Here is a 207,500-nt window from a genome sequence, read left to right on the forward strand (position 1 = left end):
ACCCCTTTGCTTGCACTCACTCAAACACACTAGCCCCCCTTGCTTGCACTCACTCAAACACACTAGCCCCCTTGCTTGCACTCACTCAAACACACTAGCCCCTTGCTTGCACTCACTCAAACACACTAGCCCCTTGCTTGCACTCACCAAACACACTAGCCCCCTTGCTTGCACTCACTCAAACACACTAGCCCCCCTTGCTTGCACTCACTCAAACACACTAGTCCCCCTTGCTTGCACTCACTCAAACACACTACCCACCTTGCTTGCACTCACTCAAACACACACTAGCCCCTTGCTTGCACTCACCAAACACACTAGCCCCCTTGCTTGCACTCACACACACTAGCCCCCCCTGCTTGTACCTACTCACACACACACTAGCCCCTTGCTTGCACTCACTCAAACACACTAGCCCCCCTTGCTTGCACTCACTCACACACACTAGCCCCCCTTGCTTGCACTCACTCACACACACACTAGCCCCCTTGCTTGCACTCACTCACACACACACTAGCCCCCCTTGCTTGCACTCACTCACACACACACTAGCCCCCCTTGCTTGCACTCACTCACACACACACTAGCCCCCCTTGCTTGCACTCACTCACACACACACACTAGCCCCCCTTGCTTGCACTCACACACACACACTAGCCCCCTGCTTGCATTCAAACACACATACTAGCCCCTCGCTTGCCTTCACACACACACCAGCCCCTTGCTTGCACTCACACACACACACTAGCCCCTTGCTTGCACTCTCACACACACAATCAGCCCCTTGCTTGCACTCACACACACACTAGCCCCCTTGCTTGCACTCACACACACACTAGCCCCCTTGCTTGCACTCACACACACACTAGCCCCCTTGCTTGCACTCACACACACTAGCCCCCTTGCTTGCACTCACACACACTAGCCCCCTTGCTTGCACTCACACACACACTAGCCCCCTTGCTTGCACTCACACACACAAGCCATCTCCCATTTTTCCAGTTTGTGCACATGGGTGAGGCAGGCAACAGTGACAATGTATAGAAAAGGTCTACAAAGGCAGGTGGCTAACGCTGCTGCAGTGGTTCTTCCATGAAAAACCCACACACACACACACACACACACAACTATGGCCAATTGTGAGCATCCAATGCACCTACTGCTGCATAGCTTATAATGTTGAAGGAAACCTGAACACCTGGAGGAAAGCCACACTACCACAGGCAGGACAGACTCCATACAGAAAGCACCTCAGCCAAGAATCGAACATGTGAACACGTTGCTGTGAGCTGACAACATCTGTTGTGCCCCCCCCCCAAGACAACATCATGTTAATTTTCCATTAGTACAGGTAATCAAAAGTAGCCCTTCCTAAAGCACAGACATTCTTGCCAAATACAGACAATCAGTAGGAAACCACAGTACTTTTACTTCAACTTGAAGCGGAAATATTATAAAGTAAATGCTCTTGCACCACAATGAACTTGGTGTTCCAATAAAATTGTGTTTGGATGGCAAAAACTTGAAATCAACCAGCATAGCAGCTCTCCTTCGTGCCATTTTGATGTAAAACAAAATTTTAAATAGCTATGTACAGGAATGTATAGACATCAGCACTGCTGTTAACCATGCAACCAAGAAAGACTGGCGGAGAACTTGAATATAACGTCAGCGACTTTTTCTCTAACCCACATTTCAACACACACACTAGCCCCCCTTGCTTGCACTCACTCAAACACACTAGCCCCCCTTGCACTCACTCAAACACACTAGCCCCCCTTGCTTGCACTCACTCAAACACACTAGCCCCCCTTGCTTGCACTCACTCAAACACACTAGCCCCTTGCTTGCACTCACTCAAACACACTAGCCCCTTGCTTGCACTCACACACACACACTAGCCCCTTGCTTGCACTCACACACACACACTAGCCCCTTGCTTGCACTCACACACACACACTAGCCCGCTTTGCTTGCACTCACTCACACACACACTAGCCCGCCTTTGCTTGCACACGCACACACACACACTTGCCCCTTGCTTGCACACGCACACACACACACTTGCCCCTTGCTTGCATTCACAGACACACACTAGCCTCTTGCTTGCATTCACACACACACACTAGCCCCTTGCTTGCACTCACTCACACACACACTAGGCCCCTTGCTTGCACTCACTCACACACACACTAGGCCCCTTGCTTGCACTCACTCACACACACACTAGGCCCCTTGCTTGCACTCACTCACACACACACTAGGCCCCTTGCTTGCATTCACAGACACACACTAGCCTCTTGCTTGCATTCACACACACACACTAGCCCCTTGCTTGCATTCACACACACACACTAGCCCCTTGCTTGCATTCACACACACTAGCCCCTTGCTTGCATTCACACACACACTAGCCCCTTGCTTGCATTCACACACACACCTGCCCCTTGCTTGCACTCACACACACACTAGCCCCCCTTGCTTGCACTCACACACACACTAGCCCCCCTTGCTTGCACTCACACACACACTAGCCCCCTTGCTTGCACTCACACACACACTAGCAACCTTGCTTGCACTCACACACACACTAGCCCCCTTGCTTGCACTCACACACACTAGCCCCCTTGCTTGCACTCACACACACTAGCCCCCTTGCTTGCACTCACACACACACTAGCCCCCTTGCTTGCACTCACACACACAAGCCATCTCCCATTTTTCCAATTTGTGCACATGGGTGAGGCAGGCAACAGTGACAATGTATAGAAAAGGTCTACAAAAGCAGGTGGCTAACGCTGCTGCAGTGGTTCTTCCATGAAAAACCCACACACACACACACACAACTATGGCCAATTGTGAGCATCCAATGCACCTACTGCTGCATAGCTTATAATGTTGAAGGAAACCTGAACACCTGGAGGAAAGCCACACTACCACAGGCAGGACAGACTCCATACAGAAAGCACCTCAGCCAAGAATCGAACATGTGAACACGTTGCTGTGAGCTGACAACATCTGTTGTGCCCCCCCCCAAGACAACATCATGTTAATTTTCCATTAGTACAGGTAATCAAAAGTAGCCCTTCCTAAAGCACAGACATTCTTGCCAAATACAGACAATCAGTAGGAAACCACAGTACTTTTACTTCAACTTGAAAGTAAATGCTCTTTGCACCACAATGAACTTGGTGTTCCAATAAAATTGTGTTTGGATGGCAAAAAAAAACTTGAAATCAACCAGCATAGCAGCTCTCCTTCGTGCCATTTTGATGTAAAACAAAATTTTAAATAGCTATGTACAGGAATGTATAGACATCAGCACTGCTGTTATCCATGCAACCAAGAAAGACTGGCGGAGAACTTGAATATAACGTCAGCGACTTTTTCTCTAACCCACATTTCAGCACACACACTAGCCCCCTTGCTTGCACTCACTCAAACACACTAGCCCCTTGCTTGCACTCACTCAAACACACTAGCCCCTTGCTTGCACTCACTCAAACACACTAGCCCCTTGCTTGCACTCACTCAAACACACTAGCCCCCCTTGCTTGCACTCACTCAAACACACTAGCCCCCTTGCTTGCACTCACACACACACACTAGCCCCCCTTGCTTGCACTCACACACACACACTAGCCCGCCTTGCTTGCACTCACTCACACACACACTAGCCCGCCTTGCTTGCACTCACTCACACACACACTAGCCCGCCTTGCTTGCACTCACTCACACACACACTAGCCCGCCTTGCTTGCACTCACTCACACACACACTAGCCCCCCTTGCTTGCACTCACTCACACACACACTAGCCCCCCTTGCTTGCACTCACACACACACTAGCCCCCTTGCTTGCACTCACTCACACACACACTAGCCCCCTTGCTTGCACTCACTCACACACACACTAGCCCCCTTGCTTGCACTCACTCACACACACACTAGCCCCCTTGCTTGCACTCACTCACACACACTAGCCCCCTTGCTTGCACTCACTCACACACTAGCCCCTTGCTTGCACTCACACACACACTAGCCCCCCTTGCTTGCACTCACACACACACTAGCCCCCCTTTTTACACTCACTCACACACACACTAGCCCCCCTTGCTTGCACTCACACACACTAGCCCCCTTGCTTGCACTCACACACACACTTGCCCCTTGCTTGCACACACACACATTTGCCCCTTGCTTGCACTCACACACACACTTGCCCCTTGCTTGCACTCACACACACACTTGCCCCTTGCTTGCACACACACACACACTTGCCCCTTGCTTGCACTCACACACACACTAGCCCCCTTGCTTGCACTCACACACACACTAGCCCCCTTGCTTGCACTCACACACACACTAGCCCCCTTGCTTGCACTCACACACACACTAGCCCCCTTGCTTGCACTCACACACACAAGCCATCTCCCATTTTTCCAATTTGTCCACATGGGTGAGGCAGGCAACAGTGACAATGTATAGAAAAGGTCTACAAAGGCAGGTGGCTAACGCTGCTGCAGTGGTTCTTCCATGAAAAACCCACACACACACACACAACTATGGCCAATTGTGAGCATCCAATGCACCTACTGCTGCATAGCTTATAATGTTGAAGGAAACCTGAACACCTGGAGGAAAGCCACACTACCACAGGCAGGACAGACTCCATACAGAAAGCACCTCAGCCAAGAATCGAACATGTGAACACGTTGCTGTGAGCTGACAACATCTGTTGTGCCCCCCCCCCCAAGACAACATCATGTTAATTTTCCATTAGTACAGGTAATCAAAAGTAGCCCTTCCTAAAGCACAGACATTCTTGCCAAATACAGACAATCAGTAGGAAACCACAGTACTTTTACTTCAACTTGAAGCGGAAATATTATAAAGTAAATGCTCTTTGCACCACAATGAACTTTGTGTTCCAATAAAATTGTGTTTGGATGGCAAAAAAAAAAACTTGAAATCAACCAGCATAGCAGCTCTCCTTCGTGCCATTTTGATGTAAAACAAAATTATAAATAGCTACGTACAGGAATGTATAGACATCAGCACTGCTGTTATCCATGCAACAGAGAAAGACTGGCGGAGAACTTGAATATAACGTCAGCAAATTTTTCTCTAACCCACATTTCAACACACACACTAGCCCCCCTTGCTTGCACTCACTCAAACACACTAGCCCCCCTTGCTTGCACTCACTCAAACACACTAGCCCCCCTTGCTTGCACTCACTCACACACACTAGCCCCCCTTGCTTGCACTCACTCACACACACTAGCCCCCCTTGCTTGCACTCACTCACACACACTAGCCCCCCTTGCTTGCACTCACACACACACTAGCCCCCCTTGCTTGCACTCACACACACACTAGCCCCCCTTGCTTGCACTCACACACACACTAGCCCCCTTGCTTGCACTCACACACACACTAGCCCCCTTGCTTGCACTCACACACACACTAGCCCCCTTGCTAGCACTCACTCACACACTAGCCCCCTTGCTTGCACTCACTCACACACTAGCCCCCTTGCTTGCTCAGCCAGCCTTGTGACTCAGCATTCCACATCAAAAGCACTTCCACAAAGCAACCCTTTTGGTGCACTAAATTTTTTACACAGTGTGGCTACTGTCTTCAGCTATGAGTCCTGCAGAGTTCCAGTGAATATCACTTTACCTGCTGAAATTATGAAAACCAAGCAAAATCATATGCAATTCTTCCTTCAAAGAAGATCACCACAGTGTCTGGTTGTTTTCAATGATGAAATGTGAAGTACTCCAGGGCTGTGCTAAACTGTCTTGTGGGTTAGTACAGCAAACATAATTACTCATGAAGACTTCTTTATAAAATCACATTTTAGGCAGCCTGGTAAAGATGCATATGTAGCTGATTGGCACCATTTCTAAATCTCACTCATAGCAACCAAAAGATTTGAACTGTCAAGTTTCCACCAAGCTCAAAACAGAAAAAAAATTAGGAGAGGACTTTGTCATAATAAAGGTGTCTAAATTGAGCAGCCATGGTTTACACAAAGCACAAAGTTGAAGAGATGCCTTCCATTATAAAGCATAAAATGGAAGTGTCCGGTTTAAAAAATGAACATTTTAATGAAGTTTGTCTTTTAAGCACAAACCCACTAAATTTCACTAACTGTAAAACGGCATTAGTTATAATGCATTAATATTTTAGACACCCTGACGTGAATAGTGAAGCAGAGAGCTGTAACATTACACCATAAATGAGACAGACTTCCAAATGTTAAAACAACCTTTCACATGCATTTGCTGTATTCACCTTGAAGTTAATATTTGTAGTGGTGCTTTGCATATTGGTAGAACCAGCAATGCAAAGGAAACCAAAACAAAGTATGAACTGTAGAATATACAAATGAGCGCTTCATATTAAAAATGTTCATCCTTATGCTTAGATCAAAGTATCATCCTAGTCTTAACTGATGCATTTAACCCAAGACAGCAACCAGTAAACCAGAACACAATGGATAGAAGATCTCCTCTCTCATTCACTTGGCTTAAAAGCAACTTGCATCACTTGCACACCATAGTATACAGGAGACTGATTTTATAAAACAGTAATGACCATATCCACCTATAAACTAGCTGCAAGAAAATAAAAACCTAAACCACAAGGTTGTATTCCTTAATTTGGTAACTAGCTGCAAGAAAAGAAAAACCTAAACCACAAGGTTGTATTCCTTAATTTGGTTAGGCAATATATACGACTGGTGAATTCAGCAAATTAATCATTTACCTACATTTGTACCTGCATTATGCATCTGTTTATTTCCCCGACACCCTATTTATTTCATAAGGCCTATAATCACCAGTCTTCAAATGACACAAAGGAGAAATAAACACATTAAGCTAGCTAGAAAAGAAACAATGCCCAGAAAAGAATGCGTATGACATAAAACACCTGCAGAAAGACAGTTGTTTTCAAAGACCATGCATCTGCCTCCACACTGGAACCTTAAAATCATCTTTTCACAATGCTTGAAATTTTCTGAACCTTCACTTCATTAAGAAAAAAAAGTTTTTTCTTTGGCCATCTGAACCCAAGTTGCAGTATATGCTTTACGGGAAAAAAAAATTCGTCACAAATGCAAATATCAAAGTCTGTGAACACTTTTTATATAACATGATGATTTCATCAAATCTGAACAATCTACAAAAAAGCTATTTCAGATTTATTATTACGAGGCCTCAAATAAATAAAGTTACACATAATGTTATAAGGATGAAACAAAGAAGAATTTCAATTCTAAGGACACAAGAGAAATATGAGGGGTCAGAAATGCAACTTCCTGCCATCACTATAACAATCCCCTGCTGCATAAACAAATTATCTAAGAATAGAGCAATTACAAAAAAATTTATGCACACTTACAGAAAAACTTCACATGCCAGTTGTGTTAGCCATGTTAATGCTAGAATATCAAAACCGTGAACTTCAACTTGTTTTAGAACGGTTTTAAAACACAACGTTATTATTTGGTGCTCCAATAGGTCAACAGTATTTAATATATTTTATTCCAATTTCTGTTAAGAACCAAAGTTGTTATCAGATACACACTACAAGGCAGTGTACAAAACACAGAAACAAAGGGCAAAGTTATCCAGATTAATCATACAATCCCCCCTGCATACAACCACAAAACGTACCCTGATCCATCAGCAGTAGTGAACTCAAAACAGGGACAAGCCTCACCTTGGAGGCGTCTCAATGTATCTCTCGCCAACACACGTGCAAAAACGACTTAACAACCCCCCCCCAATACAACCATACAACCACAACAACAGTGAGTGTGAAAAAACGTACCCTGATCCATCAGCAGTAGTAGTAGTGCACTAATAAGCCCTCACTATGGTAACATCGTAATACAACACATAAACGACCGACAAATACTCGTTCTTGTCAGCAGTACCAGCGGCGGCGGAACCCTGGACCTGCGACCTAACCCAGATCAACCGAAAGACAGAAAAGTGCACAATTAAAAAAAAAATGCTTACGAACTACACAGTAAGCGTTTCAAAGCAGGAAAGTGAAACAAACGAAGCGTAGAGGCATACAACTACTACAACTACTCTCGAAATTGAGGACCACGTGGTTTCAGCGTTCTCCAACTATAAGAAGTTCGGAAACCTACTTAACAAAGACTACTTAGTGAAACAATTCTTTTAAATTTAACCAAAACATAAAATTAAGTAATACATAAATTTAACTAATACATATACAAGATTTAACATCCCCCTACCTTCCGACTCGACGAGTTCACAAACCGAACAGAGCATAATAAACAGCCAAACTAATAAAATATTATCTAAACAGTGAAAGTAAAATTACACAAACACTTACCTGAATTATTCAAACAATGAAGAAAACACTTGTTGCTAGTCCTTGACACGAAATGGAGCCGGTAGGATTCACTTCAATGTAAAAGAAGTTCCACACAGCAGCTAATCCCTTTTATTAAGAAAATAGTGGGCTGGCCAAGGCAGGGATGACATCACAATCTGGGTGGATCACAGGGGCTTCAATACAGCATGCTAATAAGGCGGAGTTTTCGTCACTTTGGGGGAGGAAACGTCCTGGGATGTACTCGAGGAGCTATGGCAGTTGTGACATCACTATTTCTGAGCCGGAAAGAGGTTTTTCAGTTGTTTTCAAAAACGGAAACTAATATAGTACGGAGGGTTAGGAAGGTAAGCTGCAAAACTGTTTCAACGATTTTATTTCAAAGCTGCAGTTATTACTGTTTTTGGCCTGTAGCACATAAGGGGGACATAAGGAAAGAGCAGACAGGGCTAGTGGATTTGGTATCCCGTTGTTTTCCTTTAAGAGGTTATTTCTGCCATTGCAATTATCTATGTAACTAACTGGGATCCTTAAACTGTATTGCTAGCACATCTGGGCAGAGTACAAGCTACTGTAGCAGTATGGTATACTTGCAGCAAAATACTTTGCCTATTTTCTATTACTTTGATGGACAAACTGCCATTTCATGATAAATGTTAGCTACAGGGATAATGTTGCAAGTGCAGTGCATTTTTAGTCTTAGGTAGTACAGCTATACTTGGTCCACGTGTACTCCAGTCCCAGGAGCCAGTACATTGCATCTACATTATAACTGGCATTAGTTTTTCCTAGGAGCATCAGGAAGGACAATATCAGTGATTTATTTAGTTCCACTCAATCTTAAACCCCCTAAACCCCCCTGATTGTCTTTCTTTACAGCTATCTAGCTAATTCCTAGCTCCTAACCTTGCGTTCTGTATTATTTTACAGCTAAGTGCTTCTGGCACAATATTACCCAGGGTTTTGTCAGGTAAGAAAGGCTCATCAGCTAAAATGCATGTAAACAACCTTGAAGCAGAACAAGTCACTCAAGCTAAACTGTGATCCAGTGTAGGAGATCCCTTTGCATTGCTTCCTTGCATCAGTTACTAATTCTGCTGCAGCTAGTTATTCTGTTTAGCTTCACTTAGCAGTACTGATGACCTGACTAGAAGTGCCCTCACCCGCTTTATGTTTTTTCACCGTTTGAACATATTTAACCAGTCTTCCTTGTAAATCTTATTGCTTGTAATAAAAGCCTCCTTTTTTCAAGCCATAAAACATTTCCCTCGTTTTAAAGTTATAGACGTCACACATATTCACTTCCTCTCTTTTTTCAAGCAGCTATCCTGCTCTACCTTTCATTTCTTATATCCTTCTTCTTCACTGATTGTTTCTGTATGACTGAGGTTGAAGGGGTTGGGCTCACTACTCTCTCATACCCTATCCACAATTCCCAGACACCCCTGCCTTCTCTACATTTATACACAGACATTCCTCACTCTAAAAGCAAATCAACTTGCCTCAGCCAGAGCCAATCAAAGCTCCAACATCCACACATTTCTCCTCCCACACATTCTGTCACCTTCCACTCCTTCTCCCTTCTCAATAATAAGTCATAACAGACCCAGGTTTACTCTCACTATTCCACCCCAACTCTTACCCTGTTATCCTTCCTGCCCTAATCACATCTAACTCTTTTACATGTGCTCTTAATCATGACCTCTCCCTCCTACATATCCAGCAATTAGATAGACTCACAGTTACTACCTCTCACTCCTACATATCCAGCAATTAGATAGACTCACAGTTATTACCTCTCCCTCCTACATATCCAGCAATTAGATAGACTCACAGTTACTACCTCTCACTCCTACATATCCAGCAATTAGATAGACTCATAGTTACTACCTCTTGCTCCTACATATCCAGCAATTAGATAGACTCACAGTTACTACCTCTCACTCCTACATATCCAGCAATTAGATAGACTCATAGTTACTACCTCTCACTCCTACATATCCAGCAATTAGATAGACTCATAGTTACTACCTCTCACTCCTACATATCCAGTAATTAGATAGACTCACAGTTACTACCTCTCGCTCCTACATATCCAGTAATTAGATAGACTCATAGTTACTACCTCTCGCTCCTACATATCCAGTAATTAGATAGACTCACAGTTACTACCTCTCCCTCCTACATATCCAGCAATTAGATAGACTCATAGTCACTACTTCTTGCTCCTACATATCTAGTAATTAGATAGACTCATAGTTACTACCTCTCGCTCCTACATATCCAGCAATTAGATAGACTCATAGTTACTACCTCTCGCTCCTACATATCCAGTAATTAGATAGACTCACAGTTACTACCTCTCGCTCCTACATATCCAGTAATTAGATAGACTCACAGTTACTACCTCTCCCTCCTACATATCCAGTAATTAGATAGACTCACAGTTACTACCTCTCGTTCCTACATATCCAGTAATTAGATAGACTCACAGTTACTACTTCTCGCTCCTACATATCCAGTAATTAGATAGACTCATAGTTACTACCTCTCGCTCCTACATATCCAGTAATTAGATAGACTCACAGTTACTACCTCTCACTCCTACATATCCAGTAATATCTTCTTGTTCACTTTTTTCTCCCTCACCTCTCATCACCACAACATTGCATTCCTCTTGTATATTTTTTTCTCCACCATTGCTCACCTACTTCCTAACATTCCATGTTTACTTGCTCTCCACCACCTTTCATCACACCCAAAGACTTACATCCCTTCTTTGCATTACAAATACATCATTCTTCACTACCCACCCATGTATAGATAAAAATCTGCATATACTAAAACTCTTATACAACCTTTAGTGGCTACCCACAATAGATTACACACATATTTTCTACCTTCACCACCTATTCCAACTCTATCATCGTATTCACTGTAATTTGTCTTATCTAACCTTACACCCAATATACCCACATATATGTTTTCTAATCTTACTACCTTTACACACTCTTCCTATCAAGTCATTAGTTTTCCCCCTCAAATTTAATGGGTTCCACTCAAAATTTCTCTGTAAGCTATCTCAACAAATCACCTAGTCTAAACAAAGTTTTATATATCCACCCTTACACATTCATATACCCCTGTTTATCACCTGCATCTCAATTTACACACAAAAAGTAAAATACAGTTCAAACAGTTCTTGCCCTACCACAGGTACCCCATCAATATCAAATTCTTTGGTAACATACATCCCAACCACGGCCCTCATCTATATCATCATCAACACCCCCCTTTTCTTATTTTCTACATGGGGTTAGACTGTTGTGTCACTTGTTGCCATTGCTCCCTATTCATTGTCACTCTCCTACCTTCTTCAACACAATATGAGTGACTGTTGCAGGTCTTCTCTCACACAATCCATGCACCTCTTTGCTATATGCCCTCATTTCCTCTTGCCTTCTTCCTGTCTTTCCAAAATCTTCTTTAGCAGATTGTGTTCTGCTTTTCTGCACATGTGCCAGAAGCACTGTAATCTGTTTACTTTGTCCTTTTCAGCAACTGAGGCTACTTTGGCTTTTGCTGTTTTGTCCACATTTCTTAATGTATCCAACAGTGTGCCTCCTACCACCTGTCTCAGGCACTTCAACTCCATCGCCTCTAGCTTCCTCAACTGTTCTGCCTTCACTGCCCAGGTTTCTGTACCATGCAGTACTTATCACACTACTGTCTTGTACACCTTACTTTTCAGCTTTTGCATTCTTCTATCATATACTACACCTGACATGCTGTGCTCGTTGGCTGCAGCCCCTCTGATTCTAACTTTGACTTCTTCATTCAGACTTCCCTTCACCTCAACCACCTCGCTCAGATACTTAAAGCTGCCGTTGTGTTCCACTATTTTCCATTCTATCTCAGTTTTTAGCTTCTTCTGATTTCCCCCATTTGGTCTCATTACAACTGTCTTATCTGTACTCAGTTTCATCCCATGTGACTTCAGTTTTGCAATCCATTCCCCTATCCTTTGCTAAAGTTCTTGCTCAGAGTCTGCCTCTAATGCCACATTGTGTGCATTCAACAACTTTATTGATCTTTCCCCTTGGATCAGTTTGCTAATGTAGTCCATTACCAGTATAAACAGTAGTGGGCTCAGAGCTGAACTCTGATGCACACCCACTCCCACAGAGAACCTCTCTGTGAGACTGAATGCTGTTTGCACTTGAGTCATTGGGTCCTTGGACATAGCTTAGACTAATAATACCAATGTTTATGGCACTTTGAACTACTGCAGGACTGCCCAAGTCAGCTTTCTTAGGACCTTGTCATATCCTTTCTCCAAGTCTAGGAATGCCCAGTTGGACTCTTTCCTCATTTCTAGCTTCCTCTCAAGTATCTGTCTCACTGTAAACATTGGGTCAGCTGTGTTGCATACTGATCTGAATCTGAACTGCTCATCACACCATTTTACTTCCTACTACTCTGTATTTATTTATCAAGCATCCTCTGCAAAATGTTCATGGAGTGCGATAGGAGTTTGAAACCTCTATGCTTCTCACAGTTGTGAATGCCCCTTTTGTTCTTGAACACTGGCACTAGTAAGCTTATTCTCCAGCTATGAATACCCTCAGGAGGCATTCCTCCCCCATCTCACCCAACAACTTGATCAAATCTGCTGTGACCTCAGCTGAGCCTGCTGCTTTCCTTAGTGCTCTTCTTACTTCTTGTAGGGTGAGCTCCTCCTCTTCACTCACTGTAGACTGTGTCTGAGGCAGTACAGCTTCTGTGGGGTTTTCTTCATTCAGAAGCTGCTGCAAGTATTCTTTCCATCTGCCTTTGATGTCTTGTGGACTGGTAAACAGGTTGCTGCTGGCGTCCTTTATGAAGGGTGTCTGACTATCTTCTTTATCTTTCTATCTTTGCCTTGTAACCTGATATAGTTTCTTTGTGCCATTCACTGAGTCACTTTACAGAAGCTGGTAGAGTGCCTCCGATGCCTTCATCTTTGCTATTGCAACTCCTCCTTTAGCCTATTTGCTACCCAGCAAGTATTCCTTTCTAGCATGATCTGTCTGTTCTCTCTCCCACTTTTTTCTGCACTCCTTCTATCTTTTGATGACTTCTTGGACTTCTGCATTCCACCACCAGATTTCCTTATGCATCTTATTTCCATATCTGGCTTGACTGCATATCTGTTTTGTATCCCTTACACATGCTGTTTTGAGGCACTACCATTCTTCTCCAGCTCCACCTATTTCCTCTTCTTCTTGGGGTGCTAGAGCCATGAGTAATTCCTTGAACTGTTGTGCTTTCTATCCAGTCAACTTCCAGGTCTTCAGCCTGATATCCGTTGATATTAGAGCCTTCTCTGATCACTGCTTGCAGCTGATTGTGACAACCAGTGGTTTATGCTGTGGACTGACTGTTTCACTGGGGATGGCTTTGCAATCACTGATTCTACCTCAGTGCCCTTTCCTTACAAGGAAGAAGTGCACCTGAGTTGCCTGTTGGTCACTTCTGTATGTGAGTTTGTCACTGTTTTTCTTTCTGAGCTATTATTGGCTACCATCAAACCATCTTTCTGACAGAAGATTAGAATGGCTTCTCCTTCTTTATTCCTGTCACCTCACCCATGTGGACCCAAGCAGTCTTCATCTCCTGTTCTGTCTATCCTGATATGTGTATTCAGGTCAAGTTGTCCTGCTTTATCTAGTAGGTCCTGCAGCTGCTGTCTGAATGTGCTCTTTTCCTCACTATCACAACCCTGCTGTGGATCATAGGCTGAGATTATGAATTCTGCCCTATCCTTACACTGGAGTCTGATTGCCATGAGTCTGTCACTAATTCTGATGGCATCCTTCATTATCTTGTGAAGCCTCTCCATCACTACAATTCCCAAACTACTTCTAGCCTGTCCTCCTGAGTAGTAGGCCCTCATCTACAGTCCAGCCATAACACTGTTCCATACTCTCTACTCCAACACATCCTCATAATCTAACCCCAGCCTACCACAGTTTAAAATGTATTCTTATCAACATCAGAAGCATAACAAACAAAATAAATAATGTAGGTACTGGGTTAACCTCAGATTGTCCTGATATCTACAGTGTATCTGAAACCAGAAATCAGAGATGATTAAATCACTCCGCCAGGCTTTAACATTCACAGATTGGGTCAGACAGTGAAAAAGGGCGGGGCGTATTCTAACAAACATAAAGTGTTACGCCTATTAGTTTAACAATACAGAGCTGATTATCTCACTTCTTAGGTTTAATATGTAAAAAACTCTTTGCATTATAGTTGCTTATACTCCTCATGGACATAACATTTCAACTGTTGAAAACATGCTCTTCTGGACAGCAACTAATATCCCTAATGAAACACGCATCCTAGGAGGCCTAAACATTGAATGGCTTATTCTTAACTCTTACCTCTCCCTTGTTACTTAACCTATTTGGCTTCACCCACCTCATCTACATCCCCACCAGTATCATCAAAGCTAACAAAAATCCATCTACACTAGACTGGATACTAACCAACCCCAATAAAATCTCCTCATCAGCCATATTAGCTGATACACTTGGCAAGCACCTCCCCATCTTTGCTATTGGAAGCAACATACAACATTGAAGAAATCATCAGTACAGTGAAGCACACAGGTTATCTGTTTTCAACAATGATACTTTCATATCATCCCTAAAAACAATAAACTGGAATGCTCTCACAATACCCTTAGATGATTTCATCTTGCTAAACAGTCAAAAAAAAAACTTCCTTGAAGTGCTCAATTCATAAGTACCCTTCAGAAAACAGTAGTAGTAGTGCCCCTTGCTTATCAGCTGATATAAAGAAGCTAATGCAAAAAGGGACTATGCATGAAAAATCTGGCTACAAGATACAACCAAGTAAAACTTCTACAATATCAGGCACCTTCAAAACCAATATAAAATAAGCTACTACTCTTACAAAATTCTCCCCAGAAAAAAAATTGTTCTAGAACTCCATCAAAACACTTTTACATCTAGGCAGAAATCAGTAGGCAGATCCATAACTAGATGTGAAACCCAGGCATACTGCCTCACTGTTCAATTCCTGATTCATCAATACCATTAAATCACTAATCAACATAGACATGAACAAAAGACCTTGTGGTGACCAAGACACCTTAGGTACCAGTTTTCTCTTAGTCACCACCATAAAAATTGCTCACAGCTCTTTCCTACATCCACTATAATAACACCTCCTAAAACTGAAGCCTTCTACAATGGCAGTTCATAACTTACCAGTAGAATAAGTGGAAATTGCAGCTGATACCTTAACCTACTCCATCTCTATACTAGTAAAAAGATCCATCCAAGATTCCTATGCCCCTTTCTTCTGGAAAAAGTTATACACCATACCACTGCATAATGGTGGCACCACCAATGATCTCTCCAGTTACACACCTATAGCTATCTTTCCTCCCTAGCTAAAATTCTAGAAAAATGTGTTTGCCACCAGTTCCTTAAACAAATTCTTAGCAATAATCTCCTATCCTCTATTTAATATGGTTTCAGATCTAACCACAGCAGCACCACTGTTGTTATTTTTCATCAGTCAGAAACACAACTCTTACAGTCTTGTCTCTGCCCTTTTCTTAGACTTATCCAAAGCCTTTGACACTGAGTTGTATCATAACCTGCTTCAGTAGCTAGCATCCCCCCTCTATCTGCAACTCCATTTTCTCATGGCTCAAAAGCTACCTATCCCATAGATCACAAGTGGTTAAATGGCAATCATGCAGATTTTCATTCCTATCTGTATCTATGGGAGCTCCCTGAGGCTCCATATTATGGCCTCTCCTGTTTATTAACAACTTATACTCCACATCCAAGCAGAACACTTTTACCAAGTACCTTGAGAATGCAACCCTTATCTATTTTGCTCAGAATCCATCCCTTCTTCAACAACTTACGCATCGCTCCTTTATCTCCAAACAAAGTTGGCGATCTAAATCTAACCTAGTACTAACCCACCTCCTAAAAAAAGTAACTACTTTTCACGTCTAAGTCACATATGGATTGCAAATTGAACTTTACGATCACCACTGCTAACAAAACAATTGAATCTGTCTCACGTACCAAATTACTAGGCATCCTTATTGATGACAACATAAAAATGTACCTACGCATTCAACAGCAAGCCGGAAAACACATCAGAAACTTGGCCTTCTGTACAGAGATGGCCACTTACTTTCTAACAGAAGCAGGCATACCCTAGCATCTACTCAACACTCTCCTCTATGCTTTCACTATCAATAGACACTTACAATCCATACAAGTGAGCAAGTATGATCAATGTTATAATAATAACAAGCTTTGCTTCCAACAAATCATAATGCTTTCATTACAGCCCTCCAACACCTTAAATGGCTAGAAATTCCTCCCTGCCTTATCCTATCTTAATTTACACTGTCTCCCACTCTATCCTCCTCTCTAAGTTAGCCCAATTCAAATTATCTTCTTCTACTATCTTTTGGTTCAACAGCTACCTCACAGATAGGATGCAATCTGACAAATGTCTCTCTACTCTCTGCCCCTTTCTCCCCATTAATATGGGTGTCCCTCAAGGTTCATTTCTAGGTCCCCTTCTCTTTAACATCTTTACTAACCAACTATACCAATCTTGTCTGCAGTCCACACTTGTTCAGTATGCTGATGACTCCACTATCAACTATATTGCTGATAACCCTACAGACCTACTAACTATTACTCAAAAATATTTTAACCTTACTGAAACCTATCTAATAATAAACTAATTCTTAACTCAAAAAAGACTAAGCTTCTCATTTTCCTTCCAAAATCACTCTACCACCTGAAATCTTCATTTTCCACATCCTCACTAAATAACATTCTCATTAGCCCTGAAACTCATACTAAACTCCTTGGTGTGTTAATAGATGATCAGCTAAAATTTGATTTACATGTACATCAATGTATTAAGAAAACACACCAAAAGCTTGGTTTATTGTATAGAAATAAATGGTTCCTCACCCTTAACTCTAGAATTACACTCGCCTATGCCTACCTCCTTCCTAATCTCTTTTATGACTCACAAATCCTAACCAGTCTACAGTCTTCCCTCCTCTCCAAATTAGAATCTACCTACAATAAAGTAGCCAGATTTGCCACTAACATGTCTTTTAAATCTCATCATTGCCTAGAGCAGAGGACACTTGGCTGGCTAGAATTTTCCAACCAACTATTATTCTCTCACCTTATAGTTATTCATTCTATCCTGAATAAACCTTCCACTTGCCCTAGTATCTCTGCTCTTATCTCCCTTTACACCCCCTCTTGATCTCTCAGACGTTCTGATCAACACCTTCTAGAAATCTACAAATCTAAAAAATTAGTTGGTCAGTATCTTTTTAGCTCCTCTATTGCCTTCCAATGGAACAAACTTCCATTACCCCTGAGAGTTATCTCTAATGTTTACGAATTTAATAAAACACTTAAATTATACCTAAATAGTTCCTGGTCTTGTCGCTATAATCATCCAACCTGAACCCCTCCCCTTAACTAGGTCGTATTCTTTCTGTTACACTCCAGTCAATTCTCTGTTCCTTCTTCTTCCTTACCTGTTCCCCTATTATTCTTACTTCAAGTATTATTCTTACTCTTACTTCTTCTGACATTGTCTTTTTCTTGCAAAATACTTCTTACGTTGTCTTTTTCTTGTAAACTGTTTGTCATGAGCTATAACATTTCATTCTTACTGATGTTATATTGTAATATTCTTGTAAATACTTTTCATGTATTTTTGCTGTTGCATTTTTTTATGCTTATGATTTAACTGGAGATTTTCTCCCCGAGCCTCCACTGAAAAAGTGCTATGCCCAGTTGGGCCATCCCAGTAAACAAATGTCAAATAAATAAATAAATAAATAAATAAAATAATTAATTAATTAATTAATTAATTAATTAATAAGGATTGTTGAGTAAGGTATCGAAGTTTAGTGGTGTTTACAGAGGGATTTGTCACAGCATATTATGGTCAAGTCATCAGTGTACTGAACTAGAGTAGCATTTTTGAAGCAGTGTAGAAGTCATTGATGAATGTTTGAAAAGCATGGGGCCTAATATAGATCCTTGTGGAACATCAATCGTTATAAGATCATAGGATCATAGGAAGTTACTAGACTATTGGTCCTGAGGCTGTTATAAGCCTGGCCAAGAGTTAAGCCCATGTTTAGACAAGTCAGCACCTAATGCCCCAGTCCATCAGGGACACGGGTGGAATCCTAGGGATGTATTTTCTGTTTCCCATCCAGTTATCCAGGTTGCGCTTAAAAAGGGGTAAAGAGGTATTCTGATTGATATGGAAAGGGAGTCTATTCCACAGATGGGGGGAGTTTCTGTAATATAAATCTGCCACCACCAAGTCCTATTGATGTCAGAGACCAGGTTGAGGCTACACATGTGGGTTACTCGAGTGGAGCTTGAATTGCGGATATGCAGCAGTCCCAGAAAGCTGGGGTCCAAGATTGCCTTGATGCCAGACACAGGTCACCTCTGAAGAGTCTCTATGAAACTGAGTAGATAGGCAGGAAGGTGGAGAAATCATTTTTTAATTTCACTGCCTATGATCTGTCCTAGAACTAGCTATGGAACCATTGTAGTGAAGAGTTGGTGAGCCCTAAGAATGGGAGTTTATGTAGCAATTTCTTGTGGGAAACTGTACTAAATCCTTTGATAAGTCTTAGAAGGTAGTAGAGACTAGGCTTCCAGCATTTCTATGGGTGTTGACAGAATTAACAAAATTCAGCAAAGCAGTAATTGTGCTATAATGCAGGGAGACACTGTGTTTGGACTGAAGACAGAAGGTGGTCAGCTATCAGATAGTTGAAAAGCTCCATATGACTATATTGTTCTAATATTTTGGATGGGGTAGTAAAATGGCCTGTAGTTTGAAAGATCTATATTGATTGCACCCATGTGCAGTGGAATAATAAATTATTTTTCCTTAGCAAAGGGACTTTATTTTCAGATCATAGGATCACAGGAAGTTACTAGGCTAATGGCCCTAGGGCCCTTACAAGCCTAGCTAAGCTATACCATTATTTCCATGAACAGAACCTATTGCGCTGTCCAAGAGGGACACAGGTGGAACCCCCAGGGTGAATTTACAGTTACCCATACAATTGTCCAGATTGCATTTGAAGAGGGCCAATGAGGAGCTCTGTTTGACATGAAGTGGGAGTCTATTCCAAAAGTGTGTTAACCTCTGGGAGACAAATCAGTCCCTCCAGCAGATCTACTAATGTCACATACCAAGTTAAGATCTTTAGATCGAGTAATCTGTGTACCATTTGACTTGCAGATATGCAGCATTTCCAATAAAGCAGGGACAGAGATTGCCTTATATGCAAGGCAGAGATCACCACTGAGTAGTTTGTATGGAGCAGAATAAAGTAACAGTGATTTTAGATGATCCACATAGGACAGATGCTGAAGACCATGAAGTTTCCTTGTGAAAAACCTTTGTGGTCTCTCCAGTTGCTATAGGTGCTTGGAAAGATACATACCAAAATGGGTGTTGTACTCAGTTATTGGCCTGATGAGGGAGGAGTACAGAGTACAGGTAGGTTATAACTTATTTTTTTCTGGAGGCAATGCCCTTGCTTATGAGATGAGCAATATAGAATGTCCTTCTTACCACTGTGGAGATATGGTGATCAAAGGTAAGGTTTCTATCAACCTGTGTGCCAAGGTCTCTCACCATAGAGTGCATACTTAGGGAGTTGCTATTGATATGCTAGTTAGCAGGAATATCACTCTTACTGAAAAGGATGACAGTATTTTTTTTTGCATTGAGTTTAAGGCCATGAATTTTACTTCAGAGAAATAGATTCTAAACAGTAGAGGTCCCAGGACTGATCCTTGTGGGACACCACTGGTTACATGTCTGTGTTGGAGGTGGAGTCCCCTATTTTGACTCTATGGGATCTATCAGTGATCTAGTTATTGACCCATCTAATGATATAAGGGTTGATACCTAGCTGGGTGAGTTTGTCAGTGATGCCTGAGTGGGGGGGGGGGGGGTAGTGTCAAAAGCCTTGGCTAAGTCTAGGTAGGCTGTATGCACAGATTTCCCCTCCTCCAGGGCCTTCGTGACTTTCTCATATAAGTCCACCAGGTTTAACAGGCATGATCTCCCTTTGATAAATTCAAACTGAGTATGGTCAAGTGTTTGGAGATTATCTATATTTTTGTTGATAAGGTCCATGATGATTCATTCCATGGCCATGCAGATAAGGCTAGTCAGATTAATAGGTCTATAGTTTCCAGGGTCAGTAGAAGCACCACCTTTGTGCAAGGGGATAATGGTGGCCATTTTCCATTCAGGTGGGATGAAGCCGGTGCTTAGACTATGATTGAAAATATTACCCAATTGTTTTGCTAATTCTTATTGGAGCCCATGTAGGGCACAGCCTGGGATGTTATAAGGTCCCATAGATCCTGTATTTTTTGGCCTTAGAGAGGGTGTTTTTGACCTGCTCTTTAGAGATACAAGGTAGGAGACAGGTGGTGGGCATGTTATGGGGTACATGTGGTGGGGACAGGGGAGTGAAATTTTCACAGAACCCGTTGGCTAACAGGTTAGCTATGTCCACAAGCTCAGTATATATGGTATCATTATCTACCAGTTCAGCACAAATCTGGACCTTTCCTTTTAGGTTACAGATATAACTAAAGAACACCTTATGGTTGTCCTTAGTTGAGGAAGCTAATTTGGATTTGTGGTTTGTTTTGGAGGACTTCACAAGAAGTCTCATTTGCTTGTTTAAGCTGAAGAAGGAGTGTTTCCAGTTTAGGGCTTGCTCCCTCTTACTCTTAGACAGCAATTTCTGCCTCTAAGTCTAAAGCCTGTTAATGGCAGTTGTTTACCAGGTAGGTTTTCTCTTCCTTGAGGAACTTGTTTTGGTCTTAAAAGGTATGACAGAGTCAATGCATTTATACAGGTGTTTGCATAAAGCATTCGTGTAGAACTCTGCATAGTTGCCAGTTCCATCTGGGGAGGTGCAGTGAAGCTATTTATACCATCCCTAAGAGGTTATAATCTGCTTTGGAGAAGTTTTTTAGTTTAATTGTTGTTAGGGGGTGGGTCAGGTGTGATAGTTACTTCGAATGAGACTGATTTGTGATCAGATCTCACCAGGGAAGACCTCACATTGGAGGTGATACAGTGGCCCTCCCCATGCTGGTAAGCACCAGATCTAAGATGCTGGCACCCCTTGTGGGGCTGTCAACCAGCTGGTCCAGGGCACTGGAGTTAACAAAGTCATGGATGGAAGATATGGATTGATTTATCACAATTGAAACTGAATATTTAATAGCCTTAGCTGCTGCTTTAAAATATTTGCCACGTAGATTGTCAGGGGCAATTGTGGTATTAAGCTATAATTTTTTCAGGTATTTTAGATGACATCTGTGGGAACTGGTAGGATGTGAAATGTTGAAGGAGGTTATTTGAGCAGGGATATAAATAACTTGATTAGTCAGTCAACTTTCTGAATATATCTGGCAGTTGGCACAGAGAGTTAAGGGTCTAATCTATAGACACTCATTTGTATACTGTGCGACTTTGAGAACTCACTTAACCAGCCACTGCTTAGGGGCAACTGGAATGCAAGCCTAGTAACTGCCTTTGAATCTATGATGCTTAATTCTGCATGTTTGGGCTGAAGAATTACTGAGCCGACAATGCATAAGCATAATACTTACAGAAAATAGTATAACTACAAGTCATATTTTGCCCTAAAACATACCTCTCAACTGCACAAATTTTCGCAGAATGTCCAGATTTTTGCCTCATATTTTGGTCCGTCTTTCATAAAATTGTGGTTTTCTGGCAATTCAAAGACAAATCATTAAAGACTGAAGTTAGAAAATAATGACAGAGATTTGAGTTTCAGACTTCATATTCTTCAACAAAAACTAAATGAAAAATCTAACCAAGCTAGACTTTCCACTGTGTGATTCAATGAAACCTCTTGCGATAGTGGTAACATGGGATGCATGCAAATGACCCTTTAAGGACATCAGGTGTTTCAGTTATGTGGCAGTTCTGAATGTCCATGACTTTTTTTCCCTTTTAAGTCTGTTATGGATAAATTCAGACCAATATAACCAAACCCCACTAGCTGTGGACATGCATGTTTAGGCCTTCCTATGGCCTTGTTCAGGACAGCATAAGTGAAAATTCATGATAATGAAAAACCTGTTATTTTTATTAATTATCTAAGTTTGTAACAGGAATATTTAAAAACTGGCCCTATTTTGGAGGCTTTTGTCCTGCTTTTATTTATGGCTTTGTCTAGATTTCTTGCTCTAAAAAGTGGAGAGGTATGCCTAAAAGTTATATAATTTAAGGCTGTGGCTTCAGAAACTATTAGCAAATTGCAAAGACAGGCATACCTCTCAAGTGTACCTCATTATGAGGAACGTACCTCATTTGGGGTCTTAACAGGTTCATGTTCCTCGAAGTTCCTCAAAGTTCCACATTGAAAGAGTCTGTCACACATTCAGTGTTAGGATTTTTTAAGTGAAATCCATTGTAAATTAAAATTAATTAAAGGATCTTCTTTATAAGTAAAACCAGCATATTTTAACCATCCTATAACGTTCGTAGTTGAAGCTGTTAGTAAGCCATTAGTATGTGTTCCACGTTTTGCCTATTTGTTCCACATTATGAAGGCGAGTGTTCCTCATTTTGGAGATGGAAAGTTGAGAGCTATGTACACCGGTACTCCGTTCCTTTACTTAAAGAAAGTGTCGTAGTACTTGAAGGATTTATGGACTGCACAAAAATAAGCAGTGTGTGTGTGTGTGTGTGTGTGTGTGTGTGCGCGCGTCTAACCCACTGACTTCTGTTTTTAATTTATTGACACAACCCAAACAACTTGAGGTTGTGGTATTTACTCACGGAGAAAATGTTTAAGCAGAAAAGTACACTGATCTCGAATTGTACTTTATATGCAGTGAAACACAAGTTTTACTGCATATAAGCTTACAATCGCCAGGAGACCATGTTTAATCAGAACCGGCATGAATCAATGGCTTAATGCCTCAAAGGCATATATTGTTATGAGGGGATCCGAGTAGCTCTGATGTCTGAAGAAACATTTACAGGTTGTTTTCGTGCTATAATCCTTTCTGGCTCATTGTCTTTATTGGTTGATCTCATAGTCTGAGCTCATCATAACTGCATTCAATGTAATATGGAACAAATCGGTTATAATCGGCTTACAGAGCATACAGCTTTGTAATTACACCATGCGCTTAACGCAAAATTGAACCTGGCACCTTGCTTTACCTGCCTACTTTATTTCTTGTGGGTTAAGCAATATGGAAGTTTTGAAAAAAAATATTTGTAGGTTATCCGATTTAGTAAAGATTGAATAAAAATGTTCTGCTCTTCATTTGCTTAAGCTGTCTCCAGATGAGGCATGGGTTTAGCTCTGAATTCATCTATAGCTGCACAGATTTCTGTTCATCACAGGACAGCTGGACCTAGGTCTGGAGCGCAAATGCAAAGACGCCTTCAAACAAAAAGGAAATTCAATGCAATTCAGCTAATTGCTTAGCAGTAATCGTGTGTATATGTGTGTATGCACACACACACACACACACACACACACACACACACACACACGCACGCGCGCGCGTCAATGGCACTGTACAAAATTGAGAGGTGGAGCTTTTCCTTTTACAAGACCTATAGTCTCCTCTTTCCACGCTGCTGGTTTGTTTCCTCTCTCTCTCTCTTTCTCTCTCCATATATAGATAGATAGAGAGAGAGAGATAGAAATACATATTTTGTATATGTAAACGTGTACGCGCGCGAGGGAGGCATGTATATACACACACACACACACACACACACACACATATATATATATGTATGCATGTATGTATGTATATAGTAGTATAATGTATGTGTGTGCATTTGTGTGCGCGCGCGCGCGGTTATATCCTTCAGGTTACATTTTTCATTTGTAAGATGAAAGGCAGAAGCAGCCCTCATATGGAGTGCTGCCTGTAAATAAAACTTACGGGCTTTGAATGCAGCCATACTGCCCGTAAATAACTCATTGACTGACCTGCTGCATCGGGCATTAATTCTTTTGCACATTGAATTGCATACTACTTGCAAATGACAGAATTGTTTATATTCTCGCTTGAGCTGATCATTTAGTTTCATATGTGCTTCTCGAGTGCCTTGTCTTGGATATAAAACTGAACTCTTTGTGTCTGCTTCATATTGCGTGTAGGGGAGCTGAAACAGCTAATGTGTATGTACACACACATACACACACGCAATGAGTCTCGTTGGGTGACTCGGGCAGCTCCATACAAACACTGTGATATTTCTCTGCATTAACTAGCAATGCATGTATAGACTCCACTCAGTTTTAGTAATTCCTCTTTGCCGTGTGCACTCCTTTATTTTTATTTCATTCTAGTGGGGCGAGAGTAGCGATATCTCATCTGGGTATGTGGAGAGATTTTAGTTTTCTAAGTACTGTTTTAAATTCTCCCCCAACACACTCCGCAATTTTTTAACGCAAGAAATCTGGACAAAACCTAGAGTAACTGTGGTACAAAGGTCTAAAAATGTGGACAGATTATAAATATTGATCTAATAAACTTAGAAGATTGCTAGAATAAACAGTGTTTGTGTTAGCATGCATTTTGGCTGTGAAGTCTGAAACTCAAATGTATGTCATTGTTTAGTGGCTTCAAATTTCAGAGATTTGCCAGAAAACCACATACATTATGAGGAACAGACCAAAAATATGAAGCAATAATCTGGACTTTCTGCGACAATCTAGACAGTTGATAGGTATGCCCCAAAGCAAGTGTATAATCTTAAAATAGGAGTAGTCTTAGGATCCAGATATGTAAATCCGCAAATCTTAGTATGGATTCAGTTATAATTCTTAATTTTATCTTTGCGTTTTTTGTTCTTCTTGCCGTGGTGCTCCGAAACTTAAAAACACACTGAAGTGCACTAGCTGACCATTAGTGTGATACTACCTTCCAGTCTTTCCAGTAAGCTAGTTCCGGCAGCTTTAGATAGATGATCCTCGAGATCGTTAGTTAAAGGAAGAAAATACATATATTTAGAAATTAAGTCTGCTTAAAAATGAAACAGATCTACATGGCGATTGACCTCCTAAACCCTGCGTATTTGACAGTTAAGTATAAGACTGATCCGGATAGCTAGCTTATATTATCTTCAATATAATTAAAATAACAGAGGTCCAGTGACTGCAGCGTGCAGAGAAATGTAATCGTTTCTGCAAAAGCTTATCCATCTGCTGGAAGTAAAGTATCTGATCTGCACAGATTTTGACTTTTAGATTAGCTAGGAAGCAGGAATGGCTTTTTTTCCTGATCCGCTAAGCCGTGCTGTAATCAACTACAGGTAGACGTTTGATATGTTTTACTACTACAATACATTCATATTTGCATACAAAAGGTATCCAGCAATTTTAAACGCAGGCATGGGTAGACAAGTGTCATTCTCATTAACTGTCAATAAATAATTTAGCAAAAGTCATTGCAGTTGTTGTCATGAAGTCATTGGCTCGTAACTCCTTCAGAACAACACATCCAGGAAAGCTGTGGTATGACCTACCACGATCTCTTAGAAGGGTTCATATAAAAAGCATTCACTAATCCACAAAATATTTCCCACAAAATAAGAGTGGTTGTCGCGTATGAACTGTAACCTTAGGTTCTTTATTTGATTAACTATATCATATTTGGAAATTATTTCTTTTCAGATGCGTCTACCTCTTCAGGTTCGACCTCATAAATCTCTCTCTCTTTCTCACCAGTTGTGTTTTGCCCTTCTAAATGCCACTTAACCCCCAATTGTGCGGTAGATGATTCTCCACATCAGGATAGGTGTATATTTGCGTGCGCTTCCAGTCCAGCGTTACCTACTGCCTGCTTCCCTAAGTGCCATCTCTCCGATGGTTAAATACTGCCTTTAACGCGGCTCCCACTCTGGATGTCGCTGTCCACCAATAAGGTGCTGAAATGTTCGCGTTGATCCTCCTTCATCAGCCTTGCTTCTAAACTGCCTAAACCCACGGAAACTAACGGTAAAGTCTTAAACAAGCTTTTTCCCGTTAGAGATAACAAGCTGTTCGTCTCTCTTCTTAACTTTATACCACATTGCTTTCAAATGGGATTACGATATTGTGCAGAAGTTTATATTTTAAGACTAGCTGTAAGTCGGAAAAAGAGTTTGCTAGAGCTCGCTTTCTTGCTGATGACAGCCTGACATCGAATTGGATAAATAAATATAAAACCGGGAGTAACAACAAGGGCTGAGATGGACATAGCTAATCTGCAGTTACAGAAAACGACCAAATGGCGAAGTTTAATCCTTGTAACTTTTGTTCTGGACCTGATTTCAGGTCAGATACGCTATACTATTCCCGAAGAGCTGGAACATGGGGCTTTTGTTGGTAATATTGCAGAAGACCTTGGCATTGATGTTTCGAAACTGTCAGTTCGCCGCTTCCGCATCGTCTCTGGTGCCTCAAAGCAATATTTAGAAGTAAATTTAGAAAATGGGATATTGTTTGTAAACGAAAAAATAGATCGCGAGGAACTTTGCGAGGCAAGCCTCATTTGTTTCTTGCATTTACAGGTGGTTATTGAACACCCGCTGGAACTGTTCCGCGTAGAGGTAGAGATACTGGATGTGAATGATAATGCTCCCAGTTTTCCTTGGGATGAATTGGTCCTGGAGGTGACTGAGTCTGCAGCTCCTGGATCACGATTTCCCCTGGAGAGTGCCCAAGATCCGGATGTAGGGGCCAATTCATTGCGTGCTTACCAACTTAGTCCTAACCAATATTTTGCGCTGGACACACAGACCCGTAGCGATGGAAGCAAATTTGCAGAGCTGGTGTTGGAAAGACATCTTGACAGAGAACATCAGAGGACCCATCAAGTGACCCTTACAGCTCTAGACGGTGGGTTACCAGAGAGATCTGGCACTGCTCAGATAATTGTGCGGGTCTTGGATGCCAATGACAATGTGCCAACTTTTGATCACTCTTCTTACCGTGTTACCTTGCAAGAAAACATTCCGAAAGGAACCTTGGTTATTAAGTTGAACGCCACTGATCTGGACGAGGGTACCAATGGAGAAATTGTCTATGCATTCAGTGGTCATGCTCCTTTAAAGGTTCGAAACCTATTTACAGTGGATCCACAGACTGGGGAGGTACGAGTAAAAGGGATAATTGATCACGAGAAAGCCCGATCACATGAACTTTATATACAGGCTAGGGACAAAGGACCATCAGCTGTTGCAGTGCACTGCAAAGTACTAGTGGACATCATAGATCTGAATGATAACGCGCCAGAAGTGATCTTGACTTCTGTGTCCAATTCCGTACAGGAGGATACTCCTCCCGGAACGGTTATAGCTGTGATCAGCGTCATGGACAGGGACTCGGGAGAAAATGGTCATATTGAATGCGAAATCCCTACGGACCTACCGTTCCAACTTCACTCTACCTTCCAGAATTATTACACTTTAGTGACAAACCGTTTCTTGGACAGAGAAGTTGTACCCGAATATAACATTACGCTGACAGCTCGTGACTTGGGTTTGCCTCCTCTTGTAACAAGGAGAAAGATTTCAGTTCAAGTCTCAGATGTGAATGACAACCCTCCACGTTTCTTGCAGCCCTCATATACTGTGTATGTGACAGAGAATAACGCGCCTGGTACCTCCATTTGCTCAGTGTCTGCATTTGATCCTGATTCCAACCAGAACGCGTATTTGTCTTACTTTATTTTGGAAGGTCAGATACAGGGGATGCCGGTATCCACTTACGTCTCAATCAATTCCGACAGTGGCCACCTTTATGCCTTACGCTCTTTTGACTACGAGCATATCCATAACTTTCAAATTCAAGTTCAAGCTCAAGACGCAGGCTTTCCATCCCTGAACAGCAATGTTACCATCAATGTATTTATTTTGGATCAGAATGATAACGCACCAGTGATCGTCTCCCCATTACCAAAAAACGGATCCGTGGCCACCGAGGTGGTACCACGATTTGCAGATCCAGGTTATTTGGTGGGTAAAATTTCTGCCACAGATGCGGACTCTGGACAGAATTCACGGCTGTCCTACCAGATTCTTCAAGCCAGCGACAGCAGCCTATTCAGTGTTGCCCTCTATACAGGCGAGATTAGGACACTTCGCGAATTGACCGACAGAGACTCACATAAACAAATGCTATCCATTCTTGTAAAGGATAGTGGTCAACCACCCCTGTCGGCATCTGTTTCCATACTTCTATCAGTAGTGGACAATATGCCTGAGACATTTTCTGACTTTGATGACACGGCAACAGGGTCTGAGTCCTATTCTAATCTGACCCTTTACTTGATAATTTCTCTGAGCACTGTGTCCTTTACATTTCTAGTGGCCATTATTGTCCTCACTGCAATCAAATGCCAAAAAGACAGACCTTCGATCAAAGACTACAGGTGCTCTCTCTCCACAGGGTGTTGTATTAAGTCAGGGGTCTCTGGTGAAGTGCACAAGAAGTCCAATATTAACTTACAAATCTCCTCAGGGCACAAGGTCCCCACTAATTGTGTGGAAGTGAGTGGTAACGGTTCAGTTTCTCAGGGCTATTGTTATAAAGTCTGTCTAACCCCAGAATCGGCCAAGAGTGACTTTATGTTCCTGAAACCCTACAGTTCCCCAACTCCTCAGAACAACGCGAGGGCCACTGAGAACAACCTGTCCAACCGAAACCTGCAACCCCCAAACAGTGCTAATAACAGTGCTAGCCAGCTCGGAGAGGTAAGGCGTCTAAAGTTTCTTCCTATTTCAGGTGCTTCACTAAAGCGGATAACATATTTATTTATTCTATTACGTCAGATCTTTACCCATATAAGTGAACGCTCATCTCTATATATTGCAGCCAATAAACAATGAAAGCCCAGTGATTTACCCTACATCAGATTAAAAAATACACTATTCATATTTTTAATTAATTCTGTGCAATGATTAAGCATTATATCGTCGACTACAGATGCTTAATGAAGACGTTTAGATTTAAGAATACACTATTTATGTCTACAACAAGTCAATTAAAGTTTCAGCTGGATGCTATTTTTCACATAGTTTAGTTTCACACATGCATGCACAGCTGGAATGCTGACTGGTTTTGTATATATATTTACCAGCAGAACATCAAGAGAAAAATGTACAGCGGCAGGATGTGGTTCTCTTCTCACAGTCGGCCATTACTACTAGTGTATACTTTTTCATGCTAGTTTTGAACATGAAAACTAATTGAGTCTTACCTGACCTGTAAACTATTTTTAATAAATCAGTACCGAGATAAGGCAACAAAGTGGTTTAGGATTTTGTTAGTGGATCCAACCGCTGATTTTAAATGACATTGTCAAAAGAATGAAGCCATAAGAATGCAAATCTGTCTTTTTGAATTATAGAAACAGTACATTATCAGTCTTTCCCCATATTCAAATGCATTCCCTAACCCAATTCATCAACACTTCTCAGGAGATTCCCTTTCTAATGGGATGCAGAATAGCTATGCTTGTGATGACAGAAAATTGGTTTGGATGGGCAATTACTACATTGCGTAGAAATGCTTCCAAATGTCTCTGGTTTCCTGAGACAGTCATGTTCTTTTCTCTCCATTTCATTACACTGATTTCTTGTATCCTTGCATCGACATTCACATACTCTTTCTCTGTCTTTCTCAGACACACACACACACACACACACACACACACACACACACACACACACACACTCTCAAACTCTTGTTTCTCACACACAGGCAGATATACATACTATGGGCAAACCTATTTGTGTTTTAATCACCCATCATGCACAGTTTCTTCATGTTTAGATAGGCTTCCTTCTTTCTGGCAACTTGTGTTGTTATACTTTGCTTTCATCTCTTGAATCTGGATAGAATGTAATTAAGCAGTTTTTTAATAAGTCTAGTACCCCTGGTTCATCCCAAAAAGGGACACGTGTGCCTCCTTGGTGTTACCTAGATAACAAAAGAGTAAAATAAATTACACCTTTATAATGAAATAATTCTTGCATTTACAATAGCTGTCAAATGTCCAGTAATCCTAACTTTTGCATCAGTAACATAGCTTTAATACTTATGGTTATAATGGAAAGCAACATATTTCTAGTGTCATAATGAATTGAACCATAGTGTTTAGCTGGCTGTAATCTTCAATGTAAATGCTGTTTACACTGGCTTTTCTGTTTGCTGTGCACAGATTCAGGTGATGCTGCATTCTCTTCTCATTTTATAATCTCCCAGGTTCTGCCTAAAAAGCTACAGCTCCATCTCAGAGTTAGCAGACAGCATATGCCAAAACTGTATAATGGTAGCACTGCAGGAGGGCACACCTTTACTTTTCCCAATGTCTCTCCTTCTTGTAGCTCTGCATCCAAGTAGTATTTGCATTCTGCATCCTATCTTGAAGTCCCCAAGTACCAACAGTGCTACATGTCATGAGCCTTGCATTGTGGTTCATTCACTTTGTATGAGTCTAATCATTCGCATTAGATTTAACCACATGCCTCTTCTGTTCACAGTTTAAAGCATACCTACTGAAAATGATATACAAATGGCTAACTTTTCAAACTGGGGATTTTAATTAGTATGCTAAGTTTTTTAGGTCAGTCCCCCAACTTATAAGGCATTTGTGATTGCAGTGCTTTGTTTCAGAGACACCCAATGCACAACTGAAAATAAGCAATTTGTGCATTCACTTAATTGTTGTGTACTGCAGCTTGCAATATATATATATATATATATATATATATATATATATATATATATATATATATATATATATACACACACACACACACACACACATATATATATATATATATATATATATATATATAGAGAGAGAGAGAGAGAGAGAGAAAGACATTACGGCTGGTTATGTATACAAAATTCTCTCAGTTTCACTTGACCATTGAAGCACATTTGGAAAAAAAACAACTATATCAAAATGTCTGCTTGTACCAGTGCAAAATGATATTCTGATTTAATGCACAGTTCATTTCTGGTTCCCTTTAATTACTTACTTTTCCAATGCATGAGTGTGTGTGTGTGTGTGTGTGTGTGTGTGTGTGTGTGTGTGTGTGTGTGTGTGTGTGTGTGTGCATGTGTCCATGCGCATGTGTGTGTATGTGTACTCATGTGTACATGTATGTGTGTGTGTAAACATGCAGCATACTGCCATACTGACTTTACAATTTAAGTCTATGATTCTATGGGCAGATTGTGTTGCATGTCAAATCAGGTAGATATACAGATTCTGCGAAAGTCTAGTTTTATTTTCTCCTGCTATTTATTGCATTAATCCTCTGCAAATTACAGATCTGTGAAAAATAATACAGTATAAACTCTAAGAAAATACACACACACACACACACACATATATATATATATATATATATATATATATATATATATATATATATATATATATATATACATACACACACACACACACACACACACACATTTTAACAATTTCAGTCTGTAATGAAAATAAAAGACTGTATATGGTGCAAAGAGGTATCAAAAACAGGCTTCTTCAGCTACTGTGATACACCCTGGATGAGGCTTTATACATACTTGTACCATGTTTTTTCATAAAGTTGTTCATGTTTAGCCATTTAATGTGAATATCCAATGGCAAGAATATGTTAAGAGAATCACAGTCAAAATGTTATAATTATATTCTAAAGCAATTGAGTATCATAGCAGAAAGACAGAGAAAGAGGAAACACTTCCATGTGGCTAATATTGAATCATTGTAAATATATAATCAAATTGGTGTATAAAATATGTTAAAAAAACTGCCCCTATCTAAATTAATTAATTAATGGAATACAGTTCTCTGAATAAAGTAAAAGGTCTGTAGATTATATACATATATTAGTATTCCCTGTTTAGTATTCAGTTAATTAATTACAGCCCATTGTTTAGTGACTCTAGTGTGGACAAGACAGAGAAACTAAAAGGAATCATGTTGACTGGAAACATCACTTCTTTAAGGGTTTTTGGTCTCTGATTCACTTATATTATAGAAGGAGTTCATGGATTCTGCCCGTGAATGGGAAAGCAAATGTAGGGGTAAACCTTAGTTCAGGAAAAAATAATACAGCTGAGCTGCCTAGTGGGCAAACTGGGTTTGACCAAACTGTCTTTTATAAGTCAGAGTGCAATGAGGTAAACCATATTCCATTCATTTCTTGTGTGGATGTATTTTTTTTAGAAACTTTTGTCCATTCATCTTAATTCAGCATTGGCTACTTGCTGTCCATGTATTCCAGAGCACTTAAATATTCTGGGCAAGTGCCTTTGAATGTTTCAATTCCTTCCCTTACAAATTTGCCACCCATCTGTCCCACTCATCTATCCCTTCACTCATTTAGTTGTTTGCAAGATACCATACCCCAGTTTGTTAAATGACGTTTGTCTCCTCTTACCCCATTCATGTTTCAACACATTGTGTCAGATTGGTTAGACAGGGGCACAGTGACATTGTGAATGTCACCAAGCTGTTCAGATTTCAGTGCTGTCTGAAGCATAATGTTTTCAATGAATGCAGCACACATTGATTACCTAATCTAGAAATCATGACAAAAACCACTGGCTAACATGAAAGACTACTTTGATTGTAAACACTTAAAATAATCTCGGAAGATGTATAATTTGTTTTGTCATTTACCAGCTACAAATAATGTTTTTTTTTAAGTTGAAATGTATTAATATCTAACTCAGGGCATTAGAAGAGGAGACATAATTATCATGGCAAGTGAGGAGTTCAGCTTAGTGATTGAGCTATACCTTGGCTGGAATAATCAGTATTACTTTTAACAATGCAGAGTACATAGTGCTACAGATTATATATATATTTATATGCTGTGGTTGATTCATTACTATGTGGTGAATATGTTTTATCTTGGGAGATACAAAGTTTGGTTTAACACCATTTGAAGAGGATACACATGAATGTTACCTTCTGTGCAGTACAAATACAGGCTTCTGCTGGACTCAAAAACAAAACAAAACAAATGTTTGACTGATTACCTCTTTCCTTATTGCACACACACATAATATTATTATATGCCCTTGTAAAACTAACCCTTCTGCCTTGCACTTAGTAAGATTAATAAAATATATTTCATAATATAAATCAGTGTAATGGACTTTCAGTGATGTGGAATATAGTACAGCACATACCAAAATGACATTTTACTGTGCTTTACAGGACTGACTTCTAATTATTTTTTGGAAGAACTGGGTAACACTTGGGCTGGTTACATATTATAGTATCATAGTGGGAAGAGGTGTACTGTGGCCATGGCAGGTCAGCAGTCCCTCTCCTTGTGTTTATTAGAAGCAATTTTTATTGATAGCTTGAGATTGGGGGCAGGGGTGGCTACACCTTTAGGGGTCCCCTTCACCACTGGCTCCCACCCTGCAGCTATGCTATGCTGATTGAGATTGAGGGTGGGGTTGGCTACACCTCTAGGGGTTTCCTTGGTCCCTGGTCCCCCCCTGCAGCTATGCCATTTCAGATTGGGGGCAGGGGTGGCTACACCTCTAGGGATCCCCTTGGTTCCTGGCTTCCACCCTGCAGCTATGCTATGCTGATTGAGATTGGGGGTGGGGTTGGCTATACCTCTAGGGGTCCCCTTGGCTCCTGGCTTCCACCCTGCAGCTATGCTATGCTGCTTGAGATTGGGGGCAGGGGTGGCTACACCTCTAGGGGTTCCCTTGGTTCCTGGCTTCTACCCTGCAGCTATGCTATGCTGATTGAGATTGGGGGCAGGGGTGGCTACACCCCTAGGGGTCCCCTTGGTTCCTGGCTTCCACCCTACAGCTATGCTATGCTGCTTGAGATTGGGGGTGGGGGTGGCGACACCTCCAGGGGTCCCCTTGGTACCTAGCTCCCACCCTGCAGCTATGCTATTTGCTGCTTGCTTTGTCTACTGCTAGTTTACACAGTTTTATGCATGGTACATGGCACCATTCTAGAACACTGGTATAAATGCAGCTGCATTGTGCAATACTGAACAACTGATACAAAAGTACCAATTCATGCTCACTATGGTGGGCTGGATGTTTTTGGTTAATATTCATGCAACACTGAACAATGCTTAGAATTGTCATGTGAAATAGTTTCATGGATTCTTTATGAACCTTCCCTCTCTCTTATTTAAATCATTTCTTTTTCCTGTGTCTATTAGATAACTGAAACATAAAGTACAGAACCAGCCTTTGTAAGAACTGTCAGAATTGTCAGATGTGCCTTTTGTCAGAAGAACCAAGAAGAACTATTCAATTATAAATAGTCAATACCCTGAAAATGAAGTACAAACACACACACACACACACACACACACACACACACACACACACACACACACACACACACACACACACACACATACACATTTTAGAACAAACTCTCTTACCAACACAGTGCTGAAAAATTTCTGTAGTAGACAAAGACATGTGCAACTTAATCTTACCAGAGTAAATTATGGGTGAAATCTGTCAACCTTCAACAAAAATGCATACATCATTGTTACTGTCTGTGTTTCCTGTATACTGACATCATAGCCAGCCTTAGGCATAGGCCAACTAGGCATCCGCCTAGGGCACCGCTCTAGTAGGGGTACTTTTCCAGTATTTATTTAGTGTACGTAGACCGGGATAGGGGCACCAGGTGGTGTGGTGGGGGGCGCTGTGGAGCCCTTTTGCCTAGGGCACCAGTTGACCCAATGCTGCTCCTGACTGACATAATATTTTGTCATGTGGAAGAACTATTTTGCCATCAGTTAGCACAAATCTATAACTGTAACCCAAATGTACAACATACAATTTTCTCTCTGGATTTTTAAAGTTTGAAAAATGCAGGTCATGTATTAAGTACAGTAATACCATAAATGATGTGCATTAGGCAGGTCTCTAGCAGTTATCTAAGGAATGCATGAATGAATGCATGTGTCTTCCAGACTACTATGTAACATAGTCAGTGTTACAGAATCTGGGTAAACAATCACTGCGGATTTCTTACTTCCTCTTTATAGAGCTTTAATAAGACAGTGATAATGGTGCATCTCATTGCAACTAACCCATTTTATAAAAATGTTACAGTAATACACAGAACAAAATAATTGTTTCTTCTTTTTATTCTTCTTTGAGTGATTTACAAACAGTAACCTGGAAACAATGTTCTTGTTTTCCTATGTCAAAGGAAAGCATCTAAATAAATACCTATCTACTCCTTTTGTCTAGGAATGACATATTTGTACACAATACTTCTGGATGTTTTCTTACAGTCAAAGAAATTTGACTCATGGTATGGATCTGTTTACTTTAGTTTTTCAAGACTTGCCTGCACATTCATTAAGTATGTATATGAAAATATTCCAAACAATTAATTCTGAGAGCAGATATTTGGATGATGCAAAGTATGACATTATTAAGATTGTTTTTATTTGCTATTCCCTGAGTTTCCTCATGTTTCTTTGACTCTTTCTTCCACTTTCACTTTTTTGCTAGCCTGCAAGATTCACCCAGTGGCTTCTCTTCCTGCATTCAACTGGCTCATTTATTCCATCTTCATGTTGTGATTCAGGCATACCAGACAAGGTCAGGGCCCTATGGCTACTATGTTTCTTGACTGGAAGACCTAATCAGCCCATTTGCTCCCCTTGGGGAATCAGAGTTTTGTGTTAAGAATGGGCCAGTCTGCTGACGCAGCTGATTCCCTCAAACTTTAACACGCAATGGTTTGCGAACTGCAATACTGCTGGTTGTATAAGGGAACATGCATGCTACCAGACACACACACACACACACACACACACACACACACACACACACACACACACACACACACACACACACACACATGCACACAAACCCACTGCCTATGTGGGCACAACTGTGCAGTGAGGGGTTACTTGGCTGTATCTCTGGTGATATCCTGCACACCTGCAGGCATCACTAAAGCAGTGAGCCAAGCTGCCTTACTCCCACATCGGCCACATCGGCCATTGACTTCCATCCACTCCTGAGTCTACTCTGAAACATCTAAAACCCATAACATCTAATTTTATAAGACTGAGACCAGAACATCTAAAACCCAAAACATCTAAAACCCAAAACATCAAATTTCATAACATCTAACACTACAAATCACAAGGAAAATAACATCCCCTCCACATATAATGACACCAAACTACCAAGCACACTTTTTACTATGTTTCTGCAGGGGGCAAGCCCCCCTGCATCCCCCATGTGGGCGGGCTCCATCCCCCCTCGTAAATTAAATATACTAACTCCAAGATCACACTACAGCAGAAAAAAGTTAATTTCCTAACCCCACTATATCAAGCCCCCCTGCAGGAATGTAGTAAAAAGTGTATTTGGTAGTTTGGTGTCATTATATGTGGAGGGGATGTTATTTTCGTATGATCTGTACTGCTAGATGTTATGAAATTCAATGTTATGGGTTTTAGATGTTTTTGGTTTTAGATGTTCTGGTCTCAATGTTATGAAATCAGATGTTATGGGTTTTAGATGTTTTGAAGGGGACCCCCACTCCCACTACCCCCTTCTGTGCTTATTCTCCTAATTGAATGCAAGCTTTCATGGTCATAGTCAGGGCTTTACTCTTCTATGCCATGGGATTAAACACTTTCTTCCACCTTCTCAGTTTTTTCATTGACTTGTATACATGTGCAAGCATTACTTTGGTTTTCCAGTAAGAGATACTTGTGCAAAAGATATCTTTCAGCACCAAAGCTCTGTTAAGCTCTTCACATAACTGTAATTCTTTAATTGCAGGTTTAACTCAGTCATCAGCTCTGCTGAAAGATGCACTGTTTTCAATGACCAAGTGACAATTATGATATTTGATAGGTTGCAGTTAGTCAGATTTCTGAATATCAAACTGCAGCGCATGACTGTGCCACACAGGGATTTATATCACATAATCGAAACACAAAATATCGAACGCACAAATACGTGAATTTTCACATAATCGAATACTGTATTGTGGGGGGCACAGGCCCCCACAACCCCCACTAAATATATATTCCTACTCCAAGGTCGCACTACAGTGAGGAAAGGGCAAAATTCCCGATCTTCACTGTAGTGTGACATAAATCCAGGCACTTCAATTATGTGAAAATTCACGCATTTGAGCGTTCGATGTTCTGAGTTTTGATTATGTGATATAAACCCCCACGCAGTACTGTCTGTCAAGTAACTGCAAAATAAGAAAACAATACCCCCCACTGTAGCTTTCCATCTTCACCCACATATTCTTTTCTGCATCTGCAGTTCTAAAATAAAACAAAATAAGTATACTTAAGGCAGTCAAACAGTACAGACTTGCCTTCCTCATCCTCCCATTACAGTTTACTATCCATACTACAATACCTTTCACTGTAAACTGTAGAACTTGATTGAATTTTGATCTTTGTATCTAACAAAGCCTATAAACACAATAAAGTGACATTGCTAAATTAATTGTTACAGAACACATTGTTTGCTATATGCTGTTACCAGTTTATTTTGTCACTGATCTTAACCTATCGTGTATTGCAGCAGCTGATTACTGGAGTAGTTCAGCATTTGGCATTAGTGATTATTTCTTTCACCAGATTTATATGTTTTGCCAATACTCTCTGATTTTCACATATGACAAAGGTTTGTCATAAGGGAAATATCCAATAAATGATTACAGTAGTAATCAATATGCTAGCTAAAATGTACAGCACAAAAATGTTAACAGGCAGTTACACTGAAAATAAACAGACTATAGAGGATTAAGTAAGGCTGTCGTATAATGCAAATTAGGACTGAGCTGAAGTCTGAGCTAAAAGGGTCAGCACAGATGGCAGGGATATGACCTAAGCATCATCTTGAAGAAAAAAATGATTAAAACACAGCAGGCCTGGAAGTGTCACGGAGATACAAAATTAGAAACAGCTGCAGGAGGGATGACAAAGTCATGAAGAGGGAATCTGAGACAGAAGCATTATGCTGGGTACATAGACACAGAAATACAGGCAGACAGAATTTGCAGACTGACCCACATTTGTAGAGTTCTGGACACTCCTGTGTGTCAGGGTAAATATTCACAATAACTTAAATTAGTGATTCTTACAGGGCAACCAGGCATGCTCTGTGAAGCTGGGTTCTGGGTCAAATACCCTTGGCCCCTGCCTTCTCAGTGGCAATGTACGATTTTAATTAATATACATAAAGGGTGACATGATTCTTAGTTTTTTTTTTCAGGAATGAACAGGGAATAGAAAAGAATTATAAGGAATACATAGAATTAAAGAGCCTGGAATAAAACAAAGCCAGGAAGGGATGTAAAGGGAGAGAGTGACATCTGTACTGTTAATGACATTTGGACTTTATCATATGCAGGAACACCAACGTGATACTATACAGACAACCAGATGGATATCATTTGAGGAAAAAGATACTTTTTCCACTAAATAACCTTCAATAATTAAATGTAAACAGCCCATCTTTGAAAAACATTCTACTAGTCAGAAGTTCGCAGTACAGCATAGGAAGTTAAGACACCCTGCAACTACAAAGACCTCCAGATACCACAGCTTTCTACAAAACTACCCCTGTAGCATGGAATACTTTCTTCCAGACCAGATAAAGAAAGGCTAATAAACTAACTCTATTTTTGAAAATGAACCTCACTAACATATATCAGTGCAATTGTTATGGGGAACTAGTTTAGATTTAAGGTTCTGGTGCCAAATCTTTCACACTAAAAAAAAATCACACTAAATTCTGCAATATGTGGCTGTAATGATACAAACAGGCGGCTATGTAACTAGTGTAAACTATGTAAAGATTTAGTGTTAGTATTCTCGTGTGCAATGCATTGATTTGTGTAAATGTCATTGATATTCTCATCCATCGGATGAGATGTTAAACCGAGGTCCCATCTGCTTGAGTTCATGGAAGTTCAGGTGGATATAAAAGATCTCACAGCACCTATTGAAAAGTGTAGGGGGAAGATTCCTGATTCCCGGGCCAAAATCTCCCTAGTAATATAAATGCCACCTTAGGTCTCCCCTGAAAAGACTCCACTAGCTTAGTGGGACTAACCTGGTTAACAAAGGATAAATAAAATAAAATAAATAAAAGTGAAAGCAAAACTATAGTAGTTATCAAACTGTATTTCTGTTAGTATCCCTGTACAAGGTGCAGTGATTAATATAAATAATCAAGTGAAAGCAGATTAATAGTGATTCTTCAACTGTAAATGTCTTTAATGTAACCTGAATGCAAATGTTGGTTTTAAAGGTAACTTGAAAAGTAACCTGTTCTGTAAATGCTGTTTTGAGAAGTTATTACTGCCTCTTTGTTTAGGTCATGCCTCAAAACAGTTTTTGGATTAGGTCACTTATCTGGTTAATGACATTAAATACATAAATAAAAATAAAATAAAGTAAATAAATAAAGGAGTTGCAATACTGATTTATGGGTGTAGAATGGAATAGGAAGAGAAGATGTATATATAGATGAGAGGTGTTCTAAGCTAAATACAGACAAAGGAGAAATATGTGTGTGTGTGTGGGAAGGGGGATTTTCTCTGGTATGACTGATTGGTGCTGGCAGTGTACCTAATGCAGAACCACAGGTAAGAACTGGAAGGATTAGCTATATGCCCATTTCTATGCATTGAATATAATATTAGCTTTCATTATTTAGCTAAACAACATCATATTTAGGGTCAAATTAGTATTATATTGCATCACTGTGCTACATGAAACTAGGATGCTTTCTGCCTGGACTATAGATTCCATCAAATAAAGGAATAAAAACACATATCTTCCATCATGTGCACTGGATGATGAGTATTCTATGAATCTCTTCTGTCAGCTGTGCCACAGGCTGTGACATCCCCACTCTAGGCCAGTAATCAAGGAGCCTGAATCCCCACCACTGACACTGGAGTGGGACATTCACTTGGAATACAAATGGATTCACTCAGTATTTCCAGATGCAGAGTTCTCTGCAACAAGCACAATTTCCCTTAAAAGCACACAGGAACACACTCAGCCCGAGGTCTGGATTTCTCTATATCTGTCTCTCCCCAGGTCTCCAGTAAGGTTCCCCACTGACACTGTGAAACCAGTTCTTCACATGCCTGCCCAAAGTTGCTGACACACACTCTTTGAGATTTATTTTACACACACACACACACACACACACACACACACACACACACACACACACACACACACACACACACACATACATACGCACATGCATACATACTCACACACACACCTTGAAAAGGCTGGCACAGATTCACTAACTATGCCATCTTCTGTCCAGACTATAAGGTAGTTTCACTGCCACCAGTCATTTACTATAAAGCTCTTAAAAGGGTATCCAATTATATGGAGTGAATTTAATATTAATACAAATGGTAATGTTGACCAAACAGCCAGGCTTTCAGGAGTGGCCAGAGTTATCACCGAATAAATATGTGCAAATACTCTCAAAACTTAATTTTTTTTAAAAGGACCAGCTACAATGAGAAGTTTAAATATATTTAATAATAAATAGTAAAATAACATGAAACTACTAAGTATCTATTTACAGTAAACACCAGAGTTTCAGCCACAGGAAATATTAAAAATAACACTTATGGAAAGTTTCACACAGTTATAGAAAAACAGTATTTATTTAGTGTCACTATCTATTCCTGATTGAATAAATTGTTCCTACTTACTGAATAGAGCAAGGCAAGATGGGTGAGTGGTCCTTGTTGTCAGATCCAAGAGAGAATACCGAATGCTCATGAGACTTAATTCTCCTCTAATATTAAAACATTATTTCTGTACAGAATGACATAACATACATCTGGTCATCTGACTTCTGGTTCCCATGCAACTCCCACTGCCAGAATCTGTCAGGGTTTAGGGCCTACGTGTTACCATACACACAAATAGAGCATTGCTCAGATGTGGTGCAACTGCTGGAAGTCATAAAACCATAAAACCATTCCACTCTTCCTATAGGAGCTACAACCTATTCTCTAGTATAGACATTGTATCTCTGTCTCTCTTCAAAACTGTGGGATAACATCTTTATGGCTTACTCCATAAAGTAAATTACTTTCAAGAATATTTTTCAAAGTCAGATAGATTAACCTCTTCCCTTCCAGTATATGCTGTTAAAGCATATATATTTAATTCAGTTACAATAATACATGCACATTTCTTTTCTTTCCTGCAGGGTGCACTGTTGATACATTTTAACATAAGCAAATCTTTCAAATACATTTTCAGCACAAGCATATGTGCAAATTGGTTTGATATACAAATAACATATAATGCTTTACAAAATTCCAGCTGGCTGGGCTGGCATATGTTGCACATCCACTGCCCTATTTCTCCTAGCATGGCTGGCAGTACCTCCTATTGTTACATAGGCCTACAGCTACTAGGACATAATGGCAAATGGAAACAATGTGGACAATGTCAGAACCTGATGTAAATCAGCAACAAGGTCATCTTAAGAAAAGACAGAATCAATAAGTATAAGGGCTTGTTTGCAGCTGTGTAGGGACAGAAAAAATGGATTACATTTGTTAAGCAACATTACAACTCACTCAAGGCAGATGAAAGCCCCCTAGGCAATACCTGCATAAAAGTGAGTAGCCATTGTCTCTCTAGTATGACTGATACTGAAGTGTCCTCAATGTAAAAAAAGGTTTCAAGGTATTCTAAAACACAGAGTTTCACTTATTTATATATTTGAGAAGCAGCCAGTCAAACTTGGCATTAAAGGCAGTGATATCATCTAAAAGACAGACACTATGTATATTAAATTTAAACAGCATTTTAGGATCTGGCATTTAGTGCAAATTAAAATAACACTGTTTGTCCTGTAAACTTTTCATAAGATGTAACTAAACTGTAAGCTAATTACTGAACAGTGATTCTTATTTGTATGTATCTGTCATTTAACATTTTCTTTTAATTTGTTGGGCCCTTCCTAGAGAGTCCATCAAGTCCATCTACACACTTATTACTCATTTGTCCTTCAACTGGACAACTGCAGTAAGACTGTTACTGGAGTGAGAAATGGGCCAAAGCAAACCTTTCATGTATGGATATCGGTATGCTTGTATGTTTGTATTTACTTAATTTTGATAACTGGATAAGCAGACTGGTTCCAGTACCATTTTTAGCCATGACTGGGGACATATAGCAACAGAATAAAAGTACATTTAGTACACAGGTGGATATCTAAACAGAGTAGACATAGTTATTCCATTTGACAAGAGGGTACATATACAATGAGTAGCACGTGTAGAATGTTAATATATACACTGTATACAAGTAGGTGCATCCCCTTAAGTAAAAAATAATTAGCAGCAGTTAGTTGTGTGGTGCAAAGAGAACTGTAGAGCAGAAGAGAATCCTTGGAGCTGGGGGGGGGGGTTATCCGTTGTCTTACAAGCAGTTACAGGTTGCCTCAGATACAAAGTGTTCTTTACATTTATCTCTGAATGCTTGTACAGTTTTTTGTTGCCTAACTTCAGGAGGGAGGGTGTTCCAAACAGATGAGCTAAGTTTAGAGAAGGGCCTTTCCCCTACTGTAGTTTGAAATGTGGTCTGTCTAGGTTAAGGGTGTTGTTCTGACTGTCTCTAAGAGTGTGGCTTTGTTGTCTGAGTTGTTGTTTAAATTTAAGAGGGGGACACTGGGCCTGAGTGATGATTTTGAAAATGAGAGTGCTATATAGCACAGTGGCTCATTGTTTGTGGGCAGACAATTAAGTCTCGGTCACAGTGGTGGGTCTTAGGACTGGGGAGTAGAACGAATCTGCATATATTTTAATAGTGGTCTGGATAGCCTGTGTGTATTTACAATGTGAAAAGGGGAAGGCTGAATTCTGTTTTACATATAATAACAATATGGGAAAGGGATTGGTGGCAGAGAAGGTATGTGACCTTTTAGCAAAGCTTCAGCTGTATTAGTGTTTCGCTGATAACACTGTTAGTGTGATGAATGAAAGCTAGTGGTGGTGGGTCAAGAGTTAAACCTAGATAGCTTTGTTCTGTTGTGTGTACATATGTGTATATATATATATATATATATATATATATATATATATGTGTGTGTGTGTGTGTGTATGTGTGTGTGTATTTATATGGATTTTTGCCCCAACACCCAGTAGACTGGCACCATTTGATCGACAAGGACAGGTGGTTGACAGTTGTGCGAGAGTGGCAGTCCCTGAGTAGGGGAATATTTCCTTTTCTCAGGATTGTACAATTTCTATATATAGTTAGCAGGAGGTGTGGGGTGGTGCAGTCTCCCACATTTGGGGTGTATGGGGCAAAAACACTTGCTGTTGCTTTAGTCAGCTTCAGGGTAATCCCTTGAGCATGTGCAGAATGTGTCGATATTGGTAACTTTGACGTTATGACATTAATCTACTGGGTGTAGGGACAATGTCCTTTTGATCCATTGCCCTACACACACACACACACACACACACACACACACACACACACACACACACACACACACACACACACACACACATAAGATATAAATATCTGTCTAGTCTCATTTTACACACACACACACACACACACACACACACACACACACACACACACACACACACACACACATTAGATATACATATCTATCTATTCTCATTTTACTTCAACATCTTGGTAGTGACTGAAAAGGGTCAGTAGGCCAGTTTACCCAATTAAGAAACTGAATTGATAAATAAAAAAAGTCAAAAAACTGTAGCAAGAAAACAGAGACTCCAAGTGGAAAAAACAGGAAACTGGAACACACAAAATCCACTGGAAACACCACACGGAGATGACCACTGTTATGAAAGGCTTCTTTATTAGGAACAGGAACACACAAGCGCTTTCACGTAGCTGTACTACGCTTCTTCAGGTGTAATAAGACATAAGTTTAAACAGCTATTTATACAAAGTCTTTTGGCGCTCAAAACTAACCAATTAAGACCCTAATTGGATAATTATAACATTCATACTAAGCTAATTTAAAGAAACAACATTAACAGATTCGTATAAAACAGATAAAAAGTCATTAAAACATTTAAAAATAGCACAAATAGCAAAGTTGGCATAAAGCGCCTTAAATAAACTGTTCTGCATGAGTAAAATAGAACAAAATCATCCGTCAGACTGACGGTGCAAGCCTGCTGGCAAACCAAGATTGCTTTAAAACAAAATTGTAGGTGTTCATGACCGGAACACAAAACATAAATCATAAACCGGAAAACTTTCTAAATAAAGATGTACAACACAGCGATATCACTAATATAGTTGAAGTATGTAAACCAACTCTGTTATTGAAGTCGCTCAACTGAGCTCATACTGAACTCCTTACCATATAGCATCCGGTTGGTAAACAAACCAAATACATCAAACGACACCAAATACATAAGGTGTAGTGTGGCGTAAGAAAGTGATATTGCCAAACACTGCTGTCAATCAATATATCCCATACAATAACTACTTGTCTAAAAATAAAAACATCAATGTATTGTATCTATTAATAAATGCAAAGCATGATATTTGTTAAAACATATTAATACAACCATCGCAGCGGCAGAGCGTCAAATGGTGTTGACCTAAACCACAGCTGCAAAGTGTCCTGAACTTACATTGAATCTCAAAAAGAAAGCAGCATTACCATTCAAAAAAAGCACAGAAATAAAGTCCATCCATGGCGATCGCAGTGAGAACAAGATCGCTGTCATTGTCTAAACAAGGGAATTCACAAAATCGATCAAGACAGCAAAAGCCAGTCCGGCGGAAAAAAACATCCTACTGACAACAGCCGCTACCAAACTGTAGAGCGAGGTAGCAACCAGCTGCTGGCTTACTAAAGTATTACTGGTTGGCTGTAGCCTAATGGAAGACCCACCATCTGGTAACACAAACCTAAATACCCAAATAAAAAACATTGCCAAAATGTCTGAAACGAAAAACATTGACAACAATGGTCAACTATTGAATAACAAACAACCAGACCACTCAATTCTAATAATGTCTGGCATCCAGAGATCTGGCGAAATACTGATACGATAGTTCACACTAATATCGTTTCAAACACAAAATAAGTCAACATTCAACCCCCAAATGAAGCTGGAAGGTCCAAAGGGACCTGACCAAAAAATATAAATATAAAGACTACAATGAAACATAAATAATAACAATAAGGTGCATTTAGCATAATGAATAGTAAGCTGGACCAAAATAGATCACAGAGTACTGGATAAACTTTAAAGCCATCTATAAGTAGACAACAGCCTTAATACTATCCAGTTATCCAATATAACAGGAGGCATAGATGTACCGAACACCAGCATCACAAACACAGTAATGCAGAGCATGTAGGACAAAGAATAATACATAAGCATAACTAAATATCTTGACCAGTGAAAAAATAAAACTAACATCATAAACAAATACACTCCTATATAAGACCACAATCAAAACAGGGACCACAACTATATAGAATATTATAAAAAAATCAGCCCACTGTTCCCTTATGCCATACGAAGGCCTTGACACAATGCACACGCTGAGTACCTAACAGATCAATATAGGAGGTTATAGACAAACCTATAGCAACCTAGCACAAGACATAGTATATGAAGAAATTATGCAATAAATGGCTCCGTAGACCCATATCTGAGAAAAGTGAGCCTATAAAGAAAACACATAAAGGGCTCTAGAAAACACAAGATTGGGGACACACTAAACAATAAACCATGCAACAGAACAAATAAGCTTGTGTCTTTACTACCTCATGTTAAGAACAGGTTTAACTGAGACATATTGATTAATACCTGGATATAGGTGCGCTTTAAGGGTGAAAATCGACTTGAGCTCCCTCACAGCCAATTGATTCATGTTATCTCCTTCCCTAGTATTGATTGCCATCAGTTCCAAAACCATAAATTTAAAACTGTGTGTATTAAATTCCAGGATGTGCTTGGCCAAGGCACTGCTTTCATTACCTTTCCTGATGTCATAGCAATGATTGTAGATCCTATCACAAAGTCTTCTCTTCGTGAGGCCTACATAAAAAGCCTGGCATGAATCACATATGGCCAAATAAATTAAGTTAGTACTATTGCAATTACTTTGAAATCTGGGTGTGAACAGAAAGGATCCATCAGGATGCAGAAAACTAAGATCATTCGATATATGGTGGCACATTTGACAGTGCCCACATGGAAAAGTCCCTAGAGGACCACTGGGGTGGTTGTTTATCAAACGACTCTGCTCTACACACAAGGTTTGTTTTAAATTATTGCATGTCTTATAACTGAATGTTGGATGGGCCCCTACAATTTTTCTGGTGAATGGATCTGCAACCAACACATTCCAATTCCTGCTGACAATTTTATTGTGTGCAACAACATCACTAGTGTATTTAGTAACATAAGCAAGTCTATCAGCATGCTTGTGATTACTAAATACGGAAAAAGGAACACTACCCCTGCCTTGGCCAGCGCTATCTCTCCTACCAAATAATTTCATGAAAACCTCCTGCTTACAATCATCTATGAGCTTGGGGGGGTACCCTCTTTCTTTAAGTAAGCCTTCAAGTACATTCAGCTCAGAGGCCAGATCACTCTTATCACTACAAATTCTGCAGATTCTGTATATTTGGCTCAGAACAATCCCTCTAAAGGTAAACCTGGGATGCATGCTTTCAAACCGTAACAAAGAATTCCTCCAAATAGATTTCCTGTATAAAGAGGTAACTATCTTGTTGCCACTAAATTGCAAATTTAGATCTAAAAAATGGACTCGAACAGGAGAGATTTCTGCTGTAAATCTCAAAAAGGTGGAGGTCAGTTCTAATGCAGCAATGAAGATCAAGCAGTCAGCTTCAGTCCCATCCCACACAAAAAGGACGTCATCAACGAACCTCTTGTACATTCTGACCTTTTTAAAATCTGGATGCTTAAACAGATGTAGCAATTCCCAATGATGGACCACAAGGTTAGCGTAACTATTCGCACAGGGAGTGCCCATGGCAACTCCCCATTTCTGAAGGAATAGCTGATCCTGAAACAGGAATATATTGTTCTCTAATATCATTTCTAGCAGGCAGTTGATCAAAATCTGTCTGCTATTGCTATAGCCTGAGTTGCTAACAAGAATCTCTCTAATGGCCTGCATCCCCAAATCATTGGGAATGCTGGTGAAAAGGTTCTGCACGTCCATGGTCACTAATAGCAATGTTGCCTCACTCCCATCCAACTCAAAACCTTTAAGGAACTCAATAAGCTGGTAGGAGTCTTTCAAAATAACTGGAATGTCATCTACCAAAGGGCGTAATAGCCCTTCTACAAATGAAGAAATGGTGGAGGTAATCCAACGTTCACCTGCAACAATAGGTCTCATTGGTATTGGTACAACCCCTTTGTGGATCTTGGGTAGACCCTTAATGGTAGGCAGGGTGGGAAACTCAATCAAGAAATATTCATACAACTCACAGCTAATCTGTCCACACATCAAGAGGTCATAAAGACTATCATGTACCAACTTCACAATTGTGCTGACCTGTTCTCTAGAAATAGCCTCATATACTTTATCATCTGACAGCATGTTGTTCATAGTAGTAGTGTACTCTGAAAAATTCATAACAACCACTGCTCCTCCTTTGTCAGCTTGTTTAACAATGACATTTTCATTATTCTTCAGAGAAACAATGGAACTCTGCTCAGCTTTACTGACATTATAAAAGCTGCATCTTTTTTTATTATTATTTAATCTAAACCAATCATAAAAGTCACTCTCACACATTTTCTGAAAGCTCTCCACATTATGTGGCATCATGGGTGTAAAACTACTCTTGACCCTGAAAAAACTTTTTAAGGTGTTAGTGTCCAAAACATTGCTGTCTTTGAAAAAAATCTTAAGAGAGACATTACGGCAAAACAGCCTCAGGTCTATTAAAATGTCACTTAAATAGCTGACTTGTGAGGGAATAAAGTTCAGTCCTTTCTCTAGAAGGGACAAATCTGAATCAGACAAAGTATAACTAGAGATATTGTATACAAGGGAATACAGTCTCTCATCCTCTGAGTGTGAAGACATAGTGCTCAATTTCTTTGTCTCCTGTTGTTTGGAAAGTTTTCTACTGATCCCTTTCTTTTCCTTGGGCCTCTGCTGCTTGACCGGCCTCACCATCCTGACTGTTCTTTGACAGGAAAAGGTAAAAAATGATTGCTTGCAGAGGACGAATCCTTCGGTCTGGCACCTGCTGACAAAGACATTTTGGCTGCCTGCTGGTTGGGAGGCGGAGTGCTGTTATCCATATTAACCCCACTGACTGAACCGGAGGTAGGATTGGAGAGTACTGATGCTGGATTAGTCATGCTGTTAACTGAGGAGGCAGGTTGAACAGAAAAAGGTTCAGTGTGGGAACTATCTGTAGGTATCGATGAAAAGCCAGCATTATTGAGGGGCCCATCATTGCGTCTGTTCTGCATGCGTATACTCTCAGTTCTAGGCCATACAAAGATCTGTCCACTGGCAAAATCATTGGCATCCCTAGTGAGTTTCTTATGTTTAACTTCTTTGAGCCTTTCACTATAGGATTGTACCTGAACCCAGAGAGAATCAAGTCTCCTGGTAAAGTGCTCAGTCTTGAAACATTCAGTGATCACTTCATACTGTGAATCTATCTTATTTCTTAGTTCCACCTCCAATGGTGAAAAATATTCCAACAGTAGGTTAATATAACTGAAACCTAACTGTATATTAAGGTCCTGCCATTTCCTTAACAGCAAGGGATGGCTATTGCCATAAGATGGCATACAAAATACACGCATCCCTCTAGGCACTATCTTAAAGTGTAAGCATGCCTCTAAATGCAGCCTCTGCCAGGCTAGTCTCTGTAACTGGTATAGATCATCTTGAAGTATTCTAAATAATCTATTAAATTCAGTAACATTCTCAACATTTGGTGTTGTAGGTGACATAGTAGGTTGGTTATTCAACTCCAGAGCCAATAAAGGATTTTCTTTGCAATGCTTGAGAGAATCCCAAGTAGATGTACCAATCATCCTCGTCTCTGGACGAAAGTCCAACTCGATATTATTATGCTCCATGTGTTTAACTTGCTTACAGCACAGCAGCAGAAAAAAAGTCAAAAAACTGTAGCAAGAAAACAGAGACTCCAAGTGGAAAAAACAGGAAACTGGAACACACAAAATCCACTGGAAACACCACACGGAGATGACCACTGTTATGAAAGGCTTCTTTATTAGGAACAGGAACACACAAGCGCTTTCATGTAGCTGTACTACGCTTCTTCAGGTGTAATAAGACATAAGTTTAAACAGCTATTTATACAAAGTCTTTTGGCGCTCAAAACTAACCAATTAAGACCCTAATTGGATAATTATAACATTCATACTAAGCTAATTTAAAGAAACAACATTAACAGATTCATATAAAACAGATAAAAAGTCATTAAAACATTTAAAAATAGCACAAATAGCAAAGTTGGCATAAAGCGCCTTAAATAAACTGTTCTGCATGAGTAAAATAGAACAAAATCATCCGTCAGACTGACGGTGCAAGCCTGCTGGCAAACCAAGATTGCTTTAAAATAAAATTGTAGGTGTTCATGACCGGAACACAAAACATAAATCATAAACCGGAAAACTTTCTAAATAAAGATGTACAACACAGCGATATCACTAATATAGTTGAAGTATGTAAACCAACTCTGTTATTGAAGTCGCTCAACTGAGCTCATACTGAACTCCTTACCATATAGCATCCGGTTGGTAAACAAACCAAATACATCAAACGACACCAAATACATAAGGTGTAGTGTGGCGTAAGAAAGTGATATTGCCAAACACTGCTGTCAATCAATATATCCCATACAATAACTACTTGTCTAAAAATAAAAAAACATCAATGTATTGTATCTATTAATAAATGCAAAGCATGATATTTGTTAAAAACATATTAATACAACCATCGCAGCGGCAGAGCGTCAAATGGTGTTGACCTAAACCACAGCTGCAAAGTGTCCTGAACTTACATTGAATCTCAAAAAGAAAGCAGCATTACCATTCAAAAAAAGCACAGAAATAAAGTCCATCCATGGCGATCGCAGTGAGAACAAGATCGCTGTCATTGTCTAAACAAGGGAATTCACAAAATCGATCAAGACAGCAAAAGCCAGTCCGGCGGAAAAAAACATCCTACTGACAACAGCAGCTACCAAACTGGAGAGCGAGGTAGCAACCAGCTGCTGGCTTACTAAAGTATTACTGGTTGGCTGTAGCCTAATGGAAGACTCACCATCTGGTAACACAAACCTAAATACCCAAATAAAAAACATTGCCAAAATGTCTGAAACGAAAAACATTGACAACAACGGTCAACTATTGAATAACAAACAACCAGACCACTCAATTCTAATAATGTCTGGCATCCAGAGATCTGGCGAAATACTGATACGATAGTTCACACTAATATCGTTTCAAACACAAAATAAGTCAACATTCAACCCCCAAATGAAGCTGGAAGGTCCAAAGGGACCTGACCAAAAATATAAATATAAAGACTACAATGAAACATAAATAATAACAATAAGGTGCATTTAGCATAATGAATAGTAAGCTGGACCAAAATAGATCGCAGAGTACTGGATAAACTTTAAAGCCATCTATAAGTAGACAACAGCCTTAATACTATCCAGTTATCCAATATATCAGGAGGCATAGATGTTACCGAACACCAGCATCACAAACACAGTAATGCAGAGCATGTAGGACAAAGAATAATACATAAGCATAACTAAATATCTTGACCAGTGAAAAAATAAAACTAACATCATAAACAAATACACTCCTATATAAGACCACAATCAAAACAGGGACCACAACTATATAGAGTATTATAAAAAATCAGCCCAATGTTCACTTATGCCATGTGAGGGCCTTAACACAATGCACATGCTGAGTACCTAACAAATCAATATAGGAGGTTATAGACAAACCTATAGCAACCTAGCACAAGACATAGTATACGAAGAAATTATGCAATAAATGGCTCCGTAGACCCATATCTGAGAAAAGTGAGCCTATAAAGAAAACACATAAAGGGCTCTAGAAAACACAAATTGGGGACACACTAAACAATAAACCATGCAACAGAACAAATAAGCTTCTGTCTTTACTACCTCATGTTAAGAACAGGTTTAACTGAGACATATTGATTAATACCTGGATATAATGTAATGTAAACTTTTCATAAGATGTAACTAAACTGTAAGCTAATTACTGAACAGTGATTCTTATTTGTATGTATCTGTCATTTAACATTTTCTTTTAATTTTTTGGGCCCTTCCTAGAGAGTCCATCAAGTCCATCTACACACTTATTACTCATTTGTCCTTCAACTGGACAACTGCAGTAAGACTGTTACTGGAGTGAGAAATGGGCCAAAGCAAACATTTCATGTATGGATATCGGTATGCTTGTATGTTTGTATTTACTTAATTTTGATAACTGGATAAGCAGACTGGTTCCATTACCATTTTTAGCCATGACTGGGGACATATAGCAACAGAATAAAAGTACATTTAGTACACAGGTGGATATCTAAACAGAGTAGACATAGTTATTCCATTTGACAAGAGGGTACATATACAATGAGTAGCACGTGTAGAATGTTAATATATACACTGTATACAAGTAGGTGCATCCCCTTAAGTAAAAAATAATTAGCAGCAGTTAGTTGTGTGGTGCAAAGAGAACTGTAGAGCAGAAGAGAATCCTTGGAGCTGGGGGGGGGGGGTTATCCATTGTCTTACAAGCAGTTACAGGTTGCCTCAGATACAAAGTGTTCTTTACATTTATCTCTGAATGCTTGTACAGTTTTTTGTTGCCTAACTTCAGGAGGGAGGGTGTTCCAAACAGATGAGCTAAGTTTAGAGAAGGGCCTTTCCCCTACTGTAGTTTGAAATGTGGTCTGTCTAGGTTAAGGGTGTTGTTCTGACTGTCTCTAAGAGTGTGGCTTTGTTGTCTGAGTTGTTGTTTAAATTTAAGAGGGGGACACTGGGCCTGAGTGATGATTTTGAAAATGAGAGTGCTATATAGCACAGTGGCTCATTGTTTGTGGGCAGACAATTAAGTCTCGGTCACAGTGGTGGGTCTTAGGACTGGGGAGTAGAACGAATCTGCATATATTTTAATAGTGGTCTGGATAGCCTGTGTGTATTTACAATGTGAAAAGGGGAAGGCTGAATTCTGTTTTACATATAATAACAATATGGGAAAGGGATTGGTGGCAGAGAAGGTATGTGACCTTTTAGCAAAGCTTCAGCTGTATTAGTGTTTCGCTGATAACTCTGTTAGTGTGATGAATGAAAGCTAATGGTGGTGGGTCAAGAGTTAAACCTAGATAGCTTTGTTCTGTTGTGTGTACATATGTGTATGTATATATATATATATATATATATATATATATATATATATATATGTGTGTGTGTGTGTGTGTGTGTGTGTGTATGTGTGTGTGTATTTATATGGATTTTGGCCCCAACACCCAGTAGACTGGCACCATTTGATCGACAAGGACAGGTGGTTGACAGTTGTGCGAGAGTGGCAGTCCCTGAGTAGGGGAATATTTCCTTTTCTCAGGATTGTACAATTTCTATATATAGTTAGCAGGAGGTGTGGGGTGGTGCAGTCTCCCACATTTGGGGTGTATGGGGCAAAAACACTTGCTGTTGCTTTAGTCAGCTTCAGGGTAATCCCTTGAGCATGTGCAGAATGTGTCGATATTGGTAACTTCGACGTTATGACATTAATCTACTGGGTGTAGGGACAATGTCCTTTTGATCCATTGCCCTACACACACACACACACACACACACACACACACACACACACACACACACACACACACACACACACAAGATATAAATATCTGTCTAGTCTCATTTTACACACACACACACACACACACACACACACACACACACACACATTAGATATACATATCTATCTAGTCTCATTTTACTTCAACATCTTGGTAGTGACTGAAAAGGGTCAGTAGGCCAGTTTACCCAATTAAGAAACTGAATTGATAAATAAATAAACAAATAATTTTAAGCTTGTACTTGTCCTTAAACTGCTGACCACCCATTTCCTCACTGCTGATACAGAAAGTAAGAGTAAAGTGAATACTGAGGGTTCCATTTTCAGTGTTTCCCAATGTGATATATCATTCCTTATGCTCTAGAGTTGTAAAGTGAATAATTAGTACCTGGCACATGCAGGCATACAAAGTGGACATTCAGTAATTTATACCTGGTGCATGCAGACATACAAAGTGGACATTCAAACTTCTCCTACTGCTCACTCTTCTCTTAGTGACTGTTATATGCCACTGAAAAAGGTATCTGGAAAAGTAAAAGTGAACCTTGACAAGTTCTGACAACCAGTGCACTTCGAGATCACTGCTCAGAATATGGTGGAAATTGTAAACTGAGCTCAATTGATGTAGAGGGAAACACCACAGAATCCTGCTTATAAAGAATGTGTACCTCAAGTGGAACTACAAAGGTAAGGCTTATCTGTTCTACGGACAAATTATCTCACTCCATGGAGTCTTTTCAATCCAACTTGCCATCACAAGTTCAGGAAATTAAAGGTGCAGTAACAGACACTTACAACTGTACAGCCTCCTTAGAACAAATGAACTGGGATCTACAGCTCCAGCTGGAAAAAGCAGAACATCAACTATCCTTTCTCCTGGATTTTACCCAAAAGCTACAGGACCGCATGGATGATTGGGAGAATTGTGAATGGTGGACGGTAGAACAACATCTACATTTTAGGACTACAAGCAGGTATAGAACAAAATAACATGTTACGCATTTTACAAACATGGATTCATGTCTCTTTGGGGCTTGAAGTTTCCTCTAAATTATATCTCGAGAAGGCTTACTGTTCTGTTGCCCCAATCCCTAAATCTGATGTGCCACTGAGACCAGTGATATTTAAATTCTTTTCATAATGACAAAAAGAAAAGATCCTATGAACTGCATGGGGGAAAGGAGGTATAAAATACCTCGGCCACAGAACAAGGTACAACAATGATTATTTACAGCAGGTGCTCTTTAAACATCATTAGTGGCTCTCCCCTCATCAAAACATTAAAAGCATCTGGGTTTGAAAGCATCTTTCCTGTATCCAGTTAATTTCAGAGTTAACCTCCCTGAAGGCACAATTGTTTTTCATCAGTTGGAATAGGCTGTTAAAACATCTCCAAGATAAAATCACCTTACCTCTTCCTGATAACATAGATTGGACAAATGCAGCACCCAAATAAGGCTGCTTTGCAGCTGACTCAATGGGAGTCTTTCCCGGTCTTATGTGGTCAAAGCAATTGGATAAGCCTTTAGATCTAAATCTGGATATCATCTCATTCAGACTGAGCTACCTACGTTATTGGACTTTTTTGTCTAGCACTTAACTGCTGTTGAGAATTTCAGCTCATCCTGTGCCTTTTTTTAATTTATTGATGGGAATTTGAATACTGTGTGGACCTAAATGGTATTATTTTCTGGTAAAGCAATTCTGTATTTGAAAATGTACCCTCCAGTTGTGTAATTCTGGGGAAAAAGTTGGTTACATGGCTTTAACACTGCATTTTGCAGCCACCTTCTGACAGTTGGATGCAAGGGAAGCAAGGGGAAAGTCTGCTCCCCTATGATATTGGAGGTCATATTATTATAATGTACATGGAATTAAAACATCTTTACTCAATGTTAGATCTTGTTTATGCATGTTTCATAATTTTTTTATGGAAAGTAGTGTTTGTTTTTCTGTTTTATCCTATCTTGCACAAACGCTTCACTCTACTTTCTGGTTTTCTGGTTTCATCCTAATTACTAGCTGGTCATTGGTTTTTAATCCTGCACATACAGATGGGGAGATCATCATCAGCTGATAGGAATAAATACCTAATAAAGCTATAAGTTAATATTAAGAGCATCCGTTCCTCATCATTTCCCCCAGGTTGCTCACATGGATAAGAGTTCATTTACCAATCTTGCTGGCATTACAAGAAACCCATTTATCACTCCACGAGCACCTAAAGTTAGAAGAATAGGAGTACAACTTATTAATATTTTCATCCCATATTTCTGCCAAGCACAAGGGAGTGGTGCTGATGTTACAAAACGCTGCACTTTATTTCAAGTTCTGGATAAGTTTTCACTGCCTGGGGGAGAAGTGGTAGATCAAGTGGGTGGGAGAGTCCTAACCTTGGTGAATATCTACTGTGTGATTACGTTAATAATAATTTAATTTGGTTTAATTAGGGGATAATATTTATAAGCTTGTTTTATTGTTTTTGAAAGTTTTGAACTTCGAAGGTGTAAGCTGAGGCGCTAGTTCAGAGTTTTTTTTATATACATTGCCCGTGGTTTTTGGAATAAAGCTGCTTTTATGTGCCAATTGGTGTTTTTTCTAATTTGAAGTGTGGTGGAGTTGGTATTTTGCACAAGTGATGAAAGCTGTGTTTGAAATATATATTTGTATCCTGCCATTGGCCCCTGTGAAGCTTGACAGATTTTTGTGTGTATACAAGACAGAATGTGGGGGACAGTTAATTGTAATGAGGGACTTTAATTGTCTTACTGGAGATATGGATACTTTAGCTCTGCATTCACTTAAGTTATCACTCATAGTAAACTTTTTAAAGTCTTGCGTGATTGATATGGGACTTATAGACATGAAGCTATATACTCACCATGAAAAAAACATTTTAAATATTATTCTCTGAGATATAAGACTTTTAGTTGCATTGATAAACTGTATGTAGAGGCTGAACTTCTAGACCTGTATCCCACTTATGAAGTGATCCTTTATCCATATTCTGACCCATGATGCCATTTTATCTTACTTTACCAGCTTAATGGCACCTCTTCTGAAAACATGGAGGTTATGCCCTTACTACACAAGATGTCCTGAATTTTAATCAGAAGTGACTGAAGCCACTCATTAATTCCTCCAGGTCCATTCATATGAAGAGTACAAGCCATATACTTTATGACATACCTGCAAAGATTTTCTGCATGCTAAGTTAAGGGTCTGAGCAAATGATCTTTGGATGTCATAGAATAAAACGCTCACTGTTTTACAGAGCAGATGCAAAGGACTGATGTCCATTTGTTCCAAACACAAGTCAAGGACATCACATACCCAGCTGTCACAACTAAAACTTAAAATTCAAGAAATTCTAAATAGAAAATTGCACATATCTCTAGAGAGCTTTAGACAGCAGTATTATGAAATCTCTCTCTAGCTTTCCTCCAGATTAGCTCAGAAGCCTAAACTCAGGTCCAAAAGGTCAGTTCCAACTTTTTTCTCATGATACTGATAACACAGAGCTGCCTATGTCTTGTGCTACCACAATGGAAAATTGTAGGCAATTCTTTCAAAACATTTTTAGAGAGGACTCCAAGGACCCAAGGGATGTTAAGTCTCTGTCATTTTCCTCCCAAAATTAATGAAGGGCAAACAAAACTCCTTGCAACTCTTAGTAAGTAAAATACAAATTCTATCAGTTATCAGATGTTTGAAATCTAACAAGGTATCGTGATTGCATGGTTTACCTGCAGAGGTGTATAAAACTTTACCCCCTCGGGTGCTGAAAATGTTTTGGGAAGCATGCACTACCACTTACACAGATGCATTAATCCCTCCCTCAGGGACGTATTCCATGACACTGACCATTCTGAAACCAGCGATGTGCCTAACCATACCAGCACATTACAGACCAATCTTTTTTCTAAATGTTAACTGAAACAGATTCATGGGCTTCTGGTTAGGGAGAATAGCCCTCCTGTTCCTGCAACTAATTAATTCAGACCAAGTTGGCTTCATCAAAGGTAGATTTTCTTGGTAGAGCATACTGAGGCTAGCTCAGTGGATAGAAATTGGAAGGCTTCAGAGTTTTCCCTTGGGTTTATTGTTGGTAGACACTGAAAAAGCTTTTGACACCCTCAACTGACACCATTTGCATCAAATCTTATAGGCATTTGCCTTCACCACATCTTTTATTAATATCATTCAACCAGTTTGAGAGGGGTCTACTGTGGCAGTAAAAATTGGTCTCTACATATCTGGATCCTTCTCCCTTAATAGAGGAATAAGACAAGGCTGCCTGCTAACCAATCTCTTTTTTATACTGGCAATAGATCCCTTGGTGCCCTACCTTAGAAAAATGCTTCAGAATCTAGACAGTGAAGCCAATTCTTTCCATCGACATAGTGGGGTCATATTGTTATTAGATGATTTGTTAATATTATTAAATCATCCACAACATACTCTTCCAATAGTCTGGAATATACTAACTAAATAGTACCATATTCCAAGCTATAGAATTAATCCTGTAAAATCTATTCTATGTACATATAATGTTCCAATGCCCCTTTTATACATTAATAAGTACAATTTTTCACTTAATTCCCCATGCTTCAAATACCTAGGGCTTCTTTTAGCTCATTCTTTTTCTGAGGCAAGAGATCTAAATGTGCAAAAAATGCAAATGATAATAGACAATACCTTATCATAATGGAGTGACTGGTCAGTTTCTTTTGAAATTTAAATGACATCTTATTAAAATGATCATCTAGCCAAAATTCTCTTATATTTTGCAGGAGTTGCTAATGTATATCCCAGTGGCAATGTAAGTAAATCAGACAGGCAAATTCTTCATAGGATAGTACTAAGCTAAGTGCTCTTGTGAGCCATTTTAAGCCTAGCCAATTATCCCTTGTGAGACTCAAACCCTGCACCTTGCGTTTAGTAAGGCAAACACCTTAACCATTAGGCCACCCTCCCAACCACTTACACTTACATTTCTTTGGTCAACTTATGCCTCAAGGGCGTCCCTCTTCCTTTCATTATAGCATGAGATGTGACTGGGGGCTTCAACTTCCCACTTTATTAGTAACACAATGTACTAGTAAACTGCATTACTTTAGAGATGTATATACCCCTAGAATCCTGCCCCATTGGTGCAATCCATACAGGGCACCATCCTCCCTGCTCTCAAACGTTTCTTGTTTGTTAAAGCCAAGGTGTTAGAAGGACCTTACTGTTAGTGTTCCTTGCTGTATGCTGCAGCCAGGGGCATAGATGTTCATCTGAAGGGGAATCAAAATGTTTAAATACATGGTGCAGTGGTTAGCATTGTCACCTCACAGCAAGAGATTCTCTCGTTCGATTCTCAGCTGGAGCACCTTCTGTGTGGAGTCTGCATGTCCTCCTCATGGTCGAGTGACATTTAAAGACATGCGGGTAGGTGTGTGCATGAATGGGTGTGCCTTCTTTGAAGGTTGGGCGTCAGGCTGGCAACTTGGCACCGTAAAAATCCACTGCCAATCATTATCGGACCAGAGTTTCGCTGTGGCGACCCCTAACTGGGAAAAGTCAAAAGAAAAGAAGATATCAGAGCATCTCAACTATCTTTAAAAATGTGCCTGTCTTGAGAACTGTATTATTATTATTATTATTGTTATTCCACTTTGAGGCTCATCCCATCTTTATGAACATTTGTTCCTTTTCCCTCTGACCTTATGGCTTCAGAAAGCTCTTTTATACTTTCCAGGCCTTTTCCCCTACTGGCCTGAAGCACTTTCCCACCTCTGACTCAGAATTCTCCCTGCTTATTAGCCCGGTTATTTTCTGTATGATCAGCTGATTTTCATCTTTAGCCATGCAGTCATTTTCCAGCGTTCTGTTACGATAATGAACTTTCCTTTTCTCGACCTTGTCTAACCAAATGAAACAACGGTACAAATACTAATATGGGCATCTCCTCACAATATGCAGTTTTGCTTCTGATTTACTTTAACCCACTTGATAACTTTAAGAGAAACCATCATGGAACCAGGATCCACAACATTGAAGATGAGACTCTCATCAAAATACTAAAGACCCTTTGCACACCTACCCAGTCTCCTAAATGGAGGTTGTTTGCATGGAAATGCCTACATCATCTCTTCCTTACCCCCAATCTAATATGTAAATCGTGTCATATATCTTCCCCACAGTGCTGGGGATGTCTTCAGGATGGGATTAGCACATCCTGGGCCATATAATTTGGGAATGGTCTAAGATACAGCCTTTTTCAGAGGCCCTCTGGCTTCAAGTACACAAGATATATTCCCTATCCCCACAGCAAAGTAAAGATATGTTAGGTTTAGGATTTGTACAAGGCTTGCAAAGTCCTACTCTTTGTGAAGTCTTTTATCTAGCAGCCAAGAAGGCCATCACATACCACTGGAAAGATTAAAAAAAAGACATGATAAATGAACATAGATATTTCCTACAAGAGATTTATCAGGCTGAACTTAATGTGGCAAGGAGAAACCATGGAGGGATAACAAATTCAGGGCAACTGGGCTAGATGTGTCGAAGTTCTAGGTCTATATCCCCCTGTAGGTGTACATCTCCCAACCCTTCCTTCCCCAAGTATGCTGACTTGCTAGGTGCGAGATGCTGACACATAGACAGCACCAACAGACTGACTCACAACATCTGTCTGCAAATACATAACCTGATATCTATCTGCAACCCCATAACTCAGCATCTGTCAGCAACCACTTAACCCAACATCTGTCTCCAACCATGTAACCTTTCACTCTTTAGTCTTAGCCTTGCCAGCCATCTGATTGTTATTATTCTTTATCACTTTTTCTCTTTTCTGAAAGAAAGACTTGGGTGAACCTGTAAATAGTCTTTCTTAGCATAACCTATTTTTACATCACTAGTATTAATAATCCATGAAAGACATTTGGATGCATTGTAGATGACCATTACTGAATTCTTCTAACCTTTTTTAAACATGCAATTCATTCTTTTTGATACTATCAGCTTTAAGTACTGTTTTTCAATATTTAATTATGTTATATTCATGCATAAGTTACTGTTAAAATTATGTAATTGTTAAATGAACAGTATGTATTTTAACTCTGAATGTTTGTATACATATCCTTGGATTTAATTAAACGTTGTGTGCTAATCCTTTAATGATTGTGTCACTTAGTTCATTATAAACTTTGAAAATAAATAAATAAACAAAGAATAAAATGAATATGGCTTTAAAGTAATAAAGAACTACCCAGCCCCATATTTTACCCCATGAATAGTGGAAGGTATGCACTGGAGCATGATTATTGTTTTCATACTTTCTGCTTTAGACTGGAGTTTCACTGCCCTACATGAAAGACTCACTAAAGAAATTCTTTGGAAAATTATGGAATAGTTCCATTGCCCCTTAATAAAAATGTTGAATGTGGGAGTCACTGAACTTACCAGGAACCATATCCCACTAACTTGCCAACCACTTACAACAAAAAAGGTGTAAGGGGTGCCTGCTTAATCTTAACAATATTAATAACACATTGGCCTTTGTTGAGATCTGCTTGTTGTAGGAGAAGCTGGACATCATGGCTGCTACAGAGTCCAGGCTTAAGGATGAAGTGTGTCTGTCATATGATGTGTTGAAAACTACTTTTCCTTTATAGATAAACTGCCTGGCCAAAAATATGGAGAAGGTGTCATACTTGTTGTGTCTTTCGGCTTTCCCCGGTTAGGGGTCGCCACAGCGGAACTCCGGTCCGCTAATGATTGGCAGAAGATTTTTACATGCCAAGTTGCCAGCCCTGATGCACAACCTTCAACGAAGGTATGCCCATTCACGCATGTCTCCACACAGAAGACGTTCTAGCTGAGAATCGAACTGGACAGCATATTACTGTGAGGCGACAATGCTACTGCAGCACCAAGGTGTCATACTACCAGTGAAAAACAGAGATGCTACATTTATAAGAAACAATTTCTGTACTAAGAATAAGGATTACAGCTGTCTTTTTGTGTATCTTACCATTGGTGGGTATACAAAATGCATAATTACAGTCTTGCGTCATCTCCACATGCTTCAGTCCAAATGTTGAAAGTTTAATACAAGAAATGTAAAATGGGTGCACAAGAAATAACTTCATATTCCAAAGTGACTGTACTGGAGAGTAAGTTAGAGACAGTTCCATAAGTGCTTAGTTCTGAATAAGAGTGTTTAACTTGTCACATGGCCAGGCAGGTCAAACTCCTCTTTGGCCATTGACATGTTATTAGATTTATTAAAATAAAAGTTCTACACAAGTGCTTTCACCCTGCTACAATGCAGGGCTTTATCAAGTGAATAAAAAACAATCACAGTCTCTTAAATACCCTATTTCTTAAAAAAGGCGCCAAACCATCGTAAAAATACATGTACTAAAAAATGTGTAGTTAAAAAACAATTACAACCTTTAAAACCTTGTTTAAAATTTCTAACATTTTACATGAATAATCAATGGCATCGACCAGGACCATACCACCGCCCCTAATTCGTATCTCTTTGTTGCCTATCAATTCATCGATTACTTGCTTTTATCTTCTGGTTAAATTATATTTAATTAAATATTTAAAATTATAATATTTAATTAAATATTTAAAATTAAAAATTAAAACCCTTTTCAAAACATTGAAAATGTTCTAGTTTGATTTCTATTCCACTCAAGTGGAAAAATCTTAAAGCCATTGAGGGAAAGAGTCACTCCATCTTCACCAATAACTATACCTTCCCCTTCTTTTTTGTCTTTGATTGGTTCTTTCCTTTCCCCTTGCCTGTTGAAAAATCCTGGTCATTCACATCCTCTTCACCCCCCCTCATCCAAGTGTGTAATAAAGTCTAAATCATCTTTGGGGTCCAGAGGGTTAGGAGTTTTAGGCCCAATGTACGCAATAGCTTCCAAGTTAGTGTCTTCAGGCTCTCCTAGGGCCTACACATTGTCAATAGCATTAGATGTTCCTTCACTTGAATTGTTGTTCTCCTTAGTAAACTCATTCTTATTGTCAACACTTGTTGTCTCATACACACTTTTCCTGCTGAACCTCCCTCTAAATATATAAGCCCTATTGTCTTTATACTGCTTTAAATCTTTAATTTTTTTCTGTTTCCTCAAAAGGATTTCCTCACATTTTCTATCTATACATATAAAACAGTGTTCATAAACATCTTTATGAAATTCAAACAATAAGTCATCTCTGATGGCCTTGTTTAACCTTTCTGCTTCCCTTAATAAAAACTCCACCTTCTTTTTAGCGTATTTTATCATTAAGGCCATCATTCTAAAATCACATTAGTCAAAAATCTGGTTGAATTCTTAAATCATTACACTGTCATAAAGAAAGCCCTCTGGGTGTTTACACACGCAGTCCCTGCGGGACTATACACTTGTTTAAACATTCTTCTAAGTAAATAATATCTAAGTTCACATTTTTATTTTAAATAATTTATCCTCCAAGTCTCTTATTCATGCTTTTAATGAAGCCATAGCAACAGAACGTTCATGGTTAACAGTAACAGTACTGGGTTCCAAGTTTTCACAAAACACATTCCCTTTATTCTTAAATGATTGAACCCAGTCATTTAAATTGTCATAAATTACTCCTTCCAAAGTTTGTTCATTAACTGAAAGGACTGGAACATTACCAGTACCTGAATATAGGGTCGAAGAAGTTCCACGGTTGTTCGTACTAAGTGAATTAGTCACTACCCTGTTGGATGTACTAGGGCTCATCCTCCTCCTTTCGATATTCATATCCACACTAGAAGCCCCAGAAAATAACGATTGGCTTCCCAAGCCAGTCTGGGTGAATGAAACAAATTCTCAGAGTGAACAGTTGCTTGTTTCCTGCCTGCCTCCTTTCCCCTGTGTGTCAACCTGATTGGTTGCCGCTCCATTAGCCTGCCCACAAGGAAGTGAGCAGTTCATCTGTGTTAAATGTTCCATTAAGCGAGAGAAGTCAGCTTTCAGACTCCTCATTTCAGTACTTAAATGAAAAATTGCAGAAAACATATCATGTTGTTGAGAATCTAAGTTAGAAAGGTCTGATTGACCTACTCCTTCCTCCACTTCCATACCGGAACCTACTCCTTCCTCCATATGTAGTGCAGCCATGTCCAGTATGCCCAATTCCAGTCAAAACCAACTCAGAATACCAGGAATAACCGCAAAAGTGAAACCAAATGCAATAAAATAAGTGGTTCGGGCACACTAAAAATGGCTCACTAACACAGTAATTTATTAAAATAAAAGTTCGACACAAGCACTTTCGTCCTGCTACAATGCAGGGCTTTATCAAGTGAATAAAAAACAAACAATTGCAGTCTCTTAAATAACCTATTTCTTAAAAAAGGTGCCAAACCATCTTAAAGATACATGTACTAAAAAAAACTGTGTAGTTAAGAAACAATTACAACCTATTCACATTATTCCACTTAGTGTAAGTAAAATCTTTCAGAAACAATAAGGCAGATTAAAAAACAATATAAAACAGTGCTTTGGTGTTGACATGTACTCACAATGTGTCCCTACTCTATAATTTACTGGCTTTCTTTATCAAATATGGCTTAGTAGAAATATGGTCATTCAGACCTGGGGGGGGGGGTCGTGGCATTTAATTTCACCTGCCAATAGGTTTCCCTACAGCTAAGCCAATTTTCCCAATCACCCCCCCCCCCCAGACCTGCTGTAAGATCCCAAATACAAATCCTGTGTGTGTAGGCTGCACAGAAAGATGTTTGTAAAGAGCATTGTTCAAATTCTTCTTCTTAATACTATAAGTATGTTCATAAATACGCTTTCCCAGTGCTCTTTCAGATTTCTCCACATAAAAACTAGGGCAATCCTTATATAAAGCCAGATAAACTATACCCTTAGTCGTACAGTTTCCCCTTTTAAAATATTTTACACTCTTCACATTGTTATCCAACACTATCTGTTCCTTACCAACAATGTATTTGCAGTATCTACATCTCCCACATGTTCTAGTTCCAATCTCTCCCTGATGTTTTATCTCCTTTCTGTTTCTTTCAAAAACTTTTTTCAAGTTTGTACCTATCTTAAAGACAAACTTGGGACTCTCACCTATTTTCTGCACAATGTCTGGATTGACTTTTAACATTTTCCAATTATTTTTAACCAAATCCTTGATCCCTTGGGAAGCATAATTTTATTCAACCATTAAAGCCATGTTGCTCATCATCCCTCGTGTTGTGTGAAAAAGTCTGCTTTGTTTCACCTAGTAAGGGCACATATTTGATACCCCATCCCTCAGTGACTTCTAATACTACCTCCTCAATTAAACTGGCAGGGTATCCCCTTTCATTAAATAATTTAGAAATCAATTCAATTTCATTCAAGAAGTAACTTCTTTCCGGGGGGGGGGGGGGTCGTGGCATTTAATTTCACCTGCCAATAGGTTTCCCTACAGCTAAGCCAATTTTCCCAATCACCCCCCCCCCAGACCTGCTGTAAGATCCCAAATACAAATCCTGTGTGTGTAGGCTGCACAGAAAGATGTTTGTAAAGAGCATTGTTCAAATTCTTCTTCTTAATACTATAAGTATGTTCATAAATACGCTTTCCCAGTGCTCTTTCAGATTTCTCCACATAAAAACTAGGGCAATCCTTATATAAAGCCAGATAAACTATACCCTTAGTCATACAGTTTCCCCTTTTAAAATATTTTACACTCTTCACATTGTTATCCAACACTATCTGTTCCTTACCAACAATGTATTTGCAGTATCTACATCTCCCACATGTTCTAGTTCCAATCTCTCCCTGATGTTTTATCTCCTTTCTGTTTCTTTCAAAAACTTTTTTCAAGTTTGTACCTATCTTAAAGACAAACTTGGGACTCTCACCTATTTTCTGCACAATGTCTGGATTGACTTTTAACATTTTCCAATTATTTTTAACCAAATCCTTGATCCCTTGGGAAGCATAATTTTATTCAACCATTAAAGCCATGTTGCTCATCATCCCTCGTGTTGTGTGAAAAAGTCTGCTTTGTTTCACCTAGTAAGGGCACATATTTGATACCCCATCCCTCAGTGACTTCTAATACTACCTCCTCAATTAAACTGGCAGGGTATCCCCTTTCATTAAATAATTTAGAAATCAATTCAATTTCATTCAAGAAGTAACTTCTTTCCGAGGTCATCTTAGCTGCCCTGACCATCTGACCTTTCACAATACTTTTCTTTTGTTTCCGTGGGTGCACACTGATGTATGGCAGGTAGGAATTACTAAATGTACTTTTTCTATGAATCCTAGATTTTTAACTGTCCTTCAGTCATGTCCACTCTCACATCCAAATAGTCAATCCCAATCTTATCATACTTGTGGGTGAATCTTAAGAAATTTGTGGTGGTGTTCAAATATTCTATGAAGTAGCCTAAAACGTGTTCAGGTCCTCCCCATATAACAAAAATGTCATCCAAAAACTGGGAAAGAATATTTATGAACATACTTATAGTATTAAGAAGAAAAAGTTGAACAATGCTCTTTACAAACATCTTTCTGTGCCTAGAGCAGGTCTTTATGGACCCTGGGGGGGGGGGGGGGGTGATTGGGAGAATTGGCTTAGCTGTACGGAAACCTATTGGCAGATAAAATTAAATGCCACAACCCCCCCCCCCCCCAAGTCTGAATGACCATATTTCTATTAAGCCATATTTGATAAAGAAAGTCAGTAAATTATAGAGTAGGGACACATTGTGAGTACATGTCAACACCAAAGCACTGTTTTATATTGTTTTTTAATCTGCCTTATTGTTTCTGAAAGATTTTACTTACACTAAGTGGAATAATGTGAATAGGTTGTAATTGCTTTTTAATTACACAGTTTTTTTTAGTACATGTATCTTTAAGATGGTTTGGCACCTTTTTTAAGAAATAGGGTATTTAAGAGACTGTGATTGTTTGTTTTTTATTCACTTGATAAAGCCCTGAATTGTAGCAGGGCAAAAGCGCTTGTGTCGAACTTTTATTTTAATAAATTACTGTGTTAGTGTGCTGTTTTTGGTGTACCCGAACCCGTATTTTATTGCATTTGGTTTTACTTTTGCGGTTATTCCTGGTATTTTATGTTTTTAGATTTGGTAATTACTAACATTCTATGCAGATATCAGAGTATCACTGTTTACTATGTGAACACTGTCCAGTGGTCTACCTCTGGACCATTAAGAGGCCCATGATTGAGCCATTAATGCATCACACGCAGATCATTTCCTGAACACCATTTTATTTTATTTTATTACATTTGTTAACCGGGGGTGTCTGACTGAGCCGAAAAAGCCCTTTTTCAGCAGAGGCCTGGGGAGAAAAGCTCCACGTAGAACAATTACAGATACATTTAGTTATTTAGACATGATCAATATACACACAAATTACAAAATACATGTTTTTACAGTGGTATGCAGCACATCAACAGTTACAGTGGAGAGAACAAACAAAAAAATATTAATTTAAAAATAAAGGTAATTCATAGATTTGTGGTGTACAGTTGAAATTTGGAACATGGTAGAATACATACTTAGTACACAGGTACAGTACATACATTGTAGATTAGCCAATGTTTGTGAGCAAGATTGAAAACTATTATCAAGTACTCTAGGTTTAGTATGTGTACCTTATCCGCTTTCACTAGCCTGGGGAGCAATCATGGCACTGTCAACTTTGCTTGAGATGTTGCCTGATGAGATCTTTAAAGGAGGATTTGGATGATATGTTTTGAATGCTAGCGGGGACAGAGGTCCATTTTTAGCCACTGAACTACTATATAGTGCATCTCCAAAGCTATTGTAGCTGTTGGTGACTTCTAGTAGTAGTTTGCTTGATGATTTAAGAGGCCTTTTGGCTGAGTGATGTTGTACTAGGTTTTTGAGAGCAGGACACTTATTGGGGAGGTAATAGATAGAATGACAGAGGCAGAGCTGATTGTAGGTTAGGAGGTTGGGCAGTTCAAGCCAGTGGAGCTGTCTCAAAGCAGTACAGTGATGAGTTCTATATGAGCAATTTGCAGCAAAGCGGGCAATTCTGTCATAGCAGGCTTCCATTTTGCTTAGTTCAGTTTTGTTGAGATTAGTCAAAATGGGAGATGCATAGAGTAGGGTGGATAGAAGCTGGGAGTGAGCAATGGCTGATCTTGTGTTGTTGGTAAATAATAGTTTGATATGGTAGAGTGATCCCAGTTTGGTATGTACTTTTTTAATAGTTAAGTTGAGATGACTATCAAATTTTAGGTGGGAGTCTATGGTTATTCCCAATAGCTTAGCCTGTGCCACTGGAGCGATTGGAGTAGCATTTGTGGAGTAGATAGTGAATTGACTGTTATGAGTGTTTTTGTTAGAACTGGTTATAATCATAAGCTGAGTTTTCTTTGGATTGAGGATAAGTTGGGCTTTGGTAAGGTAGTTTTCAACGTCAGAGAATGCTAGTTGAGTTGTTTGCAGGAGGGTGGGAATGTTTTGTGCAGCACAGATTAAGGTAGTGTCATCTGCATACTGAAGGATAGATGCATGCTGTGTGGAGGTATGGAGGTCATTTGTGAAGAGTGTGAATAGTAGTGGTCCTAAGACAGAACCCTGTGGGACTCCTATAGTTATGGGCAGCTGAGGAGAGAGAGAATTTTCCCATTTCACAGCTTGATACCTGTCAGTTAAGTAGCTTTGGAACCAGGTAAGAGTGGAATTTGATAGGTGATATTGGTTTACTTTATTTAGCAGGATTTGATGCGAGACTGTGTCAAATGCTTTGGACATATCCAAAAAAAAGAGTTGACACCTGCAGGCCTTCATTTTTGAGACGGTTTACTGTGTCTGTGAAGCAGAGGAGGGCTGTAGTGGTACTATGGGCAGGTCTGAAACCATGCTGAGTAGGTGACAGGATGTTGCTGTCTAGGAGATATATTTTAGCACCTGGGTATGGATGCGTTTTTTTAGGATTTTGGCCGGGGGTAGGGGGGGGCGTAAAGCAATGGGTCTGTAGTTATTAAGTTCAGTGGAGGTCTCACCTTTATGTATGGGTGTAACATAGGATATGTTCCAGAGTTTGGGCACATAGTTTTCAACAATTGATCTGTTTATGAGAGTGGAGATTGGGATAGCAATAGCATCCGCTGTGAGTTTCAAGAAATAGCTGGGGAGTAGGTCGGTTGCTGTTGATGAGGTTTTTAGTTTGGAGAGCATGCTTTTGATTGAAGTGGTGGAAACTGTTTTGAGGGTAAAGCTTGTATTAGTGTTATTTGTGTTGGGGGGATAGTGAGGAAGGAACTGTCCTGTGATACTAAGGATAGAATTGAGTTCACAAAGTGGGAGTTGAATTGTGTTTCAATGGGAACTTTAGTGTCAGGGGTGGTTGGTTTGGGGGTAGCCTTTTGGGTGGGTTTTAGTAGCTGGTTTAAATTTTTCTAAAATTTTTGGGGGTTGTGTTAGTATTTAGTTTGTAATGTTTTGTAGTAGGATTTTTTTGTCAAGCCTAATGCATTTTTTGCACGGTTGTGCAGTTCTTGGTACTTAGTTAGGCTTTGTGTTTCTTTGTTTTTTTTTTTTTATAGTAAAACCAGGCAGTGTCTCTGGACTTAAGGATTTGTTTGGTTTCTTTACTGAGTCAGGGGTTTGTAGAGATTCTAACCTTGATTTTGCGGATTGGAGCGACGGTGACTAGGTGCTGTAGAAATGTTTTGTTGAAATATGGTACACCCTGGTCAAGTGGGAGGGTTTATAGGGGGGGGGTCCAGTCACAGTTACACGGTAAAGTACTGAGGACCTCAGGAGAGAATTTTTTTGTGTTTCTAGTGGATATATAGTTAGTGGTTTTGCATATGCTTGTTCTACTACATATAAGATATATTATGTTGTGGTCACTTAAGATGTCTGGGAGACTGCCTCTGTGAGGGTACAATGTGGGGTTGTTAGGACCCAGTCAAGGATGGATTCCCTTTTAGATTTTTTATCACATCTAGTTGGAATTTGGACTAGCTGCTGGTAGCCATGGAGATTTATTAGATTACTTGGTGGTTCTGATATGCAGGTGAACCAATCTAGGTTGAAATCCCCCAGAATAAGGGTTTCTTGTGAGTATGTGGAAGAACACCAGGATAAAAAGTCTTCAAGGCTAGCAGGTGTATTACCAGGTGGACTATAGATCACAACTGTGGTGATGACCTTTTTAGGGTGAAGTTGAAGTTGTGAGATAAGTATGTCCCAATTATTGGGGGAGGGGTAGGAGTTTGGTAAGTGACATACAGTTAAGTTGGACTTATACAGTAAGGCAGTTCCACCCCCTTTACGAAGTGGTCTGTCTTGTCTAATGTTATTGTAGCCGGTAGGGAGAACTTCTAAGTTAGCTATGTTTTTATTTCGCCAGGTTTCTGTTAAAGCAACTATGTCTGTGGAGTAGTGTGCTATTGTGGCCTGAAGTTCAGGTATTTTTATTTTTGATACTTCTAATATTAATATTTAGCATTAAAAGATGGTTGGTTTTGCTGCTGTTGTTGATTTGCCCAAGGATGAAGATAGTGGGGGTGTTGTGTTCTGACATTTGTGTTGGAGCAGTTTGTGTTGGACAGGATGGATTTGGGCCTGGGTTGGGGTGGATATCCCCACTTATGGTGAGCCTGGTGTTAAAATGGTGATACAGATGTTGGAGTTTGGTGATGAGTGTGAGAAAGTATTGTTTTTTTTTTTGAGTAGGAATGAGATCATATGTGTTTAGTTCTGAATTGGTCCATTATGTAAGTTCTTGAACAATTGTGGGCAGATATTATTATAATGTGCGGTGTCTGTATATGAGAGTGCATAATGTAGTGTTGTGCTACTAAGTTTAGGGATATTGCTAGAGTGATAACTTGTGGTGTTATAAAGTATTATGAGAAGATAGACTAGACTTAGTTTTGTGATAGTCATGGTTATAGTTTAAGTTGGTTCTAGGTGGGGGTCTGGTTAGGAATTATAGGGTTGCACTATATGTGGATGAGTAAGTAGTGTGAATGATGTAAATAATGCCTAGTGGGAATGAAAGTGTTTGGGAGTATTTTGTGGTGGAGCAAGTTGGTGTGGTATAATGTGATCTGACTTGAGGAGCTCTGATTGGTGGAGATGATGTGAGGGTGAGCTGTGCGTGTGGCTGTGATTACTATAAATGTAGAGGTGGTGGGGGTGGGAGGGCATAGGGGGCAGGGCAGGGGAGCGGAGAGAGCCCGAGCATTAGCGAGGGTAAGCAGAGCGGAGCAGAGCCTGCCAAAACAAGAGTAAAACGTAAGTATTACTTTACAAATATGAACAATTTAAACAAATTCCTGAGGTGTAATGGCTTACCAGCAAGCAGAATGCAATTGCTGAAGAGCACTTGTGTCCTGGTGGGAGACTAAAAATTTAAAGATGGCTCCATGCTCAGCAGGATTCTAATATAGACTTAGTACTGGGGGAGGGAGATAGCACAAGGGATGTAAACCAGGTGGAATGCAAAGAAACCAGCAAAACCAGAGAGGCAATCAGTGGAAATCTATCAGTGAAGGCCTCAGAGGGGGTGAGTAATAATTCAAATTGCACCTGTAAAGTGAAGGAGAGAAGAGACAGCAAAGTTTATTAAGGTTGGGAGTGTGTCTTTACATTGACTTGCTTATTAGTAGCTGGTTTGTACACAGATTAGAGTAGGGAGATACATTAGCAATGAAGGGGAATGTACAGAGATGCAAATAAACAGGTGGAAACTGGGACAGAAACAAGGAAACTGCTCTGTTCATATCAATCAGCAATATCAAGTGGAACTTTTTAAACAATGAAAACAATACGCAGCATTCTGTGGCATTTTCTCTGTCTACACACAGGCATGCTGGATAAACCCTTTTCTAAGACTTTTAGAACAATGAGAGGAAACGAGTGTCCTTGGGTGATTTTGTCGCTCCAGTCAAGATTAAAAGAAAAAGACTATAAATGCCATCTTTAGAATATGACAATCTGAGACTGCAAAAGTATCAGAGCTAAATAATCCTAAAGAAACAACGCAAAATTGTTACAAATGCAGGCAAGGACGCTTATGTCAAAAAATACATTAGGAAATAGCCAACTGTTATTCTCTAAGGCAGCTAAGGAACTTTTGAGAGCTATCATAATTCTATTAATAGCTATGGTAAGAACCTAGATTACATTTTACCTCATTTCATCTAATGACCATTTTCTGATATCAGAGTCTTTGACTAATGTTTCTGTGTACTTCTCATTGACCTAACTCTTTTGACTCTGAGCAGTTAAAAAACTACCTTTTTTCATGCAACGTTTTGAACCATAAATGTTACTTTTTGAAATTTCTGGAGAAACATCACCTGAGTTTGTGCCCTTCATGCTGCCCTCCATGGAATGGCTATTCTGATAACAGACCACTGGCCCATATCTTCAATCTCACTCAAAACTGGGAGCTTGTTCCATCATTCAGATACTTGGGTATCCACTTCCTTCCCAAGATCTAGCCTGCTTCTCCTTAAGCCTTTGTCCCATTATCAGCATCTGTACTATTAACAACTCACTGGAGAAGATAGTTCAGAAATAGGTCCTTGAATATGTCAGCAAATTCGGCCTTCTAACTAAAGCCCGATATGCTTTAAGAAAAACTTATAACACGCTCTGCTACATACAGTAGTAATGACTCCATACATGCTGCTACATGAAAAGGTATACATACAGGTGACATTTCTGTTATTCTGAGAAAGGCTTTTCAATCAGTAGACCAGCTGGTGCTTACTAACTGCCAGGCTTAGGAAACTTGATTTGGAGATGATCCACTGAAATAGATGGAGAACTGCCTCCCTGTGTGCACATTTTATGTGGCTTAACATTTGTGAGCTGGGTTGCCTTTTTAGTGCAGGATTCCTATAAGATATTCTCAATAGGGCCCTAATGATATATATCAGGATCTGCCACATAATGCAAGCACTCAGGTCACTCCAAAGTAAGTACAAGTATGACTCCGTCATTGTCCATGCTGGTGTGAATGACCTGAGATGTACCTCCCTGGACTACATGAAAAGAGGCATAGAGGAGCTCTCTGACCATGTAGCCCAGGCTGGTATGACCCTGACCTTGAGTAGCATCTTGCCCTCACCAAGAATGATGCCACAGTATAAAGACAAAATGATCAGTTTCAACAATTGGCTAAAGTATTGGTGTCATTCAAAGGGGATCCAGTGTCTGTCAGCCTGGGATGACATGCTCGACAAGCCACATTGCTTCACTAGGGACGGCTTGCACCTGTCACCCTTAGGCTTTCATATACTGGCCAAGGCTCTTGCCATGCCCATAGTGCCTTTTTTAGGCAATGCTCAAAGGACAAACCCACCTCCATAGACAACCCAAGGATAAAAAAACTAAAGGTAATGCTACTCAATGCCAGAAGTCTAAACCTCAAGATGCACGCACTCGAGGCTCTCCTCAGTATGGAGAAAATCGATGTTTGTGCAGTAACAGAAACCTGGTTCAAGGCTCCTGAGAGCACCCCGGCACTACCAGGTTATAACTCATACCATGTGTTTCAGCCCCAAAACTTGGACCGAAGCACAAAAGGAGGGGGAGTATCTATATTCATCAAAGATACCTACACCTCCAGGTTAGTGGCACTGCACAAAGCATCGGAAACCATCCATGTGCAACTAACAGTGAGCAAAACTGCTTTTCAGTTTGTAGCCTGCTACAGAACACCCTCCCTATTACAGGAACCCCATTTGGCATTCCTGAGAACACTGGAGAATATGAAAGTCTCTCCAAACATTATGTTATTGGGTGACTTCAACTACCCAAACATTGACTGGGAAAACTACTCAAGCCCAAACACCCTCGCCCAACGGTTCCTTGAATTTATAAACTCTAACGCAATGGAACAACTGGTCACCACTCCCACAAGAGGGAACAACATATTGGACCTGGTCATCACCTACATTGGGACTCTATGTTCCACACCAGAGGTAAAGCCCTCATTGGTAAGATCAGACCATAAAGAAATTTCCCTGGACATCCATATCCCGTCCCCACCCCCAGCCAAGGAAATCACTGTAAAGAATTTCTCAAAAGCCAACTTTGCACTTCTCGAGACTGAGGTGGAATCCTTCAAAGCCCCTGGGCCAGAGGATAATACAGCCCAATCCACAGAATCCTTTACAAATGTATTCTATGAGCACCTTCAGGAATGCATGGATCGTGCTATCCCAAATAAAACCAAGACTCACTCCTCCAAAAACAGGAGACCGGTCTGGTGGACCCCGGCCATAAATAAGCTATACAACAGAAGGAGGAAGCTACTACATGACAGAGAAAAATCCCAAAAAGGGAAGGCATCACTGATCAGTATAAGCAAGAAACTTTGATCCATCATAAAATCATCAAAGGCCAGCTTCGAAAGAAAAATTGCCCTAGACACTAAAGATAATCACAAGGACTTCTTTAGTTATGTCAGGAACATGGGCGGAAACTCCCAGATATGCTCTGAATTGTTGCATAACGGTACAAAATATACCAAACCTACAGACATAGCCAACATCCTGGCAGACAGATTCAGCGCAAAACTCCCCCCCCCCCCCAAAGGAGCAAATGCCTATCCCAACTGAATGTAACCTCCCTGACATCACAGATGCACAGGTGAAAGCTGCCCTCTCCAAAGCAAAAAACACAGCATCTATGGGACCGGACGGTGTCCCAGGCTGTGTCTTACATGAGCTCCAAGAAGAACTGAACCCTCACATTAAGTCACTGTTCAAACTTAGCCTTACTACAGGATATGTACCCAAAGAATGGCGTACAGCTACAGTGGTCCCACTCCACAAAGGTGATGCCACAATGGACCCCGGAAACTATCGCCCCATAAGCCTGACTAGTCTGGTCTGTAAAGCTATGGAGCGTATTATCATGGAACTCATAAACAAAGACATTGGGAGCCTCCAAACACTGGACCCTACCCAATTTGGCTTTGTTAAGGGCAGATCTTGTCTCTTAAACCTAGTTGATTTCTTTGAAACAGTTACCAAAGCCATAGATGAGGGCAAGGTAGTCCACACAGCCTACCTGGATCTCGCAAAAGCCTTTGACACAATATCCCACTCGGGCATCATAAATAAGCTTACCAGCTTAAATATCAACCCGTATATCACAAGATGGGTTGCAAACTGGCTCAGAGATAGAACCCACATGGTCAGAATCGCAGGTGCCATGTCCGAATCCAAACCAGTTACAAGTGGCATCCCACAGGGCTCAATTCTGGGACCTCTCTTGTTCGCTATATACTTCTCTGAGGTTCAGGCTAACACGGGGGGTTATGGCTGACAAAGTTCGCAGATGACTGCAAACTGGGGGCCATAATCGAATCTCTAGCTGACACAAGCATCCTCCAAAAGGGTCTCACAGAGATGGATGCTTGGTGCCAGAGCCACGGCCTCAAGCTAAATGCTAAAAAGTGCATAGTCATCCCCTTTGGGAAAAACAAGGTGCCCACAAATTACCACATAGGTGGTAATCCATTAAGTACGGAAGAAGTAATTAGAGATTTGGGGACCAATGTAGATAGTAATCTCTCCTTTGATAATCATATTGCCAAAGTGGTTAGAAAGACCTTCTATGTAGCCCACCTTATCACGAAAGGGTTTGCATCTAGATCAGGAGAGGTCATTGTGCCCCTCTACTCGTCACTCATCAGGCCCATAATTGAATACAATGCCCCTTTTGGGATGTACCTTACCCGACACCTGCAGCAACTGGAGAGACCCCAAAAGTACCTCACCAAGAGGATCATGGGCTACAAACAGATGTCCTATGCAGCTCAACTAAAGAAACTCCAGCTCTACTTAGTTGCTTAATGCCTACTCAGAGGCGATCTATGCCTGACGTACAAAGCCATGTCAAACCCAGAATTAATGGACATGCTCCACCTCAAAAAATCCAGTCCCTTAGAGCTACATGCTCCAGGGACCTAAACCTCAGCACAAAAATAAATAGGACATGCTGGAGGGTCAGATTCATTTCCCAGATGCTCCCCTCACTCTGGAATAGAATCCCAATTCATGTTAGACATAGCCCCTCGCTGACCCTCTTCAAGCAAAATCTGGACGCGTGGATGGGAAATTGTAAATTCACCCCTGGGATCTCTTCTGTGTCCCTGCTAGACAGTGGCACAGTAAACTAATCTTAAAAGGGTACCTTCTGTGACCTACTTTATAGAGGCACAGTAGGCTAATCTAATAGGGAGGCAGAAGCCATATACACTCTGGCTAGGCTTATAAATGCCCTGGGGCAGATAGCCTAGTATCTACCTATGAACCTATATATATGTATGTATGCAGATGTCTTGCTTATTATTAGCTTTGGCAAAACCTCACAATCATTATAGACAGATGTCCAGTGGGTTTTTAAAAAAGCAGTTGTATTGGGTACTTGGGAATGCATTAACAGCAAATTAAAAAAGCTTCTATGACTTTGGGGATCTCCATAAGTTAAAATATGGTCATAGTTTTCATATCTTTGATTCCTGTAACTATCCAATTTCACAGATACAAGTACATGAGTATCTTGGTTTATGGCTGGAGCCAAGTCTATCAAATCAGGGAAACAGCAAAAATCCACACTTTTAAATATCTCAAGGACATGCAGAGACATAATGTTATATTCCAATATTTAATAAAAAACTGGGATTTCAACTCTTCTGTCAGTGAGAACACAAAAGTAAAGAAAATATGAGAAAATAAATACAGGAAATGGTTGAATAAATATTTTTCCTTAGACAAAATTATCAGTTTACAAAGCTAAAGTCTTCAGTCGGTTTACCTTTGAAAACTTGAAATGCACATTGTCGAAAGACAATTGTGCGGAACTATGTTTTCAAGTTTTCAGATACCCGAATAGAAATGCAGCGAATATGCAATGAGCGAATGCACGTTGACATTCGCTCATTACAGATTCGGCATTGTGGGTGCGAAGTGCACTATAGTGGGGATCGGGAAGTGGACCCTTTCCCCACTGTAGTGTGACCTCGGAGTTAGAATAATAAATTAGGAGGGTGTGGGGGGCTTGCCCCCCACATGGGGGGTGCAGGGGGGCTTGTCCCCCCTGCATTATGATCTGTATTCGTAATTGTAGTTCGAAAATCAGCGAATCTGGTTTTCGATTTGCTGATTTTTGAACATCGGTGCAGTTGGGAAGGGCAGTTTTCATCATTACGGTTCACACAAAGGGCTGTTTGGCAGGTTGATTTTCAACCTTTCAAAGGTAAACCCTTCAGTCAGGTGTATAATAAAATAAAGGGGTAACAGAGGTAAGGAACAAGTGGGGTGATTTCTACTACAAAGCGGAAGAATAAACGGAACTGATGTGACTGGCAGTCCTTATCGTCCTATAACTCCCATATTTTAGTAGGATAGGTAGAGGTATCCAACGGAACACTCAGAATGGGGAGAGAGAGGACATATTACACAAGGTAGTAAGGAGTGCTTAGAATTAGTGATAATGAGTATTAAAGAATATTATGGAAAAGTTGCCAGAGTGAAAAGAAACACAGTGCCAGTGCTTGAAAAAGAACAGGCAAGGGTATAGCTAGTCATACTGTTTGCTCTCAATTCAGTATATTTTCATGACCATCTGTCTAAAATATAGTTTATTCTGACCAGAATTTATCTGCAACTGTCTAAACTAATGTATGCAATGCAGATTTGCACATATCTTGCTTAGTTAGAGGTCTGGCTGATTTGTCTAGAAAAAAATATGTAGTTTAAGGTTAAAGTGCTGACATTTTTTATGTACAAAATATTGTGCAGAAGTCAACATCTGGAAAAATGTGTAATTTTTAAAATGAAAGGTGGGTTACAAGGCAGTAGAACAGGGTTGAAAGTATACAAAATTCAGTTTTCTGGCAACATTTCTGACACAGAGGAACATGAACTACTAGATAATACAAAGTGCAAAGCTCAAGATAGCCGCTTCTGATTCCATGGTGATTTGCAGGACACGATAGGGAGGCTTAGCTGCAGGGCAATGGGAAAAGGTTGAAAACAGATATACATATGAATGATTGTGATTGCTACAGGGTTTTATGAAGTGCTTGAAATATGGCATTTAAAACGATTCAGGGTATTAGGCTGTCCTTGAAGTTAGTGTACAGATACAGAGAGTTAACACTCAAATATAAAATGCACAGAGCAGAAAAAAGAACTGATAAAATGCCATGGAAAAGATGGTAGTAATTATAGAAAGCCAGAGAACAAAGCCATGCCAGGAAAATCAAATAATATTGAACCTGCAATTGGTCATTATTTGATCAGTGCTCTACCCTGGTAAACAAATTTAAATAAATGAATAAAAAAAAACATTCATCCAAAAAATGCTCCGACCAGAATAAATGTTTTTCTGTCTGCCATAGTGTGTGATCCCTTATGCCACCTAGTGTTTATTTCTTTCTTAGAGCAGGAATTTTTTCAGGAATTGTGGGGATATGAGGATTAGTTTTCATCCAGTGAAGATCTTTGTTAAAACAGTTTTAAGCTTTGTTAGTGCAGTAGGTAGTGCGTCAGTCTCATAAAAAATGTATTCATATTTACTAAAGCGTTTTTGAAAAACAATCACTTTTTCCAGGAATTGTGGGGATACGAGGATTAGTTTTCATCCAGTGAAGATCTTTGTTAATTATTTCATGTCTGTGAATTATGTCCAAGTTCCTAGCTTTCCTGCGCTGTGTTAATTTGCACACTGTGTTCTCTGAGCCTCATTCCTTCTTTTAGAAATGACCTGAGGATCACCTATTGCTGCATTTTCTTTTTGCAGTATCGTGGGAACATTCTTTGGAACTAAGGGACTTCCAGAAATGTTGCCATATTTATTGGCATTAAATGTTGAACAGTTAGGGGTACATTGTAAAAAAAAAAAAAAAAAAAAAAAAATTAATGTATAGGATGATTATCTGTACATTTAACTGTACTTGTAAATGTCTCACATTATATATGATAGTGTTTTTTTTTTGTTTGTTGGAGCTTTTCTCCCCGGGCCTCCACTGAAAATGGACATATATCCAGTTGGACTAGCCCGGTCAACAAATGTAAAATAAAATACATAAAAAATAAAACATTGTAGTGTAGATGATGTTTCAAATCTAGCTAAAAGAAACTATTCTAAGAAAGAAATAAACACTAGGTGGCATAAGAGACCACACACTATGGCAGACAGAAAAACAGTGTTGAATTAGTAAATGTTAACTTTCATGGTATTTTGACAGAGCATGACCCTCAGAATGTTTTTCTGTATCCAGTGTTAGATATAGAAAAAAATTATAAGTCCCAGTGAGAAATAATGGTAAACTTTTTAAATATGAACTTTATTGAGCAGTGCCACCAAGTGGCAACTTTGGCAATTGCAGAATGACAAGAGGGGAGAGGGAGAGAGAGAGAGAGAGAGAGAGAGAGAGAGAGAGAGAGAGAGAGAGAGCACACTTGATACTATTATTGTAAAACAAAATAGAAACAAATACAATTATACCCATGTTTGAAAGGGAAGTAATTACATAGCCAGATGGAACATTAAACACTTATTTTAAAGGTTGGAAATAAAAGGGAATTAGCACATGGAAAACCCATTGTCAGTGCATATTTGTAGTGAACAATGAGCTTAACATGAGCATGCATAATTAATAAACCCAATTATGCAATTCCCCTCAGACATACTCACAATCTCACATTCTTTTGTAAGTGTAATAATGTTCTTTACTGAAGTTCCACATTTTCAGTACACTATGGCATACCACCTCAGTTATGTGATAACTGTTAGCTATGTATATATATATATATATATATATATATATATATATATATATATATATATATATATATATATATATATATATATTTACTGATGACAAATTTTATTTTGTCAAACATGATATAAAATTTATTATGCATAGAAAGAACGCCAGATTCATTAATGCCTACAGTAAGTGTACATTGTGTACACAATCTGTATTCATGAACATCCCTACCACAGTTTTTGTATCAGAAAGATTACACTTAGTGTACATGTAGTCTACACTTTATAGTAACCTTTATGAATCTCTCTTGGTATTTAAGACTGCAAAGAAACTTAATAGGAAAACTATAATTAGGAAGAAGAAGGTGTGAGTTATGCTTGTGTTATCTATTCACTCAGAATAGTGTACACTTAGTGCAGGCATTAATGAATCCCAAGGGACAAGCATTTCAGGGATTGACATAGTATACCACACAAAGATTCTTTTTCTCTCACAGGTACTGTAATTGTGGTATTCTGAAGAGGTTGCAGACAAAATAGAGCAATATGTCTCCAGGCTTTTTGTGTCTTTCGGCTTTTCCCGGCCAGGAGTCACCACAGCGGAACTCCGGTCCGCTAATGATTGACAGTTGATTTTTACGTACTGGCTTGCCAGGCCTGACGCACAGCCTTCAACGAAGGTACACCCATTCACACATGTCTCCACGCAGAAGACGCTCTAGCTGAGAATTGAACCGGACAGCCTCTTACTGTGAGGCAACAACGCTACCACAGCACCACCACCACGGGTAGCAATATGTCTCCAGGCTATGTAATCTAAAACCTTTACCTTTCTAAGGGTTTAGTTACACAGATACAGACATGGTGCTACCAAAGGCAACAAGCAATAGATCCTCCACTGAAACAGTTTCTGATCTTAATTCAGTATAGCTAACATTCACAGAGTTTCTCCACATCGATAATGACATCTAGGACAGTCTTTCAGATCTCTGCTATGCTCATTGCCTAGGTCTACACCAGATTTTAGGGCCTATATTATATGATCAAAGTTTGAAAGCTTCGAACATTAAATAATCGAATTTAAATGTTCGAAGTTTCAAACATCGAACATATATAAAAAAAAAAAACAAACGGAACTTACCTGACTAGTGTTGGCAGGGGGGCAAGGCCCCCTGCACCCCTTGCTCTTTAAATATACCAACTCCTAGACCACACTATAGTGCGGTAAAAGGAAGATTTCCCTTACTGCACTGTAGTGCGGTCTCTGAATTGGTATATTTAAAGAGCGGGGGGTTGTGGGGGGTGCAGCCCCCCATGTGGGGTGTGCAGGGGGGGTTGCCCCACTGCCTACAGCCATTAGTTTTGGGCTTGTTTTTTTTTTTTACATATGTTTGAAGTTTTTTAACCTCGAACATTCAAATTTGATATTTTAATGTTCGAAGTTATAAAACTTCGAACATATGATATAGACCCCAGATTTTATGCCTGTGACATCTGCTGTGCAGATTGCAGGTAATCATTTACCAAACAAAGACAATTGTATTATGTGTCTGTAGTAATTTAAAGTCTTCTTTTCCCCTGAACCGCTGTCTGTCATACACCAGTTTACAGCAAGAGTTCATGTACATTCCTTAGTTATGGTGGCCATGTCAGCCTCTCACATTGCAGATGTTCAGTACTATGAGAAGGAGAACTGCATCCCTCAAGGACTCTATAATGATACAGAACCACTGCATGCATCAGGGTATTTCTAATGCTGTGTGAAACTTACCTTAATTATCCAGGGTACTATCAAAAAATCTCACCTGCCGTACCTGTTCTTGCTCTTTTATTACCCTGTGCTGACTCCTTTCGGTCTTCCTAAAAGCTGTGGATGTGATTTTGTATTGCAGAGATCTCCTCTGAGTGAAAAAAAATTCAGGACCTCATATCACCTACCCTTTTGATCATGTTTTCTTCTGAGTCCAACTACCACACTTTATGAAAAAGAAGCATCTTCAAACGTCAGATCTGTCTTTGCTGTACCATCCATGTCTTCTACATGCATTTTATTTTTAATTATCTTCTTCTTCCTGTGGGGGGAAAACATGTTTTAACCTAACATTCATGCATTAATCTGTGAGCCTGTCAACTTGCAATAGCTGTTCTTCGATGATCTGCCAAATGGGGTACTCATATGGAAGAAAGTAAAGCACATTATAGGAAGCTTGGAAAGACGTAGCATTTATCAGAAATAAAGAAGAGAACATTTATAGAGAAGGGAAGTATATATATATATATGGGTCCACTACAGAATCTCGAAAGCTCATAATACCGAAGCCCATAATCCTGAGACCAAAATCCCGAAAATTCAAAATCCCGAAAGCCCAAAATCCTGAAACTCAAAATCCTGAAAACACAAATAATGCTAATATGTCAATATAAAGACACTAATATCTACCAACTGACCCTGACCCTAACCCTAACCCTAAGGTCCATCACTATCGCACACTCACCTGACCCGCCCTGACCCTAACTCACTTAAACCGCCCCCAACCCCAATATTTGTCACTATTGCATACATGCCTAACCTGCGCCCTAACCCTAACTCACTTAAACCACCCCTAACCCTAACATAAAACCAACCGCACACTTACCTGAACCCAACGCATGACCTAACACCACAGGGCTAACAATAGCAAAGCCACAATGACGTCCGTATGTCCATTTTGTGTTTTCAAGATTTTGAGTTTCAGGATTTTGGGCTTTCGGGATTTTGAATTTTCGGGATTTTGGTCTCAGGATTATGGGCTTCGGTATTATGAGCTTTCGAGATTCTGTAGTGGACCCATATATATATATATATATATATATATATATATATATATATATATATATATATATATATATATATACACACACACACACACACACACACACACACACACACAAAAACAAACACACACACACACACACACACACACACACACAAGTTCATCAGTCTTAATATTTATCCCTTGATCAAACCAATTCAGTGTGATTTATTTTTGTAAAATAGTCTACTTCTAAAGAAATATATATGTTTCTGTAGGGAATATCTAACTTTGGTGTGTATATTTCAGCTGTATATTCTTTTAATGCAGAAAAGACAATGCACTGAGATATGCTACTCCAGAGACCAGCTCACAATTCATTTGCCAATGTTGCTCTTAACGAAAACCCAGTAGCTACTCAGAGATGATGTATGCATTTCAGTGAGTTAATTCCTTGGAGCCTACTTGGAGGAGATAGTTCTTTGATTAGCATCATGCAATGCAAGGCAATGCAGATTTTACTGTATGTTATCTTCACGATTTCATTACAGCTTAATTCATAAAAAGATTTGCTGCCAAGCAGTTATGGGAGAAAAGGGAAAAAAAATCAGATTTGTGTCACTGCATAGCCTCAGATTCCTGGGGCTTCAATAAGTCCATGTTAAAAATAGATTCAAGATTATATGCTGCTGAATTTCCTTTCTGCAATACATACTGAATGTTCCCTGCAGAAAAATGGCTTCATCACCACTTAAGTATTTGTTGACATTAATGCTCAATGACTCCAAGACACACCGAACTGCATCATTTTCAAAAATTAGTCAGTAGACGGCACCAGAGACTAGTGCCGTGTGAAGACACTGGTATTACTGAATTATCTTAGTTCCACAGAGACTGTATTTTGACATACTCTAATTTCATTACATTTCAGAATTTTGCATATTGCAAAACATGTTCATTGTAGGTTATCTTTCACATGCATTGTAGTAATCTGAAATTGATAAATAATCAGTAAGCATTCATAAAAAAATGATCAGTCACAAAACACTTGGAGTAATATAGACTAAATACCTCTTTCCATTTCAGGATTTACTAATGCAGTTTTTAAAATGAAATAAAGGTTTTTGGAAGGAGCACATAATATCAAATACAAAATCACAAAGCCAATATACAAGGTATTAGATAAAGCAATGCACAATAAATGTTATGTATGTGGCTATTTTACAGTTTCTTAATGCTCTATAACACTGCTATATATTTATATAGTGTGAATGAGTTTACAGACTAGTTTTTAAATCTTCAATAAACATGTTTTGTGTTCATTTCTCTTTTCACTGGATCTGTACCTACACTAATTACTTGCTACAGCATCACTATTTGTACTGCAGTATATATTCCTGTTATCCTGCAACAGAACCTTATTGTATCCAGCTGGTCACACCTTGGCACCAATAAAGGCAGTCCCATAATCCAAAACACAACTCTGGTGACAAGAATCCTGATTCTGATGAAGTTTCCGCCTTTTTGGGAGATGAAAGTGCTAAATCTTTACTGTTGTGCTTTATAAATAAACTTTTATTACATTGGGAACTACATTTCTTGTCACCAGAGTTGTGTTTTTGATTCTGGGACTGCCTTTATTGGTGCCGAGGTGTGACCAGTTGGAGATTGTGGGGTTTATTGGTTTTACAGGGTTTATCCATTTTTCCCATGGAAGAGGTGGTTAGAACCTTATGTAAGTTTAGTGCCTTTCTTTCATTGCTCATTTCATATATGTGCAATAAGACATAGAAATGAACAAGGTGAAGGGACTGTAGAATATTACAGAAAATACATTTGATTAATTTGATTTATTTCTAATCTACTGCTATCCATGGGTGGTATATAGGCACAGTGAATAGCATAGTTACCTCACAAGAATAGGTTCTCAGGTTCAGTTCCCAGCTGGAATGCCTTCTGCACAGAGTCTACATAACTTCCTTGTGTTTGTGTGGGTTTTCTCCAGGTACTTCCGTTTCTTCCCAAAGACATGTGGAGTGGCAACTCTAAATTGTTCATAAGTGTGTGGGTATAATACAGAAGAAAGTTCTGGCGATCTTCTTTCATTCTCTACTTGCCTATTAAACTCTATGGATGGTGGTGAGTGTTAAAAGGGTTCCTCTAGCTTCTAGCAGTTGGGTGTGACTTGACAGCATTGGCTGAATGGGCTGCTATATAGCAATGTTTGCTTTTTTCACAGTTGCATACGTGGCTCAAGCAAACACTATTCTAATGAAATGCATAAGGCATTACTGAAAGTTATGTGATCATATAATACCTCTATTTCAGCACATTATTCCTGTTCCAGTAAACTGGAGAAATCATGAAAGATGAGAGGTCGAACTACATATTTGCATAAAATAATATATTTTACATGTTATCATATGCCTCGGTGGTGCAGCGGTTAGCGTTGTCACCTCACAGCAAGAGGTTCTTCCATTCAATTCTCGGCTGGAGTGCCTTCTTTGTGGAGTCTGCATGTCCTCCCCGTGGTCGAGTGATGCTAAAGACATGCAGGTAGGTGTGAGCATGAACGGACGTGCCTTTCTTGAAGATTGGGCATCGGGCTGGCAACTCGGCACTGTAAAAATCCATTGCCAATCATGAGCGAACCGGAGTTCCACTATGGCGATCCCTAACTGGGAAAAGCTGAAAGACTTTATCATATGTTAGCAAGTTGTAAGATCACGCGTATCTCAACTGATTACAACATATATGATATAAATCATGATATGGAATTTCTCTTGTATTATGTGGTTACAGGTCAATTCAGTGAAACACCTTTGACTGACTGAGATATTTTGGATGAAACCCATCATATCAATATCACAGTTGCTTAAATAGGTAGTATTTATTCTCATAGCTACCAACAGACTTCTTTTATTCTGATATATATGATAAGGTCAGTATGCAATGACCTAATGTCTTAGAAAAAAATGAAGAATCTGCAGTGAATGAATGGTTTTCTGTACAAGATGATACTAGAATGCGCTAATAGTGATAATAATTATTTGTGGGTTTAATAGGGAGAAAAGTATGATCTGACATTTCTAAAGACAAATATGACAAAAGTAGTGCAGTGTGCAGGGCAGAACGCTTTAAATATGAAAGAAAGAAAGCTGACTTTATGATCTCAAGGAGTGTTGGGAGTAAAACGAGGGCAGTATGAGGCTACCCCCAGACATTAGGTGATAGTTGATATAGTAGTAAGATAGGAAGTGTACTATTATATATTAAAAAAGAAGTATTGTGTGTTCAGCATTTTAGGACTATGAGGACAGTTTGTTTTTGTCCTAAATTTGTGTTTACTATCTAGCTGGGCAACCAGGTCAAGGCTCTTTCAAGAAGCTACCTGGGAGGGTAGAAAATAATAAGTAAAATAAATGCAACAGTCATATCTTATGATATGAAATCCTATCCGATTACATCTTATGATATGAAATCCTATCCGATTACATCTTATGATATGAAATCCTATCCGATTACATCTTATGATATGAAATCGTATCAGATTACATCTTATGATCTGAAACGCTATCCAATTACATCTTATGATATGAAAACCTATTTGATTACATCTTATGATATGAAATCCTATCCGATTTCATCTTATGATCTGAAATCCTATCCGATTGCATCTTATGATATGAAATCGGATCTGATTACATCTTATAATATGAAATCCTATCTGATTACATCTTATGATATGAAATCCTATCCGATTACATCTTATGATCTGAAATCCTATCTGATTACATCTTATGATGTGAAATCGTATCCGATTACATCTTATGATATGAAATCCTATCTGATTACATCTTATGATCTGAAATCCTATCCGATTACATCTTATGATATGAAATCCTATCCGATTAGATCTTATGATATGAAATCCTATCCGATTACATCTTATGATATGAAATCCTATCTGATTACATCTTATGATATGAAATTGTATCAGATTAAATTGCACAATATCATGTCAGATCATATGACACAAAATCACATCTTATGATATGAAAAGACATCGCAGATTAGCACATCTGATCATTCATTCATTCAATTTATTCATTTTTCAATACATGCTTTATGCTCTGTATGGTGATAGTAGAGTCTGGTTTTGTCCTGCTGAGCAGTAGTTGTCAGACATAGAGCCAGTCCTAAATGCATGCTCACTCGCATACACACCATTCACACCTATAGATTGCAATATCTCATCTTCAACTACTGGCATGTCTCAGATTTATAGATTCATAAGTGTTTACTAGGCTAATAACCACAAGGGCCTATTTAAGCCTATCCATGCATCCCAAATCTCTGACAAGTTCTGGTACCCTTGATAAGTGTAAGCAGAGGCTTGGGAGATGAAACATTTACAAGCTGAGGGCCTGGAAGATCAACCATTTACAGGTTGCCTGTGTCCATTAGAGACATAGGTGCCAAACCAGGGATGAATTTCCTGTTCCCCATCCAACTGTCCAAGTTACACTTGGATTGTGTTAGGGAGGTGTAAAAGAAATCAAACTACCCTGACAAAAGCCCACAAAGACATAACTTACACATTCTAGAGGAAATGGGGAGTATACTTAGCTGAAATCAATATGTTGCCACTGGCAATGTAAGCAATTACATTCTTGAGCATGTATAATTTGGTGTCTCACTACCAAGATGGTTACAAGATTGGTCTGGGTAGGGCAGGTATCACTGCAACACTGACATCTATTTTGGAATTTATTTTTCCAAGGTGGGTGAAGAAGGGGAACAGACAGTAGAATGAATTAACACACACACACAGACACATACATACATACACACACACACACACACACACACACACACACACACACACACACACACACACACACCAGAAGGAAGGAGGATAGGTTATCGTAGGTTATCAGGAAATTAAAGATCCTGACTAATACAGTGAGATCTAGTTGTGTCAAGAACAGAGATGAACCATTGTATAATATGTAACACAACAAACAACACAGATGTAGGGGCATGGTAAAGATAACTAAAATGGAAATAGTGGGTAGAACAGAAGAATGAAAAATCAAGGTTGGTAAAGGAATAAGTCATAGTATTAAGGAAGAAAATTAAGGGAGATTTACCCAAACCAGCCAAAAACTGCCAGGAGTTAGGGAGAGACTGGGATCACAAGTGCCCTTTCATGGAGGAAAGTTCTCAGAAATAAACCCAGAAATGAAAGGTTTGCCTTCTTAAAAATAACTCAAAGAGAATAAGATTTGTGAATTAGACAAAGGCTGGAAACTACTGATGTGTCAGTTTGACCCCAGTTTTTGGAGAAATCATGGAATCAGTAATGAAGAAAAGAGTTTTATAATATCTAGAAGCCAGCAAGGCATGGAGATACAGCACCAAGGTTGCACTATAGTCTTCTATTCTAGTTCTTAAAGTGGGAAGCCAGTGGGTTAAACAAGTATTGTGATATGGCTATAGACACTCCTATCCTGACACTTCCTCTGACTGTTTCCAGTAAATCTTCCACGTTTTCCTTCATTAACATCAGAGCTCAGACTACCAGCTCCATTGGCTTTGAGGGACAAAAGCCTATGACGCTGGTGACCCAAGTCTGATTAGTGACTCAGGCACCTGGAGAAGCTGATGCGGGGGGTAATGTAGCTAGGTCTGACTGCTTTTCTTTGAGGGAGGGAGGTGAGGGGATTGCATGTCCAGAAACACTTCCTGAGGTTGAATCCCTGATGGAGATGTGAGATCCATGAGGGCTATTGCCTGTAAGGAGTGGGGGCAGGGCCTTTGATTATGTCACATGGAGGTGTAACTGCAGATTGTGTATGCTCATTGCATGCCTAACCCACTAGATAGTTTGAGCATGTGGAAAAGGGCTGTAAGGGCCTTATACACAAAAATACAATCACCCCTATGTGGGTGTTAGCTCCTGCTTCTTCCTCACCTGACTCTCACCTCAAAGAATGAATGGATCATGAGGCTCTCACCCTGGGGAAAGAAGGCCTCATAAATATGCAATAATGCGTCATTGTCCTTTTTGATACTGTTGATAACTGTGTACAGGTCTGGAGAATTCATCTTTGTAAGGATAAAGACAGACTAGAAGCATTTTAGAGAAGAATTACAAAATGTATTGCATTGCATTGCTAAATCTGGATTAGCTGCAATGGCATGTGTGTGTGTGTGTGAGTGTGTGTGAGTGTGTGTGTGTGTGTGTGTGTGTGTGTGTGTGTGTGTGTGTGTGTGTGTGTGTGTGTGTGTGTGTGTGTGTGTGTGTGTGTGTGTGTGTGTGTGTGTGTGTGTGTCTTTGTGTGTGTCTGCATTTACTGGTAAATATATTTTTGAATGAAGTATGTGGAAGTATGAAATACTTAACATAGTTTAAGTAGGCCAAGGAGAGCAGAGCAGCAGGGTTAAAGGAAAGGACTTTTTCACAGAAAGGGTGGTGGATGACTGAAACAGCTTTCCGGAGAGGTAGAAGGGTCAGAATTGGAGTTCATGAAATTATGGGAAGGACATAAAACAATGCCGTTCAAGAAGTCCATCTCTGCAATTAAAGTTTATGTTCCTGTTACACTGTGCAGTGATGGTGTTCATTAACCTATGCAATCACAGAGCACCTTAGCTCATTCCTCTAAAAGATGATAGTCCTTTATGTAACCTGTGGTGCCATAAAATGGATCATGAGTTCTCTGTGTAATTTCTAACTACTGCATCAACTGCTTTGACGCTACAACCTCATCTTCCATAGGCTGCTTTTTAGAGCTGCTGCTTTTCTTATGATTCATAAATATACTATAAAAATCACTTTGAACGTGATCCCTTAGGCTTGTTACTTTGCTGTTCCCTTTTGATGAGGATGATACAGAAGTAAATGGTTTTCAAAGTGTAAACACTAGGGAAACCAGTGTGAGAGTCAATTATTCTTAACAGTGTTGATAGGATTTGGCATTTTTTAATCCTTTATCTGATAAGTCTGCTAAGCACAAAGTGCCGGTTTTCAGGAAAGATCCAGGAACTATCAGGAATGATCCAGGAACATTCTCTGCTTAAGTGACTTACCCTGAATCATATAATATGCAAGAGAATACTGATGTTTTTAATCACAGAACTACATTAAGATGTTTTTAGTGCCTCATAGCCTTAATCATCTATACATTTCTGTGTCTTTAGGGTGGTTACCTGTAACTGCTGATACTAGGTGCCCTCAGGCAGGGACCTCTACAGAACCACTCTGTCCTTATCAGTAGGGTAAGAGCTGAGGTGTAAGGTACGTGGTCAGAATATGTGAGCTTGCTAACATTCTTTCCTTGCTAGATTTATTAAAGCATCCCTCAGACCATATTCTACATCTATCTTGTGTCAGTGTCTTCTGGCATGGAAAAACATTCAGTCTTTAGATCGTTGATTAAGATCTTTTTAAAAGGATAGCAGCTGCATATGTCGGATAACACAAGGACAATTATTGTTCCCTGAAAATGTGGCTTTGTTGATTATCATTGATTGGTGATATTTTTTGCCATGTGGCAGTTATTTTTCATTATGTATCACTAAACTATCTGCAGTATTGTTTTGCTTAATATATACCAACTGCTTTGAGATTTCATTTCTGCTGACATAATTATATGCAACAGGCCTGATAAAGAAGAAGGTGAGCAGAGGAGAAGTGGGATTTGGCAAGAAAAAAGGAATGTCCTGATGCATGAACTTAAATTCAGTGCATATAAATATATAATAATGCATCATTGTCCTTTATACTACAAATAATTATTTGCAGTTCTAGAGGGCTCATCTTTGTAGGCAGAATAAAAGCATTTTAGAGCAGGATTACAAAATGCATGTACATATGTGTGTGTGTGTGTGTGTGTGTGTGTGTGTGTGTGTGTGTGTGTGTGTGTGTGTGCGCATGCGCGCACTTGTGTGTTTACTAGTAAATATATTTTTGAATAAAGTATATGGGGAATGGAATACTTAACATAGTTCTAGCAGACCAAAGAAATCAGCTCAGCAGACCCACAAGAAAGGATTTTTTTTCCACAGAAGGGGTGATTGAAGCAGCCTTCCTAAATAGGTAGACCTATAGTTCCAGTATCCGAAGATTCCATTATGCCTTGTACTGTTTTTGGCCTGTTTAATATTGCACCTGCTTTTATTTTGCTTGTTTGCTTGTTTTATTCATTTGTTAATTAGATAAGCCCAGGTTACCCCATGAAGCCTCCGATGCTTACATTATACTGTCACCTATGTGCATTGTATATTTTGTAAATACTGTAAATATGTACCTACTTCTGGGTACCTTATGTACACATAATGTACTACTATTGTAAGACATTTGATCTCCTGACTGTACTATGAGATTGTTTTGCATTTAACTGTTTTAACGGGGAGTTGCCATGGGTGCCTCGTGTGCACCAATTTTCGCCAATTTAGTTATGCTTCAATGGGAAATTAAGTATCTCTTTACTAGTATGTATTACAAATACGTTGTATATTATACAAGATTTCTGGACGATATGTTTCTGCTTTGGGATGGACCTATAGAACTTATAGAAAAGTTCGTAGATTATCTAAACACGACAAGTACTTTTCTGAAATTTACATTTAATATCAATACAGAAGGTATAGCATATTTGGATACGTACATTAAACATGTTGATACAGGTTTTCAATCTGAATTATATAGAAAGGAAACGTTCTCTAATGGTTATCTTGATTATACAAGTAACCATCCTAAACATATCTTAAGAAATATTTTTAAGGGACAATGTATAAGGGTAGCAAGGATGACGTCTTATTACGACACAATGGTTAGAGAAATTAATAATATAAGAAATATGTTCCTTAATAGGGGCTACCCCTTAACATTATTAAATGATATATCGACATATGTTGTTACTGAGTGGGGTAATAAGTATACCCCCATTTTAGGTATTGGTATAGAAAAAATTATTAGGAAGAATAAAGGTAATGATGAATTTCATAGAGTATGTGTATTGACTTATACACCTTACGTTAATTATATCAGAGAAATCTTGGAAAAATATTGGAATAAATTAGTAGAAGATGAAGAAGCTAAATATGTAGTAGGAGAAAAACCTTGTATTGTATATAAAATGGGTAGAAATATAAAACATTTATTGAATGGATTGAACTCTCAAAAAATGTGTAAAAATACACACACTAAGAAATGTGGAACGTGTAAACAGTGTTCTGTTATAAATGAAGCAATTGGATGCAGATTAAATGATGTCAGCAGTACTTATATAAAGTTTAAAAAGGGAAGCTGCAATAGTAGGAATATAGTCTATCTCGCTAAATGTACAGTATGTACTGCTTTCTATATAGGGAAAACAGAAAGACAGTTTAGAAAACGTATATATGAACACAGGTATAAGATCAAGGTGAAAGATACCAAAAATGCATTGTCCAGACATATAATGGACAAAGGTGATATACATAATTTTATATTTGGTATCATAGATTATATAAATATATCACAATGTGGTGGTAATTATAAAGCCTATTTAGGTAGAAAAGAAAGTCAGTGGCAAATGTTAACTAATGCAACAAAATTTCCTGGCATAAATGATTTTATTTCTATAAAACCTTTTTTAGAGTTATTATAGTGCAATGATATTGTTAGATAAATTGATGTTTTAAGCTTTATATTTTAATATAGTATATGTATGTTGATTATAAGTGTATTTATTGTAGGTGTATATATAAATGTGTTAGGATGATATTTGTTTTTATAATACTGCAGTAGCACTTTAAATTTTGTTTAGAGGTACAGCGCTTGAATAAAATGGCGCCAAAAAGTTTTTAAATTTGTTATCAGCTGTTAGTATAATGGTTCTGAAGAAGTCTGTAATATACAGATGAAAGCGCTTGACCATTTTTTTATGAGCTTGGAGTGAGATTAAAATTCATATCTTACTTGTTTGAGTCGAGCTTCACTTGTACCGCAAAGCTTAGTTGAGAGATTATCTGTCTCTCATGATATTTATTTGCTTAATATATACCAACTGCTTTGAGATTTCATTTCTGCTGACATAATTATATGCAACAGGCCTGATAAAGAAGAAGGTGAGCAGAGGAGAAGTGGGATTTGGCAAGAATAAGGGAATGTCCTGATGCATGAACTTAAATTCAGTGCATATAAATATATAATAATGCATCATTGTCCTTTATACTACAAAGAATTATTTGCAGTTCTGGAGGGCTCATCTTTGTAGGCAGAATAAAAGCATTTTAGAGCAGGATTACAAAATGCATGTACATATGTGTGTGTGTGTGTGTGTGTGTGTGTGTGTGTGTGTGTGTGTGTGTGCACGTGCGTGCACTTGTGTGTTTACTAGTAAATATATTTTTGAATAAAGTATATGGGGAATGGAATACTTAACATAGTTCTAGCAGACCAAAGAAATCAGCTCAGCAGACCCACAAGAAAGGATTTTTTTTCCACAGAAGGGGTGATTGAAGCAGCCTTCCTGAATAGGTAGACCTATAGTTCCAGTATCCGAAGATTCCATTATGCCTTGTACTGTTTTTGGCCTGTTTAATATTGCACCTGCTTTTATTTTGCTTGTTTGCTTGTTTTATTCATTTGTTAATTAGATAAGCCCAGGCTACCCCCTGAAGCCTCCGATGCTTACATTATACTGTCACCTATGTGCATTGTATATTTTGTAAATATTGTAAATATGTACCTACTTCTGGGTACCTTATGTACACATAATGTACTACTATTGTAAGACATTTGATCTCCTGACTGTACTATGAGATTGTTTTGCATTTAACTGTTTTTTGCCTTATATGTTAACATTCTACCACTTGTTATGCAATTACTATTATTATATTCAACTGTCACTCTTTAATAACCTTCAGGACTCTACTGAAAACGGACACCTGTTGTCCAGTCAGATTTATCCTGGTAAAACAAATACTAAATAAATAAATTAATTAAATTAAACATAAGTGCCTCTTTTAGGAGTGACCAGGTTTCAGGATTTGTTTAGCTCACTTAGCCATATAGTGTGAAAGTAGAGGATGAAGGAATAGAACCCATAGGCTCATAGGATCATCGGAAGTTACTAGGCTAATCGCTCTAGGGCCCTTACAAGCCTAGCCAAGTTCTACCCTTATTTCCATGATCAGCACCTAATGCTTACGTCCAAGAGGGATACAGGTGGAATCCCTGGGGTGAATTCATGGTTACCCATCCAATAGTCCACATTGCGTTTGAAGAGGACCAGTGAGGTGGTCTGTTTGACATGAAGTGAGAGTCCGTTCCAAAGGTGTGGTAACCTCTGGGAGACAAATCTGCCCCTCAGCAAGTTTTGTTAATGTCACATACCAGGTTAAGGTCTTTAGAACGAGTAAGCCGTGTACCTCTTAACTTGCAGATATGCAGCATTTCCAATAAACCAGGGTCAGAGACTGCCTTATATGCAAGGCAGAGATCGCCTCTGAGTAGTCTGTATGAAACAGAATAAAGTGACAGTGATTTCAGATGATCTACATAGGACAGATGCTGAAGACCTTGAATTTTCCTTGTGAGGAACCTTTGTGGTTATTCCAATTGCTGCAGGCGCCTGGAAAGGTGCATACCAAAAGGGGCATTATATTCAATTATTGGCCTGATGAAGGAAGAATATGGGGGGTTATAACTTCTTTTTTTCTGGAGGCAATGCTCTTACTTATGAGATGAGCTATATAGAATAGCCTTTTTACCACTGTGGAGACATGGTGATCAAAGGTAAGGTTGCTGTCAACCTGTTTGTCCAAGTCTCTCATCACTGAGTGCATACTTAGGGTGTTGTTACTGATGTGGTCGTTAGCAGGAACATTGGTAGTTAGCAGGAACATTGCTGTTACCAAAAGGGATAATAATACATTTTTTTGCGTTGAGTTTAAGGCCATGACTTTGGCACCAATCATTTGTTTGTGTAAGACCCTCTTGTAGGATGCTGACATCATTTGGAGATTCTATGACTGCTCCCAGTTTGCAGTCTTCAGCAAACTTTGTCAGCCACAGACCTTTAATTTTTGCTTGTACTTTGGAGAAATAGATTCCAAACAGTAGAGGTCCCAGGACTGATCCCTGTAGAACACCACTTGTTACAGGTCTGGTGTTGGAGGTAGATTTCCCTATTTTGACTATATGTGCTCTATCAGTGAGCTGTTAGCGATCCATCTAACAATATAAGGGTTGATACCTAGTTTTTTAATTTCTCCAAGTCTTTTGGGTTTCTAATACTATGACAGGAATGGACCCCATTCCTAAGACAAAGTACGATTAAAGTTCATAAAATTAGTATTGTTTCAATCTTTGATGTCAGCCAAAAGTGCTCTTCGCAGCACCCGCAATGTGCCCAGTAATGACTCCTTCTGCAATTCGTACGAAGTTACATGGCTTGGTAACATATCTAAATACAATTGTAGATTCTTTTTTATAAGACCAATTGCCCCTACTACTATTGGAACTGTCTGGGCATCTTTCTTCCACATTGATCTCGTTTCTGCCTGCAGATCCTGGTATTTTATGACTTTGTGTCTCTCTGTATGCAAGACACTGTAGTCACTAGGTGTGGTGAGTTCAATGATCAATGCTACTCTTGTCATCTTTTCTTGGACCACTATATCTGGTTTTCTAGCATCTATCTTTTGGACTGTTGGTAATGGGTGATCCCATGTGATATAAACTTCAGCATTTTCTACGATGCTTTGTGGCTCATGTTTCCAGTGTTTTTCAGCCACTTCAGTACCATAATGTTTGCATGATCTCCAGTGCAACAATCTTGCCAGATTATTATGCCTTTCCGTATACAGTCCTTCTGCCATTAGTATGTCCCAACCAGCAACATGGTGTGCAACTGTTTCCAGTTTGGTTTTATAAAACCTACATTTGTCTGTTTCTTCCACATGTTCAATGAACTTTGTAAACCAGCATGTACATAGCCCAATATCTTGGGATGCCAATCTTAACCTTTCCTTTTTTGGTTTGAATTCTCCTCTCCTTAACCATTCCTGCATTTGTTCCTGATCAACATGAGGTTCTTCCAGAAGTTTTCTCTACTTGTAACTATATTTATGCTTTTTCCACATTTCTTGCCTTCTCATCTGGTCCTTCACCTTATATTCTTTCATTTGTTTTTTTCAGCACATTCAGTTGCTACCTGATTTTTATCTACTTCTAGTTTGATTTCCATTCCTGCTTGACACCAATATGCTTCTGCTACATTAAGCAGAGAAGTCATCTTAGATTTATTCTCCTCATGTTTCAAAACTTTCATTACATTTGGGTCTTGAGAGGTCAGCAGATATGTGTGGAGTCCCACAATTGCAGATCTATACATGTAATCAATATCAAGGAGGCCCATCCCTTCTTTGGAATGGGGAATATATAATCTTGGTATACACTGATTTTATAAATCATTTGGTGAGCATGAAGCATCCTTCTTGTTTTCTTGTGTAATCTATCCAACACATTTTGGGGCCAATCAATCACTCCAAAACTGTAAGTTAGGACAGGAAGAGCAAATTGGTTTATAGCTTGGATTTTGTTCCTAAATGTCAACTGTGTTTTCAGAATTAATTTAAGTCTTCTAAAGTATTCCTTACTAAGTTTTATTTGCATCTGTTCATGTTTTATTGCTGATCCTTCATCAATTCCCAAATATTTATACACTATCTCTTGTTCAAGTTCTTTTATATCACATTCTTGTCCTAAACTGATGTTTTCCTGGTGCTGTAGTTTTCCTGCTTTAAAGGTTGCTTTTGCACACTTATCAAGACCAAATGATACCTTCCTGGGTGAGTCTGTTAATGATGCCTGAGTGGGGGATAGTGTCAAAAGGCTTGTCTAAGTGTAGGTAGGCTGTATGCTCAGATTTCCCATCATTCAGGGCCTTGGTGACTCTCTCAAAGAAGTCCACCAGGTTTAACAGGCATGATCTCCCTTTGAAAAATCCAAACTAAGCAGGGTCAAGTGTTTGGAGATTACTTATATCTTTATTGATAAGGTCCATGATGATTCACTCCATGGCATTGCAGATAAGGCTAGTCAGGCTAATCGGAGTATAGTTCCCAGGCTCAGTGGAAGCACCACTTGTGTACAAGGGGATAATGGTGGACATTTTCCATTCAGATGGGATGAAGCGGTGCTTAGACTATGATTGAAAAGAGAACCCAATGGTGTTGTTAATTCTTGGTGGAGCCCATGTAGGATGCAGCCTGGGATGTTATCAGGGCCCATAGATGCTGTGTTTTTGGCTTTAGAGAAGGCATTTATGACCTGCTCTTTAGAGATACAAGGTAGGGGACAGGTGGTAAGGATGTCATATGATACATGTAGTGGGGACAGGGGAGCGAAGTTTTCACAGTACCTGTCGGCCAATGGGTTAGCTATGTCCACAGGCTCAGTATATGTGGTATCATTAACTACCAGTTTGGCACAAATCTGGGCCTTTCCTTTTAGGTTATGGATGTAACTAAAGAATGCCTTATGATTGCCCTTAGTTAAGGAAGCTAATTTAGATTTGTAGTTTGCTTTGGACGACTTCACAACAAGTCTTATTTGCTTGTTTAAGCTAAGGAGGGAGTGTTTTCAGTTTAGGGCTCACTCCCTCTTACTCTTAGACAGCAACTGCTTCCTCTTGTTGTAAATCCTATTAATGGCAGTTGTCCACCAGGCAGGTTTGCTCTTCCTTGAGGAGCTTGCTTTGGTCTTATCAGGTATGGGTGAGTCAATGCAGTTATACAGGTGTTTGCATAAAGCATTGGTGTAGAACTCTGTATAGTTGCCAATTCCATCTGGGGGGATGCAGTGAAGCTATTTATACCATCCCATAAGAGGTTAAAATCTGCTCTGAAGATTTTTTTTAGTTTAATTGCTGCTGGGAGTTCAGGTGCGATAGTTGCTTCAAATGAGACTGATTTGTGGTCAGATCTCACCAGGGAAGACCTCACAGTGGGGGTCCTGCAGTGGTCTCCCATATTGGTAAGCACCAGATCAAGGATGTTGGCACACATTGTGGGGGTGGCAACCAGTTGGTCCATGGCATTGGAGTTAATGAAGTCAAGGAACCTTTGGGCAAGTGGGTTTGAGCACGAGTAATTTACCCAGTCAATGGATAGGTAGTTAAAGTCACTCAAAACCATGAAGTTCAGTTGTATCTTGATAGACTCAAGTAGATCCAAAGTAGGCAGAGTGGGTGTCCTGATTCATGGAGGGGGTCCTGTAGCTGACAATGACTTGAATAGGTGTCCTACCAACAGTTAATTGCACCTGAAGTATCTCCAGAGAATCATGCTGTCTAACCAATCTGGAGTGTATTTATCTTTCATGAATATTGATGCCCCACCTCGTTTAGTTTTCATGCCTTCAGTTTGTGGTCTGTACATGTGGAAGGAGGTGTAATCCAGTATGGCTGGGGTGCTCTCCACAGCCTTGAATCAGGTCTCTGTGACTGCACAAATGTCTGCGTCTTCCAAGGTGAGAAGTGCTTCTAGTAAGTGCAGTTAATTCATATTAAGACTCCTAGAGTTTAGCAGTATAACCTTGAGGTTGTTTTCAAATGGAGTTTTTACATAGGGAATTTTGTCCTTGAGACACTGCCTAAAAAAGGCACTATGGTGGTGGCTAGAGCCTTAGCTAGGAGCTGAAATCCTAGGGGTGACAGATGAAGACCATCTCTGGCAAAGCATCGAGGTTTGTTAATCATGTCATCCCAGGCTGACAGATACTGGATCCCCTTAGAATGACACCAGAAACTAAGCCAATTATTGAAGTCAATTATTTTCTGATTGTACTGAGGCATCGTCCTAGGTGAAGGTAAAATGTTGCTTAAGGCTAGGGACATACCTGCCCGAGACAAATAATCCAAGAGCTCAGTCATGTCTCTCTTCATATAGTCCGGAGAGGTACATCTCAAGTCATTCACACCAACATGGACTATGACAAAGTCATAAAAGTACCTGTTACTGAGAGACTTGAGTGCATGTGTGGATCCTGGCACCTGACAGACAGCTGACAGTAACTTTTTAGGTGAGAGGGACGTCTGTGTGTCTTACGATGGAATCACCTATGACTAAAATATTTGGTTTTGTTTTGCCTTAAGGGCTTGACAGGTGAGACACTGGTGCATGAGCTATTATGTGTATTGTGTTTTGTAGAGTAAGTATTATGTGTAGTATGCTTGTGTTTGTGTTTGTGAGGTCTCTGGTGTTTAGATATATTTCTGGTTAAGACCTCCGCATATGTCGGTATGTGTGATGTGGGTTTGGGTGGAGTAGGAGGTGAGGTGTGCATGCTGACAACCTGCTCATTGTCATATGTACTGACTGGTATGTGAGAGAACATGGATTCAAGGTTCTTAATATAGTTGCATCTCTCACATGTTGAGTTTGTGTGAACTAGTTGAAGAGGGTTGTCAGTGAATGTGAGGCAGTTGCTACACTGCCTCAGTATGTCCATGTCGACCAAGTTGGCTGGAGAAACTGTGGGAAATTGTCCAGCCATAATGTTAGGTAAATATATATGGTCAGGAAAGAAGGTCACACTTAGGAATGGCTAGTGAGTGAGAGGTGTGTTGGTACCTTTGAGGCTAGGCTTAGTGTTCCAACTGAGAGTAGAGCAGGGCCATGAAAAACCTCTGGAGGACCACAAGTAAAGTGGTAAAGGAAACTTTAACAAGCAAAACGTTTGCATCTATATGGTAACCAGTGCTATGTGGCAGTGGGCAATGATGCTCTACATGCAAACAAGTGCAAACACGGGGCTTAAAATAAAACAAGAAATAACCCTTTTAACTCAAACTAGCCAATAAGGATGCTCTCTCTGAGCTCTAGTCCAATCAACCCCAATTAGATGGGATCCAGAAGGCACTCTCCTCCCATAAGGGTGCAGAAGGGCCTTCATCAACAAGGATGGCTTGAACTTGATGCTCAAAAGTTACAAAACAGACCCAGAAACAGCAAACTTGGAAATGGACAGTACTACAGCTGAACTAGTACAGTGTACAGTAAAATGTGGCAAAGAAGAGTTCAGACAATTCAAACAGACAGTAGAATGCAAAAACATATTAAAGTGAAAAAATAAGAGCAAAAACAGATACTTATAGTTAGTTGGAAGCAGCAGATGCATCAGATCTTTCAGTGACTCAATGAAGGGGTGGTTTTAATGTTCAGTTGTTACCAAACAGTCTACATTCAGCAAGTCTGAATCTGGCCTGTGCTTCTATGTCTTCCAGGCATAGTTTTATTATGTACTTATGATACAATACTTTGACTATTTCTTTCCATGGTTTAAGCTCTGCCTGACAGAAACCATTTTTAGTGTTAATGCACCCTTCCCCTTATCAAAAAATGCAAATGTTTGATAGAATGCTCTCAAATCTCCGTGTAGATTAACAGCAATTCAAAACTTGTCCACCAGATGGTAGAAGAGAGCAGACTAATTTCTAAGGGCGCTGAAAATGAATAGCTTCCAAAGAAAAATGTATTTATTTATTTATTGACATTTTTTGACTGGGAAAGTCCACTGGGCTTGAGACCCATTTTCAGTGGAGGCCCGAGGAGAAAAGCTCCAAGATACATGAAAATCATTAGACGAATTTGTAAGGAAACAATTACTTATAAAGCAAGTGAAATAATACAGAAAACTATCCAAACAGCACATATTTTGTAAAAAGCACAATACAGTAACAACGGAACATTAGCATGTAGGAAAATTATACAGACGGAAATATTTAACAATCCAGGTCATTTTTTTTTTTTTGGGGGGGGGTAGGCAAAGGGAAAGGTAAGTGTAGTGGGAAGGTAGAATTAGAGAGTTAAAGGTAGGATAGATATAGTTAAAATCTTATAGCTAGGTGGCGGGAATATGTAGATTATAGGTGGCATGTATTTAATAGTAGTATCTCTTTTCTCAAAAAATAAATAAATGTATAAATAAATAAATAAATAATTACAATTTAATAGTACACACACACGTGTGTGTGTGTGTGTGCACGCATATATTGTAAAATGAGTGTATTAGCTGTGAACCTAGTGCATAACAGCTAAAACAGATAGATAGATAGATAGATAGATAGATAGATAGATAGATAGATAGACAGATAGATAGATAAGAAGATAAACAGAGAGATACACATATATAAAACATTGTGTTTAACAAGTGGAATTTCACTTGCAGTTGTGGCATAAGATAACTTACAATGTTTACAAGCCCACATGTGTCTTGTTACTTTCTGCGAAGCCTTGCTGTTCATTTTATAAACAGCTTTTATCCATATAAGGCTGTAATACTTAATGTGGATGTGTTTTTTGTGTACATTGTTGTTCTGAGCACTTTGTCGTGGCATTGTGGCTGACTTTTAGATATTGTGATGACTTATTGTGTCAATTTTGTTGGTGTCTTATTTATCATCTATTTCCTGCTGTGATTCAAGCCTTCAGTCCCCTCTCAGGCAACTGACCCATTCATTGTCCCTTCACTGGGGACAACAGCCAGCTATGCAAGGCCATCATACAGGCAACCTTCAGAGGTTATGTTTGCAAACCTTAACAACCCACTGTGTGCTGTCTGGCATTTTATGCAGTGGCCCTATAAAACCCCTTTCCAATAAGTGGATATTCACACTCCTGGGCACACCATCCCCAGATAGCCATTCCCCCTCTGAGGACAACTGCTAACACAGCTTAGCAGGAACTGATACACTCCCCTGATATATCTGTTGCAGGCTGCTCCCCTAACTTCAGTGGGTTCCAACTCTGCAACTCGCTGGACCTTCACTGCCCCCCAAGATTGAGTGAGTGAGCTGGCATACACCCTTCATTCCCATGCTCTCTTGCCTAGGTCCTCCATTGCCAAGCCATTTGTCAGACTCAGGCATCCTGAGTCATACTTAGGGCTGCATCCTTTTATACTGTAGAGGTGGGGGTTTTACAGGAGCCTTTTAGGTGATATCAGAGTACCGCAGTTACTGTAGCATTACTGGTTTGTATAACTTCTCAAGCTTTTCTACTTGGGCCTATACTAAAAAGTGGGTTTCTGAATGTTTAAAAACAAAGTGTACATTTTTCTAGATATCAGAAGTTGCTGTCTTGAACTGAAATGTTTGCAAACTTTGCAATTAATAATCCTTTGAGATCAATCTTTTTAGAAAAAAAAGTATATGCAAAAGGCATGAAAATTGATCTGATGACATTTTTGGTCTATTCTGCTGTTTTATTTTCCAGCACTTCTAATCCATCCTACTTCCTACAGCTATGTGCTTCTCTGCTAGTACCAAGAAACCAGATTTCATATCAAATTCGTATGCCTAATTTTTGACCCCATATAAATTCTTTATATTTCAGCTGCAGTCACAGCCTACTCTCTGCAATGCTTTCTTAACTTAAAAGGACTTTTATTATGTTTTTCCATTTGACTAAGTAGTAAAAGACTGCTACTCAGAAAGAACAATGTTAAGCACATGATTTTGTAGCAAAAATAATACATATTACAAAACCGCTGATTTCCGTTTTACATATGCTTCTGTGGTTATCGTGCAGCAAAGAGCAATTTATTTTTGTATGCATTAGGACAGCTGATTGGCAGTATGTTGTTTGACCTCACAATCAGAGTGGCAGGACAGGTAACCATTATAATATTCTTTTAATTAGTCCTTTCAGTTTCACCATCGCTCTACAGAGCAATAATGGCTGACTCGTGTAAAAGTGATTTGAGACAGTGCGGCTAGTGTGGTACCTAAGCCCCAAATAAGTCTTAGCCTCTTAGCACAAAAAATGTGGACAAAGCCAAAAATAATGGGAGGACAAAGACCCAAAAATAGGGACAAATTTTATGAGGAACAGACCAAAAATATGAGGCAAAAATCTGGACATTCTGCAAAAATCTGGACAGTTGAGAGGTATGAAGCCCCTTATTATTAGAACCAGGCAGTCCACTAGCACATATCTAAGTGCATGCAAAAGAATCCTGAACTGCAGTCCATGGCAGCTGTGGGATAAGGAGTGCTATACATAACTTTAATAAAGTTTTATTTGGGGGGGGGTGGGCTTTTTTGTAACTAATTTGCCATTATCTGTTAAGTTACAACAGCACTAATACCATGCTAATTGCTTTTGAAAAGGCTACTTCTACAAACAATATGGAGTTTCTTTAACCAGTATCTAATTAATGGTATTGCAGCTTTCACAGGGATGGATGGCTACTTATAAATATATAGCACTACAGTTGTCCTTTGCATAAATAGTTCTGCTGTAGTTAGTGTTAACTGTACTGCATACTATGCATGAATGGCTTTTCATATGGTGTACTTCCATGCACATATTCTTGCAAGGCATGGGATTCACAGCTTTGCAATTCAGAGGACCATTGAGGAGCTTAGCTCAAATTCCCAGTTGCTCCCAAGCATTGCCACAGGAACTACATCTCAAAGCTAAGTTTTTTATACATATTTATTTGGTTATTTATTAGGTATGGCATACTCTCCAGAAGTGAACATTCATTTACTTGCTGCCTGTTTCGACAAAGCCCTGGAGCCTGAAGAGGCAATCAAGAAATGGTAATATAATTTACCCCAAGGTTTTGCCACCTTGAAGTTAGTTATACTAGTTAGAAATATAGACAAGGAACATCTGCATATGGTAGTTTTACACCTGATATAAATCAGTGTTCTTCAGCTTTCTGTTCAGTTTCCTGGGCTTGTCTGAATGGAGTTTGATAAAACAGTCGGTGAATAAGTGAACTGGATCCCATGTGCAGTCTTAAAGTCATACAGGAGATTCACAAGTTACTACTTAAGTGGTTTGCTCACACCTGCACACAATGCAAATGGAGGTTGTGGGAATCAAACCCTCATACCTGTCAGTATCTAAGTACAAGAAATCTGGTCAGTCAAAAATAATGGGAGGACAATGGCCCAAAATCAGGGATATTTTAAATATTACCCTTATAAACTTAGAAAGTTGATAGAATAACAGTTGTTGCATTAGCATGCATTTCTGGAGGATATAAGAGTGAAACTGAACATATGCCATTATGTAGTGACTTCAGTCCTAAATGATTTGCCAGAAAACCACACATTTTATGAGAAACAGACCAAAAATATGATGCAAAATTCTGGAGACTGCAAAAATCTGAACAGTTGAGAGGTATGCAAACACTAGTCTGCAGCAAAACATAACTTTTTCATATCATTTTATTAACGACTCTGCACCATAATATCAGGGAAATGAATGTGGGATTTGGTTATCAGTATCATGCATTTAATTCTTCGTTTTGACATTTTTACTATAACATAAACTGAAGAAAACCAAGAGACTGAAATAATCTCTGACACATTTACATGCATTTCAACCTGTCTATCTATCTATCTATCTATCTATCTATCTATCTATCTATCTATTTATCTATCTATCTATCTATCTGTCTGTCTATCTATCTATTTTTCTATGTACATATATCTATAAAACAGATCAGTACACCATCACGAGTCTTAACCCTGTACAAAGGGCAGACCCCTTCTAACATCTTTATGACTACTTGACTACTGGTGAGCTATGGCATTTTGTAAGCATGATGCATCGTGAGAGGGAGGAAAAGAATTTGCTGCAATTTACATGGGGCAGAGGTGAACTTGTCTGAGGGTGGTAAACAGCATAAAAGAACATCAGTGGTCATTATTCATTCATGGTCATCCCCAAGGAGAAGTGGCCAAGACAGACCAAATGTTTGCAAAGGAAAGAAATAACTCTTCCACAGTACAGAGCACTGTTGAAGTCTCGTTTAGAATCCAGAATGTGGTTTTGAAGGTCATTCGACAAAAGAGACATTTTACTGCTTGATAAATCTCAGTACAATATCACACTGGTACTAAAAAATTCATCTGGGAAGATAGATTAAAATGCAAAGGATTTAATCTACAGGAAAAGTGAGTTGGTAAGGACAACAGCATGTCACATAAGTATGTTTCTAAGAAAGATATGCCTCTGCAACAAATTTAGCAATGACACAGAGGGTTAAGGGTATGAGATGCAACCAAATTTCAACCTTTAATTCTTCAAGTAGTTTGTTTAGTCATAGCTTTCATACTGCTTAACTCTGTGCAAGCCAGTTAATCACATCAAACGTGTCTACTGGCTCGTACCTGGTTAAAAAATTTAAAAAAAAAAAAAAAAAAAAAATATATATATATATATATATATATATATATATGTATATATATATTATATATACATATATACATATATATTAGAAGAAATCAAGAGGTTAAAGTCCCACAGTGGTAAGCAATATAAGAAACAGGAAGGGATAAAAATAAATAAAATAAATAAGAAGCGTTACTTTACTGAAAGAGTTGTGAACGATGACTGGTTGATATAACTAAAACTGGATAGACTGGTTTACACACAAAGTTTAGAATCAGATAAAAGAAAACGGAATTAGTTTAGCTAGTCAGTAAATTTAAATACATAGAATATAGTGGCAAGAATTGGTGGGTAAGGACAATTGATGCCAGTGGGCATGGTGTTCGCATATGTTTGTTGTCACTGGTAAGTTTTGTTGTACCATCTATGTTAAAGATCTGTTGTGGAGATTTCTAAGGAATGAATACATGGAATCTTTGAACAGACTGTACTATTGTTATTATGGTAAGGCAGAACTGATATTGCTGGGCATTAGGCAGTGTATGGATTAGGAGATGATGAGTATAAATATGCCACATAACTTCAAGCAGCACTGGTGATATGAAAAGAAAATGGAATAAAAAAAGGGTGCAACTGCATGCTGTGGAGTGCGTTGAATCAGTAGGGACAGCGTCCATCACTACTCATCAAAGAATGACTGAACAATGAAACAGAACTGACATGTTTAATGGGATATGCACATAATTCATGAGGGGACTTCTAGAACAGGGGTGAATACTTCATGAGATGGCAGTTCCAGGGTGCATTTAGTAAACATGGAATGCATTCAGAAGATTGATTCCTGTGGAATATTTAGTACTACAGTGCTGGGATTGTGTGTGTGTGTGTGTGTGTGTGTGTGTGTGTGTGTATAATTAGTACCTTGATTATAAGCTTGGAGTGGTATGTATGCCCTCTGTACTGCTTGATACAATAGATTGCACTGACTAGGCAGAAAGGACAGTCAGTACTCTATAGAATGACTGAAACAGGGCTGTGAGAACATTATACAACCTGTCAGGAAATGCCTGAAATAAAGTGGGTGGAGCAAGGCTGCATCTCAGCAGTGGTACCTGGAAGAAATATACTGATGATGACATCGCTGAATGCCTAGGTGAAGCAAGGCTGACAACACTATGTTAATAACACTGGGTAGTGTCTGGAAAATATATGGATGGAGGGAGAGGCAACTGTACATTCAGAAGGAGAGATATTCATTCTGAGCAGCATTCAGATTCCTGATCTCCTCAGATGATTTATCTGGGAATTGTACCTACTGTAAAACTATGCATTGTTATCCAGTACTGCTATCTGATATATTAATCACCAACCTGAAGAGACTGCAGGATAGCAAATTCACTTTCTCCTAAGCTCTGACATTACTGTTTTGGAACAGCAACAATGCACTGCACTCAACGGAACTTAAAAAAGCATGTAGGCATTCTATCTGTCTATCTGTAGGTATATCTAGCTATCGGGTCTATATTATAAAGCTGAAAGCTCTAAAGAGTGAATACAAGTACATCGACATATAAAGAGCGATGTATAAAAATAGCAAAACATGTACTGAGCGAAAATCAGAACATCAAATGTATTTGTTTGGCCACCAGCGCAATCCTGGGGATAAGGAAACATATCATTTTCCCCACTGTAGTGCGATCTTGGAGTTAGTATATTTAAGTAGTGGGGGTGTGGGGGGTGCCCCCCTGCAAAAGTGTATTATTTTAGCTTTATTTAGTTAATTTACGTATGCCTGCATGGTGCTATTGTTTAAAGAAACACGTTTGGTATTTTGATTTTCGCTCAATACGTGTTTCACTATTTTTGTACATCGCTTTTTATGTGTCGATGTCCTTGTATTTACTCTTTAGAGCTTTTGGCTTTATAATATAGACCCCTATCTATCTATCTATCTATCTATCTATCTATCTATCTATCTATCTATCTATCTATCTATCTATCTATCTATCTATCTATATTTCTATCTATCTATCTGTCTATAGTTCTAACTATCTATCTATCTATAGGTGTGTCTATCTGTCTGTATGTAGGTCTATCTATTTATCTGTCTGTCTAGCTGTATGTAGGTCTAGCTATCTAAGAATCCATCCATCTACACATATATATATATATATACATACACACGTACATTTTGTAAACTGCTTGATTTGATGAGGATTGCAGTGGTCACAGAATGAGGAGGACAGACCAGACTTTCCTACTTTATCAATGATCTCCAGCTCATCCTGTGGGAAAAGAATTATAAATATAATCTCTTCCGCATTTCCTGGGTATGCCCTGGGTCTTTATTCATGCATGCCTTTTTCAAGTGTTTACTTACTTAATGTCCTTATCTTTCTTATAATTTGTATCACAGACTATCCTGTTTTTTTTGAGATGCATGCATTTTTCTTCAGAGCAATTGCAGTCTGACAGTCCACATTTATGCAATACACTTGCAAATTATGTAAAATAAAATAAATGATTCAGAATGTTGCTTCTGTCTGTATGTAAGCTGCGAAAGCATGATGAAATGTCATGCTACAATACAGCAGTGATGTATTTTTCCATCACACAGTACTGACACTGGTTCACATCTTATGGCAACTGAAGTTCCACTTGTTTACAGTTGTGGACTGTCTTCCCTCATACTGTCTGAGCCCATCCAACATGATTCATTTTCCTCTTAGTTAGGGATACTTGGGACAAGAATCACTATCAACTGACACTGCCATAGTCCATGCTGTTAAAGGTAGCCCCAAACCATTTGAAAAAAAAAAAAAAACAAAATAAAACATTTTTTAGCCTTTTCATTTATCAGGAACAATAGTTCAAGGTTTCCATTAACCAAGTTACAGTGATGACATAACAGAAAACCTGATCAGCTTTCTCCTTTGTGACTTCCTGATAGCTTTATCACTATTATAGGCTTCCTGTTTCATATGGGCGGCCACGGTGGTGCAGTGGTTAGCATTGTCAACTCACAACAAGAGGTTCTCTGGTTTGATCCTTGGCTGGGGTGCCTTCTGTGCGGAGTCTGCATGTCCTCCCTGTGGTTGCGTGGGTTTCCTCCAGGTGCTCCAGTTTCCTCCCACACCCCAAAGACATGCAGTAGGTGGATTGGACACTTTAAATTGGCCCTAGGTGTGAGTGTGTGCATGTGTGTGCCTTCTGCGGAAGGTTGGGCGCTGGGCTGGCAACTCGACACTGTAAAACTCCATTGCCAATCATGAGCGGACGGGTGATCTGCTGTGGCGACCCCTAACTGGGAAAAGCCAGAAGAAGAAGATAGGCTTCCTGTTTCAATCATGATAGGAAGCACTTTTGTACCTGGATCTTGGTCAGCTAGAGGTTCAGTGTCACAGTGTTATTCGCTTTGCTACCATTTTAATGTGACATAATTAGAATTATACTGGACTTTTTGCCCTTCATTGTCAGCTTCCAAATGAACAGCTATAAATAATTGCAAATATGTTGTTTTCAGGAACAAGTTTTAAGTATTAAGGCACAGCACCTTTTCTAATCTGCTCACATCTTGCCCTGGAAATGAACCTTCTGGAAGCTGAGTGCCAGATGCCCTGGGCATTTTACTCTATTGTCAAAGATTACCTTCTTGCTATTCAGGAACTATCCTGAATTCAAACATTGATGAAGAAATGTACACTTTCCTACCCCCTTGTGCAATGACTCTCAGTGGACTATGGACAAATGACACCAAATGACGTGCAGTCATGAATCCTTTACTTGAATTATGGCCTGTGCCTTAATAATTTGTTGTCTGCCCTAAACCATGCATATTCCTTTTATCATCCTGCTTCTGTTCTAAATGCACAATCCTTTCCTTTATTTTATACTTTTGGAACTACATACAGCTGACTCTCATACTGTACGATTTCACTGTGTAGAGCTGTCTGTCACTGCTCACTGCTTAATTGTAATCCCTCTGTTGTAAATCAGGTTAATAAATAAAATAATTGAAAAAATAAAAATAACAAAGGTTTGCACGTGTGTTTTCATAGTTACAGCTTTTTATTCTGATCTAGTGAAGGAAAACATTTTGACTAACATTATTCATTATCACGTAAACACGTTTCACTTGTGGATTAAAAGCATGCTGGGATTGTCTTAATGAGGCCGGTCACACTAATCAGATAACAAATAAATAAAGGAGTACTGTGTACTGTATAGAGATTCATAAAACTTGCACAACTGGTTGTAGTGAGCTTTATAACATTAGCCACCAGAGGGAGCAAGACATCAGTGTTTGTAAAATGGCACAGCAGAACAGATTGTTTTGAAACTTGGTGTGAGAAAGAGATGCTTGAGCTGTTTAAAATATAGTAATGATAACATGACTAATATTAAAACACAGACATCCATACTCAGTGTGAAGCTCACCCAAATTTCTCATAGTGTTGGCCTATCATAATTTGCTTATAATTTACAGTTTTAAACCAACTTTGAAACATTATGCTTTGTGTTGTTCTAAATTTAGATTCTCAACACCTTTCTTGGTTTGCAATCTATTATTTCACTTATTTTCTGATTAACAGTTAAATACAGTTTAGGGTCGCTGGAGAACAGAGTTAGTCCTGGCACTGACAAGGAGCAAGGCAGAGAAACTATGCTTAGAAGGGTTGTCAGCCCTTTGCTGGAGGCTGTGTCTCTTACACCCATACCACTCATCCTCTTAGTGCAATAAATCTGGACAAAGCTTAAAATAGTGATGGGGACAAAGGCCTCAAATAGGGACAGATTTTAAATATTGTTCTTATTAACTTAAGTGGCTAGAATAACAGGATTTGTGTAAGCATGGATTTTCTAAGAATAGGAAGTCTGAAACTAAAATGTAAGTCATTATTTAGTGACGTCAATCCTCTAGGACTGGCCAGAAATCCACAGACCAAAAATATTAGGCAAAATTCTGGACATTCTGCAAAAATGTGGACAGTTGTGAGGTATGTCATGCACGCATGAGCGCACTGCGGTATGCTCAAGTGGGATGATTGCCAATTCAGATCTGGTATGTCTTCCGGATATAGGAAAAAACTGGATCAAACTGTGGAAACCCTCAGGGACATCACAGAGAACATGCAAACTCTTTACAGAAGGCACCTCAACTAAGAATCGAACTAGAGAACCAAGCGTTGTGAGGAGGCAGGTATTATTAAAACCAGAAGTGGAACGACAGTGGCCAGGCTGCTTGAGTTTGCTCATTTTCTGATCCTATTACATCACTCTGTTTTCCAATATTCCCAGTATTATGTTTATTCAATAGATTATTTATCCACATCACTTTGATTTTTTTTTGTGCTGCGGTAGCACTGTCGCCTCACAGTAAGATGCTGTCCGGTTCGATTCTCAGCTAGAGCGTCTTCTGTGTGGAGACATGCGTGAATGGGCGTACCTTTGTTGAAGGTTGTGGTGCGTCAGGGCTGGCAACTCGGCATGTAAAAATCTACTGTCAATCATTAGCGGACCGGAATTCCGCTGTGGCGACCCCTAACCGGGAAAAGCCGAAAGACTCAACAACAACAGCAACTTTGATTTTTTTTCTCTGCATTCTATGTATTTAGCACTATTTCTGTAAAGAAGTACTTTTTTTCAAAGTTTCCCCTAGCACAGCACTTCCAGTGTCATGTCCTTCTACCATGTTCTTACACAATTCTTGTTGGGAAAGATTTTCTAAAGACATTGGCCGCAGTCCCTCCTCCTTCCCTTCTTATTTATGGATATTCAAGTCCTCTCTCTCAAGGTTGTTGCTAGGTGTACTCAGTACACAGAAGAGAGCACATTTCTTCTGAGAATCTCTAGCACACTATTAGAGAGCACAAGATGTTTAGAACTGTCTAATTAAATGTTTGCAGTATAGATTTATGCAAATGATGCTTATGTGAGAGGAATGCACCTTTAAAAATAACTGTTTTATGGCTATTAACAGCAAAAGTTGAAAATAACGTGCACTTATAAAGGCAATATTTTGAAGACAGAGTACATTTTTAAATAATATATACAATATTAAGACAGAGTACAAATTATAGATTTCTGGCTATACCCCCACATCTTCTCTTATACCACAAAGTTCATGACTTTTAGTTATTTACTTTCTCTAGTTGAAGTTCGTATTGGCATATATTCTCCGGAGCTAGGAATGCTAATGCTCCAAATAAGGCCTCAGCAGTGCTGTAGTCAGTAAGATTACTGCACTTTTTCTTCTGTCAGCAGAATCCTTTATCATGCACTGACTTTGCATATGGAATTAGCACTTGTTTGTTGCATTTATACTGTGCTGTATGATTACCCTTCCTACGTTTTTTACATCTCCTGATGTTGTATAACTGCACTGCTGCAGAGCTCATTGTCTGTTTTTTAGGAGTGAATAACCAGGGTTGTTCTTGGGCATGTTAAGGGGTAGGTGCCCATGATATGGACTAAAGCTTTTCTTTCCCTTTTAGCTGACTCCCAGATGACACACCAAGTATATTGCATTAATAACTGGTCAATATTTTTGAGGATTCTGTCTTTAGGTCATTTTACTTATTTTTCTCTTGAAAATGTCCCATCGTCATAGATGTCAGAGTTCTGGTGTGGTGAAAGAGGGATAAGGTGTGTTGAGGAAAGGGTCACAGAACCGACATGGTGCAGAATGTGAATTTGCACATATGTTACAGGTATGCAGGCACTGAAGGTAAGGAGTTTTAGTCACTGCATGTGTATGGTAAAGAATACGGTAGAGTTTGCCATCTCTTGAGTGTAATGGGGATGGCAAGTTAGTACTGGAGAGTGCTTTGCTGTAAGTGGGGTTTGTCTGTTCTGATATTCAGTGAGCATTTAATGTTTGTTGGTATTTTCTGTTCTGATGTTCAGTGAGCATTTAATGTTTGTTGGTATTTTGTCTCCAGAACATTCTTTCAGTTGTACAACAACAGTGTGTTTATCTGATCTTGAGCTCATTATAAAACGTACAATTGCATAACCATTTTTGATGAGGGTAACTGCTATCCAGGAGAGAGAGAGTCCTTGCCAGATTCTTGAATCCCCCCAAGTCACTGTAGCAGGAGTTATAGCAGGTCTGGATAATTTTAATGATGGTACATTCACATGGCATCCTGTACAATGATTATTTTTATCCTCAGATGTCCATTCTCTGCACCTTATGTGAAGGCATATAATAACATAAATGTCAAGTACTTCGAAGCACTACACTGTGTATTTCTCTAGCCCTAGTCAGGTGCTGACATGCTCCATATTCTTCCTAAGGAAAGTAATGTCATTTTTTAGGTAGTCACACAGTTCTCTCCCTGGCTGACCCTCCCGTGATTTAAGTTTATTCCTAAGCATGCATTGGATTACATTTGAAAACTAATGTATGAGCTGGCTGGGTATGACAGTCAACACCGAGCAGTAGTTTCTGTGGTGTGATGAAATTTAGCCTGTGGCAATCATAGTTAATCAAATCTGAGTAGCTGGTATCATGTTCTAACCGAATATGAGCAAAAAAAATAACCAGCTGTGAAGAGCAGCTACTGTGCTGTAACCAAGTGTTAAGAGCATTTGTCATGCTGTGAATAAAGCAGAGCACCACCTGCCATGTTGTGACCAAGTCTGAGCAGACATTCTCTTGCTATGACCAAGTGTAAATAGTGGTTACCATGCTGTCACCAAACCGTCATTACCATATTGTGACTATGTGTCTTTATTGCACACTGTACTATAACCGGATCTGAACAGCAGCTAATAACTACAAAACCACCTGCAGTATTAACTGGTGCTAACACAGAGTGCAACACTCAGCAAACTCCATCCAGTTATTTTCCTCTCAACTATCCCTGATTTTCAGGAACATCCATGATTTTGACTCAGGTGTTACCTTTGTTCCTATTAAGCTCTCCTAAAACTGCTGACTTTTGGAGAAAAAGTGGTGAATTCCCTTCAAAGAATAGTGGTGGTTATCACAGAGGATTAAAGTACTGACTTCTTATGACAAGAGTATAGGGTTTGAATCTCTCCACCTTCATTCACCTACTCTGTGACCTTCAGCAAGTCATTTAACCACACATTGCTTTGGTACATCTGGGGATCTGGGTTGGGCTCCTCTGGTCACCTGGACTGCATGTCTACTAACTGCCTAGTACAATAATTAGAGTTATAGACTTCTTTTACTTCAGAGAATATATATTAATTCACCTTTTCTTGTACTGTCAGTGTCACAAGTTAATTGTACTAATATTTTAAAAGTGTCTCTGATTCTATCAAGAATTTTCCCTGATTGATTAAGACCTATTTTTGAGAGTCGGGAGGTGTGCGGCTCAACAACAATATACCATACAGACACTGGACATTTAAACTGTAGTTATACATGTGATTGTATATTTTTTACTTCAAGTATTTGAGCTTTGCAACTTGTGTATCTGAGTGTCTTATTTTCTGGGAACTTGATTCAGTCCTCTCCAAATAGTTGTAGTATTACAGTCTGGACAAATTACACAAACACAGTTGTAATTTATTCAGCATGACAAACAAATAATTAAAATGTTTGCTTCTCTCCTTCTAGGTGTGTTATTAATAATGACAGATATTACAGATTGCTAAATGATCTGGTCTTTCACAAAGTACTGATGCTGAATGACACCTGCAGCTGGGCAGAGCTGGATTTGTTTTGTATTAGGAATGCCTGTGCCTCATACACACTGATCATAATGGTCCTAGCCAAGGCTTCCCCCAGGCTTGAGTTACTTTCTCAGTTCCCTGCACTATATCTTCCTGATGCCAAACTTTCAGTTGTTCTAAGTGCCTTTTTCTTATCACTGCAGGCGTAATGTTTGTGTGCACAGTGCCTCCGCTCAGAATGAACTTCTATAACACATAATTACTAATTTTGCCACTGCATTGGTCTGTCATATGCACTACTGTACTGTGCTTCTGTCTTGCTCTAACAATTTCTATATGCAAGTGGTTAGTCACTGAGTCAATAAATGACTCCACAATACCAGGACAATGAGCATAATTAAACTGCTTCATTTCTGAGGCCACTTCTCACTTGTCATTGATCACAGGAAAGGAACCTTAGGATTATCATAATATTTATGAGACGTTGGACTTGAGACACTCTAAGCACTGTTTTCTGCTTTCCGTACCATGGCTTTTGTCCTACAATCCTGAATCTGTCATCAATTCACTATTTGTGAATGACTTTTCACTTTTAGATCCCATCTGCACTGTTACTTACTGCTTTGGGCAGGACATGAACAAATATCAGCAGGTGACAAGCGGCCAGGAACAGCGTAAACTGATTATTGTTACGTTTCCCCCAAAAGCCTTGTTGTCTTCTCTGTGTTTATTCGATTTTTATACGTGTTTCATGCTCATCTCATTTCTTTCTGCAACTAAAGGCATATAAAGTGTATTTATTTTGCCTCTAAAACTGTTAATGCGATTGTTTTTATTAGATTACTACTCGACTTAGCTGTATTTGCTCTCACTGTTCAGTTGTATCCTTCCTGCTGTAAAACAAATTTATGTAACTGTTTTCACAACTATTTTTCAGTAACTACTATAGAAAATGAAGTGGGTACTTGTGCATTGTTTTATAATTGCATGCTAGTTATACACTAAAGGAATGCCTTAATGAATCCAGTGGAAACATTTCAATAAGTAAACTAACAAAATAGTATACTAGAATTTCAGTTATTGTAGTAATACTGCATTTTTAAAAGATGCCCACAAGAGGGCATAATGCATCATTGTTTAAAAACTGCAGCTCAAGTCAGATTGTAAGTAAAATGAAACACGACATAAGGAAGATGTTTGGGAAAAATGATTTCGTCCCAGTTACATGACATCCTATAAATTTGAAGTAGTATTTTCCAGCTGCATTATGTTTAAAAATCTTTAAATGGACATTTAATCATAATGGTTTGTGGAATTATCAATCCCACTGAATTTTAAGGTTAATAATTAATGTTAGAAGCAGACACTGACAGTAAATAAAAACATTAATTAGGCTTGTAGAATTTGTCCATTTCTCTGTGTATTGCTGGAAGAAGATATTACTATACTGCAAGTTTCTTCTTCATCATTCCTAAGAGTCCTATATTCTTACTTCAGGGATTTCTGAACTAATTTTCTCCTTGACCGCCACATTCCATGCAAGCATCACCCTTTGCATAAAGAAACACTTCTTGACATTACCTCTTATCTAACTTCTTCCCGCATTATACTGTTCTCACATGTACCTAAATATATTCTTTACTGAAAGAGCTACCCTTATAAGCCTTGCTTATTGTAATGGCTATTTAATGACTTCTGTCATGTTCGATTATAAGGCCTCCATATCTTGTCTGTAATAGACTATGGATCCATAAACTCTAAGGTGTCTGTTTAAAAAATGACCTTCTGTTTATATTATTATCATTAATTCTCCTTGTCCTTGGTCTTATAGAACTATTTCCTTCAGAAATGGCAATAATACTCTAAATGTGGCCTCACTAGTGATGTAGTCTGTGAATTCACCAAAAAATGCTTCATAAATATTGTGGTAATGACACTTTATTTAAAAAGGTAGAAACAGGTTGTTTTTTTTATTTTTTTTAAAGTGTCATTACTGTGATATATATTGAAGGTTTTTGGTGAATGTTTGACTTTTATTGCTTTCACTTCTTTATGAGTCTGTCTGAGAAGTGCATGCCGTCTGTGAAACTGGATCACCAACCTTTTCATTCTGCTAACAAAACTCTTACATTATGTTAACACTTAGCTGTAGATTTAAGACTTTTATTCGTTGCATTTAGTCCATGCAGTATGATTTCCGACAATCATTTTCTCTTACTGCAAGCACACTAATCCCCTCCCACCCACGCTAATAGTGCTGAAGAATTTTTGATTCTTGTTAAAAGTGGTTATCTGGGGTCTCTATGGCTTGTTAGAGGCATGTATCTATGATACAGCCAGCAATCCCCTAGGCATGAGACTTTATAAGTAAGGTAACTTAAAAGGCAGTTTTTAACATTTACTAATGGAAGGTCCCTTCACATGCCGTCTTTCAATTACATTGCATCAGTAACGAGTACTCATGGTTATCACTTATTAGAGCAAATATGTCTGTCAGATATGTAGGAATTCTGACCCCAGACCATTTTTTCCTGTTATTACCTTGGAACTTTCAGCTGGCAAACCATCTAACCTTGCACATTGTCTCTCTCCCAGTTTCACACTTTAGTTTCTCCAGTCCCCCTAATGCATACCAGGATTGCCCTGCTGGGGCTGATACCTTCAGAATATTTTTATTCTGGAGGGCAGTTTTCAAAAGTGGCAAAGACTGCAGCATGTGAGTTTAGTGGGGTCAGTTCAAGAAGTGGGTAATGACCTAAGTACTTTCATTTTGAAGGGGCTTATTTTAAGAAGATGGTAGGGATCACAAAGCTGCTGTGATGGATATGGGAATAAGACAGGAAATGGGTAAGTGGGTGGCATGTGGTGGGGAAAGGCTCACAGAGAAACTTTGCAAGTCTACATGTCTGTGTTCTGTTTGTGTGTAAGGTCTGCAGAGATCCAAGACAGTAAGTTTTAGACATATGGGAGGCTGTTGTAGGCTTTCCCATAAATTGGGAATGTAGTGGGTGTTATAGCTTAATATTTTAGTTATTTTGAAATGATGTGTCTATGTGCGCATGTGAGTGTGCTTGAGCATGCATGTGTGTGTGTGTGTGCGCGCGCACGCGCGCATGTCTGTGTGTTTTCATATGTGTGTGATAGTAGTTATTGCTCTTAAGTATTTTTAAAATCAGTTACATTGTTTCAGTTGCTACAGATACATTGTTATCTTCTTATGTCTACACAGAAGTAGCCCAGGCATAGTCTTTCGCTAATATATCCTGTTTATTAAGAAGATTTTTGTTGGAGCCTTGTCTCTGCATCTCGGCAACAAAAGTCATACAGATCCCAAAGGGACTACATGGTGGCATACTTGTAGGTAGAACCCAGGGGGGTATTTTCCATGCAGTCCTTACTGTTTATATGCAGTTGTTCAGTAATGTATACATGATGGACATGCATGCGGTGTGTATATTACTGCATCTTTATCTTGTTTTCATCATGGGCTGATGTGGTCTTCACCCTCTGTGATGTAAGCTGAATAGCTCCCCCTGGTATTCAGCCCTTTATCTCCCTGGTTGACAGTTCTGGAACCTAGGTTCATTACTCTTGGGTCATTGTCAACACCAGGAGACAGTTTGCTTCTGTACAACTGCAGCACCAACCTTAGCCAAAATCTGAACCACAGCTATCATGTTGCATTGTAGTCTGAGCTGCAGCAAACATGCTGTTACCCTGCCTTTACAGCAGTTACTACAGTATGTCCAAAGCCAAATCCAATGTTATCCAATCAGAGTCATGTTACTAACCACCAACCTGTGGTCAGGCCTTTGTTAAAGAGACATTACCTCTGGAACTTTTATGTTATTAATGCTTCTGAATACCAATGTAATACACATGCTGGAAACTCCCGCGGTAGTGGTGCTGTGGTAGCGTTGTCGCCTCACAGCAAGACGTTGTCCCGTTCGATTCTCAGCTAGACCGTCTTCTGTGTGGAGGCATGTGTGAATGGGTGTGCCTTCGTTGAAGGTTGTGCATCAGGGCTGGTAACTCGGCACGTAAAAATCCACTACCAAACATTAGCGGACCGGAGTTCCGCTGTGGCGACCCCTAACCAGGATAAACCGAAAGACACAACAACAACAACAACAACACATGCTGGAAACTGTAAGCTATATTTACGCACATAGTGCATTTACATATGTGTGCATGTTTATATTTATTGCATGTCTCCATGCTATGCATTTTCTGCCACTGAGTATCATATTTTCTGGAGTCTCATTCAGTCCACTTCAGAACAGCTCTAGCATTTTTATATAGGCTCTCACAAATCCTACTTTGCATGAGAAACCCATATTATCCAGTAAAGGATTTATTTTCTGAAGGGGAATACATTTCAGAAATCTCAAACATTTGTCCAGGTAGTGTTGGGGGGGGGGGTAGGCCATGGGTAGCCTGTTTCTCATGTCAGTCTTGGCTTTTCTATTATGCAGTAACCCTACCTCCATCCATCAGCTGACAAGCACACCTAGCAAAGTAATACCCTCCTGTACATCCTGTACATTCACCAGTGCATCTACCTTCTTCTGCACATACATAATGCAGGTAACTCCATAAACAGAGCTTGGCAGAACTAAGCATGTCCCTTCATCCCATATGCTGCATGCTGTACATCTGACTGCCAGTAGGTATCAGTACAACACAGAATAGTACTGCCTCTCACCCCCCAAAACAAGGGGCAAACAAGGGCAGTCATTTGTTTCCACTTCCCAGCCAGCTCCACCAGTATCTTGGTAGTTAATTGATTTCTGGTTTGCTGGTCACAGTCAGGGCTTTATCTTTCTTCACAAGGCAGTCAGCCAGAATAGTTGTAATATTATGATCTATAGAAATGTAATATATCTAGAATATATCAATAGTTACTGACAGATGATTGAAAAATGTTTCTACCTTTATAATCATTGTATACAAAGCTGTGAAACTTGCCAAATATTAGAACATGTTGCAATCACTCATTTGAATCACCCAAGACCAAGTTACAGTTTGGCATTTTCTTGAGTTTCATTGCTCACTTTACAGTGGAGGGAGATAGTAACACCACCATCATAGTGAATTGTGGATGTTCCAAGTTCACTGCCCATCAAAGAGAGACACCATAGTTATGTTACCTGTAGTGAAATATTATAACTTTATAGGTAATCTTGTTTTTGTATGTTGTAGGGATATGAATAAATTTAAATGACTCTTGTAATATTTAAATAATAGACTTATGGCAAATTCATATTCATCTACTATAGCCATAGCCTTTTTTGACATGCAGGTATTTTTGGAAATAGAATAGTACAAAGACTAGAAAGAAGACCAGCCTCAGACAAATATTTGCATGATATAAGAGAACGTTAAAAAAAAATGAAGGAATCATTATTACTCAGTGAATTTCTTCAAGCATGTAGCTTACCTACTTAAATGTGGATTACTTGGATGAAGTAAATATGCTTTTAGTAGATTACAGTTTATGGGGTACACTTGTCAGATGTTTAATTTGGTAGAAGGGTAGAGAGACGAAGACTATAGGCCAGATTCATAAAGGTTACCACAAACCGTACACTAAGCATCACTTCCTGAATTCAAGAAGAGCCCTACCACAATGCTTCTGCTGTTTACTCACTCAGAAAGGTTACAGTAAGTATACACATAGTTTTCACTTTGAGATAACCTTTATGAATCTGGCCTTACATATTTTAATACACCTTTCATATCTAGTGATGGTATAGCATTTCCTATCTGCATCCTAATCAATCATTCCATTCAAGAATCCTATGTACCCCTCCTTTGGAAAAAAGCCTTTATCATTCCCCTACATAAAGGGGGCAACAATACTAACATCTCCAATTTCTGTCCAGTTGCCCTTCTCCCCCTGTCTCTAAGATTCTTGAAAAATGCTTTAACTTGCAACTCCTACCTTACCTTATAGACAATCATTTGTTGACCCCGACTCAACATGGATTTAGAGCTGGACACAGCACTACCACTGCCCTTCTGTCCTTTCTCGATATCATCAAGCATGCTTGAGACTCAGGTAATATTGTATCTACCCTTTTCCTAGACTTATCTGAAGCATTTGATACCATTTCCCATTATTTACTTCTTTCTCAACTCTCTCTTATAGGTTCATAGGTTCATAGGTTCATACTAGGCTATCTGCCCTAGGGCATTTATAAGCCTAGCCAGAATGTGTTTGGCTTTCGCCACCCATTTTAAATTTATTTTGCTATGCCCTTTTTCGAGGTTAGTATACTGTGCCTCTGTCTAACAGTGACACAGAAGTGATACCCGGGGTAAACCTACGATCTCCCATCCACTCATCAAGATTCCTCTTGAAGAGAGTCAATGAGGGACTCTGCCTAACCTGGACTGGGATTTTATTCCAGAGTGAAGGGAGCCTCTGGGTTATGAATCTGTCCCTCCAGCATGTCCTATTTATTTCAGTGCTGAGGTTCAAGTCTCGAGCACGTGGCTTGATGGGATTTGGATTTTCTGAGGTGCAGCATGTCCATTAATTCCGGGTTGGACATGGCTTTATATGTCAGGCACAGATCGCCTGTGAACAGGCGGTATGCCACTGAGTAGAGCTGGAGTTTCTTTAACCGGGCAGTATATGGCATCTGTTTGAGCCCTTTGATCCTCTTGGTGAGGTACTTTTGGGGTCTTTCCAGTTGCTGCAGGTGTCTGGTAAGGTACATCCCAAAAGGGGCATTGTACTCAATTATGGGCCCGATGAGGGATGAGTAAAGAGGCACAATGACGTCCCCTGATCTAGATGTGAATCCCTTCATGATTAGGTGGGCTATATAAAATGTTTTTCTAACCACTTTGGCCACGTGGTTGTCAAATGAGAGATTGCTATCAACTTGGGTCCCCAGGTCCCTAATTACTTCTTCTGTACTTAATGGATTACCACCTATGTGGTAATTTGTGGGCACTTTGTTTTTGCCAAAGGGATGACTATACACTTTTTGGCATTTAGCTTGAGGCCATGGCTCTGGCACCAGTTGTCTGTTTCTATGAGGCCATTTTGGAGGATGCTTGTGTCGGCTGGAGAGTTGATTATGGCGCCCAGTTTGCAGTCATCTGCGAACTTGGTCAGCCACAGTCCTTCCATGTTGGCCTGTACCTCCGAGAAATATATACCGAACAAGAGAGGTCCCAGGACTGAGCCTTGTGGGACACCACTTGTAACTGGTTTGGGGTCTGACATGGCTCCAGCAATTCTAACCATGTGGGTTCTGTCCTTGAGCCAGTTTGCAATCCATCTAGTGACATAGGGGTTTATATTTAAGCTGGTGAGCTTATCTATAATGCCCGAGTGGGGTATTGTATCGAAGGCTTTTGCGGTCCAGGTAGGCTGTGTGGACCACCTTCCCCTCGTCAATGGCCTTGGTGACTGTTTCAAAGAAATCAACCAGGTTTAAGAGGCAGGATCTGCCCTTAACAAAGCCGAACTGGGTAGGATCCAGTGTTTGTAGGTCCCCAATATCTTTATTTATGAGGTCCATGATGATCCTTTCCATAGCTTTGCAGACCAAGCTAGTCAGGCTTATGGGGTGATAGTTTCCAGGATCCGTTGAGGCACCACCTTTATGGAGAGGGACCACTGTTACTGTACACCACTCTTTGGGCACATATCCTGTAGTAAGGCTTAGATTGAACAGTAGTCATCCTATCTCCCTCTTTCATCAATTGCTTTTCCAGTTACCTCTCAAACAGGCAACAGACCATGAAGTTGAAAAATTGTATCTCTTCTTACCTTCATACTCCAACTGGTGTACTCCAAGGCTGTATCCCGGGTCCTCTACTATTTAACATTTTTATCAATAACTTCCAGCAATGTATAGAAAATGTTAAACTGTCCAATATGCAGATGACTCTACCATCATCTGCTCTGCCAAATCTCTCACTAAAGTCATGCAACTCAAAATGCCTTCACCAGCACTGAGACTTGGTTGTTGAACAATCACCTAGCTCTCAATCCATCTAAAACTAAAATCATGTTATTTACCCCATCAAAAATACTAAAATTGATAAAAATTCCTTCTTGATAGTCAGCCAAAACAAGACCCCCATCAAAATAGTTCCTGATACTAAGCTACTTGGTGTCATTATTGATGAACACCTGATGTTTGACATTTACCTATGAACTAACATCAAGAAAACCTACCAGAAGCTTAGAATGTTATATTGGCACAATCGGTTCCACCCACCAGAAGCTTGGAATGTTATATAGGCACAATCGGTTCCACCCACCAGAAGCTTGGAATGTTATATCAGCACAGTTGGTTCCACCCACCAGAAGCTTGGACTGTTATATTGGCACAGTCAGTTCCACCCACCAGAAGCTTGGAATGTTATATCGGCACAGTCGATTCCTTACCCCTTCAACTAAGCATACCCTTGCTGTCACTTACCTCCATCCCTCTCTCATGTATGGAGCCCCTCTCCTTACTAAGCTACAATCCTCTCTAAAGGCAAAACTTGCATTTTGCTACAATAAAATCTCTAAGTTTCCTACTGGCTCCAAGTCCTCCTCTCACCATTGCAGTTCTCTACACTCTTTAACTTGGCTTGAACTTTCTAACTATCTCTTTTATATTCAACTTTCTACTGTTCACAGACTCATCTTTAAGCCCTCTAACTGTCCCTCCCTCTCTTCTGTCCACACAGTGCACCTTTCTAGAAAATCTCTCGGATCCAAAAATCAGAATGTACTTCAAGTGTACAAACCAACACGTATTCCAGGGCAACTTTTATTGTCATTCTCCCTAGCACGTAAATTGAACTCACTTCCGCCATACATCCGTACTAGTAACCACAGCAAGCCAGGAAGCAATGAATGAAGTCACAGCACAATTCCATAGAAAATACGTTTATTCACCACAAACAATTTGTTAAACGCTTTCATTCAAGTGTATACTGAACTTCAGCAGAACAATTAAGTCAATCTCAACTTAGTAGTTATACAATTTCAAAAAATCACATGACCAGCAAAGACTAAACACTTAAAGACACAGAACCCCCCCCACACACACACACACAAATCTAAATGTCATAATACTTCAATTTTAAAATGGGAGCTAATGAACAACACTCATTTAAAACTGGTTGAACAGCTACATTCAACTTAATCTGCCATAAAACTTCCTTATAATTTAAATGTGCTACAGTAATTTTACCTTGTTCATCAAACTTAACATAATCTAAAACATAAAACTTAAAAATCATGACCCTGATTAATACTAATGTGCCTGTACAATGCACTGGTAATTTTTTTATTTTTTATATCTGAAAAATATTCGTATACTCGATCTCTTAGTCTCCTTGAAGTCTTCCCTATATAAAAACTTGGACATGTGTCACATGCATATACTACGTTACAGGAGTTGCAATTAAAATATTGGTTGCATCCATATTTTCTGTTGGCTATGACCCCCCCATTCCATCCTAGTGTGGATGCCAAACAGTCATAAACTTATATCGCAAAATTCTTGGATGATAAATTTAAGTCAGACATAGTTAATATTCAACAAGTTTGTAAAGACACCTGGCAATTTTTGAAAATATTGAATGAAACTGAATTCTCTTTTGATGCTATATTTGTGACTATTGACTTACACAAACTTTTTTCTGTAATACCCCATGACATTAGGTTAAATTGGTTAGAAGAGCAGTTCCAAAAACATGCAGGCTATATGGCAAATGAAGCTTATACTTGGTGTGCCCTTATGGAATTAGCATTAAAACACAACTATTTGTATTTTGAAAGACAATTTTTTAGATAGGTGACCGGAGTTGCTATGGGGGCAGCATGCACACCCACCTTTGCCAACTACATTATGTCATTCTGGGAAACTGCTGCAGCACATTTAACTTATAAGGAAGTTTTATGGCAGATTAAGTTGAACGTAACTGTTCAACCAGGATTAAATGAATGTCGTTCATTAGCTCCCATTTTAAAATTGAAGTATTATGACATTTAGGTGTATGTGTATGGGGAGGGGGATCTCTGTGTCTTTAAGTGTTTAGTCTTTGCTGGTCATGTGATTTTTTTTGAAATTGTATAACTACTAAGTTGAGATTGACTTAATTGTTCTGATGAAGTTCAGTATATACTTGAACAAAAGCACTTAATGAATTGTTTGTGGTGATTAAACGGATTTTCTGTGGAATTGTGCTGTGACTTCATTCATTGCTTCCTAGCTTGCTGTGGTTACTGGTCTGGAACTTTTTTGGATATAGCCATACTACCCAGAACCACTCTAGTTTTAAGACTTTGCTTCATTCCTACCTTTTATCTAATTGGGAATGCTCCTGTTCTCACCCTTCTTAACATTTATCTATTTCACTCCTACTTTCTATTAAGATTTCTTTCACAAATTATACATAACACTTGCTATGTTTTTCTTAACAGCTTCTTATAATCTATTTTACGTTGTAGGTATTTGCATGCCTTGACCTGCAGAATGCTATTTATTCCATGTATTCCAGAATGCTTTGTTATGGCATATACCACAAAATGCTTTGTTACTATTATTACTTTGTCAATCTATTTCTGTTACTTTAAATCATGTAATATTTTTTTCTTAGTTTATTTTATTTTATTCATTATTATAATATTGTAAGTGAAGCTTTTCTCCATGGGCCTCCATTGAAAAAGGGTTCTTTTGGGCCCAATGGACTTTCCCGGTCAACAAACTGCAAATAAATAAATAATAGTGACTAAAACAGACCACATGCATTTTAATATATAATCAGCTTGAAGGATGTTTAGATAATATTACTTATGCTTTGGAATATTATTGTATCATATCGATATTCATATAAGCATTGGAATATTATTGTATCATATCAATATTTGTAGTATTTTCTGCAGAAAGAATAATAAAAATCTTTAGGAGAACTTAGAAGAGACAGGATTGTTCACTATATCCTAATGTTAGAAGAATTGTGGCTGGATGCAAAAAAATTGCTTATGCAGCTGAGTAAAGGCCAAACAACACAAATGAAGTAGACTATTGAGGCCTTTTGCTAATTAACTATGCAGTTGGGGGGGGGGCATTGTGTGACATGACAGGATAAGAATAAGTAAGCAATTCTCTCATGAAAGCCCAGCAGGTTATATATTGACCAGAATAGCACCATTGCAGACCAGTGACACATAGAGCCAAGCAACGTGCATGTAAGCATGCATGTGATGATGCACAATCACACATGCAATGACATGGTTTATGGCCACAGTTATTAGCTCAGCTAATGGCTGTATAACAAGCTCCCTCCTACTTAATATAAATGGGAAGGAAATGGGTGTATAGGAGAGTGAAAAAGGGGGATAAGGGCAAGTATAGGAGCACAAAGAAGGCCAAAGTGAAGGAAAGATGGTATTGGGGTGTCTGCAGGGGTAGATAACAACAAAAGACAAAGACCAATAGGGGAGACACTGACAAAATTGGTGAAGAGAAGTCAGTCAGACAAAGGGAAGACTATTAGTGATAAGCAGGATTGGACAACAGACCGAGGAGGCATTTGACATGCAAGGAAGGGGAACACCATGATGAGGGATAGGGTGGGGTGATGGTTGACTGTAAAACTACACAGTGTCTCACCCAAGCTGAGGTCAGTGACTTCCATGACCACTGTTATGGCTGAGACCAGCTATTGCTGCCGGGTGGTCAGGACCTGGCAGCTGTGTGACTGCCAACTGCATGTGGACCTGGTCATGGCTGCCGGTGTGAGTATCTAGCTGCTTGTCCACCAAGACAGACATCAGGCCTTCCACTTCCTTCCAGGTGCTGTACAAGGACCTCTAGTGGTGTTCTCTGATGTGGAGTTTACACCCCCCTACTGGACAGAGATCACCAGAGGGCATCAGGAAGCCATCCAGGTTACACTTTGCTGGATGACCTACAGCATCGTACAGAGAGGTCAGCTTGGAGACTGGTGGAGACATAACTGATGATGGCAAGACAGGTGCTTAGTTTTGTGGTCATTGATGACCATATAAAACCTAGTGATTTTGAAGGCAAATATTACAAATTTATGTTCCAGCTTTAGTAGAGATGAAGAGATCAGGGGAATAGTATATGACCTGGTCTGGAATATTATATCATCTGGAGAGTTTATTAATTATGTGATTCTAGCAGTTTTTGTTAATAATGTCCAAGAAAGTCTGAGCTTGCCCTATGTTGGAGGGATAGGCACTCCAGTCAATTGTGTGGTAGTTAAATTCTCTGAAAATAATGGAGTTCTTGTTAATACACAGTTCTTCAAATACTTTCAGTAATCTAGCATGCTCATCTGAAACAAGGAGGGTATCCTCCTGCAAGCTATAAGTTGGTAGTTTCTCTTCCTGAAAGTGATATGGAGTTATGAGTGTTCTGTTTGTGGGTCTCTGGGAATGTGTCCGGAAGTGATGTGATCTTTGACAAATATGGAGAAGCCAGCTTAGTTACCTTCAGGTGTGAAGGCATGGTACGCAAGCTTGAAAATCAGGAAATTTGTTGGTGAGACTTCTAGTGTTAAGAGCTGTTTTAATGTGGTCCAAATGTTTAATGAATTTTCTGTGTTAGAAAGACAATTAACTTGATTCTGCCTACCATCCCTTGCAAAGCAAGTTGGACTGTTTTTGTGTAAAAAAAAGTGTTTTTTTTATTGCTGTTTTACTATTGTTAACCTTTTCTTATTATATTTACTTTGCATTCCTATGAGATAATCTGTAATGTAAATGTGTTCTGTGTACTATGTATTTGTATTTTTCTGGAGCTTTTCTCCCCAGGGCTCCATTGAAAATGGGCTCCTTGTGGCCCAATTGGACTATCCTGGTAAACAAACTGCAAATAAATAAATAAATAAATCTCTTTTCATGCTGACACATACCAGATCTCCCTAGAATCAACCCAACAATTCAGACAATTGTTGAAGCTAATTGCCTTTTCTTTGTACTTGCACCATTCTTAGTGAATGAAGGATTTCATTCACAACTAGTCTTACCTGTAGTTGTCACATAAATGGAAAGTTCTGACATTTTCTCTGCATATCCATAAGGGTATTGCATCTAAGGTAATTTACTCCCACATGGACCACCGCCATGCCATATTCATACTTGCCCTGGGAAAGGGGCTTTAGGACCCTTGTAAATGTCAGAGGTCTTAGCACCTGAAAGGCAATTAACTGCAACTTTATCCTCGTCCAACCTTGTGAGTGGAGAATCTTTATGCCCACTACATTGGAAGAGTGTGGTGGAACATCTGTGGGAGTAAGGGTACACAGGTCCTAGGCAGACAGGAAAAGTGACTGTATAATAGTAAGACTTATTTGGGGGGGGGGGGGGTTAGTCCATTGCAACTGTCTGATGGGGTAGGGCAGTGGGGAGCATGGATGAGAGAGGCTAGGGCTTAGGTAGAAGCAGCGGTAGCCTCCCAAGATAGTGGCTGTAGGGCTGTGTCAGGTGTATTATGACCCCTGGTATGCAGCTCAGGCTGAGAGAATGGTGTTGTAATGCACAACATTTACACCTGTTGAGACCATAAGATCGAAGGTTTGAAACCTAGAACCAGTTAAGTGGAGATCGCCATGCAGCATGGAATGGTATATTTACCATTTTCCTCACTGTAGTGCAATCTCGGAAATGGTATATTTAATTAGTAGGGGGTATTTGGGGTGCAGCCCCCTATGTGGGGGGTGCAGGGGGGCTTGCCCCTCTGCAAAAACAAAAAAAAAGATTTTCTTGTTTTATTTTTTTTTTATCATATAAATTTGAAGTTTCAAAACTTTGATCTTATGGTCTTGACCCTAAGAAATTCAAGGTTTTGACACTTTGAAATTTAGAAGTAGACCCGACTGAGCACAGGTGAGTGTAGAGTACTGACAGGGTTCATCTCACAATACAGTCTGTCCCCTTACTACTCAACTAGACTGCTATTGAGTACTGTCCTGTGATACTAGAGTATGGTTGGTGTGACGCCTTATGGTAGTTCAGCTGCCATGTGAGTGAGACCACTACAGGTGGTGTTGCACATAATTTATGTCCACTCACTGACTATATGTCCACATTTACAGGTTGGCATATGACACTTAAGAAGGAAGGATAGTGCAGCAACACTACTTGGCTTGGGATCCACCACCTACTACTTGGGGAAGGACAGAAAGTGTGTGTCGAGAGAATCTTTTGAAGAGCATGAGGAATGTTATCAGAATTAATGACAGACTCATGCTAATTAGACACCAGTGTAAAGATAGGCAGTCGTTATAATCTCAGTTTATACCCCACAGCAGGTTTATGATGAAGAAAATAATGTATTTAGGCAGCAGTTGCAAGACCTACAAGATAAAGCAGGATGACATGAGTTGGGTTGAAAATCCCTCTCTGCCCTAGAACTGTAAATCAGTTTCATATGTAAGTGTGTTAAAATCACCTCTTCCATTCTAATTGAATTCAAAAATGCTTCATAATGAATTCAAAAAGTTTTAGAAAGCCTGTATACAGGGAACTGGTAATGAAGATAGTTGGTAAAACTAGTGTAGGTATTGTCTGGCTTAGGTCACCTGCAGCTCAGGCTGATACCCTGATTCTGCACCTGGGACTGGTTAGTGTTCTTTGATTATTGTCTGGTACTTCTGTTTGAAATCGTAGTTGTGTATTCTTTATGCTTACGAGCCTGCACTTGCCCTTATAAATGCACATTTTCTTTCCCTAGTAAACGCACATTTTCCTTCATCTTTCTTATTACAATTTTATATAATATGCAGCCTGCATTAGTTTTACCACTATATACAGCTGAACCTTCTGTTGTTAACCTGCATTCTGCATTATTTTATAATTGTATGTTATTTCTCAGTTAGAGCAATATGTAAGTCTACTAAATGAGACTGTACAAAATAATTAATCATGCAAACTAACAAATAAATACTCTTCTGGGTTGGCGTGCAAAAGAAAACATGCATTTGAAGAAATAACCACAAGAGGGCAAAATATTCCAGTTTGGACAGATCAACTGCTGAATTATCACTACACAGAAACGTACAGAGATAAAAGATATAGTTTATTCAAGAAAAAAATAACAACTGCATTTCTCTTTACTGCAATCCATCTTTAAAACGGAAGACTGTCATATAATAATTACATTATATTCTGGAATGGGTAAGCATACTTTTAAAAATGTTACATTGTGTAGTTCTGCTTTACCACTAAAAACACAGACACTGACAGTTTATAAGGACTGTTGATTAGGCTACTAGAGCTTGTCCGTTTATCTGCTTGTTCTGAAAAAGAGATCCGAGTAGTATGTTGACTTTATATTCATTCTTCTTAAGATTCCTTTTTGCTTGTTCCAGAAATTCTTGAGCTAAGCAGCTACAAATTTTCCACTACATTTTCTGCATCAATTACCCTTTGCCTGAATAAGTACTTCTTCATGTTACCCCTTATTGACCTCCTTCCAGTCTCATGAAATTCTGTTATGTTCCTAAGCAGATGCTTTTCAGTAGAACACCCTCATCTACCTTGTTTATTCCATTGATTATTAAAGCCTTCCGTTGGTGTTTTTATAAAGCTTTGGTTTCCAGAACAGGCAAAAATATTTTTATGAAATTCCACAGGTGATGACGGAGTGGCAGCACCTCCTTTTTAATTCTGCTAGTGATACGTCTTATCATGTCACTTAACAACTTGCTGGTATTCCATTTAGTTTTAACTCATTACATCTGAGTTACACCTCCAGGTGCATCTTCAGTTAACTCCTATTCATGCATCTAGGTGTCAAATATTGCATGTTCATATTTGCATCAATAATTCCAAAACCATGCTATGTACAAGGTTTGAAAATATTTCATCTTAAAGCTTACGCAATGGCAAACTTAACTGCATTAATATTTGACCTATGTCTATTGCAGATAAAGAGATATTAACTGTTGTTTTTATATTAATTTATATAGATATAATGTTCACATTTTTCTAAATATCTCAACATCCAAGTAACACAGACAAAGCTCCTTAGCCTCATATGAAAGTTCTCAGATAGATGAATAAAATGCTACTGACAGTATGTGTGTAATTTGAGTGGTTGCTGAGATAATGTAAGTTGTTTACAAAATACTTCAAAGGTAATAGTTTGTTTACTGTGACTTATAAAACTCCATTTAATACCTAGAACCTAAAGAATACTACCACTATAAAAATAGTTTGTACTGAAAGGTTTGCCATGTATACTTCTTTCATACCATTATGGTTCCAGAGTTATGAACATTTGTTTGAAATGTGAGGACATAATTTGATTCTGTCAAAAGGCTTATACTCTGCCCATTGGAAGTTACAGTGCAAACGTCCTGAGCTCCATTGGATTGAATGAGTTTTAGCAGATATGTTAGTTTCAGCCATGTCATGTAGTTTATGATTACTGTAAGCTCTTTTCTTACTTTATTGACATTAGTATCTGTCCTTTTGTGGTGATTTAGAGTTCTTGGTATTTGTGAAAGGTGCCTGTTTAGGTCCTCTTAGATTTCTTAAGAAGTAGATGCAAATTTAGAAAGTGTGTCACACTCAAAACAGAAATCTGTAACTGAACTGTTCTGAGCATTACTTTGTAACATTTCTGAACTGTTCTGAGCATTACTTTGTAACATTTCCCCTCTGCCACCTCAGTCTTCTATGCCATCTTTCAATTACACCGTATCAAGCATCTGCAGTTATGAATATCGATTATAACAGCAGTCACCTGAGTTAGACTTAAGAGAATTATGAACTCACGGTTTATTTTTCTCGCTGTTCATTTAGAACTGCCATTTGGTTGAACTATATAGGCTCATAGGTTCATAACTGTTTACTAGGCTAATGACCACAAGGGCCTTTTTAAGACTAGCCATGCATCCAAGATCTCATACAGGTTCTGATACCCTTGGCAAGTGTAAGCAGAGGCTTGGGAGATGAAACATTTAGAAGTAGGGGCCTGGTAGATGAAACATTTGCAGGCACCATTTGCAGGCTAGAGACATAGATGCAAATGTTGCCTGCAAATGTTTCATCTACCAAGCACCATTTGCAGGCTAGAGACATAGATGCCAAGCCAGGGATGAAATTTTTGTTCCCCAGCCAATTGTCAAAGTTACATTTGAAGTGTGTTAAGGAGGAGCTTCACATAGATGGGGAACTTGTTCCATAAAAGAGGTATTCTTTGGGATACATACCTGTCTCTTCAGCAGATCCTATTTATACTTCAGGCAAGGTTTAAGTCTTTAGAATGGGTAATTCTGGTGCTGTTTGTTTTGTGGATATCGAGGAAGACCATCAAGGTGGTGTCTGACAATGCCTTGTATGCCAGACACAACAGCATGTAGGAGACAGAATACAAGGATAGGGCTTTAAGGTGGTCTGAGTAGGACATGTTACTTACACCCTGTATTCTTTTAATGAAGAAAATCTGTGGATATACACTTCTTGGCTGTGCTTCATTAGGTACATAGCAGAGGAGGCATTTTACTCAATGACAGGTCTGATGGATGCTGAATTTAGTGGAACAAGGATCTAGAAGCCATACCTAAGTTGTGCAACATAGAATGATTTTCTTACTATTATAGGCATGTGATGGTCAAAGCTTAGATTACTGTCTATGTGTGTCCCCAAGTCCCTGAGTACTGGGTTGACTCTTAGGGATGTGTTGTCAACATGATAGTTACTAGGGCTGGATGACTTCCCATAGGATACTATTATGCATTTCTTGGGTTTTAGTTTTAGTGCATGACTGACAACAGTTATTAGTCTTTGTCAGTCCTTCCTGGAAAACATTAGAGTCTGTGGATCTCCTAATTTGCAATCATATGCAAATTTAGTCAACCAGAGGCCTTTGACATTGGCCTTGACTTCAGTGATGTAAATGACAAAAAAGCACGGTCCCAGGATTGATCCGTGAGGGACTCCACTTGTGAATGGCCTCTTGGTAGAGGTGGACTCCACAATTCTAACTTCCTGGGTCCTGTCTTTGAGCCAACTGAGTATCCACTGGATGATATAATGGTTTATACCTACCCTGTTCAGTCTGTCAAGAATACCCAAGTAGGGTAGTGGGTCAAATGCCTTGGCCAGGTCAAGGCAGACAGTGTGAACCATTTTTCCCTCATCCATTCCTTTGTTGATCTTCTCAAAGAAGTTCAACAGGTTGAGTAAGCATGACCTGCCCTTAACAAACCAAATTGGTTTGAGCCCAGTGTCTGGTGGTTTCCGATGTAATTTATGATCATTTTTATTATAACTCTTTCCATGGCTTTGCATATGAGACTTGAGACTTATGGGTCTGTAGTATCCAGGGTCTATAGATGGCCCACCTTTGTGCAGAGGGATGACTGTTGCTGTTCTCCATTTGTGAGGCATGAAGCCTGTTTGGAGACTACAATTAAACAGCAATTCCAGAGGGCCTGATATGCCATGTTTCATGCTTCTTTAGAAGGCACCCTGGGATATTGTCTGAGCCCATCAACTCAGTGTCCTTGACCTTAGAGAGAGCACTGAGGACCTGTTCCTTAGTGATAGTAAGAGGAGTTGTATTTGAGGTTGTGTGGGAGAGAGGGGTAAAGTCAGAGCTGAATTTGTCTGCCAGAGGGTTTGCTATATCTTCTGCCTCAGTATAGCTGGCTCCATTAACAATGAGCTCTGCACACAACTGCATATTGCCTTTGAGGTTATAGACTTAACTAAAGAATGCCTTGTGGTTGTCCTTGGCCTGGAAAGCCAAATTTACCTCAAATTTGACTTTGGTAGACTTTATTTATCTTCTGAATTGTTTGTTTAATTTGATGAGAGTGCTTTTATCCTGCTGGTGCTACACCTCCTAGTTTTTGACATGAATTTCTTCATCCTGTTATACAGCCTATTGCTGTTGTGATTCCTCCAGGGTGGCTTGTTTTTTGGGGTTAATTCTGTACTTCTTCCTGGTGGGTATAGCTGCCTGTATGTACTGTAGCTATTAACATGCTTGTTTAGGGTCTCTGTGAACAGTTTCATGTAGGCAGCAGTGTTCTCAGGGTTTATGGGGGCTTGACATTTTGCCAGGTTATCACTTTATCATAGGTGGGTAACCTTGCAGTAGTTCCTGACCATTCCAGGGTTAGCTGTGGTTTTGTGTTTTAGTTTTACTTCAAAGGAGATTATTTTGTAGTCCGTCCAACCTTACCAGAGAAGACATTACACTAGGAGATGCGCAACACTGTCTCATATTAGTTATGTTTGTGCCCCTGATCGACATATTGGCAATCTGGTCCAAACCTTTCCACTGGCTGTGGACTACGATTCCAGTGCTTGTTTTTTGTATTCAGGTTGGAGTTTTTGTACATTTTCAATCAGGTCCAAAGGGGTTGTGTTTACAAAATCCAGGTATCTCTGTGCCTGTACATTTTGTGTCATATATGATTCCCAGTTAATAATGGGGTAATTAAAGTCACCAGTGAATATGGTACTGAGTTGATTGGTGAGTTTTTCCAATAAGAAACACTGACCAGATTTCTCAGTCCTAATGTCCCACTTGTCTCATTTTCTGTTTCTAGTGCCTCATCTCTCTGCATTGACTGCCATGGTGTTATGGTATTACTAATGCATTTTCAGTGAAAGGCAGAACATGGCTGCTCCAACTAGTAGCAGTTGGCTGAGACCTAAACTGTTGTGTAGCATTTCATTCAAGGAAGAACTCATTACAGCCGAGTGATGTTTCCAGGCATTCCTGCAGTTACTGCCTACTGTGCCTCTAGGCATCTAATATTGCCTGTTCATATTTGCATTAATAATTCCAAAACCATGCTTCATACAAGGTATCAGAATATTTTATCTTGAAGCATACATGATGGCAAACACAACTGTATTGCTATATGGCCTCTGTCAATGATTGTTTGTTAGAACTCTAAGGTAATAACTTCATTTTTAAAGGCTGAAGCCACACCCACTGGGAGTTAAAGGTACACACTCCAAAGGGCTGTACTGGAGGGAATGAGAAGTAGGTAAGAATATGATGTAGTTATGCTGGAACTGGCAGATGTTAGCATGTGAGGACAGTTATAATATGTGTGTTTTGTAGAGGATTTTGAAGAAACATTGTGTTGTGTGACTCTTCACTTATTTCAAAAGTTTACACACCTCAGAGGGAATTTATTTTTAGTCAGGGTCTGTATATGTGTCAGGGAGACACAAAAGGCTTTGCCCCATGGGAATATATTAAGAGGTTTAGGCTAGTAGAAAACTAATGTGAGTGGTATTTGTGTGTTCAGATGCATAATTTTGGTTAGTGCTTTTTTTTTCTTTTGGCCTTTCGCTGTTGGTCACATTCTTTCACCCTTTGCAGCACTGGAGTTGTTTATGCACTTCATATAAAACTTGAACAGGTGAGCCCTTCACTGAGTAGGTCGCTCTGTGCCCTTGAATGGATTTCTGACAGAGTCTTGCTTCCAAATTCCTGAAGTAGACATTACAGTGAATACAGAGATTATGTAGGTGTGGACTTGCAGGTTCCTCTACCAAGCTGTTAATTGTTTTCTGTACTCTGAGCTGCCCATGTAAAGTCATATGACAGCAAATGTAGGGGGGGGGGGGTCTATCTTAAATATGAGACTTATATTTGCAGTCCCATAAATGTGAAAATTAAATATGACTTCTGTTTAAAAATGTGAATATTGAAACTTGCTGTTAGGTTATGAAAGTGTTTTGCATGGGGACCTTTGCTCCTGTGCACCCCCACGTTTCTGTTACTTATATGTACTAACGCCAACACAGTGTTACTGCTGAGCAAAAACAATATTCCAAGGTACAACAGCCTCAGACTTAGTATATATATACATTTTAACCATATCTGTATTTGCCTATATCACTTTTCTGCAGATCACAGTTGTGGTTTTTCATCTTTCAACAAATTCCAATAACAGCATATATGTGATGGATGCTTTTGATAGTTACATTACTGCATTTCCCTCTTTTTTTCTTCATGGGTTGACATGCCACACACCCTTCCTAAGGGAAGGAGAAGAACTCCATTGGTAACTCAGTACTCGCATTCCTCTGACTGATTTTCCAGAGATATAAATTCATTACTATGCCTATATCATTGCTGGCACAGATCGACAACTTTCTTCTGTAAGAGTGGGCTGCCTTCCCCAGTCAGATCAGAACTGCAGCCGCTATACAATCAGCAAGTCTGAATGTTATCTATCATACTTTGATCAAATACTGACAACAGTTACCTTGATGTGTTGAGGCATGTTTGACATCTGCTAAAAACCAGAATGGCAGCTATACTCTGTCTACAAATCTGGAGAGTGGCTAACATTCTATAATCACATGTGAGCAGCTGAAATGTTCTGAACACCTTTGAACATCAGCTACCAAGCCATAACCAAGTACGCAGACCAGATCTCATGGCATGACTAAATCTGAACGACTGCTTCTGCACTGTAACAAAGTACGAATAGAAACGATCAAACCACAACCAAATCTGAACAGCAGTTATCACTTTGTTATCATTTCTGAAGATCTGGTACCATGATGTGACCAAATCTCAGCAGAGGCCACCGTGCTATAACCAGATTTGGAATACAGTTCTCATGCTGTGACCAACCACAGACAGTAATCACCATGGTATGACCAAGTCTGAGCTGCAACTACCACTCTGCAACCAGACTAGAGCAGTTGCTATTATTTCTATATGCTTTTCCCCATGCTTGCTGACTATTAGCAACCTCTTTGTTCTCCTAGTGATGCTGTTATTTAGGTACTCATGAAGGAAGTTAGGCCCTTCTATCTCAGTGCTAGCACTGAAATCCCTGATTTTCAAAATCCAGACGTATCTTCATCCTTACAGCCTGGAGGTTTATCTTTACCTCGCAGACTATGGCAAACTGTTTATTACCTAGGATTTCACGTCAAACATGAAAAATAGAGAAAATAGTGTTGTACGTACAACACTGATGAAGGCTATGTTAACTTTATAGCTGAAACTGGTCTGTTTTTGTGTCTATTTTTCATGTTTGACATGAAATCCTAGGTAATAAACAGTTTGCCATAGTCTGCTAGCTCATCATTTTAATACTGGATTGCTATGTCTGAGACCATGCAGTTGCCATACGTGCAGGGACTCTTTTGCTGTTTCATTTTTACCTCACCAAAACGTTCTGCCCATCTTTATGGTTAGACCCTAATTGACATCAGGCCATGGAATTACTTGGGGACCCACTGAAGGTAAGGCAGGATATTTACAGACTTTTTGTCCTTAACACCCAACTGTTACAGCTATTCCAGTGTGAGATCTGCAGTGCTGGTCTGAGAAGCATGCATAGTCCTAAACATGCTAGGCATGACTACAGCAGATATGCTGTTTGGGCTGCTACATGCATGTTATAGCCCCAAAACTATTTTCAGCATGCTATGACATCTGCTTTCATGGGTATCATTGAGCACAGCAAACCTTGTAGCATTTCATCCTCCAACACAGGAGAGCTGACATCAGGTGCTAATTTCCATCCACTTGGCTAGATCCTCCATTGTAGAGTATACTACCTGATCCCAAGGCAGATTGTTGCACCATGAGAGTTGTATGTGGCATGGAACCAATTGATCACTTGTGACTAAATGTTTGCATCATCTCCCATAATCATGTGACCAAATCTGATTATCAGCTCCCATGATGTGACTGAACACAAACAGACATTACCATGGTCAGACAATGCTTTTGTTACAACTTCTGTTATGTAGTCAGATATGAACAGCACAGAAGCTGCCAGCTGTGGTCAGATTTGCACAGTTAAGTACTGCATAGTGGGTAGTAAGTTAGGCTGCAGGAACGACCCCATGTACAGATGATTGGCTACCTGGTGCTCAGGAGCTGCCTTAGGTCAACTGGTGCCCTAGGCAAAAGGGCTCCACAGCACCCCCCCCCCCACCACACCACCCGGTGCCCCCATCCTGGTCTACCTAGACCAAATAAATACTGAAAAAGTGCCCCTGCTAGAGCGGCACCCTAGGCGGCCACCTAGTTGGCTTATGCCTAAGGCTGGCTATGCTGGTGCTGTGACATCACAGAATAGATGTACTTTCTTTTCCTAAATCCCTCCCAAAGTCCCAGGCAAGTTAGCAGCTTGTTGGCTCCTTCTCTTCATTCATGTCATATAACCTGGTGAAGATCTAGGAGGAAGTTCTGTTGGGAAGTACACTAAGAGGGATGAAGGACAGCTGTGCTTAAAGATGTAAGGATCCAGAGGGCTTTGGTCACTTATAAGTCTTACAATAAAAATACATTCCATTAAAGAAGGAGAATAATTTGATGTGTTATGGTAGTAAATATCGTGAGTAACAATGAGAGGAACTTTAAGGGTGACGTTATGTATTTGATTTTAAGAAACAATGACGCCCTGTCCTTTCCTGGTTCTAAGACCACCTGCACTTGGTGAATCTTATTACCTTATGGTAGTGCTGGTTTGCGTTCTTTAGTGTCTTTTGTTGGTTTTTATTTGAATCTTTGCTCTGGAAATGAGACTGTATTGGACAGTAACAAGGATTTTCTGACTAACGTCTGAAGCTTGCTTTTTTCTGAAAATTAATTTACAGTCTTAGATGCAGAATGCTGCTTCTGTATTTATAACAAAATATAATTATATTCATGTTAGTTCAATGTAGACATTTTTATAGAATTTACATATTTTAGTGTACATACGCTTTCCATTTAAAATTATTTAAGATGTGTTGGTCTGTATTTCGTTATATTTCCTGTCTATCACTTGCAGTTGTAGATGATGCCTTTCCTTAGAGTGGACAACAAAGTAATGCAAGTTGCAAGCTATGAAAAAATAAATTCAACAGTCTTGAGTTTGAGTCCTTGACCCTCCAGCTCTATATTTTGAGAAAGACAAGTTCACATATCCAGTCCAAAGCTTCCTTGTCATTTCTGAAAGGCAGCAGTTTTAAGACCGAACAAATGAACTGAACAGTAAATTACCCTAAAGCCATCTCTGCGTGGGTGCTCGGATTTTAATGTTAGTCTTTGTTAATCAGGAAATACTCACAAGACACACACATTTGTTTTTATGCTTTCATTGCATATGACTTAGGAACTTTGATTTGCTTAAAGGCAGTCTGTTAGCTTTGTTTAAAAAATAATTAACTAAGGATTAGCTTTGATAGAATTACCTTAATCTTAACCCACAGAGCAGCACAGAATACTAATCAAACGACTCCTGAGGGTGTAATACCACTAGGATAGGGGGTTCCTCTTGCACTGTATATGTACCTTGAGAGTTGAACCATCATCTCTGACATTTAATCAAGATATGTCTCCCAAAGATCATGAGTTTTTTTAATACCTGGTCAATCTTAAACAAACTGGTCATAGTTTCTGACCTACTCTGTATGGCTGAATTGGCATTTACCATGGAGACATGGTTGAATGATACATTTGTCCTTCATTTAGTATAGTCCATCCCAGAGTTCTTCTTACTGCTCATTGCTATAGGCAGTATGATACAGTAGTGGTGTGGCTATATATTCTTCACCAATCTGTCCCCCTGGAATGCTAGAACACCACTAAGTCTTTGGAGCACTAGCAGGTATGAATTATAGATTTCTTCTGGTGTGCTAGTTACCTGGTTACATGGGGTCATTTCTACAATAGTTTTATTATTTCCTCATTGACCCAGTGTCAAAATGCCCTAGATAGTTAATTTTGCATAATTTTAATACCTGAGCTGATAAGACAAATGAACTCACCATGGATAGGTCTGAAGACCAGTGACTTGATGGAGGAGCCAGTTTAATGGCCAGACCATTGCCTGGTACCCTTTAGATGGGGACTGCCATCTGCACTACTTCACAATAGCAAGATGCTTCCTTGTAGAGATTTGTGAGACATAAGAAGCTGCATTATTATCCTTAAAATGGATCAGCCCATACAGAGAGTCAGTGTTGATGATTCAGAGTATCTGGTTAAGGCAGTGACCGATGTTATGGCTAATATCTACCCAGCCTGTGTACATCCTTGATGCACTACTTGAAATAAGCTATGGTTGGCTTTGAGCTCTGTGCTATGTGGAGATTAGAACAGGTCTATGTCAACTTAATGAAAAAAGAATATACTGAACATACAATATATAATGTTGAAATGTCAAAATGCTAAAACCTTAACATTTTGAAGGCAAAATACATACTCTCCTAACTGTATAGGTAGCTGGACTTGTCCCCCTCCCTGCAGGACCCATGTTAGCACACAATTTTTAATTTTCCTAATGGGTGGAGTGATATTGTTTACTGGCTGTGTATTGGAGCAGTGTACATATGTAGGACATGTATGCTATTTGCAGATATTTTGGGTTCAACACAAGTTTCATCATTTTGACATTTCAGGAATTTGTATTCAGTATTGTGACTTTCAGTATACCAATATTCAATATGTTGTCACGGGTTCCATTCAGAATTTCAAAGCCCAAAACTTCAAATTTCATATGCTTGAAGATCATATGTTCAAAGTTTTAAAACTTTGAAATCCCGAATGGAGATCAGAATACAGTGCGGACCAGGAGATTTCTCTTGTTCTCATTGTAGTGTGATCTCGGAGTTGGCATATTTAAGTTGCGGGAGGTGTAGGGGGTGCAGGAAGGCTTGCCCCCCTGCATACACATATTTTTACTGTGTTGGGTGGTGTTTTGGGGGGTTCACAATTTCGAGATTCCAAGATCTCGAGATTCTGAACTCAGTGTTCTGAAATTCGAGATTTTGGGATTTCAAAATTTCGTAGTGAACCCATTGTCACATACCCGATTAGAACAGTAGCCAGAGTAAAGATGGTGATCAGCTGCCTTCTTTGGGGCAAAACTTAGTTTGGATGAGCATTACTCAGGCATTTTGTTTTTTGCTCCAGAGAGATTTCTGCACATCAAACCATCTGACTGTATTCTTCCAAGCAAAACATAGGATGTGCAGTCTAGCCTATTTTACTACCAGGAGAAGTTTTGACCCCTTTTAGTTTGAGGAAGCCACATGCTTCTTTACAGATAAACTACCAGGATAAGACAGTCCTTCTGTGATAACTCTGCCAGGGTACCTTGCTGTCTCTGATGTGAGTAGCCCAAATGTTTACTGAATTGACTTTGTTTTGGCCGTGATGTGGTCATGACTGTGATCTTATTGCTTTGCCCATCTTACTGTGGGATGATCCCTGGTAAGATCTTGTGTCACTGAGTGCAGTTATTTTCCAGATTGCCTGATTTTCAGTGAGGACTTTTACAACCTTCATCAAGAGACCTTGATAACCACAAGTATTATAAAGGCATGCTTGATTCAAATGTGTTGGAATATTAATATACTGACTCTAAACTTCCTTTTAGCGGTAGCATTGTTGCCTCAAAGCAAGAGGTTCTCCGGTTCAATTCTCGGCTGGGGTGCCTTCTGCACGGAGTCTGCATGTGCTCCCTCCGTTCGTGTGGGTTTCCGCAGGGTGCTCGAGTTTCCTCCCACGTTTTCACACACATGCATCTGGAGCGTTTCTCCCCGGGCCTCCGCTGAAAATTGGCTCTGTTCCAAGTCAGACTTTCCCAGTAAACAAATGTTAAATAAATCAATGTGTAGAGTACTGTCTTATCAGCAGCCTTACCTATAAGGCAGTATACGTCTTACCACATCTGATGACCCCTTATGTAAGTCTTAATTTTAGACCTAAGATGTAGCAATGAAACAACACTTATTTTTGTTCTAAATGATCCGCTGATGTAAGAAATTAAGGGTTTTATTCCATTTTGGTCTTCTTTGATCTTTATACAGAATCTAATACTGTGCTGTAGGATATCTAAGTTTAGCACCTGACGCCTTACTGTGGTTTGACTGGTACTATTCTCAGGTTGGTTTACCTAGTACCACTCAAGTCATACTCAGTATATAGTTTCAGGACTTTACGCCTCTTTTGCTTTCTTCAATCTGCAATGCAGGGTATTACAGGGTCCTGCCTTGACAGCACTATTTAATTTGCAATTTGTTTTCCAGGATAAAACACTGACACATATGAACCAATTTCAGGCTCCTCCTGGGGAAAGGCAAACAATAAGAAATGGTGAAATAAACAGTAGAGGTATGATAACAAACTGTGATAAGGTTAAACATATGTGCATAAGCAGAGAGAATAAACAGTAAATGAGAAGCAGAAAACCTTACAATAACTAATTTAATTACAACTGAAGCAATCATAAATATTCACAGTATATATTCCGCCACTCAAGGAGATCCTAAAGGAAAGATGAATTCACTATTGATCTTATGATGATGCTATTCAGCTTTACCTCTTCATTCAGGGGTCTGTTTCAGATTTTACTATTCTTAAAGGCCGAATGGATTCTGTCATTTAATAGATGTCAGTTAACGCTCAACTCAGTAAATGCCAAGGTGATATTATATCCATTCCTTGTATCTTTCTGGCTATTCCATCTTTAGAGAATCTCAGGGGAATACTACAAAGTTTGTGTCAATGAGCTCATTATGTGTGGTGCTTCTTGGTGTGAGCCTGATACTCAAGGACCAGGTGGTAACCATTGTTAAGACAGCTGATTTCCATCTCAATAATATAACCTAAATCAGGCACTTGAATCCATCTTCAGACTTACTGAAGGTGATTCATGTTATGGTGTTATTAGAGCTGCACGATTGTGATGCCCTTTATCTTGGATTTATTGATGGTAACCTTGCATAGCTCCAATGAGTGCAGAGTTCCGGAGGACAGCTAGCTGGGATACTGCATACATGCCATATAATAGCTGCCCTGGAGGATGTATGCAGGCTAATGGTTGCGGCTAAGTGTCTCTTTATGGTCATCACACTTTTTTTCCAACTCTTCACAACCTGGATCCTGTTTATTTGCAAATCTTGATAAGTCTTATATCCAAAAAAGCTTCTCCGGTTTTTGGCTGTTACAGGGACTCATCTTAAGTCATTTGGTAAGCTATCTTTTACCAGCCTTGCTGCTGATTTTTAGAATCAGATATTGATTTGGGCATTAGGGGTAAAGTCTTCCTTTTCAGGAGATTCCTTAAGTGCCACCTCTTTCAGAGAGTCTATCTGAAGCATATTAACAGTGACATACATACTGTTTCTAATTTTTCTACTATAATTATTTTATTATTTATTTTGCTTCTTCAACAGTTCTAATTCTGAAATTCCGAGGACACTAATATTATTTTGTTTCTCTTTTACTGTAAAATACTTAGTGGACAGGCATTAAAATGCACTTATAAATAACCATATTGCTATTATTCCATTAGAGCAGAACAAAGGGTATAAGTTCTCATAATGTTCTATATCATTCTGAATTTTAGTGTCATCCTCCCCTCCTGCAATATTCTTTTTTATCGTATTCTGGACATGTTGTGTCCTACACATGGTCTGCTAATTTGTGTAAATCTTATTTAAGTTACTCAGTACTGTCTTCTTCAGAAAACTTGATTTAATACTTGCCTCATATTATATTTTGTGCATTCATAGGATCATAGGATCATAAAAAGTTAGTAGGCTATTGGCCCTGAGTCTCTTACAAGCCTAGCCAAGAATTTAGCCTATGTTCCAACAAGTCAGCACCCTATGCCACTGTCCAGCAGGGACATAGGCGGAATCCCAGAGGTGTATTTTCTGTTCCCCATCCAGTTATCCAGGTTGTGCTTAAAAAGGTTTAATGAGGTGCGTTACATGGAAAGGGAGACTATTCCACAAAAGAGCGAGTCTCTGGGACACAATCTGTCCCACCAACAAGTCCTATTGATGTCACTGACCAGGCTGAGGTCTCATGTGCTGGTTACTTGAGTGGAGCTTGGCTTGCGAATATGCAGCAGTCCCATCAGGGTGGGGTCTGAGATTTCACCTCTGAGGAGTCTGTAGGAAACTAAGTATTGGGACAGGGCTTTTAGCCTATCTGTGTAGGGTATATGTTTGAGGCCCTGGATTCTCCATGAGAGGAATCTCTGTGGTCTCTCCAGGTGCTGCATGTGCTTTGCGAGGTACATGCTGAAAGGGGCATTGTATTCAATAATCAGTCTTATAAGGGAAGAATACAGAGATGTAATGATCATCTTGTCCCCAGATGAGATACTCTTACTAATGAGGTGGGCCATGTAGACAATTTTCCATACAACGGTAGCAATATGGTGGTCAAAAGTCAGTTTGCTATCAACCTGGGTTCCCAAGTCCCTCACGACTGATTGCGTGCTTAGTGCCTTATTATCAACGTGATAATTTGTGAGGATGTCATTCTCCCCAAAAGGGATGATGATGTGGAGAGGTAGTCTATTCCACAGAAGGGGAGTCTCTGGGACATAAATCTGTCCCACCGACAAGTTCTATTGATGTCACAGACCAGGCTGAGGTTGCAAGTGCGGGTTACGCGAGTGGAGCTTGACTTGCAGATATGCAGCAGTCCCATCAAGGTGGGGTCTGAGATTGCTTTGTATGCCAGACAGAGGTCACCTCTGAGGAGTCTGTATGAAACTGAGTAGAGGTACAGGGCTTTTAGCCTATCTGTATATCGCAGATGCTCTGGATTCTCCTGGTGAGGAACTTCTGTGGTCTCTCCAGCTGCTGCATGTGCTTTGTAAGGTATATACCGAAAGGGCGTTGTACTCAATAATGGGTCTTATAAGGGAAGAATACAGGGATGTTATGACCTCATTGTCCCTGAATGAGATACCCTTCCTAATGAGTTAGGCCATTTAGAAAGCTTTCTGTACAATGGAGGCAATATGGTGATCAAAAGTCAGGGTGCTATCAACGTGGGTGCCCAAGTTTCTCACAACTGATAGCATGCTTAGGACCTTATTATTAATGTGATAATTTGTGGAGACATCATTCTCCCCAAAGGGGATGATGATGCATTTTATGGCATTCAGTTTGAGGTCATGTTTCTGGCATCAATCATTTGTTTGGTTGAGACCCTTTTGGAGGATGTCCACATCACTAGGGGAATTGATGACAGCACCCAGCTTGCAGTCATCTGCAAATTTGGTCAGCCATAGCCCACTAGATTTGGTCTACACCACTGAGAAGTATATCCCAAAGACCGATCCCTGGTGTACACTGCTTGTTATTGGTCTACAACTTGAGATGGCTTCCCCTATTTTGACTAGGTGGGTTCCATCAGTGAGCCAGTTTGCTACCCATCTGGTAACATATGGATTGATGCCTAGTTGAGATAGTTTATCTATTATACCTGAGTGTGGAACAGGTCAAGGTAGGTGGTGTGCACCATCTTCCCCTCATCTATGGCCTTGGTGACTGTCTCAAAGAGGTCAACCAAATTTAACCGGCATGACCTCCCTTTGACAAAACCAAACTGTGTTGGATCAAATGTCTGGAGGTTGCCAATGTCCTTGTTAATGTGGTCCATGATACTCTGGACCATGGCCTTGCAGATTAGGCTAGTTAAGCTGATGGGTCTATAATTTCCTGGATTGGTGGACGCTCCACCTTTGTGCACAGGGATGACAATGGCTGTCCTCCACTCAGCTGGGATGAAGCCAGTACTCAGGCTTTAGTTGAACAGGGTGCCTAATGGTGTTATAAGTATCTGCCTGAGTTCATGAAGGATGCACCCTGGGATGTTATCGGGTTCCATGGAGGCTGTATTTTTTTGCCTTTGAGAGGGTAGTGATGACTTGCTCCCTAGGGATAAGGGGAGGGGGCAGGTACTGGGGATGTCCTATTTTACTGATGGGGGGATGGAGGAGTGAAAGTGAAGTTTTCACTGAACCTGTCTGCCAGCAGGTTGGCTATAGCTACAGGGTTTGTGTATGTGGTATCTTTGACCACCAGTTCTGAGCAGATCTGGGTGCTTCCCTTGAGACTACGGACATATGTAAAGAAAGCCTTATGATTGTCTTTAGTAGATGTAGCCAGTTTGGACTTGAAGTTTGCTTTGGAGGATTCCACTAGTGCTCTTATTTGCTTGTTCAGGCTAAGGAGAGATTGCTTCCAGTTAGACACCTGCTCCTTCTTGAACCTGGACAGCAATTTTTTTCCTTTTATTATAGAGTTTATTTATTGTAGATGTCCACCAGACAGATTTACTCTTCCTTGAGGAGGATGATTTCATCCTGTCTGGTATTCCTGATTCCATGCAGCTATATAAATGCTCATATAGTATGTTGGTGTAAGTTTGGACATATGTGCCAGTTTCTGTGGAGAGGGAGTGGACTATGAAGCTATTTATACCTTCCCTCAGGAGGTTGTAATCAGCTTCGGAGAATTTTTTTTTTACCCTAACTGGGGGGGGGGGGTGACTTTGAAAGTGACTGCTTTGTGGTCGAATCTTACCAGGGAAGATGACACTGTAGGGATGCTGCAGTGGTTACTTATGTTGGTTAATAACAAGTCTAAGTCCCTTGTGGGGGTGTCAACCAACTGGTCCGAGGCATTTGCATTGACAAAATCAAGCAATCTCTGGGCATTTGTGTTTTGTCATGAGTATTTCTTCCAATCTATGGTTGGATAGTTAAAGTCACCCAGGATCTGGGTGAAGGGTTGAATCTTGATAGATTCGAAGAGGTCCAGATAGGTGGAGTGGGCATTTTGAGTCAGAGTTGGAGGCCTATAGCTAGCTATGATTTGAATAGGGGTCTTGTTAATTGTTAACTGCACCTGGAGTATTTCCTGTGTATCATACTGTTTGACCAGCCTAAAGGTGTGTATGTCTTTTATATATATTGCAACTCCACCTTGTTTTGTTTTGCTGCCCATGGCTTGGGATCTGAATGAATGATAGGATGAGTAACCTGGTATGGCTGGGGTGCTCTCCACACCTTTGAACCAAGTTTTTGTGACTGCAGAAATGTCATCTTCTTCCAGGGTTAAGAATGCTTGCAATAAGTGCAGTTTCATGTTTAGACTCCTAGCATTTAGCAGCATGACCTTTAATTTACGTTTTGATGAAATTTTTGTTTTGGTAGTTTTGACCTCATGGCATTGCCTATAAAAGACACTATGGGGAGGCAAGAGCCTTTGGCAGGAGCCTGAAGCCCAAGGGAGACAGATGCAGGCCATCTCTGGCAAAGTATCATGGCTTGTCAATCATGGCATCCCAGGCTGTCAGATACTAGATCCCCTTTGAATGTCACCAGAATCTAAGCTAGTTGTTAAAGTCAATCATTTTCTGTTTGTACTGAGGCATCATTCTGGGTGACGGTAGAATAGTGGTTAAGGCTGGGGACATACCTGCCTGGGACACATATTCAGTGAGCTCAAAAAAGTCTCTCTTCATATAGTCCAGGGAGGTACATCTTAAGTCATTCACTCCAACATGGACTATGACAGAGTCATAACAGTACCTGTTGAGTACTTGAGTGCATTGGTGATATGGTGGATTCTGACACCCGACAAACAACTAATCATGACTTTCTCCTTATCCAGCCTGGTGAGGGGCATATCTGTGGGTGTCTCACAATGGAGTCTTCTATGACTAATATGTTAGGTTTATGTTTAGGCCTTATTAGCTGTGAGACGCAGGTGTGTGGACTATGTGTCATGACTCGCGTGTAGTGTGGTGGGCAGTAGAGTTTCCGTGCGTTTATGCCTCGGATGTGTCTTTTGTTTGGGTATGCTTTTGTTGATGGCTTCCGCATATGTAGGAGTGTGTTGTGTAGGTGTGGGTGATGATTGAGGTGTGCTGATTATGTTGCCAACCTTCTCATTGCCAGATATACATGGTTTGTGGGGGTGACAGCAATGACACTATGTGCTTGATGTATTTGCATCTCTCACAAATTGTGTTCCTAGGTGCTAGTAGTAGAGGGTTGTCCATGTAAATGAGGCAGTTGCTACACTGTCTCAGGATGCCCATATCAACCAGACTGGCAGGAGAAAATGTAGAAAATTGTCCATTCATATTTGTCAGAAAATGAAAGAGCTAAGAGGATAAAGGGAGGAAGGTCTGCAAGTAGTACTACTAGATGATAACACAAGTGCTACTAAGGGAAAACGTGTAGTGGAATACCTCAAAAAGGATTAAAAACCAGGCAGCTGAAGCTCTGGATGCCGCAGACCTGTATCTAGACTATGCTACTCAAGTTTAAGGTTAAGAACTCAGTAAGAAAAAACTCACAATGAAGCACAGATTAATCACTTATATTCAAAAGAATAGAACTCACAGTATGAAATAATACAGTTAAACAGCAATGAAATGCAGCAAAATGCAGTTAAACAGTAATGAATTGCAGTAGACAGCAATGAAATATAGTAGATCAGTAGATTGCTTTGAAACAGTAGCTCACAAATCACAGCAGTAAGATACAGCACAAATAAAGCAGTGATTCAGAAGAATACTGTCATAAATTTAGTGAGGCTACCAACAAGCAGTAATAAATACAGCAAACTAAATGCAGTTGAACTCCTAAGCACAAGCAGCAAAATGAAGTAGAAAGAGGTGCAATTTTTTTCAGTAGAAAGTGAAGAGACAGAAGATAATGAGATAATTCAAGGTTCAGAAGCTAAAGGGGTGGGGCTTTACTATGTTCTCCCTATAAACAGTAGAATGAGCTGATGTAATGTGACTGGGGGGAATGTCCAGTATCAACTTTATACAAGAGGCGGGCAACTCAAAGCCACAAAGATTTAGGACCACCACAACAGCTGGGCAGGTGGGTGGGACAAAAAAAAATGCAGTTGCACAGATTACACAGATATACAGTAAAACAAAAGTGAAGAAACAGTTGAAAATAAGCACTTATCTTTTTCCAATATCACAACAGAGCACTGCAGCTTTGAACATCTTGAGCAAATAACCTTCTACCATACCTTAGTAATTATAGTACAAGAAAGGACATATAAAGTAATACATATAAAAATAGGGCTGCCTGAGATACTCGCCATAAACAAAGATTTTAGGAGAGATTTACAGCAGCATAATAAATGGTGAACATCAGTCCTTCATCTGGCTTAATTTTTCTAGGAGTCTGTGCATCTCTACATTCTCGTCTCATGTTGGTGTTCCTGTAACATCAGCTGGAATATCCCATTAGAATCTGGAATTATTTTAATCCAGCATCAGTTGTTTATGTAAGAAAGTTAAATAGTATATTAATAAAATATAAGATACATATCATGTACAATGGGGGCATAAACACCTGCTCACAATAAATAGAAAATGCTTGAGGGATAAATATGTATCACAGAGAATAGCATTTCTTTGGAATAGTCTTTGTCTCCACATAAAGTAAAGTATTTCTCTTACAGTATTCAAATGTAATCTGCATGAATGGATAGATAACCACAAATTAGCCCAATGATGAACAACCTTGTAGATAGAGGTAACATAAATATTCTCATCTCTGGCTTATTTGTACTTAACTTATAAGGGCTAAAAACTGTGTGAGAATGTATGGATGGGCTTTCAAACATCCTCACACATCAATATCCTAGTAGGAACCTATGCATTTATGAACCTGTAATATACTAATAAATGGAACATTGCATGCATAGCAGTAACTATGCACATCCTAGAATACTCATGTTCTAACAAGATCCCAGGTATTATTTAATGTCTCTTCATGTATATTCCTGAATGTCTGTTTAAAAATGTTTGCAATATGTTGGAGCTTTTCTTCCCAGGCCTCTGCTGAAAGGGTTATTTGACTAAACCCAGTTGGACAAAACCAGTAAATAAAATAAAATAAATGGTAAAGGATGGTAGCAGGAAGGGGTTTGCTACTACTGCCTATGGCTTTCCACTAGACATCTACTGTTACAGTGAGAACGTCTCAGAAGTAAACATTCTTTTCTGCACATATTTCTTATAACACTGTAACAACTGAGCAGAATCCCTTACAGTTCTCATTTGTGTTAAATCTGAGGTACAAGACAGTTATAACAGGTTTCCTTACAAAACTGCCCTGGCAGTTCATACTCTGTTTCATGACTGGGTGCCGTATTTGTGAGTGTGTAAATGGATGTCTGACTTTTTAGCAATCAGATATAGGTTGAGTTATATCTGGGTCAGTGTATTCCAGAATATGTATCCATTCTGGACTGGCCAGGTCAAGCAGGGTGCATGCTTACAGTTTATTTTAAAAGACCTGATTATAGTTAAATTACTAAGGCCTCATTTAGCCTTTGTGATAAAGATGATAATGGTGTTGTATTGGTCAGTAAGTGGGGTATGGATTGCTGGAAGAGAATCTCTGTTAGGCTGACAGATAGGGATCTGATCAGAAGTTACATTTTTGATTCCCCTTATTTGAAATTAAGCATTCCACCTGACCTGTGATAAACTTTCCAATGGTTTCTCAAGCTTTCTTTAGTTTAGGTATGTGGACCATTCTTTACAATGCAACTATTTTAATATGAACAGAGTGCTGACTGGCTTGCAATATTCTGTAAGCTGCGAGTCTCTCTCTCTCTTTCACTTTACAGTTGCTCATGATTCAGTGTTTCTCTTTCACCATCCAGAGTCTGGGTATCTTTCTGACCTGTAGTTACTGTCCATGTTGGGCCTGCATGTGAGACTTCCTTCAGGTACGCTGGCTTCCACCCAGATGCATGCTGGTTAATTGCTTCCTGTAAAGCAAACATTTGACATAAGGGCCCAGAATCCACAGATATAGCCTTTTCCACTGGGATCCAGAATCCACACATATAGCCTTTGCCATTGGGGCCCAGAATCCACACATATAGCCTTTACCATTGGGGCCCAGAATTTACACATATAGCCTTTGTTGTTGGGGCCCAATATCCACACATACAGTCTTTGATGTTGAGGCTCAGGCTATTGTGGAAATTTCACCACAAAAACGAAACAACAGGAATCAAGCAGTAAAAGGATTTATTCTCTCTAGCGCCTAGGCCACCAACAGCCTTCAAGGAGTAAAAAACAATACACTCCACACAATATATATACACATCATAAAGTGACAATTAAACAATTAATATAATTAAAATTTAAAAACACAACATCACTATTAAAGAATACTTTTCCAACAGAACTCTAGATTCAACCCCTTGGGTACCAAAGTATTATACTTTAATATAAAAATACCTTCTTTTATTTTTCCTGCTTCTTTTTAGGTTTTGAATTTAATTATTAGCCTAATATACATTTAAAGGAATATTGTCTATTTAAATGAATGTTCATTATACATTCGGCTTGATTGTATAACTCTAGGTAAAGGTGAGTCCTACTTTGGGTTTAGAGTTATGTTTCTTTAAAAGTTGTCCGTTTGCTTTGCATTTGAATGTTTGTCATTTAGCACTCTTGCTTTAAATGTGGAATATTTCTTTAAAGATATTTATTTTCTAAGAGTTTTAATTGAATAATTACATTGTTCATACATTTTTATATAAAATGGTGCTTAATTGGTACGTATTTTGTCTGAAGAAGGAGAAGTATTGTCTTTTCTGAAAGCACTTAATAAACAGTTAGCTCGTATTTTACCGCTCCGTCTCTTCGTCTCGCTTTTTTGTTTTTGTTTATAAATAGGAAATACTGTTAGGAAAACACAAAACTAGGGAGCTGGAAATGAGGAAAAAGACCTGATCAGACTGACATCAATTACATGTAGGGGAGCTGAAATGGCATAAATTCTAACCTCATGCAGGAACTATGGCAAAGAAATCAATGTGGGGACCCAGGCAGCAGATAAAGAATAATTATGTGAATGCACACAAAGAATTACATGAATGAGTTGTTCACAAAAAAATTGGACACAGATGCAGCATGTCTTTTGAGTTCAGATAAAACTTTCATAGAAGATAGACGTTATTAATCCAAAGTACAAGTACCACGCACTTCAGTAAGCTATAATAACAGCTGCGGTGGAAGTTGCTTGGATTTATTCATGACTGGCCAGGTTTAATCAAAAACCCAAAACCATAACTAGCACCTATCTCCAGGCATCATCAAAATTATAGCAATTTTTAATTAAATGTTTTTTTTTCTGTTCTGAATAATGTGGTGAGTATCCAGAAATGCATACTTAGTAAATGCACATCTTGAATATTGAGATGAGCTGTCACAGGAAGCAGAAGCAGGTTGTGGCAGGAATCATTTTATTTCTTTTCTTTAATTTGTTTAAAAATGAAGTGTTATTTTTGAATTTGATTTGCTGTATGTAAATGACATAGTGCTGCAGCAGTTAGGGTTGATGTCTCATCCATAGGATCATAGGAAGTTACTAGGCTAATGGCCCTAAGGACATTACAACCCTAGCCAGGTTCTACCCTTATTTCCATGATCAGCACCTATTGCCCTTGTCCAAGAGGGACACAGGTGGAACCCCTGGGTTGGATGTACGGTTACCCATCCAATCGTCCAGACTGCGTTTCAAGAGGGACAATGAGGTGCTCTGTTTGACATAAAGGGGAGTCTGTTCTAAAGGTGTAGTAACCTTTGGGAGACAAACCTGCCCTTCCAGCAGGTTCTATTAATGTCACATACCAGGTTAAAGTTTTCAGAGTGAGTAACCTGTGTACGATTTGAATTATGGATATGCAGCATTTCCAATAAAGCAGGATTGAAGATTGCCTTATATGTAAGGCAGAGATCACCTCCGAGTAGTCTGTATGAAACAGAATAAACTGACAGTGATTTCAGACGATCTGCATAGGACAGATGCTGAAAACTTTGAATTTTCCTTGTGAGGAACATTTGTGGTCTCCGCAATTGTTGCAGGTGCTTGGAAAGGTACATACCAAAAAGGGGCATTTTACTCAATTATTGGTCTGATGAGGGAAGAGTACAGGGGGGTTATAACTTCTTTTTCTCTGGAGGCAATGCCCTTACTTACAAGATGAGCAGTATAGAATGCTCTTCTTACAACAGTGGAGACATGGTGATCAAAGGTAAGGTTGTTGTCAACCTGTGTGCCCGGGTCTCTCACCACTGAGTGCCTACTTAGGGTGTTGCTATTGATGTGGTAGTTAGCAGGAACATCACTCTTACTGAAAGGGATAATACATTTTTTTGCACTGAGTTTAAGGCCATGACTTTGGCACCAATCATTTGTTTGTGTAAGACCCTCTTGTAGGATGTTGACATCATTTGGAGATTCTATGACCACTCCCACTTTGCAGTCATCAGCAAACTTTGTCAGCCACAGACCTTTAGTTTTTGCTTGTACTTCAGAGAAAAAGATTCCGAACAGTAGAGGTTCCAGGACTGATCCCAGTGGAACACCACTGGTTACAGGTCTGCTGTTGGAGGTGGATTCCCCTATTTGACTATATGTGTTCTGTCAGTGAGGCAGTTAGTGATCCATCTAATGATATAAGGGTTGATAACCAGCTGGATGAGTTTGCCAATGATGCCTGAGTGGGGGATAGTGTCAAAAGCCTTGGCTAAGTCTAGGTAGGCTGCATGCACAGATTTTCTTCATCCAGGGCCTTGGTGACTGTCTCGAAGAAGTCCACCAGGTTTAACAGGCACGCTCTCCCTTTGACAAATCCAAACTGAATAGGGTCAAGTGTTTGTAGATTACCTATATCTTTGTTGATAAGGTCCATGATGATTCACTCTGTGGTCTTGCAGATAGTCAGGCTAATAGGTCTAGAGTTCCTGTGGTCAATGGAAGCACCACCTTTGTGCAAGGGAATAATGGTGGTCATTTTCCATTTAGCTGGGATGAAGCTGGTGGTTAGACTATGATTGAAAAGAGTATCCAACGATGTTGCTAATTCTTGTTGGAGCCCATGTAGGACATAGCCTGGGATGTTATGTTCCATAGATGCTTTGTTTTTGGTCTTAGAGAGGGTGTTTATGACTTGCTCTTTAGCGATACAAGGTAGTAGACAGGTGGTAAGGATGTCAATGTGGTACATGTGGTGAGTACAGGGGAGTGAAGTTTTCATAGAACCTGTCAGCCAACAGGTTAGTTATTTTCGCAGGCTCATTATATGTGGTATAATTTACTATCAGTTTGGCACAAACCTGGGCCTCTCCTTTCAGGTTACGCATGTAACTAAAGAATGCCTTATGGTTGTCCTTGGTTGAGGAAGCTAATTTGGATTCATAGCTTGCTTTGGAGGACTTCACAAGAAGTCTTATTTGCTTGCTGAGGAGGGAGTGTTTTCAGTTTAGGGCTCACTCCCTCTTACTGTTAGGCAGGAATTTCTTCCTCTTATTGTAAATACTGTTAATGGCAGATGCCCACCAGACAGGTTTGCTCTTCCTTGCTTAAAATGGCCCACAAGGGCAGTTAGCCTAGCACTAATCTATGAACCTATGAACATTCACACAGTATGAGACTGTGATTAATGAAAATGGAAAAACTAACAGCTATATAGAGTGTGAGTTTGTGTGTGTATAACACCATATTATCCTAATTAACTAACTGATATGCTTCATGCAATTTTTGAGGCAAGCTGTGAAGGGGTAGTTCGAATCAATGTAGTTATGCAGGTGTTTGTATAAAGCATTGATGCAGAACTTGGCAAGTTGCCAGTTCCATCTGAGGGGGTAGGTGCAGTGAAGATATTTATACCATGCCATTACAGGTTATAATCTGCTTTGGAGAAGTTTTTTTAGTTTAGTTGCTGCTAAGGGGGTCCAGGCGTGATAGTTACTTCAAATGAAACTGATCTGATGCCAGATCTCACCAGGGAAGACTTCACGGTGGGGGTGCTACAGTGGTCCCCCCCATATTGGTAAGCAGCAGATCCAGGATACTGGCAACCATTGTGGTGGTGTCAACCAGCTGTTCCATGGTGCTGGAGTTAATGAACTCGAGGAACCTTTGGGCAAGTGAGTTTGAGCATGAGTAATTTACCCAGTCAATGGATGGGTAATTAAAATCTCCCACAACCATGGTGTTTGGATATATCTTGATGGATTCTAGTAGATCCAAGCAGGTAGAGTGAGTGTCTTGATTCACAGAGGAGGTCCTGTAGCTGGCAATAACTTGAATAGGTGTTCTACCAACAGTTAATTGTACCTGAAGTGTCTCCAGGAAATCATACCGTTTAACCAATCTGGAGGTGTATTTATATTTAATGAATACTGATACACCGCCTCCTTCAGTTTTCATGCTTTCAGTTTGTGGTCTGAACGTGTGGAAGGAGGTGTAATCTGGTATGGCTGGGATGCCCTCCACAGCCTTAAACCAGGTCTTTATGACTGCACAAATGTCTGCATTTTCCAAGGTGAGGACTGCTTCCAGTGAGTGCAGTTTCATATAAGACTCCTATTGTTTAGTAGCATAGCCTTGAGGTTGTTTTTAGATGGAGTTTTTACACCAGGAATTTTGTCCTTGAGACACTGCCTAAAAAGGCACTATGGGGGTAGCAAGAGCCTTAGCCAGTAGCTGAAATCCCAGGGGTGACAGATGAAGACCATCTCAGGCAAAGAATCAAGGTCTGTCGATCATGTCGTACCAGGCTGACAGATACTGGATCCCCTTAAAATGACACCAGAAATTAAGCCAATTATTGAAGTCAAGTCATTTTCTGTTTATGCTGAGGCATCATCCTAGGTGAAGGTAAAATGCTTCTTAAGGCTAGGGATATACCTGCCTGAGACACATAGTCTGAGAGCTCAATCACGTCTGTTTTCATATTGTCAAGAGAGGTACGTCTCAAGTTGTTCACGCCAACATGGACTATGATGGAGTCATAACAGTACCTGTTGTTAAGAGACTTGAGGGCATGTGTGATATGGTGGATCCTAGCACCTGACAGACAGCTGACCTCGACCTTTTTCTTATCCAGCCTAGTGAGAGGGACATCTGTGTGTCTCATGATGGAATCACCTAGGATTAATATGTTTGGTTTTGTATTTTGCATTAAGGGCTTGACAGGTGAGACTGGTGCATGAGCTATTACATGTATTGTGTTCTGCAGAGGAGGTATTATGTGTAGCATGCTTGTGTTTGTGTCTGGGAGGTCTCTGGTGTTTAGGTATGCTTTGGTTAGGACCTCCGCATATGTAGATATATGTGATGTGGGTTTGAGTGGAGTAGGAGGTGAGGTGTGCATGTTGACAACCTGCTCATTGTCATATGTACTGACTGGTGTGTGAGAGAGCATGGATTCAAAGTTCTTAATATAGCTGCATGTCTCACATGTTGAGTTTGTGCGGACTAGGAGTAGAGGGTTGTTTGTGAACATGAGGCAGTTGCTACACTGCCTCAGGATGCCCATGTCAAACAAGCTGGTTGGAGAAACTTTGGGAAATTGTCCATCAATAATGTTACGTAAATTTATATGGTTAGGAAAAGAGGTCACACTTAAGAATGGCTAGTGGGTGGGAGGTGTGTTGTACCTCTGAGGCTAGGCTTAGTGTTCCACCTGACAGTAGAGCAGGGCCATGAAAAACCACAAGCAAAGTGGTAAGGGAAACTTTAACAAGAAAAACATTTGTGTCTACAACTACCAGTAGTAACCACCACTACGCAGCAGTGCACGATGGTGCACTACATGCAAACAAATGCAAATGCAGGGCTTAAAGAAAACAAGAAATAACCCTTTTAACTCAAACTAGCCAATAAGGACACTCTCTCTGAGCTCTAGTCCAATCACACCTGGTTAGATGGGACCCAGACAGCACTCTTCTCCCACAAGGGTGCAGAAAGGCCTTCACCAAGAAAGCTGGCTTGAATAAGTTACAAAACAGACCCAGAAACAGTAAACTTGGAACTGGGCTATGCTACAGCAGAACTAGTACAGTATACAGTAAAATGTGGCAAAAAACAGTTCAGACAATTCAAGAAGACAGTAGGATACAAATACAAATTAAAAGTGCAATATAAGAGCAAAAACAGATCTTTCAGTAGCGCAGTGAAGAGCTGTTTTTTTGTGCTCAGGTGATGTCAAACAGTATAGATTCATCAAGTCTGTATCTGGCCTATGCTATCTAATGCAGAAGTACTAGAAATTCAAAGTGCATAAAATCACAGTCACAACAGAAAAAAAAAACAGTTTAAATAAAGCAGCAATTCAACAGCAATTCCAAGCTTAGAAGGGTATATACCACCCTCTCCCACCACAAGAGTCTAGACCACAAACCTTCCTAATGTAAAACAACTAGTTTTGGAGCCCAAGTGCTTAAGTCAGAATCAAGATACTTCAGAATAACAGACACAATAGGCTTTCAACTGGCAATTCCCAGCGTAGAAGGGTGTAGGCTATCCTTGTCTGCCACAGGAGTTTAGACCACAAATCTTCCTAATGTAAAGTAACTGGTTTGGAACCCAAGTGCTTAAACCAGAACAAAGACACCTAGAACAACGTGCATAATAAGCCTTCACCCAGAAATTACAGGCTCAGCAGGGCAGAGGCTACCCTCTCCACCCACAAGAGTGTAGACCACAAACTTTCTTAATGTAAAATAACTGGCCTGAAGCCCAAGTCCTTAAACCAAAACTAAGAGGCTTAGAATAACAATTACAATTTAATCAGGCTACTAACAAGCAGTAAGAAATGCAGCAGAATAAATGCAACTGAACACTTTTAAGAAGAAGCAGCAAAAGCAAAATAAAGTAATAAAGCAGGAAGAGAGACAAATACAGTAAAAGCAGATGAATAAAGTGTATTTTTTGTTAAGTAGTAATGGAGGAAACAGAAGATAATTCAAGGTTAAGAAACTAAGGGGGTGGGCCTTCCCAAATGATCTCAATGTACTCGGTAGAATGAGCTGGTGTGATAGGACTAGAAGGAGTGTCCAATATCAAATTTATAGTAGAGATGGAAAACTCAAAAGAATACAACAACAGTTGGGCAGCTGGGTAGGAAAAATAAAATGGAGACAGAGATCAGAACAGAAGTAAGGATTCCTGCAATATGAAGAATCCTTGTAAATCTGTTAACTAAACCTGCTAAATGTTCACAACACACACACTTTTGCAAAAATCCAGGTTGGTTCCCCTTTGGGGTGCCTTCTGTGCAGAGTATGCACATAATCTTAGTGTATGTGGAAGAATAGTCTTTGTGTATGTGGACGATTTTGTCAGGAATGTATGTTTCCTCCAGTATGAAAAACATTGATTGGTGATCCTTCAAAATACATAAAGGTGTGTATTCAGTTAGTGAGTATTTGTGCATTGTGTGATAGACTGGTGACTTACCAGAACTATTTCCTCTGCCTTGTACTCACTGAATACTGAGATATTGGTATAGTAGGTATCAGGGAATGAAAGGATGACTTCACTACCTGTAATCCTGTAATGAATGTTGTATTGAGTTGCTCAGCAGAGCCAGAGTGGTAGAAATTGGATGGTATTATACATGGCTTTCCTTGTGTGTGTGTGTGTGTGTGTGTGTGTGTGTGTGTGTGTGTGTGTGTGTGTGTGTGTGTGTGTGTGTGTGTGTCTACGTGTGAGCGAGAGTACAAGCATGCACATAGGTACTGCTGATGGCTCCTTCATGGTTGATTTTAAATGCCACCATTTCAAACAGCTGAATTAGCACTGTGAGACAGCATTTTAACAGAAGTCAGAAAAAACAGAAGAGCGATTTGCTCCTAAAAAGGGGTTATCCATTTTTTGGATGCTAGGACTGTACTGGTATGAATGTTCACTGGAGTTATAACAGGATAACCTTTTGATGAAGACTCCTTTTAGACAATAGAAATGTTTGATTAGGCTTAATTAACAAGAGCAATGGGATAATTTCAATAACACGTATTTGGTGGTTTGGGTCAAACTGCTTCTTGCCAAAGTGAAAGTCGTACAACAGGGTAATTGCACACTGAATAAGAACTATGTAGCTGTAGAAAGCATGAAAACCAGCAATGGTGCACTGTTATGAAAAAGCACTGCATGCTCACATGCATATAAACACACACACACACACACACACACACACACACACACACACACACACACACACACATACATGCATGCACAAAACTTAATGGAAGCCAACTACAAACTATTACGATACAAACATGAGTACTGCTGAAATACGTAGCTGCAATCACAAGCAATTCGCAATGCTGCAAGACATAGGACCCTACACAAGCAAGCTAATCAATGGGCAGTGCTGCAAACATTTTTATAATAGTTACACCCACTTATTAACTAAGTAGGCCCACCTGACGCAAAGCCCCTTTCCACAGGTGGCCAAGGAGGAGTGTGTGATTAAGTGACTTAATCAAAGTAATACAATAGGTAAATGAGGCCTGAGGAAATCAAACTCTGTACCACAGGAGATGCACCTCATAGCCGTAAACCTCTGCACCAACTGCCAGTACCTTATATCAAACACTAAGTATATGCTGTCTCTATTTGGATACATGTATGCCTATCTTCAGTTAAGTTGTACAGTGCAGCTAAATACACCCACACTACGTCCCCCATATGACAGCTCTCTTACACACCAGAAGTAACACTGTTAATGCTGTAACTGTGGGAACAAACAGTCGAAATAACCAGTGTCATATAGTGAAATGTAGGACACAGCTACATTTTTGTGTTTATGTATACATGCATTTCTTTATTTATATTTGTTTAATGGGAGAGCGCACTGATCAATACTGACCAATTGCAGCTTAGCCTGTGTGAAATACAAAACATCTCACAATAAACAATACAGAAATGTAAGCAATAACAGAGCAGTTCAGACTAATTACAAAAAAAAACTTTGTACATGCATTCTAGTGAACAAGCACAGTGCAATGTACAATCACGCACAGTGCAATGTACAATCAAGCAGAGTGCAATGTACAATCAAGCAGAGTGTAATGTACAATCAAGCAGAGTGTAATGTATAATCAAGCAGAGTGTAATGTACAATCAAGCACAGTGCAATGTACAATCAAGCACAGTGCAATGTACAATCAAGCACAGTGCAATGTACAATCAAGCAGAGTGTAATGTACAATCAAGCAGAGTGTAATGTACAATCAAGCACAGTGCAATGTACAATCAAGCAGAGTGTAATGTACAATCAAGCACAGTGCAATGTACAATCAAGCACAGTGCAATGTACAATCAAGCAGAGTGTAATGTACAATCAAGCAGAGTGTAATGTACAATCAAGCAGAGTGCAATGTACAATCAAGCACAGTGTAATGTACAATCAAGCACAGTGTAATGTACAATCAAGCAGAGTGCAATGTACAATCAAGCAGAGTGCAATGTACAATCAAGCAGAGTGTAATGTACAATCAAGCAGAGTGTAATGTACAATCAAGCAGAGTGTAATGTACAATCAAGCAGAGTGTAATGTACAATCAAGCAGAGTGTAATGTACAATATATACATTCATTTGTAAAGTGGGTCAACCTTTAATGAATCTTGTGTGAGGAGAAGAGACTTGGAAAGGAGACAGGTTAGCTGGTATGTGCTGTGTTGAAGCAGGAGCATTTGGCTTGGAAGAGGAAGTGCTTTTGGAGTTGCATTCTGAATTTGGAATAAGTGTTGATTTCCTTAATGTCAATGGGGAGATTTTGCCAAAGGGCAAGCTCCTGAGAGGAGAAAGCATGTGCAGTGATGTGGAGTTTGGTTTTAGGGGTAATGAGGGTTGATGAGGTTTGTGAGTATTTTCTCAGGTTGTACGAGGAGCATTTTTCGTGAAGACCAGCTGCAAGGGAAGTAAGTGTGTGGAATTGGATGAGTACAATATATTCAAAATAAGTGCAGTTGATGCCTGTAGGCTAATGTAACTGAAAAGCATAGCACTTGGTGACAATCACAGCAACATGTTATAGGTAAGAGTTATCAGACAAGCATAATTGTTAGGGTACTTATTTCTGAATGATATAATCCTGGCTACCTGATTCTCATGAAAAGGTGGCCATTTTCAGGGCAGATGTGTACACAGCCCTTGATATATCCTTTCATGATGGACATTGACACAGCCTTGTTCAGCTTGCACATATCCAAGCAGTAACAGATGGTGATCTGATACAAACTTAATTTAGGATGCCATACTTCCACCATGTTCTCTGTACAGGGCAAACCTTATTTGACAAGGGAGTCCAAGTTCAAGAACGTGATGTGAAACAGTGGGACAACATGGGTCATCTTGGATTTGTGCATTTTGTATGTTTTGGGATGGCTGAGCATTATAACTCCATAAAATCAGAACAAATCAGAAGTGTGATTTGCTCATAATAAGTGCTACTCAGCTGTGTTTTTTGGGTGCTAGTGAATTGTAGCCTCAAGGTCTCTGGATGCAGAACTTTCTGTAGCTCCACAAATGCATAATGGGTGTGTTTATCAGGCATGTATACCAAAGCAGCCATCTGGTGCACACACAAGGCAAAGTATATCTTCATCCCATAGTTCTTGGGCAAATGCTGCACTTGGTGCCACATGATTTACTACAAATGGAACTTGTGCCCCTTAACTTGTGACTCAGAAAATGTTGCATGTAGTGCTGTCATGGAGGCTTTCCCAAAATTGGTCATCATGATCTTTGGCTCCACCTGTATGCCAGTGTCCTCTTTACACTCAACTAGACAGCTAAATAGGGCACTGTATGCCCTCTCCTAGTTGGCATGCATAAGGTCATCTACAAAAGGGATGTACTGTCATTATCATTATATCAACAGGCGGCCATACATTGCACATAACTGATGACACACCTTGGAGCTCATCAAGAAGGTGCCATCACAGAAACATTCATGACTAGCCTGCGGGTGAAGTAGGTATGTGTTTGTTGTCAATAGTAGCAGTGAAATATCAGTGTCATGTACTCTGCAGTGGGAAATATTGTGCTGAAATAAAAACAATATATGTAACATTTTGTCTGCTGCTGCATTTGGTACTTTCCTCCTGAATGTGTGCTCCTTAAGTTGTCCCAGCTGCCATCTCATTTGCATTCCTACTGTAGGGCCACCCATTTGGCCATTTTATCGCCTCCTGTATTATTTGATGGGGAGCACTATGAGTCTGGTTAGCTACTGTTCTCATCCTGGCCAGTGCATGTGATATAGGTCCTCTGCTGGCATATGGTCTAGGGTGACATCTGATGGACTTCTGCAGCTCCTCTCTATCATCCATTATTATGTCACTTGCACATCCTTTATTTATAACTTTTTGTATACAGTACCCATATAATTTACTGTTTAAAGTTTATTCCTTATGATACAAGTAGCTCTGCATGAGTACACATGGCTTCCTGTCTGTTGATTCTGCAGTTCAGTACACTTACACAAGTACTTTGTGATGTGGTTGGGTCTTCATCTTGAACTGCTGTTCTGCCTTTGGTGTCTTTTAGCTGTCTGTCCATTGCCATTTGTATTAGGGTCATATTTATGGTTAGGTGGCTAATGTCATTACTCTGCACCCCTTTTATGGGACATATCTTTGGCAGTTTTCCTGTGATTATATTGCACTGGGGAGGTTTGCAAAAAAAAATCTTTCTTAAGCAGTGTATCTGGCTTTTTATCCAGAAATATTAGAGTTAATAGGGACTTATAGAACAGCCAATTAGCATCAAAAATGGAAAAGATGTCAAAAGATTTGTTGTAACTTTAATATTTTTGTTAGTATCACACATTTTGATAAAAAAGGGGGAGAGGGACAGCCCTACGTTGTTTTTGTAAATCAGATGTTTTAGAACATGCTAACACTGGAAGTCATATAATCATTTAATCTTTCTCTTTTATACATGCACATAAAGAGGATATATCAACTTAGCAAGATATATAAAAATGTGTGTGTGCAAGGTATATAAAGTGTGTGTGTATGTGTGTGTGTGTAAGTGTGTGTGTGAGTGCGCGCGCACCAGAGTGCGTGCGTGTGTGTGTGTGTCCTGACTGCAGCCATTTGCTAGCTTAGAAAGATTGCAGTGAGTCATTTTCTAGGACAGGTTTTTGATAAAAGCTTTTTAAATAATGTGTTCTGAGACATGGGCTATTGCAAATTGTCAATTAAATGATTCTGACTGGTTTGCATGTTTCCTTGATTATGTATTATCTACAAGCACTCGGATAAGTTTGGTTCACTGATGGAAAATAAAAGCAAGAATGGTTTCCTTTTGTTACTCACAGTAAAACTGATAACAAATAATGCAGCTATTCTTTATAAGAGCTTGAAGACCTTTGTCAGAGATTAGCCTGTCAGACACTGTAGATTGCTAAAGGGAACACGTTGTCTTCAGAAGTATAAAAGCACTTTGTTCAATGCAAATTATGCACTTTTACTGTGCAATACACAGCAAGAAGAAAAGGATAGACCATTTTCAATGCAGTACATTGATTTTCTTTTTTTTCCACTCGGCATTTCTAAATTATCATGAGTAAAAAAAGAAATGTTAACCCCTTATTTTCTTTTGAGACATGGAAATATTTAAATCATTACTAGGAACTCAAAACTTTTTGTCTAATTTTCAGCTTAGGTAAGTACTTTAATAGCCTAAATTATTGTTAAAAAAACAATTTGTAGAAAGAATGCTGTAAAAGACTAGGAGCTAAGATAGACCAAAACAGGTGTTGCAAAGCTTTGAAATCCTTTCTGACTCTAGACTGATTTTTCAGCATTTGTAGAATGCAAAACATATACAACTGATTTTTGCAGCTGAAATCACTGCATTTCACTAGATATTGAGGAAACAGTGTAATTGGCATATTATTATTTTTTTGTATTAACAGATTAAACAACCTAATACAGATTGGCTAGTGTCAAAGACTCAGAATTCTGGGCCAAGCAGGTAAGGAACAGTTACCACTTTTAATTCCCTTTATTTGGTTATTATTTCTCTATCCTACAAGTACAGCACAACTAAACAGTTTTTTTTTCTTTAGACCAAACTCTTGTGGTGTAGAAGGTAATGAAGTTCAGAAAGCTATCCAAGCTGTTCAAAGGGATTCTGACAAAATACGGTCTCTATCAACTCCTGTCCCTGGTTAGTATGCCTGACTACATTTTGCTTCTGTCAGCAACTTATTAAAATACTAGCTGTTTATTTACAATTCCCGTACTGTTTTGTATCTTGTTGGGGATAGGATAAGCTAGATGATGTGCAGAAATTTGCATTGCAAGGCTAGATGTATCATAAACTTCTTTCCAGTCTTGAAATAGTGTCTGAGATTTTTGTCATATAGTAGAAGATATAACAGCACACTAGTGGAGATTATATTTTCCTTTTTAAATTCATAATTATATTTTGTACTGTTATAGTCATAAATAAATAACATTAAGAATTTACCTTATATGCCTTTAATCAGGAACAACACTTTAGGATGTGCAAACAGAAATTTTATTCTTACAGCGCTGGGAGTCAGTCTTCAAAGGCCTTGATGAAGCATTCTCACTTTACATAGAAAAACTGTATTTTTATATATTTTCTTATCTAACCTGGTCATGCAGCCTCATTACATTACAGTTATTCTGACAAATGAAAAACTTTGTAAATGTCCTCATCCCTCATGATTTTCACCTTAGACTTCACGTGAACACCTTTCTATACATGATCCACCTGCTTTCAAGTGGTCTTGTTTCTGACTTTGGATGTTTCAAACCTGCCCTAGCAACAACGCACTCCTAGCCTGGAGGAGTCAGGGTAACAAATTCCTTCTATAGTAAATACATGCCTCAACTTCATGCAACACATACTATTCTCTCTTATTACATACTAAAAGAATGCAGTTTAAGAAACACCAATACTGTGGCTTATGAAGCTGTATTTTTCCCAGCCCTGCATACAAATTATATTTGCTTCTTAACAATCATATTATAGCATCATTAATAAACTGAAATGAATATACATTTTAATAAGCTGATCTTGTCCCATAACAGTACAATGGTATCAGTGTGAGATCTACAATGTTATGAATTTACAAGTTTTTGGTGTGCTTAACATCTTAAGTGCAATTCCCATACACTGTTTATATTTTAAGATATTGCCCAATGTATTAACAGCAAAACTAAAATGCATGTTATATAGAAAAAAGTGAAACACTTTAGTTCAGAAGGGTGATCTAAAAGAATAAACCTCAGCTAGAATCAAGATTAGACAGTCTCAAATGGACAGGTGTGTGTGTGTGTGTGTGTGTGTGTGTGTGTGTGTGTGTGTGTGTGTGTGTGTGTGTGTGTGTATGTAGATACAACTGCATTGTCCTCAACACAATATATGTTAATAGTGAAAGGCCCAAAAAACACCAGTAGTGCTGAAATCTTTACAATATTGATCAATTTATTGTGTTCAGAATTGTAATGTCTTTTATGAGTTACTGTAATTACACTGTGCAGTCTGGCATATCCAGTTATGTCACAGCATTGCTATCCATTACAGTATGCATTATAGTCAGTAAATATAATCAGAATGCTTTTACTGGCGAGGTGGGTGCTCAGTTTAATTAAGTGGGCCGCTGTTATACTGTATGCATGTTATATCCTGGACCAGATGCCATAACGATTGAAGTAACACAATGGAGAGCCTGTGCCATCTCAGTTCATTGTTCTGAGTCTGATTTATGTCCCTACTCCAGGTATGACATCATCACTCTGGGGGAATGGGGATACCAAAAGTAGTTCCTCACCCCTACATACAAGGAACAGAAGGTATACTTACTAAACTAAGGATGTGTAATGAGCTTCTCCAACTTTCTGTGGTAATGAAATTCAGTACTCTTTCCTGGCATAACAGAATTCCACCTGAGGACTTGATAGACCTGATGAGTTTACTGAAGTAGTTTATTGCCACAGCTCTACCTCTGTGGCAGAATACTTGCCTGCTATACCAGAACAGAAATACAGGTGGCGCTGTACAGGTCAGGTGCCATCCTGTACAAAAAGCACCAACTATATAATAGGTGAGAAATGAATGCATGGCGGATAGCATGGTTTGTTTGAACCAAGCTCTGCAGAAGTGCATCGTCTATGGGACATTTTACAAAATTTCTTAGGCTCCAAGACCAGTCTAAGTGCTTTTTCATTTATTTTCGCTTATTTATTGCATTTGCACTTGCCTTTTGTTTTCATCTGTGCCTTATAGCTAATTTATCACATTTGCATTGTTTAAAAGCAATTTATTGATTAACTGCATTTCATTACTGTTTAATTGTATTTCATTGCTATTTACTGCAATTCATTACTGTTTAACTGGGTTGTACTGCATTTTATTACTGTTTAACTCTATTTTTCATACCATGAGTTCTGTTTTTGTTTGTAAGTGGTTAATCTGTGCTTTTCTGTGAGTTTTACTGTATTCTTAACCCTTAAATTGAATAGGATAGTCTGGATACAGGTTTGCTGCATCCAGAGCTGTTTGTTTTTGCCTTCTGAGTTTCTGGCAGTCATCTTATCTTTGCCCTCTTTGTTTCTGGCAGCCATCTTGTGTTGGTAGGGGCCTATCTTCTCTGATAGTGAGAGTAGCAGGGCTGCCTGGACCTTGTTTGGCACAAATGGATTTGGTAAAAAAGCAGGGGCTAGCAGGATTTGCATGATTTGTGTGTCACTAGAATCTTCTGTTTTTTGTGGTATTTAAAACCCTTGGTTGAACTGGTTTGGGCTTGTTTGAACCATGCTCTGCTGAGGTGTATCATATCTGGGAAGTTTTACAAAATTCCTGAGGCTCCAAGAGACGAAGACCAATATAAGTGCTTTTTCATTTATTTTTCAATTTCATTGCATTTCACTTGCATACTGTTTTATCTGTGCCTTATAGCTAATTTATCACATTTGCACTGTTCTAAAGCAATTTACTGATTAACTGCATTTCAGTACTGTTTAACTGTATTTCATTGCTATTTACTGCAATTCATTACTGTTTAACTGCATTTTGCTGCATTTCATTACTGTGTAACTGCATTTTTTTCATACTGTGAGTTCTGTTTTTATCTGTAAGTGGTTAATTTGTGCTTTTCTGTGAGGGTTACTGTGTTCTTAACCCTTAAATTGAGTAGCATAGTCTGGATACAGGTTTTCTGCATCCAGAGTTGTTTGTTTTTGCCTTCTGTATTTCTGGCAGCCATCTTGGGTTTGCCTTCTGTGTTTCTGGCAGGCATTTTGTATTGATAGAGGCCTATCTTCTCAGCTAGTGAGAGTAGCAGGGCTGCCTGGACCGTGTCTGGCACAAGCTGATTGGTAAAGGGAGCAGGGGCTATCAGGATTGGCTAGATGTCTATGTTACTAGAATCTTCTATTTTTTTATGGTATTTGCACACCACACGCCACAGCTCCACTGTTTTTAACCCATTGTGAGGTATTCAAGCTACAAAATTTCCCTTAGTAGCACTTGTGTAATCAGCTAGTAGTACTCATCTTAGACTTTCCACCCTTTACCCCTTTGGCTCTCTTTCTGGCCTCTCTCCCTCAGACTCTGACAAATATGGATGGACAATTTCCTACAGTTTTTCCTTCCAGTCTGGTTGATATGGGCATCCTGAGAGAGTGTAGCAACTGCCTCATGTATATGGACAACCCTCTACTACTACTACCTAGGAACACAATTTGTGAGAGATGCAATTGTATTAAGAACCTAGAATCTATGTTTTTTCCCTCACAAGCCAGTATATCTGACACTGAGAAGGTTGTCAACACAAGCACCACACCTCAAACACCACTCACACCTACACAACACCCCCCCATATATGCGGTGGTCCTCAATAAAAACATACCCAAACAAAACAGACCTCCAAGGCAAAAACACACGCAAACTCCACTACCCACCACACCACACACCACACATAGTCCACACACCTGCATCTCACAGCCACTAAGGCTTAACCATAAACTCAGAATATTAGTTATAGGTGACTATATTGTGAGACACACAGATGTGCCCCCCACCTGGCTAGATAAGGAGAAAGTCACAGTTAATTGTTTGTCAGGTGACAGATTCCACTATATCACACATGCACTCAAGTCTATCAACAACCGGTACTGTTACAACTCTGTCATAGTCCATGTTGGCATGAATGAGTTGAGATGTACCTCCATGGAGTATATGAAGAGAGAAAGGATTGAGCTCACTGAGCATGTGTCCCAGGCAGGTATGTCCCTAGCCTCAAGCAGCATCCTACCATCACCTAGAATGATGCCCCAATACAACCAGAAAATGATTGACTTTAACAATTGGCTTAGTTTCTGGTGTCATTGCAAGGGGATCCAGTACCTGACAGCCTAGGAAGACATGATCAACAGACCATGGTGCTTTGCCAGAGATGGCCTGCATCTGTCTCACTTGGGCTTCAGGCTTCTGATAAAGGCTCTTGTCTTCTTTAGGCAATGCCATGAGGTCAAAACTACCAACATGAAAATTTCATCAAAACAGAAATTAAAGGTCATGCTACTAAACGCTAGGAATCTAAACATGAAACTGCACTCATTGAAAGTATTCATAAACCTGGAAGATGCTGACTTTTGTGTAGTCACAGAAACCTGGTTTAAAGCTGCGGAGAGCTCCCCAGCCTTACCAGGTTACTCATTCTATCATGCATTCAGACCCTAAACCATGGACAGCAAAGCAAAAGAGGTGGAGTTTCAATATATATTAAATACATACACACCTCCAGGGTGGTCAAACAGTATGATGCACAGGAAACACTCCAGGGGCAGTTAACTGTTGACAAGACCCCTATTCAAATCATAGCTAGCTAAAGGCCCCCAAATTTGACTCAAGATGCCCACTCCACCTATCTGGACCTCTTCAAAACTATCAACATTCAACCCTTTACACTTATCCTGGGTGACTCTAACTATCCAACCATAGATTGGAAGAACTACTCATGCCAAAACACAAATGCCCAGATATTCCTTGATTTCGCCAATGCAAATGCCTTGGACTAGCTGGTTGACACCCCCACAAGAGGTGATAATATTTTGGACTTGGTATTAACCAACATGAGTAACCACTGCAGCATTCTTATAGTGTCATCCTCCCTGGTAAGATCTGACCACAAAGCAGTCACTTTCAAAGTCAACATCTTCCTTGTCCCCCCCCCCCCCCGAGCTAGAGTCAAACAAAAAAAGTTCTCCAAAGCTGATTATAACCTCCTGAGGGAAAGTATAAACAGCTTTACTGCCCCTCCCCCTCTGTAGAAACTGGCACAAATGTCCAAACCTACACCAAAGTACTATACAAGCATTTATATAGCTGCATGGATCAATAACACCTGATAGCTTTACTCTTCCTTGAGGAGGAAGATTTTGTCCTATCTGGTGGACATCTGCAATAAATAAACTCTATAATAAAAGGAAAAAAATTGCTGTCCAGGACCAAGAAGGAGCAAGTGCCTAATTGGAAGCAATCTGTCCTTAGCCTGAATAAGCAAATAAGAGCACTAGTGAAATCCTCCAAAGGAAACTTCGAGACCAAACTGGCCACATCTACTAAAGTAAATCATAAGGCCTTCTTCACATATGTCCGCAATCTCAAAGGAAGCAATCAGATATGCTCAGAACTGGTGGTCAAGGACACCACATACACAAATGCCGTAGATATAGCCAACCTGCTGGCAGGTTCAACTAAAACTTCACCCCTTTGTCCCCTATCAGTAAATCAGGGCATCCCCAGCATGTGCCCCCCCTCCCTTAATCTCTAGGGAGCAAGTCATCACTGCCCTCTCAAAGGCAAAAAAATGCAGCCTCCATGGGACCCAATAACATCCCAGGCTGCATCCTTCATGAACTCAGGCAGGAACTTGTAGCACCATTAGGCACCTGTTCAACCAAAGCCTGAGTATCAGCTTCATCCCAGCTGAGTGGAGGACAGTCACTGTCATCCCTTTGCAGAAAGATGGAGCATTCACCGATTCAGGAAATTATAGACCCATCAGCCTAACTAGCTTGAGCTGCAAGGCCATGGAATGGATTATCATGGACCTCATTAACAAGGACATTGGCAACCTCCAAACACTCGATCCCACACAGTTTGATTTTGTCAAGGGGATGTCATGCCTGTTAAATTTGTTTGACTTCTTTGAGACAGTTACCAAAGCCATGGATGAGAGGAAGACTGTGCATACCTCCTACCTTGACCTCACCACTCTATTCCCCACTCAGGTATAATAGATAAACTTTCTCAACTAGGCATCAGTCCATATGTTACCAGATGGGTAGCAAACTGGCTAACTGATAGAACACACCTAGTCAAAACAGAGGAAGCCACCTCAAGCATTAGACCCGGAATGAGCAGCATACTCCAGGGACTGGTCTTGGTGCCTCTGTTGTTTGAGATATACTTTTCTGAGGTGCAGGCCAAAACCAGTCTGCTATGGATGACCAGGTTTGCAGATGACTGCAAGCTGGGTGCTGTCATCAACTCCCCTTGTGTTGTGAACATCCTCCAAGAGGTTCTCACCTAAACAAATGACTGGTGCCAGAAACATGGCCTCAAACTGAATGCCATAAAATGCATCATCATCCCCTTTGGGGAGAAGGATGTCTCCACAAATTATCACATTAATAATAAGGTCCTAAGCATGCTATCAGTCGTGAGAGACTTGGGTACCCATGTTGATAGCACCCTGACTTTTGATCACCATATTGCCTCCATTGTACAGAAAGCTTTCTAAATGGCCTAACTCATTAGGAAGGGTATCTCATTCAGGGACAATGAGGTCATAACATCCCTGTATTCTTCCCTTATAAGACCCATTATTGAGTACAACGCCCCTTTCGGCATATACCTCACAAAGCACATGCAGCAGCTGGAGAGACCACAGAAGTTCCTCACCAGGAGAATCCAGAGCATCTGCCCTATATACAGATAGGCTAAAAGCCCTGTACCTCTACTCAGTTTCATACAGACTCCTCAGAGGTGACCTCTGTCTGGCATACAAAGCAATCTCAGACCCCACCTTGATGGGACTGCTGCATATCCGCAAGTCAAGCTCCACTCGCGTAACCCGCACTTGCAACCTCAGCCTGGTCTGTGACATCAATAGAACTTGTTGGTGGGACAGATTTATGTCCCAGAGACTCCCCTTCTGTGGAATAGACTACCTCTCCACATCAAGCAGAGTGCCTCATTATCTCTTTTTAAGTGCACCTGGATAACTGGATGGGGATTAGAAAATACACCCCTGGAATTTCACCTGTGTCCCTACTGGACAGGGCATCAGGAGCTGACTTTTCAGAACATGGGCTAAATTCTTAGCTAGGCTTGTAAGGGCCTCAGGGCTAATATCTTAATAACTTCCTATGATCCTATGGTCTAAGCCTCTTTGAACTGGGACGGGCATGCTGAGACACTAGTCACTAGACAGTATTGCCTTTTGTTATGTGTTTTACTTGTGCAAGTAGTCCCCACTGAAACACAGGGAATACTCACACATAGCCTCACTGCACATACAAGATGTCATCTGCCTGTTCTGCATTATCTCCCTACCCAGTAGTGGAACTTGCTACTGCAGGCAGTCTGGATTCTCACCATGTACTGCTTACAATTCCAAGTTCATCTTCCTGGTAAAGCTGTTGCTTCATTGAAACCACCCATAGACTTCTATGGGCTCCTCTGTTGCTTCTAGGTTTTATATTGGCATGCCTTGCCAGTACATAAAACTCTGAAATGTTTTAGTGTTCCAAGTCTGATTCCCCTTTAGGAATCAGGCATAGAGCTCCAGCAGTCCTCATTAACCTACACTAAATGAGGACTAGTGTAATCCTTGGTTTTACACTTGAGTGCATGGTGACTGATTGGTATTGCATGGTACACTTGGACCGCATTTATTTCTGGAATCCTGGTGACAGTTCCTAATGAATGAGCAAGATTCATTACTGTGAGTCAGGACAGTTCAAAATGTAAAGTCAAAGCTTTACAAAATTGAATGGGATTCTGAAACAAGCACCCCCTACACACTGCAGCTACTTATACATACTAATGCTGGGGGTGCTGCCCCTCAGAGTAAGGGGCACACTCGGACATACTGCAGTCTTAGAATTACTGTATATTCTCCCTATTCAAAAAGACTCACTGCTTTAAGGATTGCAAATGCAATCTGCAAACATTCAACAGGCACCATTATATACTGGTACATCTCCAGAGGCTTGTTGTCAGACAATAGTACAGCAGATACAGTTTTCTCTGTCATAAACTGCAACAAGAAAGTATCACATAAATCCTCATTTTTGAATTATTTTTTTCTTGTTGGCATAATGTAATTTAGAATGCTAAGAAAGCTTTGGATTAAGGCAAACCCTTTCACTAATTTTCTGTAAGTTATGACTTGAGGTCACTCTTGGTTAGTTTGCTATTATTTTACCATATCTTGGGTTGTATGTGCACTTATGCATATGGTTTTCTTTCAAAACTAACTTTGTGTTGTAATGCATGAAGAATCCCACAGGAGTGTAGCTGATTATAAATATATGAAGGCAATTCACAAATATTAATGAATGACAGTCTCTCCCCTTTTTGCATCCTTGCAGAGCGTAAATCAGTGTCTCCTTCAGTTGCTGCTCCAACTTCACATCGTGCATGGACCCCAAGATATGGAGCAGTGTGTACGCAAAGTCAGCCTCCACAGGATTATCAACATAATGTTTACATCCCTGGCACCCCAACTGTAGTGCTCAACAAACATGATGGTTTCACTGACCCACACTCCAAAAACAGTTTCTCAACTTTTGGAAAGAAAAAGAAATTTATCACAAATTCAGACAAGAATGAAGACTATATGATAAACAATGAACTGCAGTGAGCATGACTCTTTTACATATGTCTTTTCTTTTACAGGGTGCAATAAGTAAGAATTATATCTGGGGTACATGATGGGTGTTTTTTTAATAAATATCTCTGCATACTTTGTATAGCACAGGTGTGAATGCTCATCAGATGTTATAAGTTTATTGACTTTTTAAACTGACAGGCTTTGTGGTTGTTAAATATCCCAAGTCACATGCTGGGGGGTTGCAGTAACATTCTCATACAATCAAATAAGTGTTATATTTTTAAGAAATACAGCTAAACAGCACTTAGTTAACTTTGTGGACCAAGATGTATTATGGAGGTTAAACGTGCATAACAGAATGCCATTTATGGTTATACTTTATAGAATATATATATATATATATATATATATATATATATATATATATATATATATGAAAATGTCATTAAACAACTAATAAACAAAACACAGAACCTCAAGTGAGACTGAATGCACAAAGCACTTAATACTACTAATGCTGAATTATAAAACATTGAATAATTCTATCCAACTTAAAAGCCTTGTATCATAAACCCAAGTTACAAAACCAACATCATATGATTTGGTAGTGGAAGTGAAAGGGAAAGGGTTTTTAGTAATGTAATATGTAGGGTAATGGGTAAGGACAGGATTAGGATTCAGGTTAAGGTTTGCATCTCTGCCCCACCATATTTATGTATGCTAACCCTAAACCCAACCCTACATATTTTATTACTAAACAGCCTTTCTCCTAGTAGTACCATTACAATAGACACCGAACACACAAACCACCAAACGCACAAAACACAATATTTATCCCTTTACCTAACTCTTACTCTAACGCTATCCAAGGAGCGCTCACATATACACACTAAGTGTTGTAACCTTTTCAGTCAAACATTCCTTTTCCTGAACACTCCTACTTGCTATAATTTAGAAATGAGCATTCAGTCATTTGTGCTTTCAGTATTTTTTACACCCACACAAACTTTTCAGTCAAATAAGTTTTAGGTATTTTGAACAGTAACCAGATATATATGGTAAAGCTGTACATGAAGGGACCTAGTCAGGGTCAGAACCACGAAAACTGCTGCAGGAGAACATAAAGAGCTTTGGATGACCTCATCACTTTAGGTCACACAAACCATGGCATGATACTGGAGTAGCATTCAATACATTTTGCCTAATCCACATTTCTACATTTCAAGTGTGGTTGTGCACACAGGAGTGCTGTATGATGAACTTTAGGTTATATTTCTTTTGAGCATGTGATGTTGATGCATACTTTGAGATCTCTGTTTAACTTATTTACTCTGCATTTTACACAGCAAAGGCCACTGTATTGCAATTAGGAGGCAGATGCATTTATATCTACTGGACAAAAACAAGGGTAACTGGAAACACTAAGATTATGTAAATCATTTATGAAATAACAGTGTAAATAAAAAAAAGAATCCAAATTTTGTTTTGTTTGTCATCTCATCTATCATATCCTGCTGAAATTTTGTGGATAAATACAATAAATCCAGAACTATCATCTACAGCAAGCATAAACAAAATCATTGAGAGTAATTAAATACATGCAAAAGACCACTTTTATAAATAAATAAATAAATAAATAATTACAGAGGAAAGTGTTCCTTCTGGGAGATAACCCCCTCGTACAGCCCTGTATGGGGAATTGTGCCTCTCTGACTTAAATATAGTAATCTTCACAGACACAAAACTGTGGAGAGGGGTAAACACTAGAGTTCTGGAAAATATGTTTGCACTCTCTCTTGCTGCTGTATTCTGCTGTAGAAACACAATAGATAAAACTTGCAGTTCCAAACAGGGAAAAAGACAGAAAGATTTCCTCTTCTTAATACCTCCAACGCAAGCTATAGCAGAGTTGACCACACACGCTGAAAGAAAAATATTCAAAAACACACTGCTAACAGCAACAGTTGCTTTCAGTGCCATACAGAGTGTGTGTGATCTGATTAGGAAGGAGAAAACAAGAGGTAATCCAGAAGGCTTGAGTCAAGTCTAGAATCCCACCTGTGACCCAGAGGGTGACAGAGCTAACAAGAAACAGAGTACAAAGGTAAAAAACCTTTAATAAAAATAAGAATTTCAGATTTTCTTTAAGCATAGGCAAACTGTGACTATGGTGTAAAGAATATAACAGTGTGGAGTAGTGCCAAACTTTACTTACAATTTTCATTGTACTGCAGATTATAGAAATTTTGTTAAATGCAGGCCAGGTGGCTACAGTATTTATACTTGGTTACTGTGGGGTAGCTGCAGTGAGAGGGAGAATGCCCCTGGTGTCAGAGCGTGGTTCTATGGTGTTCCAGTATATGGTCTTCATTATGAAGTTTTTCCTGAATCTAGCAGTCAGTGAGGGTTCTGCTGTTCAGATTCTTCCTCTCTTCAGGTTCCAAGTGGTGAAGTCAGTGTAAAATAGGCCTAGGTAGCACTGAGCTTGGCTAGATAAAGGGCTGTGAACTGGAAGAGATCATGTGGAAGGGCCAGTTAACCAGTTTTCCTGAAAGGTGGGTGGTACCATGGGGCCTGGGGGCGTGGTTAGATGGTACAAGGGGTTGATGTAATCAGTCTGGGTATGGGCTGTCAATCAAACTAGGAGGCTAAGGTTTGGCCCCCTTTTCTCACATCTAACAACAAAAGGAAAGTCCAAGTCCCAAATGACTGGTAGACAACATTTTCAAATAACTGAAGGTTGCTGTTTAAGTTTCTGCAAATCATGAGGTAAAAAGCATTTCAAACTCATAACAGCTACTGTTTTGATTTGTACACAACTTTACATCACAAATATATATGTATGCATACATATGTACATACATAAAGAGTGGCTTGTTTCCCATGTTATTAGTTCACCAGATAAATAATTCCAAAGTAGATGCAGTGATTTACAAATGTAATTTCTTGATTGGCTTTTTTCATATTAACAACAGTGATCATGGCCGGCCTTAGGCATAGGCCAACTAGGCAGCCGCCTAGAGCACCGGTCTAGCAGGAGTGCTTTTCCAGTATTTATTTGGTGTAGGTAGACCACAATGGGGGCACCAGGTAATGTGTTGGGGGTGCCGAGGAGCCCTTTTGCCTAGGGCGCCAGTTGACCTAGGGCCGCTCCTGGCAGTGATTCTTCATCTTCTTCTTTTGGCTTTTCTCGGTTAGGAGTCACCACAGCGGATCACCTGTCTGCTCATGATTGGCAGTGGAGTTTTACAGTGTCGAGTTGCCAGACCGGTGCCCAACCTTCCACAGAAGGCACACACACACACACACACACACACACACACACACACACACACACACACACACACACACACACACACACACACACACACAAGCGCACTCACGAATAGGACCAATTTAGAGTGTCCAATCCACCTACAGCATGTCTTTGGAATGTGGGAGGAAACCGGAGCACCTGGAGGAAACCCACGCGACCACAAGGAGGACATGCAGACTCCGCACAGAAGGCACCCCAGCCGAGGATTGAACTGGAGAACCTCTTGCTGTGAGACGGCAACGCTAACTGCTGCACCACCATGGCCACCCCCTATATTAACAGCAGTGATTAAAGTTAATTAATAATTTCTGTCCAAATCCTGGGTTAAACAGCACAGATGTTTCAGCTGCATGATGTATGGTTTAGTTTCCTGAGGGAAAATTCACTTTTAATGGAAATGCTTCAGTTTAGACCAGGGTGGTAGTGGGCACCAGCCCGATCTGCCTTGGATGGCAATTTTGTTTCCTTTGAGTGGACCCACAGTGAGCTTGTCTAGGATGTGGAAGTAGAGACCACCATAGTATCAGAAATTGCAGCAGTGTTTTGCTAGTTGTTTTTTGAGGATCTGGAGTCTGATGTCAGACAGGTGGTGTGCCACCCTAATTTTGAACTTGTTCACAATTTTCCCTGTGTAAAAACAATTGCAGCAATTACACTGTATACAGTACATCACAAAACCAGTGTTACAATTGCCAGAACAAGTGCTGTTGATTTTTCTCCTGAGTACTGGACAAATGATGTAGTCCTTGTTACGCATGTATTTGCAAAGGGGGGGGGGCAGAGGTAAGTTCCTCTTTTGCCCTCCTCTGGTCTGAATTTGCACTCTACCCAATCCCAAAAGTTCCTGGTTCTCTTGAAAACTAAACAAAACAAGGATGGGGTCCTAGGAGTTTTTTCAGTTGTTTGCTGTCTATAATTACCACCCAGTTGTTGGTCATGATCTTTCTGATTGTTTTATAGTCTACTGTAAAAGTGAGTGCTGTGCTTCCTTATCTTTTGTTCTCCTGTGGATCCTGGTGCTGGTGTCTGTTCTGTGCCTCTTTTAAAGTTCTGATGGGTCTGAGGATGGAATTCAGTAATCTATTGCTGTTCCTCCTAGCCAGGAAGTCTTGGTGTATTATTTACACTATAGACACAGTTTGCCTATGCTCAAAGATCTGAGATTCTTATTTTTATTAGAGGTTTTTTATAGTCTACAGCTAGTCACTTGGTGCATTTTTATTCCATGAGCACAGAAAGCCTACAAAAAGGTTTTGAGGTCTCAAACATTAATCATGTATATGTAAGGGGGACCGGTCACATTAACCATGTATATCAGCTTCTTACAAGATGGCACTGTAAACCTTTTTGCTATATAAAAGATTAGTCTTTCCTAACATATTTCAGGAGATATAAGTCCCATAAAAGGTCTGTGGTGCATGTGATAAATATATGGTTAGGTAGGGGTTCTAATCCCAACAATGGCAACTCAGTGCATGCGTGTGCGCAACTATAACCCCCTGCAGAGGTGTGTATGTCTTGGCTATGTGTGTACATTGCCATTACAAAAGTGGGCACTACCTCTCATATTACATGTGATATAAGCATTGATAGGGGCAAGTCACACTGGAAAAAGTTATGTAACAAAGCTTTCATAATTAGCTCTAAGGAATATTAGCCCCACTAATGCAGACACAACCTCTCATATTACATGCATTACAAAACAGGTTAATAAAGTCTGGTGATGGCCAAATAAAATTATACATTTTCAATGATCAAAGTGTGAACCACTGTATTAGATGGACTTGATGAAGCTTAGGAGAAGTGTTTTCTTAAATATAGTTCTATAGTAGTAGCTCATGGTGTGTTGTCATTTTTTGTTTGTTAAAAATAAAAATAAAAACCAAAACCTATTGACGAAGAATGAGGTTCTACAAGCTGATGCTTGAATCCTCTGCTCCAATGGAGGCCCAAGGCTTAACCTCTCTCTCTCTCTCTCTCTTCTTCATCTTTGTGGTTGCAATCTTCTTGGATTTGTGTTGGCAGTTGTTATGTTATCTAAAGCTAATCAGATCTGCACATTGGGTGGTTATTATAGCAGACAGATTATCTGTCCAGACTTGCTCTGGGTCTTTTATGTTTTCTGTAGTGGCAGTCGTTGTAATTCATCATTGACTTGATGTCATCCTGTGGGTGGTTTTCCAGTTATATGAATAGTTTAGCAGCTGAGTCTTGAATAAGTTGTTTCATGGTTGGTGAGTGGGTGTCTTTGTCCAGCTGTTCATTGGTTACAAATCATTGGGCATCTAGGATAAGTTTAAGGATCTTATTCTGTAGTCTCTGGAGAGTTTAAATGTGACTGAAGGGTGCGTATCCCCATACTGGTGCTGCGTAGAGCATCTAAGCTCTGATTGTGGTCCTGTAGAGAAGCAAGTTGTTTATGATGTTCAGGGCACTTCTCCCATTCATTAGTGGGTAAAGTTGGTTAGAAGTTTTCCATACTTTCACCACGTTAGTTTCTATGTGTGATTTCCAGGAAAGTAGTTTGTCCATTGTAACTCTGAGGTACTTTACAGATTCTTTCCAAGGGATGGCTTTGTTGAACATTGTAATAATTTTGTCCGGATATAAGAAGCGTCTACTCATCCATATTGCAGTGCTTTTTTCTGGGTTAATCTCAATACACCAGGTATGGAACCAAGTTTCTAGAGCATCAGCAGCCACTTGGAGTCTTTTGGAGATTAACCAGGTTGAGTGGATTTATAAAGTACTGCAGTATCGTCTGCATACTGTGCCAGCATGGTTCCGCCTGTGCTTGGAATGTCACTAACGTAGATGTTACTTGTGGTCCATGCAATCTATGATATAACTTTTTGCTCTAGCACTCAAAATGTTTTAAAATCATGCCTGAAATATTACTCATTTTATTAACTGTTTATGCGTGTGTGTGTGTGTGTGTGTGTGTGTGTGTGTGTGTGTGTGTGTGTGTGTTCGTGTATACTTCATTTACAGTGATACACTAGCTGAAATAAACAAACAAATAAATAAATAAATAAATAAATGGCTAATGACCTTGAACTATATAAATGGGTATTAAAAGGGATAGGTAGACAGATAGCTAGATAGAAAGACAGACAGATGAATGGATGGGGGAATAGTTGGAAAAGAAGATGGACAGAAGGATGGATGAATGGATAGATGGCTAGACAGTCAGAAGGAGGGATACATGGGTGAGCAGACACTTGGACAGAAATAATCTTCAAGGTATGTTTATGATTCTTTTGACATAAGTGTTTCTGTAAGACATACATACCTCAGATATTGTCTATGAAAATACTTATTCTGTATTGTAGGGCATACCCAACCTGGATGTTGTGTTGCTGTTATGAATTTTAATGAGATGAATCATTTTCGAGATTAGGTAAAACAGTAATTCACACCTTGAAGGATTTAGTTTGAATATCAATTTTTAGCTAACAGGGCCATTAATGTCTGTTTTTAGTTTGTGTAATACAAATCTAAACCTGAATGTAGCTATTTAATTGTTTTAACGTTTTAAAATGGGATAAGTAATGGGATCCAGGTAAATATGGCTGTGGCCCTGGTCGCAACAGCTCAGGACGTAAGGGCATGTCTACTTGATGTGATATAAGCAGAACTTTCTGATATATTAACTACAAGCCTTGAATGATGCAAAGCATCAAAAGGAAAACACTGCCTTGAAAGGGATCTGAACCCCTTCTGTGGCTCACAATGTAGGACACTGCTTCATACCCTTCATCTCTCTATCTCTCTATGGGTCTACTTCAAGAGCGAACGCTCATTTGAACAAAACCCATATAACCAAGACCAAGTTACTGAAACTACAAAATAATGAAACACTACAATAACAAAACTCAAGATCTCGAATAACGCTCACTTTCCGTAAAAAAACAAAACACAAAAAATGACCAGCACTGCTACACCACCACCCTACTACTAACCCTTCCCATAAGTCCACAATACCTTAAAGAAACAGTACTAAAAAGTATGTACATTGCTTTTGCGGGGGGGGGGGGGCAAACCCCCCTGAACCCCCCCCGCCTAAATTAAATATACCAACTCCATAATCACACTACCTTGTGGAAAAGGGCATATGTACATCTAGTTAGCTACTGCTACAATTGACTGCAGGTCAGTAACTGTTTTCATGTTTCTGAGTTTATTATTGCAATGTTTTGTTATTTTGGAGTTTTGGTAACTTGGTCTTGGTGATATGGGCTTCATTCAATTTGAAGTAGACCTATATATATATATATATATATATATATATATATATATATATATATGCATATCAGTTCTGACAGTTCACCTACCAATAGAAAAAAGAAATATGTTTTCCATTTCCTCCAAATAAGTGAGGTCTCAAAGGTACTAAATTTTGAGGCCTAAAATGGGAGGGATAGGGTGGGGTGCAACACCCCTGCCAAATACATTTCACTTAAGATTTAAATAATGAAACATGATGATCTGTTGGATGGTAGTAAGACTGCCAGAAGTACACAGTTCTTTATAGGATCATAAAAAGTTACTAGGCTAATGGCTCTAGGGTCCTTACAAGCACAGCAAAGTTCTGCCCTTGTTTCCACGAACAGCATCTATTGTTCCTTTCTGAAAGAGACACAGGTGGAACCTTTGAGGTGAACTTATGGTTACCCATCCAATCGCCCAGATTGCACTTGAAGAGGGCCAAAGAGGTGCTATACTTGACATGAATTGGAAGTCAGTTCCACAGGTGCAGTAACCTCTGGGAGACAAATCTGTCCTTCCAGCAGGTTCTATTAATGTCACTTGCAAGGTTAAGGTCTTTAGAGCAAGTAATCTGTGAGCCATTTGACTTATGGATATGCGGCATTTCCAGTAAAGCAGAGTCAGAGTCAGAGATTGCATTATACGTAAGGCAGAGATTGCCTCTGAGTGGTCTGTATAAAATGGAGTAAAGTAACAGTGATTTCAGCTGATCCACATAGGACATATACTGAATACCTTGAATTCTCCTTGTGAGGAACTTCTGTGGTCTCTACAATTGCTGCAGGTTCCTGGAAAGGTACATACCAAAAGGGGGTGTTGTACTCAATTATTGGCCTAATGAGGGAAGAGTACAGGGACATTATAACTTTTTTTTTTCAGAGGCAATGCCCTTACTTATGAGATGAGCAATATAGAATGCCCTTTTTACCACAGTGGAGACATGGTGATCAAAGGTAAGGTTGCTGTCAACTTGTGTGCCTAGGTCTCTCACCACTGAGTACAAGCTTAGGGTGTTTCTACTGATGTGGTAGTTAGCAGGAACATCGCTCTTAACAAAAGGGATGATAAAACATTTTTTTGCATTGAGTTTAAGACCATGACTTTAGCACCAATCATTTGTTTGTGTAAGACCCTCTTTTAGGATATTGACATCGTTTGGCGGATTCTATGACCGCTCCCAGTTTGCAGTCATCAGCAAACCTTGTCAGCCACAGACCTTTAGTTTTTGCTTGTACTTCAGAGAAATAGATTCTGAACAGTAGAGGCCCCAGGACTGATACCTGTGGAACACCACTGGTTACGAGTCTGCTGTTGGAAGCAGATTCCCTATTTTGACTGTGTGGGTTCTATTGGTGAGCCAGTTAGCAACCCACATAACAATATACATGTTGATAATGAGCTGGGTGAGTTTGTCAATAATGCCTGAGTGAAGGATAGTGTCAAAAGCCTTGGCCAAGTCCAGGTAAGCTGTGTACACAGTTTTCCCCTCATGCAGGGCTCTGGTGACTGTCTTGAAGAAGTCCACCAAGTTTAACAGGCATTATCTCCCTTTGACAAATCTAAACTGAGTAGGGTCAAGTGTTTGGAGATTACCTATATCTTTGTTGATAAGGTCCATGATGAGCCGCTCTATGACCTTGCAGATAATTCTAGTCAGGCTAATAAATCTATAGTTACTAGGGTCAGTGGAAGCACCATCCTTGTGTAAAGGGATAACAGTGGCCGTTTTCCATTTAGCTGGGATGAAGCCGGTGCTTAGACTATGACTGAAAAGAGTACCCGATGGTGTTGCTCATTTTTGTTGGAGCCCATGTAGGACACAACTTGGGATGTTAACAGGTCTCATAGATGCTGTGTTTTTGGCCTTAGGGCATTTATGACCTGCTCTCTGGAGATACAAGGTGGGGACAGGTGGAAGGAATGTCATGCGGTATATGTGTTGGGGACAGGGGAGTGAAGTTTTCACAGAACCTGACAGCTAACAGGTTTGCTATGTCCACAGGCTCAGTGTATGTAGTATCACTAACTACCAGTTTGGCACAAATCTGTATCTTACCTTTTAGTCTACAGATTTAACTAAAGAATGCCTTATGGTTGTCCTTAGTTGAGGACACTAATTTGGATTCATAGTTTGCTTTGGAGGACTTCACAAGAAGTCTTATTTGCTTGTTTAAGCTGAGAAGGGAGCGTTTTCAGTTTAGGGCATGCTCTCTCTTACTTCTGGACAACAATTTCTTCCTTTGATTGTAAAGCCTGCTTATGGCAGTTGTACACCAGGCAGGTTTGCTCTTCTTTGAAGAACTTGTTTGGTCCTATCAGGTATGGCCACGTCAATACAGTTATAAAGGTGTTTGTAAAAAGCATTGGTGTAGGACCCAGGATAGTTGCCAGTTCCATCTGAGATGGGAGGTGCAGTGAAGCTATTTATAATAAACCTTAGAAGGATATAATCTGCTTTGGAGAAGTTTTTTAGTCTAGTTGCTACTGGGGGGGGGGGGGGTGTTCCACTGTGATAGTTACTTCGAATTAGACCAATTTGTGGTCATATCTGACAAGGAACGACCTCACAGTGGGGGTGCTACAATGGTACCCGATATTGATAAGCATCAGATCCAAGATGTTGTCACCCCTATTTGGGCTGTCCACCAGCTAGTCCAGGGTGTTGGAGTTAATGAACTCGAGGAGCCATTGGGCAAGTGAGTTTGAGCATAAGTAATTTACCCAGTCAATGGATGTGTTTTGATGGATTCCAGTAGTTCCAAGTAGGCAGCGTGGGTGTCTTGGTTCATGGAGGGGGTCCTGTAGCTGGCAATGACTTGAATAGATGTCCTACCAACAGTTAATTGTACCTGAAGTGTCTCCAGGGAATCATGCTGTTTAATCAATCTGGAAGTGTATTTATCTTTAATGAATACTGATACACTGCCTCCTTTAGTTTTCATGCCTTCCATTCATGGTCTGAACATGTGGTAGGAGCTGTCAGCCGATATGGCTGGGGTGCTCTCCACTGCTTTGAACTAGTTCTTCGTAACTGCACAGATGTCAGTGTCTTCCAAGGTGGGGACTGCTTCCAGTGAGTGTAGTTTTATGGTAAGACTCCTAGCATTTAGCAGCATAACCTTGAGGTTGTTTTTTGATGAAATTTTTATGTTAGGAATTTTGTCCTTGTGACATTGCCTAAAAAAGGCACTATGGGTGTGGCAAGAGCCTTTGCCAGTAGCCACAATTCCAGGGGTGAGAGATGATGACCATCTCTGGTAAAGCACTGAGGGTAATGTGCTGCTCAAGGCTAGGGACACACCTGCCTGTGAGACATAATCAGGGAGCTCAATCATGTCTCCCTTAATGTAGTCCAGAGAGGTACATCTGAAGTGCCTGTGTGATTTGACAAAGCCTGGCACCAGAAAGACAGCTGACTGTGACTTTCTCCTTGTTCAGCCTGCTAAGGGGGATGTCTGTATGTCTCACTATAGAGTCTATTTTGAGTGGATGTACACTGCCTTATGGGCTTTGATGGTCAGACACTTGTGCTTGTGTCATTGTGTGTATTGTGTGTTTTTGGTGTTATGGTTGGTTTAGTATGTATGTGTTTTGGAGGTCTCTGGTGTTTAGGTAGATTTTTTGCGAGTACCTCCGCATATGTTGGTCTATGTCTATGCTGTGTGTCATGAGTAGGAGTTGTGGTAGGTGGACTAACAACCCGCTCTGCATTGCTGTCTATTGTGTGAGAGAGCTGTGATTCCAGATTCATAATATAGGTGCATCTTTCAAAAATGGTACAGGAATGACTTACAAGTAGGGGTTGTCTTTGTACATGAGGCTCTTGCTACATTGCCTCAGTAGACCCATGTCACCCAGGCTGGTAGGAGAAAAGGAGGGACACTGACAGTTCATGGTCCTAGGAATAATCTTGGTCTGGCTATAGCAGTTGAAGAGGAAATACAGCAGGGGCAGGTATTAACAGGTTTATGTGTGAAGAGCTCTGGTTTAGGTAATATTTATGAGGCTAGAGAACAGGCATCTGTAACCAGCAATCCCTCTGTGCAGTAGTGTATGATGTCCAAACAGGCACAAACAAGCACAAAACAGTTCAAACACAGGCTTTTTAAAGCAGAAATACAGAAAACAGACAAAGTTCAAATTATGCAATCAAAATGCCCTAACCAGTGCCCTGCAACAGTAACTCTAGCTAGATCAGTCCAAACTCTACCTTCCTCCCACAAGGGCACATGGGGGCTCTCCAGACAAAAGATTAACTGGTTTACAAGCTCCAAAGTCACAAACAGTACCAGAGTCAGCAAAAACATGAATCTACTCTATGCTAGTGTTTTTCAAGTGCAGCAAACAAGTAAAATGAGAAAAACAAGCAGATGAACAGTAATTACAGTTTTTAAGAGGAATTCAATTAGCAGACAATCTAAAAATGCAGTAAAATGCAGATGCATAGTTTAAACAAACAGATATGCAGCAAATATTGTTTTAGTTAATCTGTAAGTGCAGAAAACAGTTGAAAATAAGCACTTAACTTTTGTAGTCTCTCAGCAGGTATTTGGTAAACAGTAGAACAATGGCAGAAGGCCTAACTATCTGCAGCTTTGAGCAAACAAGCACAAACTGGTTCAAACAAAGACTTATTAAAGCAGAAAAACATGAAATAGGCAAAGTTCAAATTATCCAATCAAAATGCCCCGGACAGTGGCCTGCAACAGTAACTCTAGATAGATCAGTCCAAATTGTACCTTCCTCCCATGATGGCACAGGGGGGAGGGCTCTCCAGACAAAAGATTAACTGTTTTGCAAGCTCCAAAGGTCGCAAACAGTACTAGATTCTGCAAAAACTGAAACTAGTCTATGCTAGTGTTTTTCAAGTGCAGCAAACAAGTAAAATGAGCAAACAAGTAGATGAACAGTAATTACAATTGTAAGAGGAATTCAATTAGCAGACAGTCTAAACAATGCAGTAAAATACAGTTGCACAGTTTAAACAGATATGCAGCATATATTAGTTAATCCGAAAGTGCAGAAAGCAGTTGAAAATAAACACTTATCTTTTGTAATCTCTCAGCAGGTATGTGGGAAACAATAGAGCAAGGGCAGAAGGCCTAGCTCAGTGCACTTTGAAATAAAATAAAGTTTGTTATGAACTCCAAGATACTGACTCTTTTGCTATCACCATATGTAACTCATCAAAAAAGACTGACATCTCTTGAGTAACGAAAACAGTCACGGGTCAAAAAATAAGTTTAAAAAGAACTGTGTTTTTGCAGAAAGGGATGACCCCCTGTGTCACTCACACTCCCATTGGTTCTACACACACACACACACATATATATATATATATATATATATATATATATATATATATATGTATATATATATATATATATATATATATATATATGTGTGTGTGTGTGTGTGTGTAAAATATATAAAATATTAATATATTAAAATATATATAAAATATATATAAGCCAAAAAGGGTATGGAAACTACTCAGTAAGAGCTGCTTCACTGAAGCCCACTGCAGTGAATCCATTTCCTTGAAATGTATCACTGCCTTTCACCAAACATAGCACATTCACACCACGATTTGGATTTACAAAAAAAAAGAAAAAAAAAAAGTGAAAGCAATTACCAGAATAAAGCTTATAGTATATACAGTTTGTTCCAGTTGAGATATATCAAGCACATTTAGAAAGTGCAGGAAGCAGAAAGCATGACTGCTTATCCCTACTGGCATAACAAAACCATTTTCGGTGTGTTCTGTCTGTTTCAGTCAGTTGAAACATATTTTCGATGTGTTCTGTCTGTGTCAGTCAGTTGAAACATATTTTCAATGTGTTCTGTCTGTCTCAGTCAGTTGAAACATATTTTCGATGCGTTCTGTCTGTCTCAGTCAGTTGAAACATATTTTCAATGTGTTCTGTCTGTCTCAGTCAGTTGAAACATGAAGTAACAGTCCTTCTATCGTGTGTATAATGAGTGCAGTTATCCTCCTTCCTAGCTTAATAAAGGATTTTTGACTGGAAACAGACTGTGTATCTTGGTTGGATTACTTCTGAATACCTAATAGAGTTAATAATTCTGTATTACATTAATAATATTTCAAAATAAGTTTTTATTTTTTTTTTATTTAAGATATTTTTAAGTTTGCTACTTCTACTACCATTTTCTGATTTCTTTCTGCTTTTTAATATATGGTGAATAACTAGACATACAGGAACTGAAAAAACTTCCACACATAGAAGTTTCTTATAAGGTTTTGTTTTATTCTTCTTCCTAGCTTACAGTGAACCCCTCTCCCTTCCTACCTTACTTGTCAGTAGAATATCATACTTATGAGAAGAGGAGTTTCCGTTCTTCCTTCCCCACTCAGTAAAGGTGTACTTAATTGTTCATAATCATTAACTCCCCATGCTCCCCTTGTAATATTGTAATTAAGTGCTCATGTCTGAACTAGTTCACCTCCTGTATCCATGTTCAAAGTATAAATAATGTACCTGTGTTTAGGCTAGACCTCGCCCATTTCTAGTTCTTTTATAATAATAAAACTACATATTTGTATCTAGAGTAGTACTCCTCACATGTCCAACTCTTTAGTTATAAATGATGTGCTGGTGTCTATATAATCATGTGGTCAGATTCACTAAAGCCTACATGGTCCATTTCCACCATGTGCACATCGCGCCACGATGCTCACATGGTAACACTGTGTTTTGGATTTAGTAAATGTCTCTACATGGTGTGTAGAGCCTTTCACAGCCATGCAAACAAGGTAGACATAATGGCATGCAAATTAAAGCATAAGCAGGTGAGCTGTATGCTAATTAACCAATCCAAGAAGAAGGAGCTATTCAAAAAGCTATAAAGCAACCATGTAGACTCAGTGCTGGTTTTCCTTGCGAATTCAAAAACTTATTAGAATACAGCCACGGAAAGGAGTCTGTACAAAAAGAATGTTAGGGGCTGCTGCTGCTTTAATTCATGTGTATAAGCAACAAACTGAAGTCTGTGGTGCTGCTGCTGCTAATAGACCATGGCCAAGAAGGAGAAGAGTTTTCAGACCCCGGGTAACTTATCACAACCTACATGATGTGAGAATTGTAGAGTGCTACAGGATGGGTAGAAACACACTACAGGAACTCTGTAACTTCTTTCACCCTCAACTCAGAGCCAGGGCAAACCAAGAGAAACCCATCCCAATGGAGACAAAGTTATGTGTAGCACTTAGAATCTTAGCTACAGGTAGTTTTTAGAGACCAACAGGTGGCATGTTGGGGATTTCACAGGCATCAGCATCCAGGATCCTCCATCATGCTAGTGACTACATATATTTTCCCTGTACTCCTGATGATAGGAGCAGAAATATGCAGGAGTTTTACCCTGTAGCACACTAGCCTGAAGTACTGGGTGCCATAGATTGCAACCATGTAGAAATTAACACACCACCTGGGGAACAGGGAAGGTTCTACATTAATAGAAAGGGCTTCCACTCTGTTAACTGCCAAGTTATGTGTAAAGCCAAGGGAATAAACTTGAATGTGTGTGCTGGCAACCCAGGCAGTTACTATGACTCACGTATCTGGCACACCTCCCAACTGTATCAAATGTTCACTGAGGGGGCTATCCCACAGGGTCATTTACTTGGGGATGCAGGTTATGCACTGGAACTGTGGCTGATGACACCCATCAGAAATGCACACACACCTGTTGATGAACGCCATAATGAGACACATGTTCAAACCAGGAATATCATATAACTTGCATTTGGGGTGCTGAAGTCACAGTTCCGGTGCCTAGATACATCTGGGGAAGCCCTGCAGTACAGTCCATGAACATTTCCTGAAATATTTACAGTTTGTGCCATGCTACACAACATCATCCTGAGAAAACAGCTTCAGCAGGATCAACAAGGGGAAGGAGCACACATCCTACCACCAATGCCAAGGTCACAACAGCCATACGCAGGTGAGAAGTCAGAGGGAGAAGCAACAGCTGCTGTGGGAGTAGGCAGACGTAGCCATGCTCAAAATGCCCTTGCATTGGCTAAGAGACAATGCATAGCACGCTCACTCACCATGTAAGGGCCTAAAACCTTCCTCCTATGCACATACATATAACAACAGTGATGTCAAGCAACTGCCACAACCTTTACATCCATATATTGGCTGTGTACTGCTTGCACTAGACAGAGTTAAACCTGAAATAAAACTGTTGCAACTGCTGGATCTACAAGGTAAGTGTTGAACCTGGAGTGTATTGTGTAATAATATGAATGAATGGCATATCCTTGCATGTTGTTACTTTGTAGTGTAAGCAAGTAAAACGTGGGAGATTTGTTGAGATTTGTACAGAAATTACCTTAACATGTGACAGCAAAGACTTATTTGACTTGTATATGTGTTCATTATTTAGTAATAGGCCTCAAGCATCAAAGATTCATGCAGTCATATTTCTCAAAAGTACTGATGGTTACTCATGGCCTCATTTTAGCACCATACGTATTGAAGAAAGAAGTTAGAAAGTAATGATACACGTCACAGTTTCAGACTTCACAACCCTCACCAGATCATTAATAATAAAGAAGGAAACAATTTGATGATATTAACTGTCTAACTTTCTAAGACCAATATAAGTCAAAGGTATAATTACCAGTTCAACATCACAGATGCAGATATACTAAGCACTGTCAGCTATGCACCCTGAGCATCAGACAGAACGCTTATGTATCCCTGAATCCAAAAGATACAAAACAGGGATATGGCATAGTTATCACTTGCAAAGGGTGTTGGGGGGGGGGCAGGAAACCTAGGCTGATACAATAGGTCATTGAGTGTGTGTGAGTAAGAAAGAGAAGCTGGCAAGCATTTGGATAAAACAACAAATGACAAGTGAGACAAAATGAGCTTTGAGCTGCATGGCTGAACTATGTAACTGTTGTGTGTGTTTCTATATGGGTCCTCCAAGGGAAATGCTAGCTCTACATCTTGGTATGTTGGACAGGTATGAGCTGTGTCTGGTAGACATGGCAGTTCATCGTTGTACTCCCCAACCAAGAGAACTGGCTCTGCCAGGAGTTGCACTGGCATGTCCACGCCCACAATCAGATGCACTGCTGCTATCTGAATGTCACTGATGTCTTCTGGGTGAGATCCTCTTATGAGGATGTCCAGGACAATGAGCCCATGGCCTGACATGTCTGGGTGTGGACAACTCACCCATTGACGGAGCAGTGGAAGTACTGCCACTGTGGGAGTGTGATTGGGCATGGCCATGTTGGCCAATAGCAGATGATGTGGCTGACCTATGCCCATGAGGATGCCTTTCCCCTCCCAACAGATGTTCCATCACAGTCACCACTCATTCCAATGTGTCATTCATCTGATCCATTGAATAGGCAACATGGTGGAGGCAGTCATGCATGTCAACCTGTGCCATATCTACAACCCTAAGCATTTCTCTGGAGCACCTATGGGAACATGCCTGTTCCTCCATGATAGCCCTACATATATGTTGAGTGGCATGGAAAGAAACTCCTGGATCATGTGAAGGATGGACAGCAGGCTTCCTCCAAGCTCCCCTAACAACCCTCCTGCATGGTACCTCACTCACACTTTGGCTATGGCTATAGTCAACAGGCACTGAAGCTGCAGTAACCACACTTCCCTGATCAATTGTCTTGCCCTCAACATGTCCAGTATCTGAGGGCATACTGGAATAGTTAGGCATAGGCCTACTGGCTGTGTCTGATGGAATTTCAGGGGATGGTGGTATGTCAACCTCAGTGTCAAGTTCAACCTCTGCATCCCCTGCTGTTTGTCCACCGTCATCAGTGTCTGTTGATATTCTGACATCAGGTGGTAGAAGTCCCACACTTCCACTGTCAGGATCACCTATGATAATAAACAACAAACACAGGAACATTTAATACCTATGCCACTATAGTCCAATATATGGTAACAAAATAACAGTGGTGCCACTATTAGACAGTACAGCAACACACACAACAGTCCTGACATCAATATCACGCACTAAAATATTTCTTTCAATTGCTCATCAGTGTTGACATAAAAATGTTTGTCTTACCATGTGCAGATGATGGTTTTCCCTGTATGCCAGATGGTCCTGGAAGAAGTTAAACAAAAGGAAAGGACATCATCACAATTAACAGTAATACAGGGGTAATAATTTTCCCCTTTATATGTCCATTAACTATACTTTCAACAAAAACATGGATGAGAAGTCCAACCTAAACCCATGTGTATGTAATCAGAATGTGTTGCTAATTGTAGCAATCTTCAATCCCCCCCCAAAAAAATTCTTGTGAAATAGAATTAGCACATTGATTTTTTTTAAACATTTTTTGCTATACAACAGAATTTAACAACTGAGATACAAAAGCCTACCTAGAAGCTCCTTCTGTGACATACTTGCTGTCCCTGAAACAGTAGCACCAATGTCAAGGACATGCTGTTCTGCACTTTCCTGGGAGCTGTCTGGATCCCTGACAGTGGACAGAAACTCTTCATTTGCTGTTAGTGGTGGCTGTCTAGCAGGCCCCCCAGTACACATCCGATCATGGGCCACTGCAGCGGATCTCCTCCATGCAGATGAGATCATGTCAGTGGCCCTAAGGTGTACCTGGTCATATTCTGCTGTAGCCACCCACTGCATTAATGTCTGCCATGATCTGCTTCCAAATTTGCATTCTGCATGACATATCTCCACATTCCCTCTCAAGCAGGAAGGCACCATGTCATCTAAAAGCTTCAACAATGAATTGATTCTCAGAGCCAGTGACGGGTATTTTTTGAGGATTGAGACACCTGGGTGGGATAGTCCTAGGTATCCTAAAAGACAACAGAAGGATAATACATGTAAGTATCATATAATTACAAAATAATTGTTCCCAGATAAAACACAAAAGTTAGTATTTCAGTATTACCCACTGGAGAAAAACAAAACAGTCTATATATATGAAATATGAACAACAGACAGGATGCAAAAAGGAGAGTAACAATAGCAACATATCCTTGTTTGTGCCATAACAGAAATGCAGCTTTGCTCATCCATGCCCAAAAGAACAGGCAATGACACATTTTGCTAACAAACTATCTTTGAAATGCTAAAAGTGCTATCAAAATAAAATGAATTGTCCCTAAAACATGCCTACAGAACATTCCATGTTAAGGTATCATGTATATCTGTGAAATGGCCTGACAAACATGCCTATGCCATCAGTACACTTCTAACTACAGAACATTCCATGTTAAGGTATCATGTATATCTGTGAAATGGCCTGACAAACATGCCTATGCCATCAGTACACTTCTAACTAATGCATAGAAATTAAAGTGTAAAAGCCTTTGCTAATCAATATATATATATATATATATATATATATATATATATATATATGTATATATGTATAAATATATATATATATATATATATATATATATATATATATATAACCATTAAATAGATTTTTCTTAATTACATTTCAGTATATACTGTATGTAGCTGACAAAATGCAAGCACACCTTCTCAGGTTCAATAATCCTCTGTACAAATATATCCCAAAGTAATAGCCTATTTTCTGTGTTCTCCACATAAACAAGTATCCTCACCTTTAGTCTACCTAGCTACATGGTCGCCTTTTATCCTATAGATTTAGGGCTATCAGCATGGTGAAGATGCAAATCATGTGTAAGCTCATTACAATTGCTGAATCCTAAATACTTGGCTCCATGTTCAAATGTAAACATAGTGCAGGCACTCCATCAGTGTTTGTTTGTAATGGATTGCAACTGTGAATGATTACTGGTTGGGAGAAGGAAAACACAATAGCAATGCAGGCTGCCCCACATCCAGTGGGTGTGTCAGGTTAGACACTACAAAGTGTTAGATGCAATTTTGTCAAGGTTGGAAATGTAAGTAGGAAGCACACAATTCACAGGTTCTGTTCATTAACATCCAACCTCCCCTTAATTTGTTGGCAAATGCATATTATAGCATTGCCATTTAATATCAGGACAATGATATAGAATGGTTTACAAACTGCATGTCTCAGATTACTGGTCAGATAAGAGAAGAATGAATAACAAGCACAGAGAGGTAAGACAGAACTGCACATTTGCAAGCAATAGTCATAACTGGTGGTGTGATCACTTAGTGCACTACATCCAAAAATAATAAATGTACAAATAACACCTGTTATAGGTGATGTTGCACTTGGCTGTATGCAGAATAATTTCAGTTCCTTACTGCAAAACTGTTTGTGTGGCAAAGAGGGATAAGGCACCTTCATTGTGTTCTGAAGGTTCATTGTAGTGAGAGTTCAGATGCAGTCCTATGTAGAAGTATTTCATGTATACTAACAAACATTTAGTAGTGTTTATTTCAAAGATTGCTTTGCTTCATTTGAACTACTTTCCCTTCTATTTATGTTTCAGTTCCCTGCTGCAAAGCTGTTTTGTGGTAAAGAGGGATACAACACCCTTACTGTGTTTTGAAGGTTCAATGGAGTGAGAGTTCAAATCTAGACCTATGTAGAAATATCTCATGTGTACTAACATTTTGTAGTGTGTATGTCATAGATTGCTTTTCCTCATAACAACTACTTTTCCTTTTTTTTCTTTTGGGGAGCAGTGTTTGCACTATGCGCCACTTAGCGTAAACATGAGAAATGGAGAAAATGAATGTTGTGTTTGGCTGTGCTTATCTCATTTGTCTGCTGTGAGGCAGTGTACAGACTGGACTCATGTGCCACGCAGGAAGCAGACATAACACCTGCAGAACACCTGCAAACAGGGTACCTGTAAATGGGCAAAGGTCAAAAACAATACATTGATGCAATTTTTGTTTTCCTCATGCAACTGAGCTTAGTGGTGTTGTGCAGCAGTTAGCAAGGTTCCGCAGAAGTTGCAGCTATCATACACCTGCAGACAGGACTCAGGCAGCCAACAATTGAAACTGGATACATTCAATTAATTCTGTTGGGCACTGGGCAAACACACTAAGTGGCATTGAGCGGCAGTTAACACAGAGACCCTAGGGATGATTGTGAAATTAGGAAATTTCATGTAACTAGTCCTGTGGCAGCAGATGTAAGTGTAGGGCTGTAGTACAGATGGTCCTGGGTTATAGTACAGGGTATGCAACCTATTTTTAATGTTGTGGCAGTGCAATTTATAGCAATGAACTAAAAAAAAGACAAGTGTTTTAACATTCTTGTGGCAACAGGTGTAAGTGTAGGACTGCCATACACATGGTCTTGGGTTCTAATATAGCATAGTCTATATTCACTGTCCCCTATAACACTTTAGCTAGTGGAGCTGATACGAATTATATGTATGAAAGATGAGACACCATTATTGTGTTTTCATATATATGACTGTCTACTATATTTCTATATGCATAATTCTGCTATCTGGACTTGCATGGGCTTCACATTTAGATAAGATACATACACAAGTGGAACTATATTCAATAATCTTTGTCAGATCACACACATACATGTGTAACAGCTCAAACTGTCACCTGCATTCATGTATGATTCTAGACTATGTCAGAGCAGCACTTCTTCTGTAGTAAAGATATAAAATTAACGCCATGGAAAACATATTTTGTCCCTTATGCCTAGGTTTGAAGCCCAAAGTGTGAAAATCAAATTTCCTCAGTGTATAAAGGCAAAAACAATTGTGTCAGGTCATAACATTTATGCCTCCAGTGCATGTCTGCAAACTTAACTCACCTAACAGTTACCTTCCGATGTCCAATATATATTTCCATGCTATATTAGTGCACATCCCTCAAACTAAAGCCAAGTGTCAGATTAACCCTCCAAATTCAATTATTTAATTCCTCCCTACTTGGCACTACTGTGCTCTGCTTAACATCACGCAAAAGTGGTTAGCATCATTGCTCGGGTTTGCACACTACCAGTAAATGCATAACAAGAATTGGTGGGAAAGCATCAGTTTCCATTGCTCTACTTTGGTTGGTAGACATGGTTGGCATTAGAGAAGAAGGTGCACACTTTAGGGTACAGAGGTGGGGTGTTCAGGAGTCCAGGGTATTTATTAGACTCTTGGTAAAGCACTACAGCCAAAGGCTTCTGCAGGGGGACAATTCTGACTCCCAGCACAAGTCTGACGCATGGAATAGTTTGGCCCAGGCTATATCCAGTACCACTGGTATCCTACACACTGGTAAGCAATGTAAACATCATTTTAAGGACCTACACAGGAGAAAAAGGGATACTCTTCACTACTGGTTGCAGGAATTTGAGACTGCAGACATCCCACAGCTGTGTAAATATGACAATAACAGAGTACTTGTAAGACTTAGAAAGCTAAATATAGGCAAGACAGGTATACATAATGCATTTCTGTTCTTTTCTGTTCTTTCCCCAGCTCCCACCAAACATGAGTTCAAGTGACAGGCTCATGTTGCTCGATTGGAGAGACTGAGGGAAGCAAATGGTATGTATAGAGCAGAAGAGAAGTGTTATTGTAGCATTAAAAATTAAAGATATTTTTTGGTCTTCTATAGAGTTATATCAAATTGACCATGCATATCCAAACTGTAAAATCAAGTAAGCATGCATTAGTCTGTAGCACAAGCCAATTGTAGGAGTCTAAAATTAGACTGTAGTCAGAGGTTGTGGGTTCAAATACCATGATTCACAACTATATAATACTATTACTTCTTCAATAATATTTGCATTACATTAAAAATTCTTTACCAGTGGTACAAATACCCTGCTGTAAATTGTAATCTGTATAATTAAAATACACATATGTGCAATATATGCACATTTCAAGAATTACTTCCAGCAATCTATAGTATAGTTTGTATCTGTTAGGGTGTATACTTAAGTGTAATACTTCAGATAAAAGAGTAATTGTATTAATGCATTGTATGTCACATATGATGGTACTAATGTTATCTGTTTTCTCTCTCTCACCCCGACCCTTATCTCTCTTTTTTATTTTTCTGTTATGTGTCATCAAAATGTCTCCATGTCATCCATGTGTACCACATCACTAAATGCTACACAGCACAGCGAGGTAGGCCAGCCTCAGTGGATCAGCCTGCCCCCACTCCACTGTCTCCAGTACCAACACTCCACATGTCTAGGAGTGAACCTGGCAGCACTGCCTCTGCTGCCCCTGTGCTACCTGTGCCCTCAGGTAGTACTGCCCCAGGGTCGGTGTGTAGGGTCATGCACCACACCATTGGTGTATGCCTATGCTGGATGCAGAGGCTACTCTCCCTCATTGTCCATAAAAGAAGATGTCAAGCACACCAGCTGCCAGCAGAGTAAGGGGACAGTGATGACCTCATTGTCCATAGGAGAAGATGTCAAGCACTCCAGCTGCCAGCAGAGTAAGGGAACAGTGATGACAGCCCAGTGGGTGTGGATTTGATTTTCACTGTCTCCAATATTGATGGACATGAGCCTGGGTTGTCCCTTCCCTCACCCCAATCATGGTGTCCCCCAACCTTTTGTGCCTCTCACCATCCCTATCTCGTCTTGTTTGTCTTGTTTGTTTACATTTGCTTCCTCACCTACCCAACTTACCTGACCCACACATACCTATGTCCCTTACCCAGTAGTCCAAAAAAAAAAATAGGTACCTGTGCCACAAAAAAAATATCATCCCATATATATCTCTCTCCATTTTGCACATGTGTATTCTTGACATATTTTTTTCAGTCCAATTGGCTATACAACATGATTAAGTTGTTGCCACCACTCTCTCTGGAGGTGACAGTTGAAATTCAGCTAATACTCTGCACATATGATCAGTTATTACTGTTGAAGATATGAATAGCTATGGTTCTTTCCTACCTCCCTCCTGCACATTCTTGTATTGCATTCCTTTTGTTCTTACCCCTGCCTGCTCCCCATTTCACCACATTCATATCTACCATTTTTTAACACCTATAATCTGGTCAAAAAATAGAATCACACACACACATAAGTAACAGAAAAAGCAATGAATCCCTTCACTTTTTGGCTTCTATGTTTGCACGTAGTTTTGCATTGAGCAACAATGCCAAGTGACGGTGAGCAGCAGTACAATGCTGCGGTTACCTCTGCTCAGTGCCACTTAACCCCACTGCACTATGGCAACACACAGCACCATTTGTACTATAAAGAATTAATGTCATTGCATTATCAATGTTTAGATAAAATTATTACGGAACAGTATGCCAAGAGTGTTTTGGAGGTGAAGAGAGTGTCTGATAGAGTGATGTTTATGAAGTTTGAAATTGATGGTGTAATGATGAATGTTGTTAGTGCATATGCTCCACAAGTTGGGTGTGCGATGGATGAGAAAGAAAAATTTTGGAGTGAGTTGGATGAGTGGTGGTGAGTGTACCCAAGGGTGAGAGACTAGTGATTGGAGCGGACTTCAATGGGCATGTTGGTGAAGTGAACAGAGGGGATAAGGAAGTGATGGGTAGGTATGGTGTTAAGGAGAGGAATGCAGAAGGTCAGATGATTGTGGATTTTGCAAAAAGGATGGACATGGCTGTGGTGAATACATATTTTAAGAAGAGGGAGGAGCATAGGGTGACGTACAAGAATGGAGGAAGATGCACACAGGTGGATTATATCCTATGTAGGAGGGCCAGTCTGAAGGAGATTGGAGACTGTAAAGTGGTGACTGGGGAAAGTGTAGTTAAGCAGCATAGAATGGTGGTCTGTAGGATGACATTGGTGATCAAGAAGAGGAGGAGGATTGTGAAAGCAATGCCAAGGATTAAATGGTGGAAGTTAAAAAATGGTGATTGTGAGGTGGAGTTCAGGGAAGAGTTAAGACAGGCACTGGGAGGCAATGAAGAGTTACCAAATAGCGGGGTAACTACAGCAGAGCTAGTAAGGGAGACTGCTAGGAAGGTGCTTGGTGTGACATCTGGACAGAGGAAGGAGGACAAGGAGACATGGTGGTGGAATGAAGAAGTACAGGAGAGTATACAGAGGAAGAGGCTGGTGAAGAAGAAGAAGTGGGATTGTCAAAGAGATGAAGAAAGTATACATGAGTATAAGGAGATGAGGCACATGGCAAAGAGAGAGGTGGGGCGAAGGCTAAAAATAAGGCATATGGAGAGTTGTATGAGAGATTGGACACTAAAGAGGGAGAAAAGGACCTGTACTGATTGGCTAGACAGAGGGACAGAGCTGGGAAAGATGTGCAGCAGGTAAGGGTGATAAAGGACAGTGAGGGAAACATACTCACAAGTGAGGAGAGTGTGTTGAGTAGATGGAAAGAGTACTTTGAAGGGCTGATGAATGAAGAGAATGAGAGAGAGAGAGAGAGAGAGAGAGAAGGTTGGATGATGTGGGGATAGTGAATCAGGAAGTGAAGCAGATTAGCAAGGAGGAAGTAAGGACAGCTATGAAGAGGATGAAGAATGGAAAGGCTGTTGGCCCAGATGACATACCAGTGGAAGCATGGAGGTGCTTAGGAGAAATGGCAGTGGAATTTTTAACCAGCTTGTTTAATGAAATTTTGGAAAGTCAGAGGATGCCTGAGGAGTGGAGAAAAAGTGTTTTGGTACCTATCTTTAAGAATAAGAGTGATGTGCAGAGCTGCAGTAACTACAGAGGGATAAAATTGATAAGTCACAGCTTGAAGTTATGGGAAAGAGTAGTGGAAGCTAGGTTAAGAAGGGAGGTGATGATTAGTGATCAGCAGTATGGTTTCATGCCAGGAAAGAGCACTACAGATGCAATATTTGCTCTGAGAGTGTTGTTGGAGAAATACAGAGAAGGTCAGAAGGAGTTGCATTGTGTCTTTGTGGACTTAGAGAAAGCATATGACAGGGTGCCTAGAGAGGAGTTGTGGTATTGTATGAGGAGGTCGGGAGTGGCAGAGAAGTATGTAAGAGTTTTACAGGATATGTACAAGGGTAGTGTGACATTGGTGAGGACTGCGCTGGGAGTGACAGATACGTTTAAGATGGAGGTGGGATTATATCAAGGATCAGCTCTGAGCCCTTTCTTATTTACAGTGGTGATGGACAGGTTGACAGATGAGATTAGACAGGAGGCCCCATGGACTATGATGTTTGCAGATGACATTGTGATATGTAGTGAGAGTAGGGACCAGGTTGAGAAGACCCTGGAGAGGTGGAGATATGCTTTAGAGAGGAGAGGAATGAAGGTCAGCAGGGCTAAAACAGAATATATGTGTGTAAATGAGAGGGAGGGTAGAGGAATGATGAGGATGCAGGGAGTAGAGTTGGTAAAGGTGAATTGAGTTTAAGTACTTGGGATCAACAGTTCAGAGTAATGGTGAGTGTGGAAGAGAGGCGAAGAAGAGAGTACAGGCAGGGTGGAATGGGTGGAGAAGAGTGTCAGGAGTGATTTGTGACAGACCGGTACCAGTAAGAGTGAAAGGGAAGGTCTACAAGAGGGTAGTGAGACCAGCTATGTTATATGGGTTGGAGACGGTAACATTAACGAAAAGGCAGGAGTCAGAGCTGGATGTGGCAGAGTTAAAGATGTTAAGATTTGCACTGGGTGTGAATAGGATGGACAGGATTAGGAATCAGTATATTAGAGGGTCGGCTCAGGTTGGACAGTTTGGAGACAAAGCAAGAGAGGCGAGATTGCATTGGTTTGGTCATGTGCTGAGGAGGGATGCTGGGTATATTGGGAAAAGGATGCTAAGGATGGAGCTGCCAGGTAAGAGGAAAAGAGGAAGGCCTAAGATAAGATTTATGGATGTGGTGAGAGAGGACATGAAGGCAATTGGTGTGAAAGAGCATGATGCAGAGGACAGGAAGAAATGGAAACAGATGATCTGCTGTGGCCACCCCTAACGGGAACAGCCAAAAGAAGATGATGATGATGACGAGTTAAAATTATTTAAAAGTATTAGATAAATCTGGATTTAAACCCAGTATCATCTGTGCTCAAAAAGAAATGTGTCAATGCATTTACACCTTCTGCGCATAGTCAGTTAAGCAGCATATTTGTTTCATAGACTGAATACTAACTCTCAGACTTTAGCAATGTGGCTTGCATTTGCGCACTCTGTAACTACACGCAAACATGGAAAGTACTGAAAATGTGTATCTCGCGTGCGCAAACACTTTATCAACCATTGTGCAAACCCACTGCTTGGCGTGCTATGGAAAATTAGATATTAATAAGTATTACTGTTGTTTACTGGCCATGTCTTGTGTATGACATGAAATTGCAGGTGGAAACATAACAAACTGAAGGCCCTTATCTAACTGTATGTCACATATTCACAATACAGCCATGTGTTGCCTCTGCCCAAGCAGTGCAACCCTAGTGTCTCAGTACTTTTTTCATACATATATCACCTACACTACAGAAATGAGTATCAAATGTTGTGTGATATGCAATGCACATCAATCTGTTAACATGCAGAACTAGAACTAGTTTCCCATAAGCCTAAAAATATTTATTATATGCAAGACTAGGAAAGGGATCAGCATGGACCTTATACACAGGGACATAGTTGACCTTCAACATACTGGACATAAACCATTTTGGTTTTGTAAAGGGTAGCTGTTGCTTATTAAACCTAGTGGACTTCTTTATTACTGACCCAAAAGACTTTGATGAGAGATAACAGGACATACCACCTAGGATGACGTATCAAAGCCCTTTGACACTATCCCCCATTCAGATATCACAGAGAAAGTCTCCCATTGGGGATTAACCCATGCATTACTAGATGGATAGCCAACTGGCTCACTGACAGAACACACAGCTGTCAAAGTTGGGGACTGCACGTTCATCACTGGACCACTTACCAGTGGAATACCACAAGGATCTGTGCTGGACCCTCAACTGTTTGGAAACTTTTTCTCTGAAGTCTAGGAAAAGGTAGGTGGCCTGTGGCTTACCAAATTTGCAGATGACTGTCAACTGGACAAAGTCATATAGAGTCCCCCAACTACGTTAACATATTACAGAAGTGCTGACACAGATAAATGACTGGTGCCAAACTCACAGACTTAGCCTTAAAGCAAAAAATGCCTCATTGTCCCCTTTGGCAATGAAGTACCCCTGCTAAGCACAGTGTTGTGAGACTTGGGAACACATGTTCATAGCAATCTAAACTTCACTCACTATGTGTCTATAGTTGTGAGATGTGCATTCTGCATTGCACACCTCATAAATGGAGCCATAACATCAAAGACCAGGGAGGTCATAGCTCTGCTGTACTCTACCCTCTCAAACCACTAATTGAGTGCAATGCTCCCTTCTGTCTGTACTTCACCTGACACCTGCAGCAACTGGAGAAAACACAGAGGTTTGTGACTGGGAGAATCCAGGCCCTCCAAAACATGACATAAATGGAAAGACTGAAAGACCTGTCACTGTACTCAGTATCATGAGAGGTGACCTATGCCTGGTATATACAGCAGTCTTAGACCATGCCATACTGGAAATGCTGGATATTGGCAAATCAAATGGGGCAAGAAGAACTTGCTCCAGTGATCTCAACCTAGCCTATGACATAAACAAGACATGCTGGGGAGACAGATATATATCCTAGCAATTGCCACTCATCTGTAATAGACTCCCACTGCATGTGAAGCAGTGCTCCTCAATGACCCTATTCAATCTCAAGCTCTGCTAACAATGACCATCTAATGATGCTCACTAAGGGTACCAGTGTTTTTACATGGCTAGGCTTGTAAATTTCCTAGGGCCATTATGCTAGCAACATCCTATCAATCTATGAAGTTATGAACCTATGCAGGCCTCCCAACATCTTCTCTCCAACATGTCCTGCTAATGTCATCCACTATAAGTTGACATGCAGTCTTGGAAAAGTCAGACTTGTGCAGTGGCACTTGCATAAAGTACTGAGTTCTGTTCTCTTTGTACTTAGGTAGGGGTTCTGTTCTCACTGCAGTTAACTGTGTGTGTGTTTGTCTAGCCAGAAGAGTAGAAGTGTGCATCCTACAGTTACCATACCAATCCCATGGCTTGACAGTATTTCTTTTCAAGCATCTTTATTAAATTTACACATATGACAAAGGCAATTTACATTTATATAAATGTAAAACACACCAGATGATATTACTTTATTTGCAAAGAGTTTCCATCACAGACACCATTGAAACAACTGTAGTTGTAAACACTATACCTCACTTATAAACTATCCAGTAATTGTTAGTTAAGCATTATATAGCTCATTCAAATCCTACCTGTTAGGTTCATAGGGTCATAGGTAGGTACTAGGCTATCTGCCTGAAGGCATTTATAAGCCTAGCCAGAATGTGATGGCTTTTGCCGCCCCACTAGAATAATTCCCTGTGCCTCTGTCCAGCAGAGCCACTGAAGTGATCCCCAAGGTAAACTTTCTGCTTTCCATCCAATCGTCAAGGTTCCTCTTGAAAAGTGTTAGTGAGGAGCTCTGCCTAATGTAGATTGGAATCTTATTCCAAAGCATGGGAAGTCTCTGGGACAGGACTCTATCCCTCCAGCATGTCCCATTTATTGTTGTGGTGAGGTTTAGATGCCTAGAGCATGTGGCTCGAGAGGATATGGTTTTCTTTAGGTGGAGCATGTCCATCAATTTTGGGTTGGACATGGCCTTGTATGTCATGCAGAGATCACCTCTGAGTAGGCAGTATGCAACTGAATACAGCTGGAGTTTCTTCAGTCGAGCTGCATAGGGCATCTGTTTGAGGTCAGTAATCCTCTTGGTGAGGAACTTCTGTGGTCTTTCCATCTATTGCGGGTGTCTTGTAAGGTACATCCCAAATGGGGCATTGTACTCTATGATGGGTCTGATGAGTGATGAGTAGAGAGGCACAATGACCTCTTTTGATCTGGATGTGAACCCTTTTGTGATTAGGTGGGCCACATAGAAGGATTTTCTAACCACTTTGGCAATTTGATTATCAAAGGAGAGATTACTATCTACTTGGGTCCACAGATCCCTTATTATGTCTTCTGTATTTAGGGGACTACCACCTATGTGGTAGTTTGTGGGTACTTTGTTTTTTCCAAAGGGGATGACTATGCACTTTTTGGCATTTAGCTTGAGGCCATGATTTTGACAGGTGTATCTGTCTTAGTGAGACCCTTTTGGAGGATGTCTATGTCAGCCGGAGAGCCAATTATAGCCCTTAGTTTGCAGTCATCTGTGAACTTGGTCAGCCATAGCCCCCCTGTGCTTGCCTGTACCTCTGAGAAGTATATGCCGAACAGGAGGTGTTTTAGGACTGAGCCCTAGGAAATGCCACTTGTAATTGGTTTAGAGTTGGACCTAGCTCCTGCAACTCTCACCATGGGGGTTCGGTCCATGAGCCAGTTGGCAACCCATCTTGTGACATAGGGGTTTATGTTCAGGTTGGTGAGCTTGTCTATTATACCAGAATGGGGAATGGTGTCAAAGGCCTTTGCGAGGTCTAGGTAGGCTGTGTGTACAACCTTTCCCTCATCTATAGCCTTGGTAACCATCTCAAAGAAGTCCACCAGGTTTAGGAGGCATGATCTGCCCTTAACAAAGCCGAACTGGGTAGAGTCCAGTGTTTGGAGGTTCCCAATGTCTCTGTTAATGAGTTCCATGATGATGCACTCTATAGCCTTGCAGACGAAGCTATTCAGGCTTATGGGGTGATAGTTCCCGGGGTCTGTTGTGGCTCCACCTTTGTGGAGCAGAATAACCATTGCTGTATGCCACTCTATGGGTACATAGCCTGTGGGGAGGCTGAGTGTGAACAGTGTGTTTGGGAGAGGGGTTAGTTCATCTTTGAACTCATGTAGGATGCAGTCTGGGACACCATCCATTCCCATTGATGCTGTGTTTTTGGCTTTGGAGAGGGCTGTTTTAACCTGAGTGTCTGTGATTTCAGGGGCTCTACATTCTTCTAGTATGGCTATGGGTCCTTTTGGGGGTGAGAGGGAGGTGAAGTTTGCACTGAACCTGTCTGCCAGGATGTTGGCGATATCAGTCGGTTCAGTGCATTTTGTGCCATTCTGCACTAACTCCGAGCAGATCTGAGCATTGCCACTTAGATTCTTGACATAGTTAAAGAATGCCTTGTGGTTATCTTTGTAGTCCTTGGCAATTTTTCTTTCGAAGCTAGCCTTGGATGATTTTATAAGGGATCGTAGTTTCTTGCTGATACTGATCAGGGATGTCTTCCCTTCTTGGGATTTTGCTCTTTTCTGTACTAGTTTCCTCCTTCTGTTGTATAGCTTGTTTATGGCAGGGATCCACCAGACTGGTTTCCTTTTCTTGGAGGAGTGAGTCTTCGTTTTGCTTGGGATAGCATGATCCATGCATTCTTGTAGGTGTCCGTAGAATGCATTAGTAAAGGATTTTGCAGCTTAGATAGCATTATCCTTTAGCATGGGGGCTTTGAAACTTTCCACCTTGGTCTTAAGTAATGTGAAGTTTGCTTTTGAAAAGTTTTTCACGGTGGTTTCCTTGTCCGAGGGTGGGGGCAGAATGTGGATTTTCAGAGTGATTTGCTTATAGTCAGATCTAACCAGTGACGGGTTGACCTCCGGTGTGGAACACCGGTCACCCATGTTGGTGATGACCAGGTCCAATATGTTGTTACCTCTGGTGGGAGCATTGACCAGTTGATTCAGAGCATTTGAGTTTATAAATTCCAGGAAATGTTGGACAAGGGAGTTAGTATTTGAGTAGTTCTCCCAGTTAATGTTTGGGTAATTGAAATCACCCAAAATTAGGGTGTTTGGTAGGACCTTCATGTTTCTCAGCATTTCCAGAAATGTGGAATGGGGGTCCTGGGACATGGTGGGTGATCTGTAGCAAGCTACAATTTGAATTGCGGTTTTGTCCATTGTTAGTTGCATGTGGATGATCTCTGAAGCATTGTGCTGTGCCACTAACCTGGAGGTGTGGGTATCCTTGATGACTATGGATATGCCCCGCCTTTTGTATTTTGGTCCATGTTCTGTGGCCAAAATGTATGGTGTGAGTTGTAGCCTGGTAGTGCTGGGGTGCTCTCTGGAGCCTTAAACCAGGTTTCTGTTACTGCACATATTAAACCTCTTTCCTGTTCTGCATATATTGTTCCCACAATTCCCATTTTTTTCCTATGTAGTTTGCTCCTTCCCTTTTCTAAAGATCCCAATTCCAGTTGTTTTATCTCTGTTACTATATTCACTACTTCTATTAAAGTTGGTCTAGACTTTGATTTCCATTTTCTAGTAATTGCTTTTTTGGTAGCCACCATAATTAGACTCAGTAAGGCTTTACTATGTCTAGGCAATTCCGATTCTGTAGAATAACTCAAAAAAATCATCTCTCCAGTCAGTCCAATCCGCTCACCCAGCATCTTCGACAGAGCTGTCTGCAGGGAATCCCAAAAGTCTGCCAACTCATCACACCTCCAAAAAATATGTTCCCAGCCACCTCTTTCTTGCCTGTCCCACTACCAACATTTGCTATCCACCTGAGGAAAAATTCTTTGGAGTCTATTTGCGGTAAAAAAGTACCTATGTAAATACTTCCAGGCAAAAATCCCAAACCTTCTTGACTTTGTTGCACATCTGGGAGATATACATATATCCCACCAATGTCTTTTTGTGAATTGCTTATCCAGTCTCACTTCCCAATCCTTTTTAAGCTCCTCTGATTGATTCTTATAATTATCATACAATATTTTATATGCTTTACTAATTATTCCTTTTTTGATGGCAGCTTCTGTTCTAGATTGGCTTGACAGTATTTTGACACTTGCACATGCCTACACATCCATTTCATGCAGGCCTCCAAACATATTCTCTCCAACATGCCCTGGTGATGTCATCCACTGTAAGTTGACTTGCAGTCTTGGAAAAGTCAAACTTGTGCCATGGTGCTTGTGTATAGTACTGAGTTCTGTAGTCTGTGTTCTTGGATATGTAGGAGTTCTGTTCTCACTGCAGTCAAGTGTATATATGTGTGTGTGTGTGTGTGTGTGTGTGTGTGTGTGTGTGTGTGTGTGTGTGTGTGTGTGTGTGTGTGTGTGTGTGTGTGTGTGTGTGTGTGTGTGTGTGTGTGTGTGTGCACGTGCACGCATCCATGCACGCTTGTGTGTGTGCCCTCACTTCACATTATATACCAGCATGTGGAACACTGTTATTATTGTATTCTCCTAAGCAGACAATGCCAATATCACCAGCTATATCTGATTTGTGGATGTGCCCTATTCCCACCAGGGCAGGGTCAAATACTGACCTAGAGGCCAGGCAGAAGTCACCTCATCTTATATGATACAGATTACAAAATTCAAGTCCCATCTTTTCTCTCATCTGTTATCCAAATGGGAATGCCCGTCACACGCTCCAACTTAAACCCCTTCCCCCCTTTTTTTTCTGCCCTGCTATGAATTTCATTACCAGTTACCACCACTACTGCCTCTCTACCTAAACTTTCTCTTCCCTATTTGACTGATTTCTTCTCAGCTATCTATTATACTATACTTTCAGTTTTAAATGTTCTACTACTTTCTCCATTAATTAACTGCTCACCTTACCTAAATACTTATTACCTATCTGTTTAGATATTGAATTTCTGAGGGCTTATTGACAAAATTGTCTTTAGGTAATTGTTTAGTTTAACCTAACCTGCAAAGGGCTAACAACCATATGTCTAATTCTTTAACTTACTAGAGGTCTTCTGTTCTATTCTTCTGTAAATGCTAAATGCTTCTGTTGAAATATTTGTTTTTTATTCTGTAACATGCCTCACCTCAGGCTTTGTGCCCACTGAATAGGGTGCACAGCTACAGTTATCCCACTCCACAAAGGGGGAGCCACCATGGACCCCGGGAACTACCACCCCATTAGCCTAACGAGCCTGGTCTGCAAGGCCATGGAACGTATCATCATGGAACTTATAAACAAAGACATTGGTAATCTCCAATCTCTGGACCCCACCCAGTTTGGGTTTGTAAAAGGTAGATCATGTCTCCTAAACCTGATTGACTTCTTTGAAGCAGTCACCAAAGCTGTAGACGAGGGTAAGGTGGTTCACACAGCCTATATAGATCTCGCCAAGGCTTTTGACACCATCCCCCACTCTGGAATTATAGATAAACTCACTAAACTAGGTATAAATCCCTATGGCACAAGATGGGCTGCCAACTGGCTCACTGACAGAACCCACACTGTAAAAGTAGCAGACTCCAAATCTGACTTCAGACCAGTGACAAGTGGAGTACCACAGGGTTCAGTCCTGGGTCCTGTCCTGTTTGGTATCTACTTTTCTGAAGTAAAGGCTAACACAGAAGGTCTTTGGCTAACAAATTTCACAGATGACTGCAAACTAGGAGCCATAATTGAAACTCCTAATGATGTGGACATCCTACAGAAGGGCCTCACTGAGACAGATGCCTGGTGTCAGAGCCATGGCCTCAAGCTCAATGCCAAAAAGTACATTGTCATCCCCTTTGGTAAAAATCTGTACCCATGAGCTACCACATAGGTGGTAGTCTACTTAACACTGAAGGTGTGATAAGAAACCTTGGGACACAGGTGGACAGTAGTCTCTCTTTTGATAATCACATCGCCACAGTAGTCAGGAAATCCTTCTACGTGGCACACCTCATCACAAAAGGTTTTTCATCCAGGAAAAAAAAGGTCATTGTTCCCCTCTACTCATCACTCATTAGACCTATTATAGAGTACAACGCCCCTTTTGGTATGTACCTCACAAGACATCTACAACAACTGGAAAGGCCACAGAAATACCTCACAAAAAGGATTACTGGCCTCAAACAGATGCCCTACGCAGACTGTCTCAAAAAACTCCAGCTTTACTCTGTCTCATATCGCCTACTTAGAGGCGATCTCTGCCTAACATACAAAGCTATGTCAAACCCAGAGCTGTTGGATATGCTCCACTTAAAGAAATCCCAATCCTTCTGAGCTACACGCTCTAGGGACCTAAACCTTGTCACCACAATAAACAGAACATGCTGGAGGAATAGATTCCTGTCCCAGACACTTCCCATACTCTGGAACAAACTATCTATCTATATCAAACAAAGCTCCTCATTAGCACTCTTCAAAAAAAATCTTGATGATTGGATGGGAAATAGGAAATTCAGCTCGGGGATCACCTCTGTGGCTCTACTCAACAGGGGCACAGGAAAATAATTTTCTTGGGTGGCAAAAGCCAGGGTACCTTTTTGGCTAGGCTTGTATAGGCCCTAGGGCCGATAGCCTAGTAACTACCTATGAACCTATGTAATTTGCAATGTCTTGGAGCTTTTTTCCCTGGGCCTCCACTGAAAATGGGCTCTTTATGACCCAGTGGACTTCCCCAGTCATCAAACTTAAATAACTAAATAAATAAATATGGCTTTCAGTATATCCACAAACATCATGGCATGGTCTGTGGGCCCTGGGTTTTCTTGGTGAGAAACTCCTGTGGTTTCTCTAGCTGCTGCATGTGTCTGGTGAGGTACATGCATAGAACAGCATTATACTCTATTAGTGTTCTGATGAGGTTCAAGTACAGTACTGTAATATAATCCTAAAATCTGAATATGATGATATGACATGATGTGCACAACATTGGCTTTTGATAACAGTGTGGACAGTTAGTGGTCAAAGTTCAGATTGCTATCTATGTGCATTCTCAGTTCTTGCATCACTGAGTTTCAGCATAGTGGGACTGTTGTCAATACAGTAATTAGCATGGAATTCCACTTTTCAGAAGGACAAATTAAAGACACGTCTTGGCATTTATTTGTAGACCGTGTGGCTTTGTCACCAATCATTTGTCTGTGTTAGCCCATCCTGTAGTATGGTATCATAGGTGGACTCATTGCTTTATTTATTTATTTATTTATTTATTTATTACATTTGTTAACTGTGAAAGTCCGACTGGGCTAGGAGCCCATTTTCAGCAGAGGTCCAGGGAGAAAAGCTCCCAAAAAAAGTACAATATATACAATATACAGTAGAATATATTCTTTGAGTAATACAGCATTAGTTCACTATACAGAAATTCAAGGACATTAAATACATTTCTTACCTACAATAATATAAGTCAGCCTAGGTAAAAATAAGGTGTTACACAATAAAGGATTGTTTGAATAGAAAGTTGAGAAATCAGCCTAAGAGTGTTGGCATGGTAGCAAAGAGAGGTTAATACAAAAAAAATATTTAGGTAGAAGGGGAACAGGGAGAAATTATAGTAGTAGTGTTGTAACATTCTGGTATGGGAAGCAGTGGAGGGAGTGAGGACAGGTGGTTTGGCCTGGGGTAAGGCAGGAGAAGAGCCAATGATTAGCTAGATAGTTAATTAGTAGTTGTTTGAACTCAAGGTGGTGTGGGTTTTAATATGCAAGAATCAGCAAATGCAGTAAGCCATAAGCCATATACTTTAGCCTGAACTGTTGAGAAGTAGATTCCAAACAGTAAAGTAGAGGCTCTTGGGGTGCACCAATGGTGACAACTCTACTGGTACAGGCTGACTCACCATCTTTCACAGTGTGTGTTCTGTCAGTGAGCCAATTGGTTACCCATCTAGTTACATGAGGTTTAATCCCCAGCTGGGGGACTTTCTCAATGATCCCTGCCAGGGGGATTGTGTTCAAACCCTAGGCCAGTTGAGGATAGCCAGTATGCACTGTTTTATCTACAACCAGGACTATCGCACAGAATCAATGGGCTGTGACAACATCAAAGATCACCTATCACATGGCTCATCACATACACCTTCTTGACATGGCTGAATACACACTTCTACACACCCTTCACACAGACTATGTTGCTGTAGAAGGGTGTTTTCAACAAGCATCCATGTGAGTTGGGGTGGGAACAGCACCCTATGCATGTATGTATAGACACATCCTTAATCTCCTCATCTGTGAGGAAGACCAACATGTCATCATGGACCTTTTCTAAATGGACACTAGTGATATCCCGTCTGCATGCAACAGACCTGTGTGAGTTGTTAATGCAACATCATGTCTGTTACATCTGTTAGATGTTGGCAGAGAGCTATCACACATCTTATTAGCCATACCTAGGTATTCTTTTTGTGGTATAAGCATTACTGCCTGGTGGTGTGGAACTCCCATCACATTGTTACACCAGATGCACGTATGCTACCTGTTCTGCTGAGGCACACACTACATACATTGGTGTTTGACAACATTAATGGCATGGATAACATTCATGACAGTGTGGATTGTGCTCTCTCTCTCTGATATATATATATATATATATATATATATATATATATATATATATATATATATATATATATATATATATATATATATACATACACACACATACGGATTCTCTGATTCACTACTAAATCCTGAAACTGCACAATACTGACACTGAAAATACTGATGCCCAGAAGAACGAAACTACAGAATACCAAAAACACCAAAACAACAAAATAAAACCCCAAAACCAGCAATAACAACATGTATGCAGGGGGGCAAACCCCCCTGCACCCCCCACTCCCCCATAACTTAAATATACCTACTCCGA

At 39.8% G+C, this 207,500-nt stretch overlaps 1 protein-coding gene across 1 annotated transcript; it reads left to right on the forward strand.

Moving 5' to 3' along the window:
* The first annotated feature begins 26,401 nt into the window (after window positions 1–26,401).
* On the forward strand, window positions 26,402–171,901 carry LOC122800074 (protocadherin-10-like). Its single transcript, XM_044069580.1, has 4 exons — window positions 26,402–29,273; window positions 161,458–161,516; window positions 161,611–161,711; window positions 170,180–171,901. The coding sequence occupies exons 1-4, from the start codon at window positions 26,769–26,771 to the stop codon at window positions 170,449–170,451; spliced, it is 2,937 nt and encodes a 978-aa protein (XP_043925515.1). The 5' UTR covers window positions 26,402–26,768; the 3' UTR covers window positions 170,452–171,901.
* Window positions 171,902–207,500: the final 35,599 nt, after the last annotated feature.

Source organism: Protopterus annectens, chromosome 4.part0 (assembly GCF_019279795.1).
Source record: "Protopterus annectens isolate FY-2018-M chromosome 4.part0, PAN1.0, whole genome shotgun sequence".
Taxonomy (NCBI): domain Eukaryota; kingdom Metazoa; phylum Chordata; order Ceratodontiformes; family Protopteridae; genus Protopterus; species Protopterus annectens.

Excerpts from the sequence above, each read along its gene's own strand:
- LOC122800074 (XM_044069580.1), top strand. The coding sequence starts at position 26,769 with ATGGACATAGCTAATCTGCAGTTACAGAAAACGACCAAATGGCGAAGT. Across the intron at positions 161,517-161,610 it reads CAGAATTCTGGGCCAAGCAG|ACCAAACTCTTGTGGTGTAG; the intron begins GTAAGGAACAGT and ends TTTTTTCTTTAG. Across the intron at positions 161,712-170,179 it reads TCTATCAACTCCTGTCCCTG|AGCGTAAATCAGTGTCTCCT; the intron begins GTTAGTATGCCT and ends GCATCCTTGCAG.